The sequence below is a fragment of the Oncorhynchus mykiss genome, chromosome 16 (genome assembly GCF_057628025.1).
Source record: "Oncorhynchus mykiss isolate SJ-2025 chromosome 16, ASM5762802v1, whole genome shotgun sequence".
Lineage (NCBI taxonomy): Eukaryota > Metazoa > Chordata > Actinopteri > Salmoniformes > Salmonidae > Oncorhynchus > Oncorhynchus mykiss.
The window spans coordinates 7,737,771-7,985,160 of record NC_143037.1 but is presented as its reverse complement, the minus strand read 5'-3'; the positions used below and the strand labels follow the sequence as shown (position 1 = coordinate 7,985,160).

The 247,390-nt window shown below is 43.4% G+C and overlaps 3 protein-coding genes across 3 annotated transcripts; 2 read left to right on the top strand and 1 right to left on the bottom strand.

Moving 5' to 3' along the window:
- The first annotated feature begins 5,119 nt into the window (after positions 1–5,119).
- On the top strand, positions 5,120–96,098 carry LOC110492812 (growth arrest-specific protein 7). Its single transcript, XM_036946081.2, has 14 exons — positions 5,120–5,558; positions 22,778–22,895; positions 42,883–42,960; positions 48,820–48,908; positions 50,064–50,117; positions 54,926–55,015; positions 58,711–58,826; positions 59,071–59,145; positions 70,486–70,564; positions 81,216–81,344; positions 85,044–85,167; positions 92,831–92,910; positions 93,123–93,221; positions 93,442–96,098. The coding sequence occupies exons 1-14, from the start codon at positions 5,379–5,381 to the stop codon at positions 93,553–93,555; spliced, it is 1,425 nt and encodes a 474-aa protein (XP_036801976.2). The 5' UTR covers positions 5,120–5,378; the 3' UTR covers positions 93,556–96,098.
- Positions 96,099–103,881: 7,783 nt separating this feature from the next.
- On the top strand, positions 103,882–105,750 carry LOC110492877 (recoverin). The gene is made up of 5 exons (XM_021567348.3): positions 103,882–104,179; positions 104,283–104,420; positions 104,535–104,685; positions 104,813–104,924; positions 105,085–105,750. The coding sequence occupies exons 1-5, from the start codon at positions 104,088–104,090 to the stop codon at positions 105,201–105,203; spliced, it is 612 nt and encodes a 203-aa protein (XP_021423023.1). The 5' UTR covers positions 103,882–104,087; the 3' UTR covers positions 105,204–105,750.
- A 2,904-nt stretch (positions 105,751–108,654) lies between these two features.
- Positions 108,655–142,923, bottom strand: LOC110491307 (glucagon-like peptide 2 receptor). The gene is made up of 13 exons (XM_021564662.3): positions 141,953–142,923; positions 123,462–123,576; positions 123,133–123,237; positions 122,847–122,968; positions 122,602–122,708; positions 122,073–122,229; positions 120,887–121,046; positions 120,722–120,782; positions 120,489–120,555; positions 113,133–113,221; positions 112,905–113,043; positions 112,649–112,690; positions 108,655–112,534 (listed from the first exon to the last, which is right to left on the bottom strand). Exons 1-13 carry the CDS (start codon positions 142,049–142,051, stop codon positions 112,166–112,168), a joined length of 1,632 nt encoding a protein of 543 aa, XP_021420337.1. The 5' UTR covers positions 142,052–142,923; the 3' UTR covers positions 108,655–112,165.
- Positions 142,924–247,390: the final 104,467 nt, after the last annotated feature.

Here is a 247,390-nt window from a genome sequence, read left to right as displayed (position 1 = left end):
ATACAGACAGCGTCTGGACAGAGGAAACAGACATGGACAGAATACAGACAGCGTCTGGACAGAGGAAACAGACATGGACAGAATACAGACAGCGTCTGGACAGAGGAAACAGACATGAACAGAATACAGACAGCGTCTGGACAGAGGAAACAGACATGGACAGAATACAGACAGCGTCTGGACAGAGGAAACAGACATGGACAGAATACAGACAGCGTCTGGACAGAGGAAACAGACATGGACAGAATACAGACAGCGTCTGGACAGAGGAAACAGACAGGAACAGAATACAGACAGCGTCTGGACAGAGGAAACAGACATGGACAGAATACAGACAGCGTCTGGACAGAGGAAACAGACAGGAACAGAATACAGACAGTGTCTGGACAGAGGAAACAGACATGAACAGAATACAGACAGCGTCTGGACAGAGGAAACAGACATGGACAGAATACAGACAGCGTCTGGACAGAGGAAACAGACATGGACAGAATACAGACAGCGTCTGGACAGAGGAAACAGACATGGCAATAATGCTGACACTGGGATGAAACAGAGGAAACAGACAGATATAGGGAAGACAATCAAAACGTGAAGGAGTCCAGGTGAGTCCAATGAGCGCTGATGAGCGTAATGATGGTGACAAGTGTGCGTAATGAAAGGCGGCCTGGCGCCCTCGAGTGCCAGAGAGGGAGAGCGGGAGAAGGCTGACAACGCCATTGGAGAGGTGGCTCACGGGCGCCTGTGAGAGTGTGGGGCTGCAGCACTCCCAGGTTAGTGTTTCAGGCTGCTTCTTAACCCAATACCTGTATGAATATATACTTATGTCAATTACAGTTGAGGAAATTCAGGAAAAATGTATTCTCAAGTTGAATAACTTGTGTTTCAGAATATCAACCTGATGAGCACAAAGAAGAAGCTGAATGCTGACCTCAACTGACCCAACCTCAACTGACCCAACCTCAACTGACCCAACCTCAACTGACCCAACCTCAACTGACCCAATCTCAACCGACCTAACCTCAACTGATCCAACCTCAACTGACCCAACCTCAACTAATCCAACCTCAACTGACCCAACCTCAACTGACCCAACGTCAACTGACCCAACCTCAACCCCACCCAATTTCAACCGACCCAACCTCAACCGACCCAACCTCAACTGACCTAACCTCAACTGACCCAACCTCAAACCCACCCAACTTCAACTGACCCAACCTCAACTGACCCAACCTCAACCGACCCAATCTCAACCCCACCCAACCTCAACCAACCCAATGTCAACCGACCCAGCTCCAGGCTGACGGGGAGGCCAACAATCTAGAGGAGAAAGCTAAGAAGGCCACGACGGACTTGAGTGACAACCAGAGGTTTCTCTGAGTACACTTTGAACTACTGTCATAGTCATCACTCTTTGAATCCTGTATGTCCTGCTTCTCTGTGTGCTAATGCAGGCGGCCATGATGGCCGAGGAGCTGAAGAAGGAGCAGGACACCAGCTCTCACCTGTATGTCCTGCTTCTCTGTGTGCTAATGCAGGCGGCCATGATGGCCGAGGAGCTGAAGAAGGAGCAGGACACCAGCTCTCACCTGTATGTCCTGCTTCTCTGTGTGCTAATGCAGGCGGCCATGATGGCCGAGGAGCTGAAGAAGGAGCAGGACACCAGCTCTCACCTGTATGTCCTGCTTCTCTGTGTGCTAATGCAGGCGGCCATGATGGCCGAGGAGCTGAAGAAGGAGCAGGACACCAGCTCTCACCTGTATGTCCTGCTTCTCTGTGTGCTAATGCAGGCGGCCATGATGGCCGAGGAGCTGAAGAAGGAGCAGGACACCAGCTCTCACCTGTATGTCCTGCTTCTCTGTGTGCTAATGCAGGCGGCCATGATGGCCGAGGAGCTGAAGAAGGAGCAGGACACCAGCTCTCACCTGTATGTCCTGCTTCTCTGTGTGCTAATGCAGGCGGCCATGATGGCCGAGGAGCTGAAGAAGGAGCAGGACACCAGCTCTCACCTGTATGTCCTGCTTCTCTGTGTGCTAATGCAGGCGGCCATGATGGCCGAGGAGCTGAAGAAGGAGCAGGACACCAGCTCTCACCTGTATGTCCTGCTTCTCTGTGTGCTAATGCAGGCGGCCATGATGGCCGAGGAGCTGAAGAAGGAGCAGGACACCAGCTCTCACCTGTATGTCCTGCTTCTCTGTGTGCTAATGCAGGCGGCCATGATGGCCGAGGAGCTGAAGAAGGAGCAGGACACCAGCTCTCACCTGTATGTCCTGCTTCTCTGTGTGCTAATGCAGGCGGCCATGATGGCCGAGGAGCTGAAGAAGGAGCAGGACACCAGCTCTCACCTGTATGTCCTGCTTCTCTGTGTGCTAATGCAGGCGGCCATGATGGCCGAGGAGCTGAAGAAGGAGCAGGACACCAGCTCTCACCTGTATGTCCTGCTTCTCTGTGTGCTAATGCAGGCGGCCATGATGGCCGAGGAGCTGAAGAAGGAGCAGGACACCAGCTCTCACCTGTATGTCCTGCTTCTCTGTGTGCTAATGCAGGCGGCCATGATGGCCGAGGAGCTGAAGAAGGAGCAGGACACCAGCTCTCACCTGTATGTCCTGCTTCTCTGTGTGCTAATGCAGGCGGCCATGATGGCCGAGGAGCTGAAGAAGGAGCAGGACACCAGCTCTCACCTGTATGTCCTGCTTCTCTGTGTGCTAATGCAGGCGGCCATGATGGCCGAGGAGCTGAAGAAGGAGCAGGACACCAGCTCTCACCTGTATGTCCTGCTTCTCTGTGTGCTAATGCAGGCGGCCATGATGGCCGAGGAGCTGAAGAAGGAGCAGGACACCAGCTCTCACCTGTATGTCCTGCTTCTCTGTGTGCTAATGCAGGCGGCCATGATGGCCGAGGAGCTGAAGAAGGAGCAGGACACCAGCTCTCACCTGTATGTCCTGCTTCTCTGTGTGCTAATGCAGGCGGCCATGATGGCCGAGGAGCTGAAGAAGGAGCAGGACACCAGCTCTCACCTGGAGAGGATGAAGAAGAACCTGGAGGTCACAGTCAAGGACCTGCAGCACCGTTTGGATGAAGCTGAGAATCTGGCCATGAAGGGAGGCAAGAAAAGCAGCTCCAGAAACTGGAGTCCAGGGTGAGTTAACAGCTATTGTGATTTGATATGCAAATGCATATGCAAATGCTCTTAAATTGATGATATTCAGAAGAAGTGCAGACTGAGTACAAGGGTAGGTACAGTGGTAGGAAAATATCTCGGCTACAGCAACTGTTCATCTGAATTTCAAAAAATACGTTTTCAAAATAAGAGCTTATTAATTAAACGTACATATTGGAAAGAGTGAGATTCCAACCTTTGGACCCACCTCGGTTGCAGATGCGAGGGTTGGAGGGAGAGCAGAGGAGGGGAGTTGATGCCATCAAAGCAGTCAGGAAATATGAGAGGAGAGTCAAGGAACTCTCCTACCAGGTAGAGGATGAATGTTTACTACATTGATGTAACCACTACAACTACTACTACTACAACTACTACTACTATGACTACTACTACTTTGACTACTACAGCTACTACTACTACTACTACTACTACAACTACTACAACTACTATGACTACTACAGCTACTACTACTATGACTACTACTACAACTACTACTACTACTACTACTACTACTATGCCTACTACTACAACTACTATGACTACTACAGCTACTACTACAACTACTACTACTACTACTACAACTACTACTACTATGACTACTACAAATACTACAACTACTACTACTACTACAACTACTACTACTACCACTACAACTACTACTACTATGACTACTACTACTACTACAAATACTACTACTACTACTACTACTACTACTACTACTACTACTACTACAACTACTACTACTATGACTACTACTACTACTACAAATACTACTACTACAAATACTACTACTACAACTACTACTACTACTACTACTACTACTACTACTACTACTACTACTACTACAACTACTACTACTATGACTACTACTACTACTACAAATACTACTACTACAAATACTACTACTACAAATACTACTACTACAACTACTACTACTACTACTACTACTACTACTACTACTACTACAACTACTACTACTACTATGACTACTACTACTACTACAAATACTACTACTACTACTACTACTACTACTACTACTACTACTACTACTACTACTACAACTACTACTACTATGACTACTACTACTACTACAAATACTACTACTACTACTACTACTACTACTACTACTACTACTACTACTACTACTATGACTACTACTATTTTTATATTTACGGATAGCTAGGGTCACTCCAACACTCAGACTTCATTTACAAACAAATAATTTGTGTTTAGTGAGTCCGCCAGATCAGAGGCAGTAGAGATGACCAGGGATGTTGTCTTGATAAGTGTGTGAATTGGACCGTATTTTTGGGTGTCAGGGAAAATGTATGGAGTGAAAAGGGTGAAAGGGTGAAATGCCACAGTGTGCCATCACAGCAGTAAGATGTGTGACCTGTTTCCACAAGAAAAGGGCAACCAGTGAAGAACAAACACCATTGTAAATACAACCCATATTTATGTTAATTAATTTTCCCTTTTGGACTTGAACCATTTGCACATTGTTACAACACTGTATATATACATAATATGACATTTGAAATGTCTTTATTCTTTTGGAACTTCTGTGAATGTAATGTTTACTGTTCATTGTAATTGTTTATTTAACTTTGTATATTATCTACTTCACTTGCTTTGGCAATGTTAACATCTGTTTCCATGCCAATAAAGCGCCTTGAATTTAATTGACAGAAAAGGAAGCGAGACATCCCACTCGCAAGTTTTTTCTGGTTCATATACAGTCAATGAACTACGCAGACCAGACCCTGCTGCTCTTGCATTGATGTCTATCGGAGACCCACCCATTTAAGTAGATCGGAACCGTCACCATGTTTTTCAATGGTCAACGGCCTGGGTAAGACATCTTTATTTATCCACCATCTTTGATAACTCACGTGCAAAAACACAAACGCGAGTACCGGGATATGTCTTATAAAAGCGCAATTGGAATTGAAGGAGCGCAGACTTGACTGTTGATGTCGCGAAAGGGAGTTCACACTAAATAGAGAATCTCCCGTAGGTACACACACTCAGAGAACATCAGCGCAGAGTTAAGGATTCTATTGCCTAATGTTGGATTGTTGCCATTGATGCGCTAACCAATCAACATTACAAGTTATACAATAAATTATACTCTGAAAGAACTAAGTGATTCTCGAGGAAGGGGGTCAGTCTGTGTGAATCTAGGAGCGGACCCGACGTTTTCCCAGACAAGATAACGATGTCTGGCTCTTATTGCAAAAGTTTATACTCCTTCAGCGGGGACCAACATCAACAGGGTTTGACTTTCGAAGTGGGAGAAATCATAAGGATAGTTCATCCGTTGCCTGGCGGCTGGTGGGAAGGAGAGCTGGATGGAGTCAGGGGATGGTTTCCATCAAGTTATGTTCAAGTCTTAGAGGTAAGTCGGAATGTCCACTCTCAGCAGGGCTTGATTCCCGAACGTGCACATAAGGCACTGAGGACTCCATGACTGCTCATTCCTGACACATTCCAATAGAATTCTCAGATCCCCTGCCTGTGTGCCTGTGTCTGTCTGTATGAGTACGCATGGCAGATCACTGAGGAAACATGCTACTCTGTCACAGCAGGGTCAGGCGCACACTGGTGCGGTATGCAGGTGAACACTGTAGGTCTCATTGTAAAATACGATTTTGTTCTTAACTGACTTGCCTAGTTAAATAAAAAATGAAAAAATAAAAACACAGGGTTCAAAGGGGAGCACGAGAATCATTGGCAAAGGACAGTGTCTTGAATCAGGTTTTTAGCCAAGAGCAACATCTTTCATGTTCAATCACCCACGTGGGTATATGCTCTTAAAAACCAATGAGGAGATGGGAGAGGCGGGACTTGCAGCACCTCACCCTTCACAAATAAAAACACGTTTTATTTTAGCGTCTGGCTATGCAGACACACACGAGCAGTGTGGGTGCAATGATCGAATAACATGTATGCATAAATGTATTTTGCAATGCTCGGCATGCGACGAGTAGTGTGGTCAGCATCCGCCATTGGACTCTGGAGCAGTGGAAATGCTTTCTCTGGAGTGATGAATCACGCTTCATCGTCTGGCATTGGCAGATGCCAAGAGAACACTGCCTGCCTCAATGCATAGTGCCAACTGTAAAGTTTGGTGGAGGAGGAATAACAGTAGTGGGCTGTTTTTCATGGTTAAGGCTAGGCCCCTTAGTTCTAGTGAAGGGAAATCTTAATGCTTCAGCAAACAATGACATTCTAGATGATTCTATGCTTCCAACTTTGTGGGAACAGTTTGGGGAAGGCCCTTTCCTGTTTAAGCATGTCAATGCCCCCTTGCACAAAGCGAGGTCCATACATAAATGGTTTGTCGAGATCTGTGTGGAAGAACTTGACTGGCCTGCACAGAGCCCTGACCTCAACCCAATTGAACAGCTTTGGGATGAATTGGAACAGCGACTGCGAGCCAAGTCTAATCGCTCAATATCAGTGCCTGACCTCACTAATGCTCTTGTAGCTGAATGGAAGCAAGTCCCTGCAGCAATGTTCCAACATCTAGTGGAAAGCCTTCCCAGTAGAGTGGAGGCTGTAATAGCAGAGGGGGGACCAACTCCATATTAATGCCCATGATTTTGGAATGAGATGTTTGACAAGCAGGTGTCCACATACTTTTGCTCATGTAGTGTACGATAATATGACCCTCAACTACACGATTTGATCCATCACATTTACTCTGAGGATTCAACCCTGTGGGAAGCTTCATGCACCATTGACCTCAGTGAGAAGCCGTCTGGTGGGGGGAAATGGGGCTGCTACAGGCTATATATCAGCAGCCTTTTCAAAACGTGCTTTGGCCTTTAGACACAGTCACTAACACTGGTATGGCAGAAGCACACTTTAGAGAGCAGACATATTAATGACACTACGTTGTCATTGTAATAATGCATTTATTAAGATGCCTATAGAGATGCTATGGATCCATTTCATTAACCTTTAATAATGTGTTCAGGACCTGTTAATAACACGTTCATGAAAGGCTTATAGACCTGTAATAAATGCATTATATCTATTTAGTCAAAGTAAATCGTTACCATACAGTCACATACATCCTATATTCAGACCAAGGTGTATTTAATGACAGAGTCAGAGGAATGTGTGCTTTCAGTCCTGGCGTAGTTTACTGTGCTCTCATCTACATCTGAGACACTTTCCATTGTCATCTTCAGCAGACGAAGCTTTGTTCTCCAAACATGCTTTCCTTCTTCTTCACACTCCGATGAATCATTCAACAGAGAACTTGTCATCAGGCCTGCTCAGATCCTCATATCAGACCCTCAGATCCACACATCAGACCCTCAGATCCACACAGTTCTCAGGAACCTCCTTGTGTAGATAGATACTGCCTTCATTTTAACAAACAAATCCTATTTTATGATGAGATGTTCATAACAACTTTAACTTTCAGAGTTTAACCTTGTGCTGTTGTTATGGAAGCTGGAGAAGGTGTAATATAATTGGACCCTGGAGGCTCCTTTCAGATAAAGAGTACATGGAAGGGGATGATGGTGATGATAAGCTTTACGTATTCTGTTACTATGGCAGTGATCACTGAGTGAGGGATGACAGCTGTGTTTGATTGGGGAACTGTTTGCTTCCTTTTTACTTTCATTTCCCAGCTCACTGATTGGCCAGGGAGAGAGAGAGAGGAAATGTGGTTGTCATTTAAATCAAATCAAATCAAATCACATTTTATTGGTCGCATACACATGGTTAGCAGATGTTATTGCGAGTGTAGCGAAATTCTTGTGCTTCTAGGTCTGATGTACAATTGAAGTCGGAAGTTTACATACACCTTAGCTAAATACATTTAAACTCTTTTTTTTTCACAATTCCTGTCATTTAATCTTAGTAAAAATCCCCTGTTTTAGGTCCGTTAGGATCACCACTTTATTTTAAGAATGTGAAATGTCAGAATAATAGTAGAGATAATGATTTATTTCAGCTTTTATTTTTTTCATCACATTCACAGTGGGTCAGAAGTTTACTTACACTCAATGAGTATTTGGTAGCATTGCCTTTAAATTGTTTAACTTGGGTCAAACATTTTGGGTAGCCTTCCACAAGTTTCCCACAATAAGTTGGGTGAATTCTGGCCCATTCCTCCAGACAGAGCTGGTGTAACTGAGTGAGGTTTGTATGCCTCCTTGCTCATTCACGCTTTTTCAGTTCTGCCCACAAATTGTCTATAGGATTGAGGTCAGGTCTTTGTAATGGCCACTCCGATATCTTGACTTTGTTGTCCTTAAGCCATTTTGCCACAACTTTGGTAGTATGCTTGGGGTCATTGTCCATTTGGAAGACCCATTTACGACCAAGCTTTAACTTCCTGACTGATGCCTTGAGATGTTGCTTCAATATATCCTCATCATTTTCCTACCTCATGGTGCCATCTATTTTGTGAAGTGCACCAGTCCCTCCTGCAGCAAAGCACCCCCACAACATGATGCTGCCACCCCCGTGCTTCACGGTTGGGATGGTGTTCTTCGGCTTGCAAGCGTCCCCCTTTTTCCTCCAAACATAATGATGGTCATTATGGCCAAACAGTTCTATTTCTGTTTCATCAGACCAGAGGACATTTCTATAAAAAGTACGATCTTTGTCCACATGTGCAGTGGCAAACCGTAGTCTGGCTTTTTTATGGTGGTTTTGGAGCAGTGGCTTCTTCCTTGCTGAGCGGCCTTTCAGGTTATGTCAATATAGGACTCGTTTTACTGTGGATATAGATACTTTTGTACCTGTTTCCTCCAGCATCTTCACAAGGTCCTTTGCTGTTGTTCTGGGATTGATTTGCACTTTTACACCAAAGTACGTTCATCTCTAGGAGACAGAACGCGTCTCCTTCCTGAGCGGTATGACGGCTGCGTGGTCCCATGGTGTTTATACTTGCGTACTATTGTTTGTACAGATGAACGTGGTACCTTCAGGCATTTAGAAATTGCTCCCAGGGATGAACCAGACTTGTGGAGGTTTCCAATTTTCTTTATGAGGTCTTGGTTGATTTCTTTTGATTTTCTCATGATGTCAAGCAAAGAGGCACTGAGTTTGAAGGTAGGCCTTGAAATACATCCACAGGTACACCTCCAATTGACTCAAATTATGTCAATTAGCCTAACAGAAACTTCTAAAGCCATGACATAATTTTCTGGAATTTTCCAAGCTATTTAAAGGCACAGTCAACTTAGTGTATGTACACTGGAATTGTGATACAGTGAATTATAAGTGAAATAATCTGTCTGTAAACAATTGTTGGAAAAATTACTTGTCATGCACAAAGTAGATGTCCTATCCGACTTGCCAAAACGATAGTTTGTTAACAAGAAGTTTGTGGAGTTGTTGAAAAACGAGTTTTAATGACTCCAACCTAAGTGTATGTAAAATTCCGACTTCAACTGTATGATGTTATGAGATGTTTAGGACCGTGTGGTTGAAGATAACCACTCCTAACTTCTCTGTCAGTAAAGTGCTACCTGTTGTCCATATGGTCTTTATATACCAGTATAACTCTGTTGGTCACGACAACCTAACTGACAAACAGCAGTGGTCCAGGGCACAGTGAGTCCTGTTTGTTAATAGGAGAAGAGAAAGTGTTCTGTGATAGCCTCCTCCCGCCGAGGAAGTACAATTGTATCCTCCCGGAAGCTAATACGGAAGTGTTTTAAAATCTCCAACAGCCCCTTTGAATCAGATGTTGTTTTCTCAGAGGAGAAGAGCACACATTTAAAAAACTAGACTTTACTTATTATTTTATCTATACAATGTCTCGCACAACTAGCTACATTTATTTCTTCCACTTTACCCGTGTGTTTTTGAGATTCCTCCTCTGTAAATGTAACTTGCCCGATTACACACTAGTGGAGAAGGAGAGTCTCGTTTCATACGAGCGCATTGGTTTCCACGTTTCTTCTCTTCCCCTCTTTTGATTGTCAGGATGGAGGAGAGGACGCGAGGAGTCCAGCAAAACCATTTGAGAATGCCCTAGAAAGTGAAAGCTGTAGAATCTAGATGAATGGACCAATCAGACGCACTGTTGTTGACTCACAGATGTCACCATGAGGACGCTGGTGGGAGGAGCTATAGGAGGACGGGCTCATTGGAACGGAGTCTACTGTGATTTATGTATATTTTATGTGTTTGCTCCGTTACAATAATTCCATTCCAGCCATTACAATGAGCCCGTCCTCTTATAGCTCCTCCCACCAGCCTTCTCTGATCTCAACCAATAGAAATGGCTGTCTGAGGGACAAATCATTTGATTGGTTTCGAAGAACAAGTGAACGAGTCATTGAATGTTTTGTGGATCGTGGTTAGCTACATGTACAGCCGATTAGCACTTTGGTGAGTTGGCAACGACCGACTATTATCCAAATACTAATTAGTCTCAATGCTAAACTACTCTCGCTTGGCAATTTTGTGTAATGTCATTTTCCTTTGCCTAATAGTCTTGGTCTAGCTCACTTTAGTAACCCACTGTCACGCACACACCCTCATCTCCAACACAAAAACCTTCTACTGTGATTATCAGCACTGGTGTGACTGAGGCAGCTGGCATGGTGAGATAAAGAGGCTTACTATATCCTGTACTGAGCTGGCACTGGGCACTGGGCATGGAGGCCACAGATCTAGTCTAGATGACAGCTGGCATGGGCACTGGGCATGGAGGCCACAGATCTAGTCTAGATGACAGCTGGCATGGTGAGGTAAAGAGGCTTACTATATCCTGTACTGAGCTGGCATTGGGCACTGGGCATGGAGGCCACAGGTCTAGTCTAGATGACAGGTGGCACTGGGCACTGGGCATGGAGGCCACAGGTCTAGTCTAGATGACAGCTGGCATGGGCACTGGGCATTGAGGCCACAGGTCTAGTCTAGATGACAGCTGGCACTGGGCACTGGGCATGGAGGCCACATGTCTAGTGTAGATGACAGCTGGCATGGGCACTGGGCATTGAGGCCACAGGTCTAGTCTAGATGACAGCTGGCACTGGGCACTGGGCACTGGGCATGGAGGCCACAGGTCTAGTGTAGATGACAGCTGGCATGGGCACTGGGCATGGAGGCCACAGGTCTAGTGTAGATGACAGCTGGCATGGGCACTGGGCATGGAGGCCACAGGTCTAGTGTAGATGACAGCTGGCATGGGCACTGGGCATGGAGGCCACAGGTCTAGTGTAGATGACAGCTGGCATGGGCACTGGGCATGGAGGCCACAGGTCTAGTGTAGATGACAGCTGGCATGGGCACTGGGCATGGAGGCCACAGGTCTAGTGTAGATGACAGCTGGCATGGGCACTGGGCATGGAGGCCACAGATCTAGTCTAGATGACAGCTGGGTTGCCTGTTATTGCTTCCTCATGTCTCTGTGTTTCTCTCATACAGTGACTGGCTGTGTCTAGTTTCCTTGTGTGTCATCTGGGAATGTGGCTTCAGGATCCCACATCTGCCTGAAACCAAAACAACTTCTTCCAAATAAAGATGTCTGCTGCATACTCTACATCCCAAAGCAGAACTCCCCCCCCTCTCTCTCTCTCTGTCTCCCCCCCCCCCCTCTCTCTCTCTCTCTCTCTCTCTCTCTCTCTCTCTCTCTCTCTCTCTCTCTCTCTCCCCCCCCTCTCTCTGTCTCCCCCCCCCTCTCTCTGTCTCCCCCCCCCTCTCTCTCCCCCCCTCTCTCTCTCTCTCTCCCCCCTCTCTCTCTCTCTCTCTCTCTCTCCCCCCTCTCTCTCCCCCCCCCTCTCTCTCCCCTCTCTCCCCCCCCCCTCTCTCTCTCTCTCTCCTCCTCTCTCCATCTCTCTATCTCTCTCTCTCTCTCCCCCTCTCTCTCTCTCTCTGTCTATGAATCTCTCTCTCTCCCTCTCTCTCTCACACACACACATCTGCTAGACAGAGTCTTACGGTATAATAATTATATGTGAGCGTTTGTGGCTGTGTGTATGTGAGATGTTTCTCCTGGCTGTATTTCTCACACTCCGAGAGGCCCGGGTTCTCCTCCTCGGCCTCAGAAGTCTTGGGCAACAAGATGTTAGGCTGGATGCTCCACTCTCCATTGGGAACCATAAAAGGGTGATGATAGCTTGTCAAGGTGATGATAGCTTATCATGAGCTCATATATGCTGAGTCACGTCCGTGTGTGGTACTACAGCCTTTTATCACATGTGAAGACGGACATGTACTCTAACAGCATCCATATTTCATATTGTTGCGTGGTCTGAATGGACACATCACCATTCACCAGTCCTTCTCACTGTAATCGCTGGTAGTAAAGTGACTCTGGGCGTATAAATAGGAGGGTGCTGCTGAGAGCTAATACAGTAGAGGTATTTATGAGTGAACAATAGGAAACAGACACTTCCCCCACCAGTGGAGGGGGGAGAGACAAGGGGGTGGATGGAGGGAGAGAGAGGGGGGGACAGGGAGAGAGGGAGAAGGGGGGGACAGGGAGAGAGGGAGAAGGGGGGGACAGGGAGGGAGAGAGAGAGATGGTGGAAGGAGGGAGGGAGGGAGGGAGGGAGGGAGGGAGGGAGAAGTGGGGGCAGGGAGAGAGAGAGGAGACTAGGGGTGAAGGGAGGGAGAAGGGGGGACAGAGAGAGAGGAGACAAGGGGTGGAGGGAGGGAGAAGGGGGACAGGGAGGGAGAGAGAGAGGAGATGAGGGGAGGAGGGTGGGAGAAGGGGGGACGGAGAGAGAGAGAGAGGAGACAAGGGGTGGAGTGAGAAAGAAGGGGGGACAGGGGGGGAGGTAGAGAGAGATAAAGCAAACAGAGATGGTGTGTACCTTACTACTATAGTCCCTCATGACTATGAAGTAACCTCTGCTCACTGGCGTACCACACACTCCTGCAACCCCCAAAAACCTCATAAGCCATGGCAAGAAGGTTTACAATTACTGGAAATGAGTTGACAAACTGCAACATGTTCTCTCAGCCTCATGGCAAAATGTGTAGAATAGCATGAGATTAGCTTTAAAACTGCAGATTTTCCCTTTGTCCCATGGATAAATGTGTAGAATAGCATGAGATTAGCTTTAAAACTGCAGATTTTCCCATTGTCCCATGGATAAATGTGTAGAATTGTAGTACGTTAGCTGTGTGTGTGTGTATGCTAGTCCTGGTTTGTGGCTATCTGCTGGCATGTAAACATATGCACGCTGTTGAGCTCATGGCTTGTGTTCACATCGCGTCTCTGCACAGCTAAAAGATACTGCTTTCTCTATTCTCTGTTATGGCTCGTTGCCCCTGGTTCAGGACACTGTTCCACCTCTGTTCTGGCGTGTTGTCCCCTGGTTCATGACACTGTTCCACCTCTGTTCTGGTGTGTTGTCCCCTGGTTCATGACACTGTTCCACCTCTGTTCTGGCGTGTTGTCCCCTGTCTGCTTGTGTACCGGACACTCTACAATCCCTGACCCTTCTACAACAGGACAGCTAGTCTCACATACTGACCCTGACACCCGCCGTCTTCCCACGTCCAGATGTTTGACTAGAGGTCACTGGAGGACAGGCTGAACCCACCCACACGTAGGCATGCAGTCAGGCAGGAAGTGACATAGCCCTACACTCACGCACGCAGGCAGGCAGGCAGGCAGGCAGGCAGGCACGTATACACACAGGAATGCACACACACCCACACTGAGCTCACAGCGCCGCAGGTCAGGAGTTTATTTAAGCAATAATGCCAGAGGAGGTGTGGTATATGGACAATATACCATGGCTAAGGGCTGTTCTTATGCACAACTTAACTCGGTGTGCCTGGACACTGCCCTTAGTCGGGGTATATTGTCCATATACCACAAGCCCCAAGGTGCCTTATTGCTATTATAAACTGGTTACCAGAGTAATTAGATCGTAAAAATAAATGTTTTGTCATACCTGTGGTATACGTTCTGATATACCACGGCTGTCAGCCAATCAGCATTCAGGGTTCGAATCAGCCAGGTGATGTTAGTCATGAGGGAATTAGTAAGAGGAGCTTTAGACAAGGACCCGACTGGTAATCCTCTCTGAACCTCTGAAGGACCATCACTACCGAGACTGCACATTTCTCCTCTCTGTCGTCGGAGTGGGCGACCGCCATTTTCACAATCTGCCAACCTACTTATGTTGTCAAACATGAATAAACTGATGTCCAAAACCCAGATGGAAGTTGAAGATAAACTCATAGAAAATCTAATAAGACAGAGGTCCTCATTTTTTGGTCTTCTTCTTGCTAAATTAGATATTGTAAATTACTTTCTAAAATGAATTGCTTCTTCAACTTCAATGGTATAATCTTTTACAACTTTAAATTGTCTTCATTTGTCTTGAGGACATTGATATGAAAAAACAACAACATTGTTCTTGGGTGGTCTGAAACCCAATCTGTTTCAGCTATTTCTGCTGAGGCTGGGGGGGATTATATTTAGCATTTCCATAATCCAATATTATGTCTGTTCTAGATTTTCCTTTAAAAAATTAATATATGACCCTTTATTTAACTAGGCAAGCCAGTTAAGAACAAATTCTTCTTTACAGTGACATCCTACACCTGCCAAACCTGGACCAATTGAGTGCTGCCCCATGACACTCCCAATGACGGCCAGTTGTGGTGCGCCCTGGATTCGAACCAGGGTGTCTATAGTGACACCTCTAGCTAGCACTGAGACGCAGTGCCTTCGAACCGCTGAAACAGGGTCTGTAGTGATGCCTCTAGCACTGAGACGCAGTGCCTTCAACCGCTGAACCAGGGTCTGTAGTGATGCCTCTAGCACTGAGACGCAGTGCCTTCGAACCGCTGAAACAGGGTCTGTAGAGATGCCTCTAGCACTGAGACGCAGTGCCTTCGAACCGCTGAAACAGGGTCTGTAGTGATGCCTCTAGCACTGAGACGCAGTGCCTTCGAACCGCTGAACCAGGGTCTGTAGTGATGCCTCTAGCACTGAGACGCAGTGCCTTCGAACCGCTAAAACAGGGTCTGTAGAGATGCCTCTAGCACTGAGACGCAGTGCCTTCAACCGCTGAACCAGGGTCTGTAGTGATGCCTCTAGCACTGAGACGCAGTGCCTTCGAACCGCTGAACCAGGGTCTGTAGTGATGCCTCTAGCACTGAGACGCAGTGCCTTCGACCGCTGAACCAGGGTCTGTAGTGATGCCTCTAGCACTGAGACGCAGTGCCTTCGAACCGCTGAACCAGGGTCTGTAGTGATGCCTCTAGCACTGAGACGCAGTGCCTTCGAACCGCTAAAACAGGGTCTGTAGAGATGCCTCTAGCACTGAGACGCAGTGCCTTCAACCGCTGAACCAGGGTCTGTAGTGATGCCTCTAGCACTGAGATGCAGTGCCTTCGAACCGCTGAACCAGGGTCTGTAGTGATGCCTCTAGCACTGAGACGCAGTGCCTTCGACCGCTGAACCAGGGTCTGTAGTGATGCGTCTAGCACTGAGACGCAGTGCCTTCGACCGCTGAACCAGGGTCTGTAGTGATGCCTCTAGCACTGAGACGCAGTGCCTTCGACCGCTGAACCAGGGTGTCTATAGTGATGCCTCTAGCACTGAGACGCAGTGCCTTCGACCGCTGAACCAGGGTGTCTATAGTGACACCTAGCACTGAGACGCAGTGCCTTCGACCGCTGAACCAGGGTCTGTAGTGATGCCTCTAGCACTGAGACGCAGTGCCTTTGAACCGCTGAACCAGGGTCTGTAGTGATGCCTCTAGCACTGAAACGCAGTGCCTTCGACCGCTGAACCAGGGTCTGTAGTGATGCCTCTAGCACTGAGACGCAGTGCCTTCGACCACTGAACCAGGGTGTCTATAGTGACACCTATAGCACTGAGACGCAGTGCCTTCGACCGCTGAACCAGGGTCTGTAGTGATGCCTCTAGCACTGAGACGCAGTGCCTTCGACCGCTGAACCAGGGTCTGTAGTGATGCCTCTAGCACTGAGACGCAGTGCCTTCGACCGCTGAACCAGGGTCTGTAGTGATGCCTCTAGCACTGAGACGCAGTGCCTTCGACCGCTGAACCAGGGTCTGTAGTGATGCCTCTAGCACTGAGACGCAGTGCCTTCGACCGCTGAACCAGGGTCTGTAGTGATGCCTCTAGCACTGAGACGCAGTGCCTTCGACCACTGAACCAGGGTCTGTAGTGATGCTTCTAGCACTGAGACGCAGATCACCGTGCCACTCAGGAACCCATGTAATAACATTACTGGTAAGAAGTAGAGATATATTTGATAGAGAATGTCTCCGAAGTGGATAACTGAATTAGATGGTGCCAAGACATCCCATTCACTGGTCGAAGCTTAACCAATTTTAACAAACTTTAAACTTCTGACAAACTTTTGAAAGTGGAGCGAACTAGCCCTTTACCGTTTGGTTTGAAAGCCACTTTCTCTCTCTTCCTGAAGTCTTAGCCTATTACAACACAGATGAAAAGGAAACCATGCTGAATGGGTTTAGACAAGGAAGGGCTCTTCAACAGTAGTACCAAACCATTCAAAAGCCATTTTCTCAAAAGTGAGTTTACAAGTTGATCAACTTTAAAAAGCAGAATTACTTTCCCATTGTTTCCTCAAATGCAGTGTTGATATACCATTTTGTAGCTCTGACTCTCTACTTTTATCCAATGTAAAAATAAAAAATCTAATTTTGCCTCATAGGACTGATTGGAGCCGGTCGGTTCACATATGGTTTAATGCCTCTTCATACAAATTATTGCTGGTTTTCCAGGCAAGGAGCCAGTGGCAATAAAGACATGCTGCTTGTGTTTTTGGGTGTGAGAAAACACGTCTGTAAACCTTCACAGGGATGTGTCTGTCATGCCACACATAGCATGGACCTCTGCTCTTATAGTGAACATGTTTGTTTTGACTGGTAGGTCTACAGGGACTAGACATCCTTATCGAAGGTGGGGTGACTTTCTTGACAATGACAATGACAATGGCTTGTTTTGAAATGCTTGAGTTTACGGCAACTCTCTTCATGATTTGAATGACTCGGGGGACTTTCTACTAGGTTCCAGGTTTATGGAATAAGCAACTTGTCAAAGAAAATCTGAATGGAATAGTTACTGTATTCAAAATATGATGGGGGCCATGATTGCTGGGGCTCTACTATAGAGGTAGATAGAGGACTGACAGCATGGGCAGCGCCATTGAGGCTACAACCCATAGGAATCCCCACCCAGTTGACTACTTTGACTACTTTAAAATGGTGGCAGCATGGTGGAAGGCATTGATGGCGCTGCACATGCTAAAATGGCCTTTTGGCCACTAGAGCCTCTATGGCTCTACAGAAAACAGACAGCCATTGACAGTGACAGCCATGATTGTTGTGGCTCTCCTGAACACAGACAGCCATTGACAGTGACAGCCATGATTGTTGTGGCTCTCCTGAACACAGACAGCCATTGGCTATGCAGATAGCCATGATTGTTGTGGCTCTCCTGAACACAGACAGCCATTGGCTATGCAGACAGCCATGATTGTTGTGGCTCTCCTGAACACAGACAGCCATTGGCTATGCAGATAGCCATGATTGTTGTGGCTCTCCTGAACACAGACAGCCATTGGCTATGCAGACAGCCATGATTGTTGTGGCTCTCCTGAACACAGACAGCCATTGGCTATGCAGACGGCCATGCATTTTGTGGCTCTCCTGAACACAGACTGCCATTGGCTTTCCAGACAGCCATTGCTAAAGACATATGTTCTCAGCCAGGGGCTGTTCTGGCATCCTGTGAATGCAGAGCCACAGGCAGTCTGGGCTGTTGAGGTCAACCATCTGGCATGGGGCATTATTTCACAGTGCATACGCTGGGACAAGCTATATATATTGACCATATACCACAAACCCTGAGGTGCCTTATTGCTATTATAAACTGATTACCAATGTAATTAGAGCAGTAAAAATACATGTTTTGTCATAGCCGTGGTATACGGTCTGATATACCACTGTTGTCAGCCAATCAGCATTCAGGACTCAAACCACTCAGTTTATAATATGTAATAGTGCATATGTTGGGACAAGCTGGCCCCATGTTCTGTCATAGTTTCCGGTTCCCTCCACACATAGGTGTGTTGTACTCACTGCATCCCTGTGTGCTGTGTTGTGGCCTGGAACCTATCAATGCATGATTCATACGAAAGTAAATGCACTGTTAATTCAAGGTTAGACCAAGTGCAGACTGGGTGAAGTCACAATATGTATTGTAACCACAGGGGCAGGCAAACAACAGGTTAAGGCCAAGGTACAAGACGGCAGTCAGCGTCAGGTCAGGCAGAGGAACGGCAATCAAGAGGTGAAGCAAAGGTACAGGGTCAGGACAGGCAAAGGTTAAAAACTAAATAATTTTGCACGCCCAATTTTTCAGTTTTTGATTTGTTAAAAAAGTTTGAAATATCCAATAAATGTCGTTCCACTTCATGGTTGTGTCCCACTTGTTGTTGATTCTTCACAAAAAAGTACAGATTTATATCTTTATGTTTGAAGCCTGAAATGTGGCAAAAGGTCGCAAAGTTCAAGGGGGCCGAATACTTTCGCAAGGCACTGTATAGTCTGCCACACTGAGGGAGCCCTGCTTCCGGGCAGTCTCTCTCCCGGACATCGGACACCAGAGCCCCAAAACCGCTCACCTCCACCACGAATACCTCCAGACTGAGGCAGACGGCATATTGTTGCTCCCACACCTCTGTGGCCCAGACGAGTGCCCTCCCAGACATCAGCGTAAAATGTACGCTATCTTCGAGCAGTCTAAGGGGAATGAAGAAGGCTGCAGCTCGAAAACGACGGAGCACTGGGAGAGAAAGGCCCGGCAGTTTCTGGAATCTCCGTTGTAGCCCTCTTGGGGAGGTAAGCGTGGTTCCCGTGAAACCGGTGTGACAGCCCTGCTACCAGCTGGGTTACTGAGGGGCTGGGAGGTTACACATGTCCTGGAACCCTTCCATCAGACCACGAAGCATCTCCTCGTGTCTACCAATGGTGGCTCCTTGGGAGGAGATGGCGTTGCGGAGCTGGTCCAAGTCTGCTGGGTCAGTCATGTCCAGTTAGTACTATCAGGAATCAAGGTAACACCCAAGTGCAGACTGTGAAGTAATAATATTTATTGTAACCACAGGGGCAGGTAAATGACAGGTCAAGGCAGGTAGGTGACACTTGGGTGACAAAGCTACAAAGGAGTATAATGAGATCATCTGAAAATAACTAGGTAAGATACTAAAGTGAGAGAATGATGACTTACTGTCATTCTTTCCTTGAATAACCCGTCAGGAACTACTCGGCAGAACCGTCTTTGTGTTGGTGGCAACACCGCCAATTGACAAGGCCGCCGCTTACAGCTGTCGCTGAGAAAACGTAGGGAGACTGAAGTACTAACACTAATAGCAATAGGTAGAGGGACAATATGTAACTGTCCAGAACTGTCGATGAGCACTGAGACTGGGGGTCTAGGGGGTCTCTGTAAATACTCAGAGAGGACAGGTAAGTACACGTACCCCTCCAACAGACACACCCACCAATTATCAGGTGGCTGCTACACAAATTGACCTACTGAAACCAGTCCAAGTCAATGATTCAACACTTCACAGCCACAAGTACTGAGCATTCAGCAGTTTAAACAGCACTGATTAAGTAGGCCACTAGGTAAAGGGACAGCACTTAACTAGAGTTGCTCTAGACAGACTATATGAACAACAACAACTTATAGAAACACAAAATATACTTAGGCTACTCAGAAATGAGTTGTCTTCCCAGAACCATAGATGAACCCTCTCCTCTCCTCTCCTCTCCTCTCCTCTCCTCTCCTCTCCTCTCCTCTCCTCTCCTCTCCTCTCCTCTCCTCTCCTCTCCTCTCTTTTGCAGGAAAGCATTGAATGGAATGAGTTCATTCTGAGAGGGACAGAAAAAAAATTATCTCTCTTGAGCGACACTTTCTGTCTTCAATGATAGAAGTTAATCCTGCACATTGTTGATGTCATCGTTAATGACTAAGTAGCACTAGTAGCAGTAGTGAGGGAATGTGGTGATGTGTCTGTTGATGTTAGATTTTTCTCTTAGGGACATTTTCTGTGATTCATTCATGTTAGACTCTGTTCCCCCCAACTCATTTTAACATTCAAGAATGCTGACTCATCTCTTTCATAACTGAAAAATGAAGAGCAAGCTGTCTATTAAATCAGAAACAATAGGCTGTGTTTGCTTCTGCATAACGGTGGTGATGATGTATGCTAGAGCTGATAACATGTTTCATAACACATTTTTAGCACTCCGACTTGATGGAATTATGACTGGTCAAATCTTTACGACTCAAGTTGCATGCATTGCCTGTTACTTGTCTCATTCAGTGGTCATCAGCCTTGAACCTGGAGGGTGGGAGGGGTGTGCAGGCTTTTACTTCAGCCAACCAACCAACCAACCATCACCAACCGACCAACATACCATCACCAACCAACACACCATATTTAGCTAAGCATAATCTTTTTTTTTCTCACCTTTATTTAACCAGGTAGGCCAGTTGAGAACAAGTTCTCATTTACAACTGCGACCTGGCCAAGATAAAGCAAAGCAGTTCGACACATACAACAACACAGAGTTACACATGGGATAAGCAAACGTACAGTCAATAACACAATAGAACAATCTGTATACAGTGTGTGCAAATGATGTATGGAGGTAAGGCAATAAATAGGCCAATAGTGGCAAAGTAATTACAATTTAGCAATTTACACTGGAGTGAGATATGTGCAGATGAGGATGTACAAGTAGAAATACTGATGTGCAAAAGAGCAGAAAATAAATATGGGGATGAGGTAGGGGATGATAAATATGGGGATGAGGTAGGTAGTTGGTTGGGTGGTCTATTTACAGATGGGCTGTGTACAGCTGCAGCGATCGGTAAGCTGCTCTGACAGCTGACATTTAAAGTTAGCGAGGGAGACATAAGTCTCCAACATCAGGGATTTTTGCAATTCGTTCCAGTCATTGGCAGCAGAGAACTGGAAGGAAAGGCGGCCAAAGGAGGTTTTGGCTTTGGGGATGATTACATAGATGTATGTAAAGGTGAAGAATTACAATAGTAGGTCTGTGAATTAGCCTCACCTGGACGTCATCCAGGGTCCCCATGAACTAATAAGATGTCTCAAGCCTCCCTTTGTCCCTCTGTAGACATGCAGTGATGTGTACGTAGAACTCTCCTGAATCACCCCGGTGTCTGGATAAGTTTCCCACTAAAACGTATCTCTTAAAGTCACTTGAGCAACTTGGCAACCGCTCCAATAAACAGAGAGAGTAATCGTTAAGGAATTTCAGGCAGTTTTCCCAAGCACAATAACATGTTACAATGGTTTTGACCTTATGCTGAGCCATGGTGTTTTAATCAGTAGCATCTGGCCAGAGTTGGCTATACAGTGACTTTTGTTAGTTTGTGTGTGTGTGTGTGTGTGTGTGTGTGTGTGTGTGTGTGTGTGTGTGTGTGTGTGTGTGTGTGCGCGTGTGACCCATTTTGTATTCTACATGAGACAAGTGTAATCCGTTGCCGCTGTTTTAAATGGCGTCTGTTCATACAAGGATTTGTACAGTGCTAGACGTGACCTCCTTGTAGACCTAATAGTCAGCAAGGTGAGGCAAGTAGTCTCACCAACAGCACACATGCATACACATTCTTGTGTGAAGGGGAAGCTGGTTTGATGTTGATAGTGATGTGTTTTCCTGTGTGCCAAATACCCCAGATATTGTTGTTGTGGGGGGAGGCCAGGGGGAGGTGCTAATTTTTGGAAGTGGGCTGCTCATTGGACGGCTACATGTAGAAGACCTTTGCAGAGAAGCTGCTTAAATACCAGCCCCTGTGGCACGCTTGGACAGCCTCGGGTGGAGGTGCAAGCTGGTGGCTCTGATATTTGGCAGTCTCAGCCATGTAGACAGGCTTCCAGTGCGTGGCCTCCAGATTGCGGGCCTGACAAAAACTAGGGCAAAGCAATTGGCTAGGTACTGCTCTGTTTCAGCTGTCGTTGGCAGCCTAGCTGTTTGGGAAGGAGCTGCTTTCTGTACCCTGGAGGGCCATACAGGGACCTTTGAAATGTTTGGATCTTTTTTTCTGTAAATTTGATTGGAGGATTCAAATAAATGATTTAAAATGTAGGCGGAGATATGTGTGTGCATGCACCTCCAATCAGTTCTATCATGCCTGGCCAATAGCAGACTGGCTGTAGTTGTTTGTTGTTCTTAGTATTGCATTATAAACTTGGTGGTTTGAGCCCTGAATGCCGATTGGCTGACAGCCGTGGTATATCAGACCGTATACCACAGGTATAACAAAACATTTATTTTTACTGCTCTAATTACACCAGTTTATAATAGCAATAAGGCACCACGGGGGTTTGTGGTATATGGCCAAAATACCACGGCTAAGGGCTGTTATTACGCATGACGCAACGTGGAGATCCTGGACACAGCCCTTAGCCGTGGTATATTGGCCATATACCACAACTCCTCGGGCCTTATTGCTTAAATATACCACAGTATTTCCGCCAATGATGTCATTGTGAAATGAGCTAGAAATAAAAAAAAAACTTGTGTGAAAGCTGAAAGTCCTTTATGTCCATTTACGTCTTGATCTGTTTTGACAGAAAACTGCGTCTATGACCTCACTGCCGGTTGAGGACGTCGGAGAGCCTCTCCCTCAACACTGGAAGTGCTACATGTCACCACAGGGGCGGCGCTACTATGTCAACACCTCCAGCAACGGTAAGGAGACTGATATACAGTGCCTTCAGAAAGTATTCACACCTCTTGACTTTTTACACATTTTGTTGTGTTACAGCCTGAATTTAAAATGGATTCAATTGAGATTGTTTGTCTCTGACCCTACACACAATACCCCGTAAAGTCAAATGAATAAAACATGCAAAGCTGAATTGTCTTGTGTCAATAAGTGTTCAACCCCTTTGTTATGGGAAAGCCTAAATATGCTCAGGAGTACACATTTGCTTAACAAGTCACATAATAAGTTGCATGGACTCACTCTGTGTGCAATAATAATGTTTAGCATGATTTTGAATGACCACCTCATCTCTGTGAAAAGCCTGTACAGAATTAAAATAATTTGAATCGTTAAGGACTGGGGGAGTTTTTCAGGATACAAAAGGAATGGAATGGAACTTAGCACAGGCAAAATCCTAGAGGAAAACCTGGTTCAGTCTGAATTCCACCAGACACTGGGAGATGAATTCACTTTTCAGCAGGACAATAACCTAAAACACAAGGCCAAATCTATTCTGCAGTTGCTTACCAAGAAGACAGTCAATGTTCCTGAGTGGCCGAGTTACAGTTTTGACTTAAATCCACTTAACAATATATGTCATGATCTGAAAATGGTTGTCTAGCAATGATTAACAACCAATTTGACAGAGCTTGAATAAAATAAAAAAATAATAATGGGTAAATGTTGCGCAATCCAGGTGTGAAAAGCTCTTAGGGACTCATTCAGACTTACCCAGCTGTAAACGCTGCCAAAGGGGCTTCTACAAAGTATTGACTCACTCAGACTTACCCAGCTGTAATCGCTGCCAAAGGGGCTTCTACAAAGTATTGACTCACTCAGACTTACCCAGCTGTAATCGCGGCCAAAGGGGCTTCTACAAAGTATTGACTCACTCAGACTTACCCAGCTGTAATCGCGGCCAAAGGGGCTTCTACAAAGTATTGACTCACTCAGACTTACCCAGCTGTAATCGCTGCCAAAGGGGCTTCTACAAAGTATTGACTCACTCAGACTTACCCAGCTGTAATCGCTGCCAAAGGGGCTTCTACAAAGTATTGACTCACTCAGACTTACCCAGCTGTAATCGCGGCCAAAGGGGCTTCTACAAAGTATTGACTCACTCAGACTTACCCAGCTGTAAACGCTGCCAAAGGGGCTTCTACAAAGTATTGACTCACTCAGACTTACCCAGCTGTAATCGCTGCCAAAGGGGCTTCTACAAAGTATTGACTCACTCAGACTTACCCAGCTGTAAACGCTGCCAAAGGGGCTTCTACAAAGTATTGACTCACTCAGACTTACCCAGCTGTAATCGCGGCCAAAGGGGCTTCTACAAAGTATTGACTCACTCAGACTTACCCAGCTGTAAACGCTGCCAAAGGGGCTTCTACAAAGTATTGACTCACTCAGACTTACCCAGCTGTAATCGCGGCCAAAGGGGCTTCTACAAAGTATTGACTCAGTGGTGTGAATACTTATTGAAATTAGATATGTCTGTATTTAATTGTCGATACATTTGTAAAAATGTCTAAAAACATGTTTTCACTTTGTCATTATGGGGTATTGTGTGTAGATGAGTGATATTTTTTTATCCGTTTTGATTTCAGGCTATAACGCAACAAAATGTGTAATAAGTTAAAGGGTACGAATGATTGATTTATAGTGTTATACACCTACCGGTGACCAGCCCACATGGGCATACAATAATACTTTCTGAAGGCAATGTACATGTATTGCCTAAGGTAGGTTGATTCATATTAATACAGAGATGTTGACAGTTGGTATGAGTAAAATGTCCTACTGTTACATAACAATGTCAATGGAATGTTAAATGTCCTATTGTTACATAACAATATCAATGGAATGTTCAATGTCCTACTGTTACATAACAATGTCAATGGAATGTTCAATGTCCTACTGTTACATAACAATGTCAATGGAATGTTCAATGTCCTACTGTTACATAACAATGTCAATGGAATGTTAAATGTCCTACTGTTACATAACAATGTCAATGGAATGTTCAATGTCCTACTGTTACATAACAATGTCAATGGAATGTTAAATGTCCTACTGTTACATAACAATGTCAATGAAATGTTCAATGTCCTACTGTTACATAACAATGTCAATGGAATGTTCAATGTCCTACTGTTACATAACAATGTCAATGAAATGTTCAATGTCCTACTGTTACATAACAATGTCAATGAAATGTTCAATGCCCTACTGTTACATAACAATGTCAATGAAATGTTCAATGCCCTACTGTTACATAACAATGTCAATGAAATGTTCAATGCCCTACTGTTACATAACAATGTCAATGAAATGTTCAATGCCCTACTGTTACATAACAATGTCAATGAAATGTTCAATGCCCTACTGTTACATAACAATGTCAATGAAATGTTCAATGTCCTACTGTTACATAACAATGTCAATGGAATGTTCAATGTCCTATTGTTACATAACAATGTCAATGGAATGTTCAATGTCCTACTGTTACATAACAATGTCAATGAAATGTTCAATGCCCTACTGTTACATAACAATGTCAATGAAATGTTCAATGCCCTACTGTTACATAACAATGTCAATGGAATGTTCAATGCCCTACTGTTACATAACAATGTCAATGAGATGCAATGTTGGTTAAGGGGAACACAGAGACGGAGAAACACAGGGACAGAGGAACACAGAGACGGAGAAACACAGAGACAGAGGAACACAGAGACAGAGGAACACAGGGACAGAGGAACACAGAGACAGAGGAACACAGAGACAGAGAAACACAGAGACAGAGAAACACAGAGACAGAGAAACACAGAGACAGAGGAACACAGGGGAATACAGAGACGGAGAAACACAGGGACAGAGGAACACAGAGACGGAGAAACACAGAGACAGAGGAACACAGAGACAGAGGAACACAGAGACAGAGGAACACAGAGACAGAGTAACACAGAGACAGAGGAACACAGAGACAGAGGAACACAGAGACAGAGAAACACAGAGACAGAGAAACACAGAGACAGAGGGACACAGAGACAGAGGAACACAGAGACAGAGGAACACAGAGACAGAGGAACACAGAGACAGAGGAACACAGAGACAGAGAAACACAGAGACAGAGAAACACAGAGACAGAGAAACACAGAGACAGAGAAACACAGAGACAGAGAAACACAGAGACAGAGAAACACGGAGACAGAGTAACACAGAGACAGAGTAACACAGAGACAGAGAAAGCACTGCAGTACTTTCCTCTGTTAAGAACAGGACAGGGACAGGGAAAGTATTGATTTACTGACCTTAAATGAACTCAGGGGGAAACGTGAAGTAATTATATGATGGTGTGAAAAGAAATGGGAGACCTCCTGGGGGAGGTTATTTTCCTGCTCTGCTGGCAGCTCTCAGAGAGGGAGAGAGAATACATTAATGAAGTTCAGGTTCTGAGTTTACAGATGCTGGTTATAATTTGAGGAGAAGTAAAATAGGCATCATGGGAGAATGTCGACTATTTAGAATAGGAGGATATGGACTATTTATAATGGGAGGATGTGGACGATTTAGAATGGGAGGTTGTAGACTATTTAGAATGGGAGGATGTAGACTATTTAGAATGGGAGATTGTAGACTATTTAGAATGGGAGGATGTGGACTATTTAGAATGGGAGAATGTAGACTATTTAGAATGGGAGGATATGGACTATTTAGAATGGGAGGATGAAGACTATTTAGAATGGGAGGATGTGGACTATTTAGAATGGGAGAATGTAGACTATTTAGAATGGGAGGATGTAGACTATTTAGAATGGGAGGATGTAGACTATTTAGAATGGGAGGATGTAGACTATTTAGAATGGGAGGATGAAGACTATTTAGAATGGGAGGATGAAGACTATTTAGAATGGGAGGATGTAGACTATTTAGAATGGGAGGATGAAGACTATTTAGAATGGGAGGATGAAGACTATTTAGAATGGGAGGATGAAGACTATTTGGAATGGGAGGATGTGCACTATTTAGAATGGGAGGTTGCGGACTATTTAGAATGGGAGAATGTGCACTATTTAGAATGGGAGGATGTAGACTATTTAGAATGGGAGAATGTAGACTGTTTAGAATGTAGACATATAGTTTTGTCATGACTCCACCTACTCAGTCTATATGAGTAAAGCTGTTCAGTCAGTGCCTTAGCAAGTGAATGTGTTGTGAATGACAGTAGCTATACTAAGGCAGATCAATGACATTCCCAGCATGCATGTCTCAAATCATGGTTTCTCTATATTACTGTGTGTTACTGCGTGCGTGTGTGTGTGTTCGTGCCTGCGTGCGTGCGTGTGTGTGTGCGTGTGTGTGCGTGGTTGTGGGTATTGGGGCAGATGGTCACAGTGGTCTGCACTTGGCCATGAGTAAACATCTCAAATGAAAAGCCTATAATCACGAGCAGAAATACAAGTTGCTCCTTTACCTCCTTCTTCTGTCTCCGTTTAGACGGACGAAGGCCTCTTTGGTCAACGTGTTAATGGTAAAAGACCAACCAGGCCAGTCATGTTTGGCTATATCCTCTTTCTGAAGCAGTGTCTGTCAGAGAGCCAAAAGCATGGCACTTTCCATTGTTATTCCCCTTATATAATAATTTCATCGCTGAGTTGATTCCCCTAATGTGTTGTGTGTTTGTCAGGTCTGGAGAATAACCATATCTGTCTTTCGAATGGGACGTTAAATGGGTGTCCTGACCTTATCGTTGGAGTTGGGTTGTTAACCCCGGTGTCCTGGCTAAATTCCCAATCTGGCCCTCATACCATCATGGTCACCTATTCATCCCCAGTTTACAATTGGCTCATTCAGCCCCCTCCTCTCCCATGTAACTATTCCCCAGGTCGTTGCTGTAAATGAGAATGTGTTCTCAGTCAAGTTACCTGGTAAAATAAGGGTTATATAGATGAGAGGAGGGTGATATTACAGAGAGATGTGAGTGATGTTATAGAGATATGAGAGGAGGGTGATATTATAGAGAGATGTGGGTGATGTTATAGAGAGATGAGAGGAGGGTGATATTATAGAGAGATGTGGGTGATGTTATAGAGAGATGAGAGGAGGGTGATATTATAGAGAGATGTGGGTGATGTTATAGAAAGATGTGGGTGATATTATACAGAGATGAGAGGAGGGTGATATTATAGAGAGATGTGGGTGATATTATAGAGAGATGTGAGTGATATTATAGAGAGATGTGGGTGATATTATACAGAGATGAGAGGAGGGTGATATTATAGAGCGATGAGAGGAGGGTGATATTATAGAGAGATGAGGGTGATATTATAGAGAGATGAGAGGAGGGTGATATTATAGAGAGATGTGGGTGATGTTATAGAGAGATGAGAGGAGGGTGATATTATAGAGAGATGTGGGTGATGTTATAGAAAGATGTGGGTGATATTATACAGAGATGAGAGGAGGGTGATATTATAGAGAGATGTGGGTGATTTTATAGAGAGATGTGAGTGATATTATAGAGAGATGTGGGTGATATTATACAGAGATGAGAGGAGGGTGATATTATAGAGAGATGAGAGGAGGGTGATATTATAGAGAGATGAGGGTGATATTATAGAGAGATGAGAGGAGGGTGATATTATAGAGAGATGTGGGTGATATTATATAGAGATGAGGGTGATATTATAGAGAGATGTGGGTGATATTACAGAGAGATGAGGGTGATATTACAGAGAGATGTGATGAGGGTGATATTATAGAGAGATGAGATGAGGGTGATATTATATAGAGATGAGGGTGATATTATAGAGAGATGACAGGAGGGTGATATTATAGAGAGATGAGGGTGATATTATAGAGAGATGAGAGGAGGGTGATATTATAGAGAGATGTGGGTGATGTTATAGAGAGATGAGAGGAGGGTGATATTATAGAGAGATGTGGGTGATGTTATAGAAAGATGTGGGTGATATTATACAGAGATGAGAGGAGGGTGATATTATAGAGAGATGTGGGTGATATTATAGAGAGATGTGAGTGATATTATAGAGAGATGTGGGTGATATTATACAGAGATGAGAGGAGGGTGATATTATAGAGAGAAGAGAGGAGGGTGATATTATAGAGAGATGAGGGTGATATTATAGAGAGATGAGAGGAGGGTGATATTATAGAGAGATGTGGGTGATGTTATAGAGAGATGAGAGGAGGGTGATATTATAGAGAGATGTGGGTGATGTTATAGAAAGATGTGGGTGATATTATACAGAGATGAGAGGAGGGTGATATTATAGAGAGATGTGGGTGAAATTATAGAGAGATGTGAGTGATATTATAGAGAGATGTGGGTGATATTATACAGATATGAGAGGAGGGTGATATTATAGAGAGATGAGAGGAGGGTGATATTATAGAGAGATGAGGGTCATATTATAGAGACATGAGAGGAGGGTGATATTATAGAGAGATGTGGGTGATATTATATAGAGATGAGGGTGATATTATAGAGAGATGTGGGTGATATTACAGAGAGATGAGGGTGATATTACAGAGAGATGTGATGAGGGTGATATTATAGAGGGATGAGATGAGGGTGATATTATATAGAGATAAGGGTGATATTATAGAGAGATGAGGCTGATATTATAGAGAGATGACAGGAGGGTGATATTATAGAGAGATGAGGGTGATATTATAGAGAGAATGATGGTGATATTACAGAGAGATGTGGGTGATATTACAGAGAGATGTGATGGGGGTGATATTATAGAGAGATGAGGGTGATATTATAGAGATGAGGGTGATATTACAGAGAGATGTGGGTGATATTACAGAGAGATGAGATGAGGGTGATATTACAGATACTTGTGGGTGATATTACATAGAGATGAGGGTGATATTATTGAGAGATGAGGGTGGTATTATAGAGTGATGAGGGTGATATTACAGAGAGATGACAGGAGGGTGATATTATAGAGAGATGAGGGTGATATTACAGAGAGATGACAGGAGGTTGATATTATAGAGAGATGACAGGAGGGTGATATTATAGAGAGATGAGGGTGATATTATAGTGAGACAAGGGTGATATTGTAGAGAGATGAGGGTGATATTACAGAGAGATGACAGGAGGGTGATATTATAGAGAGATGACAGGAGGGTGATATTATAGAGAGATGAGGGTGATATTATAGAGAGATGAGAGGAGGGTGATATTATAGAGAGATGAGGGTGATATTATAGAGAGATGAGATGAGGATGATATTATAGAGAGATGAGGGTGATATTATAGAGAGATGAGAGGAGGGTGATATTATAGAGAGATGAGGGTGATATTATAGAGAGATGAGATGATGGTGATATTATAGAGAGATGAGGGTGATATTATAGAGAGATGAGAGGAGGGTGATATTATAGAGAGATGAGGGTGATATTATAGAGAGATGAGATGAGGTTGATATTATAGAGAGATGAGGGTGATATTAGAGAGAGATGTCAGGAGGGTGATATTATAGAGATGTGGGTGATATTACAGAGAGATGACAGGAGGGTGATATTATAGAGCGATGACAGGAGGGTGATATTATAGAGAGATGAGGGTGATATTATTGAGCGATGAAGGTGCTTTTATAGAGAGATGAGATGTGGGTGATATTATAGAGAGATGAGATGAGGGTGATATTATAGAAAGATGAGGGTGATATTATAGAGAGATGACAGGAGGGTGATATTATAGAGAGATGAGGGTGATATTATAGAGAGTTGACAGGAGGGTGATATTATAGAGAGATGAGGGTGATATTATAGAGAGATGACAGCGATGAGAGGTTTATTTTCTGTCAAATTTCGTTGGAGGGAAATGCTTCCTTTTCATAACTTTGCACAGAAATAGACACAGCATTAATGGTCATCCAGCTTAAAAATGTAAGTTATTATTGTAGTTGTGGTCATGTGAAACCAGCCTCTGAGGGGCATAGACAATCACCAGGCCTTATTTCCTGTTCTTTCCTCATGTAATTGGGGAAATGAAGCAAAATAAATGCACAGTCCATACACACACATACACACACATACACACACACACACACACACACACACGCTTACGTTCACACACACGCTTACGTTCACACACACACACACACACACACACACACACACACACACACACACACACACAGTTCAACAGCAGAGCAAATGTAACTGGCTGTTTTCCTAACAGTCTCCACCTATCTGATAACATTTTACTGAAACAATCTGTTATTTATAGAATCTCAGCTATTTCAACCTCCCTCTCTCTTTATGTTAAAGTTCAGTTTGATTAGATACTGCTGTTGTGTGTGTGGTTGTGTGTGTGTGTTTGGGCGTGTTCGCGTATATGCATCTACGGCCGTGTGTGTTATAAATGTGCGTTGCCATGGTAACCAGAGGACCATCATGCGTGGGTGAGCGAGCGCTGTTATGGTTATGGCTTGTTTCTTAGAGGTTTCCTTCCTGTATTTCTGTACAGAACAGTATGGGGACGAAGTTGTGGTTTCCTCATATTCTCAATGGGCATCGCCCTCTCTCTGTCCAGGGGGTAGCTTGATAAACATCCTCAACCGCAAAACCACAGCCTGCCGTCTCACTACAGGTCACTACATACCTATTTACACTAACTGTCTGTGTGGGGACTTTCAAAATGTCTGTTAGACTGTTTATAGATGTCTATAAATGTATATGTATACTCTGCATAGGTTACAGTGACAATGCTTTGTGCATAGTTCAATGTGGGTAGTATCTGACAGATCCCTTTGTCCTTCCTTCTTGTGAGTTGTATTGAGTATTGAGTTACCAGAACCTTCAGGCTACACAACAAAACAAGGGTTCCTCAAGGGTTCTTTGTGAAGGGGGATGGTTCTATGTGGAACCATAATGACTCAAAGAACCCTTGGAGCTCTTCAAGAGGTAATATAGGAGATAATATAAAATGTAGGGGAGGAGGCTCATTTGAATATTTTGGGGTGTGGTTTACACAGCTTGTTTTGTGCATCTGTGAGTGAGAGTGTCATTACAGTTTATCTAATGTGTTGTGTTATGATATTACATCATAGCAGGTTGGTAGAACCATAATTGTCGAGGGTGGGCTTGTGGTAAAGGGTGGAGTGGAGTTGAATGGTATTGAATACATAATGCACTTGGTTTCCATGAGTTTGCTTCCATTCCACTCACTCCTTTCCAGACATTATCATGAGCAGCCTTATCGGGCTCGTCAGCAGCCTACATTTTATAGTTAAAAACTTGACTGAGGAACAAAACTCTTGTGAAAAATTGTAAAAGTTGTTCCGGAACAATGTGTGGATGAGCGAGCGAATGAGGGAGAATGGCAGCAGAAGGCAGCTCGAAACTGAGAGATGGAGTTCATCATGTCGGAGGATGAGGAAGAGCGAGGATGGTGAGAAGAAGCAAACTGCAAACCCGAACTGGCTGCGTTGTGCAAGTTACGCACCTGAAGGCAGGTAGTGAACTTTGATCTTGACAATAGTGAGGTCATCAGGTGAGGTGAAAGCTTCCGAGCACCACCCCAATGGTCAGGAATATGCCCGAGATGATTCTGACCCAGTGGGAGTATGATTCCTGGAGAAAGATCCATGCCTTTTGGCCAATCCGTTTGTGGTATCAGGCTGGGTAAAGGAGTTGGGTTCTGTCGATTCATTCAGCGTATCCAGAGGTTGAGTGCCCTCTCCCTGTTTTCGAGTCTCTGGACAAAAGTGGTCTCCTGCTTTGCTCTCTGGGGCAGAGAGCCACTGGAAGGAGTGGTAACTGGGGTCAGGTTAAGGTGGATCAACTGAAGTTGTGGATCCCGGGTGTCTGTGATACTCGTCGTTTGGTGCGATGCAGACCCGGTGTGAGACTCAGGAGACCGTGTCTGTCCTCCTGAGTTGTGATGTAGAGTGTTTGTGGGATAATGTCATGCTAGGGTATATAAGTTATCCTGTGAGAGCTTTTGTTTCCGAACCCACTATGGTGTTTCAGGTGCTAATTTTATTTGTCATGTTGCAGCAGTATATAGGAGGGAGATTCCGAGGTGTGAGAAGTTTACAGGATGGCATGGGACAAAATATTGTGTAGTTTCAGGGGAAAAAGTGGAGTGTTTCAATTGTGGCGGTGGCCATGTTGGATCAAAACTGTCCTGTGTGAGTGAAACAGGTGGAGGTTTCCATGGTGAGAGCAGTGCAGGAAGTGTCATGCTGAGACAGTGAGACAGGTTGAAGTTTCCATGGTGAGAGCAGTCCAGGAAGTGTCATGCTGAGACAGTGAGACAGGTTGAAGTTTCTATGGTGAGAGCAGTGCAGGAAGTGTCATGCTGAGACAGTGAGACAGGTGGAGGTTTCCATGGTGAGAGCAGTCCAGGAAGTGTCTGAATGAGACAGTGAGACAGGTGGAAGTTTCCATGGTGAGAGCAGTGCAGGAAGTGTCTGGCTGAGACGGTGAGACAGGTGGAGGTTTCCATGGTGAGAGCAGTGCAGGAAGTGTCATGCTGAGACAGTGAGGAAAGTAGAGGATGGTGGACTAAGGGTGACGGAGCCTGAGAGGATCCCTGTGAGTAGTAGGCCAGTACAGAGTGACCTGGACAGTTTGTGCTTTAGTAAGGTTGGCTTCTAGGCATTTGTACCGCATAGATCGAAAGGAAATCCCAGGAGATTGAATTGGAAGGAGGAGCCGCAGATAAGTTTTTTGGGTATCAGAGATTTTAGTGCAGAAAAACTACAGGGGGTTTTGAGAGAAGGGGTGCCAGCCTCCGTGCGTGGAAAAAAAAACAGGAGGGTGACCGTTTCTGAGATACTGGATCCGGCGAGCCTGGCACCGACGATCATACCACGCTCAAAGTCATTTAGGGCACTTGTTTTAGCCATTCTAACGTCCATCAAACAGTAACTGAATGCCTCGATGCCTATCTGCCTGCTTTATATAACACACCACGGCCACATTCTAACGTTCAATCAAACAGTAACTGAATGCCTCGATGCCTGTCTGCCTGCTTTATATAACACACCACGGCCACATTCTAACGTTCAATCAAACAGTAACTGAATGCCTCGATGCCTGTCTGCCTGCTTTATATAACACACCACGGCCACATTCTAACGTTCAATCAAACAGTAACTGAATGCCTCGATGCCTGTCTGCCTGCTTTATATAACACACCACGGCCACATTACTCTCTGTCTGTAGGAACAAACCATTTTCATGAACGTTTACCTAGATGGTGGTGTAATTATCCTTATCCTTTTTACAAATGTAATGCACTTTCCAAACTGTGAAAGGCAGCAATACGCAGCAACGCATCTAGTCTGCAGGAAAACCACACGAAGAAGAGGAAGATGACATGTTATATACGGTATGGCTATGGCCGGTGACTGTGTCTTGTGAAAGACTCACATGTGGCCTTCTGTCAATTTATGAACAGTTGACTAAATCAGTCAGTGGTTCTCAAGTCTCTCCTCGGGGACGCCCAGCTGTTCCAGAGGTAGCTCACTTGATTGAACTTGTCAATTAACACAATAATAACACCTATGGAACTGCAACAATATAATATGGCTGACCATAATAAAATACCCTCTATGGTCCTTTAAAAATATCTACAAAGAACCTTTCAAATTGAGAAAGGTTCTTTATAGAATCATTCTCCAGAAAGGTTCCATAAAGAACCATAAAAAAGTGTTGTAACCATAGCTGAACCGTTTTTTGGTACTATATAGAACCTTTTATTAATGGTTCTTTATAGAACCTTTGGAACGGGTTCAACCATACAGGTTCAATTTAGAACCTTGAGAGCATGGGACTTTATAGAACAATCAAAAAAAAGGTTCTATATAGCACCAAAAAGGGTTCCACTATGGTTACGGGCCAAATAACCCCTATCTTGTACTATTTAGAACCATTGTTATTTTGTGTGTATAACCAAATAAATGTGACCGACCGGCTCAAGTAGGTCTTATGTTGCAAAATGTTCAATTATGTTTTTTACATTGGATAAAAGTAGAGACTCAGAGCTACATCATACACTACAGTTAAGGAACAATGTGAAAGTAATTTAGCTTTGAACATTGATAAACTTGTAAAGTCACTTTTGAGAAAATGGTCTTTAAATGTTTTGGAGGTACTATCGGAGTGCCCTTTATCTACACCCATTCAGCATCATTCACACCCTCTTAAGCCTTAGCCCCACCCATTCAACATCATTCACACCCTCTTAAGCCTTAGCCCCACCCATTCAACATCATTCACACCCTCTTAAGCCCCTCCCACCTCTTTAAGGGTTGATCCGTACGTTCTGTACTAACTTGCCAGCTACTTCCAGACATCTAAGAGAGAGAGAACCTCCCACTGAACATTACTCACCCTGGCAGAGCTGGTTAGGCTGTTATGTTATCCAGAGCTTTCTAGACTGTAACTGTGCTGTCAGATTGTCCGTTTGTAAATTCAGAGCGTTTCACCTTCAGAGTGCACACATTTGCCACATTTCAGGCTTCAAACATAAAGATATAAAACTGTATTTTTTTGTGAAGAATCAACAACAAGTGGGACACAATCATGAAGTGGAACGACATTTATTGGATATTTCAAACTTTTTTAACAAATCAAAAACTGAAAAATTGGGCGTGCAAAATTATTCAGCCCCCTTAAGTTAATACTTTGTAGCGCCACCTTTTGCTGCGATTACAGCTGTAAGACGCTTGGGGTATGTCTCTTTTAGTTTTGCACATCGAGAGACTGACATTTTTTCCCATTCCTCCTTGCAAAACAGCTCGAGCTCAGTGAGGTTGGATGGAGAGCATTTGTGAACAGCAGTTTTCAGTTCTTTCCACAGATTCTCGATTGGATTCAGGTCTGGACTTTGACTTGGCCATTCTAACACCTGGATATGTTTATTTTTGAACCATTCCATTGTAGATTTTGCTTTATGTTTTGGATCATTGTCTTGTTGGAAGACAAATCTCCGTCCCAGTCTCAGGTCTTTTGCAGACTCCATCAGGTTTTCTTCCAGAATGGTCCTGTATTTGGCTCCATCCATATTCCCATCAATTTTAACCATCTTCCCTGTCCCTGCTGAAGAAAAGCAGGCCCAAACCATGATGCTGCCACCACCATGTTTGACAGTGTGTTCAGGGTGATGAGCTGTGTTGCTTTTACGCCAAACATAACGTTTTGCATTGTTGCCAAAAAGTTCAATTTTGGTTTCATCTGACCAGAGCACCTTCTTCCACATGTTTGGTGTGTCTCCCAGGTGGCTTGTGCCAAACTTTAAACTACACTTTTTATGGATATCTTTAAGAAATGGCTTTCTTCTTGCCACTCTTCCATAAAGGCCAGATTTGTGCAATATACGACTGATTGTTGTCCTATGGACAGAGTCTCCCACCTCAGCTGTAGATCTCTGCAGTTCATCCAGAGTGATCATGGGCCTCTTGGCTGCATCTCTGATCAGTCTTCTCCTTGTATGAGCTGAAAGTTTAGAGGGACGGCCAGGTCTTGGTAGATTTGCAGTGGTCTGATACTCCTTCCATTTCAATATTATCGCTTGCACAGTGCTCCTTGGGATGTTTAAAGCTTGGGAAATCTTTTGTATCCAAATCCGGCTTTAAACTTCTTCACAACAGTATCTCGGACCTGCCTGGTGTGTTCCTTGTTCTTCATGATGCTCTCTGCGCTTTTAACGGACCTCTGAGACTATCACAGTGCAGGTGCATTTATACAGAGACTTGATTACACACAGGTGGATTGTAAGCCGAAGAACACCATCCCAACCGTGAAGCATGGGGGTGGCAGCATCATGTTGTGGGGGTGCTTTGCTGCAGGAGGGACTGGTGCACTTCACAAAATAGATGGCATCATGAGGTAGGAAAATGATGTGTATATATTGAAGCAACATCTCAAGACATCAGTCAGGAAGTTAAAGCTTGGTCGCAAATGGGTCTTGCAAATGGACAATGACCCCAAGCATACTTCCAAAGTTGTGGCAAAATGGTTTAAGAACAACAAAGTCAAGGTATCGGAGTGGCCACCACAAAGCCCTGACCTCAATCCCATAGGACATGTGTGGGCAGAACTGAAGAAGCTTGTGCGAGCTAGGAGGCCTACAAACCTGACACCAGCTCTGTCAGGAGTAATGGGCCAAAATTCACCCAACCTATTGTGGGAAGCTTGTGGAAGGCTACCCAGAATGTTTGACCCAAGTTAAACAATTTAAAGGCAACGCTACCAAATACTAATTGAGTGTATGTAAACTTCTGACCCACTGGGAATGTGATAAAATAAATAAAAGCTGAAATAAATAATTCTCTCGACTATTATTTTGACATTTCACATTCTTAAAATAAAGTGGTGATCCTAACTGACCTAAGACAGGGATTTCTTACCATGATTAAATGTCAGGAATGGTGAAAAACTGAGTTTAAATGTATTTGGCTAAGGTGTATGTAAACTTCCGACTTCAACTGTATAAATGTGGCCGATGTGAAATGGCAAGCTAGTTAGCGGTGGTGCACGCTAATAGTGTTTCATATATTGAACTATGGATATATAGTCTGTGGAAGGAACAGTCACACTTACATAGGCCTGACTCCCTGACATCATACAGCAATGGAACAGCTGGTACAGTAAGTTTATACAAGTGGCGTCTTATGTATTTAACCGTTGTCTCAGCTCTCCTGGAATTAAGCCTAAACTATTAGTAAACCCATTGGAGGATGTGTGTAGAGACAAAGCCCACTTCTCATGTGAAGGAGAGAATCTCTCCGATCTGCATTTCCAGGTACCAGTTGCTTAGTAACCTTCTCTTTTGATGTAAACATTGCAGTTCTGTTGTAATTCTGATAGTAAATAGCGATGTTTCCTTCAACTTTTCAGAACATTATCCACTGTAATTAAATTCATTTCCTTTTTATTGTCTGATTAAAGGTGTAATGCCCCTAGGCCTGCACATAAAATTAACTCATTTTCAATATAATTAAAACATTGAAACATTACTTTCCGGTTCATTTTCTAATTAAAGGAGGTGTACACCTAGGCCTGCACATAAAATTAACTCATTTTCAATATAATTAAAACATTGAAACATTACTTTCCGGTTCATTTTCTAATTAAAGGAGGTGTACACCTAGGCCTGCACATAAAATTAACTCATTTTCAATATAATTAAAACATTGAAACATTACTTTCCGGTTCATTTTCTAATTAAAGGAGGTGTACACCTAGGCCTGCACATAACATTAACTCATTTTCAATATAATTAAAACATTGAAACATTACTTTCCGGTTCATTTTCTAATTAAAGGAGGTGTACACCAAGGCCTGCACATAAAATTAACTCATTTTCAATATAATTAAAACATTGAAACATTACTTTCCGGTTCATTTTCTAATTAAAGGAGGTGTACACCAAGGCCTGCACATAAAATTAACTCATTTTCAATATAATTAAAACATTGAAACATTACTTTCCGGTTCATTTTCTAATTAAAGGAGGTGTACACCAAGGCCTGCACGTAAAATTAACTCATTTTCAATATAATTAAAACATTGAAACATTACTTTCCGGTTCATTTTCTAATTAAAGGAGGTGTACACCAAGGCCTGCACATAAAATTAACTCATTTTCAATATAATTAAAACATTGAAACATTACTTTCCGGTTCATTTTCTAATTAAAGGAGGTGTACACCAAGGCCTGCACATAAAATGTACTACTTTTCAACGTAATTGAAACTCTAAGGTCACAGAGACCTGCTATCAAAATAGAATGTAAACCCATATTTAACTTTCCTCATTGACGCACTTTACTCATGCTAATTTGTCAATGTCCCTTTAAAGTAGCAGAGTCTTAGCAGTTTTTGTAAGATAGGTTATCTACTAACCTAACATATGGAAATATTTTAAGATAGTAATAACATAGACCGTCAAGCTATTTGATTTTGTATTTTAGCACCCCTGTAGGTATAAAAACAGGTTTTACAAATTATTTGATGAAACATTGAATTTTGAATTAGAATTTGGCTTTAGAATGTCTCACCAATATATGGCAAATAAGATATGACAAAATTCTATCAAATGGATGTATGGTTTGAAGTGTATGAAATGTATCTGAGAGATATACTGTACATCGTCACCAGGGACGATCACGGCGCAATAATTGTGTATAATATTCTACTACTTATGTAGAAGAAAGAAGACATTCACCAATCTACTCTAGGGTAGCCCCTATCTACCACTCTAGGGTAGCCCCTATCTACCACTCTAGGGCAGCCCCAATCTACCACTCTAGGGCAGCCCCTATCTACCACTCTAGGGTAGCCCCTATCTACCACTCTAGGGCAGCCCCTATCTACCACTCTAGGGCAGCCCCAATCTACCACTCTAGGGCAGCCCCTATCTACCACTCTAGGGCAGCCCCAATCTACCACTCTAGGGCAGCCCCTATCTACCACTCTAGGGCAGCCCCTATCTACCACTCTAGGGCAGCCCCTATCTACCACTCTAGGGCAGCCCCAATCTACCACTCTAGGGCAGCCCCTATCTACCACTCTAGGGTAGCCCCTATCTACCACTCTAGGGCAGCCCCTATCTACCACTCTAGGGCAGCCCCAATCTACCACTCTAGGGCAGCCCCTATCTACCACTCTAGGGTAGCCCCTATCTACCACTCTAGGGCAGCCCCTATCTACCACTCTAGGGCAGCCCCTATCTACCACTCTAGGGCAGCCCCTGATCCACCAGTCTAGGGCAGCCCCGTTCCACCAGTATAATTCAGCCCCTATCCAACAGTATAAGGCAACCCCTATCTACCCCATATGGCGGCTGTCAGCAGATTCAGAGAATTCAGCGGATTCAGTGGATTCAGCGGATTTAGTGGATTCAGCGGATTCAGAGGATTCAGCGGATTCAGAGGATTCAGTGGATTCAGAGCATTCCGCGGATTCAGTGGATTCAGCGGATTCAGAGGATTCAGTGGATTCAGCGGATTCAGCGGATTCAGAGGATTCAGCGGATTCAGAGGATTCAGTGGATTCAGAGGATTCAGTGGATTCAGCGGATTGAGACGCATCCAACGCAAGAACCCAGAAGTCTCTAGCTCAAACAAACGGCTCTAGGGGGATCACGACACTTCTAGAACACCTGAGATGATTTAGATTGTGGTCGAGATTTGGTTGAATGCTATCTTGGTGCATCATTATTATAGCGTAATGAGACTGGGAGAGACTTGTCAGGATGACATTGGGACTGCTGTAGCTCCTAAGAGCTTTGACAGCGCTAACCTGGTTATACTGTATGTCTCTCCATTAATACCTGATTCCTGTTATCGGGAATGATTTTCTTTGACAAGCTAGCAGAGTGAAATAGGGGCAGAATTCACCTTTAAATAAACCATTTGTGAATGTGTGATGCATCAGATTTGAAGGGACAGACTGTCTCCTTGGAGCCTGTCTGTAAAATGTTTCTTTCTTTCTTTCTCTCTCTCTCTCTCTCTCTCTCTCTCTCTCTCTTTCTCTCTATGCATGTCATCTGAGCTGATGGTTTTGGCTCCGTTTCCCTCCCTGTCAGGCAGACAGCTCAGTGTGAGCCAAAGACACAAATGAAATGAAAGCTGCTATGTCTCAAAGGCTCTTGTGACACTAAAGGGTAATTGAGATAAATGGTGTATTGTGTATATGGATATTGGAGTTAAGTGAATCTGAGATTTTCTCTCTCTCTGTCAGGGTCTGTGTCAGTTGTGCTTCTCATCCTCTTTTCTTTCTTTCTCTCTCTCCTCTTGTTTTTGCTTCCTCCGGCAAGAGCGAAATGGGGATACATGAATTGAAAGAGCGAGGCAGAGTCTATTGGTGACGTTAAACAGCCAGACATACACTGTAATTGGATTTACTCAATGTGTGCACCTGGTGTTTTTAACACGTGGATTTGATGATAAAGCGGGAAAAACAAACGTGGACATAGAGGCGAAGACCACGACCAGAGTGTCACCGTAAGAGTAAATAAAGATAGTTTCACATTTTTTTGCTTTGTTGTCTTTGATTCTCCCTTTGGAAAACAGCAGGTTTACACACTTGAGTTAATCTGGCTCATATTCGTATCTCTGTCTAAGAAGTTGATACAGTAACAAAGGCAGGGCTATTACTTGGTTGGGTTGGACAGAAACTGTCAACATATTCATCTCAACATGGATCTTAATATGGACAAGTGTTTGTTTCATGTAAACCTCTTGGTTAGATTTTTCTATTGTGTTATTGACTGTACGTTTGTTTATGTGTAACTAACTCGGTGTTGTTGTTTTTGTCCCACTGCTTTGCTTTATCTTGGCCAGGTCGCAGTTGTAAATGAAAACTTGTTCTCAACTGGGACCTGAAATCAAATCCAGGGTGGTGATATTCTACAGTCTGTGTCTTCAGAAAGTATTCAGACCCCTGGACTTTAAACACATTTTGTTTGGTTATCAGCCTAATTCAAGAATGTATTACAATTCGTTTTTCCCCTCATCAATCTATACACAATAATACCCCATAATCACAAAGCAAAAAACGGGTTTTTAGAAATAAAACATTTACATAAGTGTTCAGACCCTTTACTCAGTACTTTGTTGAAGCACCTTTGGCAGCGATTACAGCCTCGAGTTCTTGGGTATGATGCTACAAGCTTGTCAGGTTGGATTGGGAGCGTTGCTGCATAGCTATTTTCAGGTCGCTCCAGAGATGTTAGATCGGGTTCAAGTCCGGGCTCTGGCTGGGCCACTCAAGGACATTCAGAGACCACTCCTGCATTGTCTTGGCTGTGTGCGTAGGGTCATTGTCCTGTTGGAAGGTGAGCCTTCGCCCCAGTCTGAGGTCCTGAGCACTCTGGAGCAGGCTTTCATCAAGGATCTCTTGTTCATCTTTGCCTCGATCTTGACTAGTCTCCCAGTCCCTGCCGCTGAAAAACATCCCCACAGCATGATGCTGTCACCACCAGGCTTCACTGTACGGATGGTACCAGGTTTCCTCAAGATGTGACGCTTGGCATTCAGGCCAAAGAGTTCAATCTTGGTTTCATCAGAACAGAGAATCTTGTTTCTCATGGTCAGAGTCTTTAGGTGCCTTTTGCCAAACTCCAAGCGGGCTGTCATGTGCCTTTTACTGAGGAATGGCTTCAGTCTGGCCACTCTACCATAAAGGCCTAATTGGTGGAATGCTGCAGAGATGGTTGTCCTTCTGGAAGGTTCTACCATCCCCACAGAGTTACTCAGGAGCACTGTCAGAGTGACCATCGGGTTCTTGGTCACCTCCCTGACCAAGGCCCTTCTCCCCCTATTGCTCAGTTTTGGCCGGGTGGCCAGCTCTAGGAAGAGTCTTTGTGGTTCCAAACGTCTTCCATTTAAGAATGATGGAGGCCACTGTGTTCTTGAGGACTTTCAATGCTGCAGAATGTTTTTGGTACCCTTCACCAGATCTGTGCCTCGACACAATCCTGTCTCTGAGCTCTACAGACAATTCCTTCGACCTCATGGCTTGGTATTTGATCTGACATGCACTGTCAACTGTGGGACCTTATATAGACAGGTGTGTGCCTTTCCAAATAATGTCCAATCAATTGAATTTACCACAGGTGGACTCCAATCACAGTTGTAAAAACACCTCAAGGGTGATCAATGGAAAAAGGATGCACCTGAGCTCAATTTCTAGTCTCATAGCATAGTTATGTAAATTAGCTATTTCTGTATTTTTTTTAACACACAGAACAATTATTTTGTGTGGAGGTGTTAACTAATGGTGAATAAACTATAAACTATAAAAAATAAAGACAGTCACACACTCCATATATAAGCTCCCAGTAATTGATTTGGTAAATCATCATAAGGATTTATAAATATTTGCAAAAATGTATAAAAATCTGTTTTTGCTTTGTCATTATTGGATATACTCAAGTTCAATTGGCTTTCATGTTCCTGTCTGTTTCCAGAGACAACATGGGAGAGACCTTCCAGGGTACCTGGGACACCCAACACCCCTCTGAAACACAAGAACTCACTACCTACAGGTACTAAAGCTGTCTCTCCCTCTCCCCCCCCCCCCCCCCTCTCGCTCTCTCTCTCTCTCTCTCTCTCTCTCTCTCTCTCTCTCAATTCAATTTGCTTTATTGGTATGACATAACAATGTACATGTTGCCAAAGCTTACTTTGGATATTTACAATATGAAAATAATAAGAATCAAAATTGTCAACGGGACAATTGTAACAACAATAACCAAGGGTCACAATATCCATTTATTGAACAATAACAATAAGTATACAGTAGAGGACATGTGCAAGTTGATTGGTCTGCCAGACACTGTCCCTCAACTTATGGCAGTCAGCAATGTAGTGCGCTGCCAACCCACAGCTCTCTGCGTCCCCCCCCCCCAACAGGACGGGTAGCCTATCCTCATCAGAGGTCTTTGAAACCTTGAATAAGGGTTTCAAATTTGGGGAAATTACATTCTCTAATTATATTTTTGACATTTTGTCAGGAAATGCCGCTCTGTCTCAGGTTCTGCTGTTGTGCAGTGGTTGCACAGCCTTTCCTCTACAGGGAGCCAGGTTTTCCTGTGTCTACCCTTCTCAATGGCAAGGCTGTGCTCACTGAGCCTGTACTTTGTCAAGGTTTTTCTAAGGTTTTGATCAGTAACCATGGTCAAATAGTTAGCCACGGTGTACTGTCGATTTGGGGCCAGATAGCACTGCATTTTGCGTTGTGTTTGTGTTTCCCAATAAGCAATATAGTTTTGTTTTGATTGTGTTGTAATTTGTTTCATTCTGATTGATTGGATGTTCTGGTCCTGAGGCTTCAGTGTGTTAGTAGTTAGTAGCCCCAGGACCAGCTGGATGAAGTGACTCTTTTCTTTGCTCAGCTCTTGGCATTGCAGGGCTTGGTAATGATATGAGAGAGAGTCACTGTATTTTAGATGTTTCCAAAACTGAATTGCTCTTTTTTTAGTTTTTATTATTAGTGGATATTGGCCTAATTCTGCCCTGCATGCATTGTTTGTAGTCTTCCTCTGGACAAGTAGGAGAATTCTACAGAACTCGGATATTGGCTTTGTTATGGAAGGTTTGGGAATCGCTTCCTTTTCGGTGGTTGTAGAATTGGTAGAAACGGCTCTTTTCTGGATTTTAATAATTAGTGAGTATCTGCCTAATTCTGCTCTGCATGCATTATTTGGTGTTCTACGTTGTACACGGATATTTTTGCAGAATTCTGCATGCAGAGTTTCAATGGGGTGTTTGTCCCATTTGGTGAAATCTTGTTTTGCAAGTGGACCCCACACCTTGCTCCCATAAAGTGCAATTGGTTCAATGACACATTCAATTCGTTTTAGCCAAATTTGAATAGGTATTTCAATTTGGATTGGGTTTTTTAATGGCTTAGAATGCCCTGCGTGCTTTCTCGCTCAGTTCATTCACTGCCTCATTAAGGTGTCCAGTTGAGCTTATTTTTAAACCTAAGTAATTGTAGTATGTGCAGTACTCTATATATGTTATACCAATTGAGAACTCTGGTCTAATTCCCTGAGATTTGGATATTTTCTGGAAAATCATTATTTTAGTATTTTTGGGGTTTACTGCCAGGGCCCAGGTCATCTGCGAAGAGTAGGCATTTAACCTCAGAACAGGGGCTGATGATTTTTAGAATAGTGGCCAATTCGTTGATGTAAATATTGAAGAATGCAGGGCTCAGATTGCAACCCTGGCGAAGGCCCTGCCCCTGGTTAAAGAATGATGTTATTTTATTGCCCCTACACCACTTTCAATAACTTTGAAGAACAGGCCTGTATGCCAAATAGAATCAAATGCTTTTTGGAATTCGATAAAGCAAGCGTATATTTTGGTGGAATTATTTTATTTCTTCTTCTCTCTCTCTCTCTCTCTCTCTCTCTCTCTCTCTCTCTCTCTCTCTCTCTCTCTCTCTCTCTCTCTCTCTCTCTCTCTCTCTCTCTCTCTCTCTCTCTCTCTCTCTCTCTCTCTCTCTCTCTCTCTCTCTCTCTCTCTCTCTCTCTCTCTCTCTCTCTCTCTCTCTCTCTCTCTCTCTCTCTCTCTCTCTCTCTCTCTCTCTCTCTCTCTCTCTCTCTCTCTCTCTCTCTCTCTCTCTCTCTCTCTCTCTCTCTCTCTCTCTCTCTCTCTCTCTCTCTCTCTCTCTCTCTCTCTCTCTCAATTCAATTCAATTCAATTCAAGGGGCTTTATTGGCATGGGAAACATGTGTTAACATTGCCAAAGCAAGTGAGGTAGATAATATAAGTGAATATATAAGTGAAATAAACAATACAAATTAACAGTAAACATTACACATACAGAAGTTTCAAAACAAAAAAGACATTACATATGTCATATTACGTATATATACAGGGAAAGGGAAAATAAATAAGCATAAATATGGGTATTATTTACAATGGTGTTTGTTCTTCACTGGTTGCCCTTTTCTTGTGGCAACAGGTCACAAATCTTGCTGCTGTGATGGCACACTGTGGAATTTCACCCAGTAGATATGGGAGTTTATCAAAATTGGATTTGTTTTCGAATTCTTTGTGCATCTGTGTAATCTGAGGGAAATATGTCTCTCTAATATGGTCATACTTTGGGCAGGAGGTTAGGAAGTGCAGCTCAGTTTCCACCTCATTTTGTGGGCAGTGAGCACATAGCCTGTCTTCTCTTGAGAGCCATGTCTGCCTATGGCGGCCTTTCTCAATAGCAAGGCTATGTTCACTGAGTCTGTTCATATTCAAAGCTTTCCTTAAGTTTGGGTCAGTCACAGTGGTCAGATATTCTGCCACTGTGTACTCTGTTTAGGGACAAATAGCATTCTAGTTTGCTCAGTTTTTTTGTTAATTCTTTCCAATGTGTCAAGTAATTATCTTTTTGTTTTCTCATGATTTGGTTGGGTCTAATTGTGCTGCTGTCCTAGGGCTCTGTGTGGTTTGTTTGTGTTTGTGAACAGAGCCCCTGGACTCTTCTCCAGGTTCATCTCTCTGTAGGTGATGGCTTTGTTATGGAAGGTTTGGGAATCGCTTCCTTTTCGGTGGTTGTAGAATTGGTAGAAACGGCTCTTTTCTGGATTTTAATAATTAGTGAGTATCTGCCTAATTCTGCTCTGCATGCATTATTTGGTGTTCTACGTTGTACACGGATATTTTTGCAGAATTCTGCATGCAGAGACTCAATTTGGTGTTTGTCCCATTTGGTGAAGTCTTGGTTGGTGAGCGGACCCCAGCCTCACAACCATAAAGGGCAATGGGCTCTATGAATGATTCTAGTATTTTTAGCCAGATCCTAATTGGTATGTTGAATTTTATGTTCCTTTTGATGGCATAGAATGGCCTTCTTGCCTTGTCTCTCAGATCGTTCACAGCTTTGTGGAAGTTACCTGTGGCGCTGATGTTTAGGCTGAGGTATGGATAGTTTTTTGTGTGCTCAAGGGCAACAGTGTCTAGATGGAATTTGTATTTGTGGTCCTGGCGACTGGACCTTTTTTGGAACACCATTATTTTGGTCTTACTGAGATTTACTGTCAGGGCCCAGGTCTGACAGAATCTGTGCATAAGATCTAGGTGCTTCTGTAGGCCCTCCTTGGTTGGTGACAGAAGCACCAGATCATCAGCAAACAGTAGACATTTGACTTCAGATTCTAGCAGGGTGAGGCTGCAGACTTTTCTAGTGCCCCCACCAGTTCGTTGTTATACAGTATATGTTGAAGAGGGTGGACCCCAAGACCCTGTGTGAAGTAATGTGTGTGTTTTTTTGCCAATTTTAACCGCACACTTGTTGTTTGTGTACATGGATTTTATAATGTCTTATGTTTTACCCCCTACACCACTTTCCATCAATTTGTATAGCAGACACTCATGCCAAATTGAGTCTAAGGCTTTTTTGAAATCAACAAAGCATGAGAAGACTTTGCCTTTGTTTTGGTTTGTTTGGTTGTCAATTAGTGTGTGCAGGGTGAATACATGGTCTGTTGTACGGTAATTTGGTAAAAATCCAAATTGACATTTACTCAGTACATTGTTTTCATTGAGGAAATCGAGTCTGCTGTTAATGATAATGCAGAGGATTTTCCCAAGGTTACTGTTGAAGCATATCCAACGGTAGTTATTGGGGTCAAATATGTCTCCACTTTTGTGGATTGGGGTGATCAGTCCTTGGTTCAGAGCTAAGGATGATGTTAAAGAGTTTTAGTATAGCCAATTGTAATTTGTTGTCTGTATATTTGATCATTTCATTAAGGATACCATCAACACCACAGGCCTTTTTGGGTTGGAGGGTTTTTATTTTGTCCTGTAGCTCATTCAAGGTAATTTGAGAATCCAGTGGGTTCTGGTAGTCTTAAATAGTTGATTCTAAGATTTTTATTTGATCATGTATATGTTTTTGCTCTTTATTCTTTGTTATAGAGCCGAAAAGATTGGCGAAGTGGTTTACCCATACATCTCCATTTTGGATAGATAATTATTTGTGTTGTTGTTTGTTTAGTGTTTTCCAATTTTCCCAGAAGTGGTTAGAGTCTATGGATTCTTCAATAACACTGAGCTGATTTCTGACGTGCTGTTCCTTCTTAATTCCGTAGTGTATTTCTGTATAGTTTTAGTGATTCATCATAGTGAAGGCATAGACTCAGGTTTTCCGGGTCTCTATGTTTTTGGTTGGACAGGTTTCTCAATTTCTTTCTTAGATTTTTGCATTCTTCATCAAAACATTTGTCATTGTTGTTCATTTTCATCGGTTTTCTATTTGCGATATTTAGATTTGATAGGGAAGCTGAGAGGTCAAATATACTGTTAAGATTTTCTACTGCTAAGTTTACACCTTCACTATTACAGTGGAACATTTTACCCAGGAAATTGTCTAAAAGGGATTGAATTTGTTGTTGCCTAATTGTTTTTGGTAGGTTTCCAAACTGCATTCCTTCCATCTATAGCATTTCTTAATATTACTCAGTTCCTTTGGCTTTGATACCTCATGATTAAGTATTGCTCTGTTCAAGTAGACTGTGATTTTGCTGTGGTCTGACAGGGGCTGACTGTGAACGCTCTGAGAGACTCTGGGTTGAGGTCAGTGATAAAGTAGGCTACAGTACTACTGTCAAGAGATGAGCTATAGGTGTACCTACCATAGGAGTCCCCTCGAAGCCTACCATTGACTATGTACATACCCAGCGTGCGACAGAGCTGCAGGAGTTGTGATCCGTTTTTGTTGGTTATGTTGTCATAGTTGTGCCTAGGGGGGCATATGGGGGAGGGAATGCTGTCACCTGCAGGCAGGTGAGGGTGTCAGGTTCTTGTCCGGTTCTGGTACATGTCCCTTGGCCTGGAAATTATTGATTTCCCCCTCCAGGATGGAGAAGCTGTCTTCGTTAAAGTATGGGGATTCTAGTGGGGGGATAGAGGTAGCACACAGGAGGACATTTTTCTCTGTTAAGATAATTTCCTTTTGAATTTCTAGCCGAATGTAAAATGTTCCTGTTTTGATTAATTTAATGGAGTGAGTTAGGTCTGCTCTATACCAAATTAGCATACACCCTGAGTCCCTTCCCTGTTTCACACCTGGTAGTTTGGTGGATGGGACTACCAGCTCTCTGTAACCTAGAGGGCAACCAGTGGGTCCACCTCCTCTATACCAGGTTTCTTGCAGGATGACAATGTCTGTATTACCGATTTCTTTGGTGAAGTCTGGGTTCCTGCTCTTTAGGCCAAAGGCAGATGACCTCAGGCCTTGGATATTCCAGGATAATATAGTGAAGGCTTTGTGTTCCATAAAGTGTCCGATGTCGTTTCTCTCTCTCGATCCCCTCTCCCCACCTCTCTCTCTCTCTCTCTATGAATCTCTCTCAATTTCTCTCTCTCTCTCTCTCTTTCTCTCTCCTCCACAGTGAATGGGTTTCGCACCAGTGGTAGTCCGTTGCATCAGAATGAACATTCCCATATCAGTCTGGTCAAAAAGCCTAGTTTAGAACCACAGGTAAGACATGCTCCCTCCTCCTTCTCCTCCATCCACCTTCTGCTCCTCCTCCTCATTCTCCTCTTCCTCCTTCTCCTCCTCTTCCTCTTTTCCTTCTCATCTACCTCCTCTTCTTCTCCTCCTCTTCCTCTCTTCCTTCTCGTCTATCTCCTCTCCTCCTTCTCCTCCTCCTCTTCCTCCTCTCGTTGCTCCTCTTCCTCCTCCTCCCCTCATGCTGCTCTTCCTCCTCTCCTTCATCTCCTCCTCTTCCTCCTCTTGTTGCTCCTCTTCCTTCTCCTTCTCCTCCTCCGCTCCTGCTGCTCTTCCTCCTCCTCCTCTTCCTCCTCTCATTGCTCCTCTTCTTCCTACTTCTCCTCCTCACCTCCTGCTTGTCCTCCTCTTCATCTTATTTTCATATTACTTTACACCAGCCACCATGCTACAGCGGAAGACGGGCAACGAAAGCATAATTTTGCTGACAAATTGCTTTACTTGTGTCCTTTAATCAGACAGTGTTATGCAGAAACTATGCCAATGCATTCAGTTAATAGATACAGAGTAGCAGATTTCCCCTAAGACCCCAACACACACACTCATGTGCACACACACACACACACACACACACACACACACACACACACACACAGCTCTAGTAGAACAGTTCCAGTAGAACAGTTCCAGTATTACAGCTCCAGTAGAACAGCTCCAGTAGAACTGCTCTAGTAGAGCAGCTCTAGTAGAACAGTTACCAGTAGAACAGCTCTAGTAGAACAGCTCCAGTAGAACAGCTCCAGTAGAACAGCTCTAGTAGAACAGCTCCAGTAGAACAGCTCCAGTAGAACAGCTCCAGTAGAACAGCTCTAGTAGAACAGCTCCGGTAGAACAGCTCTGGTAGAACAGCTCTAGTAGAACAGCTCTAGTAGAACAGCTCCAGTAGAACAGCTCCAGTAGAACAGCTCTAATAAAACAGTTATAGTAGAACAGCTCCAGTAGAACAGCTCTAGTAGAACAGCTCCAGTAGAACAGCTCTAGTAGAACAGCTCTAGTAGAACAGCTCTAGTAGAACAGCTCTAGTAGAACAGCTCCAGTAGAACAGCTCCATTGTGTGTGTGTCAGTCAGAGACCATGTCAGACACGGAGGAAGGTTTTGACGGAGCATCCTGTCTCTCTCATCAGAGTCCATGTCCTACATCACCCACCAGGTGGCAGAGCAAAGAGACTACCATCACAGTAAGTACCATTCCTAACTTCCCCAGACCCTAACCCAAAGACAGACCCTAGCCCAGACCCTAACCCAAACACAGACCCTTTCCCGAACACAGACCCTAACCCAAAGACAGACCCTAACCCAGACCCTAACCCAAACACAGACCCTAGCCCAGACCCTAACCCAGACCCTAACCCAAACACAGACCCTTTCCCGAACACAGACCCTAACCCAGACCCTAACCTAAACACAGACACTTTCCCGAACACAGACCCTAACCCAAAGACAGACCCTAACCCAGACCCTAACCCAAAGACAGACCCTAACCCAGACCCTAACCCTAACCCAGACCTTAACCCAAACTTAGACCCTAACCCAGACCAGTAAAGTCGACTGATTCAATCCTTAGTTAACCCTCAGCTAATTACCAATGTCAGGGGTTAAGGGGGTCATTGGTGGAGGTCAGCTAAGGTCACTTAAAGGCTCATTAGAAAGTGATGGAAGCCAGATGTTGGTATTTAATCTGGAGGCAGGAAGAGTGGAAAAGAGATTGCCATCTTTATCTTCATTATCATACCCTGTCCACTTGCAATTTAACAGCAGTAAACTGCCCTGTGAGGAGGTAGGCTCAGCAGTAGGTCCACCCCCCTCGGCCAGAATTGTTTTGCTGCTGGAGGTAATGAGAATGAATTCGGGAAATAATAACAGGTCCTATTGTCAGCCCTTTCTCAGCCTGGGTGCTAACAGTTACAACTGACAGCCACACAGTGAGGGAGAGGAGAGAGAGATACCCAACCCTCAGGCCATGTGCAGCAGATAGAGAATAGATAGAGATGGGCCGAGCAGGGTGATAGTCGCTCAGCCAACATATTGAACATCTACTGGGGAGAGAGAATTACAACAGACAGTCAGGGTTGATGAAGGATAAATGCTGGGGGTTTGACAGTTGTTGTTACTGTGTTTTGAGTGGCATTAGTCATAAAGTTTGGAAATAGAAAAGAGTTGATAGATTCAAGGATCGATGTGTTGTCAGGATGTTACATAGTCTTTTATTATTGGAACTGAAGAGAAGAAGTGTTGCCAGAGCAACAGTGGCAGAGCACCTTGAATAGTTCAGCAGAGGTGGACAGTCAGTGTGTGTGTGTGTGTGTGTGTGTGTGCAGCTCCGCATCTTGCACTTCGTATTGCTAATCTCAATGTGGCCCTTCATGATTTAAACTCCTCAGGCCCTTGCATACCGACTAATAAAATACAATGTAAGACATAACAAATGTTTTCTTAAATACTCTTTAATAGTTGCTTGGGGTATGTCTCTATCAGTTTTGCACATCGAGAGACTGACATTTTTTCCCATTCCTCCTTGCAAAACAGCTCGAGCTCAGTGAGGTTGGAAGGAGAGCATTTGTGAACAGCAGTTTTCAGTTCTTTCCACAGATTCTCGATTGGATTCAGGTCTGGACTTTGACTTGGCCATTCTAACACCTGGATATGTTTATTTTTGAACCATGCCATTGTAGATTTTGTTTTATGTTTTGGATCATTGTCTTGTTGGAAGACAAATCTCCGTCCCAGTCTCAGGTCTTTTGCAGACTCCATCAGGTTTTCTTCCAGAATGGTCCTGTATTTGGCTCCATCCATCTTCCCGTCAATTTTAACCATCTTCCCTGTCCCTGCTGAAGAAAAGCAGGCCCAAACCATGATGCTGCCACCACCATGTTTGACAGTGGGGATGGTGTGTTCAGGGTGATGAGCTGTGTTGCTTTTACGCCAAACATAACGTCTTGCATTGTTGCCAAAAAGTTCAATTTTGGTTTCATCTGCACCTTCTTCCACATGTTTGGTGTGTCTCCCAGGTGGCTTGTGGCAAACTTTAAACAACACTTTTTATGGATATCTTTAAGAAATGGCTTTCTTCTTGCCACTCTTCCATAAAGGCCAGATTTGTGCAATATATGACTGAATGTTGTCCTATGGACAGAGTCTCCCACCTCAGCTGTAGATCTCTGCAGTTCATCCAGAGTGATCATGGGCCTCTTGGCTGCATCTCTGATCAGTCTTCTCCTTGTATGAGCTGAAAGATTAGAGGGACGGCCAGGTCTTGGTAGATTTGCAGTGGTCTGATACTCCTTCCATTTCAATATTATCGCTTGCACAGTGCTCCTTGGGATGTTTAAAGCTTGGGAAATCTTTTTGTATCCAAATCCGGCTTTAAACTTCTTCACAACAGTATCTCGGACCTGCCTGGTGTGTTCCTTGTTCTTCATGATGCTCTCTGCGCTTTTAACGGACCTCTGAGACTATCACAGTGCAGGTGCATTTATACGGAGACTTGATTACACACAGGTGGATTGTATTTATCATCATTAGTCATTTAGGTCAACATTGGATCATTCAGAGATCCTCACTGAACTTCTGGAGAGAGTTTGCTGCACTGAAAGTAAAGGGGCTGAATAATTTTGCACGCCCAATTTTTCAGTTTTTGATTTGTTAAAAAAGTTTGAAATATCCAATAAATGTCGTTCCACTTCATGATTGTGTCCCACTTGTTGTTGATTCTTCACAAAAAAATACAGTTTTATATCTTTATGTTTGAAGCCTGAAATGTGGCAAAAGGTCGCAAAGTTCAAGGGGGCCGAATACTTTCGCAAGGCACTGTAGGCAGCAGACTCTAATGTTCTAGTCAGGCCTTTTAACAGTCTGATGGCCTTGAGATAGAAGCTGTTTTTCAGTCTCTTGGCCCCAGCTTTGAGGCACCTGTACTGACTTTCTCAGTACAGTTCTCCCTAGCAGTATGTGTTCTGGATTTAGAGAAAGTGAGCATTCAAGCATATCATCCAATACTTTTGTATGTCTCAGTCCAGATATGATTTAGGACTGGGCAGGACTATAGTATGTGGGTGTGGTTAGCCCCGTTCTCCCCACTGTTACCCAGCAACTTGGTGTGATGTCACCACTCTACTTTGGTTGTATTATAGGAGTTATGAACAATCGTGACTGAATTTACCTGAAGTTTCCGTCCAGAGTAGAGAGTTGGTTGTCTTGGACATGTTTCTAGATGTATCCTCCCAGTGCTCTTGGGTTATTGCTATGTGCAGCTCGTCTTCCCAGTTAGTTACCGCGATAATATTCTCAGATTTTGTTTCTTCTTGAATAATTCTGGTTACCTGGTTAGTATTCCTGACCCCTTGACTTTTTCCACATTTGGTTATGTTACAGCCTTATTCACAATTGATTAAATTGTTTTTTTTTCCCCTTCATCAATCTAAACACAATACCCCATAAAAGCAAAAACAGGTTTTTAAAATAATAAGACAACTTAAATATCAAATTTACATAAGTATTCAGACTTCAGTACTTTGCTGAAGAACCTTTGGCAGTGATTACAGCCTCGAGTCTTCTTGGGTATGACGCTACAAGCTTGGCACCTGTATTTGGGGAGTTTCTCCCATTCTTCTCTGCAGATTCTCTCAAGCTCTGTCAGGTTGGATGGGGAGCGTCGCTGCACAGCTATTTTCAAGTCTCCCCAGAGATGTTTGATCGGGTTCAAGTCCGGGCCCTGGCTGGGCCAATCAAGGACATTCAGAGACTTGTCCCGAAGCCACTCCTGTTTGTCTTGGCTGTGTGCTGAGACAGCATAATGCTGCCACCACCATGCTTCACCATAGGGATGGTGTCAGGTTTCCTCCAAACTTGACACTTGCCATTCAGGCCAAAGTTCAAAATTGGTTTCATTAGACCAGAGGATCTTGTTTTCATGGTCCTTTTGGTGCCTTTTGGCAAACTCCAGCTCGGGCTGTCATGTGCCTTTTACTTAGGAGTGGATTCCGTCTGGCCACTCTACCATAAAGGCCTGATTGGTGGAGTGCTGCAGAGATGGTTAATTCTTCTGGAAGGTTCTCCCATCTCCACATAAGAACGCTATAGAAATGATAAAGATGGAGATGTCCATGTGTTTGAATGAGTCTGAGGAGGTGAAAGTGAGTCTCGAAGGAAAGTGTGTGTGAATGTGTCTGCGAGGACATGCCATAGAGAGAGAGTCTCTCTTTCGCAGAGATGGAAATGTATTTGTACAAAACTAAAGTGTTAAAACATTGAAAATATCCCTTTGCCCTGTCATGATGGAACGGTGCCTAACCCTACCCACCCTAGACAGTCACCTGAGTGCTCCCACATTAAAGATACACCCTCACTCGTTTGATGCTGGAAAAATAGGCAAATGTAACCAAGATAGGAAGATAAACGCGTTCAGAGACCAGCTAAAGCGTCACTGCACCCTCACAAATCTGTGCCTGCCTGGCAGGGTTGGTGCGTGGGTCTGCCTTAATCGACATTCACATCCTCGGCGCCCGGGGAACAGTGGGTTAACTGCCTTGCTCAAGGGCAGAATGACAGATATTTACCTTGTGTGGGCGGTGCGCACATTGAACTTGTTTGTCGTCCAACTTTATCCGCTAACAGTTCTTCCACAAATTTACCCATGTCGTTTTTTTCTGCCCCCTCTTTCACTTTGTGTATTGAAATGTTATTTTTATCTTGATTTATTTTCCAGATAGTCAGTTTTGATGGACATACCTTTTAAATGTTCTTCCCAGTTGTTGAACTATCTCATACAGCGGGATCTCCCTCCTCGCACCGGGCCAATCTTTCCTCTGCCTCATTTAAGCTCTCCCTGGTGGCATTTACGTCTCACTTCACCTATTTTTCTGATTCTATGTTTAAGTTTATTAAACCGAGGTGTTGGGAAGATCAGACTATCACTGCCATCACCTACGTGCTTCTGGAAGAATTCGAACCATTGAAAAGTGTATCCTAATATCTCTCTCTCTCTCAGATTAACTGTGTAACGTTCCCCCTCCCTATGAGTACACCTGAACAGCAGCTGTTGAAGCCAGATGAGTGGAGCTACTGTGATTACTTCTGGGTAAGATATGAAGACTGGCCACACCACAGAGTCCTATTACACTACACACTACTCTACTCTACTCTACTGCACTCTACACTACACTACTCTACAATGCTCTACACTACACTGATCTACACTACACTACTCTACTCTACTTTACTCTACACTACTCTACATTACACTACTCTACACAACTCTACACTACACTACTCTACAATGCTCTACACTACACTGATCTACACTACACTACTCTACAATGCTCTACACTACTTTTCTCTACACTACACTTCTCTACTCTACTTTACTCTACACAACTCTACACTACACTACTCTACTCTACACCACTACCCTACACTACTCTACTTTACTCTACACTACACTACTCTACACTACACTGTTCTAGACTACTTTACTCTACCCTACACTACTCTACATTACACTACTCTACACAACTCTACACTACACTACTCTACATTACACTACTCTACACTACACTACACTACACTACACTACTCTACACTACTCTACTCTACACTTCTCTACACTACACTACACTACTCTACTATACACTTCTCTACTCTACACTACACTACTCTACACTACTCTACTATACACTTCTCTACTCTACACTACTCTACTCTACACTACTCTACTATACACTTCTCTACTCTACACTACACTACTCTACATTACTCTACACTACTCTACACTACACTTCTCTACTCTACACTACACTACTCTACACTACTCTACTATACACTTCTCTACTCTACACTACACTACTCTACATTACTCTACACTACTCTACACTACACTTCTCTACTCTACTCTACACTACTCTACTCTACTCTACACTACTCTACACTACTCTACCCTACACTACACTACTCTACTATACACTTCTCTACACTACACTACTCTACACTACTCTACACTACTCTACACTACACTACACTACTCTACTCTACACTTCTCTACTCTACTCTACACTACTCTACTCTACACTACTCTACACTACTCTACCCTACACTACACTACTCTACTCTACACTACTCTACACTACACTACTCTACACTACTCTACACTACACTACTCTACACTACACTACTCTACACTGCTCTACACTACACTACTCTACACTACTCTACTCTACTCTACACTACTCTACACTACACTACTCTACACTACTCTACACTACACTACACTACTCTACACTACACTACTCTACACTACACTACTCTACTATACACTTCTCTACTCTACACTACTCTACTCTACTCTACACTACTCTACATTACACTACTCTACACTACTCTACACTACTCTACACTACACTACTCTACTATACACTTCTCTACTCTACACTACACTACTCTACACTACTCTACACTACTCTACACTACACTACACTACACTACACTACTCTACACTACTCTACTATACACTACACTACTCTACACTACACTACTCTACAATACACTACTCTACTATACACTACACTACTATACACTACACTACTCTACACTGCTCTACACTACACTACTCTACACTACACTACACTACACTACACTACTCTACTCTACACTACTCTACACTACACTACACTACTATACACTACTATACACTACACTACTATACACTACACTACTCTACACTGCTCTACACTACACTACTCTACACTACACTACACTACTCTACTCTACACTACTCTACACTACACTACTCTACTCTACACTACACTACTCTACACTACACTACTCTACACTACTCTACTATACACTACACTACTCTACACTACTCTACTATACACTACACTACTCTACACTACACTACTCTACACTACACTACTCTACACTACACTACTCTACACTACACTACTCTACACTGCTCTACACTACACTACTCTACACTACACTACTCTACACTACACTACTCTACACTACTATACACTTCTCTACTCTACACTACACTACTCTACACTACACTACTCTACACTACACTACTCTACACTACACTACTCTACACTGCTCTACACTACACTACTCTACACTGCTCTACACTACACTACTCTACACTACACTACTCTACACTACTCTACACTGCTCTACACTACACTACTCTACACTACTCTACTATACACTACACTACTCTACACTACACTACTCTACACTACACTACTCTACACTACACTACTCTACACTACACTACACTACTCTACACTACACTACTCTACACTACTATACACTTCTCTACTCTACACTACACTACTCTACACTACACTACTCTACACTACACTACTCTACACTACACTACTCTACACTGCTCTACACTACACTACTCTACACTACACTACTCTACACTACTCTACACTGCTCTACACTACACTACTCTACACTACTCTACTATACACTACACTACTCTACACTACACTACTCTACACTACACTACTCTACACTGCTCTACACTACACTACTCTACACTACTCTACTCTACACTACTCTACACTACACTACTCTACACTACTCTACACTGCTCTACACTACACTACTCTACACTACACTACTCTACACTACACTACTCTACACTACTATACACTTCTCTACTCTACACTACACTACTCTACACTACACTACTCTACACTACACTACTCTACACTACACTACTCTACACTGCTCTACACTACACTACTCTACACTACACTACTCTACACTACACTACTCTACACTGCTCTACACTACACTACTCTACACTACACTACTCTACACTACTCTACACTACACTACTCTACACTACTCTACTCTACACTGCTCTACACTACTCTACTATACACTACACTACTCTACACTACTCTACTATACACTACACTACTCTACACTACTCTACTATACACTACACTACTCTACACTACACTACTCTACACTACACTACTCTACACTACACTACTCTACACTACACTACACTACTCTACACTACTCTACACTACACTACTCTACACTACACTACTCTACACTACTCTACACTGCTCTACACTACACTACTCTACACTACACTACTCTACACTACACTACTCTACACTACTCTACACTGCTCTACACTACACTACACTACACTACTCTACTATACACTTCTCTACACAACACTAAGGCTGTAGAGCTGTAGTAGAATAACACATGGTGTAGTGAGAGAGACCTTGCTTCAAACATCTGTTTGGTTCTGTTTTCATTTCTCCCACGGCTGAAACTTAATCACCACCAGGTGTGTGCTCAGGTTTTAACACTGGGCTAACGTTACTGTCAGACCGGGCTAACGTTACACTCTCTCTGAGGTGACAACACCGGGAGACGTTCGTAAAAAAAAAAAACAGTGGGCACCGTACACCGAGACTTACAGTTTCCAGTGAGACACAGAGGATCAGATTTAAAACAGGTTGACAAGTATTTCATGCACCCTACTGTGTGAAATGTTGACTTTCTATATCATTGGCTGTGATGCTGTAGAATGTATGGTGCTGCAGTAATGATGGCCTGGTATTTCCCCACAGTACAATACAAACAGAAACTATATGATTGAATGCATGCCATTAAGTACATAGAATGCAGTATCACATCACAACACTGAATGTTATCTGGTCGTATTATTTTTTATTTATTTATTTATGTTACACTAAATATTGTTGAAGTGTATATTTCTGTGTTATTATTGTTGTTGTGTAGACGGATAAGAAGGACCCTCAGGGGACAAGCTGTATCTCAGGGTTTGAGGTCTTACTGCAGAAACAGCTGAAGGGGAAGCACATGCAGAAAGAGATGGCTGAGTTTATACGAGAAAGGTAACTACAAAATCCCCTTTTATTATCTGAGACGATCTGTCAACAATCCTGGTCAGACCAATGTTTCACAACTCTTTTTTTAATTTTTTTAAAAAATCTTGAGCAATTTCATGTTTCAATTTCCTTTTATTTATTTTTTAACCCAGATGTGCATTTTTTCTATTTTGTGCAAAACAGGAAAAATGACTCGCTAAGTGTTGAAATTCGATGGTAAATAACTTCCTTTTCTCCTTCCCTCTTTCAGGATAAAGATTGAAGAGGAATATGCCAAGAACCTCGCCAAGCTATCGCAGATTCCCCTCGCGGGACAGGAAGAAGGGTGAGTGGTTAGTGACACCAATTCCTGGTGCCTTAAAAAAAAAGTAACCTACACGAACGTGTCGCCTCGCACACTCTGCACGTGCTCACTGACGCTTAGGAAGATAAGGCACAAGAAAATGCAAGAAAACCGTCAACTCAAAGATTCCATGCCAGAAGTCATTGCACAAATTATGCCAATTCCTAGCCAACTCCTAGCTGATTCCTAGCCAACTCCTAGCTGCTTCCTAGCCAACTCCTAGCTGCTTCCTAGCCAACTCCTAGCTGCTTCCTAGCCATCTCCTAGCTGCTTCCTAGCCATTTCCTAGCTGATTCCTAGCCAACTCCTAGCTGATTCCAAGCCAACTCCTAGCTGATTCCTAGCCAACTCCTAGCTGATTCCTAGCCAACTCCTAGCCAACTCCTAGCTGCTTCCTAGCCATCTTCTAGCTGATTCCTTGCCAACTCCTAGGTAATTCTTGTAGATCTGAAAGGAGTTGGTGTGTGTACAGTATAGACATACAGTACCATGCTGATAGAACAAATCATGTCTAGAAGTAGGGGCACTATGTGTATTGCTGGGCTGGACAGCAGGGTACTTACTATAAGGGGGTTATGGCATCATATAAGCCCAGACTCACTGGGGAAAAAGACAGCGAGAGAGAAGGGGGACCCCTCTTCAGTCCGGCGTTATAGGGCACCACACGCTGTGAGCAGATCTTTGTCTGGTAAATTGGATCCCGTGGGGGACAGGCAGGTTGTATGGAGGGATTTCTAGGGGACAGGCTGGCTGTATGGTGAGGCTGCTAGGAGACAGGCAGGCTGTGTGGTGAGGCGGCTGGGGGACAGGCAGGCTGTATGGTGAGGCTGCTAGGGGACAGGCTGAGAGGGAGGGACGGCTGTAATAAGATGTCTGCATTCCACATTTACTACGCAGTCATAATGAGTCACTGTACCAGACTGACCTAAAATACATGAGAAATCTTCCATATGCACAAAGAGCTTATTTTTCTCAAATGTTGTGGACACATTTGTTTACCTCTCTGTTAGTGAGCATTTCTCCTTTGCCAAGATAATCCACCCACCTGACAGGTGTGGCATATCAAGAAGCTGATTAAACAGCATGATCGTTACACGGCTGCACCTTGTGCTGGGGACAATAAAAGGCAACTCTAAAATGTACAGTTTTGTCACACAACACAATGCCCAAAGATGTCTCACGTGTTGAGGGAGCATGTAATTGCCATGCATACTTCAGGAATGTCCACTAAAGCCACCTCCAACATCGTTTTAGGGAATTTGGCTGTACGTCCAACCGGCCTCACAACCGTAGACCACGTGTAACCACGCCAACCCATGACCTCCACATCTGGCTTCTTCACCTGCGGGATCGTCTGACACCATTCACCCGAACAGCTGATGAAACCGTGGGCTTGCACAGCGAAATAATTTCTTCACAAACTGTCAGAAACCGTGTCAGGGAAGCTCATCTGTGTGCTCGGCGTCCTCAACAGGATCTTGACTGCAGTTCGGCGTGGTAACTGACGCCAGTGGGCAAATACTCACTTTCGATGGCCAACGACACGCTGGAGAAGTGTGCTCTCCCGCCTATATCCATCAACTTTGAATTGCCATCGAAGAGGAGTGGAACAACATCCCACAGCCCGCAATCAACAGCCTGATCAACTTTATGAGAAGGTGATGCATGAGGCAGAAGGTGGTCACACCAGATACTGAATGCTTTTCTTTAAGTTATGTGACCAACAGATGCATATCTGTGTAACGGTTTTCTTGGTGAGAAGGAGAGTCGGACCAAAATGCAGCGTGTAGATTGCGATCCATGTTTAATGAACAACGTAAACACGAATTAACACAAACACTACAAAACAAAAGAACGTAATGAACGAAAACCGAAACAGCCTATACTTGTGTAAACAAACACAGAATAAGGACATCAAGACACTAAGGACAATCACCCACGACAAACTCAAAGAATATGGCTGCCTAAATATGGTTACCAATCAGAGACAACGATAAACACCTGCGTCTGATTGAGAACCACTCCAGACAGCCATAGACTTTGCTAGATCACCCCACTAGCTACAATCCCAATACATACACACCAAAACCCCAAGACAAAACCCACCACAATACAAAAACCCCATGCCACACCCTGGCCTGGCCCAATACATGAAGATAAACACAAAATACTTAGACCAGGGTGTGATAATCTGTATTCCCAGTCATGTGAAATCCATAGATTAGGGTCTAATGAATTTATTTCAATTGACTGATTTATTTACATGAACTTTATATGAAATTGTTGCATGTTCCCTTCATATTTTTCTTCAGCGTAGGTTTCTAAGGGGGTGAGAATGGAGAAGAGAGAAGAGAGGAATAGTGTAATATGATACTGCCCTACGGTCAGCACTGAAACACAGACAGTACAACACTCTCCTGTGTTAGAGATATGATACTGCCCTATGGAAACACAGACAGTACAGCACTCTCCTGCGTTAGAGATATGATACTGCCCCACGGTCAGCACTGAAACACAGACAGTACAGCACTCTCCTGTGTTAGAGATATGATACTGCCCTACGGTCAACACTGAAACACAGACAGTACAGCACTCTCCAGTGTTAGAGATATGATACTGCCCTACGGTCAGCACTGAAACACAGACAGTACAGCACTCTCCTGTGTTAGAGATATGATACTGCCCTACGGTCAACACTGAAACACAGACAGTACAGCACTCTCCTGCGTTAGAGATATGATACTGCCCCACGGTCAGCACTGAAACACAGACAGTACAGCACTCTCCTGTGTTAGAGATATGATACTGCCCCACGGTCAACACTGAAACACAGACAGTACAGCACTCTCCTGTGTTAGAGATATGATACTGCCCTACGGTCAACACTGAAACACAGACAGTACAGCACTCTCCTGTGTTAGAGATATGATACTGCCCTACGGTCAGCACTGAAACACAGACAGTACAGCACTCTCCTGCGTTAGAGATATGATACTGCCCCACGGAAACAAAGACAGTACAGCACTCTCCTGCGTTAGAGATATGATACTGCCCTACGGTCAACACTGAAACAAAGACAGTACAGCACTCTCCTGTGTTAGAGATATGATACTGCCCTACGGTCAACACTGAAACACAGACAGTACAGCACTCTCCTGTGTTAGAGATATGATACTGCCCTACGGTCAGCACTGAAACACAGACAGTACAGCACTCTCCTGCGTTAGAGATATGATACACTGAAACAAAGACAGTACAGCACTCTCCTGCGTTAGAGATATGATACTGCCCCACTGAAACACAGACAGTACAGCACTCTCCTGTGTTAGAGATATAATACTGACCTACGGTTAACACTGAAACACAGACAGTACAGCACTCTCCTGTGTTAGAGATATGATACTGCCCTACGGTCAACACTGAAACACAGACAGTACAGCACTCTCCTGTGTTAGAGATATGATACTGCCCCACGGTCAGCACTGAAACACAGACAGTACAGCACTCTCCTGTGTTAGAGATATGATACTGCCCTACGGTCAGCACTGAAACACAGACAGTACAGCACTCTCCTGCGTTAGAGATATGATACACTGAAACAAAGACAGTACAGCACTCTCCTGTGTTAGAGATATGATACTGACCTACGGTCAACACTGAAACACAGACAGTACAGCACTCTCCTGCGTTAGAGATATGATACACTGAAACAAAGACAGTACAGCACTCTCCTGTGTTAGAGATATGATACTGACCTACGGTCAACACTGAAACACAGACAGTACAGCACTCTCCTGCGTTAGAGATATGATACACTGAAACAAAGACAGTACAGCACTCTCCTGTGTTAGAGATATGATACTGCCCTACGGTTAACACTGAAACACAGACAGTACAGCACTCTCCTGCGTTAGAGATATGATACTGCCCTACGGTCAGCACTGAAACACAGACAGTACAGCACTCTCCTGTGTTAGAGATATGATACTGCCCTACGGTTAACACTGAAACACAGACAGTACAGCACTCTCCTGCGTTAGAGATATGATACTGCCCCACGGAAACAAAGACAGTACAGCACTCTCCTGCGTTAGAGATATGATACTGCCCTACGGTCAACACTGAAACAAAGACAGTACAGCACTCTCCTGTGTTAGAGATATGATACTGCCCTACGGTCAACACTGAAACACAGACAGTACAGCACTCTCCTGTGTTAGAGATATGATACTGCCCTACGGTCAGCACTGAAACACAGACAGTACAGCACTCTCCTGTGTTAGAGATATGATACTGCCCTACGGTCAGCACTGAAACACAGACAGTACAGCACTCTCCTGCGTTAGAGATATAATACTGACCTACGGTCAACACTGAAACACAGACAGTACAGCACTCTCCTGTGTTAGAGATATGATACTGCCCCACTGAAACACAGACAGTACAGCACTCTCCTGTGTTAGAGATATAATACTGACCTACGGTTAACACTGAAACACAGACAGTACAGCACTCTCCTGTGTTAGAGATATGATACTGACCTACGGTTAACACTGAAACACAGACAGTACAGCACTCTCCTGCGTTAGAGATATGATACTGCCCTACGGTCAACACTGAAACAAAGACAGTACAGCACTCTCCTGTGTTAGAGATATGATACTGCCCTACGGTCAACACTGAAACACAGACAGTACAGCACTCTCCTGTGTTAGAGATATGATACTGCCCTACGGTCAGCACTGAAACACAGACAGTACAGCACTCTCCTGCGTTAGAGATATGATACACTGAAACAAAGACAGTACAGCACTCTCCTGCGTTAGAGATATAATACTGACCTACGGTCAACACTGAAACACAGACAGTACAGCACTCTCCTGTGTTAGAGATATGATACTGCCCCACTGAAACACAGACAGTACAGCACTCTCCTGTGTTAGAGATATGATACTGCCCTACGGTCAGCACTGAAACACAGACAGTACAGCACTCTCCTGTGTTAGAGATATGATACTGCCCTACGGTTAACACTGAAACACAGACAGTACAGCACTCTCCTGTGTTAGAGATATGATACTGCCCTACGGTCAGCACTGAAACACAGACAGTACAGCACTCTCCTGCGTTAGAGATATGATACACTGAAACAAAGACAGTACAGCACTCTCCTGCGTTAGAGATATAATACTGACCTACGGTCAGCACTGAAACACAGACAGTACAGCACTCTCCTGTGTTAGAGATATGATACACTGAAAGAAAGACAGTACAGCACTCTCCTGCGTTAGAGATATGATACACTGAAACACAGACAGTACAGCACTCTCCTGCGTTAGAGATATAATACTGACCTACGGTCAACACTGAAACACAGACAGTACAGCACTCTCCTGTGTTAGAGATATGATACTGCCCCACTGAAACACAGACAGTACAGCACTCTCCTGTGTTAGAGATATAATACTGACCTACGGTTAACACTTAAACACAGACAGTACAGCACTCTCCTGTGTTAGAGATATAATACTGACCTACGGTCAACACTGAAACACAGACAGTACAGCACTCTCCTGTGTTAGAGATATGATACTGCCCCACGGTCAGCACTGAAACACAGACAGTACAGCACTCTCCTGTGTTAGAGATATAATACTGACCTACGGTCAACACTGAAACACAGACAGTACAGCACTCTCCTGTGTTAGAGATATGATACTGCCCTATGGTCAGCACTGAAACACAGACAGTACAGCACTCTCCTGCATTATGATGCTGGACTAGTAAAACCCCTTCTCTGGATTTTATACCAACCTGTATCATCTGACCTCTCTCATCTACTGTACTACTGCACCAGTGTTGTTGTGATAGAATGGCAGAGTGGGGTGAACATGTTTCATCTAGAATCTAAACGATGCCAGTGAGTTCTGACCACCCACGCTCACCATGTCCAAAGAGAGCAACACAACACGATACTGTGATTATCAAACAAAATCAAATCGTATTTGTCACATGCGCCGAATACAACAACCTTCCAGTGAAATACTTACTTACAAGCCCTTAACCAACAATGCAGTTTTAAGAAAAAATAAGTGTTAAGTGAAAAATACAAGTAACAAATAATTAAAGAGCAGCAGTAAAATTACAATAGCGAGGCTATATACAGGGGGTACCGGTACAGTGTCAATGTGCAGGGGCACTGGTATGTCAAGGTAATGGAGGTAATATGTACATGTAGGTAGAGTAAAGTAACTATGCATAGATAATAAACAGACAGTAGCAGCAGCGTAAAAGAGGGGGGGGGGGGGCAATGCAAATAGTCTGGGTAGCCATTTGATTAGCTGTTCAGGAGTCTTATGGCTTGGAGGTAGAAGCTGTTAAGAAGCCTTTTGGACCTAGACTTGGAGCTCTGGTACCGCTTGCCGTGCGTTAGCAGAGAGAACAGTCTATGACTAGGGTGGCTGGAGTCTTTGGCAATTTTTAGGGCCTTCCTCTGATTCTCACATAGGTGTTCCTTTTGTCCAGGTGGGAAAGGGCAGTGTGGAGTGCAATAGAGATTGCTTCATTTGTGGATCTGTTGGGGCGGAATGCAAATTGGGTTTAGGGTTTCTGGGATAATGGTGAGTGAGTGCCACGGGTCCGTAGGCAGGTTACCTTAGTGTTCTTGGGCACAGGCACTATGATGGTCTCCTTGAAACATGTTGGTCAGCGTATGCTCTGAGTTCATGTCCTGGTAATCCATCTGCTTCCCTGCCTGCTGCCCTGCCTGCTACCCTGCCTGCTACCCTGCCTGCTACCCTGCCTGCTACCCTGTATTCTACCCTGCCTTCTACCCTACCTCCTACCTTGCCTGCTACCCTTCCTTCTACCCCGCCTGCTGCCCTGCTTTCTACCCTGCCTGCTGCCCTGCCTTCCACCATACCTGCTGCCCTGCCTGCTACCCTGACTGCTACCCTGCCCGCTACCCTGCTGCCCTGCCTGCTGCCCTTTATTTTACCCTCCCTGCTACCCTGCTTGCTACCCTGCCTGCTGCCCTGCCTACTGCCCTGCCTGCTGCCCTGCCTGCTGCCCTGCCTGCTACCCTGCCTGCTGCCCTGCCTGCTACCCTGCCACCCTGCCTACTACCCTGCCTTCTGCCCTACCTGCTACCCTGCTTTCTACCCTGCCTGCTGCCCTGCCTTCTACCCTTTCTTATACCCTGCCTTCTATCCTGCCTGCTCTGCCTACTGCCCTGCCCTCTACCCTGCCTGCTACCCTGTCTGCTACCCTGCCTACTGCCCTGCCTGCTGCCCTGCCTGCTACCCTGCCTGCTAACCTGCCTACTACCCTCCTACTGCCCTGCCTGCTACCCTGCTTTATACCCTACCTGCTGCCCTGCCTGCTATCCTGCCCGCTACTCTTTCTGCTACCCTGCCTGCTATCCTGCTCACTACCCTGCATTCTATCCCGCTTTCTACCCTACCTGCTGCCCTGCCCGCTACTGCTACCCTGAATAATAATAATAATATCTCTTCTTGATCCATCTTATATCTCTTCTTGATCTACTATCTCTTCTTGATCTTCTATCTCTTCCTGATATATCTTCTGTCTCTTCTCCGATGCCTCTCAAAGTGGCAGGGGGCCGAGCAGAGAGCAGCACCCTGATGCTGTAGGAATGTGCACACGTCTTCCATTCAGAGTGGCGCTTTGATGTGAACTGGTTAAAGACCCTCAGCCCCTCTCCTCCTCAGTTCCATACCCACAGCCTGTAATGCCTCATGGCTGTATGGGCCTGCTGCCGCCTACCTTCATGGCCCTTGGATAAATATTCTGCTAAAGTTTGGAATGAAGGACTTAAGATGTGTGTTCAGAGGAGTTTAGTTTATTAGGATCCCCATTAGCCACTGCATATACAGCAGCTCATCCACCTTGCCCTTTACTTTCCCTGGGGTCCACATGAAACATAGAAATACATAGAAATACATAGAAATACATAGAAAGTATAGAACAGTTATAGACAAGAACAACATAAGATATTACATTAAATTAAACATTAAAATACAGGAAAAGAGTTATACTGTATATAGGAAAGTCACCAAGAGACATCAAAAATACTATTTACACATTATTCATAAATACTGTACATATTTATATTCTTATATACAATTCAATTAGATATTTAGAAAGAGGAGAGGCGCTGCAATACAATATGTTTTTTTTTAAGCTAAACTTTCTTTTTGCCTGAGTAGAGGAGAAGAGGGTTTACCTAGTACTCAAGGCTAGCCTGGCGTCTCATTCACTGATGTACCATGGCTTCCAATTTGCTTTAAATTTCTGCGAGGATATAGAGAGTTTTTAACAATGTATTTTTACCTTCTGCTTTGATCATTGTTAATGTTGGTGTCCACTCACCTTAGTTATTCTACTGTAGATATGATTGACTGTATATAAGTTGTCACGACATTAATTTGTACAAGTTAATTAAAGATATCATTTTCCAACATTGCATTATGTCACAGAACTCGGCTATGAAAACAGTTGACTTGCAGAATGTTCTAAAGTAATGGGAGACCATGAAGCGTCTCGGTTTTTATCTCACATCCTCAGTGTTTACATCCTCCTAACCAGCCGGTGAACCTGCCGAGGACCAGGCACAGCTGTGAGACGGGCTGCCTTCCGGGTTATAAACTGTCTATGAACTTTTAAGGCTCTATTCGGTCTGTGAAGCTGAAGTGTTACAGATTCCGCCGTAGAACTGTCAAGGTCATTTCCCATTGAGCCGACATGTGCACCGTTTAGCGCGAACGCAACCTCCGCTGAAGTGGGAACATCGCCTTTAAATGTCAATCACTCTGTAGAGCAGAACCTCATCTCTTTCTCTCTGTTTGGCAGGATCCATCCACCCTGACATGTCTAACATGGTGTGTTGTCTCTGTGGTCTAACGTGGTGTGTTGTCTCTCTGATCTAATGTGGTGTTTTGTCTCTGTGGTCTAACATGGTGTGTTGACTCTGATCTAACATGGTGTGTTGTCTATGTGGTCTAACATGGTGTGTTGACTCTGATCTAACATGGTGTGTGTTGTCTCTGTGGTCTAACATGGTGTGTTGACTCTGATCTAACATGGTGTGTTGTCTCTCTGATCTAACGTGGTGTGTTGTCTCTCTGATCTAACATGGTGTGTTGTCTCTGATCTAATGTGGTGTGTTGTCTCTGTGGTCTAACATGGTGTGTTGTCTCTGTGGTCTAACATGGTGTGTTGTCTCTGATCTAACATGGTGTGTTGTCTCTGATCTAACGTGGTGTGTTGTCTCTGTGGTCTAACGTGGTGTGTTGTCTCTGTGGTCTAACGTGGTGTGTTGTCTCTGTGGTCTAACGTGGTGTGTTGTCTCTGTGGTCTAACGTGGTGTGTTGTCTCTGTGGTCTAACGTGGTGTGTTGTCTCTGTGGTCTAACGTGGTGTGTTGTCTCTGATCTAACATGGTGTGTTGTCTCTGATCTAACATGGTGTGTTGTCTCTGATCTAACATGGTGTGTTGTCTCTGATCTAACATGGTGTGTTGTCTCTGATCTAACATGGTGTGTTGTCTCTGATCTAACATGGTGTGTTGTCTCTGTGGTCTAATGTGGTGTGTTGTCTCTGATCTAACATGGTGTGTTGTCTCTGTGGTCTAACATGGTGTGTTGTCTCTGATCTAACATGGTGTGTTGTCTCTGTGGTCTAATGTGGTGTGTTGTCTCTGTGGTCTAACATGGTGTGTTGTCTCTGATCTAACATGGTGTGTTGTCTCTGTGGTCTAATGTGGTGTGTTGTCTCTGTGGTCTAACATGGTGTGTTGTCTCTGTGGTCTAACATGGTGTGTTGTCTCTGATCTAACATGGTGTGTTGTCTCTGTGGTTTAATGTGGTGTGTTGTCTCTGTGATCTAACATGGTGTGTTGTCTCTGATCTAACATGGTGTGTTGTCTCTGTGGTCTAATGTGGTGTGTTGTCTCTGTGGTCTAACATGGTGTGTTGTCTCTGTGGTCTAACATGGTGTGTTGTCTCTGATCTAACATGGTGTGTTGTCTCTGTGGTCTAACATGGTGTGTTGTCTCTGATCTAACGTGGTGTGTTGTCTCTGATCTAACGTGGTGTGTTGTCTCTGATCTAACGTGGTGTGTTGTCTCTGTGGTCTAACATGGTGTGTTGTCTCTGATCTAACATGGTGTGTTGTCTCTATGGTCTAACGTGGTGTGTTGTCTCTGATCTAACGTGGTGTGTTGTCTCTGATCTAACGTGGTGTGTTGTCTCTGATCTAACATGGTGTGTTGTCTCTGATCTAACGTGGTGTGTTGTCTCTGTGGTCTAACGTGGTGTGTTGTCTCTGATCTAACGTGGTGTGTTGTCTCTGATCTAACATGGTGTGTTGTCTCTGATCTAACATGGTGTGTTGTCTCTGTGGTCTAACGTGGTGTGTTGTCTCTGTGGTCTAACGTGGTGTGTTGTCTCTGATCTAACATGGTGTGTTGTCTCTGATCTAACATGGTGTGTTGTCTCTGATCTAACATGGTGTGTTGTCTCTGTGGTCTAATGTGGTGTGTTGTCTCTGTGGTCTAACATGGTGTGTTGTCTCTGATCTAACATGGTGTGTTGTCTCTGATCTAACGTGGTGTGTTGTCTCTGTGGTCTAACATGGTGTGTTGTCTCTGATCTAACGTGGTGTGTTGTCTCTGTGGTGTAATGTGGTGTGTTGTCTCTGATCTAACATGGTGTGTTGTCTCTGATCTAACATGGTGTGTTGTCTCTGTGGTCTAACATGGTGTGTTATCTCTGTGGTCTAATGTGGTGTGTTGTCTCTGATCTAACATGGTGTGTTGTCTCTGTGGTCTAACATGGTGTGTTGACTCTGATCTAACATGGTGTGTTGTCTCTGTGGTCTAACGTGGTGTGTTGTCTCTGATCTAACATGGTGTGTTGACTCTGATCTAACATGGTGTGTTGTCTCTGATCTAACATGGTGTGTTGTCTCTGATCTAACGTGGTGTGTTGTCTCTGATCTAACGTGGTGTGTTGTCTCTGTGGTCTAACGTGGTGTGTTGTCTCTGATCTAACGTGGTGTGTTGTCTCTGTGGTCTAACATGGTGTGTTGTCTCTGATCTAACATGGTGTGTTGTCTCTGATCTAACATGGTGTGTTGTCTCTGATCTAACGTGGTGTCTTGTCTCTGTGGTCTAACGTGGTGTGTTGTCTCTGTGGTCTAACGTGGTGTGTTGTCTCTGTGGTCTAATGTGGTGTGTTGTCTCTGTCCTCAGTACTCTTCGGTGTCATATAGTGATAGTGTCCTTTCTCATCTCTCTCCTCAGTACTCTTGGGGAAGCCTGGGCTCAGCTAAAGAAGAGTCTGGCTGACGAGGCCGAGGTTCACCTCAAGTTCTCCTCTAAGGTAGATTATATTATATTACACTTTACTCAAATGTAACACACTGGACTGTATTCTTTACTCAAATGTAACACACTGGACTGTATTCTTTACTCAAATGTAACACACTGGACTGTATTCTTTACTCAAATGTAACACACTGGACTGTATTCTTTACTCAAATGTAACACACTGGACTGTATTCTTTACTCAAATGTTACACACTGGACTGTATTCTTTACTCAAATGTAACACACTGGACTGTATTCTTTACTCAAATGTTACACACTGGACTGTATTCTTTACTCAAATGTAACACACTGGACTGTATTCTTTACTCAAATGTAACACACTGGACTGTATTCTTTACTCAAATGTAACACACTGGACTGTATTCTTTACTCAAATGTAACACACTGGACTGTATTCTTTACTCAAATGTAACACACTGGACTGTATTCTTTACTCAAATGTAACACACTGGACTGTATTCTTTACTCAAATGTAACACGCTGGACTGTATTCTTTACTCAAATGTAACACGCTGGACTGTATTCTTTACTCAAATGTAACACACTGGACTGTATTCTTTACTCAAATGTAACACGCTGGACTGTATTCTTTACTCAAATGTAACACACTGGACTGTATTCTTTACTCAAATGTTACACACTGGACTGTATTCTTTACTCAAATGTAACACGCTGGACTGTATTCTTTACTCAAATGTAACACGCTGGACTGTATTCTTTACTCAAATGTAACACACTGGACTGTATTCTTTACTCAAATGTAACACACTGGACTGTATTCTTTACTCAAATGTAACACACTGGACTGTATTCTTTACTCAAATGTAACACGCTGGACTGTATTCTTTACTCAAATGTAACACGCTGGACTGTATTCTTTACTCAAATGTAACACACTGGACTGTAAACTTTACTCAAATGTAACACACTGGACTGTATTCTTTACTCAAATGTAACACACTGGACTGTATTCTTTACTCAAATGTAACACACTGGACTGTATTCTTTACTCAAATGTAACACACTGGACTGTATTCTTTACTCAAATGTAACACACTGGACTGTATTCTTTACTCAAATGTAACACGCTGGACTGTATTCTTTACTCAAATGTAACACGCTGGACTGTATTCTTTACTCAAATGTAACACACTGGACTGTATTCTTTACTCAAATGTAACACACTGGACTGTATTCTTTACTCAAATGTAACACACTGGACTGTATTCTTTACTCAAATGTAACACACTGGACTGTATTCTTTACTCAAATGTAACACTCTGGACTGTATTCTTTACTCAAATGTAACACACTGGACTGTATTCTTTACTCAAATGTAACACACTGGACTGTATTCTTTACTCAAATGTAACACACTGGACTGTATTCTTTACTCAAATGTAACACACTGGACTGTATTCTTTACTCAAATGTAACACACTGGACTGTATTCTTTACTCAAATGTAACACACTGGACTGTATTCTTTACTCAAATGTAACACACTGGACTGTATTCTTTACTCAAATGTAACACACTGGACTGTATTCTTTACTCAAATGTAACACACTGGACTGTATTCTTTACTCAAATGTAACACACTGGACTGTATTCTTTACTCAAATGTAACACACTGGACTGTATTCTTTACTCAAATGTAACACGCTGGACTGTATTCTTTACTCAAATGTAACACACTGGACTGTATTCTTTACTCAAATGTAACACGCTGGACTGTATTCTTTACTCAAATGTAACACACTGGACTGTATTCTTTACTCAAATGTAACACACTGGACTGTATTCTTTACTCAAATGTAACACACTGGACTGTATTCTTTACTCAAATGTAACACACTGGACTGTATTCTTTACTCAAATGTAACACACTGGACTGTATTCTTTACTCAAATGTAACACACTGGACTGTATTCTTTACTCAAATGTTACACACTGGACTGTATTCTTTACTCAAATGTAACACACTGGACTGTATTCTTTACTCAAATGTAACACACTGGACTGTATTCTTTACTCAAATGTAACACACTGGACTGTATTCTTTACTCAAATGTAACACACTGGACTGTATTCTTTACTCAAATGTAACACACTGGACTGTATTCTTTACTCAAATGTAACACACTGGACTGTATTCTTTACTCAAATGTAACACACTGGACTGTATTCTTTACTCAAATGTAACACGCTGGACTGTATTCTTTACTCAAATGTAACACGCTGGACTGTATTCTTTACTCAAATGTAACACACTGGACTGTATTCTTTACTCAAATGTAACACACTGGACTGTATTCTTTACTCAAATGTAACACACTGGACTGTATTCTTTACTCAAATGTAACACACTGGACTGTATTCTTTACTCAAATGTAACACACTGGACTGTATTCTTTACTCAAATGTAACACACTGGACTGTATTCTTTACTCAAATGTAACACACTGGACTGTATTCTTTACTCAAATGTAACACACTGGACTGTATTCTTTACTCAAATGTAACACACTGGACTGTATTCTTTACTCAAATGTAACACACTGGACTGTATTCTTTACTCAAATGTAACACACTGGACTGTATTCTTTACTCAAATGTAACACACTGGACTGTATTCTTTACTCAAATGTAACACACTGGACTGTATTCTTTACTCAAATGTAACACACTGGACTGTATTCTTTACTCAAATGTAACACACTGGACTGTATTCTTTACTCAAATGTAACACGCTGGACTGTATTCTTTACTCAAATGTAACACGCTGGACTGTATTCTTTACTCAAATGTAACAAACTGGACTGTATTCTTTACTCAAATGTAACACGCTGGACTGTATTCTTTACTCAAATGTTACACACTGGACTGTATTCTTTACTCAAATGTAACACACTGGACTGTATTCTTTACTCAAATGTAACACGCTGGACTGTATTCTTTACTCAAAGGAAAACACTTTACACTTCAGAATGCAATTATATTCCATTTAATCTGTTGTGTACACTCTTAGGAAAAATACTTCCAAAAACGTTATTTGCAGAGGAATTAGGGTTCTACCAAGAACTGTTCTGATCAGTTTGTAAGGCAAAGGGTTCTACCTAGAACCTTTAACATTCTAAGAATCGTTTTACGAAGAAATTGTTCTTTGATGATTCTTTGGAAGGCAAGAATGATTCTTTGGAAGGCAGGAAGAGTTCTACATAGAACCACATATAAAATTTCCCAGCATGCTTTATTGCAGGGAGATTTTCAGAATTGTTTATTTTAGTCAGTGGTGTAAAGTACTTAAGTAAAAAATCCTTGAAAGTAGTACTTCTGTCGTTTTGGGGGGTATCTGTACTTAATTTTACTATTTATATTTTTGACTACTTTTACTTCACTACATTCCTAAAGACACTTTTGTACTTTTTCATCCAATGATCTTCCTGACACTCAAAAGTATTTGTTAAGTTTTGAATGGCTATCATTCCAGGAAAATGGTTCAATTCACACACGTATCAAACGAACATCTCTGGTCATCCCTACTGCCTCTGATCTGGCAGACTCACTAAACACACATGCTTTGATTGAAAAATGATGTCTGTGTTGGAGTGTGCCCCTGGTTATCCGTCAATAAAAAAACAAGAACATGTTGTTTAATATAGGGAATTAGAAATTATTTATACGTTTACTTTTATTTTCAATACTTAAGTATATTTTAGCAATTGCATTTACATTTGATACTTAAGTATATTTAAAACCAAATACTTTTTGACTTTTACTCAAGTAGTATTTTACTGGGTGACTTTCACTTTTACTTGAGTCATTTTCTATTAAGGTATCTCTACTTTTACTCAAGTATGACAATTGGGTACTTTTTCCACCAGTGCTTTTACTGTGAAACAGTACCTGTGTTTTTGCATGTACATTGATTGGCTGATACATTTGATGCTAAACAAAGATAAATAACATTCAGTTTTCTTAATAAACTAAAATATCCAATCTGTTAGTAATTGGATGTATTACACTCGTTACTGAGATGTTTGTTCCAGTTTAGGTGTTTGTTCCAGTTTAGATGTTTGTTCCAGTTTAGATGTTTGTTCCAGTTTAGATGTTTGTTCCAGTTTAGGTGTTTGTTCCAGTTTAGATGTTTGTTCCAGTTTAGGTGTTTGTTCCAGTTTAGATGTTTGTTCCAGTTTAGGTGTTTGTTCCAGTTTAGATGTTTGTTCCAGTTTAGATGTTTGTTCCAGTTTAGATGTTTGTTCCAGTTTAGATGTTTGTTCCAGTTTAGATGTTTGAAGTTGTCTCAGTATTCAGTCTTCCCTGCCCTGGCAGTCATTCTGAATGCATGTTGCAGCTGATCAACAATTCCACTTGTTGGATATCCTAACTCCGTCTGGCTTCCAATAGGAATTACACATCACCTTGCAAACCAGCATAATGTGATTTGCAGGCCTGACGTGGCCTGTAAACCAGTAGTAATGGGGGAAACTAAGCTTCCTGAAGCATTGAGGCTTTCCAATCAATTGTCTTGAAAATAGATTAATTACTCCGAGCTTCTTTATTCTTTCACAATATACATTAGTGACATCTGCTGGTCAGTAATAGATAGCAATGTGTAATTATCAGATATACTAAAGATTTTTTTCTACTACTGATTTAGGGAAAGGGAAAGGGGGATACCTAGTCAGTTGTCCAACTGAATGTATTCAACTGAAATGTATCTTCCTAATCAAATCTTCATGGCGCAGCGCTAAGTCGTTGGCTTTAGCTCCGTACAATCAGTTGGAATATCACATTCACATCTTACATCATGTTTTCCCTTTTGCCTTCAAGTTAACTATTTTGGCATTATTTAGGATGCTTAAGACAGACATTTATACTATACTAAAAAATAAATATTATTTGAACAACAGTGCAGATAGTGTGAACTCACATAAAATTATTTTCAAAATAGTGCACCTTCAACAGGATTCAAATAGGTCCACAGACGATGCAATCTCAACCACACTGCACACTGCCCTAACCCATCTGGACAAGAGGAATACCTATGTGAGAATGCTGTTCATCGACTACAGCTCGGCATTCAACACCATAGTACCCTCCAAGCTCGTCATCAAGCTTGAGACCCTGGGTCTCGACCCCGCCCTGTGCAACTGGGAACTGGACTTCCTGACGGGCCGCCCCCAGGTGGTGAGGGTAGGCAACTACAGATGCACAATCGAGAGCATCCTGGCGGGCTGTATCACCGCCTGGTACGGCAACTGCTCCGCCCACAACCGTAAGGCTCTCCAGAGGGTAGTGAGGTCTGCACAACGCATCACCGGGGGCAAACTACCTGCCCTCCAGGACACCTACACCACCCGATGTTACAGGAAGGCCATAAAGATCATCAAGGACATCAACCACCCGAGCCACTGCCTGTTCACCCCGCTATCATCCAGAAGGCGAGGTCAGTACAGGTGCATCAAAGCTGGGACCGAGAGACTGAAAAACAGCCTCTATCTCAAGGCCATCAGACTGTTAAACAGCCACCACTAACATTGAGTGGCTGCTGCCAACACACTGACACTGACACTGACTCAACTCCAGCCACTTTAATAATGGGAATTGATGGGAAATGATGTAAATATATCACTAGCCACTTTAAACAATGCTACCTTATATAATGTTACTTACCCTACATTATTCATCTCATATGCATACGTATATACTGTACTCTATATCATCGACTGCATCCTTATGTAATACATGTATCACTAGCCACTTTAACTATGCCACTTTGTTTACATACTCACCTCATGTATATACTGTACTCGATACCATCTACTGTATCTTGCCTATGGTGCCCTGTACCATCACTCATTCATATATCTTTATGTACATATTCTTTATCCCCTTACACTGTGTATAAGACAGTAGTTTTGGGATTGTTAGTTAGATTAGTTGTTGGTTATTACTGCATTGTCGGAACTAGAAGCACAAGCATTTCGCTACACTCGCATTAACATCTGCTAACCATGTGTATGTGACAAATAAAAATTTGATTTGATTTTGATTTGAACCTAACCATGTTGGAACCATGTTCCAAAGTTTCCTACTCTACCTGCTAAGCTACCGGTCAGGTGTAATTACAAAACCCTAACTAAATCTATCTACGGTATCCATTAGAGGTTGGTGTTTTGAAAGCAGCTTCATCGAAGAAAGCACCGTAACCACAGCGAACTCATTGGGATCTGGGCATTTTGCAACAGACGGTTTGAAAAAGCACGTGATCAAACGATGCTTCGGATGTCTTTGATGACGTGCTTCTGATGAAGTGATACACGCATCGGCACACTGCTTCGAAGTTAGCTGCTTGGCGATTTCGGCGCATACCTTGGAGCGCCAGTATCACACGTAACATCACTATAAACCAGGAGTTTCTTAACACCATTGTGTTAGGGCTTAACTAGGCCCTCAAAGAAAAACCTTATGATCAGTGGTGATTTTAGCATGTACATCTTGGTGGGGCAAAAAAATGTTAGATACATACACTACACAACAATAAACAATACATGAATTGCACTATAATGGTGATAAGTGGTGCCCACAAACTGTTAGGGCCGACATAAAGCTGTCCCAACAGCAGAGCTTTCTTTTCAGCACCATGGAGTGAATCCTTACCACCACTACACCTGGTTATCAGCAGAGCCTTGTCTGGCAGCGAAATAATTCATTCAGCCTCATTTACTGCATTTAAAAAAAAAAAAACATAGCTGATATGGCTGACTATTTCTCTCTGGCATATTATATAATTTATGCAGCAGCATATAAGACATTTTTGGACTCACTTTGTTGTGCGCTCCTTCTTTGGCAAATTTTGTCATCAAAGAAAGAGAGATTTAGAACTCTGAGTTTGATGACCGTTCAAAACACATTTTCCCAGTCTGAAAGCATTTATTCCCGACTTCCCAGTTCCAATGCTTGTGGTTAGCAACTGTCACCAATTCCTACCAAACAACTCATTGTTGTATTTGTGATTTCCACCTTAAAAAATTGAAAAAAATTGAAAAATGTATTTATTGAATATTCGAATCATACAGTATACTAGCAGTGAAGCCACTCAACAACTACATCATACCAGTAATCCAACAGATTCCCATTCAGAGCAACACACAGAAGCATCCATGCTCAATGCCCTGCTCAAGGGCATGTTGACCGAGGGCACAAAACGTGAAACCAAACCCTCCAAGCCCCCCCCCCCCCCCACAGTTCCCCAATAGCTGTCACTCAATCATTCGAGACCCCTCCCACAGCCCCCCAGGAAGAAAAATAAAAAATACAATTAATTCCATTCCCCCAAGAGCCCCCCCAGTGAACCAACAACCAAGAGAAGTAACTAAAGAGGAAACAGGAAAAGACCGAAGAAAACAGCAAACAACAATGCAAATGTAAAAATACATTTAAAACAAAGGACATCAAGGACAACACTAAAGTCATAGCAGCAATGCCAACTGTATATGTTTGTGTGCATGTCTGGCACTATTGCATGTATGTGTGTGTTCTTGTATGTGTTTATTTTAATGAGAGTGTGTGTATATGCATGTGTACCAACACCTGCACTGCATCAGCCTCAGGCAAACCGGCTTCAGTTGTAAAAACACTGCCACTTAGTGTCATTAAAATGTACTTTTCATTATGTTTTATTTTGACTTTTAAAAAATAATAATTATTAAAAACGTGTATCTTTGACTATCATTCTCTCTCTCTCACACAGCAACTCCACTCCCACTTTTCTCCAATTCCACATACCAACCCTCAGCCCATCCCATCCCAACCCTCAGCTTCCCTCAATCCATCCCAACCCAACCCTCAGCTTCCCTCAGCCCATCCCAACCCAACCCTCAGTTTCCCTCAGCCCATCCCATCACCCAGCTGGCCACCCACTTTGGGTTTCTACGCAACACATCTCTTTCAACTATGCTGTGCTGTTTAACGCACAATTTCAATCTATCTACTCAAATAGAATCCACAGATTGCGAGTTGAAGATAGGTCGTTTTACTAAGACTATTAGTATATTAGTTATTGACTGACCTGGTCTCTCCAGAACTCCTAACAGTACTATTTCTAGGGTCAATTTTAGATTAATACTATGCATTTTCAGCCATTCCTGAACCTGAGACCAGAAACCAAAATAAATGGTCTATTGATTCTGTACCCTCACAACTTAATCTGCAGAGCTTCGATGATTTTATGCCCCAAATATTGGAACTGCCGTCTAATATTTAGGCTGGGTTTCTGTACAGCACTATGTGACATCAGCTGATGTATGAAGGGCTTTATAAATACATTTGATTGAAATTTGATAATATCTAGGTGAGATGAAATAATTTGAACACATTCTTCATGGACCTCTATCCCTTCCTTAGACCTTTTTTTTAAACCTAAAATACCTAGTGTCCTCTTCAATCCAGTTCAATCAGGCTTCTGGAGTAATTTAGCAATATTTCCTCTTGTAACTGCAAGAATGTACTTTCATTAATTTCATACTGTCTTAATTAATTGATCTGCCCATATCATTCATATAGACTGTTTTTCACTCTCCCCGTTAATAATCTCCTGGTCCTCAGCCCGACACTCTTCAGTAGAATCAAAGCAGCTCACTAATCAAACTCTACATTGACCTGCTTTTATATTTTAGAGAGGAGACAACTTTGTTACTAGAAACCATTGACATCTCTTGTATACACATCTAATGGGATACAAAATTTACACAGCAAATTCTACAGTATTGAATCAACATGGAGTGTTACATTTAACACTGTTCCAGTGTCTATATGTGTCCACACTTTTCAGTGTTAAATTCATCCTTTGCTTAGTTCTGATGTGTTTAAACTTTCTCAGTGTCAGAAAATGATACCTGTAGTTTTACGGTAAAACTCCCTTTGGGGTTGTTGTTTTAAAACAAAGCCTAATTTGCATATTTCCCAGTGTGCCTAACTCTATATGACAATATATTACATATATCATAAGGCCTTATTTTGAGGGTCTAGTTTTACCTTAACAAAGTGGCCAGAATGTAACGGCTTTCGTCATCGGATGAGGAAGAGTAGTCGGACCAAAGCGCAGCGTGGTAAGTGTTCACGTTTGTTTATTGAACTGAACACTAATACAAAGTAACAAAATAATAAATGAAACCGAAACAGTCCCGTAAAGTGCAAACACTAAACAGAAAATAACTACCCACAAAACCCATGTGGGAAAAAGCTACCTAAGTATGGTTCCCAATCAGAGACAACGAAAGACAGCTGTCCCTGATTGAGAACCATACCTGACCAAAAACAAAGAAATACAAAAACATAGAAAAAAGAACATAGAATACCCACCCAAATCACACCCTGACCAAACCAAAATAGAGACATAAAAAGCTCTCTACGGTCAGGGCGTGACACTGAAGCTCCTGGTTGAACTCAACTTGATGAAGGCCAGAGGACTGAAATTGAATGAATTTAACAACCATGTCTTTGTCACTAACACTAACCTAACCTCCTCCAGGATCACAGTGACAGTATTGGTTTGAATCAAGACAACAAAATCACTTTAAGTAACTGTACTCAGTTGATTAGGTACACCACCCACTCCTACAGACAGTGAGTCACGTGGCTTGCTATATAAAGCAGGCAGACAGGCATCGAGGCATTCAGTTACTGTTACACTGAATGTTAGAGTGGGGAAAACGAGTGACCTAAGCAACTTTGAGCGTGGTATGATCGTCAGTGCCAGACCCACCGGTTCCAGTACCTCAGAAATGGCCAGTCCCCTGGGCTTTTAGCGCACAACAGTGTCTAGGATTTAACGAGAATGGTGCGACAAACAAAAAACATCCAGTCAGCGGCGTCCTGTGAGCGAAAAACAGCTCGTTGATGAGAGGTGGAAGGAGAATGGCAAGAATCATGTAAGCTAAGAGGTGGGCCACAAATAGGCAAATAACGGCGCAGTACAACAGTGGTGTGCAGAACGGCATCTCGTAACGCACAACTCGTCGGTCCTTGTCACGGATGGGCTATTACAGCAGACGACCGGGTTCCACTCCTATCAGCTTAAAACAAGAAGAGGCTCCAGTGGGCATCACGATCACCAACACTGGACAACTGAGGAGTGGATGGAGTCCATGGCCCTTTCCTGCCTGGTGTCAACGGTATAGGCTGGTGGCAGAGGTATAATGGTGTGGGGAATGTTTTCCTGGCACAGGTTAGGTCCCTATTGACACCAATTGAGCAATGTTTCAATGCCCCGAGGAATTCAGGCTGTTCTGAAGGCAAAGGAGGGTCCGACCCGGGTACTAGATGGGTGTACCTAATAAACTGACCACTGAGTGTATCTTAAGTGTAGTAGTAATGACAGTTTTGAGTAATGACAACACATTGGGTTTTACATTGTAGGGAACACTGACCCATTTGCTGTGTGAGGATATGAGATACAGGCATAAAAAAACAAGACAAAAATAAAACAACTGTCATCACAATATATCATTATTTATTATCTATTTATAGGAAAGGCCAGCTGTTTTTGCTAACCATGTGACTTGACCAAGAAAGAACTTCACGCATAGGCCTTCTAAACAGGTCTGCCTTTAAACTTCTGTTATGTAACTCTTTCAGCTCCAGAGCGAGGTGGAGAAGCCTCTGTTGACGTTCAGAGAGAACTTTAAGAAGGACATGAAGAGGTTCAATCATCACATCGCAGAACTACGGAAACAGCTGGTTGGACGACACTCAGCCGTGGAGAAGGTACGAATCCTGATGCAGTGAGACGCAACAAACACACACAGGCACACACAGGCACACACAGGCACACACAGGCACACACAGGCACACACAGGCACACACAGACACACACAGGCACACACAGGCACACACAGGCACACACAGGCACACACAGGCACACACAGGCACACACAGGCACACACACAAATAGAGAGACATGCACACAGAGGCACAAACACACACTCATAAAGCATACAGAACTCAACTTAATATTAACTGTCCTTGCACTTGGCAGCTGTAGAATTTCAGGAATCTTCTCAGACATGATTCAAATTCCACAACTCCCCCCTAAGTCTAGGACGGTTTCCTGTCAACACACACCCACACACTACCACTTCCTTGTTCTATAAATAACGATTGGACTGATCGCTTCAGCATATCACCTCCACCTCACCCTAGACCTACTTCAGTTTGCATACTGCCCGAACCGGTCCACAGTCGATGCAGTCGCCATCACACTGCACACTGCCCTACCCCATCTGGACAAGAGGAATAACCATGTAAGAATGCTGTTCATCAACTACAGCTCAGCATTCAACACCATAGTGCCCTCCAAAGCTCATTATCAAGCTGGAGGCCCTGGGTCTCAACCCCGCCCTGTGCAATTGGGTCCTGGACTTTCTGAAGGGCCGCCTCGAGGTGGTGAAGGTAGGAAACAATCTCCACTTCGCTGACTCTTAACACTGGGGCCCCACAAGGGTGCATGCTCAGTCCCCTCCTGTACTCCCATGACTGCGTGGCCATGCACGCCTCCAACTCAATCATCAAGTTTGCAGATGACACAACATTAGTGGGCTTGATTACCAACCACGACGAGACAGCCGGAGTGTGGTGTCAGGAAAACAACCTCTCACTCAATGTAAAAAAAAAAGGAGATGATCGTGGACTTCAGGAAACAGCAGAGGGAACAACCCCCTATCCACATCTACAGGACAGTAGTGGAGAAGGTGGAAATGTTTAAGTTTCTCGGCGTACACATCACAGACAAACTGAAATGGTCCACCCACACCGACAGTGTGGCTTGTCATCTAAAACCCTGACAAACTTTTACAGATGCACAATTGAGAGCATCCTGTCAGGCTACATCACCGCCTGGTACGGCAACTGCACCGCCCTCAACAGCAAGGCTCTCCAGAGGGAGGTGCGGTCTGCACAACGCATCACCGGGGTCAAACTACCTGCCCTCCAGGACACCTACAGCACCTGATGTCACAGAAAGGCCAAAAAGATCATCAAGGACAACAACCAACCGAGCCACTGCCTGTTCACCCCGCTATCATCCAGAAGGCGAGCTCAGTACAGGTCCATCAAAGCTGGGACCGAGAGACTGAAAAACAGCTTCTATCTCAAGGCCATCAGACTGCTAAACAGCAATCACTAACTCGCAGAGGCTGCTCACTACATAGAGACTCAAATCACTGGCCAATTTAATAAATGGATCACTAGTCATTTTAAACAATGCCACTTTAATAATGTTTACATATCGTACATTACTGTCAGCGATTGGGTGCAGAGATGTAGCGGAGTCAGGCGCAGGACACAGGTTTTGAGCAACACAACGGAGTTTACTCAAAAAATCAAGCAAAAATTCAAAATAGGAACATACAAACACACTAGCACAATCAACAACCACTAAAGACACCAACACTCACAGACAGAACAGAAATGTATGTCAGAGGGTTAAATAAGGAACATGATATGGGAATTGAAACCAGGTGTGTGTAATACAGACAAAACAAAACGAAACTGAAACATGGATCGGTGGTGACTAGAAAGCCGGTGACGTCGACAGCCGAACACCACCCGAACAAGGGGAAGGGCCGACTTCAGCGGAAGTCGTGACAATTACTCGTCTCATTTGTATATACTGTATACTGACACCAGCCTCGGGGACGACCCAGAGGTCGGGACGCAGGGCGATCCGGGTGGTGACGGTGAAACTCTGTAGCAATGAAGGATCTAGGATGTCCTCCACCGGTACCCAGCATCTCTCCTCCGGGCCGTACCCCTCCCACTCCACGAGGTACTGAAGGCCCCTCACCCGACGCCTTGAGTCCATGATGGCTCGTACGGTATACGCCGGGACCCCCTCGATGTCCAGAGGGGGCGGAGGAACCTCCCGCACCTCAGACTGCTGGAGCGGACCAGCCACCACCGGCCTGAGGAGAGACACATGGAACGAGGGGTTAATGTGATAATCAGGGGGGAGTTGTAACCTATAACAAACCTCGTTCAGTCTCCTCAGGACTTTAAATGGCCCCACAAACCGCGGACCCAGCTTCCGGCAGGGCAGGTGAAGGGGCAGGTTTCGGGTCGAGAACCAGACCCGATCCCCCAGTGCATACACCAGGGCCTCACTGCGGTGGCAGTCGGCACTCGCCTTTTGCCTCCTGACGGCCTGTTGTAGCCGCACATGAGCAGCGTTCCATGTCTCCTCTGAGTGCCGAAACCATTCATCCACCGCAGGAGCCTCGTTCTGGCTCTGATGCCATGGTGCCAGGATCGGCTGATAACCCAGCATACACTGAAATGGTGATAGGTTGGTAGAGGAGTGGCGGAGGGAGTTTTGGGCCATCTCCGCCCAGTGGATGTAAACCGCCCACTCCCCCGGCTGGTCCTGGCAATAGGACCGCAGAAACCTACCCACATCCTGGTTGACATCCTGGTTGACATCCTGGTTGACTCTCGGGGTGAAAACCTGAGGTAAGGCTGACCGAGACCCCCAGGCGTTCCATAAATGCCCTCCAGACTCTAGACGTGAATTGGGGACCCCGATCAGAAACTATATCCTCAGGCACCCCGTAGTGCCGAAATACGTGGGTGAACAGGGCCTCCGCAGTCTGTAGAGCCGTAGGAAGACCGGGCAAAGGAAGGAGACGGCAGGACCGATCCACAACGACCGCGACGGGGGAAGATCCGTCACGAAATCCACCGATAGGTGTGACCACGGTCGTTGTGGAACGGGAAGGAGTTGTAATTTTCCTCTGGGCAGGTGTCTAGGTGCCTTGCACTGTGCGCATACCGAACAGGAGAAAACATAAACCCTCACGTCCTTAGCTAAAGTGGGCCACCAGTACTTCCCAGTAAGGCAGGATGACCAGAGGGAGGGTGACGTGTGAGCCCAACAGATCAAACGATCGCGGACATCAAACGGAATGTACAGACGCACAGCTGGACACTCAGAGGGAGTGGGCTCTGTCAGAGGGTTAAATAAGGAACATGATTTGGGAATTGAAACCAGGTGTGTGTAATACAGACAAAACAAAACGAAACTGAAACATGGATCGGTGGTGACTAGAAAGCCGGTGACGTCGACCGCCGAACACCACCCGAACAAGGAGAAGGGCCGACTTCGGCGGAAGTCGTGACAATTACTCATCTCATTTGTATATACTGTATCTTATACCATCGTTTGCAACTTGCCTTTACCTCTCGGCCATCGCTCATCCATATATTTATATGTACATATTCTTATTCCATCCCTTTTAGATTTGTGTGTATTAGATAGTTGTTGGGAATTGTTAGATTACTTGTTAGATATTACTGCACTGTCGGAACTAGAAGCGCAAGCATTTCGCTACACTCCCATTAACATCTGCTAACCATGTGTATGTGACCAATTAAAATGTGATTTGATTTGAAGATCTGCATGTATCTCTGTAGGCCCGTAAGGCTCTAGCGGACAGACAGAAGGACTTGGACGTGAAGACCCAGCAGCTGGAGATCAAACTAAGCAACAAGATGGAGGAAGACATCAAGAAGGCTCAGCGGAAATCCACACAAGCAGGTCAGAGCCAGGTCAAAGGTCAAACCAAAGGTTATCAAAGGTCACTGTGGGTTTAGCCAGTGGGGTCAAAGACTCACATGTTTGTCATAACTGATATTGGTGTCACTTGTTTCGTCCCCAACTGGGAGTCTTGAGGGTTTTAATCTGTGCAGATTAGAGGTTATTCTAGCACAAATCTGACCAAGCGAGTCTAGGGTATATCTAGCTAACTTTTTTAAAAAGACGTTGTTTATGACATGATAAACAGACACTCTAAACCAACGATTCTCAAATGGTGGGTCGCGGGAGGCGTTGCTGTCTGTGTATGACTAAATAAAGTATATTAAAAAAAATAATAATAATTTAATCTTAAAAAATATATATATTTGACCTTTATTTAACCAGGTAGGCCAGTTGAGAACAAGTTCTCATTTGCATCTGCGACCTGGCCAAGATAAAGCACAGCAGTTCGACACATACACCAACACAGAGTTACACATGTAATAAAACAAACATACAGTCAATAACACAGTAGAAAAAGGTTATATACAGTCAGTGCAAATGAGGTAGGATAAGGGAGGTAAGGCAATAAATAAACCACGTGGCAAAGTAATTACAATATAGCAATCAAACACTGGAATGGTAGATGTGCAGAATATATATATATATACACACAGTGGGAAGAACAAGTATTTGATACACTGCCGATTTTGCAGGTTTTCCTACTTACAAAGCATGTAGAGGTCTGTAATTGTTATCATAGGTAACTGTGAGAGACGGAATCTAAAACAAAAATCCAGAAAATCACATTGTATGATTTTTAAGTAATTAATTTGCATTTTATTGCATTAAAAGGTTTAAGACCCGCTGCTGCTACTACTACTACTACTACTACTACTTTGACTACTACAGCTACTACTACTACAACTACTACGACTACTACTACTACCACTACTACTACTGCTACTACCACTACCACTACTACTACTACTACTGCTACTACCACTACCACTGCTACTACCACTACCACTGCTACTGCTACTACTACTGCTACTGCTACTACCACTACCACTGCTACTGCTACTACTACTGCTACTGCTACTGCTACTACCACTACCACTGCTACTACCACTACTACTACTACCACTACCGCCACAACCACTACCTCTACTACTACTACCACTACCACCACTGCTACTACTACTACTACCACTACTACTACCACAGCTACTGCTGCTACTACTACTACTACTACCACTACTACTACTACTGCTGCTACTACTACTACTACTACCACAGCTACTACTACTACTACCACTACTACTACCACAGCTACTGCTGCTACTACTACTACTACTACCACTACCACTACTACTACTGCTACTGCTACTACCACTACCACTACTACTACTGCTACTGCTACTACTACTACCACTACTACTACTTATTCTTCTTCGCGTGGTTTTCCGTCAGACAAGACGCTGTGTTGCTGCCTTTCGCAGGTCGGAGTGTAAATTGCACATATTGGTCACAAACAAAAAAACTGGGTAAAGGGGAATGGGAAAATGTCACCACTATCTAACCCTGCACCTATATACTATGCCCCAAAATCTAGCCGCCCCAAAATCTAGCCACCCCATCTAGCCACCTTGGCCCTAAAAGATCCTAGGTCGTTGAACCCTTTTTCTCTCAATACTTCCTGTAGATTTTCTGTACTAAAATCTTCCCAGAATATTTCTCTGCTGCTGCAACCTCCACATCTATCTTCTGTGACTTCTGCTCCATCAGTACAGAGCAGTTGATCACCATGTCTATAAAACGCAAGAAATTCAACCTTACTAAAGCTCATCCGGTCTGGAGCTCTCTCCCTTCAGGCCTACTCACTGGGGTTTCTCCCAGTCAAATAACTAACCCTTGGGCCATCCTCTACTCTCTTCACTGCCTCAGCATAGGAAACTTTCTTCCCCAACTCGAACTGTGGCAATCTCAACCTGTCTCTCTCTCATAGGACACTTCGGATCCCACGTTGCATGGCCACCCCCACTGTCAACACAGTGCTTTCTCTATCGCAACTGTACACTCCCTCTGACCATGCCCTGCTGCATAGTCAGAGGCACCTAAAGCACTGTAGCGTGTTGCATATTTCCCAGTGTGCTGACCTCTATATGACAATATATTACATATATCATAAGGCCTTATTTTGAGGGTCGAGTTTTACCTTAACAAAGTGGCCTGAAGCACCTAAAGCACTGTAGAGTGTTTGTAACATAGGCCCTCACAGAGTAGCAAACATAACCTAACCTGACCTTAACAGCTAGAAACTCTGTGTCAAAGCTCAACAAGACAGACAGGGTATTTTCAGTCTCGCCATTGCCACCGGGTCTACGTCTCACCAAACGGCAGGCGTCACAAACACCAGGAATATTATTTTTCATTTGATCCATCTATATACTCAACGCTACGTCACGGATCACAGGATTTAAGCGGCGCCCTGTTTCAGAGAGGAAAGCATGCCACGTGTTGAGCTCCAAGCTGTGTGACGCGAAGCGCCCACTTCCTCTGGGTGGAGGATGCACAAAAAAATCGAAATGAGTCCACTTCTCAAAACTTTCCCAGATGTAACCATTCCCAGTTTGTCCTTTACCCAGCCTGACACACCATATTGGTCTGCAAAAAAGCAGGGATCCACTCTTTCCAAAAAATCTCACTCCCACCGGTCTAAGACTCGCTATGACTCTGATCTGTTTCCTATACACATTTAATTGTGTAACGGTTCTCTTGAGTTGAAGGAGAGGCGGACCAAAACGCAGCGTGGTTTCTATTCATGGTTCTTTAATAAAGCACTTCACATGAACAGACTAACAAAAACAAGAAACGTGAAAACCTAAAACAGCCCTATCTGGTGCAAACACGGAGACAGGAACAATCACCCACAAACACACAGTGAAACCCAGGCTACCTAAGTATGATTCTCAATCAGAGACAACTAATGACACCTGCCTCTGATTGAGAACCATACTAGGCCGAAACATAGAAATACCCAAATCATAGAAAAACAAACATAGACTGCCCACCCAACTCACACCCTGACCATACTAAATAAATACAAAACAAAGGAAATAAAGGTCAGAACGTGACAAATTGTTAGGGAACTACTACCATATATCCCTTAAATTGGTACCGGAATATTACTAACAGGTGCACCGTATAGCCATTTACAAGGCCTGCAATTAAAATATGTTATTGAGCCACCGATTCTTTCTCCTCACACAATTTCTATCCACAATGCACCAGAATTTACAGTATGCTGCAGTGAATATATAGCAAGCAGCAATTTAGTACATTATTGTTCAACTGTATTGAAAATAACATCAGCAATTGCTAATAGTAAAAATTTAATTATAATGTATATTAACTATAGCAACTGATATTAGGTGCTTCATATCACTTGCACTTTAGGCCTTAATAAAGCTTCTAAACTGACAGTGACTACTGGGCAAAACAGATCAAATGGACATGGCTCTGATCTGTTTCCTAATTAAATGTATTTGTTAGGGAACCACCACCACATATCACTTAAATTAGTACCGAACTCTCAGTAATGGGTGCAAGAAATATAACCACTTACAAGGCACACCTCAAATATGTTAATGAGTGAGAAACAACAATACCAAGCACCCACGTCTTCAAAAATTTTTTGCGCTCCAAAAATGATTATTAAAAAGTTATCCACTTAGTTATCCACTTAGTTATCCATTAGTTATCCACTTAGTTATCCATTAGTTATCCACATAGTTATCCATTAGTTATCCACTTAGTTATCCACTTAGTTATCCACTTAGTTATCCACTTAGTTATCCACTTAGTTATCAACTTAGTTATCCATTAGTTATCCACTTAGTTATCCACTTAGTTATCCACATAGTTATCCACTTAGTTATCCACATAGTTATCCACATAGTTATCCATTAGTTATCCACTTAGTTATCCATTAGTTATCCACATAGTTATCCACATAGTTATCCACTTAGTTATCCACGTAGTTATCCACTTAGTTATCCACTTAGTTATCCACTTAGTTATCCACTAGTTATCCACTTAGTTATCCACTTAGTTATCCACTTAGTTATCCACTTAGTTATCCACTTAGTTATCCACTTAGTTATCCATTAGTTATCCACATAGTTATCCACTTAGTTATCCACATAGTTATCCATTAGTTATCCACATAGTTATCCACATAGTTATCCACTTAGTTATCCACTTAGTTATCCATTAGTTATCCACATAGTTATCCACTTAGTTATCCACTTAGTTATCCATTAGTTATCCACTTAGTTATCCACATAGTTACCCATTAGTTATCCACTTAGTTATCCACTTAGTTATCCACATAGATATCCACGTAGTTATCCACTTAGTTATCAACTTAGTTATCCATTAGTTATCCACTTAGTTATCCACTTAGTTATCCACTTAGTTATCCACTTAGTTATCCATTAATTATCCATTAGTTATCCACATAGTTATCCATTAGTTATCCACTTAGTTATCCACTTAGTTATCCATTAGTTATCCACTTAGTTATCCACTTAGTCATCCACATAGTTATCCACTTAGTTATCCACTTAGTTATCCACTTAGTTATCCATTAGTTATCCACTTAGTTATCCACTTAGTTATCCACTTAGTTATCCACTTAGTTATCCACATAGTTATCCACTTAGTTATCCACTTAGTTATCCACTTAGTTATCCATTAGTTATCCACTTAGTTATCCACTAGTTATCCACTTAGTTATCCACTTAGTTATCCATTAGTTATCCACTTAGTTATCCACTTAGTTATCCACATAGTTATCCACATAGTTATCCACATAGTTATCCACTTAGTTATCCACTTAGTTATCCACTTAGTTATCCACTTAGTTATCCACATAGTTATCCACTTAGTTATCCACTTAGTTATCCACTTAGTTATCCATTAGTTATCCACTTAGTTATCCACTAGTTATCCACTTAGTTATCCACTTAGTTATCCACTTAGTTATCCACTTAGTTATCCACATAGTTATCCACATAGTTATCCACTTAGTTATCCACTTAGTTATCCACTTAGTTATCCATTAGTTATCCACTTAGTTATCCACTTAGTTATCCACTTAGTTATCCACTTAGTTATCCACATAGTTATCCACTTATTTATCCACTTAGTTATCCACTTAGTTATCCATTAGTTATCCACTTAGTTATCCACTAGTTATCCACTTAGTTATCCACTTAGTTATCCATTAGTTTTCCACTTAGTTATCCACTTAGTTATCCACTTAGTTATCCATTGGTTACCCACATAGTTATCCACATATTTATCCATTAGTTACCCACATAGTTATCCACTTAGTTATCCACGTAGTTATCCACATAGTTATCCATTAGTTATCCACTTAGTTATCCACTTAGTTATCCATTAGTTATCCACTTAGTTATCCACTTAGTTATCCACTTAGTTATCCACTTAGTTATCCATTAGTTATCCATTAGTTATCCACTTAGTTATCCACTTAGTTATCCATTAGTTATCCACTTAGTTATCCACTTAGTTATCCACATAGTTATCCACTTAGTTATCCACTTAGTTATCCACTTAGTTATCCATTAGTTATCCACTTAGTTATCCACTTAGTTATCCACTTAGTTATCCACTTAGTTATCCACATAGTTATCCACTTAGTTATCCACTTAGTTATCCACTTAGTTATCCACTTAGTTATCCATTAGTTATCCACTTAGTTATCCACTTAGTTATCCACATAGTTATCCACATAGTTATCCACTTAGTTATCCACTTAGTTATCCACTTAGTTATCCATTAGTTATCCACTTAGTTATCCACTAGTTATCCACATAGTTATCCACTTAGTTATCCATTAGTTATCCACTTAGTTATCCACTTAGTTATCCACTTAGTTATCCACTTAGTTATCCATTAGTTATCCACTTAGTTATCCACTTAGTTATCCACATAGTTATCCACATAGTTATCCACTTAGTTATCCACTTAGTTATCCACTTAGTTATCCATTAGTTATCCACTTAGTTATCCACTTAGTTATCCACTTAGTTATCCACATAGTTATCCACTTAGTTATCCACTTAGTTATCCACTTAGTTATCCACTTAGTTATCCATTAGTTATCCACTTAGTTATCCACTAGTTATCCACTTAGTTATCCACTTAGTTATCCATTAGTTATCCACTTAGTTATCCACTTAGTTATCCACTTAGTTATCCATTAGTTATCCACTTAGTTATCCACTTAGTTATCCACTTAGTTATCCACGTAGTTATCCACTTAGTTATCCACTTAGTTATCCACTTAGTTAACCATTTAGTTATTTATAAAATGTCTGCCCTGCTAGAGCTGTCCCGGTCAACTGTAAGTGCTGTTATTGTGAAGTGGAAACGTTTATGAGCAACAACGGCTTAGCCTCAAAGTGTTAAGCCACACAAGTGCACAGAATGGGAGCGCCGAGTGCTGAAGCGCGTAGCGCATAACAATAGTCTGTCCTTGATTGCACTCACTACCCAGTTCTAAACTGCCTCTGGAAGCAACGTCAGCACAATATGCCGAACAGCCACACACAAATGGCCATTGCCGAGCAGCCACACCCAAGCCTAAGATCACCATACACAATGCCAAGCGTTAGCTGGAGTGGTGTAAAGATTGGCACCATTGGTCTCTGGAGCAGTGGAAACACGTTCTCCGGAGTGATAAATCACACTTCACCATCTGGCAGGCTGACGGACTAATCTGGGTTTGGGGGATGCCAGGAGAACAATACCTGCCCCAATGCATAGTGCCAACTGTAAAGTTTGGTGGAGGAGGATTAATGGTCTGGGGCTGTTTTTCATGGTTCGGGCCCCTTAGTTCCAGTGAAGGGAAATCTTAACGCTACAGCATACAATGACATTCTAGGGGATTCTGTGCTTCCAACTTTGTGGCAACAGTTTGTGGAATGCCCTTTCCTGTTTCAGCATGACAATGCCCCCGTGCACAAAGCAAGGCCCGTATAGAAATGATTTGTCGAGATCGGTGTGGACGAACTTGACTGGCCTACACTGAAACCTGGCCTCAACCCCATCGAACACCTTTGGGATGAATTGGAACACCGACTGTGAGCCAGACCTAATCGCCCAACATCAGTGCCCAACCTCACCAATGCTCTTGTGGCTGAATGGAAGCAAGTCCCTGCAGCAATGTTTCAACATCTAGTGGAAAGCCTTCCCAGAAGAGTGGAGGCTGTTATGGCAGCAAAGGGGGGACCAACTCCATAATAATGCCCATGATTTTGGAATGAGACGAGCAGATGTCCACATACTATTGGTCATGTAGTGTACTTTGTTTTTGGTAAATGTACTTGATACGATTGCGATGTGTCTCACCTAGATATCTTAAGATGACCGCAATAATTGTAAGTTGTTCTGAATATGAGCGTCTGCTAATTGACTTTAAAATGTACATGTAAAAAGTTGTTGCTTTTGTAAATTAATATTTGGACTTTGACTCCTCCTGCTGGAGAAGTGATTGAACAACCGTTTCAAGCTTCATAAACCCGGGGGAAAGAAAGGTGCAGTCAGTGTCCAATAGATACCGTTTGTCTAAACAGTATTTTCTGTCTACCAGGAGACGACCTGATGCGCTGTGTGGACCTTTACAACCAGTCGCAGTCCAAATGGTTTGAGGAGATGGTGACCACAAGCCTGGTAAGACTCTCCTTTGTGTTTCCTCCTTATCACTGATGGTGATGTATGTAGCGTATTGCTTTGGTAGCCTGGGTGCTGGTCTGTTTCTACTTCAGCCTTCTTCAGGAACAGTGAGGTTGGCTTATCGGTGAGTCTGGCAAACCACAGAAAGGATTCATCTGAATCACGTAATCCAAAAACCCATGTTCCCTTCAATCCTTTCTGTCCTTCAGGAGCTGGAGAGGCTGGAGGTAGAGAGGGTGGAGATGATACGACAGCATCTGTCTCAGTACACCACCTTACGGCATGAGACTGACATGTTTAACCAGAGTGTAAGTCAAGCACCACCTTGTATTACCAGTAGAGAGCACTCAATGCCTTGTTTTTCTGTGTATTTTTCAGAGCTGCACAGACACACACACACTCGCACGTACACACACACGCGCACGCACACACACACACACACACACACACACACACACACACACACACACACACACACACACACACACACACACAGGGTATTGACTGTTTATCCACGTGTCCTTGCAGACGATGGAGCCAGTGGATCAGCTGCTACAGAGTGTGGACCCAGCTAGAGACAGAGAGCTCTGGGTCCAGGAGCAGAAGACAGGAGACATCAGGCCTGTGGACATTGAGATATAACACACCTTGTTCCCAGGGGTCACACACATGTGGATCCACAAGCCTGGATCTTTACGGGGGCTTCAATGTCAACTTTGAGATATTATAGACATCCTGAGAAATCTGGCTCCACAGCTCCATAGACAAAAGTCTGCTCTTTAGAGAGCGAGCACCACCACCAGAAAGTGTTCATTATGACCTAGAGGATTCTATATGGTAGACAGACATTGTTCATTATGACCTAGAGGATTCTATATGGTAGACAGACAGTGTTTATTATGACCTAGAGGATTCTATATGGTAGACAGACAGTGTTCATTATGACCTAGAGGATTCTATATGGTAGACAGATAGTGTTTATTTTGACCTAGAGGATTCTATATGGTAGACAGACAGTGTTCATTATGACCTAGAGGATTCTATATGGTAGACAGTGTTCATTATGACCTAGAGGATTCTATATGGCAGACAGACAGTGTTCATTATGTCCTAGAGGATTCTATATAGTAGACCGACAGTGTTTATTATGACCTAGAGGATTCTATATGGCAGACAGACAGTGTTCATTATGACCTAGAGGATTCTATATGGTAGACAGACAGTGTTCATTATGACCTAGAAGATTCTATATGGTAGACAGACAGTGTTCATTATGACCTAGAGGATTCTATATGGTAGACAGACAGTGTTCATTATGACCTAGAGGATTCTATATGGTAGACAGACAGTGTTCATTATGACCTAGAGGATTCTATATGGTAGACAGACAGTGTTCATTATGACCTAGAGGATTCTATATGGTAGACAGACAGTGTTTATTATGACCTAGAGGATTCTATATGGCAGACAGACAGTGTTCATTATGACCTAGAGGATTCTATATGGTAGACAGACAGTGTTCATTATGACCTAGAGGATTCTATATGGTAGACAGACAGTGTTCATTGTGACCTAGAGGATTATATATGGTAGACAGACAGTGTTCATTGTGACCTAGAGGATTCTATATGGTAGACAGACAGTGTTCATTATGACGTAGAGGATTCTATATGGTAGACAGACAGTGTTCATTATGACCTAGAGGATTCTATATGGTAGACAGACAGTGTTCATTATGACCTAGAGGATTCTATATGGCAGACAGACCGTGTTCATTATGACCTAGAGGATTCTATATGGTAGACAGACAGTGTTCATTGTGACCTAGAGGATTATATATGGTAGACAGACAGTGTTCATTGTGACCTAGAGGATTATATATGGTAGACAGACAGTGTTCATTATGACCTAGAGGATTCTATATGGTAGACAGACAGTGTTTATTATGACCTAGAGGATTCTATATGGTAGACAGACAGTGTTCATTATGACCTAGAGGATTCTATATGGTAGACAGACAATGTTCATTATGACCTAGAGGATTCTATATGGCAGACAGACAGTGTTCATTATGACCTAGAGGATTCTATATGGATGAGGGAGTGTGATGATATGTATGCTGACCGGCTTGCATTTCTTTTATATATTGATTCATCATTAACTGTTCTATATGCTAAGTGTTAATGGAATGTCTAATTCGACTGTTCTTAAGTACACTGCCTTTTCTGTTCCCAGGACTAGAATATATTATGAACAGAGTGGACAAAGTTTTGTAGACTTTAATCTTTTCAAAAGTTTGAAAAAAAATTGCGCTGTTTAGAAGGAGTGCAAAGGCGAATTGAGTTATTTCACAAGCGCACTTCACAGAGTAGGCGTTCCGTAACGGATATATGCAGATATATTCTGGAATGTGCTATTAGGATATTGCTAGGGCGTGCTTGGCTCTGCTCACCTCCTTCCTTGTTCTTCCCATTGTGACTAATTTGTTCCCATTGGAAATGACAAGCTGTGGTCTATCTTGGTTTAGTCATGAAAATCTTTGTTAGAATTGTCTGTATAAACACACTCAGTAAATTGCTGACCAACTGAAATACTAACACAGAGGTTAATTAGGACATTTAACAGCTACTGCTGCTGCTACGTACATCAAATGCAATCAAATGTATAGATTATATTTTATCTACATGTGAACTATGAAGTGAGGTTTTTAAGGTGAATGTTGATGTAAGAAGTATCAGCTGATGTAAGAAGGGCTTTATAAATAAATCTGATTTTGGGATGTTTTCGACAGATGTGAAGTTTTGAAGAAAGATTGACACAAATCTGTTATGAGTACAAAAGGGGGTGCAACTCAATGTTAGCAAAGTGTTCCTAATGTTTTGTACACTCAGTGTGTTTGTCTATACTGTATATACACACACAGTGCACAGGGGTGCGGGTACAGTTGAAATGAATAATGGAATGTTATTATAGCGTTGTCTTGTATCTATCCGGTAAGTATTACACATATAGATCTACAGTTCTACTGTCCAATCAGATGCGTACATGTTGTATAGAGTGTTCCATTACTTTCTGGTTCTAAAACCTTGAACGTTCCAAGGATTCTACATGGACATAACTTCTGAATGTTTGTCGTTAATGTTTCTGCCATTAATATTATAAATAAATAGATATACATTTTATTTTACAACTATCTCTGGTAGTTTCTTTCGGCTGTTTTGATACAACAAAATACTGGATTATGATTGATATAACGTTTACAACGGGAATGTTTTTTATCCAAAAATGAAAATACTGCCCCCTAGTTATAAAAGGTTAAAGCAACACTCGAGTGGTTTAAAGGGAAACATTTAAATGTCTTGGAATGGCCTAGTCAAAGCCCAGACCTCAATCCAACCGAGAATCTGTGGTATTACAAAGATTGCTGTGCACCTGACGGAACCTATCCAACTTGAAGGAACCGGAGCAGTTTTGCCTTAAAGAATGGGCAAATATCCCAGTGGCTAGATGTGCCAAGCTTATATAGGCATACCCCAGAGACTTGCAGCTGTATTTGCTGCAAAAGGTGGCTCTACAACATATTGATTTTGGGGGGGTGAATAGTTATACACGCTTAAGTTTTCTGTTTTTTTGTCTTATTTCTTGTTTGTTTCACAATAAAAAAATATTTTGCATCTTCAAAGTGTTGTGTAAATCAAATGATACAAACCCCCAATAAATACATTTTCATTCCAAATTGTAAGGCAACAAAATAGGAAAAATGCCAAGGGGGTGAATACTTTCCAAAGTCACCGTCAGTGTCTTTAGCTTTTCAAACAATTCAATCTGTTTTCTTTTCTCATATTTTGGACCAGTGAGACTACCGCTCCACTAGGATACGTATTTTTCCTGCTGTGAGGAGGATTTACCGAATGTTTTCATAATTTATCTATAGATATTTACCAAAAAGCCTACCAGTAAGGGAGCCAAATGAACAGCTCTCTTAACGATGTAATTCAGGAGGCTATTGACAAGTCACTCACTTTAACGTCACTGTCTGGCAAGTCCTGATTGTTTTATTAAAAATACAAAGGAGTCTTGTCTGGATGTGGCACCATGAACATGTAACTACATTGTCTGATTAATAAATTGCAAAGATACATGAGATCAACTATATTCAGTCAGTTCTTAACCTTTTATAAACCTGTTCTTTTTCATCCAGACAGCTGTGAGAAGGCATCAACTCATGTGCTCCTCCAGATAGCTGTGAGAAGGCATCAACTCATGTGCTCCTCCAGACAGCTGTGAGAAGGCATCAACTCATGTGCTCCTCCAGACAGCTGTGAGAAGGCATCAACTCATGTGCTCCTCCAGACAGTTGTGTGAAGGCATCAACTCATGTGCTCCTCCAGACAGTTGTGTGAAGGCATCAACTCATGTGTTCCTCCAGACAGCTGTGAGAAGGCATCAACTCATGTGCTCCTCCAGACAGCTGTGAGAAGGCATCAACTCATGTGCTCCTCCAGACAGCTGTGAGAAGGCATCAACTCATGTGCTCCTCCAGACAGCTGTGTGAAGGCATCAACTGATGCTTAAACAAACTGCCAATCATATTGCTCAAATTCAACCGGCATGACATTTACGCCTGTAGTCTTCAATCGTTTTCAATGGTAGACGTCGACAGAGCAGGTAAATGTTGAACTGGAATGCAAAAATGAGGTGAAAAGTTTCTGGCCCGATTGGTGCCTTCAGAAAGTATTCAGACACTTTGACATTTTTCACATTTTGTTCAATTATAGACTTATTCAAAAATGTATATCTTTTCCCCTCAGCAATCTACACACAATACCCCATAATGACAAAGAGAAAACAGTTTTTTTTTTTTTTTTGCAAATGTATTCAAAATATAAAACAGAAATCCCTTATTTATATAAGTATTCAGACCCTTCACTATGAGACTCGAAATAGAGCTCAGGTGCATCCTGTTTACATTGATCATCCTTGAGATGTTTCTACAACTTGATTGGAGTCCACCTGTGGTAAATTCAATTGATTGGACATGATTTGGAAAGGCACACACCTGTCTATATAAGGTCCCATAGTTTACATTGCATGTCAGAGCAAAAACCAAGCCTTGAGGTCAAAGGAATTGTCCGTAGAGTTCCGAGACAGGACTGTGTCGATAAACATTTCCCCAAGAACACAGTGGCCTCCATCATTCTTAAATGGACGAATCCTAGATCAGCAATCGGGGGAGAAGGGCCTTGGTCAGGGAGGTGACCAAAAACCTGATGGTCACTCTGACAGAGCTCAAGAGTTCCTCTGTTGAGATGGAAGAACCTTCCAGAAGGACATCTCTATCTCTGCGGCACTTCACCAATCAGGCCTTTATGGTAGAGTAGCCAGACGGAAGCCACTCCTTAGTAAAAGGCACTTGACAGCCCGCTTGGAGTTTGCCAAAAGGCACCTAGATTCTCTGGTCTGATGAAACCAAGATTGAACTCTTTGGCCTGAATGCCAAGCGTCACATCTGGAGGAAACCTGGCACCATCCCTACGGTGAAGCAAGGTAGTGGCAGCATCACGTTGTGGGGATGTTTTTCAGCGGCAGGGACTGGGAGACTAGTCAGGATCAAGGAGCGGAGCAAAGTACAGAGAGATCCTAGATGAAAACCTGCTCCAGAGCGCTCAGGACCTCAGACTGAGGCGAAGGTTTACCTTCCAACAGGGCAACGACCCTAAGCACACAGCCAAGACAACGCAGGAGTGGCTTCAGGATTCGTCTCTGAATGTCCTTGAGTGGCCCAGCCAGAGCCCTGACTTGAACCCGATCGAACAACTCTGGAGAGACCTGAAAATAGCTCTGCAGCAATGCTCCCCATCTAACCTGACAGAGTTTGTACATCAGGATCAGTGGAGGCTGCTGATAGGAGGACGGTTAAAATAATAGCCGGAATGGTATTGAACACATGAATGGGTTTGCTACCATTCCGTTACACTCCATTCTAGCCATCATTATAAACCGTCCTCCCCTCAGCAGCCTCCACTGATTAGGATAGAGCTGGGTAAGGGCCTGTTTTTCATCAATAATTAGGTTACTGGTAGGGCTCGGGTATCACTAAATTGATCACTAACATTTTGTAGCTGAGCCATTTGCTCGTGCTCTGTTGCGCAATACAGTCATGTCTGACTAAGATCATAACATAATGTTCCTTGAGTTGTCGGAGTTTACAATGACGAAAAGTAATTATACAACTAACTGCTCTCTAATGTCTCTTCAATGAGCAGAGCAGCCCAAGCGGAGCCGTTGCTATGGATACTCACCGACCAAGAGCCACCATGAGCAGAGCGCATGCAGAGTGAGGCAAGCAGGAGCGAGAGAGGGACAGAGAGATTCGTCCTGAAACGACTCACTGGAAACCTAATAATATCAGATTTCTGTCCACCTTGCTCTCGCAACCTCTGCATCCGTCTCTAGAAAGCATGCAACCCTGCATCCCAAACGGTCTATTGTCTTGTAGTTTTCTACAAAACAAGATGCATAAGGAACGTACCTGTGCAATCGGTGGCACTGAGACTCTGGACTCTGGACTCGTGTGTCGTATCCAATGCTCTCCTCTGCTTGGTTTCTTGTATCAGCCTGTTTCAATAAGACATGAACCGGAGGAAACCATGTAACTAATCATTGTCTCACAGTTGATGTTACATCACTAGCATTACGTAGGTTATGAAATGCTGCGCTTGCTGTGGATAATTTAAGACTCTTCTCTTCTCCTCTTCTTTTCTTATGTTACTCAGCACACAGCGACAAAACCATTGGTGCTCCCCTGGGCGATAACAAAGCCTAAATATTTAGAGGAAAATCTTTTTATTCCGCAATCTTCAATTTGCCTTATAAAGCATAATCAATGAACAAGCCAAAGCTGTGTTTTAACGTCAACTATAGAATTTGTACAACACCAATGAATGTACAGAAAAAGCTTTTACGACGTATGGGTTTAATCAGAGATGTTCTTGTTCTTACCGGTTCCCTGGCGTCTCAATGCTTTTACTGAGTTAATTCCCCTGAGATTAGTCAGAGATGGTCAGACACAGCAGTGGGTCTGATCAGCAGATTACCTCTTACGGCTGCTAAGTGTTGTGTTGCAGTAACTACCTACTTTCATTTTGATCCAAAGGAGACAGTATCCACTGTGGTATCCATTCAATACAAAATATTACTCAGCAATCTAAACACAATACCCCCTAAATGACAAAGCAAAAACAAGATTTTAGAAATTTGTGCAAATCCATTTAAAATGAAAAACAGAAATAACTTATTGACAAAAGTATTCAGACCCATTACTCAGTACTTTGTTGAAGAACCTTTGGCTGCGATTACAGCCTGGAGTCTAACTTGGATATGACGCTAGAAGCTTGGCACAGCTGTATTTGGGGAGTTTCTCCCATTCTTCTCTGCAGATCCTCTCAAGCTCTGTCAGATTGGATGGGGAGAGTCGTTGCACAGCTATTTTCAAGTCTTTCCAGCGATGTTCGATCGGATTCAAGTCCGGACTCTGGCCGGGCCATTCAAGTACACTCAGAGACTTGTCCTGAAGCCACTCCTGTGGTGTCTTGGCTGTGTGCTTAGGGTCATTGTTGTGGTGGAAGGTCCCAGTCTGAGGTCCTGAGTGCTCTGGAGCAGGTTTTCATCAAGGATCTCTCTGTACTTTGCTCTGTTCATCTTACCCTCGATCCTGACTAGACTCCAAGTCTCTGCAGCTGAAAAACATCCCCACAGCATAATGCTTCCACCACCATGCTTTACCGTAGGGATGGTGCCAAGTTTCCTCCAGATGTGACAATTGGCATTCAGGCCAAAGAGTTCAATCTTGATTTCATCAGACCAGATAATCTTTGGCAAACTCCAAGCGGGCTGTCATGTGCCTTCTACTGAGGAGTGGCTTCCGTCTGGCCACTCTACCATAAAGGCCTGATTGGTGGAGTGATGCAGAGATAGTTGTCCTTTTGGAAGGTTCTCCCATCTCCACAGAGGAACTCTGGAGCTCTGTCAGAGTCACCATCGAGTTCTTGGTCACCTCCCCCAATTTCTCAGTTTGGCCGGCCAGCTCTAGGAATAGTCTTGGTAGTTCCAAACTTCTTCCACTTAAGAATGATGGAGGCCACTGTGTTCTTGGGGACCCCCAATTCTGCAGAAATGTTTTGGTACCCTTCCCCAGATCTGAGCCTCGACACAATCCTGTCTCGGAGCTCTACGTACGTGTCTCGGAGCTCTACGTTTAAGCTCTGACATGCACTATCAACTGTGGGACCTTATATAGACAGGTGTGTGCCTTTCCAAATCATGTCCAATCAATTGATTTTACCACAGGTGGACTCCAAGTTGTAGAAACATCTCAAGGATGATTAATGGAAACAGGAAGCACCTGAGCTACATTTCTAGTCTCATAGCAAAGGGCCTTAATACTTTTGTAAATAAGGTATTTCTGTTTTTTAATTTGTAATAAATTAGCAAACGTTTCTAAAAACCTGTTTTGTCATTATGGGGTATTGTGTGTAGATTGATGAATAAGGCTGTAACGTAATAAAATGTGTAAAAGGGAAGGGGTCTGAATACTTTCCGAATGCACTGAACAAAAATATAAACACAACATGTAACGTGCATGAGCTGAAATATAAGATCCCAGAAATATTCCATTTGCAGAAAAAGCTTATTTCTCTCCTAATTTGTGCACAAATTTGTTTACATCCCTGTTAGTGAGCGTTTCTCCTTTGCCAAGATAATCCATCCAACTGATATGTGTGTCATATCAATAAGCTGATTAAACATTAAAGTGGTGCACCTTGTGGTGTCTGTTTTCTGATGTCAACGTTGTGAACAGAGCGCTCCATCGCTCCATGGTGGTGGTGGGGTTACGGTACGGGCAGGCATAAGCTACGGACAACTAACACAATTTAATTTTATAGATGGCAATTTGAATGCACAGAGATACCATGACGAGATCCTTGGACCCATTGTTGTGCCATTCATCCGCCGCCATCCCCTCATATTTCAGCATGTTAATCCATGTCCCCATGTCGCAAGGATCTGTACACTATTCCTGAAAGCTGAAAATATCCCATTTCTTCCATGGCCTGCATACTCACCAGACACGTCACCCATCAAGCATGTTTGGAATGCTCTGGATCGACGTGTACAACAGCGTGTTCCAGTTCCCGCCAACATCCAGCAACTTCACACAGCCATTGAAGCGGAGGGGGAAAACATTTCACAAGGCACAAACAACAGCCTGATCAACTCTATGCGAATGAGATCTGTAACGCTGCATGAGGCAAATGGTTGGCATACCAGATACTGACTGGTTTTCTGATCCAGGCTCCTAACGTTTCTTTAAGGTATCTGTGACCAACAGATGTATACCTGTATTCCCAGTCATGTGAAATCCATAGATTAGGGCCTAATGAATTTATTTAAACTGACCGATTTCCTTATATGACCTATAAGATTGCAGACGACACTACAGTGGTAGGCTTGATTACCAACAACGACGAGACGGCCTACAGGGAGGAGGTGAGGGCCCTCGGAGTGTGGTGTCAGGAAAATAACCTCTCGCTCAATGTCAACAAAACTAAGTAGATGATCGTGGACTTCAGGAAACAGCAGAGGGAGCAGACCCCTATCCACATCGACGGGACAGTAGTGGAGAAGGTGGAAAGTTTTAAGTTCCTCGGCGTACACATCACGGACAAACTGAAATGGCCCACCCACACAGACAGCGTAGTGAAGAAGGTGCAGCAGCGCCTCTTCAACCTCATGAGGCTGAAGAAATTTGGGTTGTCATTAAAAACCCTCACAAACTTTTACAGATGCACAATCGAGAGCATCCTGTCGGGCTGTATCACCGCCTGGTACTGCAACTGCTACGCCCACAACCGTAAGGTTCTCCAGAGGGTAGTGAGGTCTGCACAACTCATCACCGGGGGCAAACTACCTGCCCTCCAGGACACCTACACAACCAGATGTCATAGGAAGGCCAAAAAGATCATCAAGGACAACAACCACCCGAGCCACTGCCTGTTCACCCCGCTATCATCCAGAAGGCGAGGTCAGTACAGGTGCATCAAAGCTGGAACCGAGAGACTGAAGAACAGCTTCTATCTCAAGGCCATCAGACTGTTAAACAGCCATCACTATCATTGAGTGGCTGCTGCCAACATACTGACTCAACTCCAGCCACTTTAATAATGTAAAAATGTATGTAATAAATGTATCAGTAGCCACTTTAAACAATGCCACTTAATATAAAGTTTACATACCCTACATTACTCATCTCATATATGTATATACTGTACTCTATACCATCTACTGCATCTTGACTATACCGTTCGGCCATCGCGCATTCATATATTTATATGTACATATTCTTATTAATTCCTTTACACTTGTGTGTATAAACAAGGTAGTTGTTGTGAAAGTGTTAGGTTATATTACTTGTTAGATATTACTGCATGGTCGGAACTAGAAGCACAAGCATTTCGCTACATTCGCATTAACATCTGCTAACCATGTGACAAATAACATTTGATTTGATTTGAACTCATTAAAATCTTTGAAATTGTTGCATGTTGCATTTATATTTTTGTTCAATATATACATATATTTATTTATATATATATATATATAAAATGTTTTTACCTCAGTAAATGACAAATTACAACGTCATAATCACAGCATGTAATAGTGATGACTCATGTTCATATGTGTTTTTGCCTATCACTGAGTATAAAACAGGTACCAATCTGATACCAATCTAATCCAACGGTATTAGACCATGAGATTCCCTGCTGTTTAATCCCTATCCATTTCAACATAGGTGTCAGTTGAGTGCACTGAAAATCACCAGCTGTGTATACTATAATCTCCCCTACATCCAGTCTGAACCAATACCAATCTATCTTCATTTAAATAGCAGAGAACAAGAGGGCCGGTGTTTGTTCCTGGTCAGAGCAGAGGTGCACCAGATTAGGATTGAGTGGGTCCTCTCACATGAGAGCGCAGAAGAAAAAAAAAGAGACTGTGGAAGAGAAAGAAAATAATAAAAGAACCAAGGAGGGATCGAGCAAAATAGAGCAACGGACAGAGAGGGAAGAAATAGAGAGAAAATTAGAGGACAGCGATCCCGAAACACAGGAGAGATGGGCAACAGCAAAAGTGTCTCCCTGTCCAAGGATCTCCTGGAGGAGCTGAAACTGAACACCAAGTACAGTGAGAAGCAACTATGTACCGGGTACTTACAATTCTGGTCGAAATAAATACACTTTATGGGAGAGAATGGTGTCATTTGAGACGTAGCTACTGTTTTGATCCCATCTTTATTTCGTCCTCTATAGGTACCAGACCTTCCTGAGAGAGTGTCCCAGTGGGCGAATCAGCAAGCAGCAGTTTGAGGCCATCTACGTCAAATTCTTCCCCGACGCAGACCCCAAGGCTTATGCACGCCACGTCTTCAGGAGCTTCGATTCCAACAGGTGATGGATGCATTATATGATCATTACAGCGTGCCTGCTGATTTGCACTGCTCTGCATAATTAGCACTTGTGGGATATAGAAACAGCGTAATTGAATGATATTGACCCCTGCAGTGATGGGATGCTGGACTTTAAGGAGTACATCATGGCCCTGCACTTGACCTCCTCTGGGAGGACCATACAGAAACTGGAGTGGGCGTTCAACCTGTACGATGTCGACCACAACGGAAGCATAACCAAGAAGGAGATCCAGGAGATCGTCGAGGTCAGTTGTAGAGTCATTGTGAAATAGATGTAATGAAATAGGTGTAAGAGATGAGATGTGGTAACATCATGTTTTTTTGCGTGCTGCTCAAATCTCTATAATGATGAAAGAAACTTTGTGTTTACAGTCGATATTCAACATGATCTCCAAAGAGGACCAGAAGAATCTTCCTGATGACGAGAACACACCAGAGAAGAGAGCTGATAAAATCTGGGACTCCTTCGGCAAGAAAGAAAATGGTAAGCCTTGTTTTCATGTTTAAGAACCACTCAAAGAATAGTTCAAGAAAATCATACATATATTGTATATTGTATTTTGATGAATGCATTTTGACCTTATGCGCAATGAGCATTGTAAATGTATCTATTATTTTATCTGTTATTAATTCTGTCCTTTCAGATAAACTAACAGAGGAGGAGTTTATCCAGGGAGTGATGGACAACAAGAACATCCTCAGACTGGTGCAGTTTGGCCAGCCACAGAAGGTACAGGAGAGACTAAAGGAGACGAAACATTAGCAGCTGACATCGCCATCTTTTTTGTTGTTGTTTTTTTTTCACTTCAACTTCACACATCCAGGTTAGTTTCACTGGGACAAAATATTCACATCAAGAAAGACCTGAAGCTTGCAATGTTTGTTGTTAAGTTTGTAACATAGTACTTGTTCAAGTGTGCCGTTGGAACAGCACGTTTATATGGTATCTTTTGTGTCATTGCCGTATATACATTTTCATGATTTAGTAATCAATAGCAGAGATTTGTTTCAAGCACAACATTCCCTTTAATGTATATAGTCCTTTAAGGATACATTTTAGATATGACAAATACATGATAATACCCACATCGTGCACATTACTGTAAGACTTATCCTTCACACTGTACTTTGTCAAAGACCAATATTAGTATGTTCAATACCAACACTTACCTGTCAATGCTCTACTGTTTTGAGTGCATTCAATTATGTTTACATATCTGTCGTTAGTACCTTTATGTGATAAAGTTTCATTTGAGTCATTCTGATAAAATGTACATAAATACAGTACCAGTCAACCGTTTGGACACACACCTACTCATTAAAGAGTTTTTCTTCATTTTATTTTGAACTATTTTAAACATTGTAGAATAATAGTGAAAACATCAAAACTATAAAATAAAACATATGGAATCATGTAGTAAGCAAAAAAGTTTTAAACAAATCAAAATATACTTTATGTTTCAGATTCTTCAAAGTAGCCACCCTTTGCCTTGATGACAGCTTTGCACAATCTTGGCATTCTCTCAACCAGCTTCATGAGGTAGTCACCTGGAATGCATGTATATTGACAGGTGTGCCTTGTAAAACTTAATTTCTGGAATTTCTTTCCTTTTTAATGTGTTTGAGCCAATCAGTTGTGTTGTAACATGGTAGGGGTGATATACAGAAGATAGCCCTATTTGGTAAAATACCAAGTCCATACTATGGCAAGAACAGATCAAATAGGCAAAGAGAAACGACAGTCCGTCATTACTTTAAGACATGAAGGTCAGTCAATCCGGAACATTTCAAGAACTTTGAAAGTTTCTTCAAGTGCAGTCGCAAAAACCATCAAACGCTATGATGAAACTGGCTCTCATGAGGACCACAACAGGAAAGGAAGACCCAGAGTTAACTCTGCTCTCGAGTTACCAGCCTCAGACATTGCAGCCCAAATAAATGCTTCACAGAGTTCAAGTAACAGACAGATCTCAACATCAACTGTTTAGAGGAGACTGCGTGAATCAGGCCTTCATGGTTGAATTGCTGCAAAGAAACCACTACTATAGGACACCAATAAGAAAAAGAGACTTGCTTGGGTCAAGAAACACGAGCAATGGATATTAGAATGGTGGAGATCTGTCCTTTGGTTTGATGAGTTCGAATTAGAGATTTTTGGTTCCAACCGCTGTGTCTTTGTGAGACGCAGAGTAGGTGAATGGATGATTTCCGAATGTGTGGTTCCCCCCGTGAAGCATGGAGGAGGAGGAGGTGGTGTGATGGTGAGGGGGTACTTTGCTGGTGACACTGTCACTGATTTATTTGGAATTCAAGGCACACTTAACCAGCATGGCTACCACAGCATTCTGCAGCGATATGCCATCCATCTGGTTTGTGTTTAGTGGGACTATCATTTGTTTTTCAACAGGACACTGACCCATCACACCTCCAGGCTGTGTAAGGGCTATTTGACTAAGAAGGAGAGTGATGGAGTGCTGCATCAGATGACCTGGCCTCCAGAATCCCCTGACCTCAACCCAATGGAGATGGTTTGGGATGAGTTGGACCGCAGAGTGAAGTAAAAGCAGCCAACAAGTGCTCAGCATATGTGACTCATTTCAGGAAAATAGGGTCACTACTTCATAGGAGAGCCGTTTGAACGTAAACTTTTATTTTTTTATCAAGGTAGAAATGCCTTCTCGAACAGTGAACTTTCATGTGCCTTAATAACAATGCCATCTGTGAATATGCATAAAATTGTTAAATTACTAGCCTAGTTGGTTTAGCCACAGAAAAAAGCAGAAACCTTCCCGCTAGCAATGATTGGCTGAGATAATGAGTGGGCTGGACATGCCGAGAGATGAGTTTGGATTGGTTTGACATATAGTCTATTTGAGCTGGTCAGTATGTGTAGGTAATCCTGTCTAACGCAGCTTTTTTTAATGTATTGCGTAGTATAACAAGTGTTGTTGTCCACTTTCTGGAGGACCGAGTTTTGAAATCAGTGGGATTCGAGTATGATAGCTAAGGACATGGAGAAAAAACACCTGTCTCAAGATTACATATTCAAAGTAAAGGCACCCATGGTATCCGTGCCAGGAGTCACGTCCATCCATGATGTATACGGGTAAGATAGTCTAGCTAGCTACATTTTCAGATATTCCATGTTTCAAATTTTAAAAGAAAGTGGTTTCGTTTCAAGTTAAAGTGTACTGTTAGCTAGATAACGTTAGCTGGCTGGCTCGCTAGCCAACGTTACGTGTATGATCTTATTATTCGTATCTCAGAGCTATTTGCTTGGCTAGTTATAGCCTAATGTTGGCTAGCTAACATTGAACCTGGTTGGTTAGCTACCTGCAGATTCATGCAGGGTGGTAACGTCATGAGTTGGGATTAGCTAGCTAGCTAAACAATGTGTGGGGTCTTGGATGTAGCTAGCTAGCTACATGTCTTAACGAAAGACCCCACTATACAAGTAACCATTTTGGGTGCGTTCGTAAATTCAGTCTGGCCATCTACTCCGATTCCAGAGCACTCCCGTCTGAGTGTGCCAGAGCGCAGAATAACTGATGAATTTAAGAACGCTCAACAACCGTTCAATATGGCCAGTGTCAGGAAACGTTGGCAAATAAACTTTATTAAATTGTTACCAGCAGCATAGTTACAGTCACCAATGCTCTGGGTAACATGAAAACATCCTAACCAGCTTTGCTAGGATGAGTTAAATGGTCAGAGTTTGGTTGGGGGCTAAAGCTTAAGAGGGTGTGAATGATGTTGAATGAGGTTAGACAAAGAAGAGCTCTCCAGTAGTTTTCTCAAAAGTGAGGTTATAAGTTTGTCACCTTTCAAAGCAGAATTACTTTCCCATTGTTCCTCAACTGCAGTGTATGATATACCATTGTCTAGCTCTGTGTCTCTGCTTTTATCATATGTCAAATTTTGCTACATAAGACCGAATCAAGGTGGTCGGTCACATATGTGGGAACTCCTTCAAGACTGTTGGAAAAGCATCCAGGTGAAGCTGGTTGAGAGAAATCCAAGAGTGTGCAAAGTTGTCATCAAGGCAAAGGGTGGCGACTTTGAAGAATCTAAAATCTAAAATATATTTGATTTGTTTAAAACTTTTTGGGGTTACTACATGATTTCATATGTGTTATTTCATAGGTTTGACGTCTTCATTTTTTATTATACAGTGTAGAAAATAGTAAAAATAAAGAAACACTTTTGACTGGTACTTTTGACTGGTACTGTGTGTGTTTTATGATTTAGCATTAACATCCTTGAACATCGCTCACATACACAATGATACACAAGGTACCACACAAAGAATCTGTACAAAGATACAACATCATTGTTATACGCAAGATGTGAACGTTGTCTGTCAAAGGACTTGTATCAGATGGAATGACTCCATCTACCGACGTTAAGGCTAATCTGAAGATGGTGCTGGCTAAAGCTAAAACTGGCGAGTGTAGAGAGTATAGAGATATTGTTATCCATGTCGGCACCAACGATGTTAGGATGAAACAGTCAGGGGTCACCAAGTGCAACATAGCTTCAGCGTGTAAATCAGCTAGAAAGATGTATCGGCATCGAGTAATTGTCTCTGGCCCCCTCCCAGTTAGGGGGAGTGATGAGCTCTACGCAGAGTCTCACAACTCAATCGCTGGTTGAAAACTGTTTTCTGTCCCTTCCAAAAGATAGTCCCCGCAGCCGGACAACTTTCTCACGGTTTCTGGAAGGAAATGCTGTAGGAACGCTCAACTGGTGTCACTCATTCAGCAGACAGAAACTTTCAACCGGTTTTCCCCATTAAGCAGCGGGTCGGAGTCAGAGGCCGAGTCTTCTCTGGTCTCTACTCCATTTTATTATGTTTGCAATTGCAACAAATAATCTGCTCAGACCCCAACCAAGGAGCATCAAAAGTCGTGCTATAAATTCACAGACAACACAAAGATTCCTTGATGCCCTTCCAGACTCCCTCTGACTACCCAAGGACGTCAGAGGACAAAAATCAGTTAACCACCTAACTGAGGAGCTCAATTTAAACAATACCCTAGATGCAGTTGCACCCCTAAAAACTAAAAACATTTCTCATAAGAAACTAGCTCCCTGGTATACAGAAAATACCCGAGCTCTGAAGCAAGCTTCCAGAAAATTGGAACGGAAATGGCGCCACACCAAACTGGAAGTCTCCCGACTAGCTTGGAAAGACAGTACTGTGCAGTACCGAAGAGCCCTCACTGCTGCTCGATCATCCTATTTTTCCAACTTAATTGAGGAAAATAAGAACAATCCAATATTTATTTTTGATACTGTCACAAAGCTAACTAAAAAGCAGCATTCCCCAAGTGAGGATGGCTTTCACTTCATAGGTAATAAATTCATGAACTTCTTTGAGGAAAATATCATGATTATTAGAAAGCAAATTACGGACTCCTCATTAAATCTGCGTATTCCTTAAAAGCTCAGTTGTCCTGAGTCTGCACAACTCTGCCAGGACCTAGGATCAAGAAATACACTCAAGTGTTTTAGTACTATATCTCTTGACACAATGATGAAAATAATCATGGCCTCTAAACCTTCAAGCTGCAAACTGGACCCTATTCCAACTAAACTACTGAAAGATCTGCTTCCTGTGCTTGGCCCTCCTATGTTGAACATGATAAACGGCTCTCTATCCACCGGATGTGTACCAAACTCACTAAAAGTGGCAGAAATAAAGCCTCTCTTGAAAAAGACAAACCTTGACCCAGAAAATATAAAAAACTATCGGCCTATATCGAATCTTCCATTCCTCTCAATTTTTTTTGAAAAGGCTGTTGCGCAGCAACTCACTACCTTCCTGAAGACAAACAATGTATACGAAATGTTTCAGTCTGGTTTTAGACCCCATCATAGCACTGAGACTGCACTTGTGAAGGTGGTAAATGACCTTTTAATGGCATCAGACCAAGGCTCTGCATCTGTCCTCGTGCTTGTAGACCTTAGTGCTGCTTTTGATACCATCGATCACCACATTCTTTTGGAGAGATTGGAAACCAAAATTGGTCTACACGGACAAGTTCTGGCCTGGTTTCGATCTTATCTGTAGGAAAGATATCCGTTTGTCTCTGTGAATGGCTTGTCGTCTGACAAATCAACTGTAAATGTCGGTGTTCCTCAAGATTCCGTTTTAGGACCACTATTGTTTTCACTATATATTTTACCTCTTGGGGATGTCATTCGAAAACATAATATTAACTTTCACTGCTATGCGGATGACACACAGCTGTACATTTCAATGAAACATGGTGAAGCACCAAAATTGCCCTCGCTAGAAGCATGTGTTTCAGACATAAAGAAGTGGATGGCTGCAAACTTTCTACTTTTAAATTCGGACAAAACAAAGATGCTTGTTCTAGGTCCCAAGAAACAAATAGATATTCTGTTGAATCTGACAATTAATCTTAATGGTTGTACAGTCGTCTCAAATAAAACTGTGAAGGACCTCGGGGTTACTCTGTACCCTGATCTCTCTTTTGACGAACATATCAAGACTGTTTCAAGGACAGCTTTTTTCCATCTACGTAACATTGCAAAAACCAGACATTTTCTGTCCAAAAATGATGCAGAAAAATTAATCCAAGCTTTTGTTACTTCTAGGTTAGACTACTGCAATGATCTACTTTCTGGCTACCCAGATAAAGCACTAAATAAACTTCAGTTAGTGCTAAATACGGCTGCTAGAATCCTGTCTAGAACCAACAAATTTGATCATATTACTCCAGTGCTAGCCTCCCTACACTGGCTTCGTGTTAAGGCAAGGGCTGATTTCAAGGTTTTACTGCTAACCTACAAAGCATTACATGGGCTTGCTCCTACCTATCGCTCTGATTTGGTCCTGGCATACATATCTACACATACGCTACAGTCACAAGACGCAGGCCTACTAATTGTCCCTAGAATTTCTAAGCAAACAGCTGGAAGCAGGGCTTTCTGCTATAGAGCTCAATTTTTATGGAATGGTCTGCCTACCCATGTGAGAGACGCAAACTCGGTCTCAACCTTGAAGTCTTTACTGAAGCCTCATCTCTTCAGTGGGTCATATGATTGAGTGTAGTCTGGCCCAGGAGTGTGAAGGTGAACGGAAAGGCTCTGGAGCAACGAACTGCCCTTGCTGTCTCTGCCTGGCCGGTTCCCCTCTTTCCACGGGGATTCACTGCCTCTAACCATATTACAGGGGCTGAGTCACTGGCTCATGCCGTCCCTAGGACCATGCCTCAGGACTTCCTGGCATGATGACTCCTTGCTGTCTCCAGTCCACCTGGCCGTGCTGCTGCTCCAGTTTCAACTGGTCTGCCTGCGGCTATGGAATCCTGACCTGTTCACCGGACGTGCTACCTGTCCCAGACCTATTATTTGACCATGCTGGTCATTTACGAACATTTGAACATCTTGGCCATGTTCTGTTATAATCTCCACCCGGCACAGCCAGAAGAGGACTGGCCACCCCTCATAGCCTGGTTCCTCTCTAGGTTTCTTCCTAGGTTTTGGCCTTTCTAGGGAGTTTTTCCTAGCCAAGGTGCTTCAACACCTGCATTGCTTGCTGTTTGGGGTTTTAGCCTGGGTTTATGTACAGCACTTTGAGTTATCAGCTGATGTACGAAGGGCTATATAAATACATTTGATTTGATTAGATGTTTTTGATTTGATAAGGAAACGAGGCCCCGTAACAGTTCATAGCAGTCTGGAGAGAAAAGGAGGTCAGAACTCGCTCTCCTCCAGTATCTCCTCCATGGTCTCTCCCAGCGTCATCTCTCCGTCACTACCTGACAAACTCTTCCTGGTGTGGAACTCCAATCCTCCCATTTCTCTCCCCCTTCCTCTCCACCCTGCCACCGCCCCTCCTTCTCCCCCTCCTCTGTCCCCCTGCCAGGCCACCTGCAGCAGGTGTGAGTGTGTGGCAGGCCCACCCTCCTCCTCCTCATATGATTTGTTTTGATGGGAGCGTCGGCCTCTGGAGCACTTCCACAGGTGTTTGAGGGGCGCATCCCGGTAGTCAATACAGGGCGTGACCTGGAAGTGGTTCGTAAACCGGAAGAGCTGCCAGTGCTTCTTCAGCTCCGCCTGGAACTGGAGAAAATAGATTTATGTTGGTGTTTAATTGATTTATTATTTCCCATTATGATTTGTTAGCCTAACACTTAAGACTACAGTACATTTAACTGATAGTTTGTGGATAGCTACCTCTCCATTGGCGAAGCAGTACAGCACAGAAACCAAGAATCCCTGAGAGAGAGGTATGACAGTGATTGGCATTACTCTACTGGCTCATTTTCCAATGCATTTTTTTATCAGGACTAATTTCTCCCACTAAATGTTGTTCTCAATGGGATCTGGGTGCTTTCTTTTCTATCCTCAACAGGAACATAAATCAATGGAAACATAAGAAAACATTGTTATGTTCTTGTTGTGACATGCGGCCATTGTTCTCAGTTCTCACCTGGAAGGAGCTGAGGGTGAGGTTGATGACGTTCCTGGCATAGCGGGTGTTTCCCTCCACACACTCGTCAATCAGGAGAGTGAAAACCACCTCGTGGATTCCCAGTAAAGGGATCAGGACTAGTGTAGCCCTGGCCAAGCTTAGAGGAAAGGAAAGGCGTTATGGCATTCAGACAGTACTGGGGTTTTACTCCTGTAACAGATCAGTCACCCTTTTGAGAAACAGTACCTGTATCTGTAGTCTGTGAATCTCACTTGGTCTGCTTTTAACTTTGAGAGCAGCAGCATTAGTATTTTGATGAATATGTAGAAAATGACCTGCAACACAAATCAATTAAAAAATGTTTCTGTAAAACAGTAAGATTGTCCAGGTTTTTAGTCTGGTGTGTCAAAACGGTGTCTTTAAAGAACAGAAACCCCATGTTATTGTCATCAGTGCACCCTAACTATTCTGCCCTATAGATATGCTGATGACCACATATGACAACCACTACTCTGGCTGAAGTCTATGTCACTTGGTCTCTACTGACTACTGATCTACACTTTGTCTCTACTAACTACTGATCTTACAGACATCCCAAAATCAGTGTGAAATCAGTGAGAAATCACTGGAACGCTGAGGAGAACTGATGCCCCCAGTGTGTCAGTCTATATGGTTTGATGAATGATTTATCATTGTGTTACGTTGTTAGGTATCAGTCCCCCTCCCCTGCCCATAGACGAGCACTGCACTCGTCCTGGAGAAGCTACCGGCGCCAAACGGTAGTGTTGAAGCGGATCCCGTTTGAGTTGCGTTGGTCATCTCACAGTCAGGAACATGGAAGGCTTCAATTTGTTAGTAGGCCTAAGACGCAGATGTCAGCAGCAGGATAAACTCCAATCACAGGTGAAGACTAGTTAGTTAGCTATCCTGTTGAAACAATCCGATTCACATAATCTACATACGTTATCAGCTGATAGCCCGCCCCTATTTGCTCTCTCTTTGAGCAGAAGGCTATAAGCTTGCTTGCAATGGGGTTTTGCAGAAAATAAAGGCCTATGCTAAAATATATATATATTACTAATAATAATGAAAAATAATCAATACACTGAGTATACCAAACATTAGGAACACCTTCCTGATATGGAGTTGCTCATAGAACAGCGTCAATTTGTTGGGACATGGACTATACAAGGTGTTGAAAGCGTTCCACGTGGATGCTGGCTCATGTCGACTCCAATGCTTCCCACAGTTGTGTCAAGATGGCTGGATTTCCTTTGGGTTGTGGACCATTCTTGAAAAACCCAGCAGTGTTGCAGTTCTTGACACCTGTACACCTGGCACCTACTACTATACCCCATTCAAAGGCACTTCAGTATTTTGTCTTGCCCATTGACAATCTGAATGACACACATACAAAATCCATATGTCAATTGGCTCAAGGCTTAAAAGTCCTTCTTTAACCTGTCTCCTCCTCTTCATCTACACTGATTGAAGTGGATTTAACAAGTGACATTAATAAGGGATCATTGCTTTCACCTGGATTCACCTGGTCAATCTGTCTATTAAAACCTTCCCTAACCAGAAACCGTGGATTGATGACAGCATTCGCGCAAAACTGAAAGCACATACCACCGCATTTAATCATGGTACCACTGCATTTAATCATGGCAAGGTGACTGGAAACATGTACCATAGCATTTAATCATGGTAGCACTGCATTTAATCATGGCAAGGCGACTGGAAACATGGCCGAATACAAATAGTGTAGTTATTCCCTCCGTAAGGCAATCAAACAAACAAAGCGTCAGTATAGAGACAAAGTGGAGTCGCAATTCAACGGCTCAAACAAGAGACGCATGTGGCAGGGTCTACAGACAATCACGGATTACAAAAAGAAAACCAGCCCCGTTGCGGAGATCGACATCTTGCTCCCAGACAATTTAAGCAACTTCTTTGCGCGCTTTGAGGACAATACAGCGCCACTGACACGGCCTCTACCAAAGACTGTGGGCTCTCCTTCTCCGTGGCCAATATGAGTAAAACATTTAAACTTGTTAACCCTCGCAATGTTCCCGGCCCAGATGGCATCCCAGTCCTCAGAACACGCGCAGACCAGCTGGTGTATTTATGGACATATCCAATCAATCCCTATCCCAGTCTGCTGTCCCGAAATGCATTAAGATGGCCACCATTGTTCCTGTTCCCAAGAAAGCTAAGGTAACTGAACTAAATGATTATCGCCATGTAGCACTCACTTCTATCATCATGAAGTGCTTTGATAGACTAGTCAAGGATCACATCACCTCCACCCTACCTGTCACCCTAGACCCACTCCAATTTGCTTACCGCCCCAATAGGTCCACAGACGATGCAATCTCAACCCCACTGCACACTGCCCTAACCCATCTAGACAAGAGGAATACCTATGTGAGAATGCTGTTCATCGACTACAGCTCGGCATTTAACACCATAGTGCCCTCCAAGCTCGTCATCAAGCTCGAGACCCTGGGTCTCGACCACGCCCTGTGCAACTGGGTACTGGACTTCCTGACGGGCCGCCCCCAGGTGGTGAGGGTAGGCAACAACATTTCCACCCCGCTGATCCTCAACACTGGGGCCCCAAAAGGGTGCGTTCTGAGCCCTCTCCTGTACTCCCTGTTCACCCACGACTGCGTGGCCACGCACGCCTCCAACTCAATCATCAAGTTTCCGGACGACAGTGGTAGGCTTGATTACCAACAACGACGAGACGGCCTACAGGGAGGAGGTGAGGGCCCTAGGAGTGTGGTGTCAGGAAAATAACCTCACACTCAACGTCAACAAAACTAAGGAGATGATTGTGGACTTCACGAAACAACAGAGGGAACACCCCCCTAATCACATTGATGGAACAGTAGTGGAGAGGGTAGTAAGTTTTAAGTTCCTCGGCGTACACATCACAGACAAACTGAATTGGTCCACCCACACAGACAGCATCGTGAAGAAGGGGCAGCAGCGCCTCTTCAACCTCAGGAGGCTGAAGAAATTTGGCTTGTCACCAAAAGCACTCACAAACTTCTACAGATGCACAATCGAGAGCATCCTGTCGGGCTGTATCACCGCCTGGTATGGCAACTGCTCCGCCCACAACCGGCACTCCAGAGGGTAGTGAGGTCTGCACAACGCATCACCGGGGGCAAACTACCTGCCCTCCATGACACCTACACCACCCGATGTCACAGGAAGGCCATAAAGATCATCAAGGACAACAACCACCCGAGCCACTGCCTGTTCACCCCGTTATCATCCAGAAGGCGAGGTCAGTACAGGTGCATCAAAGCTGGGACCGAGAGACTGAAAAACAGCCTCTATCTCAAGGCCATCAGACTGTTAAACAGCCACCACTAACATTGAGTGGCTGCTGCCAACACACTGACTCAACTCCAGCCACTTTAATAATGGGAATTGATGGGAAATGATGTAAAATATATCACTAGCCACTTTAAACAATGCTACCTAATATAATGTTTACTTACCCTACATTATTCATCTCATAATGTATATGTATATACTGTACTCTATCATCTACTGCATCTTTATGTAATACATGTATCACTAGCCACTTTAACTATGCCACTTTGTTTACATACTCATCTCATACTGCACTCAATACCATCTACTGTATCTTGCCTATGCCGCACTCACTCATATATCTTTATGTACATATTATTTATCCCCTTACACTTGTGTGTATAAGGTAGTAGTTTTGGAATTGTTAGCTAGATTACTTGTTGGTTATTACTGCATTGTCGGAACTAGAAGCACAAGCATTTCGCTACACTCGCATTAACATCTGCTAACCATGTGTATGTGACAAATAAAATTGGATTTGATTTGATTTGAGGTTAGATTAGAGTAATGAGCCCATTCCAGGACCAGGGACCAGACAGAATCTGGGACGAACAACCGTTTAGCCGTGCCCCTCGAGCCTAAACAGGAGGTAGGGAGGATGGTCTCTGGGTCAGACGGAGTAGCAGCGGAGCTATGCAAGCGAGAGAGGGCATCAGGCTTCACATTCTTGGACCCAGGGCGGTAGGAGATGGTGAAATTGAAACGAGTGAACAGAGCCCAACGAGCCTGCCTTGAATTGAGGCACTTGGCAGTGCAGAGATATTCCAGATTCTTATGGTCAGTCCACACTAGGAATGGATGTTCCGCCTTTTTTAGCAAGTGACTCCATTCCTCCAACGTCATAGTTCCTCTCCGCGGGATAGTTAAGGAAAACGCATAGATACAGCTTTTGGTCCTGGGCAGAATGCTGGGACAGGACTGGCCGCACTCCAACGTCCGAGGCGTTGACCTCCACCATGAACAGATGGGATGGGTCCGGATGGATTAAGATGGGGGCTGTAGTGAACCGATGCTTGAGATCTGAAAATGCCCGGTCACAGCTGGGGATCATGTGAACGGAACATTGGGTGAGGTGAGTGCAGAGAGGGGGGAAGCCAGGGTGCTGTAGACCCGTATGAAGCAGCGGTAGAAATTAGCATATCCTAGGAAACATTGCAGCTGCACTCTGGATGTGGTTTGGGGCCACTACACCACCGCTCTCACCTTGTCTGGATCCATCTGAATGTTTCCGGCAGCAATGACGTATGCCAGAAAGGAGATAGCAGAACGATTAAATTCTTACTTCTCCGCCTTGACAAACAACTGGTTCTCAAGGAGGCACTGCAGGACTTGTGTGATGTGGAGAACATGCTCCTGAACTGAACGGGAAAAGACAAGGATGTTGTCAAGGTAGACAAACACAAACCAGTTCAACATGTCACAGAGCACTCATTAATCAGAGCCTGGAACACTGCAGGAGTGTTGGTCAGTCCGAATGGCATAACCAGATACTTGTAGTGCCCGCTAGCTGTGTTAAAGGCTGTCTTCCATTCCTCTCCTTCCAACTTCGAGAATTCAGTCGCCCCTGGAGGCTCAAAAGCTGAGGAGAGGAGTGGTAGCGGGTTGCGGTTTTTACCGGCCCCAGTAGTCGATTCACGGGGCACCAGCAGGGGAGGAAGAAGGACGAATGAACCCTGCCCCCAGAGAGTCCTCAATGTACCCTTCCATAGTCTTGATCTCCGGACCCGACAGGGATTAAAGCCGCCCCCGAGGCGGTGTAGTGCCAGGGAGGAGGTCAATGGCACAGTCATAGGGTTGATGCGGAGGAAGAGATGTGGTGCGGGTCTTGTTGAAAACCTTTTGGAGGTCTTGATACTCCGCAGGAATGGCAGAGAGAGCCGAGGCTTTATCCAAGTCCACAGGAAGACAGCCAGGGGCGGACCACGCCACCTTGAGGCAATGCACATGGCAGAACGGGCTCCAACCCATGTTGGAACCCATAGCCCAGTCAATCAGGAGGTTGTGCCTCTCCCTACTGCATTCCCATAGTTGACCATAGATCCTTATGGTCAAGGGAGTCGAGGTCCAAGGGCAGTTCCCGGGCTGCGAGCTCGTCCTTTATTCCTTCCGATAATCCATGATGGAACATGTCGAACAGGGATCCCGGGTTCCAGGCACTCTCTGCGGCTAAAGTGCGAAAGTCTACTTTGTAGTCTGCCACACTATGGGAGTCTTGACGCAATTGAAGTAGCTTCCGCCTCTCTCCCAGACAACGGAGAGTCGAACACCTTCCTTACTTCTGCCACAAAATCCTCCAGCCTACGGCGATTGCTCACACATCAGCATTATAAGATATGCTATCTTAGAATCGTCCAACGGAAACGAAGAGGGCTGCAGCTCAAAAATGAAGGAGCACTGGGAGAGAAACACCCAGCAGATTCCAGAATCCCCAGTGTAGCGCTTCAGAAGGGGAAGCCGGATTCTCGGGAAGCCGGGGTAGGATGGGAAGAAGCACCGCTAGTAGCGGGGTTACTGAGAGTCTGGGAGGCTTCCATTGTTGCTTCCTGCCTAATAGATAGTCTGCGGAATTGTTCCAACACTGCACTAATGGCATGGTCATGGTGTTCCGCCAAGGTGTGGAATCCTTCCACAAGGTTATGTAGTAACTCTTCATGTCTTCCAATGGTGGCTCCTTGTGAAGAGATAGTGTTGCAGAGATGGTCCAAATCTGCTGGATCAGTCATGACTACTTTGTACTATCACGACTCAGGATATGACCCAGGGAAGACTACTAAACAAAACTTGAGAACAGGAGAAATGGGCAAGATGCTGGTAAGACTTGACATAACAAGACAAACTGGCAACAGACAAACTGATAACGCAGGTATAAATACCCAGGGGATACTGGATAAAAATAGGAGTCACCTGGTGGGTGGTGGAGACAAGCACAAGACAGGTGAAACAGATCAGGGTGTGACACAAATAAGCAAAGATAATCGACAGTCCATCATTGCTTTAAGACATGAAGGTCAGTCAATGCGGAAAATTTCAAGAACTTTGAAAGTTTCTTCAAGTGCAGTCTCAAAAACCATCAAGCGCTATGATGAAACTGTCTCTCATCAGGATCGCCACAGGAAAGGAAGACCCAGAGTTAACTTTGCTGCAGAGGATAAGTTCATTAGAGTTACCAGCCTCAGAAATCATCAATTAACTGCATTTCAGATTGGAGCAGACAAATCTCAACATCAACTGTTCAGAGGAGACTGCATGAATTGTCATGGTCAAATTGCTGCAAAGAAACCACTACTAAAGGACACCAAAAATAATAAGAAATTTGCTTGGGGCAAGAAACATGTGCAATGGACATTAGACCGGTGGAAATCTGTCCTTTGGTCTGATGAGTCGAAATTTGAGATTTTTGGTTCCAACCACGGTGGCTTTGTGAGATACAGAGTGGGTAAATGGATGATCTCCGCATGTGTGGTTCCCACCGTGAAGCATGGAGGAGGAGGTGTGATGGTGTGGGGGTGCTTTGTTGGTGACACAGTCAGTGATTTATTTAGAATTCAAGGCACACTTAACCAGCATAGCTACAACAGCATTCTCCAGCGATATGCCATCCCATCTGGTTTGCGGTTAGTGGGACTATCATTTGTTTTTCAACAGGACCATGACCCAACACACCCCCAGGCTGTCAGATGAGCTGGTCCCCACAATCACCAGACCTCAACCCAATTGAGTTGGTTTGGGATGAGTTGGACTGCAGAGTGATGGAAAAGCAGCCAACAAGTGCTCAGCATATGTGGGAACTCCTTCAAGACTGTTGGAAAAGCATTCCAGGTGAAGCTGGATAAGACAATGCCAAGAGTGTGCAAAGCTGTCATCAAGGCAAAGGGTGGCTACTTTGAAGAATCAAAAATATAAAATATATTTTGATTTGTTTAATACTGTTTTTGTTACTACATGATTCCATATGTGTTATTTCATAGTTTTAATATCTCCACTATTATTCTACAATATAGAAATGAGTAAAAATAAAGAAAAACCCTTGCATGAGTAGCTGTGTCCAAACTTTTAACTGGTACTGTATATATACACACTCATTTGGCTTAATTAGCTTTGAATGTAAGAAAATTAAGTCAACAGGTTTTTTTTGGGGGGGGGGGGGCTTTTTTCACTTTGAGCACCTTTCTCTCCAAGGTCCGTGCACGGCCCTGGTTGGCTGCTACTCACCAACACAGATACAGTGATCGGACCTCTTATTATCCACCAGATCCATCTATCCTGATTGGCCCAGCACCTTAGGACAGAAGATTTTCAAACCAGATTTAGGCCTAGAGTATCAGCTTATAGCATAGACGTATTGGGTAAGTACACAGATCACTACTGATTGATTACTTTATGCGAAAAGCCAGAAATATGATCAGAAGTGTTGAAATGAGAGGAAATGCTCCCAAAATACTTACCCTTCATTTTCAAATAAAACTTTGGTAACTGTCCATGGTACCACAAACACGAATGGAGTACCTTTAGGAAGAACAAAGAGTATTTTGTTGCCGTAGTTGTTAATATATCTTCATTAGATCCTTAACCTAGCCAATGAACATGTCTTTGAAACATTAGAACCTGACCCCAGCCAATGAGCATGTATCTCTTGAGCAGCCGTCTCTTGGTGAGGACGGCGGTGAAGAGGAGAGTGTGGAGGAAGATGGCTTCCACCAGGAGCCAGAAGTAGTTACAGGCTACAAAATACTCCATGGACATCCGGGAGGCCTTACATACCACCGCTATCTACAGGAAGAGGAGAGACTATTCAATATTAGAAATGATACTGCCTTGTTAAATATATTACATTACACTGCCTTGTTAAATATATACATTACACTGCCTTGTTAAATATATACATTACACTGCCTTGTTAAATATATACATTACACTGCCTTGTTAAATATATACATTACACTGCCTTGTTAAATATATACATTACACTGCCTTGTAAAATGTAAATTACACTGCAGAAATACAGTGTAGACATTGTTAATGTTGTAAATGACTATTGTAGCTGGAAAAGGCAGATGTTTTTATGGAATATCTACATAGGTGTACAGAGGCCCATTATCAGCAACCATCACTCCTGTGTTCCAATGGCACGTTGTGTTAGCTAATCCAAGTTTATCATTTTAAAAGGCTAATTGATCATTAGAAAACCCTTTTGCAATTATGTTAGCAAAGCTGAAAACTGTTGTCCTGATTAAAGAAGCAATAAAACTGGCCTTCTTTAGACTAGTTGAGTATCTGGAGCATCAGCATTTGTGGGTTTGATTACAGGCTCAAAATTGCCAGAAACAAAGACTTTCTTCTGAAACTCGTCAGTCTATTCTTGTTCTGAGTAATGAAGGCTATTCCATGTGAGATATTGCCAAGAAACTAAAGAACTCGTACAATGCTGTGTACTACACCCTTCACTATTTAATGAAACAGCCAGTTGAGGACTTGTGAGGAGTCTGTTTCTCAGACTAGACACTCTAATGTACTTGCCCTCTTGCTCAGTTGTGCACCGGGGCCTCTCACTCCTCTTTCTATTCTGGTTAGAGATAGTTTGCACTGTTCTGTGAAGGGAGTAGTACACATCGTTGTACGAGATCTTTAGTTTCTTGGCAATTTCTCGCATGGAATAGCCTTCATTTCTCAGAACAAGAATAGACTGACGAGTTTCAGAAGAAAGTTATTTTTTTTCTGGCCATTTTGAGCTTATATCATAAGAAATAAATATTCTGAAGGTAATTTCTAATTAAATTCTCTGCAGGAGATGAATACCACTGAGTTGGAGTATGAGTTCCACCCTGGGTCGTCAATGGGTAGCTTGGTGTACATGACATGTAAAACGATCTCCTTTATGAAAACGGCTATGGCTCTCATCATGAACGACACAAACAGATTCATGTGGATGTAGTTCCTCGTACAGTGGAGCTTCCTGGAAGAGACAGAGGTTGGCATTGACTCAAAACCACCACTGACTATTTAGTGTGGAAGTTGATTTTGTTATTATGTGATTAAGATAAGTGCCCAGTACATAGGCAATCCAACGTAGTTGTTCTAATGTCATTTATAGTGATCGACAACATCTGTGATCTTGTTATTCTACCTCCCCTGATATCCGTTACATATTATACACTGACATTGAACACTGACTAGTGGGTTTCAATCGATGCCGTGACTAAGGAGAATGTCATTCATTTGCAATCATGTCATCGCCCAACCATAGTAGAATTCATCATATAACCATCATCAACATGTGTCTAAGCTGTTGATGCTGACCGCTTGACGCTGACCCCTTGACACTGACCTGAGAATGCCCATGAGGAGAGTGGCCAGAGAGAGGGAGAAGAGGGACAGACCGTAGCCGACGATGGAGATAACCCTCAGTGCTCCTTGGCGAAACACCTCATTCTCCTGGAAAACAACAGACAAACAAAAGTAAAAGAGGTGACCTTTGACCTCGATGGAACGTTCTGCTTTTTATCTGGATTTATGTTTGAAAATTCGGTTACAAGGCCTTTTCATAAGGTTTCCTCACAGCCTTTCCCTCACCTCGGCTTCAAAGAAACGTTTCTCATCGCATTCTCTCTGGTCCCGCCAGGCCTCCGAAGAATTCTCCTGGAGTCGCCAGCTCCCATTGGACAGACACTGCCTGTACACACTCCTGGAGTCATCTGGGTCAGGAAAAGGAACCAATAGGAGAGATGTGCTCACGAGCTAACCATGTTGGAAGATACGTTTAACTTTCTACTTTGGTAGAAATGGTATTATGTCATGTTGTGCCATCACGTGACATAATGGATATGGAACGTGTGTGAGACGAAGCCTGGAGACTCACCCTCTGTGACCCAGGGGAGGTAAGAAGGACAGGGCACTGACACGTTACCAGGAGCTGAGTGGGGCCAACACACAAATAGGTCAACCGTCCCGTTACAGTAGGTTCCTGAAAGGACAAACAAGGACAGAGTAAAGAGGCAAACTGAAAAGTACATGATAAAAAAAGTGCTACTGCTTATCTCAAAATTAATTAAAACTTAAAATTAATTTCCATACAGATGAATTGCAGCACTGACAGTCTGGCTGCAGTACAATTACAATACACATTGTAGCAGAAACATGCTACAATGATACGTGCTAGTGGCCAGGGCCAAAAACAAAACTGCTCACCAGTTCCTGAGAAGTAGCTTTCTGCTAAAATCCTGGTGCAGTTCTCCCTATATTCATTCCTTTTAGAGATCAACTCTTTAAGCGTCAGCTTCATGGCATCAGCTAATGGGGGATCCTAATGAAAATACAACACAATCAATCACAGAACCACCACCTTTCATGTCAAATAAGAAAATCCCCAAAGAATAGTCCATGAAAAATGATTAATGTTTACCACCCCCGGGCCCCAACAATGTGTCAGGAAGATAGAGGGGTATGTGGTTGGAGTGAGAGTCCACAAGATGGCAGTGTTTGAGTAGAATTCACGCTGAGGTATCTAACTGCTCAACCTCAATCGTCTTAGGAGTCTGTTTAGGCAATTTCACAAGCCTAGGGCTCAATTCAATCCGTGTCGCCGAATTTCAGCGCTATCTCACAATTGAAATGTACAGGTAATTTCCGATTGAGCTGCAACAACAACATATCCAGGGTGAAAAGGTCCATTGCAGACATTTTTATCTCAATATCAAATTATTTCTGGGTAAAAATTAAGTACCTTACTGTGATTGTAAAAACAAAAAAAGCTTCTTGGCAAAGACAAATCATTTTGCCAGGACTGTCTGTCTGGGAGTGGTCTGAATGGGGAGGGATAGCTATTATTGGCAGAGAGGTTTGAAACTTTCCTTATTGGTCTATCACCTAATTTATCACCTGGTGACCTAAACTCCACCCCTCGAAAACAGGATACAATGAATTCAGGCGGTCTTTTCAAACAGCTCTTACAATAAAAAGTAATGATTATAATTTTCACAATTTCACAGTATAATTCCAACCTCAGTGTGGAAATGTATATAAAACACAGGAAATCATGTTTTTCACTGAACTGGGTCTTTAACTGTGAATGCAGTCTTCGCGAACACGCTGAACTTCGGTGATATACGGAGTGAATCGTGACCATAATATCATGTGGTCTATACTACTAGAAGTAAATATACCGGTATCATTTACTCTGAGGGGAGAAATAAAGTTAGGAGATTTAACCAGCAATGCCTCAGTTAGGCTGCATTTACACAGGCAGCCCAATTCAGATCTTTCATCAATTATGTGCATATCTGTTTCCCATCTGATTTTTTCAGCAACAACAACATAAAAACACATAAAATATGATCTTATAACTTCCAATTTATACCGCTTCCATATGGCTGCCCAATTCAGATATTTAAATATTTTGCCAATAATTGGGGTAATAAGTAGTTTCATTGCACATGAGCTGTCGTTGCCATGACAACCACCCCAAAATGTAAAGCAACAGAGATGGGAAATTAGCGTTGCGTTTGTGTGCTCCTTCAGATGCTACATCCATCTGATTCAGGTCACATGTAAAACTATGTGTGGACAGTCAGAAAAAAAAGATTAGAAATAACGAAAAAATCAGATTTGGGTTCTTACCTGCATTTTCATCATCTTGGTCCAAAACTTAAGATATCTTTACACATGCTTGGGCAGTGTCCTTTTTACCCCCTTTTTCTCCCAGATTTCGTTATTATGATTTTGTCTCATCGCTGCAACTCCCCAACTGGCTTGGGAGAGGCGAACGGGGAGTCATGCGTCCTCCGAAGCATGACCCGCCAAGCCCCGTTTCTTAACATCCGCTAGCTTAACCCAGAAGCCAGCTGCACCAATGTGGCGAAAGAAAAACACAGTTCAACTGATGACCGAAGTCAGCCTGCTGGCACCAGGCACACCACAAGGAGTCGCTAGAGTGCGATGAGCCAAGTAAAGCACACCCCGACCAGACCCTCCACTAACTGCGACAAAGCTGGGCCAATTATGCATCGAACTCCAGGCTGTAGTGACGCCGCAACACTGCGATGCAGTGCCTTGGACTACTGCGCCACTCGAGAGGCCCGACCTTCTCTTCTAATTCTAGTGATAGACCAACCCGTCTCTTCTGATTATAGTGACAGACCAACCCATTTCTTCTGATTCTAGTGAAAGACCAAACCTTCTCTTCTGATTCTAGTTACAGACCAACCCTTCGGATTCTAGTGACATACCAATCTTTCTAATTCAAGTGACAAACCAAACCTTCTTTTACGATTCCAGTGACATACCAACCCTTCTCCTCTAATTCTAATGACAGACCAACCCTTCTAATTCTAATGGCATACCAACCCCTCTCTTCTGATTCTAGAGACATATCCACTCTTCTCCTCTGATTCTAGTGAGAGATCAACCCACCGCTTCTGATTCTGGAGACAGACCGACCCTTCTGATTCTAGTGACTTACCAACCCTTCTGATTCTAGGAATTGACCAACCCTTCTGATTCTATTGACAGACCAACCCTTCTGATTCTAGAGACAAACCAAACCTTCCGATTCTAGTGACATGCCAACTCTTCTCATCTGATTCTAGTGACAGACCAACCCTCCTCTTCTGATTCTAGTGACAGACCAACCCTCCTCTTCTGATTCTAGTGACAGACCAACTCTTCTCATCTAATTCTAGTGACAGACCAACCATCCTCTTCTGATTCTAGAGACAAACCAAACCTTCCGATTCTAATGACAGACCAACCCTTCTCTTCCAATTCGAGTGACTTACCAACCCTTCTGATTCTAGTGACAGACCAACCCTCCTCTTCTGATTCTAGAGACAAATCAAAAGTTCCGATTCAAATGACATACCAGCTCTTCTCATCTGATTCTAGTGACTTACCAACCCTTCTGATCCTAGTGACAGACCAACCCATCTGATTCTAGTGACAGACCAACCCATCTGATTCTAGTGACAGACCAACCCTTCTGATTCTAGTGACAGACCAACCCTTCTGATCCTAGTGACATACCAACCCTTTTGATTATAGTGGCATACTAATCCTTCTCTTCTGATTCTAGTGACAGACCAACCCCTCTGATCCAAGTGACATACAAACCCTTCTGATTCTAGTGACATACCAACCCTTCTGATTCTAGTGCCATACCAACACTTCTAATTCTTGTGACAGACCAACCCTTCTCTTCTGATACTAGTGACAGGCCAACCCTTCTGATTCTAGTGACAGACCAACCCTTTGGATTCTAGTAATATACTAACCCTACTGATTCTAGTGCCATACCAACTCTTCTCTTCTGATTCTAGTGACAGACCAACCCTTCTGATCTGACTCTAGTGACAGACCAACCCTTCTCTTCCAATTCTAGTGACAGATTAAACAGTCTCTTTTGATTCTGGTGACAGACCAACCATTCTGATTATAGCAACAGACCAACCATTCTGATTCTAGCGTCAGACCAACCCTTCTCTTCTGATTCTAGTGACAGACCAACCCATCTGATTCTAGTGACATACCAACCCTTTTGATTCTAGGGACAGACCAACCCTTCTCATCTGATTCTAGTGACAGACCAACCCTTCTCTTCTGATTCTAGTGACAGACCAACCCTTCTCTTCTGATTCTAGTGACAGACAGACAATTATCTTCTGATTCTAGTGACAGACCAGCCCTTCTCTTTCGATTCTAGTGACAGACCAAACCTTCCCTTCTGTTTCTAGTGACAGACAAAACCTTCTCTTCTGTTTCTAGTGACAGACCAACCCTTCTCTTCTGATTCTAGTGACAGGCCAACCCTTCCGATTCTAGTGATAGGCCAACCATTCTGATTCTAGTGACAGACCAACCCTTTTGATTCTAGAGACAAACCAATCCTTATCTTCTGATTCTAGTGACAGACCAACCCTTCTCTTCCCTTTTAAAGGTAAACAGAGAATCAAAGTTTCCCATTTAGAATCTGTCGTTCCACGGGTGGGGTGTAGTACCATCCAATGGATTCTATTTCTATGTGTGGTACTCTATCTCTGACTAACATTCCCTGCCTTGCCTTCACTCTCCAGTAGGGATACATATCTCAATCTTGAGCTGTGTATCCTCCCTGTGCCTGCCCACCTGTTCCTATATCCTATAAGAGCTCCCTGAATGTCTAACACTTCAATGACCCACTCTATTCCCCTACACACCACCACCTGTTCCTGTGTCTGATAAGAGCTCCCTGACGGTTTAACACTTCAATTACCCATTCTATCTCTTACCATCATGTTGTCTGTCTCCTCCCACCAGGTTGTCTGTTTCCTACCACCAGGATGTCTGTCTCCTACCACCAGGATGTCTGTCTCCTACCATCAGGTTGTCTGTTTCCTACAACCAGGTTGTCTGTCTCCTACCACCAGGTTGTCTGTATCCTACCACCAGTACCACCCAGGGTGTCTTTCTCCTACCACCAGGTTGTCTGTTTCCTACCACCAGGATGTCTGTCTCCTACCACCAGGTTGTCTGTCTCCTACCATCAGGTTGTCTGTTTCCTACCACCAGGTTGTCTGTCTCCTACCACCAGGTTGTCTGTCTCCTACCACCAGGATGTCTGTCTCCTACCACCAGGTTGTCTGTCTCCTACCATGATGATGTCTGTCTCCTACCACCAGATTGTCTGTCTCCTACCACCAGGATGTCTGTCTCCTACCACCAGGATGTCTGTCTCCTACCACCAGGTTGTCTGTTTCCTACCACCAGGTTGTCTGTCTCCTACCACCAGGTTGTCTGTCTCCTACCACCAGTACCACCCAGGGTGTCTTTCTCCTACCACCAGGTTGTCTGTTTCCTACCACCAGGATGTCTGTCTCCTACCACCAGGTTGTCTGTCTCCTACCATCAGGTTGTCTGTTTCCTACCACCAGGTTGTCTGTCTCCTACCACCAGGTTGTCTGTCTCCTACCACCAGGATGTCTGTCTCCTACCACCAGGTTGTCTGTCTCCTACCACCAGGTTGTCTGTCTCCTACCATCAGGTTGTCTGTTTCCTACCACCAGGTTGTCTGTCTCCTACCACCAGGTTGTCTGTCTCCTACCACCAGGATGTCTGTCTCCTACCACCAGGTTGTCTGTCTCCTACCATGATGTTGTCTGTCTCCTACCACCAGGTTGTCTGTCTCCTACCACCAGGATGTCTTTCTCCTACCACCAGGTTGTCTGTCTCCTACCACCAGGTTGTCTGTCTCCTACCATCAGGTTGTCTGTCTCCTACCACCAGGATGTCTGTCTCCTACCATCAGGTTGTTCTATCTCATTCTATCTCTTACCATCATGTTGTCTGTCTCCTCCCACCAGGTTGTCTGTTTCCTACCACCAGGATGTCTGTCTCCTACCACCAGGATGTCTGACTCCTACCATCAGGTTGTCTGTTTCCTACCACCAGGTTGTCTGTCTCCTACCACCAGGTTGTCTGTCTCCTACCACCAGTACCACCCAGGGTGTCTTTCTCCTACCACCAGGTTGTCTGTTTCCAACCACCAGGATGTCTGTCTCCTACCACCAGGTTGTCTGTCTCCTACCATCAGGTTGTCTGTTTCCTACCACCAGGTTGTCTGTCTCCTAACACCAGGTTGTCTGTCTCCTACCACCAGGATGTCTGTCTCCTACCACCAGGTTGTCTGTCTCCTACCACCAGGTTGTCTGTCAACTACCATCAGGTTGTCTGTTTCCTACCACCAGGTTGTCTGTCTCCTACCACCAGGTTGTCTGTCTCCTACCACCAGGATGTCTGTCTCCTACCACCAGGTTGTCTGTCTCCTACCATGATGTTGTCTGTCTCCTACCACCAGGTTGTCTGTCTCCTACCACCAGGATGTCTGTCTCCTACCACCAGGTTGTCTGTCTCCTACCACCAGGTTGTCTGTCTCCTACCATCAGGTTGTCTGTTTCCTACCACCAGGTTGTCTGTCTCCTACCACCAGGTTGTCTGTCTCCTACCACCAGGATGTCTGTCTCCTACCACCAGGTTGTCTGTCTCCTACCATCAGGTTGTCTGTTTCCTACCACCAGGTTGTCTGTCTCCTACCACCAGGTTGTCTGTCTCCTACCACCAGGATGTCTGTCTCCTACCATCAGGTTGTCTGTCTCCTACCACCAGGATGTCTGTCTCCTACCACCAGGTTGTCTGTCTCCTACCATCAGGTTGTCTGTCTCCTACCACCAGGTTGTCTGTCTCCTACCATCAGGTTGTCTGTTTCCTACCACCAGGTTGTCTGTCTCCTACCACCAGGTTGTCTGTCTCCTACCACCAGTACCACCCAGGGTGTCTTTCTCCTACCACCAGGTTGTCTGTCTCCTACCATCAGGTTGTCTGTTTCCTACCATCAGGTTGTCTGTTTCCTGCCACCAGGTTGTCAGTCTCCTATCATCAGTTTGTCTGTCTCCTACCACCACCAGGTTGTCTGTTTCCTACCACCAGGTTGTCTGTCTCTTACCATCATGTTGTCTGTCTCCTAACATGATGGTGTCTGTCTCCTACCATCAGGTTGTCTGTCTCCTACCATGATGTTGTCTGTCTCCTACCACCAGGTTGTCTGTCTCCTATCATCAGGTTGTCTGTTTCCTACCACCAGGTTGTCTGTCTCCTACCACCAGGTTGTCTGTTTCCAACCACCAGGATGTCTGTCTCCTACCACCAGGTTGTCTGTCTCCTACCATCAGGTTTTCTGTTTCCTACCACCAGGTTGTCTGTTTCCTACCACCAGGTTGTCTGTCTCCTACCACCAGGTTGTCTGTCTCCTACCACCAGGATGTCTGTCTCCTACCACCAGGTTGTCTGTCTCCTACCATGATGATGTCTGTCTCCTACCACCAGATTGTCTGTCTCCTACCACCAGGATGTCTGTCTCCTACCACCAGGTTGTCTGTCTCCTACCACCAGGTTGTCTGTTTCCTACCACCAGGTTGTCTGTCTCCTACCACCAGGTTGTCTGTCTCCTACCACCAGTACCACCCAGGGTGTCTTTCTCCTACCACCAGGTTGTCTGTTTCCTACCACCAGGATGTCTGTCTCCTACCACCAGGTTGTCTGTCTCCTACCATCAGGTTGTCTGTTTCCTACCACCAGGTTGTCTGTCTCCTACCACCAGGTTGTCTGTCTCCTACCACCAGGATGTCTGTCTCCTACCACCAGGTTGTCTGTCTCCTACCACCAGGTTGTCTGTCTCCTACCATCAGGTTGTCTGTTTCCTACCACCAGGTTGTCTGTCTCCTACCACCAGGTTGTCTGTCTCCTACCACCAGGATGTCTGTCTCCTACCACCAGGTTGTCTGTCTCCTACCATGATGTTGTCTGTCTCCTACCACCAGGTTGTCTGTCTCCTACCACCAGGATGTCTGTCTCCTACCACCAGGTTGTCTGTCTCCTACCACCAGGTTGTCTGTCTCCTACCATCAGGTTGTCTGTCTCCTACCACCAGGATGTCTGTCTCCTACCATCAGGTTGTTCTATCTCATTCTATCTCTTACCATCATGTTGTCTGTCTCCTCCCACCAGGTTGTCTGTTTCCTACCACCAGGATGTCTGTCTCCTACCACCAGGATGTCTGACTCCTACCATCAGGTTGTCTGTCTCCTACCATCAGGTTGTCTGTTTCCTACCACCAGGTTGTCTGTCTCCTAACACCAGGTTGTCTGTCTCCTACCACCAGGATGTCTGTCTCCTACCACCAGGTTGTCTGTCTCCTACCACCAGGTTGTCTGTCAACTACCATCAGGTTGTCTGTTTCCTACCACCAGGTTGTCTGTCTCCTACCACCAGGTTGTCTGTCTCCTACCATCAGGTTGTCTGTTTCCTACCACCAGGTTGTCTGTCTCCTACCACCAGGTTGTCTGTCTCCTACCACCAGGATGTCTGTCTCCTACCACCAGGTTGTCTGTCTCCTACCATCAGGTTGTCTGTTTCCTACCACCAGGTTGTCTGTCTCCTACCACCAGGTTGTCTGTCTCCTACCACCAGGATGTCTGTCTCCTACCATCAGGTTGTCTGTCTCCTACCACCAGGATGTCTGTCTCCTACCACCAGGTTGTCTGTCTCCTACCATCAGGTTGTCTGTCTCCTACCACCAGGTTGTCTGTCTCCTACCATCAGGTTGTCTGTTTCCTACCACCAGGTTGTCTGTCTCCTACCACCAGGTTGTCTGTCTCCTACCACCAGTACCACCCAGGGTGTCTTTCTCCTACCACCAGGTTGTCTGTCTCCTACCATCAGGTTGTCTGTTTCCTACCATCAGGTTGTCTGTTTCCTGCCACCAGGTTGTCAGTCTCCTATCATCAGTTTGTCTGTCTCCTACCACCACCAGGTTGTCTGTTTCCTACCACCAGGTTGTCTGTCTCTTACCATCATGTTGTCTGTCTCCTAACATGATGGTGTCTGTCTCCTACCATCAGGTTGTCTGTCTCCTACCATGATGTTGTCTGTCTCCTAACACCAGGTTGTCTGTCTCCTACCACCAGGATGTCTGTCTCCTACCACCAGGTTGTCTGTCTCCTACCACCAGGTTGTCTGTCAACTACCATCAGGTTGTCTGTTTCCTACCACCAGGTTGTCTGTCTCCTACCACCAGGTTGTCTGTCTCCTACCATCAGGTTGTCTGTTTCCTACCACCAGGTTGTCTGTCTCCTACCACCAGGTTGTCTGTCAACTACCATCAGGTTGTCTGTCTCCTACCACCAGGTTGTCTGTCTCCTACCACCAGGTTGTCTGTCTCCTACCACCAGGATGTCTGTCTCCTACCACCAGGTTGTCTGTCTCCTACCATGAAGTTGTCTGTCTCCTACCACCAGGTTGTCTGTCTCCTACCACCAGGATGTCTGTCTCCTACCACCAGGTTGTCTGTCTCCTACCACCAGGTTGTCTGTCTCCTACCATCAGGTTGTCTGTTTCCTACCACCAGGTTGTCTGTCTCCTACCACCAGGTTGTCTGTCTCCTACCACCAGGATGTCTGTCTCCTACCACCAGGTTGTCTGTCTCCTACCATCAGGTTGTCTGTTTCCTACCACCAGGTTGTCTGTCTCCTACCACCAGGTTGTCTGTCTCCTACCACCAGGATGTCTGTCTCCTACCACCAGGTTGTCTGTCTCCTACCATCAGGTTGTCTGTTTCCTACCACCAGGTTGTCTGTCTCCTACCACCAGGTTGTCTGTCTCCTACCACCAGGATGTCTGTCTCCTACCATCAGGTTGTCTGTCTCCTACCACCAGGATGTCTGTCTCCTACCACCAGGTTGTCTGTCTCCTACCATCAGGTTGTCTGTCTCCTACCACCAGGTTGTCTGTCTCCTACCATCAGGTTGTCTGTTTCCTACCACCAGGTTGTCTGTCTCCTACCACCAGGTTGTCTGTCTCCTACCACCAGTACCACCCAGGGTGTCTTTCTCCTACCACCAGGTTGTCTGTCTCCTACCATCAGGTTGTCTGTTTCCTGCCACCAGGTTGTCAGTCTCCTATCATCAGTTTGTCTGTCTCCTACCACCACCAGGTTGTCTGTTTCCTACCACCAGGTTGTCTGTCTCTTACCATCATGTTGTCTGTCTCCTAACATGATGGTGTCTGTCTCCTACCATCAGGTTGTCTGTCTCCTACCATGATGTTGTCTGTCTCCTACCACCAGGTTGTCTGTCTCCTATCATCAGGTTGTCTGTTTCCTACCACCAGGTTGTCTGTCTCCTACCACCAGGTTGTCTGTCTCCTACCACCAGGTTGTCTGTTTCCAACCACCAGGATGTCTGTCTCCTACCACCAGGTTGTCTGTCTCCTACCATCAGGTTGTCTGTTTCCTACCACCAGGTTGTCTGTCTCCTAACACCAGGTTGTCTGTCTCCTACCACAAGGATGTCTGTCTCCTACCACCAGGTTGTCTGTCTCCTACCACCAGGTTGTCTGTCTCCTACCATCAGGTTGTCTGTTTCCTACCACCAGGTTGTCTGTCTCCTACCACCAGGTTGTCTGTCTCCTACCACCAGGATGTCTGTCTCCTACCACCAGGTTGTCTGTCTCCTAACACCAGGTTGTCTGTCTCCTACCACCAGGATGTCTGTCTCCTACCACCAGGTTGTCTGTCTCCTACCATCAGGTTGTCTGTTTCCTACCACCAGGTTGTCTGTCTCCTACCACCAGGTTGTCTGTCTCCTACCACCAGGTTGTCTGTCTCCTACCACCAGGTTGTCTGTCTCCTACCACCAGGATGTCTGTCTCCTACCACCAGGTTGTCTGTCTCCTACCATGAAGTTGTCTGTCTCCTACCACCAGGTTGTCTGTCTCCTACCACCAGGATGTCTGTCTCCTACCACCAGGTTGTCTGTCTCCTACCACCAGGTTGTCTGTCTCCTACCATCAGGTTGTCTGTTTCCTACCACCAGGTTGTCTGTCTCCTACCACCAGGTTGTCTGTCTCCTACCACCAGGATGTCTGTCTCCTACCACCAGGTTGTCTGTCTCCTACCATCAGGTTGTCTGTTTCCTACCACCAGGTTGTCTGTCTCCTACCACCAGGTTGTCTGTCTCCTACCACCAGGATGTCTGTCTCCTACCACCAGGTTGTCTGTCTCCTACCATCAGGTTGTCTGTTTCCTACCACCAGGTTGTCTGTCTCCTACCAACAGGTTGTCTGTCTCCTACCACCAGGATGTCTGTCTCCTACCATCAGGTTGTCTGTCTCCTACCACCAGGATGTCTGTCTCCTACCACCAGGTTGTCTGTCTCCTACCATCAGGTTGTCTGTCTCCTACCACCAGGTTGTCTGTCTCCTACCATCAGGTTGTCTGTTTCCTACCACCAGGTTGTCTGTCTCCTACCACCAGGTTGTCTGTCTCCTACCACCAGTACCACCCAGGGTGTCTTTCTCCTACCACCAGGTTGTCTGTCTCCTACCATCAGGTTGTCTGTTTCCTACCATCAGGTTGTCTGTTTCCTGCCACCAGGTTGTCAGTCTCCTATCATCAGTTTGTCTGTCTCCTACCACCACCAGGTTGTCTGTTTCCTACCACCAGGTTGTCTGTCTCTTACCATCATGTTGTCTGTCTCCTAACATGATGGTGTCTGTCTCCTACCATCAGGTTGTCTGTCTCCTACCATGATGTTGTCTGTCTCCTACCACCAGGTTGTCTGTCTCCTATCATCAGGTTGTCTGTTTCCTACCACCAGGTTGTCTGTCTCCTACCACCAGGTTGTCTGTCTCCTACCACCAGGTTGTCTGTTTCCAACCACCAGGATGTCTGTCTCCTACCACCAGGTTGTCTGTCTCCTACCATCAGGTTGTCTGTTTCCTACCACCAGGTTGTCTGTCTCCTAACACCAGGTTGTCTGTCTCCTACCACAAGGATGTCTGTCTCCTACCACCAGGTTGTCTGTCTCCTACCACCAGGTTGTCTGTCTCCTACCATCAGGTTGTCTGTTTCCTACCACCAGGTTGTCTGTCTCCTACCACCAGGTTGTCTGTCTCCTACCACCAGGATGTCTGTCTCCTACCACCAGGTTGTCTGTCTCCTACCACCAGGTTGTCTGTCTCCTACCATCAGGTTGTCTGTTTCCTACCACCAGGTTGTCTGTCTCCTACCACCAGGTTGTCTGTCTCCTACCACCAGGATGTCTGTCTCCTACCACCAGGTTGTCTGTCTCCTACCATGATGTTGTCTGTCTCCTACCACCAGGTTGTCTGTCTCCTACCACCAGGATGTCTGTCTCCTACCACCAGGTTGTCTGTCTCCTACCACCAGGTTGTCTGTCTCCTACCATCAGGTTGTCTGTCTCCTACCACCAGGATGTCTGTCTCCTACCATCAGGTTGTTCTATCTCATTCTATCTCTTACCATCATGTTGCCTGTCTCCTCCCACCAGGTTGTCTGTTTCCTACCACCAGGATGTCTGTCTCCTACCACCAGGATGTCTGACTCCTACCATCAGGTTGTCTGTTTCCTACCACCAGGTTGTCTGTCTCCTACCACCAGGATGTCTGTCTCCTACCACCAGTACCACCCAGGGTGTCTTTCTCCTACCACCAGGTTGTCTGTTTCCAACCACCAGGTTGTCTGTCTCCTACCACCAGGTTGTCTGTCTCCTACCATCAGGTTGTCTGTTTCCTACCACCAGGTTGTCTGTCTCCTAACACCAGGTTGTCTGTCTCCTACCACCAGGATGTCTGTCTCCTACCACCAGGTTGTCTGTCTCCTACCACCAGGTTGTCTGTCAACTACCATCAGGTTGTCTGTCTCCTACCACCAGGTTGTCTGTCTCCTACCACCAGGTTGTCTGTCTCCTACCACCAGGATGTCTGTCTCCTACCACCAGGTTGTCTGTCTCCTACCATGATGTTGTCTGTCTCCTACCACCAGGTTGTCTGTTTCCTACCACCAGGTTGTCTGTCTCCTACCACCAGGTTGTCTGTCTCCTACCACCAGGTTGTCTGTCTCCTACCATCAGGTTGTCTGTTTCCTACCACCAGGTTGTCTGTCTCCTACCACCAGGTTGTCTGTCTCCTACCACCAGGATGTCTGTCTCCTACCACCAGGTTGTCTGTCTCCTACCATCAGGTTGTCTGTTTCCTACCACCAGGTTGTCTGTCTCCTACCACCAGGTTGTCTGTCTCCTACCACCAGGATGTCTGTCTCCTACCATCAGGTTGTCTGTCTCCTACCACCAGGATGTCTGTCTCCTACCACCAGGTTGTCTGTCTCCTACCATCAGGTTGTCTGTCTCCTACCACCAGGTTGTCTGTCTCCTACCATCAGGTTGTCTGTTTCCTACCACCAGGTTGTCTGTCTCCTACCACCAGGTTGTCTGTCTCCTACCACCAGTACCACCCAGGGTGTCTTTCCCCTACCACCAGGTTGTCTGTCTCCTACCATCAGGTTGTCTGTTTCCTACCATCAGGTTGTCTGTTTCCTGCCACCAGGTTGTCAGTCTCCTATCATCAGTTTGTCTGTCTCCTACCACCACCAGGTTGTCTGTTTCCTACCACCAGGTTGTCTGTCTCTTACCATCATGTTGTCTGTCTCCTAACATGATGGTGTCTGTCTCCTACCATCAGGTTGTCTGTCTCCTACCATGATGTTGTCTGTCTCCTACCACCAGGTTGTCTGTCTCCTATCATCAGGTTGTCTGTTTCCTACCACCAGGTTGTCTGTCTCCTACCACCAGGTTGTCTGTCTCCTACCACCAGGTTGTCTGTTTCCAACCACCAGGATGTCTGTCTCCTACCACCAGGTTGTCTGTCTCCTACCATCAGGTTGTCTGTTTCCTACCACCAGGTTGTCTGTCTCCTAACACCAGGTTGTCTGTCTCCTACCACAAGGATGTCTGTCTCCTACCACCAGGTTGTCTGTCTCCTACCACCAGGTTGTCTGTCAACTACCATCAGGTTGTCTGTTTCCTACCACCAGGTTGTCTGTCTCCTACCACCAGGTTGTCTGTCTCCTACCACCAGGATGTCTGTCTCCTACCACCAGGTTGTCTGTCTCCTACCATGATGTTGTCTGTCTCCTACCACCAGGTTGTCTGTCTCCTACCACCAGGATGTCTGTCTCCTACCACCAGGTTGTCTGTCTCCTACCACCAGGTTGTCTGTCTCCTACCATCAGGTTGTCTGTTTCCTACCACCAGGTTGTCTGTCTCCTACCACCAGGTTGTCTGTCTCCTACCACCAGGATGTCTGTCTCCTACCACCAGGTTGTCTGTCTCCTACCATCAGGTTGTCTGTTTCCTACCACCAGGTTGTCTGTCTCCTACCACCAGGTTGTCTGTCTCCTACCACCAGGATGTCTGTCTCCTACCATCAGGTTGTCTGTCTCCTACCACCAGGATGTCTGTCTCCTACCACCAGGTTGTCTGTCTCCTACCATCAGGTTGTCTGTCTCCTACCACCAGGTTGTCTGTCTCCTACCATCAGGTTGTCTGTTTCCTACCACCAGGTTGTCTGTCTCCTACCACCAGGTTGTCTGTCTCCTACCACCAGTACCACCCAGGGTGTCTTTCTCCTACCACCAGGTTGTCTGTCTCCTACCATCAGGTTGTCTGTTTCCTACCATCAGGTTGTCTGTTTCCTGCCACCAGGTTGTCAGTCTCCTATCATCAGGTTGTCTGTCTCCTACCATCAGGTTGTCTGTCTCCTACCACCAGGTTGTCTGTCTCCTACCATTATGTTGTCTGTCTCCTACCATCAGGTTGTCTGTCTCCTACCATGATGTTGTCTGTCTCCTACCATCAGGTTGTCTGTCTCCTATCATCAGGTTGTCTGTCTCCTACCACCAGGTTGTCTGTTTCCTACCACCAGGTTGTCTGTCTCCTACCACCAGGTTGTCTGTCTCCTACCACCAGGTTGTCTGTCTCCTACCATCAGGTTGTCTGTCTCCTACCACCAGGTTGTCTGTCTCCTACCATCAGGTTGTCTGTTTCCTACCACCAGGTTGTCTGTCTCCTACCACCAGGTTGTCTGTCTCCTACCACCAGTACCACCCAGGGTGTCTTTCTCCTACCACCAGGTTGTCTGTCTCCTACCATCAGGTTGTCTGTTTCCTACCATCAGGTTGTCTGTTTCCTGCCACCAGGTTGTCAGTCTCCTATCATCAGGTTGTCTGTCTCCTACCATCAGGTTGTCTGTCTCCTACCACCAGGTTGTCTGTCTCCTACCATTATGTTGTCTGTCTCCTACCACCAGGTTGTCTGTCTCCTACCATCAGGTTGTCTGTTTCCTACCATCAGGTTGTCTGTTTCCTGCCACCAGGTTGTCAGTCTCCTATCATCAGGTTGTCTGTCTCCTACCACCAGGTTGTCTGTCTCCTACCACCAGGTTGTCTGTCTCCTATCATCAGGTTGTCTGTCTCCTACCACCAGGTTGTCTGTCTCCTATCATCAGGTTGTTTGTCTCTTAACATCAGGTTGTCTGGACAGCAGATATCACAGACGAGAGAGAGAGTTTGTGTCGGTCTCTGCTTTTATCTGGGGTGAAAAGAAAATGCATGGGCTCTCCTCTACCTTTTAGAAATAGGATTTAAAATCCACAAGACACTTAAGGATTCTGAGCTTAACTCAGTTATAGTGCTGATGTAATTTAGGAACCTGGGAGTCAAATGTGAGATATCTCTATTTTTGTAAACAAATGTTTCATTTTGGAGTTAGAAGGTTGGTCGCAACATGGCAAATCTTTGTGGAAATCTGTTACAGCTAAAGTCGAAAATCCACAATGCAATGCTCTCTCTATGGGCTGGCTTGTTAGTTAGCTAGCCAGCTAGCAAACGTAGCTACACACAATAATACCAAAGACAATATCAGCATGTAGTAGCTAGTTAGCTGTAAATTGGCCTAAACAAACTGCACTATCAATTTAGGAGTCTACAGTCTCACCATGTTCAACCTGCAGATTGATGTGCCTCACAGAGTGGAGCCTAACATTTGCAACTGCAGATATACATTTTGAGGCGATGGGAAACATTGCCCATTCTACGTCAATGGGCCGCCCGGTGCATTTTAGGCAATTCTGGGACAAGGAGCGCTCCCCTTCAAGGAGGGAATGGGAGTCTATTGGGCGTCAGCTCAAAAACCCAACATTAGCACGAATTTCATCAACAAGAAATACAACATTACAAATATTTTCCGCAATATGAGATTATTAACTTGCTATCTGTAGTATCGTATAGCTTTGGAATCGTAACATTACGTACTTTTGAGGAAAATAGGCACGTTTCTCGACACATAACCTGACTTTGAGAAGGGATTGCGTGATGATTAGCTTAGCAACCGTGTGACGCAGCATGACAACGTGAACGTGATTGGCCGACAGCCTGCTGGATGGGGCGTTATACCTTCCTCCATTCATTGGATTCTTATCTCCTTTCTGTAATATCTCTGACAATGGCACCATGCAATGCAGCCTGGACTAAAGAGAGACAAATGGGAAAAATGTACTAGACCCTCTGTTAAAGAAAACAATGGCTCATTCAAGAGAAGACAACCTATTGCGTTATGACATCGGCCAGTATTGTATTCTGACATGTATGATAGATGCTTTAACACCATCTAAAACTCGTATTCCTATACACTTCCAATGTAGTGAGAGAGACTTTATCACAGTGCTACGTCATACCGGCCGGATCTCTGCCTGCTTGAACGCCAATAACTCAGATACTCATGAAAACATGAAATGACCCAGGGAATCGATAGAACATCACTCAGATACTCATGAAAACATGAAATTACCCAGGGAATCGATAGAACATCACTCAGATACTCATGAAAACATGAAATTACCCAGGGAATCGATATAACATCACTCAGATACACATGAAAACATGAAATGACCCAGGGAATCGATATAACATAACTCAGAGATGCACAGAAACAACATAACATTCAAAATGGGTTAACATTTCCTTTAAGGGATGTATTTACAGTAAGCAGAGTTTTAGGAGTTACTCTGATAGAATCATGCTTTGCCTGCTGCATTCTACAGCAGGTGCTGTATACTGTAAGTCCGTTTCTGGCTGCTCCGGTATATTTTGAGTGCGACAGCAGATTTTGTGATAATATTCATGTCTGGAGTGATATCTATGGCCATATGTTTGCCATGCCATACAATCCAGTACATTATCATATAGCCACGTTGCTAAGCAACTCCCGTGTTCTTGCCTATCCCAGTTGCATATCTGTACAAAATGTATTAAATACCACAAATTCAGGGCTTATCATCTCACCGAGTCAGTAAGATAGTGTATGGGTTTTACAGTCCAACAGTAGCAACTCATCCTCTCACCTAAATCCGATAGTGGATAAACTGAAATCTGTTTCTCTGTTGTCAGATTGGATTATTTGTGAGATTACTTCAACACACTTCTTTTTTTTTTTTTTACAGAATATTATTTTTGCCATATTTTACAGAATATTATTTTTGCCATATTTTACAGAACATTATTTTTGCCATATTTTACAGAATATTATTTTTGCCATATTTTACAGAACATTATTTTTGCCATATTTTACAGAATATTATTTTTGCCATATTTTACAGAACATTATTTTTGCCATATTTTACAGAATATTATTTTTGCCATATTTTAAAGAACATTATTTTTGCCATATTTTACAGAATATTATTTTTGCCATATTTTAAAGAACATTATTTTTGCCATATTTTACAGAATATTATTTTTGCCATATTTTAAAGAACATTATTTTTGCCATATTTTACAGAATATTATTTTTGTCATATTTTAAAGAACATTATTTTTGCCATATTTTACAGAATATTATTTTTGCCATATTTTACAGAATATTATTTTTGCCATATTTTACAGAATATTATTTTTGCCATATTTTAAAGAACATTATTTTTGCCATATTTTACAGAATATTATTTTTGCCATATTTTACAGAATATTATTTTTGCCATATTTTAAAGAACATTATTTTTGCCATATTTTACAGAATATTATTTTTGCCATATTTTACAGAATATTATTTTTGCCATATTTTACAGAATATTATTTTTGCCATATTTTACAGGATATTATTTTTGCCATATTTTACAGAATATTATTTTTGCCATATTTTAAAGAACATTATTTTTGCCATATTTTACAGAATATTATTTTTGCCATATTTTACAGAATATTATTTTTGCCATATTTTACAGAATATTATTTTTGCCATATTTTACAGAATATTATTTTTGCCATATTTTAAAGAACATTATTTTTGCCATATTTTACAGAATATTATTTTTGCCATATTTTACAGAATATTATTTTTGCCATATTTTAGAGAACATTATTTTTGCCATATTTTAAAGAACATTATTTTTGCCATATTTTAAAGAACATTATTTTTGCCATATTTTAAAGAACATTATTTTTGCCATATTTTAAAGAACATTATTTTTGCCATATTTTACAGAATATTATTTTTGCCATATTTTAAAGAACATTATTTTTGCCATATTTTACAGAATATTATTTTTGCCATATTTTAAAGAACATTATTTTTGCCATATTTTACAGAATATTATTTTTGCCATATTTTACAGAATATTATTTTTGCCATATTTTACAGAATATTATTTTTGCCATATTTTACAGAATATTATTTTTGCCATATTTTACAGAATATTATTTTTGCCATATTTTACAGAATATTATTTTTGCCATATTTTACAGAATATTATTTTTGCCATATTTTACAGAATATTATTTTTGCCATATTTTACAGAATATTATTTTTGCCATATTTTACAGAATATTATTTTTGCCATATTTTACAGAATATTATTTTTGCCATATTTTACAGAACATTATTTTTGCCATATTTTACAGAACATTATTTTTGCCATATTTTACAGAATATTATTTTTGCCATATTTTACAGAACATTATTTTTGCCATATTTTACAGAACATTATTTTTGCCATATTTTACAGAATATTATTTTTGCCATATTTTACAGAATGTTATTTTTGCCATATTTTACAGAATATTATTTTTGCCATATTTTACAGAACATTATTTTTGCCATATTTTACAGAACATTATTTTTGCCATATTTTACAGAACATCTATATGGATATTTTTTTACTGGCCCTTCTTTGAGAGCTGACAGAGGAAACAAGTAGGACGAGTTGTTAGGAAGAGGTCACATAGGTTCCAAAACTGGTGACCGTTTTACCTGCAGACTGGAGAGGAGCAGTATGAGTAAGGGAGAGACTGTGGTACTCCCTTGTGTCCACCACCCTCCTCTGTGCCAGGCTGGTCGTAACATGGGCATGGCACTTTGTTTACATACACGCTGGGTGGCACTTCCTGGATCCGCCTGCCATCGATGCCTTCTTCACAGTCGTCCTTTTCTTAGGTCTACGCATACACTCCATATGGACACACGTCTTTTCCAAAAGCAGTGTCCTCTCTTCTATGTAGGCTCCTCTTGCAACGGTGGGTTTTTCAGCTAAAGATTATTTGTGATTTGTTCAGGTTAATCTCTTTAAAACTGCCTGGTAGAAATGGAGCCTGCTTCTCTCCTGTTTAGGATCTGAGTTTCACTTCTTTTAGTTGTGGTTGATATTCTGAAGGTAAATCTTTCCTTAAAACTTCAATGTTTTGGGCGTTAAAGGTGGTATTCTCTTGATTGACAGGTGTTTTGTGAAGATATCCAGTCACTTCTTTGTTTCTTTGAGGCTTTCAACGGCAATCCTTTTCCAGATGTGATCAGTCTAGTGAAGCTCTCTACATCTCTCCTAGTTTTAGTATTTCATAAAGTTGTCCAAAATCAAGTGGGTTAGTAAAGTTGTCCTCTGATCTAGATCACGTGAGTCAGTAAAGTTGTCCTCTGTCCCTCAGGTGTATAGTTAAGTTATCATCGGCTTCTTTGTATTTGATAAAGACCGTCTCCTGCGGGGGTTCCGTTGTCTGTACTCCCTGGTGACCTGAAAGCGACAGAGCGTCTGTGGCTCCTCACCCATCAGCCTGCCCCCCCCCCTTCTCCGCCCGGCATTCTCCCAGCCAATCAAGATAAGACAAGGGAGAGCTATTTTAACTTTGTAGTCCAGGAGGGGAACGCACACACTGACGTGAATGAATGCATGCAAACTCAAACACCTACGCCCACACAAACATCCATACACACACGAACACATTCGTGGTAACGCATGCAATGCTGATCCATGTATGGGGCTACAGGTTCAGTGACAGTTTTATGTGGGTGGTTAAATCACAGGAAGAGGGCCTCATCAACAGTATTTGACACTAATGGGATCCCTGTGTGGTCCAATGGATCTATAAACGCACTGCAGGAGCTGCAGTGGCCATGTCCAAACACACAGGATAGATTAGCAGCCAAGGTAACATGTGGTGCTACTGTTGGTACAGACGGTGCAGACAAAATGATACAACATATTGAATCAAATCAACTTTGTCCAAATTGTATTACTTTGTATGTTTAACAAAAAAAATATAGGACTTTATATACAAATGTGTTACGAAATCTATTAACTAGCCTGGTAATATTGTTGCAATTGCTAAGTCTAGGGGTCTTAGGCCTAGTTAACTGGTCTGTCACCTGATTGGATGTGTGCATCAATATGAGAAGTAAGCTTATGCAACCTGGTGTTGACTGCATGTAGCCTTTCCAGGAGACAGCCACCTTACCTTGTTTCAGGGCCAGCTCTGTCTCTCTTGACCTCGTGGTCGGCCAGCACAAACTGATTATTGCTGTTCAATTGTACTGCTGGCATGAGTTACTTCATGTGGCATAGAGTTCCATGTAGTCATGGCTCTATGTACTGCAGTACTGTGCACCTCACATAGACTTTTCTGTACTTGGGGACTGTGAGGAGACCTCTGGTGACATGTCTTGTGGGGTATGCATGGGTATCTGAGCTGTGTGCCAGTAGTTCAAACAGACAGCTTGGTGCATTCAACATGTAATACCTCTCACACATACAAGTAGTGATGAAGTCAATCTCTCCTCCACTTCGAGCCAGGAGAGATTGACATGCATATTTTTAATGTTAGCTCTCTGTGTATATCCAAGGGCCAGCCGTGCTGCCCTGTTCTGAGCCAATTGCAATTTTCCTAAATCCCTCTTTGCGGCACCTGACCACACGACTGAACAGCAGTCCAGGTGAGACAAAACTAGGGCCTGTAGGACATGCCTTGTTGAAAGCGCTGTTAAGAATGCAGAGCAGGTCTTTATTTTAGACAGACTTCTCCCCATCTTAGCTACTGTTGTATCAATATGTTTTTACCATGGCAGTTTATATTCCAGGGTTACTCCAAGCAGTTTAGCCTCCTCAACTTGCTCAATTTCCACATTATTCATTACAAGATTTAGGTTAGGTTTGGGGTTCAGTTAATTATTTTTCCCAAATCAAATGCTTTTAGTTTTTTTGCTTTTAATATTTAGGACTAACTTATTCCTTGCCCCCCATTCTGAGAATAACTGCAGCTCTTTGCACCTCGCCAACAGCCAATAAAATTGCAGGGCGACAAATTCAAAACAACAGAAATCTCATAATTAAAATTCCTCAAACATACAAGTATTATATACCATTTTAAAGATAAACTTCTCATTAATCCAGCCACAGTGTCTGATTTCAAAAAGCACACCTTGCGATTATGTTAGGTCACCACCTAGCCACAGAAAACATACAGCCATTTTCCAAAGAAGGAGAGGTGTCACAAAAGTCAGAAATAGCGTTATGAATATTCACTTACCTTTGATGAGCTTCATCGGAATGCACTCCCAGTAATCCCAGTTCCACAATAAATGTTTGTTTTGTTCGATAAAGTCCATCATTTATGGCCAAATACCTCCTTTTTGTTTGTGCATTTAGCCCAGTAATCCAAATGCACAATGTGCGATCACTTAGTTCAGACGAAAAGTCAAAAAAGTTATATTACAGTTCGTAGAAACATGTCAAACGATGTTTAGAATCAATCTTTAGGATGTTTTTATCATATATCTTCTAACATGTTTCAACCGGACAAATCCTTTGTCGTTAGAAATTAAAAGGAATGCAGCTCGCTCTCAAGGCCGCGTGCCTGATTTAGCTCATGGCATTATGCCAGACCTCTTACTCAAACAGCTCTTATTCGCTCCCCCTTCATAATAGAAGCCCGAAACAAGGTTCTAAAGACTGTTGACATCTAGTGGAATCCTTAGGAAGTGCAATATGACCCTATAGACACTGTATATTGGATAGGCAAAGACTTGAAAACCTACAAACCTCAGATTTCCCACTTCCTGGTTGGATTTCTTCTCAGGTTTTTGCCTGCCATATGAGTTCTGTTATACTCACAGACATCATTCAAAAATCATTCATTCAAATCAGAGTGTTTTCTATCCACATCTAGTAATTATATGCATATTCTAGTTTTTGGGCCTGAGTAGCAGGCAGTTTACTCTGGGCACCGTATTCATCCAAGCTACTCAATACTGCCCCCCAGTCCCAAAGAAGTTAAGTGTTGCTGTCATTTCAGTCGCTGTGGTAGCTGACGTGTATAGTGTTGAGTCATCCACATACATAGACACTGGATTTACTGAAAGCCTGTGGCATGTCGTTAGTAAAGTTGCTCTTACCTTGCTAATTACCATAGACTTAAGTTATTGACGTAACCTACCAGCTAGATCAATTAACATAGTTTTTTCCTCGATTGTAATATTAAACGGTGGTCACAAACTCACACTTAGCTAATGTTGTTTATAGCTTTAAAATTAGTATCCTATACCTCAAGTATTTGGTGATGGTAGTTTTCTAGCGAAGTAACTGTCTTTCACTTTTCCTTTTCGTCTTATTTCAGAGAAAGCATATACACCATCTTAAGAAGTATAGAGAACTGGCGGCAAACACACTGAAGAGAAAACTCCCCTAAAACTCCCTCCACCATCAAGCAGAGCACATTACTGAAGACAGTGTCTTAAAAATCCATCGACAAAGCTGTGGTGAAGTATGTGATCCAAGGGCTCCAACCATTCACTGTTGTAGAACAAGAACCATTCAGAGAGTTTGTCCAGGATCTGCAGCCTAACTCAAAGATCTTATCAAGGCCCACAAAGCGCTCAAGGATTGATGAAGCCTCCAAGGAATGAAGAAGAAGGTGACTGAGGCCATGAGAGGAGTTGACCACATCAGGGAATCTTACAAAAAAAGTGTCCCGTTCAACATTCAGCAAGTGCGAACCATTTTGGAACTAATGTGGAAGATCCACAATTGCAGCCGATACGGTTGAAGATTCTGCGCCTGAATGCTACAAGGTTGAACTCCTGGTTCATGGCTGTAGAAGGATTGTCAAAGACAAAGAGAGTTCTGTGCACAAACTTTGAGGTTCCAATGTGACTAAGGATTATGGAGTATTTTGTCATAATTTAAGGTCTTGAATGTTGTCTAAATCTGTTGCAGTGTTTCCTGACTCTTTGCTTGGGGACTAGTAACTGTTTCACATGTTGCTGATCACAAAACTTGACTGAATAAAGTTGTCCCTGAATTACTGTAAGCCTCTGGGGGATGCGTTACAACTGGGACTGAAGAATTGCTTCAGCCACGTGTTTCACGACCCTGAGCTGATCGCAGCTTCTCTCCAAATTCAAAACCATGTGGACAAAGGATGAATCCACCATCAGAATGGGCAAGACAACGTGTTTAATTAACAGTATTTTATTATTCGTAAACAACTGTGTATAGTGCACATTTTGACACTTCATAGATTTGAGAACCACCCATTTAAACTACATTCCTGACTTTGTGGTTCAGGTCCAATGGGTAACCTACTTAGCCCTGTTGCTTGGATGGGGGATGGATTAATGTAGGCTCACAACTGCATGATGTCTATTATCATCTTACTTGTATTTCAGGAATGGACTACATCAAGGACCACCTGGAAGAACCCTTGCTGCAGCTAGGTGATGGCACCAGTTCATCAGATCAGGAGGACTTCTTCTCTGCCATGAAAACATCTCAAGCACAAGAAAGCTCCAAACAGCTGGACGGATACCTGGCCTGTTCAGCGGATCATATGGAGTTACTCAAGTCCTTCCCGGCAGTCTGTAAGCTGTGCTCTGAGGTTAAACACAGTCTTACCTGCATCAGCTGTCTGTGAAAGGCTGTTCAGCTTTGCAGGACTTGTTTCCAGACCCTGTAGAACAAGGCTGGCTTCCACAAACTTTGAAAACCAGCTTTTACTGAAGATTAACCATAAATTCTTCAACTTCAAGGATAAGGATTTCATACATGCATGGTATCCAGATACTGACTGTTAGCACTTGATGGTCTACAGCAGCTTCCCACCAGAATGGGCTTTAAGTGAGGCAGGTGAACCTGTAGCCATATTACTTCAACAGTATTTAACATGAGATCATCTCTGATCTTTACAGGAATGTGGTTCGGAATATAAACCGCAACACCCTCCCTCGTTGGCATTTCTGTCTTTTCTGTAGATGTTATAACCTTGTATTGCTACCACTGTATCATCAAAGGTATTATCTAAGTGAGTTTCAGAGAATATGAATGTCATCTGTTACTAGCAAATTATTGATTTCATGAACATTGTTTCTTAAAACCTCTTTGGGCTAGGTGGGGCGCTCATGACCCACCTCGACAACATCCGGTGAAATTGCAGAGTGCGAAAATACAAAAATCTTAATATTAAACAATCATGAACATACAAGTGTCCTACATCATTTAAAAGCTTACCTTCTTGTTAATCAAACCGCGTTGTCAGATTTCAAAAATGATTTTTCGTCGAAAGCGTACCATGCGATTATCTGAAGACAGCACCCCGCATACACCAGCATTGAAAACATTTTCCAAACCAGTAGAGGCGTCACAAAAATCAGAAATAGCGATAAAAGAAATCACTTACCTTTGAAGATCTTCCTCTGTTTGCAATCCCAAGGGTCCCAGCTACACAACAAATGGTTGTTTTGTTCGATAAAGTCCTTTTTTATATCCCAAAAAAGTCAGTTTATTTGGCGCATTTGATTAAGTAATCCACCCGTTCCACTCGTTCAACATGCAGACAAAGGATTCTGAAAAGTCACCAATACATTCTGTCCAAACAAGTCAAACAACGTTTCTAATCAATCCTCAGGTACCCTAATATGTAATTAAACAATACAATTTAAGACGGAATTTAGGTTGTTCAATACCAGAGATAAATAACGAGGTGCGCGCCCTCATCCACACGTGCGCCCTCATCCACGTGCGCCACAAGACTAGAGTCAAAATGAGAGCCACCTTGAAAAACTACAAATACTAATTATTTTTTCAAAAAATAAGCCTGAAACCCTTTCTAAAGACTGTTGACATCTAGTGGAAGCTATAGGAACTGCAATCTGGGAGGAATTCCTTTGAATATCCCATTGACAAGCATTTGAATGGACTGTGACCTAAAAACAAATTCCGGATGGATTCTCCTCTGGCTTTTGCCTGCCATATCAGTTCTGTTATACTCACAGACATTGTTCTAACAGTTTTAGAAACGGAGTGTTTTCTATCCAATGCTACCAATTATATGCATATCCTTGCTTCTGGGCCTGAGTAACAGGCAGTTTACTTTGGGCACGTCAGTCATCTGAACTTCCAAATACTGCCCCCTAGCCTTAAGCTACATGTGTTAACACGGGCTATTTTTTACATTGTGTCTTACAACGCCCCTACGATAATGTACATTTGCTAAAGCATTATGACAACTCAGTGACACAATGGTAGGGATTAAATTAGTTGGATTTGGGTCATTGATAAATAATTGTCTTAACCCAGTCTTATTATGCTGTGGAAGGATCAGGGGACACAAATGATTTTGGTGGATCCCATCCTCCTTATAATAGGAGCTTTGTTTCCAGAAGGTATCCATCAACTGGAGTAATTGTGTTTTAATTACAGGGTGATCTAGTGCTGCGATAAACTGGGCAGATTTGACAGTGAATCCATCCCAGTGACTCTATGGTATAGGGGTTATGATGACAAATGAATTATGGCTCCACTGTGACCAGTCACACAATACATTTGTGACTTTGAAATATACTAAACATACAACACATTTTTGGCTCCTACACTTGGCTCCTTAAACATGTCTGTATAAAGTCCAGATGTAGTCATATGTCAGCATTATCTTAACTAACAATGAACAGTGTAAGGGAGTTTACAAGACAATGAAAATATATAGAGAAATTATCTAAACGTGATAAAAGCAATTTCACGGAGACATGGCCTTAGGGTAGCCCTGGTATTGCTACCTCATGCCAAGGATGATCTCTGTGTGTATATGTATGTACAGTACCAGTCAAAAGTTTGGACACACCTACTCATTCAAGGGTTTTTATTTGTACTATTTTCTACATTGTAGAATAATAGTGAAGACATCAAAACTATGAAATAACACATATGGAATCATGTAGTAACCAAAAAAAGTGTTAAATCAAAATCTATTTAATATTTTTGATTCTTCAAAGTAGCCACCCTTCGCCTTGATGACAGCTTTGCACAGTCTTGGCATTCTCTCAACCAGCTTCACCTGGAATGCTTTTCCAGTAGTCTTGAAGGAGTTCCCACATATGCTGGGCACTTGTTGGCTGCTTTTCCTTCACTCTGCTGTCCAACTCATCCCAAACCATCTCAATTTGGTTGAGGTCGGGTAATTGTGTAGGCCAGGTCATCTGATGCAGCACTCCATCACCCTCCTTCTTGGTCAAATAGCCCTTACACAGCCTGGAGGTGTGTTGGGTCATTGTCTTGTTGAAACACAAATGATAGTCCCACTAAGCTCAAACCAGATGGGATGTCGTATCGCTGCAGAATGCTGTGGTAGCCATGATGGTTAAGCGTGTCTTGAATTCTAAATAAATCACTGACAGTGTCACCAGTAAAGCACCATCACACCTCCTCCTCCATGCTTGGGGAGGCAGGTAGCCTACTGGTGAGAGTGTTGGACTAGTAACTGAAAGGTTGCAAGATTAAATCCCTGAGCTGACAAAAAGGTATACATCTGTTGTTCTGTCCCTGAACAAGGCACAGATACCTAATAAAAAAGTAGGGGCATGGATCAGAAAACAAGCCAGAATCTGCTGTGACCACCATTTTCCTCATGCAGCGCGACATATCTCCTTCGCATAGAGTTGATCAGGCTGTTGATTGTGGCCTGTTGTCCCACTCCTCTTCAATGGCTGTGCGATGTTGCTGGATATTGGTGGGAACTGGAACACGCTGTCATACACATCTATCCAGAGCATTCCAAACTCAATGGGTGACATGTCTGGTGAGTATGCAGGTCATGGAAGAACTGGACATTTTCAGCCTCCAGGAATTGTGTACAGATCCTTGCAACATGGGGCTGTGCATTATCATGTTGAAACATGAGGTGATGGCGGCGGATGAATGGCATGACAATGGGCCTCAGGATCTTGTCACAGTATCTCTGTGCATTCAAATTGCCATCAATACAATGCAATTGTGTTCGTTTACTTTAGCTTATGTCTGCCCGTACCATAACCCCACCGCCACCATGGAGCACTCTGTTCACAACATTGACATCAGCAAAAAGCTCGCCCACACGACGCCATAGGTGCACAAGGTCTCTGTAATGATCATGCAGTTTAATCAGCTTCTTGATATGCCAAACCTGTCAGAGGGATGGATCATCTTGGCAAAGGAGAAATGCTTACAGCCTTGAGTCTTTTTGGGTATGGCGCTATAAACTTGGCACACCTATATTTGGTGAGTACCTTCCACTCTTCTCTGCAGATCCTTTCAAGCTCTGTCAGGTTGTATGAGGAGCATTACTGCACAGCTATTTTCAGGTCTCTCCAGAGATATTCGATCAGGTTCACGTCCAGGCTGGGCCACAAAAGGACATGCAGAGAATTGTCCTGAAGCAACTCCTGAGTTGTCTTGGCTATGGGCTTAGAGTTGTCCTGTTGGAAGGGGAACCTTCGCCCCAATCTGAGGTCCTGTGCGCTCTGGAGCAGGTTTTCATCTAGGATCTCTCTGTACTTTGCTCAGTTCATGTTTGTTTCGATCCTGACTAGTCTCCCAGTCTGTGCCGCTGAAAAACATCCCCATCACCATGCTTCACCGTAGGGATGGTGCCAGGTTTCCTCCAGACGGGAAAGCTAGGCATTCAGACCAGAGAATCTTGTTTCTCATGGTCTGAGAGTCTTTAAGTGCCTTTTGAAAATTCCAAGCGGGCTGTCATGTGCCTTTTACTGAGGAGTGGCTTCTGTCTGGCTACTCTACCATAAAGGCCTGATTGGTGGAGTGCTGCAGAGATGGTTGTCCTTCTGGATGGTTCTTCCATCTCCACAAAGGACCTCTAAAGCTCTGTCAGAGTGACCATCGTGTTCTTGGTCACTTCCCTGACCAAAGCCCTTCTCCCCGTTTGCTCAGTTTGGCCGGGGTGGCCAGCTCTAGGAAGAGTCTTGGTGGTTCCAAACTTCTTCCATGTAAGAATGATGGAGGCCACTGTTTTATTGAGGACTTTCAATGCTGCAGAATGTTTTTGGCACCCTTCCCCAGATCTATGGCTCGACACAATCCTGTCTTGGAGCTCTATGGACAATTCATTTGACCTCATAGCTTGGTTTTTGCAATGACATGTGCTGTCAACCTTATATAGACAGGTGTGTTTCTTTCCAAATCATGTCCAATCAATTGGATTTACCACAGGTGGCCTCCAATCAAGTTGTAGAAAACTCAAGGATGATCAATGGAAACAAGATGCTGAATACTTATGTAAATAAGGTATTTCTATTTTTCATTTTTAATACATTTACAAAAATGTCTAAAAACCTATTTTTGCTTTGTCGTTATGGGGTATTGTGTGTAGATTGCTGAGTCATATTTTTATACTTAACTCATTTTAGAATAAGGCTGTAACGTAACAACATGTGGAAAAAGTCAAGGGGTCTGAATACTTTCCGAAGGCACTGTAGAGATGAAGATAGTGAATCTGATTTAATCAAAGAGTTGACAATGGAGTCATCGTCTGCTGCTTTCTGTCTATCATAGCCCATGATTAATACCACCTTCATTCTGTAATCAAGCCTGTATTGCTGATAGCTGAGAAAATGCCTCTTCAAAGGAAGCTTAAAGCCTGTGGACGTCAGAAACTTACTGTACAGGATTCTTTAAAGGCCCAGTGCAGTCAAAATGACTTTTTTCAGTTTTTTTGATTCATATTGTAGAACAGCTGATGAAACTAACACTGTAAAAGTGTGAAAAAATGTATCAGCGTTACACAATATATACAGTTTGTAGACACCCATTCAAATGAGAGGATTCGGCTATTTCAGCCACACCCGTTGCTGACAGGTGTAGAAAATTGAGCCGACAGCCATGAAATCTCCATAGACAAGCATATGCAGTAGAATGGCTCATACTGAAAATCTCGTTGACTTTCAATGTTGCACCATTGTAGCATGCCACTGTTACGGCTCTCGTTTGATGAATGACCAGACCAAGGTGCAGCGTGGTATGCGTACATCGTTCTTTTTATTGATGACACCAAAAGCAAAATAACAACAACAAAAACTAAAAAGCACAGTTCTGTAAGGCAAAATAAACTATACAGAAAACAAGATCCCACAAAACCCAAAAGGAAAATCACAACTTATATATGATCCCCAATCAGAGACAACGATAGACAGCTGCCTCTGATTCGGAACCATACTCAGGCAAAAACACAAAGAAATAGAAAACATAGATTTTCCCACCCGAGTCCCTCCCTGACCTAACCAAACATAGAGAATAATAAGGATCTCTAAGGTCAGTGCGTGACAGCCACCTTTCCAACAAGTCAATTCGTAAAATGTCTGCCCTGCTAGAGCTGCCCCGGTCAACTGTAAGTGCTGTTATTGTTACGTGGAAACGTCTCAGCCGTGAAAAATCGTCTGTCCTCGGTTGCAACACCCACTACCCAGTTCCAAACTGCCTCTGGAAGCAACTGTTTGTTAGGAGCTTAAATGAAATGGGTTTCCTTTGCTCAGCAGCCGCACAAAAGCCTAAGATCACCATGCGCAATACCAAGCATCGGCTGGAGTGGTGTAAAGCTCGCCACCATTGGACTCTGGAGCAGTGGAAATGCGTTCTCTGGAGTGATGAATCACGCTTCACCATCTGCCAGTCTGACAGACTAATCTGGGTTTTGAGGATACCAGGAGAACGCGACCTGCCCCAATGCATGGTGCCAACTGTAAAGTTTGGTGGAGGAGGAATAATGGTCTGGGGCTGTTTTTCATGGTTCGAGCTAGGCCTCTTAGTTCCAGTGAAGTGAAATCTTCACGCTTCAGCGTACAATTACATTCTAGACCATTCTGTGCTTCCAACTTTGTGGCAACAGTTTGGGGAAGGCCCTTTCCTGTTTCAGCATGACAATGCCCCCATGCACAAAGCGAGGACCATACAGAAATGGTTTGTCGAGATCAGCCCTGACCTCAACCCCATCGAACACCTTTGGGATAAATTGGAACACCGACTGCGAGCCAGGCCTAATCACCCAACGTCAGTGCCCAACCTCACTAATGCTCTTGTGGCTGAATGGAAGAAATTCCCCGCAGCAATTTTCCATCATTTTGTGAAAATCCTTCACAGAAGAGTGGAAGCTGTTATAGCAACTCCATATTAATGCTCATGTTTTTTGAATAAGAGCAGGTCATGTAGTGTATACGACTATATCCAGTGACGGTGTGCTGTGAAAGACTCACATTTTGCCTGGTGTCCATTGAAAATGGTTAACTAAATCAGTCAGTGGATTTTCTCAGGGACCTCCAGCTGTTCCAGAGGTAGCTCACTAGATTCAACTTGTCAATTAACACAATAATAGCACTTGTGGAATTTTAGCAATGTAATATTGCTGACCAGAATAAATAAAAAAAACTTTACAGTTCTTCAAAAGCATCTACAAAGAACGTTTTAGTTTGAGAAATCCTCCATAAGAGTTCTATAAAGAATCATGAAAAAGGGTTCTATATAGCCCCAAAAAAGGGTTGTAACCATAGTGGAGCACTTTAATTTGCTGCTACTGTATATAGAACCTGTTTTAATGGTTCTTTCTAGAATCTTAGGAAAGAGGTTCTCTATATTGCCATACTTTTTTTGGTATTTATTTGTATTTATTAAGGATCCCCTTTAGTTGCTGCCAAGCAACAGCTACTCTTCCTGGGGTCCACACACATGAAGACACTTACATTACATATAAAACAACATGTTAAATAGTACATCCTACTGTTACATTATTACACCACTACATATCTACAATGCAAAATATATAATACCACGATACAACAATATTACAATGTACGCGTTGTAGAGTGTGTGTGCTAGTGTGTGTGTTTGTGTGTATCGCTTCATAATTCCTGCTGTTCCATAAGGTATATTATGATCTGTTTTTAAAAATCTGATTCTACTGCTTGCATCAGTTACCTGATGTGAAATAGTAGTACTGTGCTCCTCCCATAGTCTGTTCTGGATTTGGGGACTGTGAAGATACCTCTGGTGGCATGTCTTGTGTAGTATGTGTGGGTGTCTGAGCTGTGTGCTAGTAGTTTAAACAGACAGCTCGGTGCATTCAGCATGTCAACACTTCTTACAAAAACAAGTAGAGATGATGTCCATCTCTCCTCCACTTTGAGCCATGAGAGCTCAAAGTTAGCTCCCGTGCACATTTAAGGGGCAGCCACGCTGCCCTGTTCTGAGCCAATTGTAATTTTACGAGATCCTTCTTTGTGGCACCTGACCACACAACTGAACAGTTGTCCAGGTGCGACAAACCTAGCGCCTGTAGGACCTCCTGTAGGACCTGTTGATAGTGTTGTTTATGGTATGTATGGCATGCTTATTAGTAACTGAAATTAGACATTTCCAAATGTGTCAAGTGCAGCATCTGATTGCTCCTCATTACACACCACAGACCAGCAAATATTCTTTACATCGTCAACACAGGAATCACTACCCACCATATTGTATGATCTCTTATACAGAATATTAGGCCCTTGGAACTTTGGTTTTCCAAGATATGCCTACTACACTGGGATCACTACATCCAATGGATTTGGATACGGCTTTAAAGGACATTTCTGCAACATTAGTAAAGATGTGACCAATACACGTTGATGATTTCATTCCTGTGATGTTTATAACTAGCCTGGTAGGTTGATTGATAACCTGAACCAGGTTGCAGGCACTGGTTACAGTTTGAAGCTTTTTCTTCAGTGGGCAGCTTGATGAAAGCCAGACAATATTTAAATCACCCATAAAATATAGCTCTCTGTTGATATCACATACATTCCAGGTTCTAATTTAGAACCTTATGAGTATGGTTCTTTAAAAAATCTTCAAAAAAGGGTTCTATATAGCACCAATAAGGGTTCCACTAATGTTACAAGCTAAAGAACCGCTATATGGTACAATTTAGAACCATTGTTTTAGTGTGTTCTGATGAGCCTTTTATTAACCAGATCACAGTTCACACACAGCAGCTTATAATGGCAGACAGTCAGTGGGGAGTGTCTGCGTAGTTTCACTCATTTAATGAGAGCTATTACAGTTATGATCTATCTGGGTTTGTTTCCTGTTAGCTTGGCTTTGGTTCTACCAGCATTTCATCTTAGCCAACTAGTAGCAATTAACGGTGAACTTGGCCTGACCTGTGAAGATGGCAGTATTTAGTTTGTTGGTTTTTTTTATTACATTTGTGCATGATTGAATCACTGTACCATTCTCTATCTCCCTGTCATGTGAAAAAACAAATACACACAAAACATTCCACTTTGTTGTTTCGTGTCGTACGGTGAGAGCTATTACTGGAGTAGATTTCAAATGCATTCCCATGACCTCTTGAGGTCAAGATATACTTTTGACGAAATCAGTAGACACAGAGCAGACGATACAAGGGTAAAATAGATGAAAGTAGTCTTCCTAAGTTCTTCCCCAAGTCTCTTTCAAAGTATGTCCCTTTTTTTTGTCTCTCACTTTTCAGCTCGAAGTATTTTTCCGCTGATTTATAGTCAAAACTCCAAAGTGGCGTGGTAGAAATGTCTTACAGCAGGGCCCTTTCAACAGCAAAGACCCATCTATGCCAAACAACGGTCTGCTGCTAGCATTCAGCACAATTGAGTCACTAAAAGAATTGAGGGAGTGCGCTAAATGATAAATGCATTTTCAGAGAAAGCTGTGCTCTTGTTTGACATGGCAGCAACACTGTGAAAACTGATTTCCAAAACCCTTCTGCTTCAGGGAGGATCCAATATGGGTTAGCGGTATTGGATTTTTGCTTCTTCAAACAAGGGGAATGATGAAACGAGACAGGCAGGCATTTGCTTTGTGACATTTTCTTTGTGCATCACAAGCAGATCTATAGTTTAAAAATGTCCTGGTCGCAGATTGGTCATAGAGGCATTCTGTACTTTGGAAGAAACATATAACACAGGTAAAGACAATCACATAGATCCCATTTGTTTGTGATAAATGAAAGACAATGATTCACAACAGTGGAGGCTTCTGAGTGGATAACGGCTCATAATAATGGCTGTAACAGAGCGAATGCACTCCAGTCATTACCACGAGCCCGTCCTCCCCAATTAAGGTGCCACCAACCTCCTGTGACTGACAGAGATAGTGCAGATTTTAGTTGCTATCGCAACATTTTACAACAACGATACAATACAAAGGATGAAAACAAATGATAAAGAGTCATTCAAAAAAGTGTTTAAAAATATACTCATTATGCACAAATCTAAATGTTTCTACATGTATGAATGGTGTTATAATTTGTACTGTAGACCTACATTTGACATCAAACCTCAAAGTTAAAGCTCTCTGGGTGCCAACACAAACAGGCATAAAACCATTTTTTTTTTTAAATAATTAGAAAAATTAGAAATATAGTTATAAATGGGTAGGAAAGTGTTTAGTTCTCAGGACAGGTGCTATGTGGGATGTTAAACAGTTTGCTGGGTGGATACATAAACTGTTTGGTTCATTCTTTCATTCTGTCTTGTTTGGGCTTGATGCTTTGATCAATTTTTAGGTGAAAATGTATAAACACTTCCTGGTAAAAAGTCAGCAGGAAGTGTGGCGTGAGAAAGACAGTGTGTGTGTTGTTTACATTCTTCCCCAGGCAGAGAGTAATGGCAGGGCCCCCAGGGGATGGCTGATGAGCGCAGCGACTCATAGCAGGAAAAACAAACACACATACACACACACAGAGAGAGGGAGAGGGAGTGGGAGTTCACAGTCAGTCCACTGAAACATCACACTCTACTTGAACGGAGCTTTGCTCTGAGGCATCAAAGCCAGAGGAACTGAATAATATTAAGAAATCCTATAGATGGAAGGAAAGTAGTGTGGAAATCTACCAAAAAAACAAATTAGGCAACCACAAATTCCATCCCTAATAGATACTTTCCTGGACAAAATGTTTCACTGTAATAGTAAACTTGGCAATAGAAAACCTAAATTGTATATTTAACCTCTCAGCTTCCCTATCAAATCTAAAAATGTCAAGCAGACAATCTGAGGGAATGAACAACAATGGCAAATGGTTTGATGTAGAATGCAAAAACCTAAGAAAGAAATTGAGAATGCTATCCAACCAAAAACAAAGAGACCCAGAAAACCTGAACCTACACCTTCATTATGCTGAATCACTAAACAATACAGAAATATACTACGGAAAAGAAGAAAATGCACATCCAAAAACAGCTCAATGTAACTGAAAAATCCATGGAATCTAACCACTTCTGGGAAAATGTTAAAACTCTAAACAAACAACAACACTAAGAGTTATCTATCCAAAACGGAGATGTATGGATAAACCACTTCTCCAATCTAGTTGGCTCTATAACAAAGAAAAAACAACAAAAAAAGTGTACATGATCAAATACAAATCTTAGAATCAACTATCAGAACCCACTGGATTCTCCAACTACATTGAATGAACTACAGGACAACATACTAACCCTCCAACCCAAAAACACATGTAGGTTTGATGGTATCCTAAATTCAATTATAAAATATACAGACGACAAATTTCAATTGGCTATACTTAAACTCTTTAACATCATCCTCAGCTCTGGCATATTTCCCAATATTTGGAACCAAGGACTGACCACCCCAATCCACAAAGTGAAGACAAATTTGACCCCAATATCTTCAGTGGGATATGCGTCAACAGCCACCTTGGAGAAATCCTAAACATTATCCTTAACAGCAGAGTCATCCATTTCCTCAGCGATAACAATGTACTGAGCAAATGTCAAATTGGCTTTTTACCAAATTACTGTACGACAGACCATGTATTCACCCTACAAACCCAAATTGGCAAAAAAACAAACCAAAACAAAGGCAAAGTATTCTCATGCTTTGTTGATTTCATGAAAGCTTTCGACTCCAAGCTTTCAACACAAGGGCAAATTGATGGAAAGTGGAGTTGGGGTTAAAACATACAACGTTATAAAATCCATGTACACAAACAACAAGTGTGCAGTTAGAATTGGCAAGAAACACACATTTCATTCCACAGGACTTGGGGTGAGACAGGGATACAGCTTAAGCCCTACCCTTTTCAACATATATATCAATGAATTGGTAAGGGCACTAGAACAGTCTGCAGCACCCGGCCTCACCCTAATAGAATCTGAAGTTAAATGTCTACTGTTTGCTGAGCACTAGAGCACACAAAAAACTATACATACCTCTGCCTAAACATCAGCACCACATGTAACTTCCACAAAGCTGTGAACGATCTGAGAGACAAGGCAAGAAGTGCCTTCTATGCCAACAAGAAGAACATCAAATTTGACATACGAATTAGGATCTGGCTAAAAATACTTGAATCAGTTATAGAACCCATTGCCCTTCATGGTTGTGGGGTCTGGGCTCCGCTCACCAATCAAGAATTCACTAAATGGGACAAACACAAAATTGAGATTCTGCATGAAGAATTCCCGCAAAACACCAGTCTCAACATTGAAGAGACGATTCAGGGGTGCTGCCTTCTAGGCAGAGTTCCTCTGTCCATTGTCTGTGTTTTTTTGCCCATCTTAATCTTTTATTTTTATTGGCCAGTCTGACACATGGATTTTTCTTTGCAACTCTGCCTAGAAGGCCAGCATCCCGGAGTCGCCTCTTCACTGTTGACGATAAAACTGGTGTTTTGCAGGTGCACCGGGGCCTCACACTCCTCTTTCTATTCTGGTTAGAGCCAGTTTGCGCTGTTCTGTGAAGGGAGTAGTACACAGCGTTGTACGAGATCTTCTGTTTCTTGGCAATTTCTCGCATGGAATAGCCTTCATTTCTCAGAACAAGAATAGACTGATGAGTTTCGGAAGAAAGTCCTTTGTTTCTGTCCATTTTGAGCCTGTAATCAAACCCACAAATGCTGATGCTGCAGATATTCAACTAGTCTAAAGAAGGCCAGTTTTATTGCTTCTTTCATCAGGACAACATTTGTCAGCTGTGCTAACATAATTGCAAAAGGGTTTTCTAATGATCAATTAACCTTCTAAAATGATAAACTTGGATTAGCTAACACAACGTGTCATTGGAACACAGGAGTGATGTTTGCTGATAATGGGCCTCTGTACGCCTATGTAGATATTCCATATAAAATCTGCCGTTCCCAGCTACAATAGTCATTTACAACATTAACAATGTCTACACTGCATGTCTGATCAATATGTTATTTTAAAAAATGTGCTTTTCTTTGAAAAAACAGGACATTTCTAATCGACCCCAAACTTTTGAAAGTTCAAATGCTTCACAAAAGTTCTGAACCTTTCTACTTTCATAGTTTCTACAGATTGTAAATTAAAGAAACATTTTTGCGAAAAGTATTATTATATTATTGATAGATCAACTATGACTTTTCAAATCACCCAGTAGTGCTATCTGCAGCGTTAGCTCTAGGTAAATGTTGCAATTCTTCAGCCATTCCTGGACCTGTGACCAAAAACATGCTACGTATGGACAATACCAAAATAAATGATCTAATGACTCTGCCTCCTCGCAGCAATATCTGCAGAGATGGGAAGATTGTATCCCCTATATATATATAACACAATTTTGTTTAATAATTTAAATGGAAAAATTCAGCTTTTGAATCCGGCGTCATTTTGTGTGTCAATTCATAAACCATGTGCTATGGAATCGGTACATCGAATATCTCTTCCCAACTATTTTGCAATCTATATGGCTAAGCTGTAAATGTTTTGGTCCTTAAATGAAACTGGTGTATATTTCTATCTATTACAATTTTCTTTAACCGATTTTGGTCTTTAATGCATGGCCGACAGACAAGTTCCTTACTTTTTCCCCCTTCCACTTGCCTCTTCCATTTTTGCCGCAATGCTGCAATTAGGTGGTTGTAATTTTGGGTAGAGCAGACATTTCCATATATTTGTATAATAATCAATTTTATTCAATACAGACCTTGGAGATGACAGACTACATAATCAGAGTCATCAGAGTTATTTCTAGACAGTCCTAGTTTTCCAGTGTCCATACTGAGACATTAGCTAGGGAATAGGGCCACACTGACATAACACAAACTCGAAAACCTCCAAACAAGATGCTTTTCTTTCATTCTGCGTGTGGTGCTTTCACTTCCTCCCCCCTCTACTAACATCGTATGATGAAGGTGAAATCCAACCCAATGGGCCAATAGGGCTATTTATTAGTGTTTTTTTGTCCCACCGGGTTATTGTGATGTCATAACGAGACAGTGACACTGGACTCACCTCTCTAACTCCCCTTAAACTGATACTGTCTCCCTGGCCTGGAGCTGAGCTGGATACTCCTTCCCCTCGTTCACCTCCTCCTCCACTTCCTCCTCCTCTTCCTCATATTCATTCTCTCCTTCTTCTTCTTCTGTTTCTGCTTCTTCTTCTGTTTCTTCTTCTTCTTCTGTTTCTTCTTCTTCTTCTGTTTCTGCTTCTTCTGTTTCTTCTTCTTCTTCTGTTTCTGCTTCTTCTGTTTCTTCTTCTTCTTCTGTTTCTGCTTCTTCTGTTTCTTCTTCTTCTTCTTCTTCTTCTTCTTCTTCTTCTTCTTCTACTTCTTCTTCTTCTTCTTCTACTTCAATGAGGAAATTCCAGTAACACTTTACTTGACACCCAGTGTCATAACACGTTACGACACGGTCATAACCATGCCATAACAGCTGACATAACCTGTCATAATATGGTCATAACACTGTCATGACCCATAGATTTAGACCTGTTGTGACATATGTTGCGTTGTTTTATGGCTGGTTATGACACCTACATAAGAGTGTTAAAACCCACAACATTTTGACACTCGTATGTAGGTGTCATAACCAGACATTAAATAACGCAATATGTTGTATGTCACAACAGGTAGGAATATATGGGTCATGACAGTGTTATGACCATATTATGACAGGTTATGACAAGTTATGTCAGCTGTTATGACATATTATGACATGGTTATGACCGTGTCATAATGTATTATGACACTGGGTGTCAAGTAAAGTGTTACCGAAATTCCTTTTACAATCTGAAGATTGAGAGTATTCTATTAATGGGTTGCACTTCCGTCACTCTGTCATGTCGTTGCCATTGTTATGAGCGTTCCACAGACGCCACAGCTACGACATTGCTAAAGTAGGCAAATATTTACAAGGAAGCAACTTTGCCATAATTTTTATGTTGTCAAGTTTACTTTACACAGATAGCAATGCCATTAGTTGTCTGCTTTTCGTAATGTATTGTTGTCTCTACCTTCTTGGCCTTTGTGCCCAATAATGTTTGTACCCTGTTTTGTGCTGCTACCATGTTGTGCTTCTGTCATGTTGTGTTGCTACCATGCTGTGTTGACATATGTTGCTGCCATGCTATGTTGTTGGCCTAGGTCTCTCTTTATGTAGTGCTGTGTCGTCTCTCTTGTTGTGATGTTTGTTTTGTCCTATATTTTAATTGATTTTAATTTTTAATCCAGCCCCCGTCCCCGCAGGAGGCCTTTTGCCTTTTGGTAGGCCGTCATTGTAAATAAGAATTTGTTCTTAACTGACTTGCCTAGTTAAATAAACGTTAAATAAAAAAATACAAATAAAAGTTAGCAAAATTAATCAAAAATAGCTAGCAATGCTAACGGTAGCAATGCTAACGGTAGCAATGCTAACGGTAGCAATGCTAACGGTATCTAGCTAAAATCCGGTGATCTCCCCTCAATAGGTACCTAGCTAACGTTATAATGTATCTAAAGTCAATCTGGTGACGTCACAGGCCTAAAACTAATCTTCAAAACTGTAATGTGACGAAACGTGCAACCCATGAATAGTAACCTTCAGTAGGTATAGGACTTTTCTACTGCATTGATACAAGAAATTACTATGAAAAGTTAGGAACAAAACATTAATGCCAAAACATCTGTTATTTTTTTTCTCCATTTCATGTCCAGTTTGTCCAGTTTGTCATGTTTATTCCAACATAAGTCATAACATTTCCTTGGTTTCATGTTAGAGATGCAGAGAGAGATTAACCCTGGTTCACTTGTGCTAAAATGATACATTTGTATTTAAAGCATTCAGTGATTTATTAACAGATTTACACACTCCTGCACACACACAGAGCAGGTCCGCACACACACAGACACACACACACAGACACACACACACACACACACACACACACACACACACACACACACACACACACACACACACACACACAGAGAGAGAGAGAGAGAGAGAGACAGCAGGGCTACACACCTACACACAGTCTTATACAGCTAACCTTGTAGGGACACACTTCAGTCCCATTCAAAATCATATTTTTCCTAACCCTTAACCTAAACCTTACCCGTGCTCTAACACTTACTCTTACACTAACCTTAAACCTAACCCTAGATCCTAACCCTAAAACTAACCCTAGATCCCAACCTTAAACCTAACCCTAGATCCTAACCCTAAAACTAACCCTAGATCCTAACCCTAAAACGAACCCTAGTTCCTAACCCTAAAACTAACCCTAGATCCTAACCCTAAAACTAAACCTAGATCCTAACCCTAAAACTAACCCTAGCTCCTAACCTTAAACCTAACCCTAGATCCTAACCCTAAAACTAACCCTAGCTCCTAACCTTAAACCTAACCCTAGATCCTACCCTTAAAACGAACCTTAGATCCTAACCCTAAAACTAACCCTAGATCCTAACCTTAAACCTAACCCTAGATCCTAACCCTAAAACTAACCCTAGCTCCTAACCTTAAACCTAACCCTAGCTCCTAACCTTAAACCTAAGCCTAGATCCTAACCTTAAATCTTACCTTAGATCCTAACCCTAAAACTAACCCTAGATCCTAACCTTAAACCTAACCCTAGATCCTAACCTTAAACCTAGATCCTAACCCTAAAATTTAACCCTAGCTCCTAACCCTAAAACTAACCCTAGCTCCTAACCCTAAAACTTACCCAAGCTCCTAACCCGTGCTCTAACCCTTACTCTTACACTAACCTTAAACTTAACCCTAGATCCTAACCCTAAAACTAACCCTAGATCCCAACCTTAAACCTAACCCTAGATCCTAACCCTAAAACTAACCCTAGATCCTAACCCTAAAACGAACCCTAGTTCCTAACCCTAAAACTAACCCTAGATCCTAACCCTAAAACTAAACCTAGATCCTAACCCTAAAACTAACCCTAGCTCCTAACCTTAAACCTAACCCTAGATCCTAACCCTAAAACTAACCCTAGCTCCTAACCTTAAAACTAACCCTAGATCCTACCCTTAAACCTAACCTTAGATCCTAACCCTAAAACTAACCCTAGATCCTAACCTTAAACCTAACCCTAGATCCTAACCCTAAAACTAACCCTAGCTCCTAACCTTAAACCTAACCCTAGCTCCTAACCTTAAACCTAAGCCTAGATCCTAACCTTAAATCTTACCTTAGATCCTAACCCTAAAACTAACCCTAGATCCTAACCTTAAACCTAACCCTAGCTCCTAACCCTAAAATTCACTCTAGCTCCTAACCATAGTTCCTAACCCTAAAGCGAACCTTAGTTCCTAACCCTAAAACAAACCCTAGTTCCCATCCCTAAAACTAACTCTAGCTCCTAACCCTAAAACGAACCCTAGCACCTAACCCTAAAACTAACCCTAGTTCCTAACCCTAAAACTAACCCTAGCTCCTAACCCTACAACTAACCTTAGCTCCTAACCCTAAAACTAACCCTAGCTCCTAACCCTAGCTCCTAACCCTACAACTAACACTAGCTCCTAACCCTAAAACTAACCCTGGCTCCTAACCCTGAACCTTAACGTAATTCTAACACTAATTCTAACCTTAACCCTAAACCACCTAGAAATAGCATTTGACCTTGTTCGGACTAACAAAATGTCCCGAGTTGGTCAAATTTCGGTGTGTTTACTATTCTTGTAGGGACTTCTGGTTAAAAATGTCCACACACACACACACACACACACACACACACACACACACACACACACACACACACACACCGAGCAAGGCAGTATAAACAGTATATATTAGCATAGATCTCAGACAGTGTGTCTCTTTATCCTGATGAAATGTGACTCTCAGAGAATTTATGATAATAATAAAAACACACTCTGCAGTAAAACATGTAATTAAACCACTAAACTGTTTACAAACAACAGGAGAACATTGCCGTGGAAATACAATGTTGTTTATGTTGGTTATGTTTGTTGTATTTTACTTTAAACAAAACATAAGGACCCATTGGTCACCTGACGATAGCAGTCCCTTGCGGGGGAACAGGGACCACTTCTATCAGAGCTACAGATGTAAGATCTTAATTTGAGCCAGTGTGCTACAGCAGGAAAATAATCCTGCAGTAACAGGAAATCATAATTATTATGTGGATTATAATTAATGGACATTTGAATTAAATATGACAGCATACCAACTGATATTTTTTAAAAGATATATTTCACTCGCATTTCTAGAGCACTAAACAATGGCTTCCAAACCGGCAGTAACTCATCAATTCAAATCAAAATCAAATCAAATCACATTTATACAGCCCTTCGTACATCAGCTGATATCTCAAAGTGCTGTACAGAAACCCAGCCTAAAACCCCAAACAACAAGCAATGCAGGTGTAGAAGCACGGTGGCTAGGGAAAACTCCCTAGAAAGGCCAAAACCTAGGAAGAAACCTAGAGAGGAACCAGGCTATGTGGGTTGGCCAGTCCTCTTCTGGCTGTGCCGGGTGGAGATTATAACAGAACATGGCCAAGATGTTCAAATGTTCATAAATGACCAGCATGGTCAAATAATAATAATCACAGGCAGAACAGTTGAAACTGGAGCAGCAGCACGGCCAGGTGGACTGGGGACAGCAAGGAGTCATCATGTCAGGTAGTCCTGAGGCATGGTCCTAGGGCTCAGGTCCTCCTCCGAGAGAGAGAAAGAGAGAATTAGAGAGAGCATAAATTCACACAGGACACCGGATAGGACAGGAGAAGTACTCCAGATATAACAAAGGGCAAAACAGATGAATTGACATGGCTAGCCGCTCAACCGTTAAAGGTTTGAGACTTGCTGCTACTCTGAGCTGTCTGGTATTTCACTGAATTGTTAGGGAACCACTACCACATATAATTTAAATTGGTACAACTCTCTCTCTACCAGGTGTGTCACGCCCTGGCCATAGAGAGGCTTTTTATTTTGGTTAGGCCAGGGTGTGACTAGGGTGGGCGTTCTATGTTCTGTGTTTTTGTGTTTCTTTGTTTTGGCCGGGTATGGTTCTCAATCAAGGACAGCTGTCTGTCGTTGTCTCTAATTGAGAACCATACTTAGGTAGGTCATGGGTTTTGTGGGAAGTTTTGTGTTTCTGCAACTGACAGGACTGTTTTGTTTTCGTTCATTCTCTGTGTTATTTTGTTTTGTGTTCAGTTTAAATAAAAATAACATGAACACTTACCACGCTGCACTTTGGTCCACACCTTCTTCATACGACGACCGTTACAAGGTGCAACAAATGTAGCCTCACCGTTACAAGGTGCAACAAATGTAGCCTCTTACAAGATATACACCCCCAAAGAATATTAATGAGTGAGAGACAACAATACCATGCACCCACTAGTGTGAATTACAGCAAACTACCATCAGCAACTGGCCAGTAAGACACTGAAGAGTTTAAGGACAAGGTTTGTACATTTTCTAAAATACCCTATGTTACTGTATTTTATGGGGGTACAGCATTCTCACTCACGGGTGCAACAAATATAGCCCCTTACGAGACACATCTGACAATATGCTAATGAGCCTGAAATTCCTTCCCTGCCCACAACTTTTTTACACAATGCACAATAATTAATGCTGTAAAACACATGTATGGTATTTTACTGTGTATTCTACAGTGTTTTACTGTTGAAATTACAGAAAGGTCTCAGTGTGCTGTAAAACAAATGTACAATAATTTACTGTGCATTATACAGAAAGCTACTGTCTTCAGTTTATACAGTATCATACTGTTGATTCATACAGTAAGTTACTGATAAAATAAAACAGTGTATGATATTTCATATAGTACTGAACTCACTCCATAGGTCATCATATTCATGTATATGCTATTTCATATAGACCCTTAGTACTGAACTCACTCCATAAGTCATCGTATTCATGTCTATGCTATTTCATATAGACCCTTAGTACTGAACTCTTTAACGTTTAAATGATTTAGCAGACACTTTCATCCAGAGCAAGTAGGGTTAAGTCCCTTGCTCAAGAACACATCAGCAGATTTTTCCCCTTTGTCCGCTTAGGGATTCAAACCAGCAACCTTTAGGTGACTGCCCCAACCCATTAACTGCTAGGCTACCTGCCACCCCAGGTCATCCTAGTCATACCTGCCTATACTATTTCACACACCCCCATTACCCTACCAAATTAGAAAAGATACACATTTACTAAAAATATCCCTTTTTAGTAAATCTTTGAATAATTAATATCCGTTGTAATCTATAATGTCTACCATCATCCAGGACGTGCTGTGTGGTCTCTGTACCATCTCTGTTCCATGTGTTCCTGTTTACGTTCTCTCTTTAAGATCTGTCTATTCTCAGACAGGAGCGTTCTATGCTTTTTTTGCTCCAGATTGTTTGTCTCTGGATGCTGATAATCATCAGATAATGAATTGATCTATCTCTATGACAGCTCTATATTAAACACCAGGGAACTGGACAGTTTGAGTTGAAATTCCAAAGATAAGTTCTTCCAACCGGCCACAGTGTCTCTGCTCTTGCATCACTGCATGTCACGTTGGCCTAAAATTTGGCATGTCACCTTGGCCTAAAATTTGGCATGTCACCTTGGCCTAAAACTTGGCATGTCACCTTGGCCTAAAATTTGATTCTTAGCCAAGGCATCCGGAGATCAAATCAACACTAGCACTTAAAGTGTCAAATGACAACTCATTAGGTTATGAAAAATATACAGGGATGAGTACTTGGGCCAAATCAAAAGTTATTTTGTAGTTCTGAATGATAACCAACATCTTAACATTCGTGATGGTACGTCGCACACATACACACACAAAAGTAGCGTATGAGAAAACGTCCAACAACATAGTGGGAATTTAAAGAAAAATGTGGCTGCACATATATTAGGATTACGATGTTAAAAACCATTTGACGGTTCATAATTTCAAGAGCAGTTTGCAAATGAAACCAGATGAGAGTGAGAGCCGCAATGTCAGATAATCTCAGATCTCTTTTGTAAAATCTCAATGGTATCAAATACAAAATAAAATAAATGGATGAATAAAACTAGCCTGCAGATTAAATGATTTATTTGTCATAGTCTACAGCATACAGACATTCACATACACTCAAAAAGAATGCGGAGTTAAAAACAACCCATTTTGGCTAAATATTGGATTCAAAAATAATTTTGACCCCTTGACTTTTACACATTTTGTTACGTTACAGCCTTATTCTGTATTTAATTCAAAAAAAAAATTCCCTCATCAATCTACACACAATACCCCCAAATGCCAAAGCCAAAACAGGTTTAGACATTTTTGCTAATTTATAAAAATATTACAAAACTGAAATATCACATTTACATAAGAATTCAGACCCTTTACCTAGTACTTTGTTGAAGCACCTTTGGCAGCGAGTACAGCCTCGAGTCTTTTTAGGTATGACACTACAAGCTTGGCACACCTGTATTTGGGGAGTTTCTCCCATTCTTCTCCACAGATCCTCTCAAGCTCTGTCAGGTTGGATGGGGAGTGTTGCTGCGCAGCTATTTTCAGGTCTCTCCAGAGATGTTTGATTGGGTTCAAGTCCGGAATCTGACTGGGCCACTCATGGACATTCAGAGGCTTGTCCCGAAGCCACTCCTGCGTTGTCTTGGCTATGTGCTTAGGGTCATTGTCCTGTTGGAAGGTGAACCTTCACCCCGGTCTGGGGTCCTGAGTGCTCTGTAGCAGGTTTTCATCTAGGATCTCTCTGTACTTTGCTTCATTCATCTTTCTCTCGATCCTGACTAGTCTCTCAGTCCCTGCCCCTGAAAAACATCCTGACAACATGACGCTGCCACCACCATGCTTCAGCGTATGGATGGTGGCAGATAACCTCCAGGCGTGACGCTTGGCATTCAGGCCAAAGAGTTCAATCTTGGTTTCATTAAACCAGAGAATATTGTTTCTCATGGTCTGAGAGTGTTTAGGTGCCTTTTGTCAAACTCATAGTGGGCTGTCATGTGCCTTTTTATTGAGGAGGGGCTTCCGTCTGGCCACTCTACAACAATGGCCTGATTAGTGGAGTGCTGCAGAGATGGTTGTCCTTCTGGACATTTTTCCCATCTCCACAGAGGAACTCTATAGCTCTGTCAGAGTGACAATTGAGTTCTTGGTCACCTCCCTGAGCAAGGCCCTTCTCCTCCGATTGCTCAGTTTGGCAAGGCGGCCAGCTCTAGGAAGAGTCTTGGTGGTTCCAAACTTCTTCCACTTAAGAATGACAGAAGTCACTGTGTTCTTGGGGACCTTCAACGCTGAAGACTTGTGTTTTTGTATTCTTCTCCAGATCTGTTCCTTGACACAATCCTGCCTCGGAGCTCTATGGACAATTCCTTCTACCTCATGGCTTGGTTTTTGCTCTGACATGCACTGTCAACTGTGGGACCTCATATGTCACTGTCAACTGTCACTGTCAACTGTGGGCCTTTCCAAATCATGTCCAATCAATTGATCCACTGGTGGACTCCAATAAAATTTTAGAAACAGCTCAATATTAAGTCTCATAGCAAAGGGTCTGAAGGTATTTCATGAATGGTATTTTTGTATAAATTTGGCAAAATATCGAAAAACCTATTTTTGCTTTGTCATTACTACATTGTGTGTAGATTGCTGAGGATGTTTTTTTATTTAATACATTTTAGAATAAGGCTGTTTATTAATTTTTTTTTTATTTCACCTTTATTTAACCAGGTAGGCTAGTTGAGAACAAGTTCTAATTTGCAACTGTGACCTGGCCAAGATAAAGCATAGCAGTGTGAACAGACAACACAGAGTTACACATGGAGTAAACAATTAACAAGTCAATAACACAGTAGAAAAAAAGTAACAAAATGTGGAAAAAGTCACGGGGACCGAATACTTTCCCAAGGCACTGTTTTTTGGGTTATTTTGACCCAGCCAGTTGGATTGTTGATGCTGGGTTACTGAGCTATGACCCACAGGGTCAGATCAGAGGACTGGAGGCGTGGCTTAGAATGCTTTCAAATAGCTATTTTTGGCCACCTGTAAGAGTACATGAAATTCCGGTTCATGTTGTATTGTCACGTTAAGTTGGAGCACTGACACCTTTGTAGCATTAATGAAGCTTACACGGGAGTATGGGTTTCTCAAGTGCCTATGCATATCTCAATATTGGGAGAGTTACTAGTTTGCTATAGTATTTAAACAATAATGTTCCTACATTCATATTATAAGGTCATTTTATTAGGTTTTTCCACAATTCTTTACAGGATTCAAATTTCAATCAAGTTTAAAAGATTAGCATTCAAAATGTTAGCCCAGCTAACACACCTGACTCCAATAATCAACTAATCATGATCTTCAGTTAAAAATGAAACTAGCTTAAATCAGGTGTGTTTGCTAGGGATGATGGGGGAAAGTGTGACACCAATCAGGCCCCCGAGGACTGGAATTTCCCAGGCCTGCAATAGAGGGTGGAAAGGTGTTCTTTGGTTTCAACGTGCCCCCACTGTAACTGGAGGAGGCTAAGACATTGGAGGGCCTTGTTGTGGTGTTCAAAACTGTCCCTCTTTTCCCTAGCTTTCATCCGCCCTATTCCCTCGAAGTTGCCCTTGGTCCTGGCTTTAGCCATTTTTCGCCACTCTGTCAGGGAACCAAATAGCTCTTTCAAGGTTCTCTACTTCAGGTAGCATCTGGATAAGGAGACGGCTGGGTTCTGAAAGACAGAGTCATTCACCCTCCAGGTCTTCCTACCTACTCTCACGAGGCCTTCCCAATCTAAGGACACAGTCAGCATCCTGTGGACTGAGAAGCGCACCACTTGGCTTGTCAGGGAGCACATTCTCAGACCTGACGAGAGCAAGAACATGTCAATCCTGGAGTTGGAAGCACTGGAGGAATCGCCCCATTGGTGTTGGAGGGGAGGAACCACCAGGAATTGTAAGGGAGAAGTCGTTGATGATTGATTGTAGTTCCTTGGCCAGCTGTGGTTTTCGTCTGGAAGGATGCAGTTGATGTCTCCCCTCACCAGGACTGGGGTGGGGTTGAGCAGGAGAGACCGAAGCTGTTTGAAGAGGAACACTCTCTTGGCCACAATGATGACCCTCAGGGGAGAACCCTGAATCTAGAGGTCTAAGACCAGGATTCAGCCTCTCTCAACAAACTTACTAGACTTCAGTTGGAGGTATGGGATGGTCACCAATATGCCGACCCCGTCTGCTCTGGTGGTGGTGTAGCCTGACCAGACAGAGCCCCCTGGGTCCACTCTTTCTCCTTCTATGGGATGCCGCACTCCCGGAGGAGCTAGATGTCTTCCGGGTTATTTGAGAGGTGTCGCAGGACGGTCTGTTGGCTGTCTGGGAACCGGATGCTTCTGGTACTGAGGGTTGATATTGTCAGGTTTATGATGGGTTATGAAGAGGGTAAAGGTCCGGTGTTGACAATGCCATTGCAGATTAGGATGAGGGCTTCTAGCAGATTGTTGCTACTGGATGGTGGCCCATCCCCTTGGCTGCTCTTGACGTAACTCCCTACTGACTGCCTGGTGGCCCCATTAACTCTCTGGATGGAGGGATGAAGGGTGATAAGGGTTGAAGGTGGCGAAAGCTGGACAGGTGGTCCAGGGGGTCTAGACTGAGGCTTGCTGCTGTGCAGTAAGGGCAGGAAGGGCTAAAGGGGATGGATCTGGGTCACCAAGGAGCAGGGGAAGCAGGGGAAGCAGGGGGTATGGGAGGGGGGAATCAGGGACAGTAAATGCAGGGAGGAGTTATCAGTGGTAGTAATGGACTTTGGGGAAGGGGTGGTACTGTGAGGGGTCTAGGAGGGGGAGACAGTTTCTCTGAGGGGATAGGGGTTATGGGAGTCGTGTTTCTGGAGTGGTTTTCTGATCTGGACTGTTGTTGGTCTGTAATTTTTGTACAGTTTGGGTTGACATCATCTGAGAACAGGAGTTGTGAGGCGAGAGGTTTATCCGGTGGTATGTCCTCTCTCGAAACCAGAGAAAGAGGGTTGGAAGGGTGTTGGTTCTGTTCTGGTCTTGGTTTTGTCTGGCCTGGTCATTGGTCTGCTCTGGTCCTGCAGGGGGAGGAAGGACAACCTCAGAGTGAGCAGACACACTTGGAAGCCTGTGACCCAGAAGTCAATGGAGGCACTCCCCTGTTGGTTGACATCTTTAAAAGGGTTCCTTTCTCCGTGCCCTGTTGTGTTGTCTAGTCTGGTCTGGTCCTGGATGGTGGTGGCCTGAGGAAGGCAGATGGATAAACAATAAGCAGGGGAGGATGGCTGCAGGCCAGGGGGTAGTGGATGGAAAGGCTAGTCATGGCAGCACTTATACTTGCCTTGAGGCTTGCATAACTTCCTCAGGCAGCTGGTCCGGGATGCTGAGGGGATCCAGGGTGGTCCGTGAACTGGGGTGTCAGGTCAGGCCACAGTCAAGACACCGTTCCCTTTCCTTCTTTCCCAGTCCTTCCAGTGTCATTGGTCTGTGCACTAGAGGATCAGCACCAGCCGCGTTCAAACCACTGTTACTAGCACTGTCCTCTAGTCCATCGAAAGAAAACACAAGAGAGAATAAAGAGTGAAACAACTCCAGATAATCTCATAATGAAGAGAAACCAGAGTCATATCCAAGTCTTTCGGGTGCCAGCGTGGTCCATGGAATAGGGGAACAGAACCATCCACAATCCAGCTACTGATACTAGCACAGAACTGATGAACTGGTATGACAAAGCCATGCCCCCAATAGACCACAGCTCCAACTCTTCTGATTGGCTGCTGCAGCTACATTGTTCCAACTTCTATGTAATGGGTATGAGCATGAGGTGTTGAAAGCAATTTATATAGAAGATTTCATTCAATACTTGTCAAGTTCATTAATTTGTTGAAATTGAATAGAATAGGTTGAATAAACCAAAGTGTAATTTTCAATCATAACAATCAGTTAAAGTACTTAAGATGAACAACACACACTTTTTACAGTGTAGGGCACAGTCGACACCTGCACTGTGTTCAGTACGTTTTAATGTTCCGGAACATTCACCTGAACGGAAACGGTGCTGTACTGAACTACCAGTTAAGAAATGGGGGTTGAAGTGGGGTTGAAATATGAGCTGGGGAACACTGTCATCATAGCCACTGCCCTTTAAATATGTCACTCATTGCTTCAGGCCACAGCTTGCCACACCCACCAAACGGAAGAAAAGGTATCTCAAAGTCTGTTCAAGAACGTGTCGTTCAGTACAAATCGTTCCGTAACGTACCTCTGGTAGTGACTGTGTCTCAATGTTATTTAAGGGGCTGCCGAGTGGCGCAGCGGTCCAAGGCACTGCATCTCAGTGCTAGAGGGGTCATTACAGACAACCTGGTTCAAATCCAGGGTGTATCACAACCGGCTGTGATTGGGAGGTCCATAGGGTGGCGCACAATTGGCCCAGCATCGTCTGGGTTTGGCCAGTGCAGGCTGTCATTGTAAATAAGAATTTGTTCTTAATTAACTAACTTGCCTAGTTGAATAAACGTGACATAAATTAAAAGGGTGTGCTGAGACCTTAAGGACTAATGGGTGCCGGCTGCTCTGTACCAGTATTAGCCAATGTGTCGTATTGCTAGGTAAAGATGTAACATTGTTCAATGTAAAAAATAGTCTGGCACTCAAACCAAATTCTTAGTATTTTTATCTTCCAAAAGTAACACATCCCAGCTGATCCTGGCTGATCCTGGCTGATCCTTTGACCATATGAACACTCAGTTAGCCTACAGTCTAAACATGTTTAGTCTGTCCATCAGAACATTCATAGTTTATTTTTCTCAGCTCATTACCTCATGAGCTGTCTGTAATGATAAATATTGCTGCAGGCTAAAACCGCTCAGGGAAATGTTCTGATAAAAATCATAACACATCCTGCATCCCATTGAAAATATCTCTGCAATGTATTCTCTGTGTAAACACCATTCATTTTCTTTCTGTTTTCGGGGCAGAGCTCCAAGCCTCGTGGACAGAAGGATGGAGACTGTTTGTGTCTTTTCTCCCATTCTGCCCAGATTTGGCCACGAGTGTCTGTCTGTCTGTCTGTCTGTCTGTCTGTCTGTCTGTCTGTCTGTCTGTCTGTCTGTCTGTCTGTCTGTCTGTCTGTCTGTCTGTCTGTCTGTCTGTCTGTCTGTCTGTCTTTCTGTCTTTCTTTCTTTCTTTCTTTCTTTCTTTCTTTCTTTCTTTCTTTCTTTCTTTCTTTCTTGTCTGTCTACTGAAAATGTGTCCTCTCTCAGGAATCTTCCTGTAGAGCAGTGATATTTCAGGTTAGAGATGTACCAGGTTAAGTCACCGGCAGGACAAGTTGACTGTGGAAACTTTTGCAGCTGACACCAGTAGTCGGGCTCTTCCCAGAAGGATTATAAGCAAAAAGGTCTTCCCACATTACATAATGGCAGAACGGGAACACAACGGTTCTCAGTTTAGTCATGAACCCTTTTGCAGAAACAGAGAATGTATGACAATAAACAGACCTGGTGTTCTTGTATCAGTGAGTACTTTTGTAAAAAAAAAAAACATTTCCAGTAGTTCTGAAAGTCGTACTCAAAAGCCAAAGGTGGTTCCGAAAATTGCTTCCTACAGCACATATGTTCAGATATGAGCACCATGTAATTGCGCTCTCTCTCTCTGCTGTGTCCACTGAGCTGTTTGGCCTGCCCGGCAACCTCAGTGGATAACGTTGGGCAGGCCTCTTGCTCGAGCTGAAGCTCATTGGCTAGAACTTGAATTGCCCACGTGGGGGGAAATGTAGGGAAAATGACACAGCACAGCTTCAAGGAAACAGTCGCTTTCAAACGGGGGATTTCGTGACTAATTGAAGTAAGACTGTAATTCTGCTCGTAGATTATGCATGTATGAACGACACATTGACACATTCAGCCCAAAGTGGGACGTTTAAAAAAATAGCTTCTTAATCACGAAGAAAGTATTTTCCAGGGCATGTCTATAAGAAGGTGGCACTGTCTCTACAGCAGTCATTTTACCTAACTAAATAATCTCCTATGACCATTTACTATCCTTCTTGTTTAGCTAAGAGCAACACAAAACCTGATTACTGATGTGGCTTCTAACAAAGGGTGAAAAGAGAGATAAATGCCTTTATTTGATTGAAATTTTCCCTCTATAGGTGCCCGAGTAAAAGGTCATCCCTATTTTATTTCCAATTTACTTAACGGTTAACACTTAGCTCCTATTATCTAAAGGAGAGTGAATATTGCTTCAATCAACTACACGTGTCAAACAGGCCACAGCGTCACCTGGTGAAACTGATATTCTACTTCATTGAGTGAGTCTTAACCTAACACAGAGAGAACTGCATTTACGTAAGGGCTACCTGATTTAATTGTCATTATTTGTCTGTTGTTCTGATACCTTGACACTTGTCTGTAAGTGGCGATGTGACTGCTTTTAAAATGACTTTTCTCATCTTTCTAATCTTTTTACTCACAATTTAGCTAACAAATCTGCCCACATTAGCTGTCATCATCACATTTTATATTATCATTTTCAAAAACAATTTTTACCACCCTTAAGATCCAAACAAATACCATTTATCCCGTACACAGTCCAGTAACACATGAAATGAGAGTGCAGATGTTCCTTCCTCTGTGAGCTGCTAGGCAACAACAGCTTCTCTCAGCCAGAACCGCTATCTGTCCACCATCCCTCTGTTTGGACTGGAATACAAACAACCCAAACAGAGGGGGAAAAAGAACAAGTGATAGATAATGATGCAATAGTACGACTTTGAGCAGGCAGACTTTTGAGCATTGTTGGGTGAATATGTTTGCTAAACAAGGAGGAAATAACTTGACGTTTGCTAGCACTAGGGGGCAGTGGAGTATCGTTTTGTAAAGACAGTGACAGGAGAGAGAAGATTCTACAGGTACTGTCAATCAAGATCCCTGATAAAATACAAGGTAAACAACAAAGAGCTGACAGTCTCTCTCCAGGTTATAAGCCAAGGTTATTTTCCATGCATGATGAACTGCATATACCAAGACACATACCTTTTGTACTATATTGTTATTTTGTTTTCATTTTTTTATCCCAGCTCCTGTCTCCACAGGAGGTTTTTTGCTTTCTGGTAGGCCATCATTGTAAATATGAATTTGTTCTTAACTGACTTGCCTAGTTAAATAAAGGTTAAATAAAAAATATATATTTTAAAAAATCACAAGGACAGGGTTCTTAGTTTACACCTCAGGACAGACAGCAGGCTAACCCAACCGTCCCAGTTTACACCTCAGGACAGACAGCTAACCCAACCGTCCCAGTTTACACCTCAGGACAGACAGCTAACCCAACCGTCCCAGTTTACACCTCAGGACAGACAGCTAACCCAACCGTCCCAGTTTACACCTCAGGACAGACAGCTAACCCAACCGTCCCAGTTTACACCTCAGGACAGACAGCTAACCCAACCGTCCCAGTTTACACCTCAGGACAGACAGCTAACCCAACCGTCCCAGTTTACACCTCAGGACAGACAGCTAACCCAACCGTCCCAGTTTACACCTCAGGACAGACAGCTAACCCAACCGTCCCAGTTTACACCTCAGGACAGACAGCTATCCCAACCGTCCCAGTTTACACCTCAGGACAGACAGCTAACCCAACCGTCCCAGTTTAGGATTTAAGACCTCTGTTTGTCTGTACTTTCTTTAAGTCACAGATGACACACACATGGCCTGTGGTGACTTCATCAGCTGCCGACACCTGATCAGTTAGCTGGCTAATAACCGAAGCATTTAGGCAGTAGTCATCTAAATGTCTGTTTGGAGAGCCAACTGACTCAAATTACAGTGTGTATATTTTTGGAAAACATTCAGTTCTGTACGGTTACCCGGTAAGACGTCACTGTGTTTGATTCAGCTAAACACACACAAAAAAAAAGGTTTTATGTAGAGCCAAATCAGCGGAACCATTTTTGGTGCTGTAAATAACCTTTCTCAATCTCACAGATTCTTTGTAGAACCATAAAGGTTATTTTTTCTGTTTTAATAGCCGTATTATATTAAATTCCAAAGGTTTTATTATTGTGTTTATTATTGTGTTTATGTTTATAAGTTCAATCAGGTGTACTAGCTCTGGAACAGCTGAGGAGAAAACTGAAAACTGACAACAACTGACTTAGTCAACCATTCTCAATTAACACCGTCACTAGCCGTAGTCACATATAATATGTAATAGCATAACACAACATAAACTCAGCAATAAAAAGAAACGTCCCTTTTCAGGACCCTGTCTTTCTAAGATAATTAACTAACCCTAACCCTAACCCTAACCCTAACCCTAACCCTTTTTCAGGACCCTGTCTTTCTAAGATAATTTGTAAAAATCCAAATAACTTCACAGATATTCATTGTAAAGGGTTTGAATGCTTGTTTCCCATGCTTGTTCAATGGAACCATGAACAATTAATGAACATGCGCCTGTGGAACGGTCGTTAAGACACTAACAGCTTACAGATGGTAGGCTATTAAGGTCACAGTTATGAAAACTTATGACACCAAAGAGGTCTTTCTACTGACTCTGAAAAACACCAAAAGAAAGATGCCCATGATCCCTGCTCATATGCGTGAACGTTCCTTAGTCATGCTGCAAGGAGGCATGAGGACTGCAGATGTGGCCAGGGCACATCTGCCCCCTCGCTCAGGTCTGTTCAACGCTGGTCCGACCAATCTGATTCCACGCTTCAAGACTGCTTCGATCACGTGGATTGGGATATGATCGGCATTGCGTCCAACAACAACATTGATGAATACGCTGATTCGGTGAGCGAGTTCATTGGAAAGTGCATCGGCGATGCTATACCCACAGCAACAATTAAAACATTCCCAAACCAGAAACCGTGGATTGATGGCAGCATTTGCGTGAAACTGAAAGCGCGAACCACTGCTTTTAACCAGGGCAAGGTGACCGGAAACATGACTGAATACAAACAGTGTAGCTATTCCCTCCGCAAGGCAATCAAACAAGCTAAGTGTCAGTATAAAGTCGCAATTCAATGGCTCAGACACAGGTAAGTGGCAGGGACTACAGTCAATCACGGATTACAAAAAGAAAACCAGCCCCGTCGCGGACCAGGATGTCTTGCTCCCAGACAGACTAAATAACTTTTTTGCTCGCTTTGAGGACAATACAGTGCCACTGACACGAACCGCTACCAAAACCTGCGGGCTCTTCTTCACTGCAGCCTACGTGAGTAAAACATTTAAACGTGTTAACCCTCGCAAGGCTGCAGGCCCAGACGGCATCCCCAGCCACGTCCTCAGAGCATGCGCAGACCAGCTGGCTGGTGTGTTTACGGACATATTCAATCAAACCTTATCCCAGTCTGCTGTTCCCACATGCTTCAAGAGGGCCACCATTGTTCCTGTTCCCAAGAAAGCTAAGGTAACTGAGCTAAACGACTACCGCCCCGTAGCACTCACTTCCGTCATCATGAAGTGCTTTGAGAGACTAGTCAAGGACCATATCATCTGACCCCTCCCTACCTGACACCCTAGACCCACTCCAATTTGCTTACCGCCCCAATAGGTCCACAGACGACGCAATCGCAACCACACTGCACATGGCCCTAACCCATCTGGACAAGTGTGAGAATGTGATTCATCGACTACAGTTCAGCATTTAACACCATAGTACCCTCCAAACTCGTTATCAAGCTCGAAACCCTGTGTCTCGACCCCACCCTGTGCAACTGGGTACTGGACTTCCTGACGGGCAGCCCCCAGGTGGTGAGGGTAGGTAACAACATCTCCACCCCGCTGATCCTCAACACTGGGGCCCCACAAGGGTGAGTTATGAGCCCTCTCCTGTACTCCCTGTTCACCCACGACTGCGTGGCCATGCACGCCTCCAACTCAATCATCAAGTTTGCGGACGACACTACAGTGGTAGGCTTGATTACCAACAACGACGAGGCGCCATAAAGGGAGGAGGTGAGGGCCCTCGGAGTGTGGTGTCAGGAAAATATCCTCACACTCAACGTCAACAAAACAAAGGAGATGGTTGTGGACTTCAGGAAACAGCAGAGGGAACACCCCCCTATCCACATCGACGGTACAGTGGTGGAGAAGGTGGAAAGTTTTAAGTTCCTCGGCGTACACATCACGGACAAACTGAATTGGTCCACCCACACAGACAGCGTTGTGAAGAAGGCACAGCAGCGCCTCTTCAACCTCAGGAGGCTGAAGAAATTCGGCTTGTCACCAAAAGCACTCACAAACTTCTAAAGATGCACAATCGAGTCCATCCTGTCGGGCTGTATCACTGCCTGGTACGTCAACTGCTCCGCCCACAACCGCAAGGCTCTCCAGAGGGTAGTGAGGTCTGCACAACGCATCACCGGGGGCAAACTCATGTCATAGGAAGGCCATAAAGATCATCAAGGACAACAACCACCTGAGCCACTGCCTGTTCACCCCGCTATCATCCAGAAGGCGAGGTCAGTACAGGTGCATCAAAGCTGGGACCGAGAGACTGAAATACAGCTACCATCTCAAGGCCATCAGACTGTTAAACAGCCACCACTAACATTGAGTGGCTGCTTCCAACATACTGACTCAACTCCAGCCACTTTAATAAGGGAATTGATGGAAATTGATGTAAAAATGTATCACTAGCCACTTTAAACAATGCCACTTAATATAATGTTTACATACCCTACATTATTCATCTCATATGTATATCGCAGTGGCAGACCACATGTAACAACACCTCGACAGGATCGGTACATCCGAACATCATACCTGCGGGACAGGTACAGCATGGCAACAACAACTGGCAGAGTTACACCAGGAATGCACAATCCCTCCATCAGTGCTCAGACTGTCCATAATAGGCTGAGAGAGGCTGGACTGAGGACTTGTAGGCTTGTTGTAAAGGCAGATCATCACCAGATATTTCCGGCAACAACGTCGCCAATGGTCAAAAACCCACCGTTGCTGAACCAGACAGGACGGGCAAAAAGTGCTCTTCACTGACGAGTCGCGGTTTTGTCTCACCAGGGGTGATTGTCGGATTTGCATTTATCGTCGAAGGAATGAGCGTTACACCGAGGCCTGTACTCTGGAGTAGGATCGATTTGGAGGTGGAGGGTCCGTCACGGTCTGGAGCGGTGTGTCACAGCATCATCGGACTGAGCTTGTTGTCATTGCATGCAATCTCAGAGCTGTGCGTTACAGGGAAGACATCCTCCTCCCTCATGTGGTACCCTTCTTGCAGGCTCATCCTGACATGACCATCCAGCATGACAATGCCACCAGCCATACTGCTCATTCTGTGCGTGATTTCCTGCAAGACAGGAATGTCAGTGTTCTGTCACGAAGAGCTCAATTCCATTGAGCACGTCTGGGACCTGTTGGATCGGAGGGTGAGGGCCATTCCCCCCAGGCATGACCGGGAATTTGCAAGTGCCTTGGTGGAAGAGTGGGGTAACAGCAAGAACTGGCAAATCTGTGGCAGTCCATGAGGAGGAGATGCACTGCAGTACTTAATGCAGCTGTTGGTCACACCAGATACTGACTGTTACTTTTGATTTTGACCCCCCCCCCTTTGTTCATGGACACATTTTCTGTTAGTCACATGTCTGTGGAACTTGTTCAATTTATGTCTAAGTTGTTGAATCTTGTCATGTTCATACAAATATTTACACATGTTAAGTTTTCTGAAAATAAATGCAGTTGACAGTGAGAGGACTTTTCTTTTTTTGCTGAGTTTACAACAGTCACACATTCCCCTTCTCATAGTAAAATAACAAACGGTAATTTGAACAGATCATGTTGAACTCAACAGTGACTCGATGTGATAAACACAGTTGTTACATCCTCCAGTGATTCATCTGATACTGAGGGATCAGACTTAATGAGAGTTGACTGTCTTATTCCCACAGCTGTTATGATTTCATCAGTTATTCACAATCTTATATTAAATTATGCTGCATTAGCATCATGAACATTAATATGGAGATGGTCACCCCTTTGCTGCTATAACAGCCTCCGCTCTTCTGGGAAATCTTTCTACTAGATGTTTCTTCTATTCAGCCTCGAGCATTAGTGAGTTTGGGCACTGATGTTGGATGATTAGGCCTGGCTAACAGTCTGTGGTCTAATTCATCCCAAAGGTGTTTGATGGGGTTGAGGTCAGAGTTATGTACTAGCCAGTCAAGTTCTTCCACACCGATCTCTACAAACCATTTCTGTATGAACCTCGCTTAGTACATGTGGGCATTGTCATGCTGAAACAGGAAAGGGTCTTCCTCAAACTGTTGCCAAGTTGGAAACAGAATCATCTAGAATGTGGTTGTATGCTTTAGCATTAAGATTTCCCTTCACTGGAACAAAGGGGCCCAAACCATGAAAAACAGCCCCAGACCATTAATGATCCTCCACCAAACTTTACAGTTGGAACTATGCATTGGGGCAGGTAGCATTCTCCTGGACTCCGCCAGACCCAGATTAGTCAGTCGGACGGCCAGATGGTGAAGCGTGATTCATCACTCATTTCAGTAAAGGGTGTGGCTGAAATATCCGAATCCACTTATTTGAAGGGGTGTCCCCATACCTCTGTATATAGATGAGATGAGGTCTTTATTTCTACAGCTGAATTTCAAATAGTTGATTTTGCAGCACTGCAATCTTTAAGCACCATCGCAACGCATGCATTTTCACATTGTTCAAATGACATTTCAACTTAGACTATGGGTAATGAATATGCTCCTCGCCATGATAAATGGGAGAACTTTATATCACTCCATTAAGTATTCATGTGTGGAGACGGTAATTTATTTCACATTCTCAGTCATAAACTCAATTACAAAAACAGATTAAACTTTTAGACATTGGTTTGGGTTGTTTGTGCCTTAGGACAATAAACACACTGTCACGCCCTGACCTTGGTTATCTTTGTTTTCTTTATTATCTGGGTAGGTCAGGGTGTGACGAGGGTGGTTTGTTTAGTTTTTGTATTGTCTAGGGGTTTTTGTATGTCTAGGGGTTTGTCTAGTCTAGTTGTTTATATGTCTATGGTGGCCTGGATTGGTTCTCAATCAGAGGCAGCTGTTTATCGTTGTCTCTGATTGGGAACCATATTTAGGTAGCCATATTCCTTGGTTATTTTGTGGGTTGTTATTCTATGTTTAGTTGCCTGTCTGCACTAGCCATATTAGCGTCACGTTTTGTTAGTTTTGTTCAGTGTTTGTTCTTTCATTAAAGAAGTATGTATGCTTACCACGCTGCGCCTTGGTCTCCTCATTATGACGACGTGACACACACACAGCAAATTGGCCAGCGTTACCTAGTGTTGATTTTGCAGCAATCACACCTTGGTTGTCAATGACAATTATTTAGGCCAGGGATGTACAACTCCCATCTTCGAGGTTGCTGTTGCTTCCTTTAATTGATCAATTAATGTCCCTGATTGGCCAGAGAGTCTTAATAAATCTGTGATTAAAAACGAAGACAGATCATTAACTTCTCCTTTTTTTCGCCATGAGTTTGCAATGACTTTATTCTCCATCACAGAAGTTTGTACCCGTGAATTGTACCAGCCAATCTGTGTGTTCAGCCAAGCAGTGACATAAAATATATACAGGACAAAAGGATACAGGAGTTGCTGTGTTTTTTTTTATTCTAGTCCATGTAGACCAGCCCATGAAGAGCACATTGACCTGTTTACGGACAATGTAAAACGCTCTGCAACAGCCTTAACAAACTGATCTTGGTCCAAATCTATGATCTATGGCTTTTGAATAAGCTATTTAATAACTTGTTTGTGGAATCAGTTCGTACAGATGTCTGGAGATGTTGCTGTGTGTGTTTCTAGCTGTTGCATCATCATGCTTGCAGGGAATTATAGAAAGAGAAAGAAAGAGAGAGAGTGAGAAGGATGGAGAGAGGGAACGAAAGAGAGAGAGAGCGAGAGAGCGCGAGAGAGAGAGAGAGAGAGAAGGATGGAGAGAGAGAGAGAGAGAGAGAGAAGGATGAAGAGAGAGAGAGAACGAAAGAGCGAGAGAGAGAGAGAGAGAGATCTGAATCAAGAGACTGCTCAGACTTTGTATTCTTGTCCACTGACTTTCTAGCTGAGGAGATGAGTGGGTGGGCTGGTTGACTGGGACACATTTTCCTAAAAGCTTATTTGAAGGACAAACTTTTACCAAGGCAACAGTTTGCTGCTAAATAAAATCACAGCCATGACTCAATACTCAGTGTGCAACTGATGCAACACACACAGATACAGACACAGATACAGACACGCACACTGACACACCCAAGAGATCAGATAACTGCTTGAAATAACTAGAAAGGAGAACACATACAGGAGGGGGTTTAGGATAACACAAGGCAAAGGACTCAACTTCAAGAGGGATTTAAATCTGTGAATTCTAAAGTCTCTCAGTGCACAGAGACCTGAAGCTGTATATTTGACAGCTGTTAAACCAATAGTCATCTTTCATTGAAGCCTTTAGGATCTGATGCTTTCATATTCTTGTTGTGCACCACTGACATTTTGAAATGGCCACAAAAGTGTGTGTGTGTGTGTGTGTGTGGCGGTCTCTTGGGAGTCCTCTGAGTGTCAGGCCTGAGGTTTTGCATAGAGATGGAAGCATAGTTAGAGGACAGAGTGACAGGGACCGTGCTGTTCGCCCACACACTGTCGTGGTACATTAGAAGAAGTGGCATACACATCAAAGAGTGTGTGTGTGTGTGTGTGTGTGTGTGTTTGCGTTTGCGTGCTCGCGCGTGCGTGCGTGCGTGCGTGGAGGTTGCATACATATCAAACACACCGGCCGAGAGCATTGGGGCTTTATGAATGCTTCTGAGAGAGGAGAGGGATTTTAGTCTTAAGTCTGCCCAGAAAAATCCTACCCTCCTGGCTGATTGGAACACATTGCCAGTCCCTACCAGAGTTAGTTGGACTGCACCACACACCATCAGATTAATTATCAGTGCTTCTTTACACTCTAGTTAGTTTGAGGTCTCACCGCCATGGCATAATGAGGAATAGAGGTCTAGAAAAATACACAAAATAAAGGTTGTTTACATAATTATTTGTGGTTTGACATTTAGAACACTGAAATTCTCCATTGTAGTAACAACAAATAATAATAATTAACACAGCATTAAACCAATACTGAATGTAAATGAACAAACAAATTAAACAAATAAAAGTTGGATATCCCCAAACTGGTTGGATCCCAATAGGAATTACGCATCATCTTGCAAGCCAGCATAATGTGACTTGTAGGCCTGATGTGGCCTGTAACCCATGAGTTTCAAGCCATTGTATTACACTTTCAGGAAAAAAAGGTTGAGATTTGTTCCTAAAGGGGAACAAACACTTGTCACTGTAGATATACCCTGTAGACCATCCTTTCTACCTTTTGTTATTAATGCACATTTTTACCCCAGTTCATACCTCAGGCTACACCAGGCCTGCAAGTAGGGTTGCAAACTTCCATTGACTTTTCCCAAAAACTTTCCAAACAGGATTTCTGGAGAAGCTGGGAACTTCAGGAACGTCACCAGAATTCCATAACCCTACTTGCATGTCACATTATGCTGTCTTGCAAAGTGGTGTGTAATTCCTATTGGAAACTGGCCAGAGTTATGATGTACAGAAGCTGGCATTTGTAGTCACCTGCATCCGACATGCAGAATCTGTGCCTGGGTTAAAATGATTGTGGGGAGACTACCTAAGGCATTTAAACTGTAACAAACATTTTAGCAACTGGTGCAAAAAAATCCAACTAACTGATTGGATTAGTTTAGAAACATGTATGTTACTTATGTTTGTGTAGCATAATATTAATCAATCAAATATAGACATTGAAAAAAAATATTGTAAATATCAACATGCAATAGAGAATGCTGGGAAATGTAACGATGGGCGTGGTTTTGGTTCACAGTGATGTGTATGAACAGAATCAGCTGAATGGGCATTTGATTTCCATTGGTTGGCCCGTTTTTTCCATGGACCTCCTATTTGTGCACGCGCTTGTGCATTTTTTTAAATGGATATAATAGTAAAAACAATTAGCAGCTCGTGAGTTTGAATTTAGGGAAGCTTACAGTTTATCATACCATTTCTACTGATCTGCATGCCAGTTATGACTATTTTTATTTTCTCGTTTCATTTCAATAATAAAGTTTTAATTCCGCAAAATCATTGTCACGTGGTTAATCATAAAAATCTGAAGTAAAATTATAAACATGGAAAAACAGGCAAGCCCCCCCCCAGCATCAACTAAGTAAAATGCATTGGCCTAAAGGCAACAAATAGAAACAGTAGAAAACATCCTGATGAAAATTCTGCTTCTTTCAATCACATTAATCTCTCTACTCCACCTGTCTGCCCTCTTTCATATCTGTCTTGACTTGAGCTATTGCTAGTGAAGTTCAACATTTTATCAAATAATGACAGGGTCTGACCCGAAACTGTCGCTAACGAACTTGTAAAATTGTATCAATTAGCCTATTCCGGGCTCTCAAGGTTTCCTGCACCTCTGAGTTCGGGACAGAAAGCTGTTTATTATGGTGTTTCCACTGGATCTATGTGCTAATCAGTGAGTGGCGAGTGGTGTGGCGGTCTAAGGCATCTCAATGGTAGAGACGTCACTACAGACACCCTGGTTTGACTCCAGGCTGTATCACAACCGGTCGTGATTGGGAGTCCCATATGGCGGCGCACAATTGGCCCAGCATCGTCTGGGTTTGGCGGTGTAGGCCGTCGTTGTAAATAATAATATGGTCTTAACAGACTTGCCTCGTTAAATAAATATAATTATGATATTTTGCTATTTCACACCGAGACGTGTGATTATCGAGGCCGGGAGTGTTGGAAAGATTTTTCAAATACTGAAAGAACTATAATTCACAATGTATGTAAAAAAAATATATATATTTGCTGACTTGTGAGAGGCGAAGAAGAAATGAGTGGTGTACTGTATGTGGTGAGACCTAATTTCCTACATATGCAGGCATTCTGGAGAAAGACATATGGAGATATCTTCACCTCACCACCTTCCCCGTCTTCTTGATGCAACATTTTATATTCTACTGGCTTACACTGGAGAGATTTTGGTGAGTGTGAGCCCTCTGGCTTTGCCTTTCATCTCTGTTAAGACTACTATCAACGGAGAAAGCAACCGAGGGAGCGAAACAGCACCTGTAGGTTATGTAGGTTATGTACAATTGAAGTCGGAAGTTTACATACACCTTAGCCAAATTGTCACGATCGTTATAAGGAGTGAACCAAGATGCAGTGTGGTATGTTTCAATCCTCTTTATTTTAGGAAGAGAAACTCAAAGACAAAAACAATAAAGCGTAAACCGAAACGTGAAGCTCAAAAGTAGTGCTCGCAGGCAACTATACCAAGACAAGATCCCACAAAACACAAAGGGGAAATGGCTGCCTAAATATGATCCCTAATCAGAGACAACGATAAACAGCTGCCTCTGATTGGGAACCATACCAGGCCAACATAGAAATATAAATCACCTAGATGATCCACCCTAGTCACACCCCGACCTAACCAACATAGAGAATAAAAAGCTCTCTATGGTCAGGGCGTGACACAAATACATTTAAACTCAGTTTTTCACAATTCCTGGCATTTCATCCTAGTTAATCCCTGTCTTAGGTCAGTTAGGATCACCACTTTTTTTTTAAGAATGTGAGATGTCAGAGTAATAGTAGAGAGAATGATTTATTTCAGCTTTTATTTCCTTCATCACATTCCCAGTAGGTCAGAAGTTTACATACACCCAATTAGTATTTGGTAGCATTGCCTTTAAATTGTTGAACTTAGGTCAAACATTTCGGGTAGCCTTCCAAAAGCTTTCCACATTAAGTTGTGTGAATTTTGGCCCATTCTGCCTGACAGAGCTGATGTAACTGAGTCAGGTTTGTAGGCCTCCTTGCTCGCATACACTTTTTCAGTTATGCCCACACATTTTTAATAGGATTGAGGTCGGGGCTTTGTGATGGCCACTCTAATACATTGACTTTGTTGTCCTTAACCCTCCCGCTGTCCTCGGGTCATTTTGAACCCACACAGTATTGACCCCCCGCTGTCCTGGGGTCATTTTGACCCCACACAGTGTTGACCCTCCCGCTGTCCTTGGGTCATTTTGACCCCACACGGTGTTGACCCTCCCGCTGTCCTTAAAACAACCTCGGCTGGATATTTTTATTTTTATTACCTTTATTTAACTAGGCAAGTCAGTTAAGAACAAAATCTTATTTTCAATGACGGCCTAGAACGACAGATTTGTACCTTGTCAGCTCGGGGATTTGAACTTGCAACCTACCGGTTACTAGTCCAACACGCTAACCACTAGGCTACCCTGCCACCCCTAAAACAACTTTGGCTGGATAAAATGGCCTCGGCTGGATAAAATGGCCTTGGCTGGATAAAACGGCCTCGGCTGGATAAAACGACTTCAGCTGGATAAAACGGCTCGCCTGGATAAAACGGCTCGGCTGGATAAAACGGCTCGGCTGGATAAAACGGCTCGGCTGGATAAAATGGCCTCGGCTGGATAAAACGACTTCGGCTGGATAAAACGACTTCAGCTGAATAAAACGGCTCGGCTGGATAAAACGGCTTGGCTTGATAAAACGTCTCGGCTGGATAAAACGGCTCGGCTGGATAAAATGGCCTCGGCTGGATAAAACGGCTCGGCTGGATAAAACGGCTCGGCTGGATAAAACGACTCCATGTCTGGACATGTATGGACACATACCCATTCACTTTCGTAATATCAGGGTCAGTCTAGGACAGGTCATCAAATTTCAAGTTGAATAATATAATGGAGGTGGATGTTTTCACTGCTGCACATGTCTGGACATGTACGGATATGTACGACAGACATGTACCCATGTCAACAGTATTATCTGTTGTTTCGTTGAGCTTACATGGATACATGAATAAAGACAACATTTCACTTTTGTAATTCTGGGGTCAGTCTAGGACAAGTCATCAAATTTCAAGTTGCATAATATCATGGAGGTGATTATTTTCAACGCTGTAGTATCGGGTCAAAATTTCCCAAGGACAGCGGGAGGGTCACTGTGTGGGGTCAAAATGACCCGAGGACAACATAGTGTCGGGTCGGGTCAAATTAACACGAGAACAGCGAGAGGGTTAAGCCATTTTGCAACATTTTTGGAGGTATGCTTGGGGTCATTGTCTATTTGGAAGATCCATTTGCGACCAAGCTTTAATTTCCTGACTGATGTCTTGAGATGTTGCTTCAATATCGCCACGTAATTTTCCTACCTCAAGATGCCATATATTTTGTGAAGTGCATCAGTCCCTCCTGCAGCAAATCACCCCCACAACATGATGCTGCCACCACCGTGCTTCACGGTTGGGATGGTGTTTTCGGATTGTTTTCGGACCCCCTTTTTCCTCCAAACATAATGATGGTCATTATGACCAAACAGTTCTATTTCTGTTTCATCAGACCAGCTGACATTTCTACAAAAAGTACAATTTTTGTCCCAATGTGCAGTTGCAAACCGTAGTCTGTCTTTTTTATGGCGGTTTTGGAACAGTGACTTCTTCCTTGCTAAGCGGCCTTTCAGGTTATGTCGATATTGGACTTGTACTGTGGAGGTAGATACTTTTGTACCTGTTTCCTAAAGCATCTTCACAAGGTCCTTTGCTGTTGTTCTGGGATTGATTTGTTCATCTCTAGGAGACAGAACGCTTCTCCTTCCTGAGCGGTATGATGGCTGCGTGGTCCCATGGTGTTTATACTTGCGTACTATTGTTTGTACAGATGAACGTGGTACCTTCAGGCATTTGGAAATTTCTCCCAAGGATGAACCAGACTTGTTGAGGTCTACAATTGTTTTTTCTGAGGTCTTGGCTGATTTCTTTTGATTTTCCCATGATGCCAAGGAAAGAGGCACTGAGTTTGAAGGTAGGCCTTGAAATACATCCACAGGTACACCTCCAATTGACTCAAATTATGTAAATTAGCCTATTAGATGCTTCTAAAGCCATGACAAATTTTCTGGAATTTTCCAAGTTGTTTAAAGGCACAGTCAACTTAGTGTATGTAAACTTCTGACCCACTGGAATGGTGATACAGTGAATAATAAGTGAAATAATCTGTCTGTCAACAATTGTTGGAAAAATGTCTTGTGTCATGCACAAGGTAGATGTTCTAACCAACTTGCCAAATCAATAGTGTGTTAACAAGAAATGTGGAGTGGTTGTAAAACGAGTTTTAATGACTCCAATCTAACTGTATGTAAACTTCAACTGTATCTAATGCTGTCTGTGCAGAAAGAGTATGACACGCCATACTCTTATGTTCCAGACAGCATCAGATTCATGGTCTACACATACTGAGACAGATAGGGGCCGCTGTTTTGCTCACCCGGATGCTTTAACGCGCTATGCATCTTTCTGTCATTGATCAAAGGATCAATATTTCAATATTGATTTGGATGGGCAAGGAGGTACGGTAGGGTGGGCCAGGCCCTTAAGGCCCAATACTCCAGCCCTATGTAAGAGGTTTAGGTTCCTGTATAAGGGTAAAACTAGGCCCTCCACGATGACATATGTATAGTATTGTGTTAATTAAAAATATGAATGTATTATAACATATTTCGATTAGGATGTCACTTGGGGAAGTCCACAGGACCGAAAGTGGATGAATGCAACTACCATGTGTCTATCAGTAGAAAATACTTCTGGGTGGTGAGTTGAAAGGCAAGACAGTCTACGAAATATTTGAATAAGGCTTTACACTAAGCAGCGTGTTAATTTAACACTGTTCCGGTGTCTACAGTGCCTTGCGAAAGTATTCGGCCCCCTTGAACTTTGCGACCTTTTGCCACATTTCAGGCTTCAAACATAAAGATATAAAACTGTATTTTTTGTGAAGAATCAACAACAAGTGGGACACAATCATGAAGTGGAACGACATTTATTAGATATTTCAAACTTTTTTAACAAATCAAAAACTGAAAAATTGGGCGTGCAAAATTATTCAGCCCCCTTAAGTTAATACTTTGTAGCGCCACCTTTTGCTGCGATTACAGCTGTAAGTCGCTTGGGGTATGTCTCTATCAGTTTTGCACATCGAGAGACTTTTTTCCCATTCCTCCTTGCAAAACAGCTCGAGCTCAGTGAGGTTGGATGGAGAGCATTTGTGAACAGCAGTTTTCAGTTCTTTCCACAGATTCTCGATTGGATTCAGGTCTGGACTTTGACTTGGCCATTCTAACACCTGGATATGTTTATTTTTGAACCATTCCATTGTAGATTTTGCTTTATGTTTTGGATCATTGTCTTGTTGGAAGACAAATCTCCGTCCCAGTCTCAGGTCTTTTGCAGACTCCATCAGGTTTTCTTCCAGAATGGTCCTGTATTTGGCTCCATCCATCTTCCCATAAATTTTAACCATCTTCCCTGTCCCTGCTGAAGAAAAGCAGGCCCAAACCATGATGCTGCCACCATCATGTTTGACAGTGGGGATGGTGTGTTCAGCTGTGTTGCTTTTACGCCAAACATTTGCATTGTTGCCAAAAAGTTCAATTTTGGTTTCATCTGACCAGAGCACCTTCTTCCACATGTTTGGTGTGTCTCCCAGGTGGCTTGTGGCAAACTTTAAACGACACTTTTTATGGATATCTTTAAGAAATGGCTTTCTTCTTGCCACTCTTCCAGAAAGGCCAGATTTGTGCAATATACGACTGATTGTTGTCCTATGGACAGAGTCTCCCACCTCAGCTGTAGATCTCTGCAGTTCATCCAGAGTGATCATGGGCCTCTTGGCTGCATCTCTGATCAGTCTTCTCCTTGTATGAGCTGAAAGTTTAGAGGGACGGCCAGGTCTTGGTAGATTTGCAGTGGTCTGATACTCCTTCCATTTCAATATTATCACTTGCACAGTGCTCCTTGGGATGTTTAAAGCTTGGGAAATCTTTTTGTATCCAAATCCGGCTTTAGACTTCTTCACAACAGTATCTTGGACCTGCCTGGTGTGTTCCTTGTTCTTCATGATGCTCTCTGCGCTTTTGACGGACCTCTGAGACTATCACAGTGCAGGTGCATTTATACGGAGACTTGATTACACACAGGTGGATTGTATTTATCATCATTAGTCATTTAGGTCAACATTGGATCATTCAGAGATCCTCACTGAACTTCTGGAGAGAGTTTGCTGCACTGAAAGTAAAGGGGCTGAATATTGTTGCACGCCCAATTTTTCAGTTTTTGATTTGTTAAAAAAGTTTGAAATATCCAATAAATGTCGTTCCACTTCATGATTGTGTCCGACTTGTTGTTGATTCTTCACCAAAAAATACAGTTTTATATATTTATGTTTGAAGCCTGAAATGTGGCAAAAGGTCGCAAAGTTCAAGGGGGCCGAATACTTTCGCAAGGCACTGTATATGTGTCCACAGACTCCACGCTTTCAGCATTGATTTAACACTCTTGTGTTAATTTCTATTTATTTTTATCACCAGGGAATTTACTGTGTGCTATATTACTTTCAAATTTTATAAAAAGGGGATGTAAAAGTATAAAAAATACAATACAATACAACAAATACAATACAATTTCAGTCTGTACTACAAGAACACATTTAGTGTTCGTGATGCACGTTACGTCCCATACGGCACCCTATTCCCTATATAGTGCACTACTTTAGACCAGGGCCCTATGCACTTCTACAGTGGCGCAGTTATGTGATTCTGTATCTTTTCTGTTCTTGCCTATATGAACACTGTGACGGATCTACCGAGGCTGAGAGCGTATTTATCTCCAGACGAGATGAGTTCACGGGGAAAAACATTCCCTTGACGTCCTTGCAACGTCACCTTCCGCCCAACCACCATCATTCTTCTGCAGACCTCTAGTAAATAAACACATGGACATTCCTCATTTTGGACTGAGCTCCCTGAGGGGAGTGCCACAGGGGTTTCATCTAACGTCAGCTAGCCCACTACATTCCTGAGGGGATTTAGAGGTGTCGGCGGCATGAAGACGGATGAACGTCAGAGGTTTTCCACCCCAGATTGCTGAAAGCAGACTGTTAATCTGATCTGAAACACTCAAACAGTCTACACCCAGGTGGTGTATATATATATAGAAGCTCTCTGGACAATCCAAGGAGATATACTCCACCCCACCACCTCCTGAAATCAAATAAAGCTTTAGGGTAGAAAATAACAAAATACTGTTACACATACTGTGACACTGTCTTGCCAAATCACATTGTAATATTTAACGTGGTGATTTTGCAAGACATAGTGTGTGTCGCATTGTAAATTGCTTTACTAAGTGTCCAGAACTGATTGCGTTGCTCTTACTCACTCATTTAGACCTCATAAAGGTGTGTAAATTGCCCTCACTTACACAAAACACACAGTGTGGAGAGATAATCAGAATATCACACACACACACACACACACACACACACACACACACACACACACACACACACACACACACACACACACACACACACACACACACACACACACACACACACAATACACACACACACACACACACACACACAGACAGAGATTCATATTCAGAGCTTCTGTGGGCCGTCACAGACCTCGTGATTTTCGGGTGATTACGGTGGAGTGTTTGGTGGTTGATTGTGTTCATGCTTCTACATTAAGTACAGTCATTAGCATGCTAACCGTTCATCCCAAGACCAGATGGACTCTCAACAGAAGAAGAAGAAGATCCAGAGTTAGGTCGATGTATTGTTTGCCTTTAAGTCATAGCAGACAAACAAGTCTCCTGTGTGTCACTGACAGAATGTAGGGTTCATGTCTTAGTCTCCTCTATCAAAATTGTACAGTCTATTGGGGAATAATGTGATTTGAGACACAGCCAAAACACACACTCCAATTTAGGCCTACGCTTTTTAGTCTGGGCTCCCTCTTTTTGGTGGTGAAAAACTTTCAACTTAAGTTGAAAGAGACTGTATGTGCCAAACATTCTCCCTGGCAGCCGTCAGCTCTGAGGTCTGTGGAGGCACGGCATGTGCTCATTACAAACGCTAGACAGACCATTCCCTTTGTGTTGGGATTTCCAATTCTTCTTCTGACGCTCGCTCTTAAAGTCAGCTGTTTGAAGCGGCACAAACGATTCTCCACAAGCCCACAGGTCCTCCTCGCTGCTTCAATGACAGATGATGGAGGGTGGTGGTGTCCCCCCTCTCTTTCAGTTGCTCTCTGTGAAGTATTTTGTGTCAGCCTGATGATTAGAGATGAGTTGGACTTCACAGATATGTACTGGTTAGAGATGAGTTGGACTTCACAGAGATGTACTGATTAGAGATGAGTTGGACGTCGTAGAGATGTACTGATTAGAGATGAGTTGGACTTCACAGAGATGTACTGGTTAGAGATGAGTTGGACTTCACAGAGATGTACTGATTAGAGATGAGTTGGACTTCACAGAGATGTACTGATTTAGAGATGAGTTGGACTTCGCACTGATGTACTGATTAAAGATGAGTTGGACTTCACAGAGATGTACTGATTTAGAGATGAGTTGGACTTCGCAGAGATGTACTGATTAGAGATGAGTTGGACTTCGCACTGATGTACTGATTAAAGATGAGTTGGACTTCACAGAGATGTACTGATTAGAGATGTGTTGGACTTCACAGATATGTACTGATTAGAGATGAGTTGGACTTCACAGATATGTACCTTTGATTTGTTATGTGTAATGTGATGTCTGTAGTACAGTGTGTGTGTTTGGTATGTGTGGACGTGTTTAACACGAATTGTGGGGACCAGAAGTCCCCGAAAGAATAGTAAACAAACAAAAATTTGACCAACAGGGGAATGTTTTTTTGTTCCCACAAATGCTATTTCTAGGGGGTTTATAATTAAGGTTAGAATACGTTTTAGTGTTAGAATTCAGTTTATGGTAAGGGTTTTCCTGTGGTGAAGGAGAGGCGGACCAAAATGCAGCATGGTGGTTATTCATGTTCTTTAATAAAGGAACTATACATGAAATAACTAACAAAACAATAAATGTGCGAAAACCTAAACAGTCCTATCTGGTGCAAACACAGAGACAGGAACAATCACCCACAAAACCCAACACAAAACAGGCTACCTAAATATGGTTCCCAATCAGAGACAATGACTAACACCTGCCTCTGATTGAGAACCATATCAGGCCAAACATAGAAATAGACAAACCAGACACACAACATAGAATGCCCAACCAGCTCACGTCCTGACCAACACTAAAACAAGGAAAACACACACGAACGATGGTCAGAACGTGACAGTTAGGATCTAGTGCTAGTTTTAGTGTTAGGGTTAGGAGCTAGGTTAGGGTTAAGGTTAGGGGCTAGGTTAGGGTTAAGGTTAGGGTTAAGGGTTAGGGTTAGGAGCTAGGTTAGGGTTAAGGTTAGGGTTAAGGGTTAGGGTTAGGAGCTAGGTTAGGGTTAAGGTTAGGGTTAAGGGTTAGGGTTAGGAGCTAGGTTAGGGTTAAGGTTAGGGTTAAGGGTTAGGGTTAAGGGTTAGGGTTAAGGGTTAGGGTTAGGAGCTAGGTTAAGGTTAGGGTTAAGGTTAGGGTTAAGGTTAGGGTTAAGGGTTAGGGTTAAGGGTTAGGGTTAGGAGCTAGGTTAAGGTTAGGGTTAGGGTTAGGAGCTAGGTTAAGGTTAGGGTTAAGGTTAGGGTTAAGGTTAGGGTTAAGGGTTAGGGTTAGGAGCTAGGTTAAGGTTAGGGTTAGGGTTAGGAGCTAGGTTAAGGTTAGGGTTAAGGTTAGGGTTAAGGTTAGGGTTAAGGTTAGGGTTAAGGGTTAGGGTTAGGAGCTAGGTTAGGGTTAAGGTTAGGGTTAAGGGTTAGGGTTAGGAGCTAGGTTAAGGTTAGGGTTAGGGTTAGGAGCTAGGTTAGGGTTAAGGTTAGGGTTAAGGTTAGGGTTAGGAGCTAGGTTAGGGTTAGGGTTAGGGTTAAGGTTAGGGAAAATAGGATTTTGAATGGGATGTAATTGTGTGTCCCCACAATGTCAGTTATTCAAGCATGTGTGTGTGTCTTTGTGTCTATTAAGCTACTGATTGAAACAACTCTTCAAAGAGTTAATTTAAAAACATTTTTTTTTAATTGAACCTTTATTTAACCAGGTAAGCTCCTAGCCCTTAGCTCCTAGCCCTTAGCTCCTAGCCCTTATTTCACCTTTATTTAACCAGGTAGGCAAGTTGAGAACAAGTTCTCATTTACAACTGTGACCTGGCCAAGATAAAGCAAAGCAGTTCGACACATATAACAACACAGAGTTACACATGGAGTAAAACAAACATGCAGTCAATAATACAGTAGAAAATAAGTCTATATACAATGTGAGTAAATGAGGTGAGATAAGGGAGGTAAAGGCAATAAAAATAAATACATTTAAGAGCAGTTGGAGGCCACGGAAGGAGAGTTGTATGGCATTGAAGCTCGGCTGGAGGGTTGTTAACACAGTGTCCAAAGAAGGGCCAGAAGTATACAGAATGGTGTCGTCTGCGTAGAGGTGGATCAGAGACTCACCAGAAGCAAGAGCGACATCATTGATGTATACAGAGAAGAGAGTCGGCCCAAGAATTGAACCCCGTGGCACCCATGTAGAGACTGCCAGAGGCCCAGACAACAGACCCTCCGATTTGACACACTGAACTCTGTCGGAGTAGTAGTTGGTGAACCAGGCGAGGAAATCATTTGAGAAACCAAGGCTGTTGGGTCTGCCGATGAGGATGTGGTGATTGACAGAGTCAAAAGCCTTGGCCAGATCGATGAATACAGCTGCACAGTATTGTTTTTTATCGATGACAGTTAAGATATCGTTTAAGACCTTGAGCGTGGCTGAGGTGCACCCATGACCAGCTCTGAAACCAGATTGCATAGTTGAGAAGGTACGGTGGGATTCGAAATGGTGGGTGATCTGTTTGTTAACTTGGCTTTAGAAGGCAGGGTAGGATAGATATCGGTCTGTAGCAGTATGGGTCAAGAGTGTTCCCCCCTTTGAAGAGGGGGATGACCGCAGCTGCTTTCCAATCTTTGGGAATCTCAGATGACACGAAAGAGAGGTTGAACAGGCTAGTAATAGGGGTTGCAACAATTTCGGCAGATAATTTTAGAAAGAAAGGGTCCAGAATGTCTAGCCCGGCTGATTTGTGGGGGTCCAGATTTTGCAGATTTGGGAGAAGGAGAAATGGGGAAGGCTTGGGCGAGTTGCTGTGGTGGGTGAAGTGCTTTTGACCGGGGTAGGGGTAGCCAGGTGGAAAGCATGGCCAGCCGTAGAAAAATGCTTATTGAAATTCTCAATTATAGTGGACTTATCGGTGGTGACAGAGTTTCCTATCCTCAGTGCAGTGGGCAGCTGGGAGGAGGTTCTCTTATTCTCTATGGACTTTACAATGTCCCAGAACTTTTTTGAGTTTGTGTTGCAGGAAGAATCTAGCCTTGGCTTTTCTAACTGCCTGTGTATATTGGTTTCTTCTAACTTCCCTGAAAGTTAGCATTTCACAAGCATCCTGTCGGGCTGTATCACCGCCTGGTACGGCAACTGCTCCGCCCACAACCGTAAGGCTCTCCAGAGGGTAGTGAGGTCTGCACAACGCATCACCGGGGGCAAACTACCTGCCCTCCAGGACACATACACCACCCGATGTCACAGGAAGGCCATAAAGATCATCAAGGACAACAACCACCCGAGCCACTGCCTGTCCACCCCGCTATCATCCAGAAGGCGAGGTCAGTGCAGGTGCATCAAAGCAGGGACCGAGAGACTGAAAAACAGCTTCTATCTCAAGGCCATCAGACTGTTAAACAGCCATCACTGACATTGACTGGCTACTGCCAACATATTGACTCAACTCCAACCACTTTAATATTGGAAAAATTGATGTAAAAAATGTATCACTAGCCACTTTAAACAACACCACTTAATATAATGTGAGATTTCAGAGTTATTGGTGGTCTTCTTAAGCCAGGATTCAGACACGGCTAAGACATCCGGGTTGGCAGTGTGCTAAAGCAGTGAATAAAACAAACTTAGGGAGGAGGCTTCTAATGTTAACATGCATGAAACCAAGGCTTTTACGGTTACAGAAGTCATCAAAAGAGAGCGCCTGGGGAAGAGTAGTGGAGCTAGGCACTACAGGATTCACCTCTACATCGCCAGAGGAACAGAGGAGGAGTATGATAAGGGTACGGATAAAAGTTATGAGAATTGGACGTCTAGGACATCCGGAACAGAGATTAAAAGGAGCAAGTTTCTGGGGGAGATAAAATAGATTGAAGGTATAGTGTACAGACAAGGGTATGGTAGGATGTGAATACAGTGGAGGTAAACCTAGGCATTGAGTGATGATGAGAGCGCTATTGTCTCTAGAAACATCATTGAAACGAGGTGATGTCATCGCATGTGTGGGTGGTGGAACTGAAGGGTTGGATAAGGTATAATGAGCAGGGCTAGAGGCTCTACAGTGAAATAAGCCAATAAACACTAACCAGAACAGCAATGGACAAGGCATATTGACATTAAGGAGAGGCATGCTTAGTCAAGTGATTGTAAGGGTCCAGTGAGTAGTGAGGTTGGTTGGGGTCACGGCGATTCAGACAGCTAGCCGGGCCATGGGTAGCAAGCTAGCAGAAGATGGAGGTGTGTTTTTAGCCACCCTGTGTGTTTCCGTCGGTAGAATAGCGGGGTTCCATGTGGTAGAGGGGACCAATCCAATTGTCAAAATAGTTATAGTTATTGTGGCCCAAGAAGATTGTTCGATAGACCTGTTCAGATAGCAGCCAATATGCTCAAGACAGCTAACGATTAGCGGGCCGCAGTTAGCAGGTGGGCGTTCAGGTTACATCTTGATGGAGGGGCCAGTTGACTTCCTCAGGAAGATAACGTCGGTATTCCAGTCGTGAAGGCCCGATGGGGCTCCGCAAAGGGCAGTAAAATGGGTCCGGATAGGTGATTGTAGCCCAGGAGTGGCTGATGGAACTCTTCAGCTGGCTAGCCCTGGGATAATTGATTTTGCTCCGGAATCGATCTTAGCCAATAGTCACTCGGATAGCAGCTAGTTAGCTGCAAGATCCAGGCGTAAATGTCCAGAGCTTGCGGTAGAAATACGGGGATATGGAGAGAAAATAGGTCCGGTATGCTCTGGTCTGAGTCGCGTTGTACAAAACTGGCGATAGCTTTCCAAGCTAAAGGATAGCTGATGACCGCTAGCCGTGGATAGCTGAATAGTAACGTTAGCTAGTGAGCTGGCTAACTTCTGGCTAGCTTCTTTTGTGGATTTCGGATACGAGGTGAATAATACTTTTGGTGAGGCGCGTTGCAGGAGAGTGTTTTGAAGTTGAGTTTTTAGAAAAAAATATATAAAAAGATAAGCGAAGAAAAATATAAAAAGACAAGACGAGGACAAAGGATGTCTGACTGCTACGCCATCTTGGAACAGTCTGTTGAGATGAAGTGAAGATTATGTGAGATATGATTTTTTGGCTGCATGGTTTACTGGCTCTAACAACTCCCCTCTGGAATGTCTCTCTCACAACACAGTAGGGGTATCTCTCTCACAACACAGTAGGGTTATCTCTCTCACAACACAGCGGGGTTCTCTCTCACAACACAGCGGGGTTATCTCTCTCACAACACAGCAGGGTTATCTCTCTCACAACACAGCAGGGTTATCTCTCTAACAACATATTGGGGTTTTGTTTGACTTATCGCAACTGAATCTGATACTGATGTAACTGAGGCGATGTAACATGACTGAAATTCACTGAAATGTATTACTGATGCTTGTTGAAACGCACCCTAAATGAAATGCAACACAATATGAATATCATTATCTCATCTCACAACACAGTGGAGTTATCTTTCTCACAACACAGTGGAGTTATCTTTCTCACAACACAGTGGTTTTATCTCTCTCACAACACAGCGGGGTTATATCGCTCACTACACAGTGGGGTTATATCGCTCACTACACAGTGGGGTTATCTCTCTCACAACACAGCTGGGTTCTCTCTTTCACAACACAGCGGGGTTCTCTCTTTCACAACACAGCTGGGTTCTCTCTTTCACAACACAGTGGGGTTATCTCTCTCACAACACAGCTGGGTTCTCTCTTTCACAACACAGTGGGGTTATCTCTCTCACAACACAGTGGGGTTATCTCTCTCACAACACAGCTGGGTTCTCTCTTTCACAACACAGTGGGGTTATCTCTCTCACAACACAGCTGGGTTCTCTCTTTCACAACACAGTGGGGTTATCTCTCTCACAACACAGTGGGGTTATCTCTCTCACAACACAGTGGGGTTATCTCTTTCACAACACAGTGGGGTTATCTCTCTCACAACACAGTGGGGTTATCTCTTTCACAACACAGCGGGGTTTCGTTTGACTGATCGCAACTGAATCTGATACTGATGCAATTGAGGTTGTTGAAACGCACCCTAAATGCTTGTTGAAATTCACCCTAAATGCTTGTTGAAACGCACCCTAAATGCTTGTTGAAATGCACCCTAAATGCTTGTTGAAATGCACCCTAAATGCTTGTTGAAATGCACCCTAAATGCTTGTTGAAATGCACCCTAAATGCTTGTTGAAATGCACCCTAAATGCTTGTTGAAACGCACCCTAAATGCTTGTTGAAACGCACCCTAAATGCTTGTTGAAATTCACCCTAAATGCTTGTTGAAACGCACCCTAAATGCTTGTTGAAATGCACCCTAAATGCTTGTTGAAACGCACCCTAAATGAAATGCAACACAATATAAATGTCATTAACGATATGTCCTTATTATCCATGCTATTAAAAAAGAAAAAATAAATAAATAAAAAAAACATATTTTGTTTTATTATAATAACCCCATAACTTCATTTCAAACATGACTGGGTCTATTTCCTGTCTCCTCTAAGGACTGTCTGCAGTGGCAATATTCTCTTCCAATCAGTGGAAGTTTCCCAAACATCCGAACACTAGTGTTATCTGTCTGTGTCCCTTCCCCTCCATCTTTCTTCCTAAACAGAGAAGCCTCCTCTCCTCAGACGATTGCAGGGCAGACACACCTTCTGTTGCATATTAAGTCAGAATCCTACCTGCGGCCCTTTGTGCACCTCCTCCATGCTCTGCCTCTCCACTCTCTTCCTCTTCCCTCAAGCCTCTCTCTTCTCCCCCCTAATCGTTCCTCTCTCATACCCCCCTTTTCCTCCCTCCTCCCTTTTCATTTTCCTTCCTCTCCCTCGTCTATTGTGGGCTGACATTTGAATGTGCATTAAAATGCAAGGGGCGAGAGCAAAGGCAGGGAGAGGCGAGGCGGGACACAGGCAGACTGGAAGGTGCTCCTAGTTGGATTATGGGAGGCAAACAAAGCCACTCCAGTCTCGCTCCTAACCTACTTCCCATTGATTGATTTATTAACTTAGAATTCAATTTGGAACGGCCGGGCTGGCTGCGGCGGGAGACGCTTCACAATTACATTTCTGTGATCTAGTGGTATTCTGAGGGCCAAATGCCCCAGAGGCGCCATGTAAGGGTTCTCAAACAGGAAGATTAGGGTACACACAGACTTTTTTGAGGGAGAGTTTATGCGTGAATTAATAAGGGGTTCCAGTCCTCTCCCCAGCCTAGCCCAGACCTATCAGATTCACTTCATTTCTAGACTTACATACTGCCGGCTGAAAAATGAACCACGTATTGGAGAACTAAGTGCAATCTAAGTTCACTCTGAAACAACCTCTGTCTCCTCGATACTGTACTCATATGAAAATAGAAGAGGCTGTTACATAGTTTCGGATCGCTGACTTCAGCGGAAGTCGTGACAGTACCTCCCCCTTGACGCACGGCTCCAGCGGCGCGCCGACACCGGTCTCTGGGACGACCCGGAGGACGATCCGGCCGGCGACGGTGAAACTCCTGTAGCAGTTCAGGATCCAAAACATCTGCAACCGGAACCCAGCACCTCTCCTTTGGACCGTACCCCTCCCACTCCACGAGATACTGATACTGCCCGACGCCTTGAATCCAGGATGGAACGGACGATGTACGCCGGAGCCCCCTCGATGTCCAAGGGACCTCCTGCACCTCAGATTCCTGGAGTGGACCAACCCCCACCGGCCTAAAGAGACACATGGAACGAGGGATTAAAATGATAATCAGAGGAAAGCTGTAATCTGTAACATGCCTCGTTCACCCTCCTCAGGACTTTGAAAGGCCCCACAAACTGAGGACCCAGCTTCCGGCAGGGCAGGCAGAGAGGCAGGTTACGGCTCGAGGGGCCAGACCCGGTCCCCCGGCGCAAACACCGGGGTCTTGCTGCGGTGACGGTCCACACTGGCTTTCTGGCAATGCGCCACTTGCTGGAGGTGTACACGGGTGGCCTCCCATGTCTCCTCCACGCGCCTAAACCAGTCGTCCACCTCAGGATCCTCGGTCTGACCCTGGTGCCAGAACCGGCTGGTACCCCAATACGCATTGAAAAGGGGAAAGGTTAGTGGAGGAGTGGCAAAGCGAGGTCTGTGCCATCTTAGGCCAGGGCACGAACGCCACCCACTCCCCCGGCCGGTCCACAGAAACCTGCCCACATCCTGGTTGACTCTCTCTACCTGTCCGTTACTCTCGGGGTGAAAACCTGAGCTAAGGCTGATCGAGACCCATAAAAGTTCCATGAACGCCTTCCAAACTCTTGACGTGAACTGGGGACCCCGATCAGACACTATATCCTCAGGCACTCTGTAGTGCCGGAAGACGTGAGTAAACACAGCTTCCGCAGTCTGTAGGGCCATAGGAAGACCGGGCAGAGGGAGGAGACGACAGGACTTAGACGATCCACAACGACCAGGATCGTAGTTTTTCCCTGTGAAAGAGGAAGATCTGTAAGGAAATCCACTGACAGATGTGACCAAGGTCGTTGTGGAATGGGTAAGGGATGTAGCTTACCTCTGGGCAGGTGTCTCGGGCGCCTTACACTGGGCACACACAGAGCAGGAGGAAACATAAACCCTCACGTCTCTTGCCAAGGTGGGCCACCAGTACTTCCCAGTCAGACAACGCACCGTCCGACCAATCCCAGGATGACCAGAGGAGGGAGACGTATGGGCCCAATATATTAACTGGTCACGGACAGCAGACGGAACGTACATACGCCCAAAGGGGCACTGAAGGGGAGCGGGCTCTGTATGTAATGCCTGCTCAATGTCCGCATCCAGCTCCTACACGATCGGCGCTACCAGGCAGGAGGCCGGGAGTATGGGAGTCCGATCCATGGGCCACTCCTCTGTCATACAGCCGGGACAGTGTGTCTGCCTTCGTATTCTGGGAACCTGGTCTGTAGGATAGGGTAAACACAAAATGGGTAAAGAACATGGCCCACCTTGTCTGACGAGGATTCAGTCTCCTCGCTGCCCAGATGTACTCCAGGTTGCGGTGGGCAGTCCAGATGAGGAAAGGGTGTTTTGCCCCCTCAAGCCAATGTCTCCACGCCTTCAATGCTTTAACCACAGCCAACAGCTCCCAGTCCCCCACATCATAGTTATGCTCCGCCAGGCTGAGCTTCTTCGATAAGAAAGCACAGGGGCGTAGTTTCAGTGGCTTATCCGAGCGCTGTGAGAGCACGGCTCCTAACCCAGCCTCAGAAGCGTCCACCTCCGCTATGAATGCTAACGAAGGATCCGGATGGGCCAGCATGGGAGCCGAAGGAAACAGAGCTCTTAGTTGACCAAAAGCCCTGTCGCCTCAACCGACCACTGCAACCATACAGGACCCCCTTTTAGCAGTGAGGTAATGGGAGCAGCAACCTGGCCAAAACCCAGGATAAATCTCTGGTAGTTATTGGCAAACCCTAAAAAGCGCTGCACCTCCTTTACCGTGGTGGCAGTCGGCCAATTATGCACAGCTGCAATGCGGTCACTCTCCATCTCCACTCCTGATGTGGAAATGTGATACCCTAGGAAGGAGACAAACTGCTGAAAGAACAGGCATTTCTCAGCCTTGACATACAGGTTATGCTCTTACAGTACTCCAAGTACTTTGCACACCAAGGACACATGCTCGGCGCGTATATCAAAATGTCATCGATATACATCACTACACCCTGCCTGTGCAGGTCCCTGAAAATCTTGTCTACAAAGGATTGGAAACTGATGGAGCATTCCTGAACCCGTAAGGCATGACGAGGTACTAATAATGCCCTGTGGTGGTACTAAACGCTGTCTTCCACTCGTCTACCTCCCGGATACGCACCAGGTAATACGCACTCCTGAGATCCAGTTTCATGAAGAAGAGCACCCCATGCATTGACTCAATCGCCGTGGCGATAAGAGGTAGCGGGTAACTGTACCTTACCGTGATTTGATTGAGACCTCTATAGTCAATACACGGGCGTAAACCTCCATCCTTCTTCTTCACAAAAAATAAACTTGAGGAGGCAGGTGAAGTAGAGGGCTGAATGTACCACTGATGCAAGGATTTAGAGACATATGTATCCATAGCTACCATCTCCACTTGTGACAGAGGATACACGTGACTCCTGGCAAGCGTAGATTCTGCCAGGAGATTTATCGCACAATCCCCCCGTCGATGAGGTAGTAATTGAGCCAACTTCTTTTTACAGAAGGCGAGAGCCAAATCAGCATATTCTGGGGGGATGCGCACGGTGGAGACCTGGTCCGGACTTTCCACCGTGGTAGCACCAACGGCACTCTCGCGGCCACCCCGTGAGAGCCCTCTTTTGCCGGGAAATGGTAGGGTTATGATGAGCCAAACAGGGAAGGCCTAGTACCACAGGAAACGCAGGAGAGTCAATTAGGAAGAGGCTGATTCTCTCCTCGTGACCTCCCTGCGTCACCATGGCCAGGGAGATGGTGGCCTCCCTGATTAGCCCGGACCCTAATGGTCGACTATCCAGAGCGTGTACAAGGAAGGGTCTAACTACAGGAAAAATGTGAATACCTAAACTAATGGCTGACGCTCTGTCAATAAAATGTCCAGCTGTGCCTGAATCGACGATCGCCTTATGCTGGAAATGTGAGGGAAACTCAGGGAAACAAACAGGTACAAACATTTGGTCAACAAAGAACTCTGGATGAGTGTGGTGCAAACTCACCTGAGGTGACGCCAGAGTGCCCTGCCTGTTACCTCGACTCCCAGAGGAACCAACACTGCACCGATCGGCTGTGTGTCCTCTGCGGCCACAGATGGTACACGTGATGGCTCCACATCCAGTCTCCCTATGCGCTGCCCCTCCCAACTCCATGGACACCGGAGAGGGGGTGCTGGAGGATGGCACCAACAGAACCCCCTCTGGACGTCCGCGGGTTATCCAACCGAATGGACAAATCCACCGGTTGGTCGAAAGAGATGGTGGCATCCCTGCAGGCCAGCTCTCGTCGGACGTCCTCTCGCAGGCTGCACCGATATTGTTCGATGAGGGCCCTGTCTTTCCAGCTTGCTCCGGCGACCAAGGTCCGGAATTCCAGGCGAATTCCAGGCGAAGAGCCGTTCTCCCGGCGCTCTCCCTTCGGGCAGAGGGTCGAAAATTGTGAACTTCCGGGTGAACTCCTCAAAGTGGTCCAACGCCGCGTCATCTTCTCCCCATACAGCGTTTGCCCATTCCAGAGCTCTCCCTGAGAGGCATGAGACGAGGGCTGACACTCTCTCCCTTTCCAAGGGAGCTGGGTGCACAGTGGCCAGGTAAAGGTCCAGTTGTAATAAGAATCCCTGGCACTGTGTGGCTGTCCCATTAAATTCCCTGGGAAGGGAGAGACATATCCCATTAGGACTGGCTCCAGATGGGACGGGTAGAGGCAACCCCGGTTGCGCTGGTCGAGGCACTGGACTCCCTGTCTCTCCCAGTGGTCCATATTCTGGACAAAGCGATCCTTCATGGTACCAAGATGATGTATCATAGCCGAATGTTCCTGGACGCGCGCCTCGACTCCTTTAATCGGGGTACTTGCTCCTGCTGACTCCACAGTTGGTGTGTAATTCTGTCAAGGGGTGTACTAGAGGCGAAGTCAGGTGAAGGAGAGCAGAGTAATGTTACTTTAACAGGCACATTTTTATTTTCGTTCCAAAAACGAGAGCACTACATAAATCAAACGCGCTCAAAACACAGAACATAACAAAAGTAAAGCGCGTAATTAAACACCACAATAACATGAAACAATTACACACAAAGACATGATGGGAAACAGAGGGTTAAATACATGTAGATTGATCGTGGAATAAGAACCAGGTGTGTATGGAACAAGACTAAACAAATGGATATATGAAAAATGGAGCGGCGATGGCTAGAAAGCCAGTGACGTCGATCGTCGAACAAGGAGAAGCGCCAACTTCGGCGGAAGTCATGACAATAAGGTTAAAAACTTTTTTTGCCCGGATTTGTTTACGTTCCTGTTAGTGAGCATTTGCCAAGAGCATCCATTCATCTGACAGGTCTATTAAAACTTCTTAGGGTTGCAATCCCATTAACGGGATCGATATGAAAACAGCCAGTGAAAGTGCAGGCGCCAAATTCAAAACAACAGAAATCTCATAATTAAAATTCCTCAAACATACATTTATCTTATACCTTTAAAGGTAATCTTGTTGTTAATCCCACCACATTGTCCGATTTCAAATAGGCTTTACAGCGAAAGCACCACAAACGATTATGTTAGCTGACCACCAACTCACAGAAAAACCCAACCATTTTTCCAGCCAAAGAGAGGAGCACAAATAGAGACAAAAAGCAAAAAAGCAAAAAGCACAAATAGAGATCAAATTAATCACTAACCTTTGATTATCTTCATCAGATGACACTCATAGGACATCATGTTACACAATACATGTATGTTTTGTTCGATAAAGTGCATATTTATATGAAAACATCTCAGTATACATTGGCACGTTACGTTCACTAGTTCCAAAAACATCCGGTAATATTGCAGAGAGATCATTTTACAGAAAAGTTCATTATAATGGTCAATGAAAATACAGTTATTAGACATGGAAATATAGATATACCTCTCCTTAATGCAACCGTGGTTTTCAGATTTCAAAAAAACTTTACGGAAAAAGCAAACCATGCAATAATCTGATACGGCGCTCAGAAAAAAATAAAATTATCCGCCATGTTGGAGTCAACAGAAATCAGAAATAACATTATAAATATTCCCTTACCCTTGATGATCTTCATGAGAATGCACTCCCAGGAATCGCAGTTCCACAATAAATGATTGATTTGTTCGATAATGTCCATTATTTATGTCCAAGTAGCTACTATTGTAAGCGCGTTTAGTACACAAATCCAAACGCCCGTGCAGGTCCAACGTCGGATGAAAACTTCAAAAAGTTATATTTACAGGTCGAAGATGTTGTAAGGGAATACCCCCCTGAAATGGACAAAAATGAATGGCAACATATTGGCATTGGACAAACCATATACACGATGTCCAATACCACCCAATGTGGCGTTGATTCGTGCAAAGTATGTTGCAAATGCCATATGGCAATTGCCAGTTGTAACACTTCAAAAATCCAACAGGGGGCGAGTGCGCTCCACCGGGGTTTTTCATATTGGAAATGCAACCCAAGTCAACATCCGAAAGCAACATTTTGAAAAAAGGATTTTTTTGTCAAAAACTTATCACCCCTTAAAAAAGTGCTTTCTGGACCGTTTTTCGAAATTCTTTCGATTTTTTTGTCAATTACACATGTGTAAGAACTGTATGAATATATTTTTGTCCAATTTTGTTATCATAATTTTTTTTTTTTAATTACATGCGCATAAGGCATATGTTTTGTCCATTTGCAATATGATTTCATAGGAAGTCAAAAGTCAAAAGTCAAAAATGTCAAAATTTGGTAAAAAACTTCACACATCCTTAAAAAAGTGCTTTCTGGGCCGTTTTTCAAAATTCTTTTGATTTTTGTGTCAATTACACATGTATAAGAACTTTGTCAACATACTTTAGTCATACTTTTTTACTTGTGCATAAGGCATATGTTTTCTCCATTTGGAATATGATTTCATAGGAAGTCAAAAGTCAAAAGTCAAAAATGTCAAAATTTTATAAAAAAACTTGTGCTTTCTGGACCGTTTTTCAAAATTCTTTCGAATTTTGTGTCAATTACACACGTATAAGAACTGTATCAACATACTTTATTCGTATTTTATTATCATATTTTTTTTTTTTTTTTTACTTGTGCATAAGGCATATGTTTTGTCCATTTGCAATATGATTTAATAGGAAGTCAAAAGTCGAAAATGAGAATTTTTTTTAAAAACGTAAAAAACTAAAAAAAAGTGCTTTCTGGACCGTTTTTCGAAATTGTTTCGATTTTAAGACAATTACTCATGTGTAAGAACTGTATGAATATACTTTTGTAAAATGTTATTATCATATTTTTTTTTTTACTTGTGCATAAGGAATATGTTTTGTCCATTTGCAATATGATGTCATAGGAAGTCAAAAGTCAAAGTCAAAAGTACATTTTTTGGGGGGCCAAAATTGACTGAACTGATAAACTCGGGATGGCCGGGCAGTGATAGTTGTTCATTTCCATCACTCGTTGTGTTGATTTCATCATGTCCATTTGGTGATGTTTTTTCACTATAGAATCAAATGCACGTGCATTGTTGTGCAACTGGTAACCCAAAAATAAAAAATATGGTTGTAAATGCATTTGCCGGGACTCCTATTGACCATGCCCGCTATGGGAGTACCCTACTACGGCCCTCTATCAGTGGGGGCCATCCTTGAGTGCTTTATGGACAGTTTAAAATATGACGATGGATGCAGATTGTGATTTTCCTCCGTGCAACTGGTGATCTGAAATGTGCAACCGGTAACCCGAAAATTAAAACACTGTTTTAAATACATTTACCGGGACTCCTGTCATCCATGCCCGCTATGGGAGTACCCTACTACTGCCCTCTATCCATGGGGGCCGTCGCAGATTGTGATTTTCCTCCGTGCAACTGGTGATCTGAAATGTGCAACTGGTAACCCCCCCCCCCCCCCAAAAAAAAAAATGGTGATTTCCTTATGTCCATTTGTTTATGTTTCCTTACTTTTTCAAAGTCACTGTGCATTTGCAATATGTTTTAATGGGCAGGTACCATCACGAATTTGTCATGCTATAAAAATCCTGCAGGAATGTGAAATTGACTGGCCCGATGAACTTGGGATGACTTTGCAGTGATTCTGGTTCATCTCAATCGTTCGTTAGGGTTGATTTCAGAATGTGACTTTGGTGATGTTTTTTCACTATAGAATCATATTGCAAATGCACATGCATTGTTGTGCAACTGGTAACCCAAAAATAAAAAAATGGTGATTTCATTATGTCCATTTGTTTATGTTTCCTTACTTTTTCAAAGTCACTGTGCATTTGCAATATGTTTTAATGGGCAGGTACCATCACGAATTTGTCATGCTATTAAAATCCTGCAGGAATGTGAAATTGACTGGCCCGATGAACTAGGGATGGCTTTGCAGTGATTCTGGTTCATCTCAATCGCTCGTTTGGGTAGATTTCAGAATGTCACTTTTGGTGATGGTACCTCACTGTTTAAACATATTGCAAATGGACAAGAGTCAAGTGGACAAGAGTCCATCAGTCAATTAGATATCATTCTGACACCAAACTGATACAAACTGACACCAAACCCACTTTTTCCAACTCGTTTAGTAGCCAACCATTACATACTTCAGAGCTGGCCCAAAATTCACCACGCCTTCGGTTCAAACCATAAAAAAACCATAAAACACGTAGTTACGTTCTAGCTGCGGGTCCATTTCTTATGTTATGTGTTGGCCTAGCTGAGGCGACCCCGAATCCCAAGTTTCGGCTCGATAGGTCATTTGGTGTCAGAGAAAAACCCTAATTGGTGCTGAAAATCCACTATTTTCCATGACTTGCTACGGGGTCCTTGAATGAGCTATCGGACAGAAACGTTGGGGTCTGTCTATATGGGCCGAGACGTTCGCAATGCACCTAGTCTGGCGACTCTGGGACATTTCTAAATGTAGTCATTTTCGTGATGCAAAAATGAATTGAAAGTATTGCAAATGTACGAGGCTGTTTCTCGGTCCGAGAACCTTCTAGAACCACCTAACTCACCACGCACTATCGACATGAGGTCTAGAACAGGATTCTAAAGTTTCGGAACTCTAGTTCTGACGGTTCTTTTTTAGCTCGAACAAAGCTAACTATTGCAGCCACTGTCTGTCTCTACGCACCCCAATACGTCCCTCCTTCCAAGTTGTGTTTTAGTGTGATTTATTTTTCCTTTGATTTTTTGGGGGAAAAATGACTGATTTACAGTCATGGGGGTTGCCTAATCACACATATGAAGTTTTGGAAAGATCAGACTTTTTTAACCCCTCGAAACAGCCCCTGAGACACCAATTATCGCACTTCCGGTTGGCACAGGAAGCTATAAATCAACACATATCCTCAGTGCGGTATGCTCTTACAGAATCCTGAGTTTTAAGTCTTTACGTTAAGAATTGACTGATCTACACAGGGTTGAATGCACTATGTCTATCAAACTGCAGGCAGGGTATGGGTATACACTTTTAGGGGCATTTTAACCACTTCCGGTTGGTCCAGGAAGCTTAGAATCAACACAGGTAGACCTCATAGTGGTCTGATGGACTGTCACCGAAGACAGGTTCATACGGCATTCATAACCCACATAGGCCTCAGGTTGAAATTAGGGGTGCAGGCAATGTATTCCTATGGGGAGAGAAGTCATTGTAATCTGTGAGATCAAAAAACACTGTTTTACTGTTAAGGGTTAATGCCACACGGTCAAGGCTAGGCTTGCACAAATCGGGAGGACCTTAGGAACATTCCTGTGGTGAAATTTTTCTTCTCACCCTAACGGTTCTCTCACTGTCACCCAAAAGCAAATGACATTGTGGGGCAGGCTTCATTTTGGGCCCACTATTCTAATGGTCGCTGCGCCTAGACCGAGCGAGCTACGGTCAAGCGGGATATCTCGTTGAACTCGGCACGGCCTAGGGATTATGGTAATGCCATTGCCTGCTCTCTGTGTCTTTAAGCACTGCACTTTGTCACTCTATCCTTGCTGTGTGTGTGTGTGAGAGCTTTTCTTTGACATCTGTTGGGAGAAATGACTGACTTACAGTTTATGGGGGTTGCCTAATCACACATATGAAGTTTTGAAAAGATCTGACCTTTTTAACCCTTGGAAACAGCCACTATGACACCATTTAAGGCACTTCTGGTTGGCACAGGAAGCTATAAATAAACTCATATCCTGATTGGGGTATGCCTTTACATAATCCTGAGTTTTAAGTGTTTACGTTAAGAACTGAGTTATTTACGGAGGGTTTAGTGTGTGTGTGTCATTTCAGAAAATCATAGAAAATCACAGAAATCTCGCAGAGCTCCGCCTCACACTTTAAAAAGATTCGTATGAACACCCTGCAACTGGATCTGTAACCGTTGAAAAAAAAAGCCTATTTGTGAACATCACCAATTTGTCATTGTTCCGTTTCTCTTAAATGACGATAGATAAATGGCTGGTTCTTTTTTTATTGACACCGGAGGCTCCTTGACTTTGACCTGAAGTGGAAAAATAATTTCTCTATTTCCATTTTGGACCTTTAATCCCAGAAAAATGGCCATAACTCAAAAACCGTTGAGGCCTAGACGCCATCTTGTTCGGGGCCAACTGCCCGTTATGCCAAACCTACGCTCACCAAGTTTTGGCTTCAAAATATTTTCCGTTTTCGAGATAAGGCCCCATCGTGATTCGTGATGTTTTGCCAAATTGCCATATGATTCCTTATGCCCTCTTGTGGGAATTTCCGGGATAGCGGAAAAATGGTCCAAAACTTGTTTATTTTATAAAACGGAAACCGAATGTCCGACAAAGTTCATTTGATGACTTCCCGGTAGGTCCGGCCCTACCGCACGGCCCGACGCCGACCGCAAATTTTACAAACGTTTTCGGACGTCTAGTAAGGGACCGTACATTTGCAATATGGACTTTCTCACTAACCATACACAAAATGCCAAAATGTTCCCTTAAGGTATGTTATCATAAATCTTCAATAACGTTCCAACCGGAGAATTCCATTGTCTGTAGGAAAGCCATGGAACCTAGGTCGCTATCATGTGAAATGCGTGTGACCAGGACCTGGCTCTCTGCCAGACCACTGACTCAAACAGCTCCCATCCGGCTCCACAACACAGTAGAAGCCTCATTCAAGTTTCTAAAGATGGTTGACATCTAGTGGAAGCCCTAGGAAGTGCAACTTGATCCATATCCCACTGTGTATTCAATAGGGGCTGGGTTAAAAATTGACCAACATCAGATTTCCCACTTCCTGTTTGGATTTCTTCTCAGGTTTTTGCCTGCCATATGAGTTCTGTTATACTCACAGACATCATTCAAACAGTTTTAGAAACTTCAGAGCGTTTTCTATCCAATAATAATATGCATATATTAGTAACTGGGATTGAGGAGCAGGCCGTTTACTCTGGGCACCTCTGGGCACCTTTCATCCAAGCTACTCAATACTGCCCCTGCAGCCATAAGAAGTTTTAAGAAGCTGATTAAACTGCATGAACATTACACAGGTGCTATTTCTGCTGGGGACAATAAAAGGCCCTTCTAAAATGTCACACAACACAATGCAACAGATGTGTCAAGTTTTAAGGTAGAGTGCAATTGGCATGCTGACTGCAGAAATGTGCAACTGATTTGTTTCCAGAAAATGTCATCTTAATTGCTCTACCATATGCCACCTCCAACGTTGTTTTAGAGAATTTGGCAGTACGTCCTACCGGACTCGTACGCCATCCCAGGACATCCACATCTGGCTTCTTCACCTGTCACCCGGAGACCAGCCACCCGGACAGCTGATGAAACTGGGTTTGCAAAACCGAAGGATTTCTGCACAAACTGTCAAAACCGTCTCAGGGAAGTTCTTCTGTGTGCTAGTTGTCTTCACCTGACTGTAGTTTGGCATTGTAATCAATTTCATTGGGCAAATGCTAACCTTCATTATTACTGGCATGCTGAGCCATATGCTCTTCAAGGATGAATACCGCTTTGAACTATACCGGGAAGATGACAGACGTATGGCATTGTGTGGGCAAGCAGTTGCCAATATTGTGATCTGAGTGCTCCATGGTGACAGTGGGGTTATGAAATGGGCGGGCATAAGCTACAGAGAATAAATACAATAGCATTTTATTGATGGCAATTTGAATGCACAGAGATAACGTGACAAGATCCTGAGGTCCATTCTCGTGCCATTCATCCTCCGCCATCATGTTTCAACATGAAAATGTATGGCCCTATGTCGCAAAGATCTGTACACAATTCCTGGAAGCTGAAAATAACTCAGTTCTTCCATGGCCTGCATACTCACCAGACATGTCACCCATTGAGACTGTTTGGGATGCTCTGGATCAACATGTACGGCAGCATGCTCCAATTCCCGCCAATATCCAGCAACTTCACACAGCCATTTCACTGGCCAGAATCAACAGCCTGATCAATTATATGCGCTACATGAGGCAAATGGTGGTCATACCAGATACTGACTGGTTTTCTGATCCACGCCCCTACCTGTTTTTTTAAAGGTATCTGTGACCAACAGATGCATATCTGTATTCCCAGTCATGTGAAATCTATAGATTAGGGCCTAATGAATTTATTTCAATTTAAGATTTCCCTACAAGAAATGTAACTGTAAATCTTTGAAATGGTTGGATGTTGCATTTATATTTTAGTTCAGTGTTCAGAGTCCAACACCTCCCAAGCACCATCACGCTGCATGGGTAACAACAGAAGCTTTGTCCACTACTACAGCATGCCCAAAATGTGCAGGAACTGCAGCCAACTGGGCCATCTGGCCGCATCCTGCACAGCCATCATCTGCAAGAGTTGTAAAGACAACCATCCCACCTCAGACTTTACTTCCACATGCCCCTGCAACCTGTGCGGGAAAGGGGGACACTTCTTCAGAACCTGCCCCAGTTTCTATGCCGGTAAGCCAAGGGCTAATGCCACCAACCTCAACACCCCTAACGCAAAGCCCAAAACCTCCAACCCCCTTCACAAAACAACAACAACGAAGACCCAGAACCAGTCTGAGACCCTTCCACAGGCTTCAACCAACCCACCACCGAATAAGTCCCAAAAATGGCTCCCATCCCTGTCATCACAGCAAGACATCCCAGAAACGGTCCCCACTGCCACCTCGGTCCCCCCCCTCAAACAAATCCTATCCTAGCCAACTCCACCCCATCCAAATCCCTGGTCAAAGGGGAGCCGGTTTTGAGTTAGGCCATAGAACTGGAAGAACCACTCACCTCACAACTCCAAAATGATCAAACGGAAAAGACTAAAACAGCAGATCAACAAGAGACCAGACCATAAAAACACCCCAGAACCCAAACCACACAGCCAGCAAGAATGACCCTCAAAACCCCGAACACTCTGAGCCACCTTCACCCCTCATGTCACCCTCAATCCCTCCACCAGTCAGTACAGGGGTCACCAGTCAGTACACTGGGCCACCAGTCAGTACAAGGGGCCACCAGTCAGTACAGGGGGCCACCAGTCAGTCAGTGGGGCAGCATGTCAACATCCTGTGAACAGCCAAGAACCACCCAACACCACGAACGACCCACTAGAGGCCCTCATCCACCTCCCTCATCCAACTCCCATACCCCTGCTTCTTCACCATCCCATTCCCTCTTCCTCCCCCTAAACTTATCCCTCTCACAGAATCCGACCAGGAACCTTTCCTCACCACGCCAGAAGAGGAAGGAACAAAGGTATAGACATATGCTCGGAGCAAGCAGGCCACAGAGGAGTACCTCAGCCACGCTCAAGGTACTAAACAATATCATAACCGCCAGGTCTTCATCGACCTGGCCAAGGCTTTCGACTCTGTCAATCACCATATTCTTATTGGCAGACTCAGTAGCCTCGGTTTTTCTAATGACTTCCTTGCCTAGTTCACCAACTACTTTGCAGACAGAGTTCAGTGTGTCACATCGGAGGGCATGTTGTCCGGTCCTCTGGCAGTCTCTATGGGGGTGCCACAGGGTTCAATTCTCGGGCCGACTCTTTTCTCTGTATGTATCAATGATGTTGCTCTTGCGGCGGGTGATTCCCTGATCCACCTCTACGCAGACGACAACATTCTGTGTACTTCCGGCACTTCCTTGGACACTGTGCTATCTAACCTCCAAACGAGCTTCAACGCCATACAACACTCCTTCCGTGGTCTCCAACTGCTCTTAAACGCTAGTAAAACCAAATGCATGCTCTTCAACCATTCGCTGCCTGCACCCGCACACCCGACAAGCATCACCACCCTGGATGGTTCCGACCTAGAATATGTGGACATCTATAAGTACCTAGGTGTCTGGCTAGACTGTAAACTCTCCTTCCAGACTCATATCAAACATCTCCAATCTAAAATCAAATCTAGAGTCAGCTTTCTATTCCGCAACAAAGCCTCCTTCACTCACGCCGCCAAACTTACCCTAGTAAAACTGACTATCCTACCGATCCTCGACTTCGGCGATGTCATCTACAAAATAGCTTCCAATACTCTACTCAGCAAACTGGATGCAGTTTATCACAGTGCCATCCTTTTTGTTACTAAAGCACCTTATACCACCCACCACTGCGACCTGTATGCTCTAGTCGGCTGGCTCTCGCTACATATTCGTCGCCAGACCCACTGGCTCCAGGTCATCTACAAATCCATGCTAGGCTTATCTCAGTTCACTGGTCACGATGGCAACACCCACCTGTAGCACGCACTCCAGCAGGTGTATCTCACTGATCATCCCTAAAGCTAAAACCTCATTTGGCTGCCTTTCGTTCCAGTTCTCTGCTGCCTGTGACTGGAACGAATTGCAAAAATCGCTGAAGTTGGAGACTTTTATCTCCCTCACCAACTTCAAACATCTGCTATCTGAGCAGCTAACCGATCGCTGCAGCTGTACATAGTCTATCGGTAAATAGCCCACCCAATTTACCTACCTCATCCCCATACTGTTTATATTTATTTACTTTTCTGCTCTTTTGCGCACCAGTATCTCTACCTGTACATGACCATCTGATCATTTATCACTCCAGTGTTAATCTGCAAAATTGTAATTATTCGCCTACCTCCTCATGCCTTTTGCACACAATGTATATAGACTCTTTTTTTTCCTACTGTGTTATTGACTTAATTGTTTACTCCATGTGTAACTCTGTGTTGTCTGTTCACACTGCCATGCTTTATCTTGGCCAGGTCGCAGTTGTAAATGAGAACTTGTTCTCAACTAGCCTACCTGGTTAAATAAAGGTGAAATAAAAAAAATATAAAAAATACCATCACTGACCTCTGAGTCTTGGGCTTCCAGTTGTCTTTCTGCTCGCTCCTTTAGTTGTTCTTCCTCCCCTTTTCAAATCTAGTACCAGTCCCAGCACCAACCCAGGTTTTCCCGGTCCTAGCCCACACAGCAGCACCAACACTGGACACAGCATCGACCAACCACAACTGCCACCTCCATCCAGCAACCACCAGCCCCACTGTCACATGAAAACAAACAAATTGTGGACTGACTGGCTGTCTGACTTGCTGATTAGTGTTACCGTCATTTTCAGTAGCTGTTATAGAAACATTTTACTTGCTATGACTGTGATATGTTTTAAAAAAAATCAAACTTGTTTGTTGCTAAGGACAAGAGCGCCCGCTAAATGACAAAAATGTCCAAATGAAAATTCCCAAAGAACAGTGATGTTGCTGCATGGGTACTGTAAAACAAATTACAGTAACTTTTTGGCCAATTGCTGCCAGTAAGTTACTGAACATTTTACAGGAAATGTTTTACAGTGTACAGAGATGCATCTTGGTAAAACAGGAGGTCAAAGGACAGTGAAGGAGGTAAGAGATGGATTGACACACATTCCCTCTTTAGTCTATCATCTTCTAAGAAGTGAAATGAATCTTTGAGAATGAGAAAGTAATCAACCACTTCTTCTACTGCTGATCAGACACCAGAAATTCAGATTTTTTTTCTAATGTCTGACTTCTGGGTTGGTTTGGTTTGGCAGTCACTTCTTCTTCAAAGTGAAAAAATTATTCTAAGAAATTAAATGAGTGCATACAAAGTGTTGGTTGCTGTGCCAAGACTTAGCCTGGAGCTCGTTGCTATTTCCAATTATTTCTGGCAATGATGAAGAAGTCGGAGAATAACTTTTGAATAATGCAGAAACACATTTCTGAGTGCTGCTACTGTACAGAGAACGGCCTTTCTAAAATAAGACTTCAAGATTCTGGTTGTGTAGAACCCATAGAGGGGTCATAGAGACAGGTAAATCACATTGTTTTGGTAATCAGTGATAAGACTGGACTAAAAACCAGGATATCAATGTTACTATGCAATAGAATAGCAGATGTTGCCTTGCATTAAATCTAGCTAAATACAAAGTTGGTCAAAGAAACTATATTTTCCATCTTCTTTTTATTAAATCCTGCGAAATATATTGACAGAAAATTATATTTTCTTTTGTCTTTCATTTAATCTGGCTAAATATGTTTTTGGGAAACAAAGGCTAAGTTGCTTCATAAGAGCCTGCTAGATAAGAGGGGGTTACTACAGTTATGTTATGTGGGAAATGACTTCATCATGATCATCCTGCTAAACCTGTAACCTTAACCTTGACCTCTCCATCTGTCTCTGTATGACAGACTTACCCATGGACATACGGCTGATAACAGCTCAGCACTACCAAAATAAACCAGGAAGCAACAGTTGAGTCCGTCACCAAGGAGGTAAAAATAGAAACTAATCAAAAAAATAAACGTCCCTTTTTCAGGACTCTGTCTTTCAAAGATAATTCGTAAAAATCCAAGTAACTTCACAGATCTTCATTGTAAAGGGTTTAAACACTGTTTCCCTTGCTTGTTCAATGAACCATAAACAATTAATGTACATGCATCTGTGGAACGGTCATACACCAGGAACGCACAATCCCTCCATCAGTACTTTCTGCGAGAGGCTGGACTGAGGGCTTATAGGCCTGTTGTAAGGCAGGTCCTCACCAGACATCACCACCTATGGGCACAAACCCACCGTTGCTGGACCAGACAGGACGGTCAAAAAGGGCTCTTCCAAGACAAGTCGCGGTTTTGTCTCACCAGGGGTGATGGTCGGATTTGCATTTATCGTCGAAGGAATGAGCGTTACACCGAGGCCTGTACTCTGGAGCGGGATCGATTTGGAGGTGGAGGGCCTGTCATGGTCTGTGGCGGTGTGTCACAGCATCATCGGACTGAGCTTGTTGTCATTGCAGGAAATCTCAACGGTGTGCGTTACAGGGAAGACATCCTCCTCCCCCATGTGGTACCCTTCCTGCAGGCTCATCCTCCAGCATGACAATGCCACCAGCCAAACTGATCGTTCTGTGCCTGATTTCCTGCAAGACAGGAATGTCAGTGTTCTGCCATGGCCAGCAAAGAGCCTGGATCTCAATCTCATTGAGCATGTCTGGGACCTGTTGGATTGGAGGGTGAAGGCTAGGGCCTTTCCCCCCAGAAATATCCGGGAACTTGCAGGTGCCTTGGTGGAAGAGTGGGGTAACATCCCACAGCAAGAACTGGCAAATCTGGTGCAGTCCATGAGGAGGAGATGCACTGCAGTACTTAATGCAGCTGTTGGCCACAGAAGATACTGACTGTTACCTTGGATTTTGACCCCCCCCCTTTATTCAGGGACACATTATTCAATTTCTGTTAGTCACATGTCTGTGGAACTTGTTCAGTTTATGTCTCAGTTGTTGAATTTTGTTATGTTCATACAAATATTTACACATGTTAAGTTTGCTGAAAATAAACGCAGTTGACACTGAGAGGACATTTTTTCGTTGTTGCTGAGTTTATATATATAAATGCAAGCCAAGCGCTTTGACGTCATCAGGGTCTCCAGAAGTACAAGCAACGTCTCATCAGAATTACAAAGTTCCAACATACAAGGTAAGATATGTTTGCTCTAAGCTATCACCCCCATCCACCCTTCATATCACCCTGACGTGTTTTAGCCTTGTACACCACCAAGACAAAAATCCATGAAAATGAATTTGTGTTTTGACTGTATATTCTTCATAGTTTTTGATTTGATATTCTTTAAAATTCATGTCAGGTCAAATACATGCAATTTAAAGTGATATTGTAAGGGAAACACTTTCTATGCTCCAAAAATCCCCCACTTAAAATACAAAGCTTTATTTCCAGTCAAAATGTCCCATATCCGGATGATAGTGGCAGTGGGATCTTTATTCCAGGGGGAATGGAATGGGAACGGTTTATCCCTCTGTGACAGTTTCACTCCAGCTGTAAGTGGCTGCAATTCTCACCAATCAATCAAGGGAGATTTTCTCGTCCTCTTCTCTTGTCACAGATTAAATGAGCGAAGTCACATGTTACCCGTTCAGCCATTTGTCTAGCAGCTAGCAGGCAGCAGAATAGTGGTAACCCTGGTTACTAAAGGTCTTACCTTCTCCAGATTCTCTTATTACTCTGAGGAAACATGGGACACATCTCAAATCACACTCTATTCCCTATACAGGGCACTACTCTTGACCAGAGCCGTACCATATTCCCCTAGGATAGTGCACTAATTTGACCTGATCCACACATGGGGAAGAGGGTGTAATTTGAGACACATAGGCTCTGGTGGAAAGTACACTGTTGTTTGAAAATTGCCCATGTTGAAGACTTCTTTAATCAGTCCTTTAAAACAGGACTAGTAAAGGTCCAGTAGTGCACCTTTTGTGATTTTTTTGTTGTTGTTGACTAAAGCGTTTACCAGCATTTGTAAACTTGGGTCCGATAATTATCTGTACAAAACAGTTAATCTGATAATACTTGTGGAATATAAAATACTTGTTTGGTTTCCCTTCTGATGTAAATGTTTGAGGACAGGGTTAAGTTCTTTCTGGATCTCATTAGAATGACAATAGCAGAGAAAAGGACAAGGCAACAATTCAATTATTGACCAATTGAATCCTGCAAGATACTATTCTTAATTATACAACTACCTTGTTTTGCCTGTGCTACAGATGTCTATGTCCGCTAATACTATTAAAGGCCCTTTTGTGATTTTTTTTATTTATTCAAACAATAATCTTTTTTTATTTCAATTTTTTTTCCCAATTTTTTTTTTCGGGGGGGGGGTTAATGCCACAGCACCCTCAGCACCCCTACTTCCCGCGGTTATGCTTGTAAGTCTGCTGGCTCCTCAGGTTGTCCTTCCTCCCCTGTACAGATCCCGACCCAGCACCAGTTCCCGGTTCCCAGTTGTTGTTCCGCCACAGCACCAGACCCAACACCAGCCCCTGTTTTTCCAGCCATGGTACCAGAATGATTTCCAACCTGGTCCCAACTGCCCTTTCCCTTCCCCAACACAAAGGCATACTGTCAACCACTGCACCAGATCAACCATGACTGACTGACTGACTGACTGACTGATTAACTAACTGACTGACTGACTGACTGATTAACTAACTGACTGACTGACTGACTGACTGATTAACTAACTGACTGACTGACTGACTGATTAACTAACTGACTGACTGACTGACTGACTGACTGACTGACTGATTAACTAACTGACTGACTGACTGACTGATTAACTAACTGACTGACTGACTGACTGATTAACTAACTGACTGACTGACTGACTGACTGACTGACTGACTGACTGACTGATTAACTAACTGACTGACTGACTGACTGACTGACTGATTAACTAACTGACTGACTGACTGACTGATTAACTAACTGACTGACTGACTGACTGACTGACTGATTAACTAACTGACTGACTGACTGACTGACTGACTGATTAACTAACTGACTGACTAATGATTGTTTTTTGATTGAATACATTATTATTATTCTTTTTTCTTTTTTTCTTGAGGTTAGCTCAAATTGGATCACCTCTTGATCACCTATTGTTGAGTAGTTTATTATTAAGAATTTTAATACATTGATTAGACATGTTAACTTGTAAATACATTTAGGAAATAGCACATTTTATTGGTTTTATTAGCCAATTGAGGCCAGTAATTTACTCTAATTCAGAATACAGTACCATGCCACATTTTTGGAGCACCAAAAACCTTTTCAACACTAGTGGATATTGTTGTTTCTCATTCTTTGACAAAGTTTCAGGCGTGTCTTATAAGAGGATATATTTGTTGCACCCGTTAGTGAGAGTGCTGTACCAGTTTAACTGATATGTGGTGGCAAGTCATCAACTTTTACTGGTTGAGTGGCTAAACATGTCCTTTTAATCTAATTAGCCCTGATGTCACTGGTCATTCAGAAGCCTTTGCAGAAGCTCTTGAACAGTCAACTTCATGTTTGTAATGAAACCAGATCAAAGTACGTAAAATGACTGTTGCTTTTACATTGATAAAGATTGATCATAAAGTTACTGGTCCCCTCCCCCATGTCAAACACTTAACAATTAATTATTAAGGGCACAAGGTGACTTTAACTCTCATTTAATACACCAATGGTAACATGATGTTCTCTTACCTCTTACCTTGTAACCAACATTGGAGAATGTGTGTTTGCAGAGGCGTGTGGTCTATATAGCTAGATAGCTACTATACTGGTGCCAAAATTTGACACTATTCATCTATGGAAAAAATACATATGTTTCCCCTTTGATTTGTGTCTGGTGTTAGCTAGTTACTGGCTAGCTAGGTCTTCGTCTGTGTTTGGTGTTAGCTAGTTACTGGCTAGCTAGGTCTTCGTCTGTGTTTGGTGTTAGCTAGTTACTGGCTAGCTAGGTCTTCGTCTGTGTTTGGTGTTAGCTAGTTACTGTCTTGCTAGGTCTTCGTCTGTGTTTGGTGTTAGCTAGTAACTGTCTAGCTAGGTCTTCATCTGTGTCTGGTGTTAGCTAGTTACTGTCTAGCTAGGTCTTCATCTGTGCCTGGTGTTAGCTAGTTCCTGGCTAGCTAGGTCTTCATCTGTGTCTGGTGTTAGCTAGTTCCTGGCTAGCTAGGTCTTCATCTGTGTCTGGTGTTAGCTAGTTTCTGGCTGGCTAGGTCTTCAGCCAGCATGGAACAAAAGGGTTGGGAAGAGTCGTTCAAAACTCTGACGCTGTTGTCAAGTCAACACATCAATGTTGTTTTATTTGGTTTCTGTATCACACAATTTTACCATAACACCGCTCACTGCATCCAAGTTGGCATAGATGCTGGTGATGCGCTGATGCTGCTGGTTCTCTGATCTCTGATCCACCTTTATGCAGACGACCCCATTCTGTATACCTCTGGCCCTTTTTGGACACTGTGTTAACTAACCTCCAGACAAGCTTCAATGCCATACAACTCTCATTCAGTGGCCTCCAACTGCTCTTAAATACAAGTAAAACTAAATGCATGCTCTTCAACCGATCACTGCCCGCACCCGCCCGCCCGACTAGCATCACTACCCTGGACGGTTCTGACTTAGAATATGTGGACAACTACAAATACCTAGGTGTCTGGTTAGACTGTAAACTCTCCTTCCAGACTCACATTAAGCATCTCTAATCCAAAATTAAATCTAGAATCGGCTTCCTATTTCGTATCAAAATATCCTTCACTCATGCTGCCAAACATACCCTCGTAAAACTGACCATCCTACCGATCCTCGACTTTGGCGATGTCATTTACAAAATAGCCTCCAACACTCTACTCAACAAATTGGATGCAGTCTATCACAGTGCCATCCGTTTTGACATCAAAGCCCCATATACTACCCACCACTGCAACCTGTACGCTCTTGTTGGCTGGCCATCGCTTCATACTCGCCGCCAAACCCACTGGCTCCAGGTCATCAACAAGTCTCTGCTAGGTAAAGCCCCGCCTTATCTCAGCTCACTGGTCACCATAGCAGCACCCACCTGTAGTACTCACTCCACCAGGCATATCTCACTGGTCACCACCAAAGCCAATTCATCCTTTGGCTGCCTTTCCTTCCAGTTCTCTGCTGCCAATGACTGGAACGAACAATCACTGAAGCTGGAGACTCATATCTCCTTTACTAGCTTTAAGCACCTGCTGTCAGAAAAGCTCACAATAACTAGTTAAGATACTCAAGAGAGAGAGAGTGGTGTGAAGCCCTCTCTCTTTCCTTCCTTGAATAACTCGGCAGAACTGTCTCTGTTTCGGTGACGGTCTTAGTTTTTACGACACTGATTACCACAACCACAACAGTCACATATTTCCCTGCCTCCTTGATCCTGGTTGATGTGTCAACAATCATCTGCAAGTTATGAGCAGTCAGCAGTTCACACACCAAGTAGGCTACTGGGAAGACAGCGCTTAAAATAGTAAAATGACAGTACTAGACCAACAACAGATTAAGACAAAAATTATGCTTTATACAAAAATTTGACTCATCATTCCTATATTACAGCCATTAAACCCTGTAACTGTTTTAAAGTCACCATTGGACTCATGGTGAGATCCCTGAGTGGTTTCCTTCCTCTCTGGCAACTGAGTTAGGAAGGACGCCTGTATCTTTATAGGGACTGGACGTATTGATGCACCATCCAAAGTGTAATTACAGTTTTTCACAATCTCTTATACACCTAAAGTGGTACTTGAGGCACACTCAGTGAAACCATTAACTCATGTACCTGATCTTCAGACCAAGTCTGCAAAACTGCAAACACATTATCTGCTTTACACTCAGTTTGCAAATGTAAAACACACTTTTTGCAAAACACTAAACACACAGTTCTCTACATTAGACACATCACTCAAAACGAACAGGTCTTGTGTTTCGTTTGGAAAACACTGCCGTCCCAAATGCCAAATCAGACCTTGAGCTTAGGCTTCAGGTTGGCTTTCTTGGTTTGGACAACAATAGAGGCTAGTTTTGGAGAGAGAGTTAGAGGAAGAGGAGTGAGAGTAAGAGGGGGGCAAGGACGAGGACAAGGAGGAGAAGGAAGAGGACAAGGAGGTGGACGAGGATGAGGACGAGGACAAGGAGGAGGAGGAGAAGGAAGAGGACAAGGATAAAGAGGAGGACGAGGAGGAGGAGAAGGAAGAGAACAAGGACGAGGACAAGGAGGAGGACGAGGACAAGGAGTAGGACGAGGACAAGGAGGACGAGGACAAGGACAAGGAGGAGGAGAAGGAAGAGGACAAGGATAAGGAGGAGGAGGAGGAGGAGGAGGAGGAGGAGGAGAAGGAAGAGGACAAGGAGGAGGACGAAGATGAGGATGAGGAGGAGGAGAAGGAAGAGGACAAGGAGGAGGATGAGGATGAGGAGGAGGAGGACGAGGACAAGGAAATGCCTATTTGATTATCTTCAACTGTATTTGTTTTGTCTGTTTCTGTTCATCCTGAAATCTGGATGAAAATACAATGTTTTGAGAAAGAAAGATATTTTATTTCCCCCCCTTACATTTCTGTTTATAGTGTAAATATATACTGAATAAGCATACATGCTGTATACAGTTGAAGTCGGAAGTTTACATACACTTAGGTTGGAGACATTAAACTCATTTTTCAACCACTCCACAAATGTCCTGTAAACAAACTATAGTTTTGGCAAGTCGGTCAGTACATCTACTTTGCATGACACAAGTAATTTTTCGAACAATTGTTTACAAACAGGTTATTTCACTTAAAATTTACCTGATCACAATTCCAGTGGGTCAGAAGTTTACATACACTAAGTTGACTGATTACACAGTCAGTGTCGTCAGCTCAGCTATCCCCATTGAGACCTTGTCTGTGCCTGGACCTAGGTTGGGCAAAACTAAACATGGCGGTGTTTGCCTTAGCAATCTCACTAGGATAAGGACCTCCTCCATTCCTGGCCTTATTGAAAGAGATGGTGATACCTCACATCTCAAAATAGGGCTACTTAATGTTAGATCCCTTACTTCAAAGGCAGTTATAGTCAATTAACTAGTCACTGATCATAATCTTGATGTGATTGGCCTGATTTGGCTTAAGCCTGATGAATTTACTGTGTTAAATGAGGCCTCACCTCCTGGTTACACTATACACTAATGACCATATCCCCCGTGCATCCCGCAAAGGCGGGGGTGTTGCTAACATTTACGATAGCAAATTTCAATTTACAAAAAAATAATTACGTTTTCGTCTTTTGAGCTTCTAGTCATGACATCTATGCAGCCTACTCAATCACTTTTTATAGCTACTGTTTACAGGCCTCCTGGGCCGTATACAGCGTTCCTCATTGAGTTCCCTGAATTCCTATAGGACCTTGTAGTCATAGCAAATAATATTCACATTTTTGGTGACTTTAATATTCACATGGAAAAGTCCACAGACCCACTCCAAAAGGCTTTCGGAGCCATCATGTTGGGTTTTGTCGAGCTCTGAAGCAAGCTTTCAGAAAATTGGAACGGAAATGGCGCCACACCAAACTGGAAGTCTTCCGACTAGCTTGGAAAGAGAGTACCGTGCAGTATCGAAGAGCCCTCACTGCTGCTCGATCATCCTATGTTTCCAACTTAATTGAGGAATATAAGAACAATCTGAAATTTATTTTTGATACTGCCGCAAAGCTAACTAAAAAGCAGCATTCCCCAAGTGAGGATGGCTTTCACTTCAGCACTAATAAATTGATGAACTTCTATGAGGAAAAGATCATGATTATTAGAAAGCAAATTACCTCTTTAAATCTGCATATTCCTTCAAAGCTCAGTTGTCCTGAGTCTGCACAACTCTGCCAGGACATAGGATCAAGAGAGACACTCAAGTTTTGTAGTACTAAATCTCTTGACACAATGATGAAAATGATGATGGCCTCTAAACCTTCAAGCTGCAAACTGGATCCTATTCCAACTAAACTACTGAAAGTGCTGCTTCCTGTGCTTGGCCCTCCTATGTTGAACATAATAAACGGCTCTCTATCCACCGGATGTGTAACAAACTCACTAAAAGTGACAGTAATAAAACCTCTCTTGAAAAACCCAAACCTTGACCCAGAAAATCTAAAAAACTATCGGCCTATATCGAATCTTCCGTTCCTCTCAAAGATTTTAGAAAAAGCTGTTGCGCAGCAACTCACTACCTTCCTGAAGACAAACAATGTATACGAAATGCTTCAGTCTGGTTTTAGACCCCATCATAGCACTGAGACTGCACTTGTGAAGGTGGCAAATGACCTTTTAATGGCATCAGACCGAGGCTCTGCATCTGTCCTCGTGCTCCTAGACCGTACTGCTGCTTTTGATACCATCGATCACCACATTCTTTTGGAGAGATTGGAAACCAAAATTGGTCTACACGGACAAGTTCTGGCCTGGTTTCGATCTTATCTGCCGGAAAGATATCAGTTTGTCTCTGTGAATGGTTTGTCCTCTGAGAAATCAACTGTAAATGTCGGTGTTCCTCAAGGTTCCGTTTTTAGGACCACTAATGTTTTCACTATATATTTTACCTCTTGGGGATGTCATTCAAAAACATAATGTTAACTTTCACTGCTATGCAGATGACACACAGCTGTACATTTCAATGAAACATGGTGAAGCCCCAAAATTGCCCTCGCTAGAAGCCTGTGTTTCAGACATAAGGAAGTGGATGGCTGCAAACTTTCTACTTTTAAACTCGGACAAAACAGAGATGCTTGTTCTAGGTCCCAAGAAACAAAGAGATCTTCTGTTGAATCTGACAATTCATCTTAATGGTTGTACAGTCGTCTCAAATAAAACTGTGAAGGACCTCGGCGTTACTCTGGACCCTGATCTCTCTTTTGATGAACATATCAAGACTGTTTCAAGGACAGCTTTTTTCCATCTACGTAACATTGCAAAAATCTGAAACTTTCTGTCCAAAAATGATGCAGAAAAAATCATACATGCTTTTGTTACTTCTAGGTTAGACTACTGCAATGAGCTACTTTCCGGCTACCCGGATAAAGCACTAATTAAACTTCGGTTAGTGATAAATACGGCTGATAGATTCCTGACTAGAACCAATTTTTTTTATCATATTACTCCAGTGCTAGCCTCCCTACACTGGCTTCCTGTTAAGACAAGGGCTGATTTCAAGGTTTTACTGCTAACCCACAAAGCATTACATGGGCTTGCTCCTACTTATCTCTCTGATTTGGTCCTGCCGTGCATACCTACACGTACGCTACGGTCACAAGACGTAGGCCTCCTAACTGTCCCTAGAATTTCTAAGCAAACAGCTGGAGACGGGGCTTTCTCCTAAAGAGCTTCATTTTTATGGAATGGTCTGCCTACCCATGTGAGAGACGCAAACTCGGTCTCAACCTTGAAGTCTTTACTGAAGACTCATCTCTTCAATGGGTCATATGATTGAGTGTAGTCTGGCCCAGGAGTGTGAAGGTGAACGGAAAGGTTCTGGAGCAACGAACCACCCTTGCTGTCTCTGCCTGGCTGGTTCCCCTCTCTCCACTGGGATTCTCTGCCTCTAACCCTATTACAGGGGCTGAGTCACTGGCTTACTGGTGCTCTTTCATGCCGTCCCTAGGAGGGGTGCGTCACTTGAGTGGGTTGAGTCACTGATGTGATCTTCCTGTCTGGGTTGGTGCCCCCGCCTTTGGATGTGCCGTGGCGGAGATATTTGTGGGCTATACTCGGCCTTGTCTCAGGATGGTGAGTTGGTGGTTGAAGATATCCCTCTAGTGGTGTGGGGGCTGTGCTTTGGCAAAGTGGGTGGGGTTATATCCTTCCTGTTTGGCCCTGACCGGGGGTATTATCGGATGGGGCCACAGTGTCTCCTGACCCCTCCTGTCTCAGCCTCCAGTATTTATGTCGCAGTAGTTTATGTGTCGGGTGGCTAGGGTCAGTTTATATCTGGAGTACTTCTCCTGTCTTATGTGGTGTCCTGTGTGACTTTAAGTATGCTCTGGGACCATGCCTCAGGACTACCTGGCATGATGACTCCTTGCTGTCCCCAGTCCACCTGGCCGTGCTGCTGCTCCAGTTTCAACTGTTCTGCCTGCGGCTATGGAATCCTGACCTGTTCACCCGTCCCAGACCTGCTGTTTTCAACTCTCTAGAGACAGCAAGAGTGGTAGAGATACTCTTAATGATCGGCTATGAAAAGCCAAGCGACATTTACTCCTGAGGTGCTGACTTGCTGCACCCTCGACAACTACTGTGTTTATTATTATTTGACCATGCTGGTCATTGATGAACATTTGAACATCTTGGCCATGTTCTGTTATAATCTCCACCCGGCACAGCCAGAAGAGGACTGGCCACCCCTCATAGCCTGGTTCCTCTCTAGGTTTCTTCCTACGTTTGGCCTTTCTAGGGAGTTTTCCTAGCCACCGTGCTTCTACCACTGCATTGCTTGCTGTTTGGGGTTTTAGGCTGGGTTTCTGTACAGCACTTTGAGATATCAGCTGATGTACGAAGGGCTGTATAAATAAATGTGATTTGATTTGATTTGATTAGACTGTTCCTTTCAAAATTCCAGAAAATTATGTAATGGCTTTAGAAGCTTCTGATAGGCTAATTGATATAATTTGAGTCAATTGGAGGTTTATCTGTGGATGTATTTCAAGGCTTACCTTCAAATCAGTGCCTCTTTGCTTGACATCATGGGAAAATCTAAAGATATCAGCCTCAGAGAAAAAGACCACCAAAAAGTCTGGTTCAACCATGGAAGCCATTTCCAAGCGCCTGAACGTACCATGTTCATCTGTACAAACAACAGTACGCAAGTAATAACACCATGGGACCACGCAGCTGTCCTCCCGCTCAGGAAGGAGACACGTTCTGTCTCCTAGAGATGAAGGTACTTTGGTGCAAAAAGGGCAAATCAAACACAACAGCAAAGGACCTTGTGAAGATGAGAGTCCAATATCGACATAACCTGAAAGGCCGCTCAGCAAGGAAGAAGCCACTGCTCCAAAACCTCCATTAAAAAGTTTGCAACTGCACATTGGGACAAAGATCATACTTTTTGGAAAAATGTCCGCTGATGAAACAAAAATAGAACTGTTTGGCCATAATGACCATTGTTCGCGTTTGGAGGAAAAAGGGGGACGCTTGCAAGCTGAAGAAGACCATCCAAACCGTGAAGCACAGGGGTGGCAGCATCATGTTGTGGGGGTGCTTTGCTGCAGGAGGGACTGGTGCACTTCACAACATAGATGGCATCATGAGGGTGGACAATTATGTGGATATATTGAAGCAACATCTCAAGACAGGAAGTTAAAGCTTGGTCGCAAATGGGTCTTCCAAATGGGCAATGACACCAAGCATACTTTCAAAGTTGTGCCAAAATGGCTTAAGGACAACAAAGTGAAGGTATTGGAGTGGCCATCACAAAGCCCTGACCTCAATCTTTTAGAAAATTTGTGGGCAGAACTGAAAAAGCGTCGGCTAGCAAGGAGGCCTACAAACCTGACTTAGTTACACCAGCTCTGTCAGGAGGAATGGGCCAAAATTCACACAACTTATTGTGGGAAACTAGTGGACAAATACCTTAGACGTTTGACCCGAGTTAAACAATTTAAAGGCAATGCTATCAAATACTAATTGAGTGTATGTAAACTTCTGACCCACTGGGAATGTGATGAAAGAAATAAAAGCTGAAATAAATCATTCTCTCTACTATTATTCTGACATTTCACATTCTTAAAATAAAGTGGTGATCCTAACTGACCTAAGACAGGGAATGTTAACTAGGATTGAATGTCAGGAATTGTGAAAAAACGGAGTTTAAATGTATTTGGCTAAGGTGTATGTAAACTTCCGACTTCAACTGCATATTTGTGCATCTCCATGTACGTGTGACTGCTATGACAAACTGCCGTGGACTCAACTTCACACTGAACATGCAAAAGACACAAGATAGTAGTGTTTTACATTTGTCACATCCGTTTGTTGTTGGAGTGAATACGAGCTAATCATTTGATGGTTTGTGTGTAGAGTTTTGGTGCAAAAACACCCTTTTGAGAAGAGTTAAAATACTTTTGAAAGAAGTGTTTGGTTTTGTAAGAGATGTGTGACGTTTTGCATGTTGTGTGTGTGTGTGTTGTTTTTTTTGTGTGTGTGTAGTGTCTAGAGTGAAGGAGCCATAGTTTCAGAAATCATGTGTTTGTCAAAAACTGGTAACTTCACCATATTCAAAAGGATATTCAATGACTCCTTTTATTCTACCCATCTACCAATAGGAGCCCTTCTTTGCGAGGCATTGGAAAACCTCCCTGGTCTTTGTCGTTCATTCTCTGTTTGAAATTCACTTCTCGACTGGTATTTGTAATTATAGATAATTGTATGTGTGGGGTACATACACGAGGCAGTCATTAAAAAACACTATTGTTGAGTGAGAGTCCATGCACCTTATTTCGGCTTGCCTCCATAACAAAGGGGTTGAACACTTGACTCAATACATTTTAGCTTTACATTTTTTTTAAATGTCTAAAAACATAGTTCCACATTGACATTATGGGCTATTGCGTGTAGGCCTTAAGACAAAATAAGTCTCAATTTAATCAATTTTAAATGCAGGCTGTACCACAACAAAATGTGGAAAAAGTCCAGGGGTGTGAATACTTTCTCTTCCTTGATTGGAAGAGGTTTCCAATTACTTAAGAATGTTCCCATTTGTCCAGGGAATTAGCTTCTGTTTCAAACAGTTTCATCCCCATCTCATTCCATTCTAACTCCAACCTCAGATCAACCCCAATTAATTACTTGGTTGTCAAAAAATTCCATTGTCCACTAAATTGAATTAGTTAGCTAGCACCTAAGGATACTATAGTAACCCATGTAAGTCTGTTATAAAACATGGTTCATACTTGATGCAATGTCCAACTATAATGTCGTTCCTGAATGGGAATACTTGATGTATAGTGTTGAATCCGAAGGGTAGACCCTTCAAATGTCATTACAGCCTTTGTGCTGTTAGAGAATTGGACACAGGATATTGTGGTCTATTTTTCATCCAGAGGTGGACAGGAAATTGAGAACTATTGTCCTCTTCTCCTATAATCTCATCTCCATATTTCCTGGGGTGAAGTGACTAATGGGATAACATCCTCAGCCCAAGTGTGACGGCTTGACACTCTCTGTCCGTCTCTCTCTCTCTCTCTCTCTCTCTCTCTCTCTCTCTCTCTCTCTCTCTCTCTCTCTCTCTCTCTCTCTCTCTCTCTCTCTCTCTCTCTCTCTCTCTCTCTCTCTCTCTCTCTCTCTCTCTCTCTCTCTGTGTGTGTGTGTAAATGGACAGTAGATAGTGTGAACCAGAGGAACCAGTGGAGAGAGAGAGGGGGTGGGGGAGACGAGTAAATTATTGATGTTACTAAGCAGGCGATAGAAGTGAGAAAAGGAGAGAAGCAGTAAGGCTGAGAGAGTTAAAGGCCACTGACCACATTAGTATTCAGTTCAAAAAAGCACACAGTCATTACTGGACGTCCTGAGACCTCTGATTGATTTTACAGTCCTATTATCTTGTCCATCCTTCTGTATAGATGAAATATGAATCACTATGTATGTGTTCGCCCATTCTGTCCACATCACCTTTGTTGGTGAGACCTGTCACACAACGGGTAGGCTGGTCATACAATATCATAGTGGGCTGTCATTGTGATTGGATCCTCTGGCTTTCTGGATGTTTTACATGAGAGGTCTCTCACAGTACAACGTTGATTTTCATTCATTGTGATAGAAATGGGATCCTCTGGCTTTCTGGATGTTTTACATGAGGGTCTCTCACAGTACAACGTTGATTTTCATTCATTGTGATAGAAATGGGATCCTCTGGCTTTCTGGATGTTTTACATGAGGGTCTCTCACAGTACAACGTTGATTTTCATTCATTGTGATAGAAATGGGATCCTCTGGCTTTCTGGATGTTTTACATGAGGGTCTCTCACAGTACAACGTTGATTTTCATTCATTGTGATCTTTTTTCTTTTTTTTACCCCGCTTTTTTTCCTCCACAATTTCAATCTTGTCTCATCGCTGCAACTTCCCCAACGGGCTCGGGAGCCAGAGGTCGAGTCATGCGTCCTCTGAAACATGACCCAACAAACCGCGCTTCTTAATACCCGAGTTCAGCAGGTGCCCGTCCCGCCCCAAGGAGTCGCTAGTGAGGCCAAACCCTCCCCTAACCGGACGACGCTGGACTAATTGTGCGCCGCCCTATGGGGCTCCCGATCACAGCCAGATGTGACACAGCCTGGGATCAAACCCGGGTCTGTAGTGACGCCTCTAGCACTGCGATGCAGTGCCTTAAACCGCTGTGCCACTCGAGAGGCCCTATTCCTTGTGATCTTATCCTCATTCATCTTATTGTTATCACCAGCACACCGTTGTAATTTCCAGCTCTACGCATCTAGAGAAGTGTGAATTCTGGTAAGCCAACGGAAGCAGGATAAATAACAGCATCAAAGCAATCTGCTGGCTGTGAGCGCAGAGCAAAAGGCTCATTACTGGAAGGCCCAGCAGTGGCGGCGAGGAGAAGACATGCCACGTTATACTCCTGTTGTGACAGGCCTCTTTAGCTATTAATCATCAGGCAGATCAATGGAAAGGACTGAGACGAGTTAATGGAATAATTTTTATCACTGTGTTGCGACTGTAGCCTACACAGAGCATGTTCATTCTATTTAAACTGTATATTATTATTTCATTTCTATTTACTTCCTTTTTCAAAGAACATAAATAGCAAACATTTTAGAAAAAAATGATTTAAATAATAATAAATAGATATCTGGTTTCGGCCTACACCATTTTTGTTATTACCTACAGATGAATCTATAAAAAAATACAAATAAAATATATATATAATTATATATATATATTCCCTAAAAAGCACCAAACGTAACTCTGTTGACACATCGTAGAGATACATCTGTCAGTGTGTTTATGTGTTTATCCCCTGCCAGCAGCCAGCTTCTGTTGTAGATGGGAGATAATGGGAGGGCACTAAGTAGCAACCCTGCCTAGGAACTAACGACACAATCAATAACATGACATTTCTTGCAGGACTGACAGAGAGAGGGGAGTGGGTGTGGTGGAGATAGAGTGAGGGGTGGGACAGGTGGGGAGGGGGGGAAAAACAGAGCGAAGAGGATATAGAAAAGGAGAGAGAGACGTTGTCAATGGGGCCTGCCTGGCTAACGCTACCATCGTACATCATCATTTAATATCAATGGAGCCAGGGAGGTTGGCTCCATCGGCAGCCAAGAGGGGTGGAGAGGCTGAGTAGAGGCTGTGCGTCTAACTCCAATCACAGCTGCCTGGATGAGCTGTCAGCCAGTGAAACCAGCACTAACCCTCTACTCTTTTCTATGTTTACCAATGACCTGCCACTGGCATTAAACAAAGCCTGTGTGTCCATGTATGCTGATGATTCAACCATATACACATCAGCAACCACAGCTAATGAAGTCAAATGAAACCCCAAAGAGTTGTAGACTGTTTTGGAACAGGTGGCCAGTAATAAACTGGTCCTGAACATTTCTAAAACTAAGAGCATTGGATTTTGTACAAATCATTCCCTCAGTTCTAGACCTCAGCTGAATCTGGTAATGAATGGTGTGGCTGTTGAACAAGTTGAGGAGACTAAATTACTTGGTGTTACTTTAGATTGTAAACTGTCATGGTCAAAACATATAGATTCAATGGTTGTAAATAAGGGGAGAGGTCTGTCAGGAAGAAAGATGCTCTGCTTTTTTGACACCACACTCCAAAAAGCAAGTCTTGCAGGCCCTAGTTTTATCTTATCTTGATTATTGTCCAGTTATGTTGTCGCGTGCTGCAAGGAAAGACCTAGTTAAGCTGCAGCTGACCGAGAACAGAACGGGAAGTCTTGCTCTTCAATGTAATCAGAGGGCTGATATAAATTCTATTAATGCCAGTCTCTCTTGGCTAAGAGTTGAGGAGAGACTGACTGCATCACTTCTTCTTTTCATGAGAAACATTAATGTGTTGAAAATCCCAAATTGTTTACATAGTCAACTTACATACAGCTCTGACCCACACACAATTACCCCACCAGACATGCCACCAGGGGTCTTTTCATAGTCTCTAAATCCAGAACAAATTCAATAAAGCGTACAGTATTATATAGAGCTGTTATTGCATGGAACTTCCTTCCATCTCATATTGCTCAAATGAACAGCAAACCTGGTTTCAAAAAACAGATAAAGCAACATGTCACGGCACAACACCTCTCCCCTATTGGACCTAGATAGTTTGTGTGTATGCCAATGATATGTAGGCTACGTGTAAAAAATAAAATAATTTATGTCATTCTGTCCTTGATCTGTTGTGTATTGATGTTCTGTATTATGTTTCATGTTTCATGTTTTGTGTTGAACCCCAAGAAGAGTATCTGGTGCTTTTGCAACAGCTAATGGGGATCCTAATAAAATACCAAAATACCAAACCCTAATTCTAACCCTAACCTTGTTTCTAACCCTAATTCTTTCCCCTAACCCTAAACCTAACCCCTAAATGATCCTTTTTCCTTTTAGGACCGGCCAAATGTCCTCACGTGTCTAAATGATCCTCTGTTCTATTCTGATGATTTATTCTGGTCTTCAGAAGTATAGTAAACAAACAAACACACACAAACACACACTCACAGTCAGCTCCAGAGATGTGTTGAAAAGGATTATTGGGATGTAACACTGGCCAGCCTCTAGGCCAGGACTGCCAGGACTGCCAGGACTGCCAGGACTGCCCGGGTCTTCTGCTTTCTAATAATGGACTTATTAAAAACTTATTAAAAACGTATTAAAAACTCTAAAAAATGTGTATAGTTTCAGCCAGTAGTTTTGATAGAGGTGCTCACGAGCCAAATGTGTTCCCCGTTTATTGTGTGCTACGTCATCAAATTGTGTACTACGTCATCAAATTGTGTACTACGTCATCAAGTTTGTGTGATATGTTATGTGCTGCAAAAATAATATTGTTATTATTTATTTTTTTAAATGCAATTCGTGTGATATTTCATGATAACATTTCTATATGATATGAACGTGTTGTTATTAAGATCCTGGAGTGGATATTTAACTACCAGGTAGAAACAAAGGTGTTTTGGCACTCCAGGACCAGAATTAGGCAGCCCTGTGTATAGTCTATATAATGTCTGAGAGTGCATTCATATGGGGTATGAGATTTACCAGTCAGACACTGAATGTCATGCTGTCACTATGCTGGTGAATTCTAATAGAATATCAGTAGCTGACGAGCAGCAAATGAAGGTGTGGAACAAGAGAAGCAACTGGGAAGCCTGTCCACTATGTAACTCCGTACAGGTTGCAGCCCGTCTCCTTATCGGACGCTTCAAATAACACTATTTGACATGTGACTTTATTGACCAATCAGGACTTGAATATGACAGTCTTGGGCAGAACATTTTTGTATTTTGTATTTTCGAATATAGAGAATCAATTAAAGGCAACTATTTCCTTTGATATTCAAATATAGGTCTCAGAAATCATTTTTTAATAACTCTAAAAAAAAACAAATCATATTTGAAGTAATTTGAAGATAAATCCCAAAAATGACTACTTGTTAAAACTATTTGAATACAGATCCCAGGAAATGACTACTTAAAAAAAATATTTCAATACAAATCTAACAAAGTTATTACTTTTCAGAAGCTATTGGATTTTCTGCCTACAACTAATGGCAGCTACATCAAAAGTCGTGCTATAAATTCCCAGACAACACAAAGATTCCCTGATGCCCTTCCAGACTCCCTCTGCCTACCCAAGGACATCAGAGGACCAAAATCAGTTAACCACCTAACTGAGGAACTCAATTTAACCTTGCGCAATACCCTAGATGCAGTTGCACCCCTAAAAACTAAAAACATTTGTCATAAGAAACTAGCTCCCTGGTACACAGAAAATAGCCAAGCTCTGAAGCAAGCTTCCTGAAAATTGGAACGGAAATGGCGCCACACCAAACTGGAAGTCTTCCGACTAGCTTGGAAAGACAGTACCGTGCAGTACCGAAGAGCCCTCACTGCTGCTCGATCATCCTATTTTTCCAACTTAATTGAGGAAAATAAGAACAATCCGAAATGTATTTTTGATACTGTCACAAAGCTAACTAAAAACAGCATTCCCCAAGTGAGGATGGCTTTCACTTCAGCAGTAATAAATTGATGAACTTCTTTGAGGAAAAGGAGTGTCTCTCTTGATCCTAGGTCCTGGCAGAGTTGTGCAGAGTTTTTTAGTACTATATCTCTTGACACAATGATGAAAATTATGATGGCCTCTAAACCTTCAAGCTGCATACTGGCCTCTATTCCAACTAAACTACTGAAAGATCTGCTTCCTGTGCTTGGCCCTCCTATGTTGAACATGATAAACGGCTCTCTATCCACCGGATGTGTAACAAAATCACTAAAAGTGGTTATAATAAAGCCTCTCTTGAAAAGGCCAAACCTTGACCCAGAAAATATAAAAAACTATCGGTCTATATCGAAGTGGATGGCTGCAAACTTTCTACTTTTAAACTCGGACAAAACAGAGATGCTTGTTCTAGGTCCCAAGAAACAAAGAGATCTTCTGTTGAATCTGACAATTAATCTTGATGGTTGTACAGTCGTCTCAAATAAAACTGTGAAGGACCTCGGCGTTACTCTGGACCCTGATCTCTCTTTTGACGAACATATCAAGACTGTTTCAAGGACAGCTTTTTTCCATCTACGTAACATTGCAAAAATCTGAAACTTTCTGTCCAAAAATGATGCAGAAAAATTAATCCATGCTTTTGTTACTTCTAGGTTAGACTACTGCAATGCTCTACTTTCTGGCTACCCGGATAAAGCACTAAATAAACTTCAGTTAGAGCTAAACACGGCTGCTAGAATCCTGACTAGAACAAAAAAAAATGATCATATTACTCCAGTGCTAGCCTCCTTACAATGGCTTCCTGTTAAGGCAAGGGCTGATTTCAAGGTTTTACTGCTAACCCACAAAGCATTACATGGGCTTGCTCCTACCGATCTTTCTGATTTGGTCCTGCCGTACAGACCTACACGTACGCTACGGTCACAAGACGCAGGCCTCCTAATTGTCCCTAGAATTTCTAAGCAAACAGCTGGAGGCAGGGCTTTCTCCTAAAGAGCTCAATTTTTAAGGATTGGTCTGCCTACCCATGTGAGAGATGCAGACTCGGTCTCAACCTTTGAGTGTAGTCTTGCCCAGGAGTGTGAAGGAGAACGGAAAGGCTCTGGAGCAACGAACCGCCCTTGCTGTCTCTGCCTGGCCGGTTCCCCTCTCTCCACTGGGATTCTTTGCCTCTAACCCTATTACAGGGGCTGAGTCACTGGCTTACTGGTGCTCTCTCCGTCCCTAGGAGGGGTGCGGCACTTGAGTGGGTTGAGTCACTGACGTGATCTTCTTGTCTGGGTTCGTGCCTCCCCTTGGGTTGTGCCATGGGTGAGATATTTGTGGGCTATACTCGGCCTTGTCTCAGGATGGTGAGTTGGTGGTTGAAGATATCCCTCTAGTGGTGTGGGGGCTGTGCTTTGGCAAAGTGGGTGGGGTTATATCCTTCCTGTTTGGCCCTGTCCGGGGGTATCATCAGATGGGGCCACAGTGTCTCGTGACCCCTCCTGTCTCAGCCTCCAGTATTTATGCTGCAGTAGTATATTTGTCGGGGGGCTGGGGTCAGTTTGTTATATCTGGAGTACTTCTCCTGTCTTATCCAGTGTCCTGTGTGAATTTAAGTGTGCTCTCTCTAATTCTCTCTTTCTCTCTTTCTCTCGGAGGACAGTGTTAAAGCATTAAAATTGGCAATGAATTCTCCAGCGTTAAAATAAATGAACCCTGACAGTGTTAAATCAATACTGAAAGTGTTGAATCTGTGGACCCATTTAGACACCAGAACAGTTTTAAATTAACATACTGCTTAGTGTGAAGTCATATTCAAATATTTCCCAAAGCGCCCTTGCCTTTTGAATAAATAGTACCGTTACTACCCGTGAAGGTGTTTGTTAAGGGCAGAAACATGATTGTTGCATTCATCCATTCTCGGTCCTCTGGACTTCACCAAGTGATCTCCTAAGTGAATATGTTATTTTGAAAAAAATACAAAATTAACAAAAATACTAGACATATTTCATAAGGCTTTATTTTGACACCTAGTTTTCCCCTGAAACTCATACGCATCACTTTGAACCAAAACCATGCCCATCATTATACTTTTTCCCAGCATGCACTATTTCAGTAAAAAAAAAAAAAAAAAAGAAATCAACGTCTATGTTTGTGCATGTACACTGATTTATTCGATTAATTAATTAGTCTTATGCTTCTCAAATATAAATTACAAACAGTTTCTAAAATATTCCAAGATGTTACTTGGACTTATTGCACCCATTACTGAAAGGGTTGTTTCAGTTTAGATATTTGAGCTATTAATGATTACTCTACTCATAGGTTATTTATTATGGTTCCTTATAACCCATTTAAAAATTCATACTGGCTAGCTTGGTCTTCAATGAGAATTTTGTTTTCAACGTCTGAAAAATATGTCTTATCTCTTTTCATTCAGCACCTTTAATGCGCCTGATGTCAACTTCTGAAAAATATGTCTTATCTCCTTTCATTCAGCACCTTCAATGCGCCTGATGTCAACGTCTGAAAAATGTGTCTTATCTCTTTTCATTCAGCACCTTTAATGCGCCTGATGTCAACGTCTGAAAAATATGTCTTATCTCTTTTCATTCAGCACCTTTAATGCGCCTGATGTCAACGTCTGAAAAATGTGTCTTATCTCCTTTCATTCAGCACCTTTAATGCGCCTGATGTCAACGTCTGAAAAATGTGTCTTATCTCCTTTCATTCAGCACCTTTAATGCGCCTGATGTCAACGTCTGAAAAACGTGTCTTATCTCTTTTCATTCAGCACCTTTAATGCACCTGATGTCAACGTCTGAAAAATGTGTCTTATCTCCTTTCATTCAGCACCTTTAATGCGCCTGATGTCAACGTCTGAAAAATGTGTCTTATCTCTTTTCATTCAGCACCTTTAATGCGCCTGATGTCAACGTCTGAAAAACGTGTCTTATCTCCTTTCATTCAGCACCTTTAATGCGCCTGATGTCAACGTCTGAAAAATGTGTCTTATCTCCTTTCATTCAGCACCTTTAATGCGCCTGATGTCAACGTCTGAAAAATATGTCTTATCTCTTTTCATTCAGCACCTTTAATGCGCCTGATGTCAACGTCTGAAAAATGTGTCTTATCTCCTTTCATTCAGCACCTTTAATGCGCCTGATGTCAACGTCTGAAAAATATGTCTTATCTCCTTTCATTCAGCACCTTTAATGCGCCTGATGTCAACGTCTGAAAAACATGTCTTATCTCTTTTCATTCAGCACCTTTAATGCGCCTGATGTCAACGTCTGAAAAACATGTCTTATCTCTTTTCATTCAGCACCTTTAATGCGCCTGATGTCAACGTCTGAAAAATGTGTCTTATCTCTTTTCATTCAGCACCTTTAATGCGCCTGATGGCAACGTCTGAAAAATGTGTCTTATCTCCTTTCATTCAGCACCTTTAATGCGCCTGATGTCAACGTCTGAAAAACGTGTCTTATCTCCTTTCATTCAGCACCTTTAATGCGCCTGATGTCAACGTCTGAAAAATGTGTCTTATCTCCTTTCATTCAGCACCTTTAATGCGCCTGATGTCAACGTCTGAAAAATATGTCTTATCTCTTTTCATTCAGCACCTTTAATGCGCCTGATGTCAACGTCTGAAAAATGTGTCTTATCTCCTTTCATTCAGCACCTTTAATGCGCCTGATGTCAACGTCTGAAAAATATGTCTTATCTCCTTTCATTCAGCACCTTTAATGCGCCTGATGTCAACGTCTGAAAAACATGTCTTATCTCTTTTCATTCAGCACCTTTAATGCGCCTGATGTCAACGTCTGAAAAACATGTCTTATCTCTTTTCATTCAGCACCTTTAATGCGCCTGATGTCAACGTCTGAAAAACGTGTCTTATCTCCTTTCATTCAGCACCTTTAATGCGCCTGATGTCAACGTCTGAAAAATGTGTCTTATCTCCTTTCATTCAGCACCTTTAATGCGCCTGATGTCAACGTCTGAAAAATATGTCTTATCTCCTTTCATTCAGCACCTTTAATGCGCCTGATGTCAACGTCTGAAAAACATGTCTTATCTCTTTTCATTCAGCACCTTTAATGCGCCTGATGTCAACGTCTGAAAAACATGTCTTATCTCTTTTCATTCAGCACCTTTAATGCGCCTGATGTCAACGTCTGAAAAATGTGTCTTATCTCCTTTCATTCAGCACCTTTAATGCGCCTGATGTCAACGTCTGAAAAATGTGTCTTATCTCCTTTCATTCAGCACCTTTAATGCGCCTGATGTCAACGTCTGAAAAACGTGTCTTATCTCCTTTCATTCAGCACCTTTAATGCGCCTGATGTCAACGTCTGAAAAATGTGTCTTATCTCCTTTCATTCAGCACCTTTAATGCGCCTGATGTCAACGTCTGAAAAATATGTCTTATCTCTTTTCATTCAGCACCTTTAATGCGCCTGATGTCAACGTCTGAAAAATGTGTCTTATCTCCTTTCATTCAGCACCTTTAATGCGCCTGATGTCAACGTCTGAAAAATATGTCTTATCTCCTTTCATTCAGCACCTTTAATGCGCCTGATGTCAACGTCTGAAAAACATGTCTTATCTCTTTTCATTCAGCACCTTTAATGCGCCTGATGTCAACGTCTGAAAAACATGTCTTATCTCTTTTCATTCAGCACCTTTAATGCGCCTGATGTCAACGTCTGAAAAATGTGTCTTATCTCCTTTCATTCAGCACCTTTAATGCGCCTGATGTCAACGTCTGAAAAATGTGTCTTATCTCCTTTCATTCAGCACCTTTAATGCGCCTGATGTCAACGTCTGAAAAACATGTCTTATCTCTTTTCATTCAGCACCTTTAATGCGCCTGATGTCAACGTCTGAAAAATGTGTCTTATCTCCTTTCATTCAGCACCTTTAATGCGCCTGATGTCAACGTCTGAAAAATGTGTCTTATCTCCTTTCATTCAGCACCTTTAATGCGCCTGATGTCAACGTCTGAAAAATGTGTCTTATCTCTTTTCATTCAGCACCTTTAATGCGCCTGATGTCAACGTCTGAAAAATATGTCTTATCTCCTTTCATTCAGCACCTTTAATGCGCCTGATGTCAACGTCTGAAAAATGTGTCTTATCTCTTTTCATTCAGCACCTTTAATGCGCCTGATGTCAACGTCTGAAAAATGTGTCTTATCTCCTTTCATTCAGCACCTTTAATGCGCCTGATGTCAACGTCTGAAAAACGTGTCTTATCTCCTTTCATTCAGCACCTTTAATGCGCCTGATGTCAACGTCTGAAAAATGTGTCTTATCTCCTTTCATTCAGCACCTTTAATGCGCCTGATGTCAACGTCTGAAAAATATGTCTTATCTCTTTTCATTCAGCACCTTTAATGCGCCTGATGTCAACGTCTGAAAAATGTGTCTTATCTCCTTTCATTCAGCACCTTTAATGCGCCTGATGTCAACGTCTGAAAAATATGTCTTATCTCCTTTCATTCAGCACCTTTAATGCGCCTGATGTCAACGTCTGAAAAACATGTCTTATCTCTTTTCATTCAGCACCTTTAATGCGCCTGATGTCAACGTCTGAAAAACATGTCTTATCTCTTTTCATTCAGCACCTTTAATGCGCCTGATGTCAACGTCTGAAAAATGTGTCTTATCTCCTTTCATTCAGCACCTTTAATGCGCCTGATGTCAACGTCTGAAAAATGTGTCTTATCTCCTTTCATTCAGCACCTTTAATGCGCCTGATGTCAACGTCTGAAAAACATGTCTTATCTCTTTTCATTCAGCACCTTTAATGCGCCTGATGTCAACGTCTGAAAAATGTGTCTTATCTCCTTTCATTCAGCACCTTTAATGCGCCTGATGTCAACGTCTGAAAAATGTGTCTTATCTCCTTTCATTCAGCACCTTTAATGCGCCTGATGTCAACGTCTGAAAAATGTGTCTTATCTCTTTTCATTCAGCACCTTTAATGCGCCTGATGTCAACGTCTGAAAAATATGTCTTATCTCCTTTCATTCAGCACCTTTAATGCGCCTGATGTCAACGTCTGAAAAATGTGTCTTATCTCTTTTCATTCAGCACCTTTAATGCGCCTGATGTCAACGTCTGAAAAATATGTCTTATCTCCTTTCATTCAGCACCTTTAATGCGCCTGATGTCAACGTCTGAAAAATGTGTCTTATCTCCTTTCATTCAGCACCTTTAATGCGCCTGATGTCAACGTCTGAAAAATATGTCTTATCTCTTTTCATTCAGCACCTTTAATGCGCCTGATGTCAACGTCTGAAAAATGTGTCTTATCTCCTTTCATTCAGCACCTTTAATGCGCCTGATGTCAACGTCTGAAAAATATGTCTTATCTCCTTTCATTCAGCACCTTTAATGCGCCTGATGTCAACGTCTGAAAAACATGTCTTATCTCTTTTCATTCAGCACCTTTAATGCGCCTGATGTCAACGTCTGAAAAACATGTCTTATCTCTTTTCATTCAGCACCTTTAATGCGCCTGATGTCAACGTCTGAAAAATGTGTCTTATCTCCTTTCATTCAGCACCTTTAATGCGCCTGATGTCAACGTCTGAAAAATGTGTCTTATCTCCTTTCATTCAGCACCTTTAATGCGCCTGATGTCAACGTCTGAAAAACATGTCTTATCTCTTTTCATTCAGCACCTTTAATGCGCCTGATGTCAACGTCTGAAAAATGTGTCTTATCTCCTTTCATTCAGCACCTTTAATGCGCCTGATGTCAACGTCTGAAAAATGTGTCTTATCTCCTTTCATTCAGCACCTTTAATGCGCCTGATGTCAACGTCTGAAAAATGTGTCTTATCTCTTTTCATTCAGCACCTTTAATGCGCCTGATGTCAACGTCTGAAAAATATGTCTTATCTCCTTTCATTCAGCACCTTTAATGCGCCTGATGTCAACGTCTGAAAAATGTGTCTTATCTCTTTTCATTCAGCACCTTTAATGCGCCTGATGTCAACGTCTGAAAAATGTGTCTTATCTCCTTTCATTCAGCACCTTTAATGCGCCTGATGTCAACGTCTGAAAAACGTGTCTTATCTCCTTTCATTCAGCACCTTTAATGCGCCTGATGTCAACGTCTGAAAAATGTGTCTTATCTCCTTTCATTCAGCACCTTTAATGCGCCTGATGTCAACGTCTGAAAAATATGTCTTATCTCTTTTCATTCAGCACCTTTAATGCGCCTGATGTCAACGTCTGAAAAATGTGTCTTATCTCCTTTCATTCAGCACCTTTAATGCGCCTGATGTCAACGTCTGAAAAATATGTCTTATCTCCTTTCATTCAGCACCTTTAATGCGCCTGATGTCAACGTCTGAAAAACATGTCTTATCTCTTTTCATTCAGCACCTTTAATGCGCCTGATGTCAACGTCTGAAAAACATGTCTTATCTCTTTTCATTCAGCACCTTTAATGCGCCTGATGTCAACGTCTGAAAAATGTGTCTTATCTCCTTTCATTCAGCACCTTTAATGCGCCTGATGTCAACGTCTGAAAAATGTGTCTTATCTCCTTTCATTCAGCACCTTTAATGCGCCTGATGTCAACGTCTGAAAAACATGTCTTATCTCTTTTCATTCAGCACCTTTAATGCGCCTGATGTCAACGTCTGAAAAATGTGTCTTATCTCCTTTCATTCAGCACCTTTAATGCGCCTGATGTCAACGTCTGAAAAATGTGTCTTATCTCCTTTCATTCAGCACCTTTAATGCGCCTGATGTCAACGTCTGAAAAATGTGTCTTATCTCTTTTCATTCAGCACCTTTAATGCGCCTGATGTCAACGTCTGAAAAATATGTCTTATCTCCTTTCATTCAGCACCTTTAATGCGCCTGATGTCAACGTCTGAAAAATGTGTCTTATCTCTTTTCATTCAGCACCTTTAATGCGCCTGATGTCAACGTCTGAAAAATATGTCTTATCTCCTTTCATTCAGCACCTTTAATGCGCCTGATGTCAACGTCTGAAAAATATGTCTTATCTCCTTTCATTCAGCACCTTTAATGCGCCTGATGTCAACGTCTGAAAAACATGTCTTATCTCCTTTCATTCAGCACCTTTAATGCGCCTGATGTCAATGTCTGGAAAATGCATCTAAGGGATGTAATTTTGCTTACAGTCATGAATCAAGTGCAACTGCTTGGGATGTGGCTGCCTGGCTGGCTGGCTGACAGCAGGATCACCATCCGTTCCCCTGCCGCTGGGATGGTTGCATGTCGGGGAGAATGTTGGACTACCTAGCAAACATTTTTGATCCAGCTCATTTGATCCTGATCATCTTTAAAATGCTCAGAGAGCCGTTTTCCCATTTGGTCAAAGGAATAAATAATGTGTTATTACCAACGTGGTAAAGACATCGTGGCTGGTGTGTGTGTGTGCTTTTTTTCAGACTTGTTTTTATTTTTATAGCATTAATAGTGCTACTACCCTCTCTATCTCTCTATTTCTCTCCTCTCTTCCCCTCGCTCTCTCTCTCCCTCTCTCACACATACCCCCAAACACTCCCTTTACCCCTCTCTCTATGCCCCACTACCCATTACGGCCAGGGTGTTGGCCCCCGTGGTGTTTACTGAGACCTTGGCAGCACACTCATGCATTTCTCTATCTCTCTCTTTTTCTCTTTTCTCTTTCTCTCTCTCTCTCTCTCTCTCTCTCTCCCCTGCTTTCTCCTCTGTCTCTTCTCACTCTCTCTCTCTCTCTCCCTCGTTCGTTCGCTCTTTCTCTCTCTCCCGTGTTCTCTCCCCGGTCGCTCTCTCTCTCTCTCTCTCTCTCTCTCTCTCTCTCTCTCTCTCTCTCTCTCTCCTCGCTCTCTCTCTCCCTCTCTCTCTCTCCCTTGCTCTCTCTCACCCTTGCTCCTTCCTCGCTCTCGCTCCCTCCTCTCACTCGCTCACTCGCCCTCTGTCTCACACACCCCCAAACGCTCACTTTACCCCTCTCTCTATGCCCCACTACCCCCTAACCCTCCACCTGCCTGAGTGAATCATTCCATTAGAGACTCAGTGTGGTGTGGCGTTGTGGCATCTGGGCTCGGCTGCACACTCAGCGTGCTAGCTGCCTCACATCCAAGTGACAACCAGTGATCGATGGCGAATCACAGAGCCCGCTAATGACATCAGGAAATGGGATTAAAAACAACCCACCACAACCTGGACCTGCATGCTCGCACCCTCTCGCTTTTTCGGGGATCTCTCCGTTCCCTCTCTCGTTCTCCTGCCCACTCACTCGTTTAATGGTCCAGCTCTCTTTCTATCATGCTTCTTCCCTCATTTCCTCTCTCCATATTTCTCCATCCATGCCTGCTTCACCTCCCTCTCTTTCTCCCGAGATTTTTTTCTCCTCCTTGTTAAGCAGCTTCTCTTACGGTCTATCAGCCTGTAGTTATCTCCCTCTGACAGTTGTATTAACTGTCAGAGGGACAGCATTTCGCTACACCTGCAATAACATCTGCTGAATATGCGTATGTGACCAATAAAATGTTATTTTATTTGCATTAACTTCCAGGTGAAAAACACTACTGCCTGTGCTGTTGTATTCTGACAGACCGTCAGCTAGGCTTTTTCTATTGTTATGCTATGCAGACACTCTTTACCATGAGAGGTGATTGGATTGCAAATGTACGTGATAAAATAATAATTGTTATTGTCTTCTTATCAACCAGTGCACTCTTCTACTCACAATGTAATGGGAGACAAGGGACAACAAACATCCATTGTTGTGATGTATGGCTTATAATACAATAGAGAGTTGAATTCATCTCTCTCTCTCTCTCTCTCTCTCTCTCTCTCTCTCTCTCTCTGTCTCTCTCTCTGTCTCTCTCTCTCTCTCTGTCTCTCTCTCTGTCTCCCTCTCCCTGTCTCTGTCTCTCTCTCTCTCTCGCTCTCTCTCTCTCTCTCTCTCTCTCTCTCTCTCTCTCTAGGCTTTCATTGAGCCTAGAGAAAGGAATATGAGAAAAAAGGGATTGAAAAGAACAAGATGCGGGAGGAATCTGGAGCAAAGGAGGGAGGGGAGGAGGAGATGGGGACAATTTGGGAGAAAGATGGGAACAGTGCTTCTGTATGTCAAGTCAAAGCCATCTCCTTTTCAGAGGGGTGTCGAGTGGGGCAGAGGGTTGAGACGTGGAGGGTGGAGGATGGAAGGGTGGAGGAGCTGGTGGGGTGAAGAAATTCAGAAGTGGAGAGGGTGGAGGAGTGGAGGGTTGGAGGGGTGGAGGGGTGGAGGATGGAAGGGTGGAGGAGCTGGTGGGGTGAAGAAATTGAGAAGTGGAGGGGGTGGAGGGTGGAGGAGTGGAGTGGAGGGTTGGAGGGGTGGAGGAGCTGAGGGGTGGAGGAGCGGAGGGGTGGAGGAGCGCAGGGATGGAGGAGCGGAGGGGTGGAGGAGGGGTGAAGGGTGGAGGAGTGGAGGGGTGGATGAGTGGATAAGTGGAGGGGGTGGAGGAACGGAGGAGTGGGTATCTTCAAATAAGTGAGGAAATTACTCCAGATGCTGAGTTAAAATATTAATGTAATTCTTCAGTGGCTCCTCCAATCCGCCAGCTCTCCCCTGTGTCTCCAACCTGCTAACTGTCTCCCTGTGGCTCTGTTCTACCAGCTCTCTCCCCTGTCTCTCCGTCCTGCTAACTGTCTCCCTGTCTCTCCGTCCTGCTAACTGTCTCCCCTGTGTCTCCAACCTGCTAAATGTCTCCCCGTGGCTCCGACCTGCTAACTGTCTCCCTGTGGCTCTGTTCTACCAGCTCTCTCCCCTGTCTCTCCGTCCTGCTAACTGTCTCCCTGTGGCTCCGACCTGCTAACTGTCTCCCTGTGGCTCCGACCTGCTAACTGCCTCCCTGTGGTTCCGACCTGCTAACTGTCTCCCCGTGGCTCCGACCTGCTAACTGTCTCCCCGTGGCTCCGACCCGCTAACTGTCTCCCTGTGGTTCCGACCTGCTAACTGTCTCCCCGTGGCTCCGACCTGCTAACTGTCTCCCCGTGGCTCCGACCTGCTAACTGTCTCCCCGTGGCTCCGTCCTGCTAACTGTCTGCCTGTGGCTCCGACCTGCTAACTGTCTCCCCGTGGCTCCGACCTGCTAACTGTCTCCCCGTGGCTCCGTCCTGCTAACTGACTCCCTGTGGCTCCGACCTGCTAACTCTCCCTGTGGTTCCGACCTGCTAACTGGCTCCCTTTGGCTCTGACCTGCTAACTGTTTCCCCCTGACTCCAACCTGCTAACTGTTTCCCTCTGAATCCGACCTGCTAACTGTCTCCCTGTGGCTCCGACCTGCTAACTGACTCACTATGGCTCCGACCTGCTAACTCTCTTACCTGTGGCTCTGACTGCTAACTGACTCCCTGTGGCTCTGACCTGCTAACTGACTCCCTGTGGCTCTGACCTGCTAATTGGCTTCCTGTGGTTCCGACCTGCTAACTGTCTCCCCGTGGCTCCGTCCTGCTAACTGTCTCCCTGTGGCTCCGACCTGCTAACTGTCTCCCTGTGGTTCCGACCTGCTAACTGGCTCCCTTTGGCTCTGACCTGCTTACTGTTCCCCTCTGACTCTAACCTGTTAACTGTTTCCCTCTGAATCCGACCTGCTAACTTTTCCCCTCTGACTCCAACCTGCTAACTGTCTCCCTCTGACTCCAACCTGATAACTGTTTCCCTCTGAATCCGACCTGCTAATTGTCTCCCTGTGGCTGCGACCTGCTAACTGTCTCCCTGTGGCTCTGACCTGCTAACTGTCTCCCTGTGGCTCTGACTGCTAATTGTCTCCCTGTGGCTCTGACCTACTAATTGGCTCCCTGTGGCTCTGACCTGCTAACTCTCTCCCTGTTGCTCTGACCTGCTAACTGTCTCCCTGTGGCTCCGACCTGCTAACTGACTCCCTGTGGCTCTGACCTGCTTAATGACTCCCTGTGGCTCTGACCTGCTAACTGACTCACTATGGCTCCGACCTGCTAACTGACCCTGTGGCTCTGACCTGCTTACTGACTCCCTGCGGCTCTGACCTGCTAACTGTCTCCCTGTGGCTCAGACCTGCTAACTGACTCACTATGGCTCTGACCTGCTTACTGGCTCCCTGTGGCTCTGACCTGCTAATTGGCTCCATGTGGCTCTGACCTGCTAACTGACTCACTATGGCTCCGACCAGCTAACTGTCTCCCTGTGGCTCCGACCTGCTAACTGACTCCCTGTGGCTCTGAATTGCTAATTGGCTCCCTGTTGCTCTGACCTGCTAACCTACTCCTGGTGGCTCTGACCTTCTAACTGAGTCACTATGGCTCCGACCTGCTAACTGACTCCCTGTGGCTCTGACCTGCTTACTGACTCACTGTGGCTCTGACCTGCTAACTGACTCCCTGTAGCTCTGACCTGCTAACTGTCTCCCTGTGGCTCTGACCTGCTAACTGACTCCCTGTGGCTCTGACCTGCTAACTGTCTCCCTGTGGCTCTGACCTGCTAACTGACTCACTTTGTCTTTGACCTGCTAACTGACTCCCTGTGGCTCTGACCTGCTAACTGTCTCCCTGTGGCTCTGACCTGCTAACTGACCCACTATGGCTCCGACCTGCTAACTGACTCCCTGTGGCTCTGACCTGCTAACTGACTCACTATGGCTCTGACCTGCTAATTGACTCCCTGAGGCTCTGACCTGCTAACTGTCTCCCTGTGGCTCCGACCTGCTAACTGGCTCCCTTTGGCTCTGACCTGCTAACTGTTCCCCTCTGGCTCCAACCTGCTAAGTGTTTCCCTCTGACTCCGACC

What these genes read in the sequence shown, in the direction of transcription:
- LOC110492812 (XM_036946081.2), top strand. Translation starts at nt 5,379, where the DNA reads ATGTCTGGCTCTTATTGCAAAAGTTTATACTCCTTCAGCGGGGACCAA. An exon ending in GCTACTGTGATTACTTCTGG is followed by an intron (nt 55,016 to 58,710) that starts GTAAGATATGAA and finishes GTTGTTGTGTAG; the next exon opens with ACGGATAAGAAGGACCCTCA. An exon ending in GACACTCAGCCGTGGAGAAG is followed by an intron (nt 81,345 to 85,043) that starts GTACGAATCCTG and finishes GTATCTCTGTAG; the next exon opens with GCCCGTAAGGCTCTAGCGGA.
- LOC110491307 (XM_021564662.3), bottom strand. Translation starts at nt 142,051, where the DNA reads ATGCCCATGTTACGACCAGCCTGGCACAGAGGAGGGTGGTGGACACAA. An exon ending in CGATCACTGTATCTGTGTTG is followed by an intron (nt 113,222 to 120,488) that starts GTGAGTAGCAGC and finishes TTTGTGTTGCAG; the next exon opens with GTCATTTTCTACATATTCAT. An exon ending in TTCACAGACTACAGATACAG is followed by an intron (nt 113,044 to 113,132) that starts GTACTGTTTCTC and finishes CTTTCCTCTAAG; the next exon opens with CTTGGCCAGGGCTACACTAG.
- LOC110492877 (XM_021567348.3), top strand. Translation starts at nt 104,088, where the DNA reads ATGGGCAACAGCAAAAGTGTCTCCCTGTCCAAGGATCTCCTGGAGGAG. An exon ending in GAGAAGCAACTATGTACCGG is followed by an intron (nt 104,180 to 104,282) that starts GTACTTACAATT and finishes CGTCCTCTATAG; the next exon opens with GTACCAGACCTTCCTGAGAG. An exon ending in CTTCGGCAAGAAAGAAAATG is followed by an intron (nt 104,925 to 105,084) that starts GTAAGCCTTGTT and finishes CTGTCCTTTCAG; the next exon opens with ATAAACTAACAGAGGAGGAG.